General features: G+C 39.5%; 4 protein-coding genes, 2 long non-coding RNA genes, 1 other non-coding gene and 2 pseudogenes across 16 annotated transcripts; 4 read left to right on the top strand and 5 right to left on the bottom strand.

Annotated features, from left to right (window-relative positions):
- Positions 1-17,525: 17,525 nt before the first annotated feature.
- REEP5 (receptor accessory protein 5) lies at positions 17,526-64,057 on the top strand. Its single transcript, XM_012505389.2, has 5 exons — positions 17,526-17,965; positions 18,781-18,874; positions 37,514-37,652; positions 53,348-53,516; positions 61,618-64,057. The coding sequence occupies exons 1-5, from the start codon at positions 17,848-17,850 to the stop codon at positions 61,665-61,667; spliced, it is 570 nt and encodes a 189-aa protein (XP_012360843.1). The 5' UTR covers positions 17,526-17,847; the 3' UTR covers positions 61,668-64,057.
- Positions 47,082-79,097, bottom strand: LOC100586572 (putative U2 small nuclear ribonucleoprotein auxiliary factor 35 kDa subunit-related protein 1). The gene is made up of 3 exons (XM_012505388.2): positions 78,999-79,097; positions 77,826-77,901; positions 47,082-48,605 (listed from the first exon to the last, which is right to left on the bottom strand). Exon 3 carries the CDS (start codon positions 48,596-48,598, stop codon positions 47,120-47,122), a length of 1,479 nt encoding a protein of 492 aa, XP_012360842.1. The 5' UTR covers positions 48,599-48,605; positions 77,826-77,901; positions 78,999-79,097; the 3' UTR covers positions 47,082-47,119.
- SRP19 (signal recognition particle 19) lies at positions 47,082-79,215 on the bottom strand. Of its 3 annotated transcripts, none has more exons than XM_003259834.3 (5): positions 78,999-79,127; positions 77,826-77,901; positions 75,863-75,934; positions 75,659-75,770; positions 47,082-48,605 (listed from the first exon to the last, which is right to left on the bottom strand). In XM_003259834.3, exons 1-5 carry the CDS (start codon positions 79,037-79,039, stop codon positions 48,601-48,603), a joined length of 306 nt encoding a protein of 101 aa, XP_003259882.1. In that variant the 5' UTR covers positions 79,040-79,127; the 3' UTR covers positions 47,082-48,600. The 3 variants fall into 3 exon arrangements, with proteins under 3 accessions (XP_003259882.1, XP_003259880.1, XP_003259879.1); XM_003259832.4 differs by lacking the exon at positions 47,082-48,605 and adding an exon at positions 71,985-73,008 and having other exon boundaries at positions 78,999-79,215; XM_003259831.4 differs by lacking the exon at positions 47,082-48,605 and adding an exon at positions 72,468-72,976.
- On the bottom strand, positions 53,523-60,065 carry LOC105739440 (annotated as a pseudogene).
- Positions 62,350-64,057, top strand: LOC115836378. The gene is made up of 2 exons (XR_004031416.1): positions 62,350-62,429; positions 62,462-64,057. It is a non-coding gene; the product is annotated as an uncharacterized LOC115836378 (long non-coding RNA).
- Positions 79,216-91,744: 12,529 nt separating the features above from the next.
- Positions 91,745-231,255, bottom strand: APC (APC regulator of WNT signaling pathway). 8 transcript variants are annotated; one of them, XM_030817663.1, is made up of 17 exons: positions 200,756-200,825; positions 183,650-183,802; positions 172,334-172,418; positions 171,354-171,555; positions 163,176-163,284; positions 157,964-158,077; positions 145,188-145,271; positions 135,565-135,669; positions 121,352-121,450; positions 117,597-117,975; positions 114,905-115,000; positions 113,539-113,592; positions 109,678-109,817; positions 108,917-108,994; positions 107,951-108,067; positions 101,707-101,921; positions 91,745-99,340 (listed from the first exon to the last, which is right to left on the bottom strand). In XM_030817663.1, exons 2-17 carry the CDS (start codon positions 183,782-183,784, stop codon positions 92,764-92,766), a joined length of 8,589 nt encoding a protein of 2,862 aa, XP_030673523.1. In that variant the 5' UTR covers positions 183,785-183,802; positions 200,756-200,825; the 3' UTR covers positions 91,745-92,763. The 8 variants fall into 8 exon arrangements, with proteins under 8 accessions (XP_030673523.1, XP_030673515.1, XP_012360837.1 ...); XM_030817655.1 differs by lacking the exon at positions 113,539-113,592 and having other exon boundaries at positions 117,597-117,672; XM_030817639.1 differs by lacking the exons at positions 113,539-113,592; positions 200,756-200,825 and adding an exon at positions 230,874-231,255 and having other exon boundaries at positions 92,433-99,340.
- On the bottom strand, positions 160,393-160,499 carry LOC115831827. Its single transcript, XR_004027315.1, has one exon. It is a non-coding gene; the product is annotated as a U6 spliceosomal RNA (small nuclear RNA).
- LOC100586224 lies at positions 160,518-161,343 on the top strand (annotated as a pseudogene).
- Positions 231,256-256,366: 25,111 nt separating the features above from the next.
- On the top strand, positions 256,367-287,147 carry LOC105739430. Its single transcript, XR_001115346.1, has 3 exons — positions 256,367-256,411; positions 285,324-285,409; positions 286,801-287,147. It is a non-coding gene; the product is annotated as an uncharacterized LOC105739430 (long non-coding RNA).
- The last annotated feature ends 1,211 nt before the right edge of the window (positions 287,148-288,358 follow it).

The following is a 288,358-nucleotide window of genomic DNA, read 5'->3' as shown; positions in this document are numbered from 1 at the left end:
TTAGATAACTGCTTATATATAAAGTTATTAATCCCATCTGCAGTACACATATATAAAGTACTTTTCCAGGTTTGCTTTTCGATTTTTAGATTCATGTTTCTTTTGTCTTTTTTTTTTTTTTTTTTTTTTTTGCCATTCTCCTCCGCTTTTGTTCACTTGCTGTCCTAGTCTATTTGTGCTGCTATAACAAAATACCTGATATTGGGTAATTTATAAAGAACAGAAATTTATTTTCTCACAGTCCTGACGGCTGGGAAGTTCAAGATCAAGGTGCTGGCAGGTTTGTTGTCTACTGAGGGTCCAGTCTCTGCTTCCAAGATGATTCCTTGAAAACTGCATGCTCCAGAGGGGCGGAATGCTGTGTCCCCACATGGCAGAAGGTGGGAGGGCAAAAAACAGGTCTGACTCCCTCATCAAGCTCCTTTATAAGGGTACTTAATCCTATTCACAAGGGAGGAGCCTCATCATGGCCTTATCACCTCTTAAAGGCCCCACTTTTTAAAATTTTAATTTTTATTTTTATTTTTTGAGATGGAGTTTCACTCTTGTTGCCCAGGTGGAAGTGCAATGGTGTGATTTTGGCTCACCACAACTTCCATTCCCCGGGTGCAAGCCATTCTCCCGCCTCAGCCTCCTGAGCAGCTGGGATTACAGGCATGTGCAACCATGCCCGGCTAATTTTGTATTTTTAGTAGAGATGGGGTTTCTCCATATTGGTCAGGCTGGTCTCAAACTCCCGACCTCACATGATCCGCCCGCCTCGGCCTTCCAAAAGTGCTGGGTTTACAGGTGTGAGCCACCGTGCCTGGCCAGCCCCAACTTTTAATACTGTCACATTGGCAACACCTGAATTGGGGAGGGGAAAATTCAAACCATATCACACGCTAATTTCATATATATATTGGACTGTCCATATGCTATTTTATTTCTGTGGTTTGTCTATCCCTGGACCAGGACCCATAGTTTTAATTACTGTAGCTATATATGTGGTAAGGCACGCTTTGCTCAGACTTTTCTATTTTGAAATGTTACTAGTTCCTTTCACATGTTTGTTTATTCTTACTGGTAATTAGAATCATTTTGTCAAATCCCAAATGCTGAGACTGTGTTAAACTTACATACACATTTGAGGAAAATTATTTATAATATGAATATGTCCTTAGACTATTATGTTCGCCAGTCAGGTTATACAGTTTTCTTTAAATACGTACATCACAGGCTGGGTGTGATGGCTGATGCCTGTAATCCCAGCACTTTGGGAGGCTGAGACGGGAGGATCACTTGAGGCCAGGAGTTTGAGACCAGCCTGGCTAACATAGTGAAACACTATCTCTACTAAAAATACAAAAAATTAGCCCGGTGTGGTGGCACGTGCCTGTAATCCCAGCTACTTAGGAGGCTGAGGCAGGAGAATCACTTGAACCCTGGAGGCGGAGGTTGCAGTGAGCCAAGATCATGCCACTGCATTGCAGCCTAGGTGACAGAGAAAGTGAGACTCTGTCTCAAAATAAATAAATAAGTAAGTATATCACACATTCATGTCAAATTTATACTTACCCATTTTATGTTTTGTGTTATTAATGCCAATAGAAATGTTTAGTGTTTTGGCTGGGTGTGGTGACTCATGCCTGTAATCCCAGCACTTTGGAAGGCCAAGGCAGGCAGATCACTTGAGGTCGAGACCAGCCTGGCCAATATGGTGAAAATCAAGACTCTACAAAAAGCACAAAAATTTGCCAGGCATGGTGGCTCACACCTGTATTCCCAGCTACTCAGGAGGCTGAGACATGAGAATCCCATGAACCCAGGAGGCAGAAGTTGTAGTGAGCTAAGATTGAGCCACTGTACTCCAGCCTAGGTGACAGAGTGAATGAAAAAAAAAAAAGTTTGTTTATTTGTGCTTAACAGGTGACTAGCATTTTATAGGCACTCAACAAGCATTTGTTGGACAAATAAGTGGATAATAAACTTTAAAAAGCCATGAAAACTTTTCTTTAGTTGAAGACTAAAAAGGAAATGTGCCCTTATGCCTGAAAGATTTTGGTCTAATTATTCTAGGACCAAAAAAAAAAAAAAAAAAAGGTAGTCAGCTTGGTTTCCTATCTAGGGTTCATATCTAAAAGTCAATTGAGCATTCAAGACTCAAAATCAAGCCTGGCCTTATCCATGAACGGTGGATCTTGGGAAACTATATACACTCAGGGGGAAAAAGTCTCTGCTATTGGCCGGGTGCAGTGACTCACGCCTGTAATCCCAGCACTTTGGGAGGCCAAGGTGGGCAGATCACGAGGTCAGGAGTTCGAGACCAGCCTGATCAACATGGTGAAACCTCGTCTCTACTAAAAATACAAAAATTAGCCAGGTGTGGTGGCGTGCACCTGTAATCCTAGCTACTTGGGAGGTTGAGGCAGGAGAATCACTTGAACCCGGGAGGTGGAGGTTGCAGTAAGCCAAGATCATGCCACTGCATTGCAACCTAGGCAACAGAGAGAGTGAGACTCTGTCTCAAAATAAATAAATAAATAAATAAATAAATAAATATCACATCTCCATGTCAAATTTATACTTATCCATTTTATGTTTTGTGTTATTAATACCAATAGAAATGTTTAGCTTTTTGGCTGGGTGTGGTGATTCATGCCTGTAATCCCAGCACTTTGGAAGGCCAAGGCAGGCAGATCACTTGAGGTCGAGACCAGCCTGGCCAATGTGGTGAAAACCAGACTGTACAAAAAGCACAAAAATTTGCCAGGCATGGTGGCTCACACCTGTATTCCCAGCTACTCAGGAGGCTGAGACATGAGAATCACATGAACCCAGGAGGCAGCAGTTGTAGTAAGCTAAAAAAAGTTTATTTGTGCTTAACAATGTGACTGGCATTTTACAGGCACTCAACAAGCATTTGTTGGACAAATAAGTGGATAATAAATTTTAAAAAGCCATGAAAACTTTTTTTTTCTTTCTTTTATTATTATTATTTTTTTGCACACAAAACAATAAACATTTTCTAAAAGTACATACAAACAAAAACATACATATCAAACATATTAGGAAGGTTGCACATGGGAAGACGGGGAATAGCAATGGGGGTGGGAATTAAAGAAAATAAATAAGAGAGGGACTTTGTATGGATCAATGATAATAACTCCATCCTCTGTTTGACAAAGAAGAAGGAGAAGGAAGAGGAAGAAAAAGAAAGTGGGATAAAGGATCAGAAAGGGAGGAAAATAGAAAAAATTAGAGTATGACTCCAGGGTAGACCTGTTTTGTTGTCACTTGGTTGGTTGGTTGGTCAGTTGTATTTTTCATATGTTTCACCATGTTGGCCAGGCTGGTCTCGAACTCCTAGCCTCAAGTGATCAACCCACCTTGGCCTCCCAGAGTACTGGGACTACAGGCGTGAGCCACCACGTCCAGCCCCCACATTGCTTCTGGCCTCTGTGGTAGACCTCCCAGACGGGGCGGCTGGGCAGAGGCGCTCCCCACATCCCAGACGGGGCGGCCAGGCAGAGGTGCTCCTCACTTCCCAGACGGGGCGGCTGGGCAGAGACGCTCCTCACTTCCTAGATGGGGTGGCGGCCGGGCAGAGGGGCTCCTCACTTCCCGGACGGGGAGGCCGGGCAGAGGGGCTCCTCACATCCCAGACAATGGGTGGCCGGGCAGAGGCGCTCCTCACTTCCCAGAAGGGGTGGCCGCGCAGAGGTGCTCCTCACTTCCCAGACGGGGCGGCCGGGCAGAGGCGCTCCTCACATCCCAGAAGGGATGGCCGGGCAGAGGTGCTCCTCACTTCCCAGACGGGGCGGCCCGGCAGAGGCCTCCTCACTTCTTCCCAGACGGGGCGGCCCGGCAGAGACACTTCTCACTTCCCTGATGGGGTGGCGGCGGGGCAGAGGGGCTCCTCACTTCCCGGATGGGGCGGCCGGGCAGAGGCGCTCCTCACATCCCAGACGATGGGTGGCCGGAAAACTTTTCTTTAGTTGGAGACTAAAAAGGAAATGTGCCCTTATGCCTAAAGGATTTAGGTCTAATTATGCTAGGACTGAAAAAAAAAAAAAAAAAAAAAAAAAAAAAAGGTAGTCAACCTGGTTTCCTATCTAGGGTTCATATCTAAAAGTCAACTGAGCATTCAAGACTCAAAATCAAGCCTGGCCTTATCCGTGAATGGTGGATCTTGGGAAACTATATACACTCGGGGGAAAAAGTCTCTGCTATTGGCCGGGTGCAGTGGCTCACGCCTGTAATCCCAGCAGTTTGGGAGGCCAAGGTGGGCAGATCATGAGGTCAGGAGTTCGAGACCAGCCTGGGTAACATGGTGAAACACTATCTCTACTAAAAATACAAAAAATTAGCCCAGTGTGGTGGTGTGTGCCTGTAATCCCAGCTCCTTAGGAGGCTGAGGCAGGAGAATCACTTCAACCCGGGAGGCAGAGGTTGCAGTGAGCCCAGATCATGCCACTGCACTCCAGCCTGGATGACAGAGTGAGACTGCACCTCAAAAAAAAAAAAAAAAAGTCTCTGCTATTGCTTCACTAATACCTGGAGTTCTACCATTAGTTTCACTGCTTCAAATTTAAGGCTTCCTTTCTCTAAAAATGCAAACACCTCTGAGAAAGATAGTAGAATACAGTGTGTTCAGCCACATAGTCTTTTACACCTTAGTATTAATTAACTATCAGTTTCTTCCCAACTTGTAGCTAATTAAGAAGAGTTTTTGATAAGAGGAGGAAATCAAGAGGCCAAAGAACAGTAGGATACTGGCCTTATGGGTATGTAAGTGTAGAAAATTCAGGAAGCTGACTTTAGCAAGGAAGCTAAAACGTGTAAATTTCTTTGGTCAGGAAGTAAATCTTGTTCATCCTTGAGCATAATGTTAGAATATCATAGCCAGTATAGATGGGTATAGAACAGATGACTTAATGGATAAACAGCTCTGTTCACTTCATAGCTTTTGCCTAGGGGTTGCTCTGCCCAAAGCTATAGTCCCAGGGTTATTTTGGGGTGACTGCTACCCTGCTACTCTGGCTTCCTTTTCTTCAGAATTACTCATGTGGGATGGTGATATGGTTGGGCTGTGTCCCCACCCAAATCTCATCTTGAATTGTAGTTTCCATAATCCCTACGTGTCATGGGTGGGACCCAGTGGGAGATAATTGAATCATGGGGGTGGTCACCCTTATGCTATTCTCTTGATAATGAGGAAGTTTTCACAAGATCTGATGGTTTTATAAGGGACTCCCCGCTTCACTTGGTTCTCATTCTCTCTACTGCCAGCATGTGAAGAACGATGTGTTTGCTTCCCCTTCTGCTATACTTGTAAATTTTCTACATGTCCCCAGCCCCACAGAACTGTGAGTCAATTAAACCTCCATTCTTTATGAATTACCCAGTCCCGGGCAGTTCTTTATAGCAGCATGAGAATGGACTAATACCGATGGTATGCCAGAACCTCATTGTTAACAGATGTTGGATCACTAGTATAACAAACAATTGCTAACTGCTAACACATTTTGCACTAAAACATTTTTAGAGTTAAACACATTTAGAGGAAAACGATAAAATATCTAGTTATACAGTTTTAAGTGTCTCCTTGTATAATAAAAACATTATTATCATCAGATGCTTGGTCAGGTCATTGACCAGCTCTGTCTCCCCTTCCCTATGAGTCTGACATTTCACAACTGACACCACTGGGGAAATACTGGGAGACTGGGAGATGAAGACAAACAGTGGATTTTCCCTCCACTGCTTAGTTTTTCCACTATTAGTATTTACAAATTTATTATATAATTTAGCAAAATGATGACTCAACCATGAAGCCAGTGCTCCCTCAACTACTGGATCAGTGGGAAAGGGAAAAGAAAAGCTGATGAAGTTAAAAAGAATTTACTCCTAGCAAAGTCACGGGTAAAGAGAGAACAAAGGATATATGACAAAAACATAGTCACATTGAGTTTATCAGTTACCAAATTTATTGATAATAGTTTTTTCTTTAGTGATAAGAAAAACATAAATATTAGATTAAAATATTAAAGTTTCAAACTCCTAATGACAGATAGCAAATGTTGCTGTGGTTATAATCTGTGAGATCCATAGAGCTTGGACCTAATCTATATTGGTTCCTGGTGTATCTTCAGTGCCTAGCAGATAGTAGGTGCTCAGTGAATAGTTGTTAAATGAATGAATGAATGAATGAATATGAAATGCTGGTGACTCATTAGCCTTCTTTAAATAAGTGTAAAACCTTTAACAAATTATATCTAGATAATTAGGTCCAATACTAATGAGAAGGGCCTTCAAGGATGAAGAAATGCATTCTGGAATCTATTTTATACTTGACAAAAACAGCAACGACTATTTCTTGGTCTCAAACTAAGTCATCCTGAAAAATCTACCCATGACCAATTTTCCTATGCTGAAAGACAGCCTGGGCTGTCTACACCAAGTAGATATAATTGATATAATTTTTACTAGCACAATCCTAAGATAATTGCCTACCTTCCCACTTTCTTCTGTCAGTGTAGATGCAACCTAAGGGAAATGAAAAGAACTCATACTATATAAACTGATGCGGTCTTCAGTCCAAGGTGACTTTTAAAAATTTTTCCTCCGAATAAATACAAATTGGAAAAGTGGTTTCAGTTAACTATAAAAATAATGTATTTAAAAAGATTACTCTGAAATTAAGCCAATGTGGTTTTCTGTATTCGTTTATTAAGATAACTGCCTATCCTCCACTTAATTTTGCAAGTTGCGAACTTGATATGAAATAATCGAAGTAAAACGGTTTTCCTACATGTTAAAGACAGGCTGTAAGTAATCACATTTCCAAAGAATCCAGAAACGGAGACTCTTCCTTTAATCCATTTCATATGCCAGTGTGTTGGGTTATAAACATACCAAATACGCATGTGATATAGACTGGGTGTATTGTATTAAATACTAACTCAGTTATATTGTACAAAATTAGAAGTTACAGTTATCACTATTGACGTTTCCAAGTCCAAACTATTTGCATAAGAATGACTATCAGGCCAGGCACAGTGGCTCACATCTGTAATCCCAGCACTTTGGGAGGCCAAGGCAAGTGGATCACCTGAGGTCAGGAGTTCAAGACCAGTCTAGCTAACAAGGTGAAACCTCATCTCTACTAAAATTACAAAATTTAGGTGGGTGTGGTGGCATGTGCCTGTAATCCCAGCTACTCAGGAGGCTGAGGTAGAAGAATCGCTTGAACCCGGGAGATTGGAGGTTGCAGTGAACTGAGATCGTGCCATTGCACTCCAGCCTGGGCAACAGAGCGAGACTCCATCTCAAAAAAAAAAAAAAAGACCATCAAAAGTATAAAATTAGAATCTCATTTGTGACTTTCAGTAAATTCTACCCTTGATCTTAGCCAAAAGGCGGAGAAGAAATGACTTTCAGTAAATTCTATAAGGGTGGTTAAGATAATGTATATAATAGTTGGTGCTGTTGGGAAAGAGTATATATTGTAATTTTTTTAGACTAATGAATTCTCACTTTTAGTAGGGTGTTTTTTTTATGGCTGTGAACAGATAAAGATGTGTTAGGAATAATGGTGAGAAAAAAACAAAACAAAAACAAGCCTGTCCTCCCAAACCTTATTCCAAATCCTCCAACACTAACTAGTTATAAATCTCCATCAGCATGGACTTTAGGGAGACTACCCTGGATAAAATGCCAAAGGCTATGTGGTCAGGTAATTCTCTCCTAACTGCATGGCAGAGCTCATCATAAAGCAAAAGTTATTTATGTAATGAAAGGAAGATGCACGTCCTTGAGTCAACCAGTGTGGTCACAGCATGATTGATGTCCAAGAGCTAGAGGAACATGGGCCAAAACTCATCCAAAATAGGCTGAAAGTCAGAGACTGAGGAGAGACAGGAAGCATTAAGAGACTGCTAAGTGATAAAGAGCTGCATAAATCAGCTTGCCGCATGTCAGAGAAGAGATTGACTTTGACCTGACATTTGTTTGTAGGTCAATTCCTTGCCCACATCTGTGTAGGCCTGGAGGGTCCCTTTCACTTGGCCGAGGGTTAGTCCAAGAATCCTAGACAAAACTGAAAAATAAGCAATTTTGTTTCACTACTTTTTACCTTGGAAAAGACTACTCCTTTAATCCTCAGGTACTTAGTGACCCCTGACTGCATCAAAATATGCTGTCAGCATCTTCATACACACAAATTGTCTAACACAAAATAGGTGCTCAGTATACATTTTCTTTTCCTCCTTCTTTCCCATAGCCAAATTATTGATGAAAATTTGCTCTTATTTTTGCCAGAGTATTTTGATTTTCACAGATACCAAATCCTTGAATCAAAGGAATAAGATAAGATAGTATAATTTTGGGCATAAACTCTTGTTAGTGTCTACTTCATTGATGTAAGTGTCCTTCAGATAGGCACTCTGTGAAGTGCTTTATGTGGAGTATTTCATTTATTCCAACAATCATATGAGGTAGATACTAGCATTATCTTTGTTTTATAGGCTGAGAAAAGTGGGGCTTTTGGAGGTTGAGAACTTTCCCAAGAGTGAACAGCTAGCAAGTAAGGGATCCAGGGTATCTGCTCCAGGGCCTGTGCTTTGACCCTGTGCCATGTCCTGGGATGGCGCTTGTTGTGAGTGAAAGGACTTACACCAGGTGTCTGATCTCAACATGTTCATTCTTTCCAGGGAACTTGATGCTGGTTATGGGTCCCCCATGTAAGGCTAGTGTAGTAGGCAGAATAACGACTTCCATCCCCACCCAAAGATATCCATGCCCTAATATCCAAGCCTGTGAAGATGTTACTTCGCATGGCAAAAGGGACTTTGCAGATGGGATTAAGGTTATGTAGACTTTAAAATCAGGGAGATTGGCCAGGCGCGGTGGCTCACACCTGTAATCCGAGCACCTTGGGAGGCTGAGGTGGGCAGATCATGAGGTCAAGAGTTTGGGACCAGCCTGACTAACATGGTGAAACCCCATGTCTACTAAAAATACAAAAAAAAATGTAGCCGGGTGTGGTGGCGCATGCCTGTAATCCCAGCTACTCAGGAGGCTGAGGCAGGAGAATCGCTTGAACCCGGGGGGCGGAGGTTGCAGTGAGCCGACATCGTGCCACTCCACTCCAGCCTGGGTGACAGAGTGAGACTCTGTCTCAAAAAAAAAAAAAAAAAAAAGATCTGGGAGATTATCCCGGATTACCTGGGTGGGCCCAATCTAATCATATGAGTTCTTTTTTTTTTTTTGTGAGACAGAGTCTCACTCTGTCACCCAGGATGGAGTGCAGTGGAGCGATCTCTGCTTGCTGCAAGCTCCACCTCCTGGGTTCATGCCATTCTCCTGCCTCAGCCTCCCAAGTAGCTGGGACTACAGGTGACCGCCACCACACCTGGCTAATTTTTTGTATTTTTAGTAGAGACGGGGTTTCACCATGTGGGCCAGGATGGTCTCAATCTCCTGACCTCATGATCTGCCCACCTCGGCCTCCCATAGTGCTGGGATTACAGATCACATGAGTTCTTAAAAGTGGAAGTAGAAGGCAGATGGGTGAGAGAGATGAGATGAAAGAAAAGGAAGAGAGATTCAAAATATTAGAGGGATTTCACTGCTGCTGGCAGTGGCTTTGAAGATGAAGAAGGAAATGGGGACTTGAGTCCTACAACCACAACAAACTGAATTCTGCCACAACTCAATGAGCAAAAAAACATGAATCTTTCTTTAAGCCTCCGAAAAGGAACAAAGCCCTGCCGACAGTACCTTGATTTTAACCCAGTAAGATTGACACAGAGCACTGTAACATAAAAAATTTGTGTTGTTTTAAGCCATCGAGTTTGGGATAATTTGTTACAGTAGCAATATAAACTTAATACAACTGCTTAGTTTCTTTTTCTTTTCTTTCTTATTTATTTTTTCTGAGACAGGGTCTCACTCTGGTGTGATCGTAGCTCACTGCACTCTGGAACTCCCTGGCTCAAGCCATTTTCCTGCCTTAGTCTCCTCAGTAGCTGAAACTGTAGGAGCATGCCATCATGCCTGGCTAATTTTTTAAATTTTTCTTATAGAGACGAGATCACAAAATCCTGGGCTTAAGAGATCCTCCTGCCTTGGCTTCCCAAAGTACTGGGATTACAGGCATGAGCCACAGCACCTGGCCTGGTCAGTTTCTTTATTCATGTCAACTATATTTACCTGATGTCTCATCATGAAAGGAAGTGGGCAAAATTGTCTGACTCCTTCTGGTCCTTCTCTTATATGAAAAGAAAAGCAAAATTTCATGCCACCCTGTAGGCTATGAGGCAAATGTGGATTGTTCTCTGTGGTTGAACCCATACCCCAGGGTGAGTGAACACCGTATCATCCTGGTATGGAATCCAAACCCCAGGCTTTATCTGGAACTGGACTAACTGGTCTTGAACATAGAGAAACAACCTATTAGTGACTTCTTTTCTCCTATTAGTCCACTGTGCAGGTACCATTAGAGAAATGTCAAGGAGAAATAAAGGACACTTTTTTGTGTGTGTGAGTCTCCCTCTGTCGCCCAGGCTGGAGTGCAGGGGCTCAATCTCTGCTCACTGCAAGCTCCGCCTCCCAGGTTCACGCCAATCTCCTGCCTCAGCCTACGGAGTAGCTGGGACTACAGGCGCCCGCCACCACGCCAGGCTAATTTTTTGGTATTTTTACTACAGACAGGATTTCACCATGTTAGCCAGGATGGTCTCGATCTCCTGACCTCATGATCCGCCCGCCTTGGGCTCCCAAAGTGCTGGGATTACAGGCGTGAGCCACCGGGCCCAGCATAAAGGACACTTTTAAACCTGGTGAGAAATCTCTAGATTTGTGTTCAATAGCAATGACATATTAGTAATTTCACTACAAAAATACTTTGCTTAACTAAAGGATATTTCCATGTTGGTTTATTCTCAACTGTGAGCACCGATTCTCTAAAAATCAACTTCCTGTTTGATAAAGGGAGAAGTATATTAAAATGGTTTGTCCATATTTTCAGTAGAAAATGTTTAAGAGTAGGACAAATGAGGTAAACAAAATGTAATTCAAATATATTCAATGAAACATGGTGATTTTCACATTTTATTTCCTTCAGTGCTCTTTCTTAAATTACATTCAGCCTCTACATTTTCCTCCCATCATCTGGCAAGTCCATGTCTCAGGTTTTGTTTACTCTTTTTCCCTTTTTATTCTGACGACATGTCATCATAAGCCTCCTGCAGCAGAGGGAGGGTGTATGTGCCAACAGGGCTGTGTCTGCAGGGGCTGAGGGTCTCCTGCCTGTCTCATTGGTGCCATGCCAGGGTACCCTACAAATGCAGAGGTGGGGGAAAGGAAGGAAGAGATTATCTGACAAATTATGCTGTACCTCTTCTTCCTAACATAAATGAGTAAGAACAAATGTGTTTGATGACTTCAACTTGTTTTCTTACCCTGAAGAAAGTTTGTGTAGAACAAAAGTGACCTGATCTGAGTTCTCCAGCAGAATTTTCTTCTCTAGCTCACAGAGGGTATAATAATAGTATTTGCCTCATCCCAAGTCAGTTCAACTTCCTCCTTAGAAATTGCCAAAGTTGGCCGGGCACAGTGGCTCATGCCTGTAATCCCAGCACTTTGGGAGGCTGAGGCGGGCGGATCACAAGTTCAGGAGATCGAGACCATCCTATCTAACATGGTGAAACCGCATCTCTACTAAAAATAAAAATAAAAAAAAAATTAGCTGGGCGTGGTGGCGGGTGCCTGTAGTCCCAGCTACTCGGTAGGCTGAGGCAGGAGAATGGCGTGAACCCAGGAGGCAGAGCTTTCAGTGAGCCAAGAGCGCGCCACTGCACTCCAGCCTGAGGGACAAAAAACAAAACAAAACAAAAAAAGAAATTGCCAGTGTCAACCAGTTCCAGGCCAACCTTCTCACGGCCTCCAAAACAGATCTCATCTATCTAGTTCCCAGATCTAACAACATCTGGCACACAGGATATATTTAGTAAATATGAGTAAGTGAATAGTCTGAGAGCTTAGGCAGGGTTCTGGGTTCTTATCTTCTGCATCTCTTTCCTCTGCTATGAAAGAATCTAAGGTTTATAGTGTTGATGGGATAAACTAGGATCCCATACTCCCCGAATCTGATTGTAATTTACTAAAGGCAAGAATAATGTAATATTTCTCTATCTCAATTTTAGAGGCTGGGCATGGTGACTCATGCCTGTAATCCCAGCACCTTGGGAGCCTGATGGGGGAGGACTGCTTGAGCTCAGGAGTTCAAGATCAGCCTGAGCAACATGGTGAAACGCCATCTCTACAAAAAATGCAAAAATTAGCCAGGCTTGGAGGCGTGTGCGTGTAGTCCCAGCTACTTGGGAGGCTGAGGTGAGAGGATGGCTTGAGCCTAGGAGGCAAAGGTTGCAGTGAGCTGAGATTACACCACTGCACTCCAGTCTGGGTGACAGAGCCAGACCTTGCCACAAAAAAAAAAAAAAAAAAAAAATACACTTAGCTGTGTTTTTTTCTTTCTTAAGTTATTTAAACACTTATTTTGCATCAAGTACTCTTCTAAAAACATTACAAATAGTAACTCACCTAATCATGATGAGAACTCTGTGAAATAGCTACTATTTTTATCCCTGTTTTACAGATGAGAGACCAGAAGCACAGAGAGCTTATGCAACTTGCCCAAAGTCACACAGCTAAATGGTAGAGCTGGGATTTAGCTCATACAGACTGAATCCAGAGATAGAACTCCACACTATGCCTTACTATACTGCTTTGCCTCACCATTGGTTGAATGCTTGAGGAAAGAAGAAATCTGGAATCTATGTCAAGAGAAAATTGAAAAGAGAGCAAAATTTACAGAAAGAAAGCCAAGGGCTGGGCACAGTGGCTCACATCTATAATCCCAGCACTTTGTGGGGTCAAGGTGGGAGACTGCTTGAGCCCAAGAGGTCAGGGCTCCAGTGAGCCATGATGGTGCCCCTGCACTCCAGCCAGGACCACAGAGTAAGATCCTGTCTTGAAAAAAAAGGCCGGGCGCGGTAGCTGAAGCTTGTAATCCCAGCACTTTGGGAGGCCGAGGCGGGCAGATCACAAAGTCAGGAGATCGAGACCATCCTGGGTAACACGGTGAAACCCCACCTCTACTAAAAATACAAAAAATTAGCCGGGCGTGTTGGCGGGCGCCTGTAGTCCCAGCTACTCGGGAGGCTGAGGCAGGAGAATGGCGTGAACCCGGGAGGCGGGGCTTGCAGTGAGCCGAGATGGCGCCGCTGCACTCCAGCCTGGGGGACAGAGAAAGTCTCCGTCTCAAAAAAAAAAAGAAAGAAAGGAAGGAAGAAATCCAAATGAACAGTATGTTTCTAGATATTCCATGCATAGTTAATGTAGTACAAATGTTGCCACTGCATGAAACGTGGTGACAAAAACCTAGGTTGATTTGGATACCTAACTTAAAAGGATTTTGCTCCTTTGCTAAAATAAATAAATAATAAATAAAACAATCAAACTGTGAGGCTGGGTGCAGTGGCTCATGCCTGTAACCCCAGCACTTTGGGAGGCTGAGACGGGCGGAGTACTTGAGCTCACAAGTTTGAGACCAGCCTGGGCAACATGGCAAAACTCCATCTCTACAAAAAAGTACAAGAATTAGCTGGGTGTGGTGGTGCACACCTGTAGTCCCAGCTACTTGGAGGGCTGAGGTGGGAGGATGGCGAAAGCCCAGGAGGTGGAGGTTGCAGTGAGCCAACATTGTGCACTGCACTTCAGCCTGGGTGATACAGTCAAACCTTGTCTCAAAAAAAAAAAAAAAAAAAAAAAAAATCGGGACCGGCACTGTGGCTCACACTTGTAACCCCAGCACTTTGGGAGGCTGAGGCAGGCAGATCACTTGAGATCAGGAGTTCAAGACCAGCCTGGCCAACATGGTAAAACCCCATCTCTACAAAAAAACACAAAAATTAGCCAGGTGTGGTGGTGTGCACCTGTAGTCCCAGTTACTCAGGAGGCTGATGCACGAGAATCATTTGAACCTGGGAGGCTGAGGTTGCAGTGAGCCAAGATCATGCCACTGGACTCCAGTCGGTGACAGAGGCAGACTCCATCTCAAAAAAAAAAAAAAAAATCAAATTATGAATCACTTTAAGTACTCAAAAACAACCCCAACTTAATATAATACTGTACTCAGTAGGAAATTATACAAACTCACAACTGGTTTGAAGTTTACAGTTCAGTTATTCTGCTAAGCAGTTGTACTAGTTTCCTAGGGCTACTGTAACAGTCTCACAAACTGGGTAGCTTAAATAATAGAAATTGAGGCCGGGTACAGTGGCTCATGCCTGCAATCCTAGCACTTTGGGAGGCCAACGTGGGGAGATCACTTGAGGTCAGGAGTTTGAGACCAGTTTGGCCAATGTGGTAAAACCCCACCTCTACCAAAAAAAAAAAAAAAATTAGCTTGGCATGGTGGCACACACCTGTAGTCCCAGCTACTTGGGAGGCTGAGGTGGGAGAATCGCCTGAACCTGGGAGGTGGAGGTTGCAGTGAGTGGAGATTGTGTCACTGCACTCCAGCCTGGGTGACCCAGCGAGACCCTGTCTCTAAATAAATAAATAAAACAGAAATTTATTATCTCACAGCTCTGGAGGCTGGAAGTCCAAGATCAAGGTCTCAGCAGGATTGGTTCCTTGTGAGGGCTGTGAGGGAAGGCTCTGTTCCAGGACTTTCTTCTTGGCTTGTAGATGGCCATCTTCTCCCTGTGTGTCTTCACAGTCTTCCCTTTATATGTATCTGTCTCCATCCAAATTTCCCCCCCCGTTTTTTTTTGAGATGGAGTCTTGCTCTGTTGCCCAGGCCAGAGTACATTGGCTTGATCTCAGCTCACTGCAAGCTCTGCCTCCCGGGTTCACACCATTCTCCTGCCTCAGCCTCTTGAGTATCTGGGACTAAAGGTGTGCACCACCACGCCCCGCTAATTTTTTGTATTTTTAGTAGAAATGGGGTTTCATTGTGTTAGCAAGGATAGTCTTGATCTCCTGACCTCGTAATCAGCCTGCCTTGGCCTCCCAAAGTGCTAGGATTACAGGTGTGAGCCACCGCGCCTGGCCAAATTTCCCCTTTTATAAGGACAACAGTCACAGTGGATTGAGGTCCACCCTAATGAGTTCATTTGAATTTGACTACCTCTTTGAAGACCCTAGCTCCAAATAAGATCACACTCTGAGGTACTGTAGGTTAGGATTCCAACATGTCTTCTCTAGGGAGGTGGAATACAATTCAACCCATAATAGCAATATAATACAGGGGTAAGAGCCTGATTCTGAATTCTAGCTCTGCCACTTATTGTGATATGAGAACTCACTATATCTCATTTTTTTTTTCCTTAAATGAGGATGGAACAGGTAGCATCTTCCTCATGCAGTTGTGAGGATTAAATGAACTAGTCCACATAACACTTGGAATACTGGGTGGTACAACACATGTTAGATATTCATTCACTCATTAATTCAACAAATAGTTATTGAACACCTACTAAGTGCCAGGCACTGTTCAATGTGCTTAAAATATTGGAGCAAATAAAATAAGCAAAAATGTCTACCCTTATGGAGCTCATAATCTAGTGAGGAGAGAAAGATAATTTAAAAATAGAACATGGTCTGGCATGGTGGTGGCTCATGCCTGTAATCCCAGAACTTTGGGAGGCCAAGGTGGGCAGATCACAGAGTTCAAGACTGGCCTGGGTAAGACAGTGAAACCCCATCTATACTAAAAACACAAAAAATTAGCCGGACATGGTGGCACACGGCTATGGTCCCAGCTACTTGGGAGGCTGAGGTGGGAGGATGGCTTGAGCACAGCAGGAGGTCGAGGCTGCGGTGAGCTGTGAGCACGCCTCTGTACTCCAGCCTGGGTGACAGAGTGAGACAGTCTCAAAAAAAAAAAAAAAAAGTAGAACATAATGCCAGATAGTAATAAATTCAATGGAGAAAAATCAAGCTAGAGACCACTGGGGGTTGCAATTTGAGATTGGGGTACCATTTGAGCAAATATCTGAATAATGGAAGGGGACAGTTAATGGTTAACTGGGGAAAGATACTTTCAGATAGAGGAGGGTTTCTGGACTGTCACATTATTGACATTTGGGGCTGGATAATTCTTTGTTGTGGGGGCTGTCCTGTGTGTTGCAGGATGTTTAGCAGCACCCCTAGTCTCTAACCACTAGATGCTAGTTGCACTTGCCACCTCCTGCCCTCCTTGTGTGACAATCTGTTTCACAACCAAAGTATCTCTAGACATTGCTACTCCTCCCCCCAGGAGGAGGAAGGGGAGAGGAAGTGCTCCCGGTTGAGAACCACTGAAATAGAAGAAAAGTGAACGAATGCCCAGAGGCAGGAATGGGCTTACCTTGTCTGAGGCATAGCAAGGAGGCAGGCAGTAAGGGAAGTCCTCAGAAAGGGGAGGGATGAACCATGTCACCTGTGACCCTGATGCCATTCTTCAGGCAGATAGGAAGCTGCTGGAGGGTTGAGAACAAAAAGATAGCACAACTTGAGGCACATTTTAAAACAGATTCTACTGGCTGCCACATTGAGAATTAACTGTAGGTGAAAAGACGGAAGTAGACAGCAGGTTGTTTCATTTGTTCACTGATTTGGCTGGGTGGTGGTAGGAGCAGCTGAGAAAGCTGAGCTAAGAAGCTCTGAGGAAGAAAGGAGGAAGGAGAATTAGCATAAAAGGAAAAAGCTAGGTGTGGGCAAGATAACTTTTTGCAGAAGTGGAAGGCAGTAGGGTAATTAAGTAGATTTGAAAGCACAGAGGGGTTGTGTAGGACCAAGACAGAATGTTGGGGGCCAGTTGTGGGCAGGGCATTGAATGCTCTGCTAAGGAATGGGAGCTCTAGTCTGTTAGGATAATAATATGGAACTTCTGACAAAAATTCTGCAGCAGTGTGCAGAATAGGAGTCAGCAAGAGTAATTTTAGGAGTGTCTGGAAGTCATACGGGTGAGATAACAGGAGCCTAGGTTTAGGTGGAGGAAGAGCATGGCCAACTCATTCTGAAGGAAGCAAAAATGAGCTCCTGCCCTAAGACTTGGACCTTAGAACCTCCGTCTTCTTCAGAGTATTTTGAATGTAGGAAGTGCAGACTATATTGGCTCCACAGAGAGAATTTGGACACTTGCCACGGTATCAGACATCAAGACAATGCAAGCCCACCATGAAAAGATTTAATGCAGTGCTTTCTTGGAAAAGGTGTACCCCAGGGAGGATGTGTTAGATTTCTTCAAGGGTCTTTACAAGGCAACGATTGTCTGTAGGTGAGAAAAACTGCCAAGTTAAGGCAAAGAGGGAGAAAGCAGGCCTGCTTCCAAAGAGTTCTTTCACGATGCTCAAACATTTCAATTTTTTAGGTCAAAAATGCCTTAGCAGGTTTAGCACAGCAATGTAGGTGCCAAACTCGTCGCACTAAATTGCAAGCGGGAGCAACAAGGACGCCTGCCTCCTTTCTGCCTGCTTTTTGCAATAGTCCGATTTGAGAAGGGGACCCACAAGAGACACAAAATGCACGCCCCCACGCCACATCCTTTTTACCCAGCAATGGGTTAACACTGTCAACAGCCAGGCCACCTCGCAGCGGCCGCGGAGTTGCAGGCCCGCCCCCGCCGGGGTGTGGCGCTGTCCCCCTGGCACGGGGCGGGGAAGGAGGGGCGCGCGGCGGCCGGGCGGGGCGAGCGGAGGCGAGTGGAGGACGCGTAGACTCGCCGCGGTCCCCGCCTGCCGCTGCCCCGCCGCAGTCCCCGCTCCAGTCTATCCGGCACTAGGAACAGCCCCGGGCTGCGAGACGGTCCCCGCCATGTCTGCGGCCATGAGGGAGAGGTTCGACCGGTTCCTACACGAGAAGAACTGCATGACTGACCTTCTGGCCAAGCTCGAAGCCAAGACCGGCGTGAACCGGAGCTTCATCGCTCTTGGTAGGTGGCCGGGGGTCGCCGCCGCTGGCAGGGCCATGGGAGCCGCCGCTGTCCCAGCTGCTGGGGAAGGAAGCAGGGAGAGGACTCGGGAAAGGTGGAGTCGGAGACAGACGGGACAAGCAGCATCCTCGGGGATCAGGCTGGCCTCCCGGGAAGCGTGGGCATTGGAGGACCCCGCCGGGGCTGCCCAGGCCGACGGTCGCGGGCCTGGAGGGCAGCTGCGGCGCCGGGCGCTGGCAGCTGGAAGGGCCAGCGCTGACGTGTCCACCCCGCGGCCCGGCGCCCTATTCCTGCGGTCTGGCGCGGTGGGCGCGGACGGCGGTGCCCCTGCGAGCGGGCGCTTTGACGGAGGTACCCGGTCCTACCCGACCCTCCGTGGAGCTCCGCCCGGGGAGGGGCGCCCCTCGGGTGGGCGGGGGCTGCTGCTGCAGCGGGTGCGGGAGTCCTGGCCTCTGGGGACGCTCCCCGCGGAGCGCAGCTTCCCAGGCTGGAGCGCTGCCCAGAGGGCCCTGCGAGAGGGCGGAAAGGGGTGCCCCGGGCCGTCCCGGGCGCCGGGGGTTGCTGCGCAAAGCGCCGGGGCCCCCTGCGGGAGGTAGGAGAGGCACAACGGCGGGGCTGCCTGGTATCCCCAGACTTCAAGGCATGGCCCCGCGGACGCGCAGGCCCAGCTTCCGTGTGGTTTGTTTTTCTCGCTCCTTTAATCGAGCCGGGAGGAAAACTCCTACAACAGGCCTAGCCTCGCGGTGTGGGCGGCGGCTGTCCCGCGTGAACGGCTCTCATGCTGCCCGACCCACTTCTCTCCTTATGTTCCCCAGGTGTCATCGGACTGGTGGCCTTGTACCTGGTGTTCGGTTATGGAGCCTCTCTCCTCTGCAACCTGATAGGATTTGGCTACCCAGCCTACATCTCGTAAGTGACACACCCTGCAGCCGTCCCCTTCCCTTCCTCCCTTCCCCCCACCCGCCCCCCCCCGCCCGCCACCCCACCGCAGGGCTGCTGCAGTAGACTGCACATCCGCATTTCCCGGGGAGAAAAGTGAAAGCTCGGCGGGGAGGGATGGGGTTAGGACATAAGGGGTGGGGATAGTATTCACCATTGTGGAATCTTAACTTAATCCGTATCTCTTGACGATTAGCCTAAAGGTGTTTTCATTAGATTATCCTGGTAACCAGTGTCCCCCTCTTTGGCACACTAACAGGAAAGGGCTACCACTCTGTCGTCCTGCCTTTACTGGTGGGAGGATCTCAGAAGGTACAGGGAGCTGAGCACGTCTGTCTAGTAATTATTTTAATGGGGATTTCACCATATATTTATGCACCTAGAGAATAAAACCCTATCAATTAGGTCTTCCTTAATTCATAATTATGTTAATTCAGACAGTAGGGAGAATTTTGTCTTTTTCTTTTATTTTGAAAAAGCCACATTATTACAGACAAACTTGGGAAATGCTTACCCTAGTGTAAAAACAAAAACCTTTAAAAATGCTCCATGATATAGCTCCTTGGTTATATAAGTGATTGATTTATATAACTGAGCTACTTAAAAAATGAATTTTTACGATTAGGATCTGAATTTATTACCAAAGTTGTTTTTATTCTACAGTGTGTTTATTTTTTTAATTCTACAATTTTATTTTTCCATTCGTGCAAGTAGGAATTATCCCTCTCCAGAAATGAATTTTGTTTTGCTCTACAGTTCTTCCCAAGAAAGCCAGTGGTTTTTACCTTCATTCAGTTGGTCTCTGCTCCTTTCTTCAACCTTAGGGATAAAAATAAAGGAAGAAAAAATTTTCAACTAGGAGGCTAAGACACATATAACACATTATTACAGCTTGTGTCTGTCACTAGTTAGGCTAGAATTTAGTCTATGACTATAAGGGAAGAAACATGTTTTAGAAATTAGTTCTGATTTGAGCAGTTAAATTGCAGTTACCTAGTAGTTGTTACTGTGTTAGTCTGGTACAGACATTTAGTCATACTCCAGAAAGTCTAGCTACATATAGCCCTGAGGTCTACTCCAGGCTCTGCTTTATGGAGGAGACTCAAGGAAAAACGGGATTGTGTGCCCAGAATAAAGCATACAGACCCCCGTTAGGAAATACTCAGGCGGTCAGTGTTACATTAGTCTAATCAAGTCTGTTCATTGCATAACCGATATGATTGTATAATTGTCCAAAAGAAAGAAAAAGTATTTGAAAATGATGGTCTTTAGTAGCATCAAAATCCATGTTGCTTAAAGTGTGACCTATGAACATTGTCTTAGTCTGCTTGGGCTGCTATAACAAAGTACCTTAGACTGGGTAATTTATAAACAATAGAAATTTATAGCTCACAGTTCTGGAGGCTGGGAAATGCAGGACCAAGGCACCAGCAGATTTGGTGTCTGGTGAGGGCTTGCTCCCTGCTTCAAAGATGGCATCTTCTCACTGCTTCCTCACATGGTGGAAGGGCCAACTGGCTCCCTCAAGCCTCTTTTATAAGGACACTAATCCCATTCATGAGGGCAGAGCTCTTATGCCTTTTTCTTTTCTTTTGAGACAGAGTCTCGCTCTATATCGCCCAGGCTGGAGTGCAGTGTGGTAATCTCAGTTCACTGCAACCCCCATCCCTGGCCGCCCCCACCCCGCCCCTCCCCCCTCCAAATTCAAGCAATTCTGCTTCAGCCTCCCTAGTAGCTGGGATTACAGGCATGTGCTACCACGCCCAGGTAATTTTAGTATTTTTAGTAGAGATGCGGTTTTGCCATGTTGGCCAGGCTGATCTTGAACTCCTGACCTCAAGTGATCCACCCATCTTAGCCTCTCAAAGTACTGGTATTACAGGCATGAGCAACCACACCTGGCCAAGCCCTCATGTCTTAAATGCCACCTCAAGGCCCCACTATTTAATACTAATACATTGGGTATTAGGTCCCAACATATGGATGTGGGGGGAACACAACATTCAGACCATAGCAGTCACCTTCATTTTAGCTATTCTCCATACCTCTTGTAACTCTTATGCTCCCTAGCCAGAGTTATTTTTTTAAATACAGGTTCATCTATTTAGCAAAAATCAAATGCCACTCATATGTGTGGCACTGTGGTAGCACTTTAGATATGGCAAGAAATGAGGTAGTCATACTCTCTGTCCTTGTTGAATGAGCAGTCTACCCAGGCAAGAAATAGGCAAAGTAGTGACCATGTGGTAAGCCCTGTAAAGTTAATAAACAGCTCTGGTACAGAATAACAGGAAAAACCCTCTTTAGCTATTTATCTGAGACACTATCTGAGTTAAGGCCTGAGGAATGAGAAGGGGCCAGACAAGAGCAGAGCCAGGGAGAGGGAGAAGAGTGTGTCAGGCCCTGAGGCAGCACACAGCTTAGCTCTGTGTGAGCGAAGAGTGGTGGGGGAGGCACCAGAGAGGTGCAGGTGCCAGCAGGTAGGGTCAGTGGTGGAAGTGTGCATTTCATTCCAGATGGTGCTAGGGAGTTTGCATTTTTTGATTGCCTTGGATGGGCTTTAAACAGGGGGTGACATGATACGATTTGTATTTTAAGGTCACTTTGGCTGCTGTGACCTCTGTGAGGAGTTCGCAATCTTGCCAAACTATTGCCAGTAATTTATTTCCTTCCTTTCTCACCTTTCAGCTTGTCTCTTGCTGTTTCCTCTCCTTGGGCCATCACAGGAAGGGGAGTAGTGTCAGTATTGGGTCAAGAGACTGCAGGATGCAAAGATGAAATTGGGAAAAGCTCACTTGGCTTCCTAGCTTTTCTCCCTTTGGACTCCCTTTGGAAGTCTGTGAGTGAAGCTCAGGTGCACCTGGCTCCTGGTCAGGGTCTGCTGCACGTTGGAGCATGTAGACGGTTGAAGACTTGGCCATTGCTCACTGGGGAGCAACCAGTACCTTATTGTATACCCCTCTTCCTACTGGTTGTTCTTTCCGTGCTCATAATTTCCCTTTGAGCTCTTTGAGAACGGGGCCTTTCATCTCTGACTTCTAGTTTCTAGAATTTTTGGCCATCTTATATAAGCAATTCAGAATCTAATTCCAGCCTTCCTTTCACCAAGAACTGTTGACATAATTACCTTAATCTCCTTACTTCCCTCTTTTACTGATAACAGGAGGCAGACTACTGGAAATCTCTATTATAAAGATAGACCTCCCCCCCGTTGCTAAGATATAATTTAGATACTTATAAATTGTACACTTTTAAAGTATGCAGTTCAGTGGCTAGTCTGTTCAGAGTTGTGTAACCATCACCACTGTCTAATTCCAAAACATTTTTATCACCCCAAAGGGAAACCATTACCAATCACTCCCTATTCCTCCTCCCCGGCTCCTGGAAACCACTAATCTGCATTCTGTTTCTATGAGTTTGCCTATTCTGAGCATTTCATGTAGATGGAATCATGCAATCTGTGGCCTTTAACGTCTAGTGCAGCCCTGCTTTTAATGGGATTGCACAAATAAGAGTCCGCTGGAGGGTGTATGCTGTGCTGCACCCTCATATGTGAATAAGTCCTCCTGGTGCAGTCCCTCCAGAGTGGGCGCTAGTGAGCCAGGGCTCTAGTCCTGTACTTGCTCTTTTGTACAAATGGAATTGTGCGGCAAACTCAGACTTTATCTTCTATTTAAGGAAAGGGGAAGGTTTGCTTTCTGTCCTACCCAGTAACTTTTTGTTTAAAATTCTATAAAAATATCTATTACTTTTCCTCTTTTTATTTCATATTTTCCTTAAGACTCGGGCTGCCACCTTTCTGGGACTATCAGAGTTGGGCCTTAAAGATCAAACAGGTAGTCCAGTTCCTTTAGTTTTAAAATGACAGTTCAGGGACAGAGAAAGGTGGAGTATGTTTCCCAAGGTCACACAGAGGCCAGTCTTGGTCTGGAACTACACAGGAATGTAAAGCACATTTAGGCATATTTTAGTGCCAATGTTAGAAAGATTAAATATGTTTAGGGGGCTGGGCATGATGGCCCACGTGTGTAATGTCAGCACTTTGGGGTGCTGAGGCAGAGGGATTGCTTGAGGCCAGGAGTTCAAGACGAGAGTCCAGCACTATATGTTTAATCTTTAACAATACTTTTGAAATCTCATATCCAGTTCGGTGATGTGTCATTTTAGTTTCTGTGTGTCCTCACAAGCCCATTTTAAACTTTTGCTGCTGATGTAAAGAGTTATATTGCATTTAGCTCTTTGTATGGCTCTTGAAATCTGTGTAGCATTTTATTTAACAGATACGTACATATCTCTGTCTAAGTTCTTTGCAAATATAGCTCATTTAATCCTCAGAACAACCCTATTATGTAAGTGCTATGATTATTCCCATTTTTACAGATGAGGAAACACAGAAAGAGAATTTGAATAACTTGATCAAGGTCTCACAACTAGCAGGTGATGAAACTGGTGTTTAAATCTAAAGAATCTGGCTCCAAAGTTCATGCTTTTAATGATTATGTTATACTATCTCCCTTGTGGCTCTTTGAATGTCCCACAAACACAACATAACCTTATGTAGAGATGAAAATTGAAAAATGTAGGCTTTTTAAAAAAACAGTTGACCCTGTCAATACATTACCTTTGTGTAGTGTATTTTTCCTCTCTCAAGTAAGGTACTGCCATCCCAAATCATATATCTGCACACACAGGCATTGACTGTGTTTTGTAGGCATTAGTTAGAATATGTTACTAACAATTTCTTTTTCTTATCTGTTATGTAGCTTCGACTTATGACAGCAGAGGCTTGCTCTGTTTTACTAGCGCAAGGCCACCTGAAAATAGCACACTGAACTGGATTTCCTAAGGGAATGCAGCGTTGCCTTTAGTTCTGTTTCAAGAGACAAGTATCTCAAGGGGAGATGTTTGGGGATGACCCCTATCAAGGTCAGATCAGAAAGGGATGGCGAGAAGGTAAATTTGAAGAAAAAAAAAAACAATGAAAATATCTACAACAGTTGTAACACAGTTAACCATAAGTAAAAGCAACAACATCCTCTTAGCTAAATGATGCTCAGCACACAGAGGGAGGACACATTCTGGGGAACACAAGTTAAAAAGAGTTGCAGTCTACTTCCTTAAGGTGTGCAGTGACAGACTCCTAAAGAGGTTTATTACCCAGAGGAGACTTTGAGAAAGTCACTGTGGTGTGAATGACAGTTGTGAACAGACACTTTCTGTTTCGCAGCCAGTCATTGGAAGCAGAGCTGTTTCCTTAACAGTAGTGGAGGATGTGTATTTGTAGTTCTCTTCTTGGACTCATTAGTAGGGTGTGTATTTGTTTTCTTGTGGGTTTTTTTTTTTTTTTGAAAACTTGTAATTATGTTTTGTTCTTTTTTTACTCATGAGAACTTCAGAGCAGATATATTTTCTACTGAGCTGTCTATGTTCCCATTACGCTAGCTTTTCTCTCTGGATCTATATGTGCTTTGTCAAAGTGTTGAAGAGCAGAGCAATGCCTGCCTGCTCTTTGCCTTCTGGGGAAGTATGAAGCACAAGCCAATGTGGCCTTCTGGCCGATGTGCACTTGGATAAAAAATATAACTGGCATTCTGCAAATTGTGACTTAAGCAATTTATTTAAACATTTAAATCTTTAATTTACTTAATTTAAATCTGAAATCTTAAGCATTTAAACATTTAACCTTCCTCAGCTTTTTTTTACTGTCCTTGTTTCACTTAACATTACTGCTAAGAGTGCTGAACTCTTTTAAGATAAAATGTTGTGGAGAAATGAAAAAGTAATAAAAATATCCTTAAAACAACTTGTGACTATTTTGTAAAATAATGACAGCCAGTGTTTCAGTTAAGGTTCTCCCGCTTGCCTGTGTCATAAAGAAAATAAAGTTTTAAAAAGCAAATAAGATGAATGATTTAAATTATTTATTCATGATCAGAGTTTCTGGGCTCTAAAGCAGTTGTAGAGGAGGATCTCATTTCTAATACTCTGTTCTGGAATGTTCCTTATGAACTTTTTTTTTTCTCTTTATGAAGGCCCTAAATGAAGGAGATTTAGTCTATTGGTCCTTCTTTCTGTCATAGCCTCCCTCATCTCCTTCTGACCTGGACTTGTCTTTTTCAGGACTGACTTTGAATGAGGACTCAGTTTTTAACTCAATTTTTTCACATGGCATTTAAAACAAGTATAAATACAAATGTAACATGTTAAGGTATTTAGTGGTGATTCATAACATTAACAATTAATTTTGGGGAAATATGAATTAATATGGCAGAAGTTTTAAAACAATTTCAAAATTCTGAATGAAATTACTTTTTGTAGCAGCTGAAATATAAGTTGGGGCTGTAGAAATGTACCCTGACTTCATTCTGTCACTTGCACACTTTCCTGATTCCAGGGTGTGGAGCTTATCAGTCACTCTGAGTCATGTGGCTACTATATATATCCTGCAGCCTCTGATAGACCAAGTGATCTAGTTAAGGGATCACTTACTTGTCTAGACTGCTCTCCACATCTAAGGTGGCCCTCCTTTACCTAGGAAAAGGCAGCTTAGGTTGTTCCCCATCTAAGTTGTGAGGGTACTTGAGATTAAGTTAAACTTTATGATAGCAATCTAACACAGATACTTATAGAACCACTAGTTTTATTGACAAAGCGTTATCCTAGTGGGATTTGCATCTGCTCTTTTATTGCTCCTGGCATTAATCTTTTTTACCATCAATCATTCAAGCAGTTTTTTTGGGGGGACAGGCAGGGAGGCTGAGATGGGTGCATTGCTTGAGTTTGAGACCAGCCTGGGCAACATGGTAAAACCCCATCTCTACAAAAAATACAAAAAATTAGTTCACGCCTGTAGTCTCAGCTACTTGAGAAGCTGAAGTAGGAGAATCACTTGAGCTTGAGAAAGTCAAGGCTGCAGTGAGCTGTGTTCATGCCACTGCACTCAGCCTGGGTGACAGAGTGAGACCCTGTTTCAAAAAAATACACACACACTTGGGAGGCTGAGGCAGGAGAACTGCTTGAACCCAGGAGGCGGAGGTTGCAATGAGCCGAGATTGCGCCACTGCACTCCAGCCTGGTTTTTTTGAGACAGGGTCTCACTCTGTTACCCAGGCTGAGTGCAGTGGCATGAACACAGCTCACTGCAGCCTTGACTTTCTCAAGCTCAGGTGATTCTCCCACTTCAGCTTCTCGAGTAGGTGTGACTACAGGCGTGTACTAATTTTTTGTATTTTTTGTAGAGATGGGGTTTTGCCCTGTTGCCCAGGCTAGTCTCAAACTCCTGGGTGCGCGCGCACACACACACACACACACACACACACACATTCAGTTTTGAGTTATAAAATGTTAGCTAAAAGGGGTCTTAGAGACTAAGCTGCTAGGGTGATAGCCACCTTTAACAGCTGTGGAAATCAAGGCCACAAACTGAAGTTAATTGACATAGGTCACAGGTGTGTTGGGACCAATTCAGTCTTAAGTGTAGGGATGTCTGTCAACATTCCACGTTGTTATATTTGACTGTGACTGACTCTTCCATTTTGCATTTAAAAACAAAATGGTGGACAGTGGTAAATGAGATCACTGTAATTAAACACCAAAAGATTTGACCACTGAATGACTGCATTTTTTTCTTTATACTTCATTATAGGTATTCTATAGACTCATCTTAATTTTTTTTGAGCCAGGGTCATACTCTTGTCACCCAGGCTGCAGTGCAGTGGTGCAGTCATGACTCACTGCAGCCTTGACCTCCCAGGTTCTAGCTATCCTCACTCTACAGCCTCTGTAATCTCTTTTTTTCTTTTCTTTTCTTTCTCTCTCTTTCGTTCTTTCCTTCCTTCCTTCCCTTTCTTCCTTTCTTCTTTTCTTTCTTTTTTCTTTCTTTCCTTTCTTTCTCTTTTTCTTTCTTTCCTTTTTCTTTTCTTTCTTTTCTTTCTCTCTCTCTCTCTCTCTTCCTTTCTTCCTTCCTTCTCTCTCTCTCTCTCTCGCTCTTTCTTTCTTTCATCTTTCTTTCTTGATGGAGTTTCCCTCTTGTTAGCCAGGCTGGAGTGCACTGGCGCAATCAGCTCACTGCGACCTCCACCTCCTGGGTTCAAGTGATTCTCCTGCCTCAGCCTCTCAAGTAGCTGGGATTACAGGCATCTGCCACCAATTTTTTGTCTTTTTAATAGAGACGGGGTTTCACCATGTTGGCGAGGCTGGTCTTGAACTCATGACCTTAGGTGATCCATCCGCCTTGGCCTCCCAAAGTGTTGGGATTACAGACGTGAGCCACTGCGCCCGGTCAGTCTTTCATTAGTCTTTCTCGTTCTGTTTGTTGGTTTTCTCTCTTGCTTCAAAAGCACATATAGTCTGCAGTGAAAAAGATATGTAACTTTCTGATCACACATAGTTTCCTACCTTCTTTTTTTCTGTGAAGGAGAAAAATCTTTTCCTTATTGGCATGGAAACGAACCAGTGTTTATGTCTTAAAATGTCTGATTCTTTTTTCCTTCTTATTTGAGGTACTGATAATAGGATAACCATTTTGAATTATTAGGAATTCCTACATCATACTCTCTGATAAATACAGCCAAAAGCAATCCCATGCATGGTGGGCATGGAGGATGGTCAAGTTATGTGTCTGCCATAACAAAAAGGATTATAAACATTATGGTCCATGTTCTTCATATTCAATTTTCAAAGAACCTATCTTAACCTCTGGAATATTTGCTATTAAACATAGGTTACCCCATTAGAAATAAAATATAAAGCAGATGGACCAGAAGATGACTCCTTTCTGTTCTTTACCAATAGGACATCTTAAAGGTTTTTATCTGCATATATGGATAAAATTAAAATATATATGGATATAAATGGATATATAGATGTATTTTAATGAACTGCTTTTTTTTCACACTATCAGTCTCTGGTAAGTAGTTGATATTGGTACAACTGGTTTGAATAATAAAGCCAATGCTGTGAAGACATACTGTTACTTAATTTTATGTCATTTGGCTAGTTTGAATTGTAGCAACTGAGTTACTTATGAGCCATGCACAGTATACATAGTATGTACCTATGTGTCTTAGGTGTGAGTAGCCAGAAGCATGTGTATATGGAGCTGATTATTACCTCTTGAGCAAACAGCTTAACTTTTATAAAATTCAGTTTTCTCATATGTAAAAGGTGGGGATAGGGTTGTGGGGAGTTGGAATAATACATGTCAAACGTTTAGGACAAATCATGCATTCTGTAAGTGCTCAATTAAGGGCAGTTAGTTTCATTAACATATAAAGAGGAAAATTGACTTCATCATAGTCATAGTTCTTTAACTTTGGGTCATTAAGCTTTTCACTGATTTAAGGAAAAACCTTCCTAAGAGTATTTTCTTTCATTTATTTTTTCACTTTCAGTTTTTGTTCCTCGTCTTATTATTTTTTTCCTATACTTAAATCAGCTTAAGACATCATTATTCAAAGAATAAAACACAATAAAGTTTTGTTCTTCCAAGTTAAAAATATGTGATATGGCTAGTGGTTTTCTTCTGTATTGGTACAATGGTATATATGTTCCTAAGCATAGAGTATAATTTGGACTAACAATTTTTTAATATTAAATCTTATGCATAAGAAATATGAACTTGGTCCTAAAAGCAAGAACTCAAAACAGAAATATAAAAAGGTTGTACAGTTCACATATAAAAAAGCATTTGATCTATTTTGCATAGTAAGAACAAAATAGATCTGAATTAAGAACATGTAAAAGTGGATTTTTTCCAGATGGATTTATTGTGTCTGAAATAATTTGAGAAATAGTATGGAAGGTTGTCTCTTTCCTGTCTCCCTCCAAGGAAGCATTAGCTGTAAGTATTTTGAAATGTTAATTGATAGATGAAACCTCAGCAAAAGAAGAAGAGCACATTTTGACCAATACCGAGATAACTAACTTAAGCTTAGCTTAGAAAGCTTTTGGTGATGCTGCATACCTTTTATGTCAGTTCATTGAGCTGCAGCCATTTACAGTGGCCTAAAGAATAATGACCTTGAATTACCTCATGTAAGAAGTCTGGAGGTTGAAATTTCAAGGCGCTACAGCAGAAATCCATGCTCTTTTCCAGCGACTTTGGAGTATAATCTTCCTTGCCCACGCCTGTTTCCTCAATATATAGCAAGATTGTTGCCATATAGCACTAAGGCTTTCAAGAGCAGGAAGCTGGAAGACCTTTTATTTGTGCGCCTCTCTTATTTTATCAGCAGAGGAAAATTTTGTCCCAAAGTCTTCTACCATATTTCCTTTTCTGTTTCATTGGTCAGAACTGTGTCACATGGACACCCTTAACTCCGAAGGGGCTAAGAAAGTCAGTATCTAGCAAAAAGCAGTGGGACTACCATGGTGCATTTGTACTAACTTTGATTTATCCCCTAGGCCTGGGGCAGGAGCCTAGCTTCCCTGAGTCAAGACAGATTTGCCAGGTACATGTATGTAAAATCAGGGCTCTGTGGGTGAGTAGGAAGGATTGGCTAATTGATAGGCAAGGAACAGTGTCTGCTATTTCCTTGAGCAATGATAGTGACCGGTTGCTGTAATAGGAGTTTTGAAGCAGCAGTGTTACCGTGACAATCTGATCATGCTGGTGACCATCATTCAGCAGTGAATAGTTAACTGCCAGGCAGTGTACAATGGAGAGATTGAGCTGCAGATACAAATTTGGAAGTTATTAGCATACATATGGTATCTAGATTTATGGGGACAGATACTCTCTCCAGATCAAAACAACTAAAATGGCATGATGGTAATAAAATAATTTTAAAAATCTGGTATTATAGAATGCCTAGGTGGTAAGTGAAGTTTTTTTTTCTCTTTTTTGTTTTTAAATGGATTTTATTTTTTAGAGCAATTTTAGGTTCACAGTGAAATTGAGCAGAAGATACAGAGATTTCCCATGTACCCACTACGCCTACACATACACAGCCTCCTCTACCATCAGCATCACGTACAACAGGGGTATGTTTTTGTCTTTGTTTTTTTTGAGATGGAGTCTCACTCTGTCGCCCAGGCTGGAGTGCAGTGGCGCGAACTCAGCTCACTGTAACCTCCACCTCCTGGGTTCAAGCAATTCTCCTGCCTCAGCCTCCTGAGTAGCTGGGACTACAGGTGCCCACCACTATGCCTGGCTAATTTTTGTATTTTTAGTAGAGACGGGGTTTCACCATGTTGGCCAGTCTGGCCTTGAACTCCTGACCTCAAGTGATCCACCCGCCTCAGCCTCCCAAAATGCTGCGATTACAGGTGTGAGCCATCATGCCTGGTCAGAGTGGCATTTTTTATAATTGGTGAACATACATTGACACATCATTGTCACCTAAAGTCCTTAGAGGATGTACAGCTTACTTGTGTCATGGGTCAGGGAATATGTTAGGTTTTCTGAATGATGACACTTAATTTGGGAAGGAGATTCCAGCCCAGAATCATCTCTGCTCAACCTTGTTTTCTTCACGTGTTAATGCTATTCTTTGGCCATCCTTGGTTCTTGCCTTTGCTTTCAGAAAATAGCAGCCAAGGTGTGAACAACTAGATGGGCCAGCAAGGGTAGAGTGAACTGGTACCAGTTACTGGGGCCCAGTGTACCGGATGAGGGATGGCCAGTGAGTTGTGTTCATATATGTACCAGTCCAATGCCAATGTAAAGAATTTCTGCCATTCTACCATTGCAGAGTGGGCCTGAAAAATGTTTTCGGCGATATTCAAATTTCTTCCCCCTACCTGCAAACATGAATTTGGGGATTTCAGCTAACTTCTTACTACCTGTAGCATATGGGATTTGGAGTAGGGTATAATTAAAATTGATGGGTAACTCTAATCTCCTTTTTAGCCTTATTAACAATATAAACCCTCTGAGAGCTACTTAGCCAAAGAAACTAGTCTTCTTATCTCTCTCTTTTCTTTTTAATCTCTTATCTCCCTATAATAATAAGTTATTACTATACTATAATTAATACCTGTTAAGGGAGTATTTACTGAGACTTTCTTAGTGCTTTACATATATTAACTACTTTTATCTTCACAACAACACAATGAGGCTTATCCATACTGGATAGGTGAACAAACTAAGGCTCAGAGAGATCGGATAATTTGCCCAGGGTCATATATCTAGTAAGTAGTAGAGCTAGAATATTAAGCTACAAACTAAGGATGGTGAAATGCTGCAAAGCCAGAAAAGCACTGAGAAGAAATGAAGGGAAAGGCCTGGCCATTCCATAGTTCAGTGTAGTCGGTAACTTATGATAGTTTGTCTTATTTAAGTAGAAAGTTAAAATGAGTCAATTTAATGTGATGAGCTGTGTGGCTGTCTTTTCTCTTTGTGTGTCTCTGTAGGTGTGCGTGTTGAAGGCCTTTTAATGCTCTAAAACAAAACAGATTGTATCTGACCATTGTTAGAGAAATTTGTAAAAAAACAAAAAAAATCATTAGTTGGGCTGGGCATGGTGGCTCACGCCTGTAATCCCAGCACTTTGGGAGGCCAAGGTGGGCGGATTACGAGGTCAGGAGATGGAGACAATCCTGGCTAACAAGGTGAAACCCCGTCTCTACTAAAAAATACAAAAAATTAGCTAGGCGTGGTTGTGGGCGCCTGTAGTCCCAGCTACTTGGCAGGTTGAGGCAGGAGAATGGCATGAACCTGGGAGGCGGAGCTTACAGTGAGCCAAGATCGTGCCAGTGCACTCCAGCCTGGGCAACAGAGTGAGACTCCGTCTTAAAAAAAAAAGAAATTATTAGCTGTTTTCTCAAAGAGAAATTAAATGAATATATCTGATGTTCACTTTAGTGTTTATTTTTAACAAAGCCTCATAGAGAAAACTAGTCTCATAGGAGAAAATCATTATGGAAAGTGTGATGCCCAGCCGGGCGCGGTGGCTCACGCTTGTAATCTTAGCACTTTGGGAGGCCAAGGTGGGTGGATCACCTGAGGTCAGGAGTTTGAGACCAACCTGGCCAGCATGGTGAAACCCTGTCTCTACTAAAAATACAAAAAAATAAGCTGGACGTGGTGGCAGGTGCCTGTAATCCCAGCTACTCAGGAGGCTGAGGCAGGAGAATTGCTTGAACCAGGGAGGCAGAGGTTGCAGTGAGCCGAGATCATGCCACTGCACTCCAGCCTGGGCCACAAGAGCAAGACTCCATCAAAAAAAAAAAAAGAAAGTCTCTGATGCTCATTCTTTTCCAAATGGAAATCTCCCCTGCCCCCTTCTTTTTTTAATCAATTTTAGTACATACTCATTGCAAAGACCTTAAGTAAAATTCTGTTATTCAGGATTAACTTTGTACAATTTGAAATGTATTGCATATCTTGCTGGATATCATTCTTGGTCTGTAAACATACAAAAACATCTTGTTTTAAACAAAAAATTAGAATTCACTTTTTACACTCAACACTGTATCTTGGACATCTTTCCCTATCAATACCCTTTTTAAAGGCTTCAGAATATTTCACTGTATGGATGTGCCAAAATGTGAACAGTCTACTGCCCTTTACGTACACATGCTCTGTAACCTTCTAATTTAATAAGTTAAAATTCATTTTAATATAATTCCTTTCTCTTTAAATTTCATTTTGTCTACATAAAATGTAGAATTTGAACTAGTTCATCTCTGAGCTGTCTTCCAACTCCACACATGGTGATTCCTAATTCTGCTCGATTAATTTTAGAGCTGCCAGCTGCTCCCACAGTTTTGCCAAACATCCTCTGCCTTGTAGTTGTGCCTCTGCTGCTCACCCACCCCTGGCTTCTCTTGATATCTGCTTTGAGGAAGCAAAATGCTGCCCCAGAACATGGTAGGTGCCTCAGGAGAGAGAATAAGGAAGCTGTAGCACTGAGCCTAGGTGGACAGGCTTTAGAACAGTGGTGAGAATATGACAGTAAGGTGTGCAGAGAGCAGTTAAGACTGTGGTGTCTGTTCACAGAAGCTGTATGTGGGTTTGTTAGTTCTGAGCCCAGGATCAGTGTGACTGCCAGAGGATGAGGTAGTACTAGAGAGAGAGGAGCCTGTAAAAGAGTGGACCAGGCCTGTGGAGAGAGTGGTAGGAATTGTTGCCTGTTGCCATGAGGTCATCCCACAACTCCTCTAGGGGTTAGCTAGAGGTGAAAGGAACTGTGCAGGCTGAAGTTCCAGCTAGACAGATACGGGGATTTTAGATGCAGTTCTTGAAATCTTAGTGAACAGTTTTATTTCAGTGTTGTTATCTTGAATCCTTTTACAAATTTCAGAATATTCAGATGAGGGTTCTAGATCATATTAGAGTTGACTTATTCTAATTTTAGTAGAGACATTATTCAGTTTGTCTTCTACGTCCAACTTTTCTTCTCTTTTGGCCTCTCACTCATTACTGGAAAGGGGTAGCCTGCCCTCTGGCTACAGCCGATTATACCCAAACTGGCCATTTGGATTTCCTTCCTTAGAAGAAGTAGGGCAGGTGCTCTGAAGACTGGAACTTTGAGGTGGTTTCCAAACACAGTTCTGCATTATGATCACCTGCACAGCCTTGTAAGAGCAGCTGAATCACTAGGTCTGAAGAAGGACCTAGGCGTGTATATTTTTAATAAGTTCTGTAGATGGGTGTGGATGATCATCTAAGTTTGAGGACCAGTGGACTAGGACACCAACTCAGAACACTATCCTGTTCACTTCTGATAGTTCCCCCCTGCAAACCCAGGTGAGTAGGGTGGAGGGTAGAATGGACCTCCAGGGATCTGGACACTGAGACTATGATCCTTTCTCCTATTTTTCTGCTCTGTGGCCAGTTTAACCTTTCTCTGGGGTCCCCTCCAAGAGTAAGATTATGACCTCCTACTGTATGTATATTAATTCAATAAATGTTAAATGCCTACTTTGTACCGGACATTTTGCTAAGTGCTTTCCAGCTTGCCACTGAATTGTTTTCTTAATTAGTAAAACAGCGTAGGATAGTGAACAAAGCACAGGCTTTGGAGTTAGTTTTAAGTGTAAGACCAATCCTTGCTACTTGCAACTGGGTGCCGTGCACATGTTATTTCTCTACACTAAGCCTCGGTTTCTTCCGCTCAAATACAGGAACAATACCTATCCTACATGGCTATTATGAAGGTTAAATTAAATAATTATTAGGTTTCTACCCCTCCATTCTATGACTTGGCCATTTTGGCTAGACTGCAAGGGACCTAAGAGCATAGAGCATATCTTATGGTTTCATGAATCCTCTATGTTGCCTAAATTGCTACCTCTTTATTCTGATACGCCAAGTTGGAATATGATTCATATTTGTACAAGGCAGTAGAGTGTTTTGTTGGAGAATCACTTTTGTCTACTGAATTTGGACAAGGAAGTCTAATCAGAAGGTATATAAGTAGCCTGGGCATGGTGGCTCATGCCTATAATCCTAGTACTTTGGGAGGCTGAGGCAGGAGGATCACTTGAGCCCATGAGTTTGAGACCAGCCTGGGGAACAAGGCAAAACCCCGTCTTTATAAAAAAGTACAAAAGTTAGCCAGGCATGATGATGTGAACCTGTAGTCCCAGCTACTGGAGAGGCTGAGGTGGGAGGATCACTTGAGTCCAGGAGGTTGAGGCCCCAGTGAGCTGTGATCATGCCACTGCACTCACATGATCACTGCAACCTCTGCCTCCCGGGTTCAAATGAGTCTCCTGCCTCAGCCTCCTAAGCGGCTGGGATTACAGGCATGTGCCACCACGCCAGGCTAATTTTTGTATTTTTAGTAGAGGCAGGGTTTCACCATGTTGGCCAGGCTGGTCTTGAACTCCTGACCTCAGGTGATCCGCCCACCTCTGCCTCCCAAAGTGCTGGGACTACAGGTGTGAGCCATTGTGCCCGGCCAAAAACCTCAGTTTTAAGCTTTTTTCTTCTCTCACCATGACTACATGGGGCACTTCACCTTTTTCAACCTCAGGTTCCTGAGTGAGCTAGACCATCTCTTCCCTTTTTTCTTGTTTTGGGTAGTTTGTGATTGTTATGACACATAAAGACATTTTTTAAATTGAACATTGTGCTATTTTAAATTAAAACAATTAAATGCTTCAATAATATAAGAAGATCTATAAAAAAATCTCTTTAGCTTAATAGACTCAGTGGCCTTTTCCTGGCTTCTTTCATATGCCTTGGTTTTCTGCAAAGTTGTGATCAATGTATGTATTCAATTTGGAGTTCTTTTATTTCTACTTTTCAATGTTACTATATAGTGTTCTACTATATTAACATGGGGACTTTAGAATTCATATTGTAGACATGAATTAAAAAAATTTTTTTTTTTCCTAAAAGAGCTGAATTGTTAGGCTTCCTGTTTTTCAGTCTGTGGAACTTGACTAACATTTAAAAAATAATGAAATAGAATGGAATTTAAAATATCAGAATGGTTTCAGGAAATATCTATTTAAGTTTATATTTTTATATGAAGATGTGTGTTTACTGGATCATGATGTAATATGTATGCTTACCGAGGGTTGGGGCCAAAAGAATTTAAAAGCCACTGGATTAATAATGACAGTCGCATCAGATTTTGAGGTTTTTATGTCATATTCTAGAAAAGACTGTTTAATTCCCAGGTGTGTCCTGAGAATTGCTTCCTTTGGAAGTACATAGTAGGTATTTTAGTTGTGAGCTATCGCGTTCACAAAACTAAGACCTTAAGTGAAATGTAACTATGTATCTCGTCTGCCCAGAATGAAGGTACAGGAAACAAATTTTTATTATACTAATAATTAAATAAATCCAATTAAATATGGATAAGTCATACTATACCAAACGAAACACAGCGGGAAAAGAAATCTTACACATAAAGGATATACTGTGTTCTTTGGTTAACATGCTTGCCTACGCTTTTCCTTTGGCCTTCTATTACATTAGCCAGCTTCTGTCTGAAGGAAGCTAAAAAAATACAGACTTTGTGCATACATTACAAGCCATTTTTTAATAATCAGCTCTCTTAAATTCATTTTATATGATTCCTGTACTTTGAAATATTTGGGGCTGGGTGTGGGAGCCGCCAAACTGCACTTTGGGAGGCCAAGGCAGGATTGCTTGAGGCCAGGAGTTCGAGACCAGCCTGGGCAACACAGTGAGATCTTGTCTCTACTAAAAATTTAGCAAGTAGCCAGGTGTGGTGGTGTGCACCTGTAGTCCCAGCTACTTGGGAGGCTGAAGTGAAGGGAATTACATGAGCCCAGAAGTTTGAGGTTGCAGTGAGCTATGATTGTGCAACTGCACTCCAACCTGTGCAGAGACCCTGTCTCAAAAAAATAAAAATTTTGCCTAGTCTTGAAGTTCAAAGCAACATTCACCTTATTACTTGTTCCTCTCTGTGTCTTCCTCATTAGTAATCATCTCATTGAGCTATAATTTTTTCCCTTTTTGGTTATTTTCTAAAACTCACACACATAGCTGCTTCTAATTATCTGTACAAGGGCTTTCTTACTGAGTGACTGAGCATGATTTAGCAGCTTGACTGTCTCTTTGGGGAGCTGATGTTATGGAGTAGCCAATGTATTTGCTTTTTGAAATTTTTTTATTTCAATAGGTTTTTGGGTAACAGGTGGTGTTTGGTTACATGGATAAGTTTTTAGTGGCAATTTCTGAGATTTCGGTGCACCCATCAACTGAGCAGGGTACACTGTACCCAATGTGTAGTCTTTTATCCCTCACTCCCCCCAACCCTTTCCACCAAGTCCCCAAAGTCCATTATATCATTTTTATGCCTTTGCATCCTCATAGCTTAACTCCCTGCCAATGTATTTTCAGTAGTTAACTTGTTTCATAGGCTAAACAAGATTCAGAGTTCTTTTATTTTACTGTTTCAGTCCAGCTCAGTTATGATAAATATCTAGATCTGTTAGGATAAGAAATTGTGGAGCTTCAGGTTTAGAATAATGAGATTCCTAGGACTGAAGGAAATTTCTGTGATTTAGAAGAGAAAATTATTTTAAATGTATTTCCATCCATTTGCAGAATGAATTTTGTTTAAGCAATAGTTAGGGTTTGGAAAGTCCTGTTATTAACTGAGGAGAGGAGGAAAGTCCATAGCCTGTGGATCAGATAAAGACATTCTGAACTAAATAGACACCATGATGTTTGTTTTCATCCGTTTACTATAAAATACGCTGTGGATTTTGGGCAGTACCTAACCTATGTTCCAAATGTTGCTTTATGGGAAATTCCTATTCACCCATGATATATCTCAATTATTAAAAGTACGTAAGAACCTGGTTATCATGAGATAATTCTTCCTGATATATCCCTGGTGGCAGGACCCAGCTTGGGAGTGGAAATTACTCTAGCTCCCAGTCACTAGTGGTATATTCTAGGACTTGTGGGGAGGCTTTAGCAGGGTGGAGATCCAGGGCAGTGACAGCTGGTGCTCGTTTCTCTGGTGACCAGGACACTAGAAACAAGTGGTTTTAATGGCTTGTCCCGATATCCACATTGCTTCCAGTCTTGAAGCTGTACTCTTGCATCTAGTGACACAGTGCCTACATGTGCCTAAGTTTCTTAGTGGTATCAGAGGACAGGTTATGAAAGTGTGTTTGAAAATCTTTCATTGATATCTTACCAAATGATATACTTTCTTTTGTACTGCCTTTCAGAATTAAAGCTATAGAGAGTCCCAACAAAGAAGATGATACCCAGTGGCTGACCTACTGGGTAGTGTATGGTGTGTTCAGCATTGCTGAATTCTTCTCTGATATCTTCCTGTCATGGTTCCCCTTCTACTACATGCTGAAGGTATGTTGGTCTTGCTACCACTAAAACTCCATCTCAGGACCTGTATAGAAGAAGTAGGAATAAATGCTTGAATGTTGTATATCTGTGGCTCTGTCTCAGATTATAAACAAGAAGACAGGTTTGGGCAACAGAGCGAGACTCTGTCTCAAAAAAAAAAACAACCAAAAAACAAAAAACAAAAAACAAATGCTCAAGCAAGCCACTTGCCTCAGCCTCCCGAGTAGCTGGGACTATAAGCGCACACCACTGCACCTGGCTACTCTTTTAAAAAACAATTTTATCTAAAGAAATTTAGATATAGGAAATTAAATATAGGAAGCTCCATCACTCCAACCACCATCACAAATGGTAGTATCTTGAGTTTTAGTTCTGGGTAATTATGGATATATATTTCTTTTTCTTTGTCTTTGGTCTTAGCTTTTTTTTTTTCTTTCTTTTTTTGAGATGGAGTCTTGCTCCGTCGCCCAGGCTAGAGTGCAGTGGCGCGATCTTGGCTCACTGCAACCTCTGCCTCCTGGGTTCAAGCAATTCTCCTGCCTCAGCCTCCCGAGTAGCAGGGATTACAGGCGCCCACCACCATGCTTGGCTAATTTTTGTATTTTTAGTAGAGACAGGGTTTTTTTTTTTTTTTAATCTATTTATTTGTACTTCTTCCTGGGAGATTTCTCAGTCTGACCTCCTGATTTGTACTTTTTCCTGGGAGATTTCTCAATGTCACCCCCCTTTTTTTTTTTTTTTTTCTGAGATGGACTCTTGCTGTGTTGCCCAGGCTAGAGTGCCATGGTACAATCTCCACTCACTGCAATGTCCGCATCCCGGGTTCAAGTGATTGTCCTGCCTCAGCCTCCTGAGTAGCTGGGATTACAGGCATGTGCCACCATGCCTGGCCAATTTTTGTATTTTTTTTTTTTGGTAGAGATAGAGTTTCACCATGTTGGCCAGGGTGCTCTCGAACTCCTGACCTTAAGCAATCCACCCACCTCGGCCTCCCAAAGTGCTGGAATTACAGGCGTGAGCCACCGTGCCCGGACTCAATCTGACCATCTAATTTTCAACTGTATTCCATGATTATATTATAACCATTCTGTTATTCCTGCCATATACTGTGTTCTTCATTTCAACTATTATATTGTTAACACCTAATGTTTTTGCTTGGCTCTTTTCTGTTTTCTTGTTCTTGTTTCATATTGCTAATACTTTCTCATTTCTTTTAGCATGGTTACTGCTCCCCAGTTTAAAATTCTTGGTCAGCAGTTCTAATATTTTTGCTCCTGACCAAAACCTGTAGTTGATTGTGTTGTTTTTCTTTTGAAATGTACTCTTGGCTGGGCGTGGTGGCTCGTGCCTGTAATTCTAGCACTTTGGGAGGCCGAGGCGGGCAGACTGCCTGAGCTCAGTTGTTCGAGACCAGCTTGGGCAACACGGTGAAACCCTGTCTCTACTAAAATACAAACGAAATTAGCTGGGTGTGGCAGAGTGCACCTGTATTCCCAGCTACTTGGGAGGTGAGGCAGGAGAACTGCTTGCATCTGGGACGCAGAGGTTGCAGTGAACCGAGATCACACTACTTCACTCCAGCCTGGGCAACAGAGCCAGACTCCATCTCTAAAAAAAAAAAAAGAAATATATTCTTAAAATATCTTTTTATTTTGGCCTACAAACTCCTTTTCATCCATGAGTATCAGCTATCCCATCAGGCACTGGAATGGAGGGGGCCCCAGTCCGTGCTAGTACTAGTAAGTTCTGGGTAGGGGGTGGATGTGTCCTAGGAGTGGGGGGCCCCAGGCACACAGGAACCATAGTTAACCACTGTTCACCTACAGAAGAGCTCCTCAGGTCAAAGCTTCACTGTACAGTCCCCCTCCACCACAGCAAAGCAGCATCAAAAGGAAGTGATCCTGGGTGATAGTTCACAGCTCTAGGGGTTGGAGCAGGAGGGGTAGGGAAGTAACTGCCTTTAATTAGTGTCCACCTGTTTCCCTGAGTGACTTGCAAAGACAGGACTTTTATGCCAAAATCTCTGTTTTAGAAAAAAGTAGAGGACAATATTTTTTAACTTTGAGGTATAGAAGCAAGACAAAATACCAAAGTTTCAAAGAAAAAGATCTGATAAATTCAACTAATTACTAAAAATTAAATTTCTATATGACAGTGGGCAGCATAAACAAAGTTAAAATAATGACAGACTAGGAAGATAGATTTACAACATTTACACCAAATAAGGAATATCCAGAATACATAACAATTTCTGTAAGTAAAAAGAAAAAAAATGGGAAAAGTTTCTAAATAAGTATTTCACGGAAGAGAAAAAATATGAATGCTAGTAAACAGCTCACCAGTGATCTGGGAAGTGTGAGTTAAAATAGTGAAATCCCATATTTTGTTCATTAAACTGGCAGATATTTTAAAGATTGAAAATATCTGGTATTGGTGAATGTATAGGGAAATGGACATGTAATGGTACAGGCTGAACATCTGAAATTGGAAATCCTAAACGCTTTTAAACCCCAAACTTTTTGAGTGCCCACATGATGATCAAAGGAATCAAAGGAAATGCTCATTGGAGCATTTCGATTTTAGAGTTTCTGATTTGGTATGCTCAGTTGGTATAATGTACATATTCCAAAATCTGAATAAATGTGAAACCCGAACACTTTTAGTCCCAAGCATTTCAGATAAGGGATACTTAACAGGGTAGTGGTATAAATTGGAATAACCTTTTTAAGGGACCTTTTAACAATTTCTTGTTGAATTGAAAAATGATACTTTTAACAATTCTAAGGAAATAGTCACTGTGCATTAAAGAGCTGCACAGAGATATTCATGGCAGCATTTTTTGTTGTATATATACTATATATATATTACTATATAATATGAACTGCATGATGTAAACATTATAAACAGAAATGTCCATCAGCAGGTAAATGGTTGATTCAATTAATGGTATATCCATACAGTTGAATGAAATAGATCTATATGTACAGATCCAGAAATTTTTGCATAATTTAGTAATTATGAAAAGCTATAGAGGACAGTTGTGCTAGCTTTTGCCTGTAATCCCTGCATACTCGGAGGCCAAGGCAGAAGGACTGCTTGAGGCCAGGAGTTTGACACCATCTTGGGCAACATGGTGAGACCGTGTCTCCGCACACAAAAATTTAAAAATTAGCCAGGCTCCCAGATCACAGCATGTTGATCGAAAAAAAAAAAAACCAATAAAACAAAAAACAAAAGCCAGGCATGGTGGTGCATGCCTGTGGTCCCATCTGCTCAGGAGGCTGAGGTGGGAGGATGGTTTGAACCCAGGAGTTCAAGGCCACAATAAGCAATGATCACCCCACTGCACTCTAGCCTGGGTGACAGAGTGAGACCCTGTCTCGAAAAAAAGTAATAGAACATTAAATACAGTATCACACCATTTACAGCTAAAAAAGAAAAAAGACAAGACACTATATAAAGTGAGTGTCTTGTCTCTTATAGTTTAAAAAATTAAATGAAAACATGCTCAGTATAGATTCTTTTATATTTTTGAATGACTTCACCACAGAATGCCTTGTAAGGCAATTAAGAATTTTCCTTTCAAAACTGATGGAAGAAAATAAAAATTGGTCTGTGGAAAGAGTTTATTTCAAAGATTGGATTTTTTTTGTTTTTATTATTCAGTCATTTAACATTTATAAAAATATTCTTATAATCTTTAATTTGGACATGACATAATTTAAACTTCAGATAATTTTAAAGCCCTTAATAAGATCCATCTAATCGTAGGGACCTCACAGTGCAGTCTTTAGTGGAAAGAAATTGGCTTTTGCTTTGGGCCCACTTGCTTGTGGCAGTGAACAGTATCTTATCAGCAGAACTACTTGCAGTAGTTCTGACCTCACACTTCCAAATGTGAGCAAGCTTGACTTCTAGCCTACTCCTAATCACCTCTGCTAATGGAGCTCACAGAGAGGTGGAGAGAAGATCCAAAATAAATGGTAGTCACTGAATCATTTATATTTGGTTTTGAAGTTCATTTAAAATATTGCTTTGCAGCAAACTTTCTTCCCTAATGGTAAAATGAATGTGCATCCATTAGTAGTCTCCAGCTGCATGGTATCATAGTGTTCATGAGAGTGAATTTATTGCATACATTCCAAATAGATAATATACTTGAAAGGATTAAAAATTCATGATGCTGTCAATCAAAATACTTTCTTCCTACATTAGTGGCATATTCTGAATGACTTAGTAAACAGACTGAGAAGAGGCCTCTGAATTGCAGAGTCTGTAGAAGGTTCAGGAGAGTACTGAATTGTAGGGACTAGAATCCATCTTACCTATGCTATTGCAATCGCATGCTGACTGGAAGTGTGGGAAGAGACTTACAAGTAAGGACATGGGTTTGTTTTGTTTTTTGGGATGGAGTCTCACTCTGTCACCCAGGCTGGAGTGCAGTGGCACCATCTTGGCTCACTGCAACCACTGCCTCTCCAGTTCCAGCAATTCTCCTGCCACAGCCTCCCAAGTAGCTGGGATTACAGGCACGCACCACCACACCCAGCTAATTTTTGTATTTTTAGTAGAGATAGGGTTTCACCATGTTTGCCAGGCTGGTCTCAAACTGCTGACCTCAAGTGATCTGCCCGCCTCAGCCTCTCAAAATGCTGGGATTACAGGTGTGAGCCACTGCTCCCAGCCCAAGGACATGTTTAATATTTTATTTTTTGCAGAATTAATATTGTTGGCTTTATTTTCATTTTTCTAAAGCAGCTTATAAGATTAGAGGAAAATAAAAGGAGCCAATGGCTTGGCATCAAAGCTTAGTTGAGAAGATAATATATGATGTATTTAGGTAGAAATTGGATCATGCATGTTCTAAGCTTTGCTCTGACAACTGGGCTTCAGCAAGCGGGTTTAAAAATGAATTTAAAAGCTTTTTTTCTTGATTATGAAATTTACATAGGCTCATTCCTTTATTCAGCAGATTTATTTAGAACCGCCATGTGCCAGGTTCTGTTCTACATCTGGGAGATAGTTTGGTGAATAAAATAAAGTCCTTGTTGTCCTACTGTTTACATTTGTGTGTGTGTGTGTGTGTGTGTGTGTGTGTGTGTGTGTGTGTTGGGATGTGTTTTATGTAGGGAGGAAAGTAACACTTGTAATCCTACATCTTATAGTCTTCCCATTTTTTAAAATGTGCAAATATATTGGTCTATGTGTATAAATAAAAACAGAACTCTGTGTGTTTGTATGTGTGTATATATATATGTATGTATGTATTGCTGTCTTAACCATATGTGTGGTTGAGATCACATATGATATATAATTCTGTCTTGCTTTTTTCAATTAACACAGTATTATGAGTACTTTCTCATGTTATTCAGTATTCTTTGACATAGCTATCTAATCTACTATTGATAATTTACCCACTTCCCAATTGAAAGATATTTAGGACATTTCTCATGCAATTATACATAATGCTGCAATTAATATCTTTGTATCCTCTATTTACCTTCATTTAAATCATTTTCTAGATTTACTTTTTTATTTTTTTTTGAGACGGGGTCTTGCTCTGTCGCCCAGACTGGAGTGCAGTGGCGTGATCTTGGCTCACTGCAACCTCTGTTTCCCAGGTTCAAGCGATTCTCCTGTCTCAGCCTCCCAAGTAGCTGGGACTACAGGTGCACAACCACGCCCGGCTAATTTTTGTATTTTTAGTAGAGACGGGGTTTCACCATGTTGGCCAGGCTGGTCTCAAACTCCTGACCTTGTGATCCACCCGCCTCAGCCTCCCGAAGTGCTGCAATTACAGGCGTGAGCCACCAGGCCCGGCTAGATTTATTTTTAGAACAAGGTTGAGTAAACTCTGACAGGATTAGGTCCTGACCTGAATTGTCACCTGTGCTATTTCACCCATTGACAGAAAATATAAAATTTTTCTTTTCTTTTTTTCTTTTTTTTTTTTTTTTTTTCTGAGATGGAGTTTCGTTGTTTCGCCCAGGCTAGAGTGGAGTGAAGTGGCATGATCTCCGCTCACTGCAACCTCTACCTCCTGCGTTCAAGCAATTCTCCTGCCTCAGCCTCCCAAATAGCTGGGATTACAGGTGCCCACCACCACGCTAGGCAAATTTTTGTGTTTTTAGTAGAGATGGGGTTTCACCATGTTGGCCAGGCTGGTCTCAAACTCTTGACCTCAGGTGATCCTCTTGGCCACCTTGGCCTCCCAAAGTGCTAGGATTACAGGCGTGGGCCACTGTGCCTGGCAACATTTTTCTTCTTAATCTTCGTAGGAGGCTAAAAAGACAGGGAAATCTTTCCTTTAACACGTTCTTTTAAGCTTTTATTTGTGCATGCTGAGCAATGTAGCCCGTAACTATTCTGTGGCTACACTGCAAAGGCTTTCTTAGACTTCTGTTTCTGATCAAGTCATTGTAGCCTATCAGGAAGTCAGTGTTGAAGTACATTTTCTTCTGACATTAACTCTCAGTTCCCTAACTGCATGTTAAGCATACCCCTACCTGGGAAATATCTCTTCTGGGGGAAAATCAGATGGTGACAGCATTAGAAGCACAGATGGAATAGAATGGCATGTTGTAATTCGTAATTTAAGGAGTCACTGTGTCAGTGCTAATAGTGCCAAGAGTCCAGTTAAAATAGCATGGACTCTGTCTGAACTGCAGGCAGCAGTGTGGGCTTGTGAGTCTCCTTGGGAGTATCATCAGCTGGCACTTTAAGGGCAGCTTGATTGAAAAGAGCCAGATCTGTGTGGGTGATTTTAATAAACTCAGGCTATTCCTGGGCTGTAGAATAGTTACATAGATTAAGAAGAGAGGGTTGTAAGAGGTGGCAGCTGAATACCACCCTGGGAGTTAAACAGTAATTAACTTTTTTTAACATAAGAAAATGATTTCATTTCAGAACTGGAAAATGCTAAGGATGTAGCTAGAGAGCAGTAATTATTTTACTGTCTCAAGACAATAGCTAGAGGGTACCAGAAAGTAGTAAATTAACAGTCTGCAGTCTAGCCTACAAAGTAATCACATTGAAGAGGTACAAAACTGTGGACACTTGACTTAATTCATCCAGAAAAGATAATCAGCTTGTCTGGATTGCTGAAGGGTTGGTATCTACATAGGCAGGTAATATTTCAGAGATTTTCCACAATAAGAACTTTAGCATTTGGTGATACTACTATTCTATTGTATACTTTCTTCAAGTACATTAATTTGTGACTTTCCTAAAACTCTGCAGAAGAGAAAACTCTCTTAGGTTGATTTGCCTAAAGTCATAAAGCACACCCCACCTCTCCTGAATTTTTTTTTTTTTTTTTTTTGAGACACGGTCTTGCTCTGTTGCCAGGCTGGAGTGTAGTGGCGCAAACTCAGCTCACTGCAACCTCCGCCTCCTGGGTTCCAGTGATTCTCCTGCCTCAGCCTCCCGAGTGGCTGGGACTACAGGCGCCCATCACAATGCCCGGCTAATTTTTTTCTAATTTTAGTAGAGACAGGGTTTCACCATGTTGGTCAGGATGGTCTCGATCTCTTGACCTCATGATCCACCTGCCTCGGCCTCCTAAAGTGCTGGGATTACAGGTGTAAGCCACGACGCCCGGCCCCAACTCTCCTGATTCTTAATCCAATGAGTCATTTTCACTTCACCTTAATGCTCTGGTTTTAATATGGACATCTGTCTTTCTCTTGATAATCCATTTCTGAAAATCAGATATTCTCTGTAGGAATACACTCTATGCAGAAGCTTATTTTCCACTATTTTAAGTGGGAAAAATTTTAATGTATTACATATCAATGTAAAACTCAAAGAATTCGCTAAGTATTAATAAAATACAGCAAAATACCTATATATAAGTAACAAATATCATGTTAGGATGTTAGATGCTAAAAACACTTGCTGCTCTCCAAATAGTTACTATAGTAAGAAACAATTGCTTTGTTTGCAGGAATACATAGCACATCCCCTGTGATGTTCTGCATATTCTTCAAAATGTCCACCAAGGATTCTGATATTCTGTCAAAAATGTTACTTAAGACATTTCCTGCATATCATAATGTTGTATTGCATTTTGGGGATGTATAGCTTTTCCTATATAAGCAACTACAGTAAAACATTATATGAATTTTGGATATTAAAAACCAAAAGGCAGCAGGGTGCAGTGGCTCACGCCTATAATCCTAAGCACATTGGGAGGCCAAGGTGGGCAGATCACGAGGTCAGGAGATCAAGACCATCCTGGCCAACATGGTGAAACCCTATCTCTACTAAAATACAAAAAATTAGCTGGGCGTGGTGGCACGCGCCTGTAGTACCAGCTACTTGAGAGGTTGGGGCAGGGAAATCACTTGAACCCGGGAGGCAGAGGTTGCAGTGAGCTGATCGTGCCACTGCACTCCCACCTGGCAACAGAGCAAGACTCTGTCTCAAAAAAAAGACCAAAAAAACAAAACCAACCAAAAGGCTTCCACAGGGAAATAACTAGAGAGGTGGTCTTGCAGGGGCTGCTGTAATTAACTGGCACTATGCCAAGGAAACAAAGCTAATGCCAATGAAAAACAGTCATTTAATTCTCCATTTTGGGTCAATGCAAATGCGTCTCTCAAAAAAAACCAAGGATCTGAACCTCTGGTAACATCTTATAATTCAGTAAGATCTGCTGCTGGCTAAGCCTAGGGCATGCTAGAGCAGAGTTGCTGGGAAAACTAAGAGTAACATGCAACTACTTGCACATACTGAGGGTACCTCAAGGCGCTGGCTTCCTTGGAGTGCTCGTACCTTTAACAGAAGGTCTTAGTCTACCATTGTGTGTGTGCGGAAGGCTGATTTGAGTTTTTGCATGATTGCACATTCATGCACATAGCATTACTATCCATGTGTAGTGAGACTACTAGATGCTAGTCTGAGTCTTTACCCTTCCATCATCTACTGCCATGCTTTCCCAAGTCTGAAGATCCTGTTTTCCAAGATCTGTGCTCAGTAAACAAGCTTTGGAGTCTTTAAATGTAAGGAATAGGAAAGGTGAAGAGAGGCCTGGCTTAAAATCATAACATGGAGATTATGGCAGTGAATTGCATTGGGTTGAATGGTCTGATATGGAAAGCAGGCTGTGTAGTTCCTCTAGTCTAGAAATTCTATTTTTTGAGACACAGTCTCACTCTGTCACCCAGGCTGGAGTGAAGTGGCATGATGTCGATTCACTGCAACCTCCGCCTTCCAGATTCAAGCGATTCTCCTGCCTCAGCCTCCCAAGTAGCTTGGATTACAGACGCCTGCCACCACACCTGGCTAATTTTTGTATTTTTAGTAGAAACGGAGTTTTGTCATGTTGGCCAGGCTGGCCTCAAACTCCTGACCTCAAGTGATCCACCCACCTCAGCCTCCTAAAGTGCTGGGATTACAGGTGTAAGCCACTACGCCTGGCCTAGTCCATTCTTTTTTTTTTTTTTTTTTTTTTTAAGAACAAAACTAGTTTATTTGGATTTGGGACTCTGAACAGTTCTGTCTCTATTACCCGACCTCCTCCTGCCATGACTTCGGCACCTAGAGGAACTTTGGCTCCGGCTGCGGTGGCTCCTGCGGCTCCTGCGGCTCTGGCTCCGGCTGCCCTGGTCCCGGCTGCGGTGCCTATTTCTTCCTCTGCTTGGTGAATTGTGCCTCTCCCGACTCTTCGATGTGCGTTTGTGAGATTTCTTCCCCCTGTGACTACTCCTTTTTCTCTCGGATTCCCCATTTCTTTTGCAGGAGTGGTCTGGACTAGGGTTTCTCCTTCCCCACTGCCTGCTGTAGTAGTGGTCGTGGTGGCCCATCTTCTCCCTCCTCTCCGAGTTCTTGCCAAAGGAGGAGCCAGTCTGATCTGGAGACAAGTAGGTGTCTCTATTAGCTTCCCAGAATTCATTGTTGGGATTTCTGAACACATGAAGAAAGTTGCAGTGTTTCCCTCTTGGACATTGTTGTATTTCAAATAAACCACAAATCGCCATTTTCCACCGGGTCACTGGGCAGAATTCACATTGCAGCTGTCGTCCTGCATACCATCGTCCGTTAAACAGAGAAAGGGCTGCTTGGCATTCTTCTTCCGACTGGTACTGAACATATACATTGCCCCTCAGGTGAGGTTCCAAATTGCAGCTGACCTTGAACTGAATCACTTTCCCCACGTTCTTGAACTCGGGCAACACATCTTCATAGAAATCTAGGAACTGTTGGTAGGTTTCTTCCTCGCTATACTCCAGGCTTGCGTCAGGGTCATAGTCATCCCTCCTGCACTGCTCCATTCCAAACGTTGTAAACATGCTCTTAATAAGAAGGGTAGGACTGGATGTTGGGAAATTATGTTTACGTGAACATCTGTGTCCAAATCTGCAAGCTCCTGTTTTACTGTAGAAGGGACAATTAGCTCGATCCTTCTCCATTACTCTGAAATCCACGGGTGGTTCTGGGTTTTGCCATATGGTACCATTTTCTAACTCATTTTCAGCCTGATCCAGCATCTTCTGCACAGCTTCCTCTTTTTCTTTCTTCTCCTGTTGTTTCTGCTCCTCCTCTTCTCTCTCTTTCCTCTGCTGTTCTTTCCATTGTTCCTTTAACTCTCTCTCTTGTTCTTCTTGCCATTTTTTAGCCGCCTCTTCCTTTTCCTTCTTTATTCTGAATTCTTCTTGTGCCTTCTGCTCTCTCAGCAACCACTCCTCATGTAATCTTTGCCTCTCTCTTTCCAATAGCTTCTCTTCTTCTAGTTGTTGTTCTTCAATAAAAGTGTCCTCCTCCTCCTTCTGTAAGAGTCCTGAGTCTCTCAGTCGAGCAAGTTCCTGCCGACGTTTCTTTCGTTTCTCCTTCTTCAGGGCGGCCCTGTACTTTTTGTGGCTTGGTTTCTCTGGAAACGTCATCTTCTCGGGAAACATCATCTTCTCGAGTGCAGCCATCTTGCCAGCACCGCCTGGCCCCTCAGACATTCTTAACCTATGGGAATGTATGGAAGATTTTGTTCATGGCTGCCACTGTCAGTGATTCTACGAATATTTTATGATGTTTTCTAGTACTGTTTTGTTTGCATAGTTGTATATATTAGAAATTACTTTCATTTTGTTTCTCCTTTATATTGCAGTTTGACTTTTTTTTGTAATTAAGTATATCATAAATTTGAATTTCATTTCATGTACTAAAAGGAGAGTTCTAAAATATTTACTTATGGCCAGGCGCTGTGGCTCACTCCTGTAATCCCAGCACTTTGGGAGGCTGAAGCGGCCAGATCACTTGAGGCCAGGAGTTCGAGACCAGCCTGGCCAACATGGCAAAAACTCATGTCTACTAAAAATAAAAAAATTAGCCAGGCATGGTAGCACGTGCCTGTAATCCCAGCTACTTGGGAGGCTGAGGCAGGAGAATTGCTTGAACCCAGGAGGCAGAGGTTGCAGTGAGCCAAGATTGTGCCACTGCACTCCAGCTTGGGTGACAGAGTGAGACTCTTTCTCAAAAATAAAAAATAAAAATAAATATTTGCTTAAATATTTTTGGTTCTAGGATTTGCTTTCCCCCACTGAAAGCTAACATGTTCTCCTGTTAGTAATGTTTCATAGATGTTGTTAGAAAACACAGTATTCTTGGGTTAGAGAAAGTCCTTGCTATGCTTAGTAATTTTATTTTCTTACAAAATTATAGGGGTAAATTTTAAAATTTTCAATTAATACCTATTTTATAGAGGAAAAAGCAGACATAAGTGATTAAGTAACTTGTACAAGGTTTGCTTAGCTAGTAAATGGCAGAACCAGGATTGGAAGTTTGTTTCTTTGAGTCCATCCTGTTACTCTCTATATACTATATTAACTCTTTGAATCCCTGTTTGTTGGGTTGAGAGATCTGTATATATCTTTAGAGTGAGATTTTAGGCTGGGTGCAGTGGCTCACGCCTGTAATCCCAGCACTTTAGGAGGCCGAGGCGGGGGGATCACTTGAGGTCCGGAGTTTGAGACCAGCCTAGCCAACATGGCGAAATCCCATCTCTACAAAAAGTACAAAAATTGGCTGGGCGCGGTGGCTCACGCCTGTAATCCCAGCACTTTGGGAGGCCAAGGCCGGCGGATCACGAGGTCAGGAGATCGAGACCATCCTGGCTAACACGGTGAAACCCCATCTCTACTAAAAATACGAAAAATTAGCTGGGCACGGTGGCGGGCGCCTGTAGTCTCAGCTACTTGGGAGGCTAAGGCAGGAGAATGGCATGAACCCGGGAGGCGGAGCTTGCAGTAAGCTGAGATAGCACCACTGCAGTCTGGCCTGGGCAAAACAGCGAGACTCCGTCTCAAAAAGAAAAAGAAAAAAAAAAAAAAGGTACAAAAATTAGCCAGACGTGATGGTGCGTGCCTGCATGCCTGTGGTCTCAGCTACTTGGGGGGCTGAGGCAGGAGAATCACTTGAGCCCAGGAAGTTGAGGCTATAGTGTTCTGTATTTGTGCCACTGCACTCCTGCCTGGGTGACAAAGTGAGACCCTTTTTTATTGAAGGAAAAAAAAAAAAAGACTTAAATTTTGTGTTCTTTATTCTGTATTATTCTTACTAATTTCTAGGTTGTTTTATATATCAATTTTTTTTTTGTCTTTTTGCAACAGGGTCTTGCTTTCTCACCAAGTCTGGATTGCAGTGGTGGTATCACAGCTCACTGCAGTCTCGACCTCCCAAGCTCAAGCCACCCTCCCACCTCAGCCTCCCAGGAGGACCACAGGCACATATCACCAAGCCTGGCTAATTTTAAATTTATTTTTTGTGGCCGGGCGCGGTGGCTCACGCCTGTAATCCCAGCACTTTGGGAGGCTGACGGGGGCGGATTATTTGAGGCCAGGAGTTCAAGAACAGCCTGGCCAACATGGTGAAACCCCGTCTCTACTAAAAATACAAAAATTAGCTGGGCATGGTGGTGTTTGCCTGTATTCCCAGCTACTTGGGAGGCTGAGACAGGAGAATCGCTTGAATCCGGGAGGTGGAGGTTGCAGTGAGCTGAGGTCATGCCACAGCACTCCAGCCTGGGTAAGAGAGCAAGAATCCGTCTCAAAAAAAAAAAAAAGTTTTTTTCATAGAGATGGGGTCTCCCTATGTTACACAGGCTAGTCTCAAAACTCCTGGGCTCATGTGATCCTCCAACCTCAGCCTCCCAAAGTGCTGGGATTATAGGTGTAAGCCTGGCTAGTGCATCAGTTTCTGATGGAAATGTTAAAATCTATGATTGCAGATTTTGTCCATTTGTCTATATAATTCTGACTTACATTTACATATTTCAAAGCCATATTTGAAAGCTATCTATAGCTATATATAAAATATATAATTATAAAAATATTGTATTACAAACATATGCAAAGCTAGATATAATTTACATATTTCAAAGGTATATACAAGTTCAGGAATTTTAATATTCTTGGTGAATTGCTTTCCTTCTTTAACATTCTATTTACTTATTTTGCCTTAAGTAATTTGTATGTATTAATATTACTAATGAGCTATTTTGGGAGTTGGTGTTTGTCTGATATATCTTTCCCATAACTTTATTTTCAGTGTTCCTATTTGGTTTTGTTGTAGGTATGTTTCTTAACCATACAGCTATAGTTTTGGGGTTTTATAAAAAATTTAGTCCTATAGTCTCTGGGTTTTGTTTTGTTTTTGAGATGAGCTCTTGCTGTGTTGCCCAGGATGGTCTCTGCATTAGTCTGTTCTCATGCTGCTAATAAAGACATAGCCGAGACTGGGCAATTTATAAAGGAAAGAGGTTTAATTGACTCACAATTCCACATGGCTGTGGAGGCCTCACAATCGTGGTGGAAGATGAAGGAAAAGCAAAGGGATGTCTTACATGGCGGTGGCAGGCAAGAAAGAATGAGAGCCAAGCGAAAGGGGAAACTCCTTATAAAACTATCACATCTCGTGAGACTTATTCACTACCATGAGAACAGTATGGTGGGAAACCACGCCCATGATTCAGTTATCTCTCACCCTGTCCTTTCCACAACACATGAGAATTATGAGAGCTACAGTTCAAGATGAGATTTGGGTGGGGACACAGCTAAACCATGTCAGTCTCCAACTCCTGGGCCCAAGCAATCCTTGCACCTTGGCCTCCCAAGTCACTGGGACTACAGGTGCATGCCACCATGCCCAGCAAGTCTCTGTCTTAAAAACTCTTGTGGATGTGTAACAAATTTTAATTCATAAAGGTTACATTTCAAGAGTTACTTTTTACTGTAGTTGAGATAAGGGGAGTCTGGGCAACATTGTGAGACTTGTCTCTACAAAAAAAAGTTATAAAAATTTAGCCAGGCCTGGTGGTTCATGCCTGCAGTCAGTCCCAGCTACTTGGGAGGCTGAGGTGGGAAGACTGTTTGAACCCAGGAGTTCAAGGCTGCAGTAAGCCATGTTCATGCCACTGCATTCCAGCCTTGGTGACAGAGCAAGACTCTCAAAAAGAATAATCTGGAGATATTGTTGAGAACTTGGGTTTCGTTTTCTATTTTGAGTGCAATACAAGTTCAAAGTGTAGTATAAATTTCTCAGAGCCAACATGGTGCTGATGGAGCGAGCTATTTGTGCATTTTAAACTGAAACTCTTGTCATTAGTGTTAGCCCTTTATCAGCTTTGTATCTCTAAAACACTTGAAAGACTATCTTAGAAAGGCATCATAGCTTGTTGATTATTAGAGTACATCCGTTGGTTTGGAATCATAAGGACTAAGACTTTTAAATTTAAAGCATGAGAAATTAAGATGTTTTTACATTAAGAAGAAGTTGTAAAAAATACTGATTTGGAATCTCTGTAAGTGACTTCTGTTTTTTTGTAGTCACCTAGGCTGTGTGGAATACAATGTGGTTAGAATCTTTTAAACTAAAATAACTCAGTATGTTGTTTATTAAACTTTCTAGGGAAATGGGCAGATTACTCTGAATATTCCCTTTCCTTCTTTTTTTCTTTTTATCTTAAAAAGGAGTAAACTGCATGGATGACTTGAAGTGGCGAGTTGGTATTTATTATTTGAATAAACAGTAAAAATATTTTGGACATAGTGTGAAAATCCTTATTTAAGTAATTAGGGCAGAATTCTTGTCAATTAAAAAAAAATCTCAATGGCAAAGTAGAGCTGTAAAGGAGTTAGGAATAATAACTACATTCAAGATGAAAAATGAAGAACAGCTGTAAAGATTCCTTGAAGGCTAAGATCTACCCAAAACTGAGGTTCCACCAAAGGAAGAATTCAAGAATGGACAAGGTATTTTTTCTATAACAGGATGAATAAATGTGATAAACTTACCAAGAGAAGCCTACCAAGCACAGGCCTCCTAGATATTAGGCTTATCTGTACAGGGCTTTATACATGCAGATAAGTACTATATTTTCTTAAATTGATTTCTAAGAGTTATGATTAATAAAAGCCTCTTACAGCTATATACTAAAACGTGGTCCAAGTTAGGAAGATAGTTAAGCTCCTGGACCTGGTGTTTTACCCTTTCTTTTTTAGTCTCAGCTTTTCCTTATCAGCTCATCACTCATCATGTTTTTTCCATCTAAAGAAAGCCCACCTTTAACCTGCAGAAAACACTGGTAATGCCTTTGGAGAAAATAACAGAGGCATTTCCCATCCCCAGAGTAGTGAAAGACAGTGTGTATTCTCAGAATGTGCCCGCTCCACCCTCCTGTTACCCATGCTGGCTCTTATTCTGTGCAGTGTGGCTTCCTGCTGTGGTGCATGGCTCCGAGCCCTTCTAACGGGGCTGAACTGCTCTACAAGCGCATCATCCGTCCTTTCTTCCTGAAGCACGAGTCCCAGGTGGACAATGTGGTCAAGGACCTTAAAGACAAGGCCAAAGAGACTGCAGATGCCATCACTAAAGAAGGTAAGACTCAGGAACAACATGGCCGCACATGTGAGAGGAGATGTGACACACTGGGCACAAGTAACAGGCTTCCTGGCCTTCTTGTCTTATCAGCCAAATGCCAACGTTACTCTGGGATTTCTTTACAAAGTCTTTGCCTATTGAGAACACTTACAGTTCTCGACTTTTCCCAAGACTCTTCCTCCATGCCACATTTAATGTAGCCTTCAGTCAGAACATTAGGAAAAATGACTTTCCTTGGTAGGCAGCGATTTTAGAGAATCATCTATATTGATATGCAAGTACATCTCTTCTAATTGTTTATTTAATTTTTTTGCATTATACTTAATTATATAGGTAGTTTTAAATAAATGGAGAAAGCACCTTTCAAAAGCTGTACTAGCAGGAAAAATTCCATCAAGCATTTACATAGTAAATTTCTATAATTTTACAAAAAATTCTTGATCTTTACTTGAACTGTACATGAGGGAAAAGAGCCCCCTCAGGTACGTGTTCTCTCCACTTGCAGAAGCAAACTAAAGGACCTAAAACTAGAGACAAGCCTGGGATGCCAAAAAGGGGGAGGAGAAATGATAAAGAGCCATTCATGAACTCCATGTCTACTCTAATACACTTGTCTAATCACCCTCACACAATAAATATTTAGGGCAAACTACCACTCTTTAGAAAAAGTACAACCTCAAAAGCTATAGTTCTGAATTGTAACGTATCGAATACCTTGGACTGCTGGATGCCAAGACAATACTTGGGGTTATCTATGACGTTTGAACAGGTAAATATGTTAGGGGAATTCTCTAGGACTGTACACTCTCTGGCCTTTTGAATGAAGCACAGGCAGCCTTCTCTGCTATCCTCCAGGCAGTGTAATAGTCAAGGAAAAGGGCAATAGTATTGGATCACTCCTTAGACACTAACCAGCTGGGGAAAGAGTTAATTGGCCAGTCTCCTCCTTAGAATGGTTTGAACCAAGTGGAGAGGCCATGTCGCTGAAGGGGAAAGGGGAGCCCTCATACCCACAGTCACTATAAATATCCAGTAGACAGGAAGATGGCTTCGGGCAGTGGCTGGATGGAAGTAGAGTGGAGATACCCAGGTCTGGAATGAAGTCATCTTCTACAAAGTCTTCCTTCACTGAGACCATGAACTCTGGGTGATCATTCTCTAAGAGACTGAGAGGTGCTTCCTTGATTTTCACTACCACATTAGCTTGGCTCTCTGTCTCAGACTACGGGCTTGGCATATATGTAGTCAAAATTAATTAGTTCATTAATAGCTTCAAGCTTGGCTGATAATATCCCCACTGACAGAGTAATGGAGGCTGGTTAGGAATTGGGTCCTTCTGAGTAGACCTCTGGGAGCTGCTCCAGGCTGGCAGACTCTGGGGAAGGATATTTGAAGAACACTACTGGGTCTAAGTTGTCCAGAATGCCCAACAGGATATCATACTGGGAAGGTAGTTGATGTTTACTTCCAACCCCACCACAACTAACTTCTACCCTCATCTGCCTAGTTAGGGATGTCAAGCATCAAATGGATGGAATTATCTTGGTTTTCGCCTCCTCTTCAGTAACCAGAGCATCCATCCCCAAGTGCTGTCTTCACTCATGGTTCTCAACTACGAGTCCATGCATTTTCTCTTGTAAAAGCTGATTTCCTAGCAAAAGTTTTTGGTTCTGTTCTAAATCTACCACTTGCTGTTTCAGGTCACTCATTTGAGCTTGCTTTCTGTCTCTGGTGGTTTGAGCTGCTAACCCTGTTTTTCAGTTTCCTCCTCAGTGCCTTCTCCTTGAGGCTCCCCACCCCCACAGCACTCACCATCTCCTGGCTGGCTTCTCTCTGGGCTGGCACCATGAGCAGCAGGGCCTAGCTGGCCAAGGCTGTAGCAGCAGGCCCACCAGACAGAAGCAGTACTTTGGAGGCCCTGACGGCCAGCCTAATTCAGTTCAGGTTGATCGGTTCAGTATGCTGTTCAGTTTTTGTTATGGGTACAAAAGAATGTCCACTCTCAGCTCTGATTAATTCACTCAATAAATATTTATTTATTGAGGTGTTTAATATGTGCCAAGCATGTTCATAACACTGGCAGTGAACCAGCAAACCAAAGAGACCATACTCCTTGAATTCATGAAGCTTACAGTCTAGTTGAGAGATAGGCAGTAAAATTGAAAACTAGATGGTATATTTACCAGATAATATAGGGAAAAAATAAAGCAAGTAGAAAGATGCGGGGGCCAAGGACTGGAGGGATGGTTATGATTTTAAATAGAGACATTTAGGAAATCTTTACCAGAAGGCTCTAGTGAATCAGACTCAATAGTAGTAAAGGAATCAGGAACAGTGACTCAGCCTATAATCCCAACATTTTGGGAGGCCAAGGCAGGAGATCACTTGAGGCCAGGAGTTTGAGACCAGCTTGTTTGTGACGGGGTCTCCTATGGAGACCTGCTCTCTACAAAAATTAAAAAATTAGCTGGACATTGTAACGCAAGCCTGTGGTCCCAGCTACTCAGGAGGCTGAGGCAGGAGAATCACTTGGGCCCAGGTAGTCAAGGCTGCAAGTGAGCTGTGCCACTCTAGCCTGGGTTACAAAGCAAAACCCTATTCCCCTAAAAAAAAAAATAATAGAGAGGGAGAAAATGGTAAAAGAAGGAACCAAGGGGAATCATACTCCAGAATGAGCTGCATATACAGAAGTCCTGAGGTGGGAGCAACAGAAGAAGTGATCTAGAGGGGTGCAGGAGGAAACGAGGTGGGAGAGGTTGCGAGTGGAGGCTGGAAGACATATCACATAATGCCTTATAGACCGTAAAGGTTTCGCTTCTACTCTGTGTGAGATGTGGAGGCATTGGGGAATTTTAACCACAGGAGCAAAATGATCTGTTCTGTGTTTTAACAAGATGCCTGTGGCCAATGTATTAGGAACAGACTGAATGGGGATAAGGCAGGAAATTGGGAGAACAGTTAAAAGGTTCTTGCAGTGATCTGGCTGGAGGTGATGATGGTGGCTTGGTTCCTTGTGTAGTGGTAGGGGGTAAGAAGTATCAGACTCTTGATATATTTCAAAGTTAGAAGTAATGGGATTTGCTTATGGATTGGGCATGGGTCAGAGGGGTTAAGGACAAGGACGAGCTTTTTAGCCTGAACAAATGGAAGGATAAAATTGCCACTGAGCTGGAGAAGACTGGGTAGAAGAGGTTTTGTTGGGGTGGGAGGTTGTGGTGGGTGGGGGGATATGGAATTCAGTCCTGGACATTTGTTTGAGGTGTCTGTTAGATACCTACAAGGATTAGTCAAATAGCTAGTTGGATACAGGTGTCAAGAGTTCAAGAAACAGGTCTGGACTGGAGATATAAATTTGGGGGCCACAAGCTTATAAATATTAAGCATGAGACTAGATGAGATCACGAAGGTAGTGTAGTTAGGAAACAGGAGGTCCAAAGACTGAACGCTGGGGAGTCTAAGGTTTAGAGACCAGAGAAATGAGAAGCAACCGGCAAAGCAGACTGATTAAGGAGTGGCCAATTGAGGTAGCAAGAAAACCATGAGTGTGTGGTATCCTTGGGGCCAAGAACAGAAAGTGTTTCTTTCAAAGAGGAGAAGTGATCTGTGATGTTACATGCTGTCGACAGGTCAAGTAAGATAAGGACTGAGAACTGAGCAGATTTAGCAATGAGGAAGGTACTAGTGATTTTGATAACACAGATTTTGTGGAGTGGTATCAAACTCCTGATTGCAATGGATTTGAGAGAATGAGAGAAAAGGGATGAGAGAATATAGATCTTTCTTTTGAGAAATTTCCTGTAAAGGGGAGCAGAAGAATGGGGCTATAACTGGAAGAAGGAATTAGGGTCCTGAAATTTTAAAAGTTTTTTTCTTAAGGTAGGAGAAACAAGGCCTGTTTGAAAATTAATGGGAATAATTCAACAGAGCAAAAAATGATGATAGGAGTGAGGGTGAATTGTTGGAGCTCTGTCCTTGACCAGTGAAGGATCCAGTGTACAGTAGAGGGATTGGTCAGAAGAGCTAGAGGTTTATGATAACAGCAGAGAAATCAGGGTTTATGGTATGCTGTGAGCACATGTGACTATGGGAGCCTACAGAAGTGACTTTCTAATTGTTTCAAATTTCTCAGTAAAGTAGGAAGACAGAAGGCCAATTGAGAGAGGATGGGGAAGGAGACAATGGAAAGAGAAGGTATGAAATAGTTGCAAAGGAGAGGGACTGCTCAACTTTTTCTGTAAAGGGCCAGATAACAAATGTTTTAAGTTTCGTGAGCTATCATGTCTCTGTCACAGCTACTCTCCTCTGCCACTGTAGTGTGAAAACAGCCATGGACACTACATAAGCGAGTGTGGCTGCAGTGTGCTGGCCCTTCTAGGATAGTCAGAGAGTAAATGGACTGTCAGGCAGTGTTAAAGGCATGCTTGACATTTGTGTTCATGAATTTATAGTGAAACCAGTTCTTGTTTATGTTTTTCTCCAGCCATACTCAGCTACATGGGTATAGCTGCAGAGTAGGTGGAGCGTTGTGTCAAGGTTGTGATTTCCAGCAAGAACTATGAAGTGAGGGTGGGACTGTGGAGTGGTTAATGCTTGACAATGGAATTTAACCTGAATAAGGTGGGAAGTGGTGGTGGGAGAACTCTGAATCAGGATAATAGCGGGAATACTCCACCATCATCTATAATGAGCAAAAAAGGGGGGTGGGGAGTGCACTACAAAGATAAAAGGTGATAGTGGGTGAGGGGGATGCTTGATACAAGATTATGGAGAGACTGCAGTATTGGTACTAACAGGGATCCTGGGAGTCAGTGCCATATGTAGGGTGGAACGTAAGGGTTATTGGAGGGGAGGAACTAAGAGGTCAGGATATTAGGTCAGGTATGTCTACATGGATATTAAAATCATCAATAATTAAAACAGGAATAGTAGGTCAAGTGCAGTGCTCACACCTGTAAATCCCAGAACTTTGAGAGGTCAAGGTAGGTGGATTGCTTGAGCTCAGGTGTTTGAGACCAGCCTAAGTAACATGGTGAAAACCAATCTCTACAAAAAAACAAAAATTAGCCAGATGTGGTGATGCGTACCAGTAGTCCCAGCTACTCAAGAGGCTGAGATGGGAGGATCACCTGAGCCTGGGAGGTTGAGGCTGCAGTGAGCTGAGAGGGTATCACTGCACTCCAGCCTGGGTGACAGAGTGAGATCCTGTCTCTAAATAAATAAATAAATAAATAATAGGAGTAGTGTTAGAAAGGAACATTAAGTTAGGAGCTAAAATCTTCAAGAAATAAGGCAGAGCAGCCCAAGAGTCAGGGATGACAGGGAAAAGGAAGGCTACTCAGTGATATAATCTGATGACATGAGATTCTGAAAGTGGCAATGAAGAACAAAAACACCTACCAGATCCATTTGTACTAGGGTCATGAGAGGAAAGAAACAGCCACCACTGGAGAAAGCAATGTCCTCAGGGCACAGCCAGCTTTCTCTAAGAGCAAGAAGGTAAAGGAAACATTTGGAGGAATGGGTGAGGATACAGATCTTGAGTTCCAGAGGGACTCAAGGATTTTAGAAATTGGAGAAAGGTTTTTGTGTTTTTTAGAGCTCTGTGGTAGTTAAACATGGGAGTTGTGAGGTAGCCTGACCATGGGGAAGTAAAATCCCAAGACAGTTCTCCAGCAGCACTGATGCCCCAGAGGTGGTATGTTCCTCATTTCTCCCTCACAGACCTCTCTTCTCTGGACTCCTACTTTTGGGCATACAAATGCAGTCTACTTCAATATGTTTTAGGTATTTTTTAACTTGTAGCCTTAACCTCCTCCCACTTTAGGATTGCCGGCTTTTTTTTTTTTTTTTGAAACAAGAGTCTCACTCCGTTGACCAGGCTGGAGTGCAGTGGCATGATCTCGGCTCACTGCAGCCTCCACCTTCCAGGTTCAAGGGATTCTCCTGCCTCAGCCTCCCAAGTAGCTGTGATTACAGGTGTAGGCCACCACGCCCAGCTGATATTTGTATTTTTAGTACAGACACGGTTATGCCATGTTGGCCAGGCTGGTTTCAAACTCCTGGCCTCAAGTGATCCACCCACCTCGGCCTCTCAAAGTGCTGGGATTACAGGTGTGAGCCACCACGCCCGGCCAGGATTACCAGCTTCTTTTTAAGAGCTTTCTTTTCTTCTCCCTTCCCTTAGCCTAATCAGCAACCTGTGGTGATGTCATTTCTGTCTACTTCACCCACATTCCTTAGCCTCTTGGTTCTCTTAGATATCAATACTTAAAATCCAATCTTACTTTGGTATGACACATTTCTGGCAAGAGAATTAAAATAAGTTAGGAGGAATTTACATGCTGACACATTTTAGACTTTTCTCAAAGCTTTTGGATTAACTAGGAATTTTTACAAAGGGTTATTAGTTAAGGGAAGGACTACATTTTCTCCTTTGCTATGAACTTGGTTCAGTAATTTTAACAGAGCAAAGGGAGAACAGCTGTCAGGCAGCTGGTGGACAAGAAGGGACTCCTTGGCTCTCATCACTAAGACTCTGGGCTCCATCAAGAACAGCTGCAGATTGTAAAATCTCTCTCACAGGGGGCCCTGGAGCTTCTAGACAACCCCTTTCCCCTCCATCTCTCACACTGCACTGGTTCTTATAGCACATTCCCTGCCACTTGGTAATTAGAAAGTGGAAGGCTTGGTCTCCTGCAGACGTAAGAAAATATATTTTTCTTTTTTTTCTATAGAGATGGGCTCTCACTGTGTTTTGGCCAGGGTGATCTCAAACTCCTGGCTTCAAGGAATACTCCTACCTCAGCCTCTCAATGCTCTGGGATTACAGACATGAGCCACCACACCTGGACAGAATGTTTTCTTGATCAATGTAGTGTCTTGTCACCAACTCAAAGACTTAGAGCAAACTCTTCTCATCATAGGACAGAATGGTGGCACAATAAGAGTATAAATACAGATTTTAAAAACAATTTAGTATAACAACAATTTATATAGCATTCATGTTGCATTAGGTATTTTAACTAGAGATGGGCTTTTAAAATTTTTTAAAAGTAGAGGTGGGGGGTGGGGGTCTCACCATTCATATTGGCCAGGCTGGTCTCAAATTCCTGGCCTCAAGTGATCTTCCCACCTCAGCCTCCCACAGTGCTGGGATTACAGGCATGAGTCATTATGCCTGGCTGAGATTTAAAGTATATGGAAGAGGCCGGGCGCGCTGGCTTACACCTGTAATCCCAGCACTTTGGGAGGCCGAGGCAGGCAGATCACGAGGTCAGGAGATCGAGACCATCCTGGCTAACACGGTGAAACCCCATCTCTACTAAAAATACAAAAAAAATTAGCTGGGCGTGGTGGCGGGTGCCTGTAGTCTCAGCTACTCGGGAGGCTAAGGCAGGAGAATGGCATGAACCCAGGAGGCAGAGCCTGCAGTGAGCCGAGATCGCGCCACTGCGCCTGAGACTCCATCTCAAAAAAAAAAAAAGATAAATAAAGTATATGGAAGCACATAGGTTATATGGAAATACTATGTATGCCATTCTATTTAAGGGCTTGAGCACTCACAGATTTTGGTATCTGTAGGGTTCCTGGAACTAATCTCCTCTCCCGCACCCCCCACAACCCCCCCCCCAAACACATATATCAAGGGATGACTGTATTTCTAGTGCTGGGAATGAGGACTTCTCTGATTTGTCACCATGGGATAAATATGATGACCTAGTTGTCATCAGATTGATAATATATTGATAAGTGAAATCTTACAGGCAAGCACACAGATACAAACTAGAATTTGAACACTACTCTTAAGGAATCTCTGCTTCTTTTAATGCTTAAAGGAGAACAGAGGGCAGACAGTTTAGGTGACACTGTCACAAGGGGCTAGGCTAGATGACCTTCAAGTATTTTGCTCAAGTATTTAGGATTTGTGCTCTAAGAGGTAACTTCTCCATTTCCTGGAAACCCTCTTAGCCCAGACCACAAACCCCAACATGATCGCACCTGAACATGAGTCATCCAAGTTTTGTTATCTAGTAGCTACATCAGACACAAAGCTTGCATTCCAAAGAGCTTTGATGTATTTTTCTTTCCCTCCTAACAGCGAAGAAAGCCACCGTGAATTTACTGGGTGAAGAAAAGAAGAGCACCTAAACCAGACTGGATGGAAACTTCCTGCCCTCTCTGTACCTTCCTACTAGAGCTTGATGTTATATTAGGGACTGTGGTATAATTATTTTAATAATGTTGCGATGGAAACAATTTTGATATATTAAAGATTGGAACGTGTTGTAAGTTTCTTTGCTTACTTTTACTGTCTATATACATAGGGAGCACTTTAAACTTTTAATGCAGTGGGCAGTGTCCAAGTTTTTGGAAAATGTATTTTGCCTCTGGGTAGGAAAAGATGTATGTTACTATCTTGCAGGAAATATAAACTTAAAATAAAATTATATACCCCACAGGCTGTGTACTTTACTGGGCTCTCCCTGCATGCATTTTCTCTGCAGTTACACTTAGGATAATCTTTATGGTTCTACTTCCTGTAATGTACAATTTTATATAATTCTGAAATGTTTTTAATGTATTTGTGCACATGTACATATGGAAATGTTACTGTCTGACTACAACATGTATCATGCGCATGGGGAGGGAGCAGGGGAAGGTTGTATGTGTCATAACTTCTGTACAGTAAGACCACCTGCCAAAAGCTGGAGGAACCATTGTGTTGGTGTGGTCTACTAAATAATACTTTAGGAAATATGTGATTAATATGCAAATGAACAAAGTGAGAAATGAAATCGAATGGAGATTGGCCTGGTTGTTTCCCTAGTATATGGCATATGAATACCAGGATAGCTTTATAAAGCAGTTAGTCACTCTAGTGATAAATCAGGAAATTTACACACACACACACACACACACACACACACACACACACACACACGAGTAACCTGTAACTCTCAATTCCCTGAAAAACTAGTAATACTGTCTTATCTGCTATAAACTTTACATATTTGTCTATTGTCAAGATGCCACAATGGAAACCATTTCTGGTTTTATCTTCAAAGCAGAGAAACATGTTGATTTAGTCTTCTTTCCCAATCTTCTTTTTTAAACCAGTTTAAGGAACTTCTGGAGATTTGTCCACCTCTGATTACATGTATGTTCTTGTTTATATAATTAGCAACAACATGCTAATGACGACACCTAGCTCTAAGAGCAATTCTGGGAGAATGAAAGGAAGTATAAAGTAACCCATAATCTGCTTGGCAATAGTTAAGTCAATCTATCTTCAGTTTTTCTCTGGCCTTTAAGGTCAAACACAAGAGGCTTCCCTAGTTTACAAGTCAGAGTCACTTGTAGTCCATTTAAATGCCCTCATCCGTATTCTTTGTGTTGATAAACTGCACATGACTACATAGTAAGTACAGAACAATAAAGTTAAAATGGATGTCTCCATTGATCTGCCAAATTGTTATAGAGAGCAATTTGTCTGGACTAGAAAATCTGAGTTTTACACCATACTGTTAAGAGTCCTTTTGAATTAAACTAGACTAAAACAAGTGTAAAACTAAACTAACAAGATTAAACATCCAGCCAGTACAGTATTTTTTAAGGCAAATAAAGATGATTAGCTCACCTTGAGATAACAATCAGGTAAGATCATAACAATGTCTCATGATGTAAAAAATATTAAAGATATCAATACTAAGTGACAGTATCACTCTAATATAATATGGATCACAGCATTTATTTTGGGGAGGAAAACAGTGGTGATTACCGGCATTCTATTAAACTTAAAACTTTGTAGAAAGCAAACAAAATTGTTCTTGGGAGAAAATCAACTTTTAGATTAAAAAAAATTTTTTTAAGTGTCTAGGAGTATTTAAATCCTTTTCTCATAAATAAAAGTACAATTTTCTTGGTGGCAGAATGAAAATTAGCAACTTCTAGCATATAGACTATATAATCAGATTGATAGCATATAGAATATATTATCAGACAAGATGAGGAGGTATAAAAGTTACTATTGCTCATAATGACTTACAGGCTAAAATTAGTTTTAAAATACTATATTAAATTCTGAATGCAATGTTTTTTGTTCCCTTGAGACCGAAATTTAAGTTAACTGTTGTTGGCAGTCTAAGCGTAAATGTTAATAGCAGGAGAAGTTACGAATTGAGCAGTTCTGCCACATGATTTCCCAAATGAAATACTGCCTTGGCTAGAGTTTGAAAAACTAATTGAGCCTGTGTCTGGCTAGAAAACAAGCGTTTATCTGAATGTGAACAGTGTTTCAAAGGTATGTAGTTACAGAATTCCTACCAAACAGCTTAAATTCTTCAAGAAAGAATTCCTGCAGCAGTTATTCCCTTACCTGAAGGCTTCAATCATTTGGATCAACAACTGCTACTCTGGGGAAAGAGTCCTCTACTCACAGCTGAAGAAAATGAGCACACCCTTCACACTGTTATCACCTATCCTGAAGATGTGATACACTGAATGGAAATAGATGTAAATAAAATTGAGTTCTCATTTAACTGTTATATTTCATTTTATTTTGTGGGGCTTTTTTCCTAACCCAGAATTATTTAAGCAAAGTTTTAAGTAAATACAGATAAATGAGCCACAAACACTGCTCTTTATTAACTCTATTCCTCACATGGCTTGTAGTTTTCTCCTGGTCGTTCTTGCCTACCAGAGGAAAAGACTTGCCCTAAAGAAAACATACCAACTCAAAAAGTTTCTACCAATAATTAGCACTACATTTAAAGGAAACCGAACCCACTGGTTTTTTTTATCTGTGTATTGCATTACACACAAAGAAGTCTCCTATGACTTAAGATAGTGTATTGAATGCATCTTGATGTAATAAACTTTTTTTTTTTGAGATGGAATCTTGCTCTGTTACCCAGGCTGGAGTGCAGTGGCACGATCTCAGCCGCCTCCTGGGTTCACGCCATTCTCCTGCCTCAGCCTCCCAGGTAGCTGGGACTACAGGCACCCGCCGCCACGCCCGGCTACTGTTTTGTATTTTTTAGTAGAGGCGGGGTTTCACCACGTTAGCCAGGATGGTCTCGATCTCCTGACCTCATGATCCGCCCGCCTCGGCCTCCCAAAGTGCTGGGATTACAGGCGTGAGCCACAGCGCCTGGGCTTGATGTAGTAAACTTTTTACATGCGCCTCCAAATTATGCTGTACTTGTTTTCAGAAGAGATAAAAAAAAAAAAGGAGTACTTGAAAATTTTGATAAAAACACCCACTTCTGGCCTAGCGGACCTGTAATCCCAGCACTTTGGGATGCCGAGGTGGGCGGATTGCTTGAGTGCATGAGTTCAAGACTAGCCTGGGCCACATGGTGAGACCCTGCCTCTACAAAAAATACAAAAAAATTAGCTGGGTGTGGTGAAGCGTACCCATAGTCCCAGCTACTCAGGAGGCTGAGGTGGGAGGACTTGAGCCCGGGAGGTCAAGGCTGCAGTGAGCCAAGATGGTGCCAGTGCGCTCCAGCCTGGGCTACAGGGCCAGACCCTGTCTCAAAAAAAAAAACAACAAAAACAAAATGTACTTCTGAAGGTATGCGTTGGTCTGCACGGTCTCCTACATCTGCTTTTTGATGTCTGCATGTCTAGAATTATGGTGTTTAGAATAACACAGGTACAATTCAGATCTTTACCCATCAAAGATTACAGTTCTATATAGCATGGCTGGAAAGTAAACAGATTTGAGGATATTAAAAGTTTTCCTGGCTCACTGCTAGAACATTAACTCTTAAAATCTTACAATATACATACTTAGGAGTTTCCTTGGTTAGATCGATGCTTCCCAAAAACTTTGGTGTGGGCCAGATGCGGTGGCTCACGCCTGTAATCCCAGCACTTTGGGAGGCCAAGGTGGGTGAATCACCTGAGGTCAGGAGTTCGAGACCAGCCTGGCCAACATAGTGAAACCCTGTCTCTCCTAAATACAAAAAATTAGCCGGGTGTGGTGGTGCATTCCTGTAATCCCAGCTACTTGGGAGGCTGAGGCAGGAGAATGGCTTGAACCCAGGAGGCAGAGGTTGCAGTGAGCCAAGATCACGCCATTTGCACATTAGCCTGGGAAACTCCATCTCAAAAAAAAAAAAAAAAAAACAAACTGGTGCGCATCAGAACTGATGGAGGATGGGGATGGAGAGGAGTGTTGTTAAAAAAGATTACTGTGCTCTAAGATTCTGATTCAGGAAGTCTGGGGTGGGGCTGAAAGTTTTGCATTTTTAAACAGCCCAGGCAATGTTGGGTCCAGGAACTGCACTTTGAGATAAAACCACTGGGTTAGGTAAATGCTACTTTTGTATCTTAATACACAGAGGTTTTCAGACCTGGCTGCACACTGGAATCATCTGAGGATGTTTTCAATAATATTGATCTCTGCCTCCACTAACAAAGTGCTGATTTAATTAGTCTACCATGGTACCCAGGTGCCAGTATGCTTTAACAACTCTGTAGGTGATCCTAGTATGGAGCCAGGGTTGAGACCCACTGGTAGAGACTAGTAATGAGGACAAGACTCTTCTTTTGTTAGCCAGGCTGGTCTCAAACTCCTGGGCTTTCAAGTGATCCACCTGCCTTGGCCTCCCCAAGTGCTGGGATTACAAGCATGAGCCACCATATCCTGCCACTCTGAACTTTTCTGGTTTTTTGTTTTTTAAGACAAAGACTCACTCTGTCACCCATGCTGGAGTGCAGTGGCGTGATCACAACTCTCTGCAGCCTCAATCTCCTGGGCTCAAGTGATTCTCCTGCCTCAGCCTCCAGAGTAGCTAGAACTACAGGTATGTGCCACCAGGCCCATCTAATTTTTTATTCTTTTTGTAGAGAGGGAGTCTCCCTATGTTGCCCAGGCTGGTCTTGAAGTCCTGGGCTCTAGTGATCTTCTTGCCTCAGCCTCCCAAAGTGTTGAGATTACAGGTGTGAGCCATAGCACCCAGGCCAGATCTCAACTTATAATCAACCTTTTGGTCCTTCTATCTTAAAAACCAGCAACCAAAACAAAGCTACTTAACATGATAGGGATCAAAATAAAAACAGAAGGAAAGAAAAGGAACTTGGAAACAATAAGACTACAAATCTCACCTTCTGAGAAATAAATTACATCCATGAATGGAGAATAGAATGCTAGAAAAATGAAATATGCAGATGGCAAGAGCTTAAAGAAGTTAAAAAGAAGGCCGGGCGCAGTGGCTCATGCCTGTAACCCCAGCACTTTGGGAGGTCCAGGCAGGCGGATCACCTGAGGTCGGGAGTTCGAGACCTGCCTGACCAACATGGAGAAACCCCGTCTCTACTAAAAATACAAAAATTAGCCAGGCTTGGTGCCGCATGCCTGTAATCCCAGCTACTCGGGAGGCTGAGGCAGGAGAATCACCTGAACCCAGGAGGCAGAGGTTGCGGTGAGCTGAGATTGGGCCACTGCACTCCAGCCTGGGTGACGGTGTGAAACACCATAAAAAAAAAAAAAAAAAAAAAAAAAGAATAGGAAAGGTTGGAAAATAAAGCTGAGCAAATCTAAGAAGTAGAATATAAAGGCAAAAAAAAAAAAAAAAAAAAAAAAAAAAAGAAAACCTGAGGATCAGACCAGCAGGTCTAATAGTCAAATAAAGAGTTCTAAGAAAGGTCAGAAAGAGGAGAAAAATCATCAACGAAATTTTCAAAAAACTTTCCCAGAGCCGAAAACACAAGTTCGCAGACTGAAAGCCCACTTAGCTGCCCAGCACGATGGGCAAAAAAAAAAAAAAAAAAAAAAAAAAAAACCCACACAAAGCACACAACTGTGATATTTCAGAATACTGGAACCAGGATCATGATAGTAAACCAGAATGGCTACAACTTCCCTTCCGCTACAAGAGGTCAGAAGACCAAAAAGCAATTCCCTTCAATTCCTTAAACAAAATGACTTCCAAAGGTAATTCTATATCCAGCGAAACAATGTAAGGGTAGAATGATGAAATTTTCAAATATGCAAGGTCTAAGAACATTTACCTCTCTTGCACTTTTCTCGGGAAGATCCTGAGAACAAGATATACAAAACAAAACAGTAACATAAAACAGGAATACACGGGATACACAACAGAGGATCCCCAAAACAGCAAAGCAGTGGCTTGAGTCACTCCAGACAATGGTGAGAACCCAGAGTGAAGCTCTGCACTAGGTCTAAAGGGTAAGAGATCAGAGCCAGGCAAAGGACTCCAGAAAAGATTTTAAAATGATGAGGCTGGGCACAATGGCTCACACCTAATCCCAGCACTTTGGGAGGCCAAGGTGTGCAGATCACTTGAGGCCAGGAGTTTGAGACCAGCCTGGCCAACACAGCGAAACCCCATCTCTACTAAAAATACAAAAATTAGCTGGGCATGGTAGCACATGGCTGTAATCCCAGCTACTGGGGAGGCTGAGGCAGAAGAATCCCTTGAACCCGGGAGACAGAGGTTGCAGTGGGCTGAGATTGTGCCACTGCACTCCAGCCTGGGCAACAAGAACAAGACTCCATCTCAAAAAAAAAAAAAAAAAAAAAGAATCATTTGGGGATCTCATTAAACACATCTGACTTCTGGGCTGGGGCCAGAGATACTGCATTTTCCACAATCTTTCACCAGAGGCCAGTGCTGCTGGTCCTTCAACCATACTTTTAGTAGCAAATGTACTACACGGCTGAGCTGTGAACAGAATGTATAATAATGTAAACTCTGAATAGTGGTTAAATTATGAAATATATTGTTAGGCTAGGAAGATAGGAGATATCCAAGCATATGGTAGAGACGAAAAACTAAATCCTCCTCTTCTACAGATGGAGGTTAATGCCTAAAACAGAAACACACTATTAAAACTAGCTGGCTTTTAAAATTATCTATAATTCTGATAAGATTCCTTAAGAAGTGAGTAGAGGATGTGAACACATTTCATAAATACAAAAAGCACTTCAACATCTACATAAATACTCAACTGTCTCATTAAGATTCCCTTTTTCAGCTAGGTGTGGTGGCATGTACCTCTAGTCCCAACCACTTGAGAGAATTGCTTGAGCCCAGGAATATGAGAACAGCCTGAGTGAGATCTCATCTCTTAAAAAAATTTCTTTTCAGATGGAGTTTCACTCTGTCACCCAGGCTGGAGTGCAGTGGCAAAATTTCGGCTCACTGCAACCTCCATTTCTCAGGGTTCAAGTGATTCTCCTGCCTCAGCCTCCCGAGTAGCTGGGATTACAAGCACCCACCACCACGCCTGGCTAATTTTGTATTTTTAGTAGAGACAGGGTTTCACCATGTTGGCCAGGCTGGTCTCGAACTCCTGACTGCAAGTGATCTGCCCGCCTCGGCCTCCCAAAGTGCTGAGATTACAGGCATGTAATCCACACCACACCTGGCCTCTAAAAAAATTTTTTTTAATTACAAACTTTTATACTCAGGAGGCTGAGGTGGGAGGATCACTTGAGGCTGGGAGGTTGAGGCTGCAATGAGCTGTGATTGTGCCACTGCACTTTAGCCTGGGTGAAAAAGAGAGACCTGTCTCAAAAAAAAATTTTTGGCTGTTTTAAAAAGATTAGTTTTCACTTAACTGGCAAAAAAAAAAAAAAAAAAAAAGTTGACTGCACCAATTGCGATAATGTGAAGAAACAGCAATATACTGTTACAGCAATAGTTCTGAAATCTTAGTGTTTTATGTTGTTGCAACAGGACACCACAGACTGGGTAACTTAAAAAATGAATAGAAATTGGCTGGGCGTGGTGTATCATGAGGTCAAGAGTTCAAGACCAGCCTGGCCAGCATGGTGAAACCCCATCTTTACTAAAAACTACATAAATTAGCCGGATGCAGTGGCAGGCACCTGTAATCCCAGCTACTCGGGAGGCTGAGGCAGGAGAATCACTTGAAACCAGGCGGCAGAGATTGCAGTGAGCTGAGATCACGGCACTGCACACCAGCCTGGGCAATGTGTATTTGGCTCATGATTAGGAGCTGGGAAATCCAAAAGCATGGCACCAGTATATGGCAAGGGTCTTTGATGCTGTGTGATCCCATGGTGGAAGGCGAGAGGACAAAGAAGGTGTGCTGAGGCGAGCAAAAGAAAAATTTGGCTGAACTCCATTTTATAACAAACCCACTCCTGAGATAGTAACATTAATCCATTCCTGAGGGCAGAGCCCCCATGGCCCAATCACCTCCCAAAGGTTCCACCTCTCAATAACATCACAATGGCAATTAAATTTCAACATGCATTTTGGAGGGGACATTCAAAATATAGCACTGACAATCCTTATTGCCCCAAAAGTAAACCATTTCCAGATTTCAACCATCTTTCTGTGACAAATCTTTTCAGTTGGCTACCACAGTAGTTTTGTTTTGTTTTTTTTGAGACAGGGTCCAGCTCTGTTGAGGTGAGTGGAATAGCATGATCACGGCTCACTGCAGTCTCACCACCAGGGCTCAAGCAATCCTCCCACCTCAGCCTCCCAAGTAGCTAAGACTATAGGCATGTGCCACCATGCCCAGGTAATTCTTTTATTTTTTGTAGAGACAGCCTCACTATGTTGCCCAGGTTGGGCCCGACTTCCTGGACTTCAGTGATCCTTCTGCCTCAGCCTCCCAATGTGCTGGGATTATAGGTGTGAGCCACTGTACCTGGCCCAGTATGCATTCTCAACCACTTTCTTCCTTAGCTGCCTTGGCTGTCAGGACTGAAAAAGCTATGCAGTCACCCCTCATCTGTGGTTTCACTTCTGTGGTTTCAGTTACCTTGGTCCCAAAACAGGTGAGTATAGCACAATATTTTGAGAGACTGACAATTTCCATATACCTTTTATTATAGTATATTGTTACAACTGTTCTGTTTTATTGTTAATCTGTTACTGTGTCCAATTTATAAACTTTATCATAGGTATGTATTAATCCATTCTCACACTGCTATGAAGAAATATCCAAAACTGGGCAATTATAAAGGAAAGAGGTTTAATCGACTCACAGTTCCGCATTGCTGGAAAGCCTCAGGAAACTTAAAATCATGGTGGAAGGCAAAGGAGAAGCAGGCACCTCCACAGCACGGCAAGATGGAGTGACTGCAAGCAGGGGAAACGCCAGGCACTTATAAAACCAACAGATCTCGTAAGACTCACTCATTATCTCAAGAACAGCACAGGGGAAACTGCCCCCATGATCCAATTATCTCCACCTGGTCCCACCCTTAACACATAGGGATTGGAGGATTATAATTCAAGATGAGATTTTGGGTGGGGTCACAGCCAAACCATATCAAGTATATATAAATAGGCCAAAACATAGTATATGTAGGGTTCAGTACTTTCTGCTGTTTCAGGGATCCACTCTTGGAATGTATTCCCCAAGGATAAGGAGGACTGCTGGGTTCACTTTCTCAGACTCCTTGGCAGCTAGAGATGGACCTGTCACAGTTCTCAAGGATGAAACTAAGTGAAAGCCTGCTGGGAGGAATTTTGAGAAACCTCATGCCTATGGTCTCAGCTACTTGGGAGGCTGAGGTGGGAGAACTGCTTGCCAGAAGTGGCTGGCACAGCTATCTTTTCTTCCTGCCTTGCACTCACGTAAATATCAGCCCTTTTAAAAGCAGGAACAATAACCATAAAGGTGTTAGAAATATGTCACGGACAGTAGAGCAGAAAAATACAAAAAAGGCATCACTGAGAGCTAAACCAACAACCACAGCAACCTCACTTGGATTTAACATATGAGGCAAAAATCTGCTGCTTAAATCCCTCATTGTTTTGTTACACAGCAAACACATCCCCTTACTGTTTTGTTACACAGCCAAACACACCCACTTTCTCAAAGAAGGCTGCTCTGAATTATGTTTTACACATACTCCCCTCTTCCCAGGATTTATCTGTAAGTCAAATACATAAACTCTTATACTATTATGTTCACTATAAAACAGAAATTGTTAGAGTGAAAAAAAAAAAAAAGTCAACAGGCCAGTTAGCTCATGCCTGTAATCCCAGCACTTTGGGAGGCCGAGGCAGGAGGATCACTTGAGCCTGGGAGTTTAAGACCCCGTCTCAATTCAAATAAATAAATACGTATCAATCTCCACAACTCTAGGTTTGCTTATTTTACAATCACTAGGAATGTCTGACTGTGAGTAATAAAAACATAAAGAAGGCCGGGCACAGTGGCTCATGCCTGTAATCCCAGCACTTTGGGGAGGCTGAGGCAGGCAGATCACCTGACGTTGGGAGTTCGAGACCAGCCTGACCAAAATGGAAAAACCCCGTCTCTACTAAAAATACAAAATTAGCTGGGTGTGGTGGCACATGCCTGTAATCCCAGCTACTAGGGAGGCTGAGGCAGAAGAATCTCTTGAACCTGGGATGCAGAGGTTGCGGTGCGCCGATATCGTGCCATTACACTCCAGCCTTGGCAATGAGAGTGAAACTCCGTCTCAAAAACAAACAAACTTAAAAAAAAATGGAATTTACTGAAAATATGAGGTAGCTTGCAGAATTCAAGGAAGAGCTAAACCAGGCCTCAGGAAGAACAGGAATCGGGATAGCTCAAAATCACTACTTTCAGAAACTGCTATGAAATAAATTCAGGAGCACCAATCCAATTTAATTTCTTGAAGGAATGTGTACCTCGAGGTGCTAAAGCACAGTTAATTTTAGAACTCCCATGAAAATCATATTCTTAAACCTACAAAATAAGCAAATTTAAAGCTTAAAATCCAGGACTTTCCATGTCAAAAAAAAACTGAACGATTCGAGCAACACATTAAAATATGATCTACAGACTGGCTTTTTACAGATTCCCCTGTCCCCCACCCACAAAAGGACCTACCAGAGTTTCTTCTAGTTTTAGGCTCACACTATGGAAACTTTCACTACATATTTTATTCTTAATTATCCCTCCTCTCCTAGCATTAGTTCATAAGCAAAAGTTGCAAAAGTCAGTTTCAAATTTTATTTCATTAACTTAAAAGGTGGACAAAATGTTTATTTTAAATCTAACTGAAATTTAACTGAAACAAGTAACTTATTTCAAGTAACTTATTGTACAGCCCATTGTCCATTTAAAAATATTTTCTTCCAAAAAACTGCATTGAAAGACAAAAAAATTATTTTATACGGCATAAAAGCGAGATGCAAACTTCTGATGTAAATTTGTTTCACTGTCAACTCCGATGATAAAGATGAGAGGCACAAGGGTTCACAGTTCAGTTAAATGATGCAAACAAAAAGCTTCTGTTTCCCTCCGATACAAATTAGAAGTCTCCATTCATGTCTCTTACAGTAGTACCACATACTTGATGCTGATACTAGGTTACTTCTTTTTCTTTCCTTTCCCTTTTTTACTTCCCTCTCCTTGTTGAAGACTTTGGTCAGCACCTCCTGTTTTTTGTGTCCTTGTTTTTAGTTTAGGTATCATTTCTGCTGCATACAACATTACTGACTTACCTAGGAACCAGAAGTTAGGCTTAGTGTATAATCTGAGAAATAAGACATAAAAAGTCATCAAATTGAATATCACAAAGTGTAAGAAACTACCACATCAAGAAAACGGAAAATAATTTTTTAAAAAAATCAAAAATCAAATGACTGAAGACACTGACTAGCTCAAGTCGGGGGAAGTGTACTGAGAATGAGAATAATGCTGAAAACATTTAAATGAATAAAATCAAAAGGCAAAACACTAAGTATGAAACAGAAATTTTGGTCTTGGTCCTAGTAATCAGCTTGAAGATCTAAGCAGTATGTATCCAAATATACCTCAGGTAGAAACAGAGTCAGAATATCATTGTATCTTGAGACACTAAAACACAGGGTTTTCTCAGTCTTACAACAAAAAAACAGTATCATCAAGTTACAAGAGATCTGATGGGTAAGATCAGATGATCTACACTTACATGCATTCCTGCTCTGCACACCTACAACCAGCTACCTTCACCCCCAACAGACCAAGCTCCTCAGCTCTGCTTTCTTTTTACTATCTTACTTGGGTCTTACTGGAAATAGGAAGTGACATGTTCTCACCACAATTTCTACCCCTATTTTATCTACTAGTTAATTACAAGTTTTTGTTTGTTTTTGGTCTTTTGAGATACAATATAGGAAAATGTTAAGGAGAAAAAACATCAGAATATACTGTCACTCCTTAGTCACAACTTGAAGCATCTAGCAATACCTACCAATCCTGATGGCTTTTAGTATATAAAAAACAATCAATTTTAGGCTGAGCCCAGTGGGTCATGTCTGTAATCTCAGCTCTTTGGGAGGTTGAGGCAGGAGGATCACTTGTGTCCACCAGTCTGAGACTGGCTTAGGAAACATAGCAAAACCCCATCTCTAGAAAAAATAAAAAATAATGTGCCTATTTTCCCAGCTACTTGAGAAGCTGAGGCGGGAGGGTTGCTTGAGCCCAAGAGGTCAAGACTGCAGTGTGTTGGCCGGGCGTGGTGGCTCACACATATAATCCCAACACTTTGGGAGGCCAAGGTGGGCAGATCACCTGAGGTCAGGAGTTCGAGACCAGCCTGACCAAGATGGAGAAACTACATCTCTACTAAAAATACAAAATGAGCCAGGTCTGGTGGCTCATGCCTGAAATCTCAGCTACTCAGGAAGCTGAGGCAGGAGAATCACTTGAACCCGGGAGGCGGAGGTTGCGGTGAGCCAAGATCATGCCATTGCACTGCAGCCTGGGCAACAAGAGCGAAACTCTGTCTCAAAAAAAAAAAGAAAAAAGACTGCAGTGTGCCATAATCGTGCCACTGCACTCGACCTGGATGACAGAGTGAGACCTTGTCTTTAAAAATAAAAGTTCAAACATGCTGGCTGGGCATGGTGGCTAACGCCTGTAATCTCAGCATTTTGGGATCTCCCCAAGATGGTAAGATTGCTTGAGGCCAGGAGTTTGAAACTAGCCTGGGCAACACAGTGAGACCCTTGTCTCTCCATTTTAAAAAAATCAGGCTGGGGGCAGTGGCTCATGCCTGTAATCCCAGCACTTTGGGAGGCTGAGGTGGGTGGATCACGAGGTCAAGAGATCGAGACCATCCTGGCCAACATGGTGAAACCCCGTCTCTGTCAAAAATACAAAAGTTAGCTGGATGTGGTGGCACATGCCTGTAGTCCCAGCTACTCAGGAGGCTGAGGCAGGAGAATCGCTTGAACCAAGGAGTCGGAGGTTGCAGTGAGCCGAGATCGCGCCACTGTACTCCAGCCAGAGCGAGACTCCATCTCAAAAAAAAAAAAAAAAAAAAAAAAAAAATCAAAAAGTTGTCAATTTGTCTGACGATTTCATTATTTTTAAGTAAATTTAATGAAAGAGTTTAATTAAACTGAGGGGGTTATTAAACTGAAACAAAAAATTAATAGCTTTGTTTTAAAAAATTAAAATTTTCAGAGATGAAAATTCAGAAAAATAAACATGTAAACAAAAACTTATCTTCCTAATATTCAGAACATTGTTATATTGATATCTAGTTTTGTTATTGTTTTTCATAAAATAAAACACTAGAGATGATGCAACAGTCTTCTATGACCATCAACCCCTGTGTCTCTACTCTCTACCCCGCTCACCATTAGGTGACTACTGTCTTAAGAGTGTTTCCTTACAGAGCGTTTCAAAAAAATGCCAATAAGCAACATTACATATGCATCTATCAATAAATAGTAATATTTTGTATTTAAATTTACCTAAGTGGTACCACACTATGCATTATCTCTTGTTTTTTCAGTCAATATCGCTTTTCAGATTTATTAATGATAGAATCATTAGATATTATAGATATTAACAGACCTCAAGGACCTCTAGGATCTAAAATGGCAATTAACATCCAAAGATTTAATAATTTTATATTCTTAACCTGGGAGCAATGACAGACTTCCAGAGGTTTATAAAATGTTCACACAACAATTTTTTTGAAAAATGTTTAGTGGGTCTCATTACATTTTCAAAGAAGTCGTTCACCTCAAAGAAATTAGAACTACTGCTTCTCTCCATGAGCAGCAGTCCTGTCTTTAAATTAATCTTCAGAATGCAAATTCTGACTTTTACCTTTCAGTTTTAGAACCTTTTTTGTGTTGTGTAGGAGAAACCTATCCCTGAGCCCCACTGATTCATTTAAAAAAGCTTACGTGATGGGAACTGTACAAGGCAGAGGCTGCCATCTTCCTGTTTTAGCTGGACCCGGACTCTGCCTCTGTATTGGACATCACGATTCCATTCTCTAGAGTACATTTTATTTTTCTAACATAAATGAAACAAAAGAGAAACAGGGCTTAAGAAAGTTATTACATCAATTAGATGAGTATGGAAAATTGTGAAGAACCACGTCATACCTCAAGAAATACGTTAAGTCCAACTGCTGAACATACATCTTGAATCTCTGTAGCTGTAGGATTTTCAACAGCCTGAACAGTTAAAAACATAAACACTAAATATATGTGCTTTAAGTGGACACTGCCATAGTGTTGGGTAAATAATTTCAAATACTATAATCAAACAAGTACCAAAACCCTACATTTCCTTTTCCATTAAGTACAGATGTTTCTATTGTAATTTTAAAAATTCCTAGGAATAACACTAATGCATAACTGTGTGCCCATCTCCCCTCCAACAGAACATAAACTTCTGAGGGCAGGGGCTTTGTTTTGTTAACCAGTGTATTCCCAAGCACCTACGGTACTCTGAACATGAGTAGGTGCTCAATGATTATTGATTGCTTAAACAATTATACATAGGAACACTTTAGAAAACTGCTAGTATCTCCTAAAGCTGAATATATGCCTTCTCTATGGCCCTGCAATTCTATTCCCAGATGCGTTGTACAAAAAAGCAAAAATATGTTCACTAAAAGACATCTATTTATAATGGCCTCAAACTATTAATAGAAATAATCCAATTTTCCATCCAGAGTAAAAAGGATCAGGTGTGGTGGCTCACACCTGTAATCCCAGCACTTTGGGAGGCCAAGGCAGGCAGATCACTTTGGCTCAGGAGTTTGAGACCAGCCTGGGCAACATGGAGAAATCCCATTGCTACAAAAACATACAAAAGTAGCCAGACATGGTGGCATGTGCCTGTAGATCCAGCTACTCAAAAGGCTGAGGTTGAAGGATGGCTTGAGTCCGGGAGGTGGAGCCTGCAGTGCGCTGAGACTACACCGCCACACTCCAGCCTGGGTGACAGAGCCAGACCCTGTCTCTTAAAAAAACAAACAAAAAAGAAGGTAGAAAGACTTTGGCATACTCACACAATGCAATACTATAGAGGAGACAGGGCAGTAGTTTTGAGCAGGGAAATTCTGTCCTCAGCCTCCCTACCCCTACCCACACACAAAAGACATCTAGCAATGCTTGGAGACATTTTTGATCGTCACAACTAGGGGATGGGGGACTGGAGGGGGCTGACCTGTCATCCAGTGGGTAGAGGCCAGGGATACTGCTGAACGTCTTAAAATGCACAGAACAACCCCCAACAACAATTATCTAGCTCAAACTGGCAATGGTGCTGCTATTAACAAACCCTGTTGTAGAGCAATGAAAATTCAACTACATTCAAATATGTAGGTAAATCTCATAAGCTTAAAGTTCAGTGAAAAAAAGATACAAAAGTACACAGTAATTCCATTTACAGAAAATTGAAAAATAAGCAAAAGTAATCTATGGTGTTGAAGTCATGACAGTGGTCATCCTGGTATTTCTGAGCATATACGGAAGCGACAGTGACTGAAAGGGAACGCAAAGCAATCTTCCTGGATGCTTGCAGTGTTTTCTTTTTTGAGTGCTTGTTACAATCCAGATGTATTCATCATGTGAGAATTCACTGCATCAAACCTAGGTGTCTTAAATCTGTCATATTACAAAATACAAATGACACTTTAATAAAACTCAACAGGGCTGAACTTTCTGCAAGTCTTCTTCACATACTTAAAAAAATCTCAACTACATTCTGAACATTATTAATATATCGTACAATGTCATAATTTTGATTTCCTGTATCAAGGGGAACACTGTCATAAACTTTGTTTTAAAAACATGTAAACTCTACAGACTCTGCCCCCACTTCTTTACAAACACAGGCTCATTAAGAGACATTAAAAAAAATCCCTCCAGCTATGAATTAATGCCTTTCTGGTTTCACCAACACTAAGGAACGCACCCCAATTCTTGGCTGTGTTCTCCTCAAGCCCTAAATAAATGCAGTGAAGAGAACCCCCTGCGGCTCTAACAAGATGACGTGGCCCGACCAGGATGACACCCCCCATTCCCTCGAGGACCAAGGTGCCAGCCATCTGCTTACCTTACTTATGGGGATTCGCCTTCCCTCTGCGATGGTCTTCTTATTATTTAAATAAGCAGGATAGATACAAATAAACCTGCCATAGACAATAGCATAAGTGGTATCACTAGAGCAGTAAGACGCAGGAGAAAAGGGTCGGGTGGCAGGGAACCGAAGGCCAATTCATGCTGACTACATATCAGATGGCTACTCCCTTTTCAACCCCTCCTTTTTCTGCGTGGCAGTTGAAAAATCAAAGTACCTCGGATTGGTCCCCTGGAGCAACCAATCAGACTGGCCGCGGGCCTACTCCTCATTCTGATTGATCCCCCTCCCTCAACCAATCAGACTGGCACTGGTCAACGGGAAACGTCTAGAGGGTATTTAAACCCCAGAAAATGCCGTAATCAACAGCTCTTGGGCGGCTTGCTGGAGCCTGCTCCCACCCTGTGGAGTGTACTTTTGTTTAAAATAAATCTGCTGTCGCTGCCTTGCTTTGTGTGTTTTGTTCAATTCATTACTCAAAACGCCAAGAACCTGGACAACTACACTCAACAAATAACAAGTATTTTCAAAAATACATTCTTTCGGTCCGTGGTAGTCGTCGTCATCATCATTGCTGGTACACCTATTATTTGCTTGATGTTTTTTCTTTAAATTACCTTCCTTTTACTTAACTTACTTAAAAATAAACTTTATCCACTACCTTGGATGGAAAAAAAACCACAGGAATACAAACAAAACGACTGAGGTAACTGTTACATTAGACACAGCAGCCTGTCAAAAGTTCCTGAGAACGGGCCCGCCCTCTTATATAAAGTGTCCGAGGTATTAAAAACCTTAAAATTTCACAAATGAGCCTTTCTGAACGCAACAATACTTAAAAAGAACACATTTCTCACATTGTGATTATGTTACTTGATATCACGTCCACGTAGCACCCAAAATCCTTGTCTCGCGTACAGGTAAACACTAGGCTACCTACGGTCTGAATTTCAGGAGCCCTGCGAAGAGCCTGGTGGCTGCTGCAGGATTCAGAAAAACTAGCCGCCAGTGAGAGGCGCGGAGCCCGTCCAGGGCGAGCTGGATCAGCTAGGCCATTCTCGAGGCCGCGGAGCGGAGAAGGGCGGTGTAGCACCCGCGGCACCAGAGCAAGCCCCTTCCTTTCTGGGGACCCACCTCCCCAGAACCCACCTGTCCTGGTCGGCTGGGGACCTCGCGGCAGCGCAAGCCATCTTCACAACAGTCTAAACAGCAGCCCAGGAGCCGCAGGGAGAAACCCAGGCGGAACCCGGCTCTGAGTTTCCGGGACAGTTCGCTTTTCCGCCGGAAGTCCTGCCCACCAAATGGTTCCGCGTCCTCGATTTCTCACCGCCTGTTTGTTCCGGCACCTGTCGCTCGGCGCCAGGATCGCTAGTCTCTGACGTGGCGTGAAGACTTCCCCCCTCGCGAGAGAATCATGAAAGCGTCTCATTCCTTTCCCAAGCCGGGAAGACCATGTGGGGCGCATGCACCGCCACTAAAAAGGGTTTAACTTCGACCCTCCCTCGTTTTCAGTTTCTCAGCGAGTATGGGTGGTACTAGCTACCCTCTGTTAAGGGGGGAAGACTGTGCAACGAGGGGAATCTGTGTGGTTCAGGATGCAAATATATGTTAGAGCAGGGAAGGAAATACTCCTTATGTTTAATTTTTATCCGTTCCTGGGCCCTAGAGCTTGCTTTCAGTTTGGCAAAATGGATTCTTATAGTAGTAGAAGTAGCAAAGTTATAGATGTTGTGTTTCAGTGTGCTGTGTGTTAGAAATTTAACTATTCACCTTTTAGGCCGGGTGCGGTGGCTCACGCCTGTATCCCAGCCCTTTGGGAGACTGAGGCAGGCGGATCATGAGGTCAGGAGTTGGAGAGCAGCCTGGCCAACATGGTGAAACCCTGTCTCCACTAAAAACACAAAAATTAGCCTAGTGTGGTGGCACACACCTGTAATCCCAGCTACTCGGAGGCTGAGACAAGAGAATCACTTGAACCCAGGAGGTGGAGGTTGCAGTGAGCTGAGATCACACCACTGCACTCCAGGCTGGGTAACAGAGCAAGACTCCAACTCTGAAAAACAAAACAAAACTATTCAACTTTTACAACTTCTGAAGGATACCATGTGCCATCACTACAGGCATACTTCATTATTGTGCTTCGCTTTGCTGCTGCGAGTAGATACTGCCTTTTTACAAACGGAAAGTTTTTGGCAAATCCGCCTGGAATAAGTCTCTTGGTGCCATTTTTCCTGCAGCATATACTTTGTGTCACATTTGGTAATTCTTGCAATATTTCAAACCTTTTCATTATTTCTGTTATGGTGATCGGTGATCAGTGATGTTTGCTGTTACTATTATAATAGGTTTAAGGCTGGGTGCGGTGGCTCATGCCTGTAATCCCAGCACTTTGGGAGGCCGAGGCAGGTGGATCATGAGGTCAGGAGATAGACATCATTTTGGCCAACATGGTGAAACCCCATCTCTACTAAAACACAAAAAATAAGCCGGGTATGGTGGCACAGGCCTTTAGTCCCAGCTACTCGGGAGGCAGGGGAATCGCTTGAACCCGGGAGGTGGAGGTTGCAGTGAGCCAACTCACTGCACTCCAGCCTGGTGACAATGCAAGACTCCGTCTCAAATAATAATAATAAGTTTTGGGGCACCATGAACCATGCCCAGATAAGATGGGGAACTTAATGGATAAACGTTGTATATGTTTTAACTGTTCGACCAACTGGCCATTTCCCGTCTGTCTCCGTCTCCTGGAGTCCCTATTCCCTGAAACACAACAATGTTGAAATTAGGCCAGTTAACAACCCTACAATGGCCTCTAAGTGTTCAAGTGAACGGAAGAGTCACATGTCTCCCATGTCAAAAGATGGAAATGATTAAGCTTAGTGAGGAAGGCATGTGTAAGCCAAGATAGGCTGAAAGCTAGGCCTCTTGGCACCTAACAGCCAAGTTGTAAATACGAAGACAAAATTCTTGAAGGAATTAAAAGGAAATTACTTCAATAAACACACAAATGATCAGAAAGCAAAACAACCTTATTGCTGATATGGAGAAAGTTTTAGGGGTTTGGATGGAAGATCAAACCAGTCACAACATTCCTTTAACCCGAAGCCTAATCCGAGCAAGGCCCTAACTCCCTTCAATTCTGTGAAGGTTGAGAAAGGTGAGGAAACTTCAGAAGTGGGAAGCTAGTAGAGGGTGGTTCAGGAGGTTTAAGAAAGAATCCATCTCCATAACATATAACATAAAAGTGCAAGGTGAAGCAGCAAGTGCTGATAGAGAAGCTGCAGCAAGTTATCCAGAAAATGTAGCTAATATCTTTGATGGTGATCAATGATTAGCTAATATCATTTAGTGGCTACACTAAACAACAGATTTTTCAATGTAGATGAAACAGCCTTCTATTGGAAAAAGATGTCATCTAGGATGTAGCACCCAAAATCCTTGTCTCTTTGAGAGAAGAAGTCAATGTCTGGCTTCAGAGCTGCCCCATTTAGTGGCTACACTAAACAGATTTTTCAATGTAGACAAAACAGCCTTCTATTGGAGAAAGATGCCATCTAGGATGTAGCACCCAAAATCGTAGTCTCTTTGAGAGAAGAAGTCAATGCCTGGCTTCAAAGCTGCTGACAGGCTGATTATCTTGTTAGGGAATAATGCAGTTGGTGACTTTAAGTTGAAGCCAATGGACATTTACCATGCCAAAAATTCTAGAGACACCAGAATGATGCTAAATCAACTCTGCCTGTGTTCTCTAAATGGAACAACAAAGCCTGGATGATAGTACATCTGTTTACAGCATGCTTTACTGAATTATTTTTTTGAGACAGTCTCGCTCTGTCACCCAGGCTGGCATGCAGTGGCCCTATCACATCTCACTGCAGCCTTGACCTCCCACACTCATGCAATCCTCCCACACAAGCCTCCTGAGTAGCTGGGACTATGGGCTCATGCCACCATGCCTGGCTGATTTTTTTTTAATTTTTATTTTTAGTGGAGACAAGATCTTGCTATGTTACCTGGGCTGGTCTTGAACTCATGGGGTCAAGCAGTCCTCTTGCCTCAGCCTCCCAAAGTACTGGGCTTACAGGCGTGAGCCACTGCACCCAGCCTTTACTGAATATGTTTAAGCCCACTGTTGAAACCAATTGCTCAGACCAAAAAAAAAAAGAGATTCCTTTCAAAGTATTACTTCTCATTGACAATGCACCTAGACCTCTAGACATCTAAGGCTCTGATGGAGATCTAGAAGGAGATTAATGTTTTCATCCCTGATAACACATCATCCATTCTGCAGCTTATAGATCAAATAGTAATTTTTATTTTCATCTGTTATTAAGAAATACATTTTGTAAAACTACAGCTGCCAAATAGTGATTCCTCTGATGGATCTGGGCAAGATAAATTGAAAACCTTCTGAAAAGGATTCACTATTCTAGATGGCATTAAGAGCATTTGTGATTCATTGGAGGTTAAAATATCAACATGAACAGGAATTTGGAAGAAGTTGATTTCAACACTCTGGGATCATTTTGAGGACTTTAAGACATTAGTGGAGGCAGTAACTGCAGATGTGGTGGAAACAGCAAGAAAACTAGAATTAGAAGTAGAACCTGAAGATGGGAGTGAATTGTTATAATTATGATAAAACTTGAATGATGAGGAGTTGCTTCTTATGAACGGGCAAAGAAAGTGGTTTCTTAAGATGAAAACAACTGGTGAATATGCTGTGATCATTGCTGAAATGACATCAAAGCGTTTAGAATGGCATAAACTTAGTTGACACAGCAGTGGCAGGGTGTGAGAGGACTGACTCCAGTTTTTAAAGAAGTTCTACTATAGGTAAAATACTACCAAACAGCATTACACGCTACAGAGAAACCTATTGTGAAAGGAAGAGTCAGTTGACGTGGCAAAATTCACTGTTGTCTCATTTTAAGAAATTGCCAAACCCACTCCAACCTTCAGCAGCCATCATCTTGATCAGTCAGCAGACATCAGCACCGAGGCAGACTGTCCACCAGCAAAAAGATTATGATTTTCCGAAGGCCCAGATGCTTGTTAGCATTTTCAGCAATAAAATATTTTAATAAGGTATGTACATTATTTTTCTGGATATAATGCTATTTCACACTTAACAGACTACAGTATAATGTAAACATAACTTTTATATGCACTGAGAAATCAAAAAAATTGTATGACTTGCTTTATTATGATACTTGCTTTATTGTGGTGGTCTGTAACCAAACCTGCAACATCTCTGAGGTATGCCTGTATATTTTTTGCATCACTTAGATTGATTGCAAAGTAGTATTTCAGCATCTCCATTCAACTAAACCCACCTTTGTTCCTATTTTAATAATGGATGTTTATTCCACACCTACACAGACATGCTTCAAAAAGCCAGGCAAAGTGAGATAGGTTTTCTCTTTTACAGATAAAAAAAGCAGACAAACTGAAAAACCAAACTCAACCAACAAAAATCTTCATGAAAGTTTGAGTCTCAGTGAGGTTAAATAATTGGCCCATTCATGCTAATAATGGCTGAGCATAGATGCTCAGCTAGTCTGACTGGAAGCCCCTAACTTGCCTTCATGTTCTCACTTATGTCTCTCAATCTTCCTTGTAGTTTTTTTTAGCACAAAATTAAGTTTGCTCCTGATGTAAATAAATAACGTTTACTTCTTTCTAAAGTGTATATGATTCCTGTAAAAACAGTGTCATGCAATGACCTAAAATTGAGGAGTACATTTAGAGATGAAATGAATCCAAACTTTAAAATACATAATTTTCTTGGTTTAGGATATGCATACACATATTGAAAAGTAGAAAATGAATGAGGTAGTCTGAGGCTTAATACATGCAAGTAGCCTACTTACCATGGAATTGTTTTTGTAGAGACATCTAAGTAATTGGAGACAAAAAGGTCAATATTATAATTGCTAGTAACGTTTCCTGGTTCATATATACTAAGAGAATTAAGAGAATTAATGACAGAGCTAATATTTTTTAGTGTCATTCAATGCCAAATCCACACTCCTATTAAACTCCACACCATTGCTGAGATACTGTACAACCACAGAGAGGAGGGATGAGGAAGAGAGAAAGAATGCAATATTGTTACCACACTGACAATGAAAGTTTCAGCCAAATATAAAGTTTTTAAATGCTTATGCTTGTGGAAAGGCAGGTTGAATCAAAGGAGGATGAAAATGGACATGGAAAAATTGTGGAGGTGATGAAAGGGCTTTATAGAATTATGGCACTTGTTTTCAAATCTTATTTTTATCAAACTGTCTTCCTTTTCTTCATACAAACGTGCCACTAAATTCAACTTATCAACCTTGATTGAGGCTGCTGGCTGGAGGTACGGTTCACAGAGGTAGAAAGAGAAGATCAAGGTAAACAAGAGAAATTTTCCTAAGAGAGTTGAGTAGGAATTGAGAGAGTATTCTGAGAAGATTGTGGAGTAGAAAGAACCAGGAATTCATCTTCCCACCACGACAATTATTACATTAGCAGAATCTGTGACATGTAACTATTTAGAAACTATGGAGTCTATTGAAGGCTTGCAAGTTCCAGGGGAAGAATTTAAAAGTAAATTGGAGTTATTTTTGGTCAGTGTCAGTTCTTAATACAGTAGCAGTTCCCCATGCCCATCCCCAGCCCTGTGATAGTCAGCTGTATACGCATTCCAGGAACAGCCTATGGGACCGAGAGTGGGCAAAAAGCACCCTGTCTTCCAAGTACTGGGCATCTGTACACTGGTCATTCATTGCTGCTTCTGATCATAGAAGTGCAGACAAAGAGGCAGATGGTCATGGATTTTGCACCTCCCCTCATTGGTTCAAACCCCTTCTCTCCCGCTGAAGTGACTTCCAGGGGATTTAAAGGACTGGTGCCCCTCCTCCTTAATTTCTCTCTCTCTCTCTCTCTCTTTTTTTTTTCTTTTGGGAGGCAGGCATTAAAGACTAGAACATCCAAAAACAATGGCATATATGAGGAAAATTAGAAAGTAACTATGCATGCCGAGAAGACTAGGATCACAAAAACCTGAGAAGACCTCGAGTGTACACCTCACGTTGAACCTTGGCACAGAGAGAGCCTACAACAATTAAACAAACAAACAAAAAACCCAGGTAAGGGGGGAATTTGATTTCCAGAGTTACCACATCTCTTGCTTACCTTGATCTTCTCTATCTTTGTGAACCCCATCTCCAGCCAGCAGCCTCAACCAAGGTTAATACGTTGGATTTAGTGGCCCATGTGTAAGAAGAAAAGGAAGATGGTTTTATAAAAAATAAGATTTGAAAACAAGTGCCATTGGATTCAAATGTCCAGTTTTCAACAAAAAATCACAAGGCATACAAAGAAACAGGAAAATTAGGCTCATTCAAAGAGAAAAAATCTTGGTAAATCTCAGAGTGGGGGGGAAAGAGAAAAAGTAAATAAAATATATCAACAGAAACTATTTCTGAAAAAGATCTGATGGTACATCTACTAGACAGAGACTTTAAAACAACTGTCTTAAGGATGCTCAAAGAACTAAAGGAGATGTGGAGAAAGTTGAGGAAACCATGTATTTACGAAATGGAAATAACAATAAGGAGACAGAAAATCTAAAAAGAAGACAAAAAGAAAAAATTCTGAAGGTGAAAAAATACAGTAACTAAAATGAAAAATTCACTAGAGGGAGTCAGAGGCAGTTTTGAACAGTCAGAAGAATGAACAAACTTGAAGATAATGGAAATTACTGAGTCTGAGGAACCAAAAGAAAAAAAAATAAGAAAAGCAAACAAATTCTAAGGGATCTGTTGGAACACCATCAAGTGGACCAATATACACATTGTGGGAGTTTTAGAAGGACAAGAGAGACAGAAAGGACAGCAAGAATATTTGAAGAAATAATGGCTGAAAAATTCTCAAATTTGATGAAAGGCATCAATATGAACATCCAGGAAGCTCAGTAAACTCCAAGTAAGTTTAACTCAAAAAAACCCACATTAAGACACATTATAATGAAACTTTCAAAAGCCTAACATGAAGAATCTAGTTCAAGTTGCTCACAAGTCTAAGGGTGAGACTCATATGCATACAGCCATAGCAGGATCACCCCAGCCTGAGCTTGAGTTGAGTTTATTGGGAAATTCACGGCACGCTTGAGCATATTTGGTTAGCTAATGGGGATGGCTGCCTGTCTCACTTGTCTGTTGCTGTGTAACAAAGCACTCTAAAACTTACTGCTTTAAAACAACAATAACAATTTATTTGCTCATGAAAGTGCAGTTTGGGTAGGGTAGATAAACAGGACCAGCTTGTCTCTGTTTTAAGTGGCATCTGCTGGGGCTAGAAAGTCCACAATGACTTTATGTTTATGTCTGCCTCAGTTGGGATGGCTTGAACAGCTGAAGGCTGGTTGGATATCTCTATCTCCATGTGGTGTGGCATCTCCATATGGTTAGGTTGGGCTTTGATAAAGACTCTCTCCTTGACCAAACTTTAAACAGGCTCCTCTGAATCCTCTTCTCAACTAGGTCTTGACCTTGGCCCCAGTCTTCTCTTTGACCTGTCTAGCCCAACCTAGTTTTAGCAAGAATCCTGCTAAGTTTAGTGAGAATTTCCCTGCCCTTGAAATCTAATCAGATTCCTCATCCTCCACCTTTAATGTAAAAACCTTTCTCCTGCTTACAGCAAGAACCTGTTAAGTCAGGTTAGCAAGGATCGCCCTAACCTTGATGTCTTCCCTTAGCAATTTTCCATCCACTTACCCCTTTGGCTATAAATCTCTAGCTGCTAATCCCTTTCCCCTATTGCAATACCCCAATTGCCAAAGTCTTGAAAAAAGTCTTCATTACAGTTTTAACAAGTTTCCGGCAGATGGCAAAGTAGAAGCTGATAGGCTTTTTTAATGCCTGGTCTTGGAAGTCCCAGAAGATCATTTTCTCCACATCCTATTGGTCAAATCAGTCAAAGGACCAACTCAGATTCAAAGGAGGAGCAATAGATTTGAACTGCAAAAAAAGCATGTGGATTGGGAGATAGTGTGCCATTTTTGGAAATACGTTCTACCGTTCTGTCAGAAGTCAATTCCACAGAACACTGAGAATTTACCCTAGAAGAACTAAGAGTTATGTAGACCAGCTTGACCCAATGACAAAACTTTCACCATCTGGGGGAAAACTTTCAGAGCACAACATGGTGTTTGTCACTAAGATTTGTATATGTTCCATATCCAGACCCTGGAGGATTCATATCTATATTTTGAGTTAGGAGAATAGGCTATCAGTAAAATCTGTTTTAATGAAACTATTTCATTAAAAATACCTTAAGGCATCCGAACACAGACAGTACTGGTTTGGTAATCTTATGGGAAAATGTTCATACCAAAGTGGAGGACAGGTGTTCTTTCCACATCTAGGGGAATGCAGTGCAACTTCTGAACATTAAGAACTCCTGACAGTAGAGTCGTCACTTAGGCACTACCCAGTTTCTGATGACAAGGGCCATTTTGGTGGATAGAGTTGATTTGGACCCAGTATCCACTACAAACTCTTTTTTTTTTTTTGAGACAGAGTCTCACTCTATCATCCAGGCTGCAGGGCAGAGGCATGATCTCAGCTCACTGCAGCCTCTGTCTCCCGGGTTCAAGCGATTCTCCTGCCTCAGCCTCCCAAGTAGCTGGGACTACAGGCATGTGCCAGCACACCCAGCTAATTTTTGTATTTTTAGTAGAGACAGGAACTCATAGGACTCCAGGAGCTAGGGACTCTTTTTTTGAGACAGGGTCTTATTTTGTCACCAAGGCTGGAGTGCAGTGGCGAGAACGATCCTCCCACCTCAGCCTCCTGAGTAGCGGGGACTACAGGCGTGCAGCACCATGTCCAGCTAGTTTTTAATTTTTTGTAGAGACAAGGTCTCACTGTGTTACCCCTAGGTTGGTCTTAATCTCCTGGGCTCAAGCAATCCCAAAGTGCTGGGATTACAGACGTGAGCCACTGCACCCAGACCCCGTTTTTTTTTCGTTTGTTTGTTTGTTTTTTTAAGAGACAGGGTCTTGCTTTGTCATCCAGGCTGGAGTGCTTACAGCTCACTGCAGTCTTGAACTGCTGGCCTCAAGCAATCCTTCTGCCTCAGACTCTGTGTAGATGCGACTACAGGTGTGTACTATCAGGCCCTAGTTTTTTATTTTTATTTTTATTTTTATTTTTTTTGTAGAGACAGGGTCTTGCTTTGTTGCCCAGGCTGGTCTTGAGCTTGTGATTCTTGTCTCCCACTCGCTATGTGTCCTCCCAGTTATCTGTTCCCTTTACCTCTTTCTCCACTAGGTGGCTTCCTCTTAGTTTAAGCTTCACGATGCCAGTCACAGTAATTTGAGCCTTAACTGTGCATGCTCTTTCAGTCCCAGCACTCAAGAACCTGTCAGAAATTTCCTTTGTGACTATTTCAAATTGATTGGCCTAATCATTTTTTTCTTTCCAAGCAGGGCTATACAAGTCTTTGGTCACTGACCAGCTGATGATGAGTCTCCTCTAGGTCAGATATAACTCTGGTACAAATAGCCAAGGTCAGGGAGAAAGACTGGGTATGTAGTTCAGTGACCAATGAATGAGGCTAAGGGTCTGGATTCCAAAAGGTCGTGTAGGTAGGGAAGTTAATGTTTGGCATTTTTTTCAATAGCTATTTTTCACTAATGCTGCTTTATATTCAATGGTCACCTTCACTAGCATACATTATGTTGAACATTTTTAATTACTCAAGAAAATAAGTGGATAGTCACAAACGTAGAGAAAGAATTATCCTGAATATCAGAGAAAAGAAAGTGTATTTAGCACCAAGAACAATATTATATACATAGAACGTACAGGTTGAAAAAAGCATCAATGGCCTAACAAAAAGCAGAATATACTTTTATAGATTAACTTAGAGTTATAAGAATGGCAGGAAAATGACCTGGGGTTTACAGGAGCCACAGTCTATAGGTTTCAACATTACAAAGTGATTTTTAAATTTTAAGTCAGTGTAATATGAGGAAAATACACTTATTAGAAAGGAAAAAAATTATACAGTTTCAGCCACCATGACTTTTGAAAAATAATTTTCATAAATTTTAATGATCTGACTACTCAGCATGTTTCTTTAGCTATGGGCAATTTACTTTTTGCATTTCTGGTGCTCTGCTTTTTTCCTTAGTTTCCAAGAAACCCTGGGATAACATATATTCAGATATTGTGCAACTGGCTTCCATCCTCCGCAAGAGATTCATCCTTTCATGTAATTAACCTGTGGCAACATGATCCATATTTTAATCAACAAACCTTTTACTGTACTTACAGAGCTATTTGATCCTTATGGGGCTTATCTTTGATTACTTCCTTTTCATTACCCTGGTAATTTGTACAGTTGTCCTCAAATATCTTATTTGCTAATTATTGATCACTTCCACTGTATATTAAAAAACTGGATATTTTCATCTGAAATCATCCTTTTCTCATCTCAAAGTTCCCTTTTCATAGTCTCTTTTAATCTGATTGAAAATTCAAATTAGATCTTTGCTGAAGTTACTGCTTTTTATAATGACAGTCTCAAAGGGAACATTAACTGATCCTTCAAATATCATCGTTTTTAGAATTACCTGTTTGTTCATGTCTGGCTAAGTTTGTCTGCTGTCAGGAGTTGAGATGAGCATTATCAAACTGGATGGCTCAATATTGAAATCTTTTATGCCTAGGGGAAGTCTTTTATCTGTTGGTATACTTTGTCAAGATTAAGGGTCCAGTTGTTGGGAGGAATCGCTAGAGCTGAAGGCAACCACTCAAGGAGCTTCAGTGTGATAACTTAGGGTAGTAATTCTCAAAGTGTGGTCTCCAGACCAGCAGCATTAGCCTCACCTTTGAACTTGTCAGATATGCAAGTTCTTGGGCCCCATTCCAAACCTCATGAATCAAACTGGGGGTATGGCCCAGCTATGTCTTGGTAAGCACTCCTGGTATCCCAACGCACTCCTTTGAAGTGCCTTATGATAGGTAACTCTCCCTCCCCCATTCCTCTGTAAACAGGCATCGTAACTCTTGACTAATTCCCAACACTGGGCTTAGTATGCCATTTGTTAACAAGCATAAACTGGGAATATTTGGCCTGCTATCGATTATAGCAGCACCCTGTGAACATCTATAATTAGAATTGAGATTTGCCCCTTTACTAATTCAGAACCACTATCTCTAATAGAGGGCCTCATCCAGCAGTCTTTACTTCAATGGGTAGACTGGCCCTTCTCCCAGTCAGTGTGGCCCACAAAAATTCCACTTTTCTGGCATGTGAAATTAACTCTTCATTTTCAGCATTTATATTTTCTTCCTCATTTGAATTAAAAGGCAAGTTTATCTAATTGACTAACATCCATCTCTTTCCATAGAAGTACTTGGTTTGCAAAAACTGGCAAGCAGTATTTCAGAAAATTAGAAATAGAAAATCAAAAAATGAAAGGAAACCAGTATGACCTATATGCATGTATCTCCATTGTTTATGGAAGCCTTGGAGAACAACAGAAGTAGATCGTATTCACAGAAAATTTCAGATAACATTTGGCAAAAATTTAAAGGTCAATCATTTCAAAGATAGTAAATTGAAGTGTTTACAAAGTGGTGCAGTAGACACAGCATAGGCATTGGAGTCAAATACCTTAGCTCTAGTCATACCACTTTTATTTACTGGCATTTTAGCTTTCAAAAAATCATTCTCATTATCTAGAAGTTATAAACACACGTAAGGAGTAATTACCTACTTGATGTGATTTTCAAGGCACCAGGTGGGTGTATTCACTCCTCTCTTATCTCCCTGAGTGCCCCACCATGCTTAAAAAGGTTTTCCCTCCCCAAATACAGAGTGTATGAATCTTATCACTAAAAATAAATTTTCATTTATTCAACAAATATGTATGCATGTGTCATCACAGTCACCCTGTGATCTTTTAGAACAAATCAGGGAAGATATATTAAGTAAATTATCTTAGTTAATAAGTGTCAGTTTATTTTTCTTCAGGAAGGAAGACTTCCCTCCGTTGTGTAAGGGGACACTTAACATGTACCCCAGAACTGTACCTACCACAAACAAAGTTTCCTTAACAGGCAGGGATTTTAAAATATACTTCTGAATATCTTAATTGTATTAAATCTACCTCTAAAGTTCCATGTGATTTGAATTTTCTGAGCATGGCAAAGTGCTGATTATACTTCACTGCTGAAATTTTGCCCTAACATACAGGGTGATAAAAAGTGTTCATGTCAGACCCAGTTGCAACAAGAAGATGAAGGGGAAAGACAGTTTACATTGTAAAGCTTCGAAGAGACTACAATGTCTAAGAATCAATTTCAAGTACAGAATTCTATAATATTAAGAAAAAGGAAATTATGTGGGCCTATTATGTTCAAAGCTTAGTCTGTGCTAGGCTGTTTACATTGCTATTATATGAATTTACTTTTACTGAGCTCCAGTGGAGTAAGAAAAAAAAGTTTAAGTGGAAAAATATTTTTTTTTTTTTTTTTTGAGATGGAGTCTCGCTCTGTCACCCAGGCTGGAGTGCAGTGGCGCAATCTCAGCTCACGGCAAGCTCCGCCTCCCGGGTTCATGCCATTCTCCTGCCTCAGCCTCTCCAAGTAGCTGAGACTACAGGCGCCCGCCACCACGCCCGGCTAATTTTTTGTATTTTTAGTAGAGACGGGGTTTCACCGTGGTCTCGATCTCCTGACCTTGTCATCCGCCCGCCTCGGCCTCCCAAAGTGCTGGGATTACAAGCGTGAGCCACCACGCCCGGCCCAAGTGGAAAAATATTAAAAATCAAGATGAGCTAATCACATAAAAGAAATTTCAGGAATGGATAAGTGCCAACGCATGGAATGGTTAGATGGCAACAGTCTTCTTCAATTGTTTTTATTACAGTAAAAGGAATTTTACTCTTAATGCATAGAAGCTGAAGAAAAAAAATTTATATAAGCTTTTAAAAGAGGCCTTTTAAACAATTAATACAAATGTGAAACAAGACCCTTTAAACAAATACCGAGTTCAGTAATAGTTTACATACAGCAATAATTTATTCTGAAATGTTCATTTAGTTTCTGTTGAGACACAATTCATGTCTCATTAATAAAAGAGCAGCCATCTCACCTCAAATACCAGGATATACAACAAATTACAGCATAGCAAAAATTCTACCTACTTTCAGATAAAATCTAGTTCAGGTAAAATAGTTTCATTCAATGTTTTACAGTTACACAGATTTTTGTTTTGTTTTGAGCACAAAATAGTGTAAATTATTACACTGTAGCTATCGCTATGCACATCATGTGACCACATAACTGTTAATCATTACTTCTGAAATTGAACCATCAGTTTCATTCATGCAGTAAAGCAAAGCAGGCTGGGTAAACTTGTTCATCGGGAACCGTATTACTGTGAATTTCACAGCCACATGATTAATTATGATGTTAGATGGACTCACAAGGACAAAAACATTTTTTTTGCATAAATACCAATTTTTCCCTGATGTAAGTTTAGTCAGTTTATAATCTAGAAATGATTGATAACAGCAATATATCATATTTTCTATCTGTAGTGTTCATTACTTTAAGACAAGCAATAATTAAAGGAAGTTGGGATGGGATGCTACTTTAAATACATGTAAAACATACTGTACAAGCATACTTGGCTTTACTATTTTTTTCCTAACCATCAAGAGTGCCTCCCAAAATAAGACCAGTGAAGACAAAGTATACTATCAGATATGGCTTCCAGAACAAAAACCCTCTAACAAGAATCAAACCTATTTACAAAATTTTTCAGTCTTTTAAAGTTTCATTTGAAACAAAATGTCTATATAGCAGTTGTAATTAACATATAATTTTCTTAGTTTCATTCTTCTGCTCTTTTAAACGGATGTCACAAGGTAAGACCCAGAATGGCGCTTAGGACTTTGGGTTCCATTGGATTCTGTGCTGTCAGTTTTGGAATCTCGCTTCTTTGTGTTGTTATTCACTGGAGTTGGGATTTGAGATGGCCGAGCTGAAGTGCTATCTGCGCTGCTTTTCCTAGGGCTTGGGTTGTAATTAAAAGGAGTCACTCTGGCAGCAACAGTCCCACTAGGTGAACTGTGTTTGCTTGAGCTGCTAGAACTGAATGGGGTACGTTCCACTATAGAACTTTCATTAGCCTCTGATACAGGGACAGGATTATTTTGTCCTGGTTTTGTCTCAGTTCCTTTTTGGTCAGGGGCATCTACCTGAATAAAGGAGTTCAGGCGATTTTCCAAACCCACGGTACGCATGGGAACACTGCCATTACCCACATTTTGTTTTGCCTGATTATCTTTTGAATCTTTAATGTTTGGATTTCCCTTTTCTGAAACACTGTCAATCACAGGGGGAGTATTACCTGTGGGAGATCTTCCAGATCTAGGATTGTTAATGGGACAGTCCTCAATTCTCACCCAAACATCCTCTGTTTTAGAAACAGCAGGTGCCATTTGATAAATTAGAGTCTTTGATTCAGCACCATTTGTAGCACCTGAGGAAACGGTCTGAGAAGTACTATTTGTGGGAGAAATTTCATTTTCTTTTATTTTTCTCCATGTTCCCTTTGCGGATACTTGGTTTTCTTTACTTTGTTTGGTTCCTGAAATAGAGTTCACATGTTTTTCATCCTCACTTTTTGCTTTTTCACTGGATTCTGATGAAGCAGAAAGAATTGAAGATGAACTTCCAGTTCTTCTCCAAGTGCTTACTCGAGGAAGGGATGATGAATGTTTGCTGTGCTCACGTTTCCAGGTTCCTGACCTATTGATTGGAAGTCTAGAAGGACTTTCAGAATGAGACCGTGCAATATCATGGCGCTTTGCTGGTCTTCCATCATTATACTCTATAGTGGGACTGAGATTAGGTGGGAGTTTTCGCCATCCACCAGCCTGAACAGATGAATGTGTAGATAGAGACATATCAGGAAGGGAAGGACTTAAAACTGGAGTTTGTGCCTGGGACCTACTGGGAGAAGCTGGTCTAGATGATGGAGAAAGAGATTCAAATGAAGCAGATTCCTCCAATTTTCTTCTTAAGGTTGGGCTTGGAGCTTCTTTGATGAAAGTTGACTGGCGTACTAATACAGGTCTTTCTGATCGATCAGATTCACTTCCACTTGATTTAGTTGAAGACATTCTAGAAAGTTCTACCTTTTTATTGGCTCCATTACCATTATTCATCTGATTTAGTCCTTTGGAGGCAGACTCACTTCTTGGAATACTACTGGCATTCTTGGATAAACCTGTTTGTTTGGTAAGGTTCTGTTGGCTCATCTGTCTACCTGGAGATGTATATGACATTTTTCCAGAACCTGAGGACTTAGTTGAAGCAGTACTAGGGGATGATGTCCTTGGAAGTTGAGATAATTTGTTAGGAGGACTTATTCCATTTCTACCAGGGGAAATTGAGTTTCGGCCAGGAGACTGTATAGGTCTACTTAATGGTTGCTGGGCAGGTCTTGAAGGGGTTGAATCTCTAGATCCTGATCTAGAAGGTGCTTTACTTGACCCACCTATTTGGGATGTCTGCCTGGCAACAGGGCTTAATTCTGATTTCACAGATGGCTTGGCTCCTCTAGGAGAAGTGGTGGCCGTTTGACCTTCACTAGGGCTTTTGGAGGCTGGAGTCTTAAGGGGTGGGCCTTTTTTAGAAACAGGACTTGTACTTGAGGAGCTATTTCGAACTCCTGGAATATGAATCATTGTCCTGCCTCGAGAGATTGAAGGCATGTTTGCTTGAAGGGGCTGTTTCATTTGGCCTGAAATTTCTGAATTAGATCGAACTTTTCCAGTAATCAAACTTTTATAAACTTTTTTTCCTCCTTTGATTCCTTTACTTTCAGATTCTATCTTTTTAGTTTCCAATGTACTTTTCTCTCCTGGTTTTAGAATTCGTGGGCCTTTATTACTTGTAAAGGGTTTTTCTTCTTGATCAGGTGTAAGATGAAATGGTGATCCCAGAGAGATTCCTGATTTCAGGGAAAGGATGGAATCTGAATCAGACGAAGCTTGTCTAGATAAACATGCAGCAGCAGCAGCTTGATGTAAACTACTTACTATGGAATTTGCACCTTCCTGAATAGCTTTCCAATCAAAATTTTCTGAATCAGGGGATAGACCATGTTCTGAATCTGGTCTCTGTATATCTTTCAAATCAAGTGTCAGATCTTCAGCTAATATGCCACCCATATTTCTGGGACTATGTTTTTCATTATCACCCTTGAGTCTTGAAGGCTTTTTCTTTTTTGGCATTGCAGAGCTTATACATTCCTGCAACAGGTCATCTTCAGAGTCAATACTAAGAGAACTGAGAGAACTGTTTCTTGAGAAACAAACTGGGGTATCTTCAACATGAAACGATTTAGGAGCATAGCCTGATGCTTGAGGTTTACTTGGTTCTCCCTGTGAGTCAGTGGGCTCAGTCTCTTTGATAGGTTCATTTTCTTTATTGTTGTTGTTTTCTTGGTCAATGTCACTGAGAGAACTCAGAGAGGAATTATGAGAAAAGCAAACTGGAGTATTTTCAATAGCAAAATTCTGTAACTTTTCATCAGTTGCTGCCCCTCTGTCTGGTATGTCTTTGGATGACTGGGGAAAAGTGGATTGTTTCTGAAGTATGGGTTTAGGCTGACCTCGATTTATTGGCTGCTTTGCAATAGCTTGTGTCTTATTAGCTGATTGTTGGTTGGAGGTTAGTTCCGTGTGGCTGGTAACTTTAGCTTCTGATTCCTTATTTTCTTTTGCCTTTCTTAACTCAGCCTTTTCCCTGGAAAGGTCAACATCATCATCATCAAAATCTAGAGAACTCAAAGAATCATTTCGTGAAAAACAGTAAGGAGTTCCTTCAATAGGTGTGTAATGATGAGGTGAATCAAAAGCAAAACTTCCTCTGACTCTATCTTCATTATTTGGCAGCTTATCATTGAAGTCCTTGGAATTATTTTTCAAATTCTGTTTCTTTGAATCTTTGTTGTCTGAGAAAACTCTCTCGGCATTTAAATTATTTTTCGAGTCTGCATTTTTTCTTACACGTGTCCTATATTCAGTATTTTGTGGTATAGGTTTTACTGGTGAAGTTGGTTTCTTTTTCTTACCATCTAACTGATTTTTGTTGGGTGCAGAGGAAGACGCAGATGCTTGCTGGACCTGGTCCATTATCTTTTTCACACGGAAAGGCTTGTGACTTTTCCCTTTGGGCATAGCAGAATTAATGCATTCTGCAAGAATATCACCTTCCTCTGTTTTATTGTCATCCAATTCAGGTATGGTTACAGACGAGGTTTTTCCTCCTTGAGCTTCATCTGTACTTCTGCCTTCTGTAGGAATGGTATCTCGTTTTTCAAATTCACCTGACTGTGCCCCTCCTCTAACTCCTTCTCCAGCAGCTAACTCATTTGGAGGGGATTCTATTGTTAGATCACTTAGAGATGTAGCTGTGGAAAAGTTTATAGGTGTCCCTTCTACACAATACACCCGTGGCATATCATCTCCCGGTGTAAAACTAACATGCTTTTGGGGTTGCAACCTGTTTTGTGATGGTAGAAGTTTGTACACAGGCAGCTGACTTGGTTTCCTTGCCACAGGTGGAGGTAATTTTGAAGCAGTCTGGGCTGGCTTTTTTGCTTTACGTGATGACTTTGTTGGCATGGCAGAAATAATACATTCTTCTAGTATTTCAATATCATCATCATCTGAATCATCTAATAGGTCCTTTTCAGAATCAATAGTTTTTTCTGCCTCTTTCTCTTGGTTTTCATTTGATTCTTTAGGCTGCTCTGATTCTGTTTCATTTCCATTGTCATTTTCCTGAACTGGAGGCATTATTCTTAATTCCACATCTTTCTGTATAAATGGCTCATCGAGGCTCAGAGCACTCAGGCTGGATGAACAAGAAAATCCATCTGGAGTACTTTCCGTGGCAAAATGTAATAAAGTATCAGCATCTGGAAGAACCTGGACCCTCTGAACTGCAGCATTTACTGCAGCTTGCTTAGGTCCACTCTCTCTCTTTTCAGCAGTAGGTGCTTTATTTTTAGGTACTTCTCGCTTGGTTTGAGCTGTTTGAGGAGGTGGTGGAGGGGTTTTACTTCTGCTTGGTGGCATGGTTTGTCCAGGGCTATCTGGAAGATCACTGGGGCTTATAATGCCACTTACCATTCCACTGCACGGTTCACTCTGAACAGAGCTGGCAATCGAACGACTCTCAAAACTATCAAGTGAACTGACAGAAGTACATCTGCTAAACATGAGTGGAGTCTCCTGAACATAGTGTTCAGGTGGACTTTTGGGTGTCTGAGCACCACTTTTGGAGGGAGATTTTGCTCCTGAAGAAAATTCAACAGCTTTGTGCCTGGCTGATTCTGAAGATAAACTAGAACACTGCAGTCTGCTGGATTTGGTTCTAGTGTGCTGCGACACTGCTGGAACTTCGCTCACAGGATCTTCAGTTGATCTAGTTCCAATCTTTTCTTTTATTTCTACTACTTGCAGGGTGTTAGCAGAATCTGCTTCCTGTGTCCTCTGATCACATCCTATTTCATCTTCAGCTGATGACAAAGATGACAGTGAACTACATCTTGAAAAACATATTGGAGTATCTTCTACACAATAAGTCTGTATTGTTTCTTGGTTAATAGAAGAAACTTTGCAAGTGGCAGCCTTTTGAGTCTGACCACTTCTACTCTGTGCAGAACTTGGATGGAGCTGATTCTGCCTCTTGGCATTAGATGAAGGTGTGGACGTATTCTCACTGCTTGAAGACATATGTTCAGTTTTAGTGCTTTGTCCAGATGAACTCTTTGAGAATGAAAATGACTGTTTCTGTGACGAAGGAATATCTGTGGCATATTTTAAACTATAATCAATAGGCTGATCCACATGGTGTTTCTCTTCATTATATTTTATGCTATAATTTGTTGGTCTCTCTTCTTCTTCATGCTGTTCTTCTTCAGAGTAACGTTCACTATAGTTGGTAGGCTTATCATCTTCATAGTCATCTTCTTGACACAAAGACTGGCTTACATTTTGATTAATTCCATGATTAGAACCCACTCGATTTGTTTCTGAACCATTGGCTCCCCGTGATCTGTATGGAGAAACACATTCCTGCTGTCCAAAATGTGGTTGGAACTTGAGGTGTTTATCATCAGTGCTCTCAGTATAAACAGGGTAAGTTGTACTTTGATTCCTTGATTGTCTTTGCTCACTTTGTTTTAGTTCATCTTCTATTATGTGTTTGGGTCTTGCCCATCTTTCATTCTGTGAAGGACTTTGCCTTCCAGAGTTCAACTGCTCATCTGAATATTTAAGACTATAATTTATTGGTGTATCTAGTTCTCCATCATTATCATCCATATGATTTGCACTATGTATTTTATGGGCTAGGTCGGCTGGGTATTGACCATAACTGCAAAACTTACTTTCATCATCTTCAGAATAGGATTCAATTGAGGGTTTCATTTGACCTCTTTTACCATAACCATCACTACTACTGACACTATTTAAACTATCATTTGAAGATCTCTTGTATTCTAATTTGGCATAAGGCATAGAACATGTCCTATTTGAATTTTCTGACTTACTGAAATTGTAAGTGCTTGAATGTGTATGGGCAGCAGAGCTTCTTCTAAGTGCATTTCTCTCATCTGTCACACAATGTAATTCAGTGGTAGACCCAGAACTTCTGTCTTCCTGAGAGGTATGAATGGCTGACACTTCTTCCATGACTTTGGCAATCTGGGCTGCAGTGGTGGAGAGCTGCAAACCTCGCTTTGAAGAGGTTCCTGGATTTTCTGTTGCTGGATGGTAGTTGCCTAGACCAATTCCTCGTTCTCTCTCCAAACTTCTATCTTTTTCAGAACGAGAACTATCTAAGCTTCCTCTTGACGAAGAGGAGCTGGGTAACACTGTAGTATTCAAATATGGTGAAAGGACAGTCATGTTGCCAGCATTAAAATTGTCTGACCTATTATCATCATGTCGATTGGTGTCAAAAACAAAATCACCATAGAGACTTTGCTTGTGTCTTTGCTTACTACGATGAGATGCCTTGGGACTTAAATTGTCTATATTGTCAAAAGTTTCTGATAAATGCTGAGCATCTAATTCTGCTTCTAGGGCTTTTTGTTTCCTAACATGAAGAGATGGCACGCTTGAGCCAGGAGACATAATATTGGCATCCTTGTACTTCGTAGGCCTATTTGCCATGAGATTCCTTAAAGCTGCAGCACTTCCCATAGCAATCATTTTGTGCTTTGAATGAATGAGGTTCTTGAGCATGCTAACTGCCCCCATGTCCCATAATGCTTCCTGGTCTTTAGGATTTCTTGCTGAGAGATTCCACAAAGTTCCACATGCATTACTGACTATTGTCAAACTATGAGATTTTAAGTGTTGTAATAAAGTTTGTAGACAGTTGTTCTCTCTTAGGATTTGCCTGAAATAAAATCAAGAGATCACAAAATTAAGGTCACAATGTGTATGCAGTAACAACAAATAAAAGGATAGAAGACAATAGGCATAATATGATTGTACCAATTATCCTATAAATTCCAAGTACTCCACATCTCCTTTTGTTCTTTCTTATTTCATGTAATGTTTACTGTTTTAAAGCACTAATCTGTCACACCAAAAAAAGTAAAGGTGTTATTTTTTGTCAATTCTACACTTCCTATTCTGACCCAATAGCTTAACATTTGCAAGGGGTGGGGCACATACATTTACTCTATTCATATAACAGTTTCCCAATTTAAAAACTATATCATGAAATCTTATGTTGAATAGGAACTTTCTGGTAATTTAATCTACAGTTGGGTGCCACTCTGATATTGATATTGAGATATCTTGGAAGAGGTAGATAGAATTGACTGAAGATCTTTCTGCAGTCAGTGCAAATTATAAGCTCTTAGATTAGTACACTTACTTTTTAGAGTAATCTCTGTATCTCTGGCTTGATTTTGTGATACTGCCATCCCTCTTACAAGTGCTCTTGGCCGGACACAGTGGCTTATGCCTGTAATCCCAGCACTTTGGGAGGCTGCGGCAGGCGGATCACCTGAGGTCAGGAGATCAAGACCAGCCTGGCCAACATTGTGAAACCCTGTCTCTACTAAAAATACAAAAATTAGCCGGGTGTGGTGGTGCATGCCTGTAGTCCCAGCTACTCAGGAGGCTGAGCCAGGAGAGTCACCTGGGAGGCGGAGGTTGCAGTGAGCCGAGATCACACCACTGCACTCCAGCCTGGAAAACAGAGTGAGACTCCACCTTTAAAAAAAAAAAATAAATAAAGAAAAGAAAAGAAAAACTGCTCGTTGGCAGACTGTGTGCTTATTATTTTTTAAAAATAAAGTAAATTAAAGTTTTTGAAACATTTAAGGCATATAAAAACAAGGAGTGAGAATCAGTATAATGAACTCTGGACATGAAAGAGCAACAGCTTGTTTAATGCAGGCAAACTGAAGATTAATGACAGCATATTCAGCTTTAGTGGGCTTTAAAACTGATTGGCAAGGGTACACAATAAGCTTTAACATGGTCGTCTTCTCTTAGCAGTCCAGTAGTTACTGGACTTAAATCTTCTCTGCATAGCAGAAAGGGAGACTAGGCTTGTAGTTTCTGTATCACAGACTTAAAAAATGAATAAGCTATAAAAAATAACCATATTTTTGGCTAGGTGTGGTAGCCCATGCCTATAATCCCAGCACTTTGGGAGGCTGAGGCGGGCGGATCACCTAAGGTCAGGAGTTCAAGACCAGCCTGGCCAACATGGTGAAGCCCCGTCTCTACTAAAAATATAAAAATTAGCTGGGCATGGTGGAGGGTACCTGTAATCTCAGCTACTCAGGAGGCTGAGGCAGGAGAATCGCTTGAACCCCAAAGGCAGAGGTTGCAGTGAGCAGAGATTGTGCCACTGTACTCCAGCCTGGGCAAGAGTGCAAGACTCCATCTCAAAAAAAAAAAAAAAAAAAAAGACAGTTGCATTTTTGTTGACATAATACAGAATCCGAGTTCTGAAAATGCGTGCCCTGTATCTGAGGCACTCTCTTAGGTTTTGCAACTCTAGCAGATTGGATGAATGGCCGTTAGCTAAATAATATTATGATTATTGGCCGGGAGCGGTGGCTCACACTTGTAATCTCAGCACTTAGGGAGGCTGAGACAGGTGGGTCACTGGAGGCCAGGAGTTTTAGAGCAGCTGGACAACATGGTGAAACCCCATCTCTACCAAGAAATAGAAAAATTAGCCGGGTGTGGTGGTGTGCATCTGTAGTCCCAGCTCGTTGGGAAGCTGAGGTGGGACAATCGCTTGAACCCAGGAGGTTGCAGTGAGCTGAGATTGCAACAGTGCCCTCCAGTCTGGGCGACAGAGTGAGACCCCATCCCCCCCCCAAAAAAATTATTATTATGGATACTAAGACATCATTAGAAAAATGTGAACCTTTACAGTCTCTGGATCTTGCTCTTAGTTTTTGTCTTGTTTTAAATTTTGTTTTCATACTCTTTTATACTATACTAATAGAAATGGATTATTTTGTTCCAATATTTGTGACTTTTTTTTCCTCCACCTATGGGCTACACCTCTCAACTATCATTTGCTTAATTTAGTCTCCTTTATAATAGTATAAACTCTTATTACATTAAGTACACTAATGAGTTAAACTAAGAGTTAGTAGTTATCTTTTCACAATAATAAATATATTTTGGCTTAAAACTTTCATGATTATGTAAAACATTGCTTACAATTAGGTCTTTTTGAGAGTATGAATTCTGTACTTTAAAAGTAATATAAAACTCTATATATACCTGTGGTCCTCATTTGTAGCTATCAAGCTGGACACATTCCGTAATATCCCACCTCCACTTTCAATAATGGCTAAAGTGTTTGTCTGGCTCCGGTAAGTAAGAGTGCCAACCAAAAATGCAAGTGCACCATCTACAGCACATATATCAGCTTTATTCTCAGTGCAATGTGCTGACAAATTCCATAAGGCACTCAATACGCTTTTGAGGGTTGATTCCTAGTAAGAAACAGAATATGGGTCATCTAATTAGAGTTGGAATTTGTCTCTCATTAACTTCTATGTTACTGATATTGAATAAAAGCTATTTTTTAATCTATCCTATTGCCCATCCCTCACTGGTAAATTAAGAACTTTCCATTTAGAAAAATGTTCATAAAATACCAAATAGTATTTATATCAGTGATATCTCTATAAAACAAGCAGAACACAATATTTAACTAATGACTTTTATAAACTTTATTCTAAGTGTTTAGATAGTACACACATCTTAGAGTATGAGGCACAACTGATGTGCATTATGAAAAGAAAACATTTTCAGAATAGAATGTGGGTTATTCTCAGGCTGGGGTTGCTTGAAAAAAGAAAAAAAAAAGTAAATAGGAAGTGGATTAAGGCCCGGCATGTGGCTGGGCACAGTGACTCATGCCTGTAATCCCAGCACTTTGGGAGGCTGACGGGTGGATCATCTGAGGTCAGGAGTTCAAGACCAGCCTCGCCAACGTGGTAAAACCCTGTCTCTACAAAAATACAAAAAAAATTACCCAGGCATGATGGCAGGTGCCTGTAATCCCAGCTACTTGGGAGGCTGAGGTGGGAGAATCGCTTGAACCTGGGAGGCAGAAGTCGCAGTGAGCCAAGACTGCAACACTGCATTCCAGCCTGGGTGACAGAGCGAAACTCTATCTTTAAAAAAAAAAAAAAAAAAAAAAAAAAAGAAAGGCGCGGCCTGGTGGCTCATGCCTGTAATCCCAGCACTTTGGAAGGCTGACTGGTGTGATTGGGAGTTTAGGAATTTGAGACCAGCCTGGACCAACATGGTGAAATCCCGTCTGTACAAAAAATACAAAAAAAATTTAGCTGGGTATGGTGGCACGTGCCTGCAGTCACAGCTACTTGGGAGGATTACTTGAGCCTGGGAGGTCAAGGCTGCAGTAAGCCATGATCGCGCCACTGCACTCAAGCCTGGTTGACAGTGAGACCCTGTCTCAAAAAAAAAAAAAGAAAGTAGATTTTAAAAATTCTGTAAACCATACATAGATATGGAAATATATCTTGGAAGTATTATTAAAGGACAAGAGCAAGTTGCAGTGTAGTATATACAATATTCTGTTTATATAAAAAGCATTATATATATGTGGTTGATTCAAAATTAACAATGTAATTTATAAAAACAATAAAGGGTACTAGAAAAGCTATAATTTCTTAAAATTCCCCACATAACAAATTACGAAAACCTGGAACTCCCTAACATACAATTATCAAAGTCAACTGTCAAATTGTAATTGTCACAGAAACACTCTGATACAAAATTGAAGGTATTGGGTCAAAAACTTGCCATGTGCTGGGTGCGGTGGCTTATGCCTTCAGGCCCAGCACTTTGGGAGGCTGAGGTGGGTGGATCGCTTAAGCCTAGGAGTTAAAAACCAGCCAGGGCAACATGGCAATACTCAATCTCTACAAAAAATATAAAAAGTAGCCAGGTGGCCAGGCGCAATGGCTCATGCCTGTAATCCCAGCACTTTGGTAGGCCAAGGTGCGTGGATCACGAGGTCAGGAGATCGAGACCATCCTGACCAATATGGTGAAACCCTGTCTCTACTAAAATACAAAAAATTAGCCAGGTGTGGTGGTGAGCACCTGTAATCCTAGCTACTTGGGAGGCTGAGGCAGGGGAATCGCTTGAACCAGGGAGGCAGAGGTTGCAGTGAGCCAAGATTGCGCCACTGTACTCCAGCCTAGGTGACAGAGTGAGACTCGGTCACACACACACACACACACAAAAAAAAAGCCAGGCATGGTGGTGCACACCTATAGGTCCAGCTACTTGAGAAGCTGAGGCGGGAGGCTAGCTTGAGCCCAGGAGGTCAAGGCTGTGTGGCAGAGTGAGACCCTGTCTCAAAAAAGCAAAAGCAAAAGCAAAACCAAAAAAAAAAAAAAACCCAAACCCAAAACTTGCCATGATGGTGATGTCAATCTGTCTTCTTACTATATTTCCATCAGGAAACAAACATTAATTAGAAATCAACTCTGTGCCTATTGCAATGAGAGGCACTCCAGAGCATACAAACATAGCAAACTGATACCTGTGATTGAAGATGTTAGCAATTGGCTTTGGGGGGAAAAAAGATACAAAAATATACATGAAACAAAGTGCTCCAAAGGAAAAATTATTACAGCCTGAATTTAATCAAATCAATCAAATATTTCATGGAGGAGAACAGCTCTTTAGGAGGATAAGACCTGTACATTCAGAGAGAAGAGAAGCCAGTTGCTGCTGGCAGGGGAAGGAGAATGAGGAAAGGCAGGGAAGTGGGAATCAGCGCTGGAGCACTGATAACCCAGAAAGAAGATGCAAAGGAGATCACAGTCCATGATGGGGAACAGTGGAAAGTAAGTTGAGAGAGACAAAAGCCAGGCCTTGAATGTCACAGCAAACATTTTGGGTCTAACCCAATAAAAAGTGAGCTACTTTATTCTCTTCATCAAGAAATTAAGTGAACAAAACAATCTAGGAGCAGGTTTAGACACAATTTGTCAGGTAAGTGGTAGGAGGCAGGTAGAGTGCTTTTATGCAAGAAGTGCTTTTGTCCTTCTCACATCAATCAAGATGAGCCCAATTTTAATTACACTGTGACTGAGATAAAGGTGGGGCACTCCAAGTATCCTGAGAACAAAAAAAGCAAGAATTTAAAGGACTGAATTAAGCTGCAACTGGCCCAGAGTTGAGAGTTGAAGGTAGAAAAATAGAAAAGTTCCTCTCTGTGGGGCTACATGTCAAGGCCCAGAGGTTTTATTTCAAAAATGCTTTTAAAGTTCAAATTAGAAGACACAAAATAAATAATTAGAGGCTATTAATATAAGTAGTAGCAGCAAAAGTGAGTGACCAAAAAGTATAAAATACAGGTGAAGGTAGAACAGAAAAACTTAGATAAATCTACAAATCTAGATTTTATGATCAAGGAGAAGGGTTGTGTCAGAAGCAAAATTAGGAGGAACTCAAGATAGTACGGCCAGTTTCGAAATGAAGCAATTCAAAGTCAACTGTCAAATTGTAATTGCCACAGAAACACTCTGATACACAAAGGTATTTGGTCAAAACCATTGTTCAGGGTTTTGGTTGTTACTGGAAAAGAGAAACACTGTAATAGAAGAAGCCACAGAAAATTTTTGTTTTCAAAATATTGGGCTTCTTCTAGAGAGCTGCAACATAAAAAAGAAGGATCCAGTAGAGAAGATGTAGAAGACAAGAGTAAGGGACCAACAGCTTCAAGTGAACGGAGCACATAGTGCTGGTAAAGGACAGCTCTAGAGTAAGAGCTCTGAGTGAGTTAAAGTGATGTGGAACACGCAGGGACGCTAGAAGGTAGTTCTTATTCTCTTGCTCATTAGCAGCTGAAGTTGAGAGAGAATTGATGTTGAATGAAAAAGAGAAGAATGTTCATGACTGCTGCACTAAATGTAGAAAAAGAGGGAAAAAATAAATAAATTCTAATACTGCTAACCAGAATTAGGCCCAAATCAGAACTGGATATTATAAATTTCTGATGGCTAGTTTTTCCAAGATTGACCATGCATTATATCATGCCTGTAATCCCAGCACTTTGGGAGGCCAAGGCAGGCGGATCACGAGGTCAGGAGATGAAGACCATCCTGGCCAACACGGTGAAACCCCGTCTCTACTAAAAATACAAAAACTAGCTGGGCGTGGTGGCGCATGCCTATAATCCCAGCTACTTGGGAGGCTGAGGCAGGATAATCGCTTGAACCAGGGAGTCGATGGTTGCAGTCAGCCGAGATCCTGCCACTGCACTCCAGCCTGGCGGCACAGCAAGACTCCCATCTCAAAAAAAAAAAAAAAAAAATTTTATAGAAGAGTTTAGTTCCTTGAGAGAGAATTAAGTCATGAACCAGTTAGCAGCAGTGCAAATTCTCATAATACATACACACATTAAATCCTTCTGAAACTGCACAGGGTTATTAGAGTAGGAGTACTTAAGTGTGCAAGCACTAATTTCTTTGAACTTTATTGAAATATAATTGAACAATAATAAACTGCACACATTTCAAGTTTACAATTTGATAATTTTTCATGCATGTATACACCCATAAAACCGCCAGTCCAATCAAGATAACATTTATATCATCCCCAAAAGTTTCCTAGTACCCTCTCGTAATCCTCCTCTTCCCTTCCACTCCCAACCCCAGGCCACCACTAATCTGTTTTCTGTCACTACAGATTACTGCATGTATCAATAGTCATTCTTTTTCACGGCCGAGTCCTATTACTTTGTACAAATATTCCACAATTTGCTTACCATTCACCTGCTGACATACATAGTTATTTCTAGTTTTTGGCTATCATAAATTATTGTGGATATCTGTGTGTAAGTCTTCGTGACAGCATTTTTGCTCCACTTGGGAAAATACTTAGAAGTGGAATGGTTGGGTCATATGGTAGGTGTATGTTTAACTTAAAAACACTGCCAAATGTTCTCCAAAGTGATTATACCATTTTACATTCCCACTAGCAGAATACATGATTTCCAGCTGCTCAACATCCTTGAAAATGCATGGTCAATCTTCTAAATTTTAATCAATATGATATGCGTAATGGTACCTCATTGTAGTTTTAATTTGCATTCCCTGATGATTAATGATATTAAGTATCTTTTCAAGGGCTTATTGGCCATGTTCTTTTCTGAAATGTCTTCTCTCCATTCAACAGTGTTACAGGTATTTTTATGCAGATGCTAAGTATATTTGAATATTATCTTTCTAACTAATAATTTAGCTGAATGCTTTTCTATCTGATAAATTTTCAAGGGTTTTCCAAGAATAAAATAATATACTTTACCAAAAATGCACAACTAAACCAACAAAAAATAAGCCTTTTGCCTTCTCTGAAGAGGAAAGTTTTGAAGAAGACCATGTAGGCTGTGGGTGTAGGAGGACTAGCTGAGTGAAACGAAACCTAGACTAGCTAAGACGACTTGCTTGGTCCCTCTCAGATTTCAAGTTTACTTTTTTTTTTTCTTTTTAAATTTAGCCTAGTTTCTGAAGCAGATGGACTGCCTGGAGTTACTTCCTTCTGTAAACAAATTATTATTTGATGATTCCTCACCCTTGGCTCTGATCACCTCTTGATAAGTTGACCATGAAAATTTGAGGGGACTGAGATTTGGAGGGCACAAAGGTAACACTTATACCAGTGATTCTTAACTGGTGGTGACGTTGTCCTTCCTCCCTCCCACAGACATCTGACAATATCTGGAGACAATTTTGATCAGTATAACTAGGGGGAGGGTATATTTGCAGCCAGTTGGCAAAGGCCAGGGATGCTGCTAAACAATCTACAATGCACAGGTCAGCCCCAGCAAAACGAAGAATTATCTGGTCAAAAATGTCTATAGTGCTGAGGCTGAGAAACCCTGATATACATTAAATCTCCTTGTATAATCTTTTCTACCTTAGTGCTTTAGGAGTTTATGGTACTCTAAAACCATGGACTGGTGAGATAAACAGGTAAGAAATTACGGAATCTAGGCTGGGCGTGATGGCTTGCACTTTGTGTAATCCCAGCACTGTGTAATCCCAGCACTTTGGGAGGCCGAGTTGGGCAGATCACAAAGTCAGGAGTAGTTCGAGACCAGCCTTACCAACATGGTGAAACCCCATCTCTACTAAAAATACAATTAGCTGGGAGTGGTGGCGTGCACCTGTAATCCCAGCTACTCAGGAGGCTGAGGCAGGAAAATTGCTCGAACATGGGAGGCGGAGGTTGCAGTGAGCCAAGATCAGGCCACTGCACTCCAGCCTGGGCGAGAGAAAGAGACCCCATCTCAAAAAAGAAATTAGGGAATCTCATGGCTAAAAGAAGGCAGCAAAAAAAGCCAAACATGAAATTCATATTATAGTACTAAATAATACACAGGTAAGAAATTAGGGAATCTCACGGCTAAAAGAAGGCAGCAAAAAAAAGCCAAACATGAAATTCATATTATAGTACTAAATGTTTTCAAAGGTACCTTTTTAACTTCTAAAGCACATTCCATCAATGCTTTCACACTTCCAACTTCCCGCAACGTCTTCTTACTATTTACATCTGCTCGCCAAGACAAATTCCTCAAAACACTTGCAATAACCTGCAAATTAATCAATTTTAGATTAATTTATACATAAAATCATACTAGTTGCTTTTTTGTTTTTAATGCTAGCGGTAAGAATATAAATTTACTAAGAAAGAAATTCTGGGTAGCTGTGGTCACGCCTGTAATCCTATCACTTTGGGAGGCTGAGGCAGGAGGATCTCCTGAGACCAGGAGTTCAAGACCTTCTGGGTAACACAGTGAGACCTCGTCTCTACAAAAACTTCTTAAAAATTAGCTGGGCATGGTGGCATGTGCCTGCAGTAGTTCTAGCTACTTGGGAGACTGAAGAAGGAGGATCCCAGGAGCTTGAGGTTACTGTGAGCCATAACTGCACCACTGCACTCCAGCCTGGGCAAGAGAGGGAGATCCTGTTTTTTTTTTTTTTTTTTTTTTTAATTCCTCCTAAATGCTACTACAGTGCCAAAAAGATTTCCTACAGTATAACCACAATATAATTATTTTTCTTTTTCTAGTGTTAATGGAACTATCTTTTATACATGAGATAGTAAATACTGAGCAACAATCTAAATCAGGATATTAGCTGGGCATGGTGGCACATGCCTTTAATCCTAGCACTTTGAGATGTTGAGGTGGGCAGACTGCTTGAGCCCAGGTGTGGTGAAACCCCGTGTCTACAAAAAATACAGAAATTCATTTGGCATGGTGGCGTGCACCTGTAGGCCCAGCCTCCAGAGGCTGAAGTGGGAGGATTGCTTGAACCCTGGAGGCAGAGGTTGCAGTGAGCTGAGATTGCACCACCGCCCTCTAGTCTTGGTGACAGAGTGAGACTCTGCCTCAAAGAAAAAGAGAAAAAAGAAAAACAGTTGAAATTCTAAATAGTACCTGCTGTAAGTCTTCACTTTCAGATTTTAGTTGGGCCACAAGTGCTCTCATGCAGCCTTTCATAGAGCATAGCGTAGCCTGTGAATTAGATACAGAACAGAGGATCATCAACAAGACAACTTGAAGCCAAGCTTTATTTTTGGCTACTAAATGTCTAATTCAGTTTTCATTATTTTGTTTTAATCATAACTGATATTTCACTCATAAAAAATCTAGAATAAGATTACCTAAATAAAAGACAAATATTCTCCTAATTCTTCGCTATCTGTTCTTCCTTTGCCAAACTAGAGAAATAAAGTGAATAAGTGGTGAGAAATGATAAGCAACAGGTTTTAGAGTAAAGCCTCTTATTTGGATGGAATCAATGTGTGTCTAACACTTGCCTTGGTCATAAGAATTTTTAGATTTTTAATCCCATTCCTAGGAAGCGTTTTATCTTTTATTTTTTAATTCTACACAGTCAAACTTCTCTAGTAATGGATCACAGAAATGATCCCTACAAGTATATTCTTATGAATGGTGTTTTTAATGCAATTACATAAATTCACTACTGTGTTCCATCTGTAGATGTAGCTTTGCTTTTGTTTAGGCATAAGACAACCAAATGAGTAAAGATAAGTGAATTTGTGAAGCATAGGTTTTTATCAGTCATCGTTTAATGAGGAGAGTGAAAAAAAAGAAAATCAGTGAAATGTGTTTGTATGAAAGCAAATTAACTCATACCTGAGCTATCTTAAGAAATATATGTTATAAAAACATACCTTGTTGGCTACATCTCCGAAAGTCAAGTTTGTCAAAGCCATTCCAGCATATCGTCTTAGTGTAATACTGTAGTGGTCATTAGTAAGCCCATACATTTCACAGTCCACTTGCAATAATTCTGCAATGGCCTGTAGTCCCCCTAATTTAAAAAGGGCAAGAGGAAAAAGACAATCATCTAAAATAAAACAAACTGGTAACAAGTTGGTAACTTAAATATTAGGAAAAAAAACTCAATGAATGAGAATATATGGTTTAAATTTGCCTTTAGAATTATAAGCTACAAAACTGTTATAAAGAACTTTTGTATATTTATAAAGTACAACTGACAACTATTCCATTTTATGCCAGTTTCTCCACCCTCCAGCCCCTTATCTTGCTAAGTGAAATAATTATTTTCTGTTTACTGCATATACACTGCACCTTGCCCACAGTGAAGAAGGCTATTTTCTAACACTAGTTCTTCCTGAACATAAGCAGAAAAAGGTAACTTATTATTATTATTAGGGCTTTATAAACACTCTTTATTGTCATACACTGTGGCCTATTTTAATTTTTTTTTTTTTTGGCAAATAATTACCCATAGGAATACTGATGCCTTTAAATGAAACTGTGCATGAAGAAAAACTAAAGAGTTTTTTTTTTTTTTTACAAAAAATGATTATCTGTTCAATTTATTAAGTTATATAAATCTACTTATTTGTGTTTTTCGAAACATTTCTTACTTCTCTTTGATAGTATCAAATATTAACTATACTAAGATTTAGTATTTTCTTTCCCCTGATTCTTTCCACTGAAAATGCTCAACAATGCCCACAATGGCCAACACTAGGAAGTCAAGGAGAAAACAAAGGGAAAGGAATGGGAAAGACACAAAGGAAGCAGTTAAAAAAACAGTGAAGCAAAATGGTTAGGAAGTGAACAAAAGAGAAAAATGCATGTGGAGGCTATTCAAAATATAATTCATCAAATATTAATCATCACGGGACTCAGAAAGAAAAAGATGAATATAAACAGGCAATTCTTGGATACTACAAGTCTAATTAGGCCATTCATCTGAAAGAGAGCCAGTACGTTAACATTTTTAATAAGTGATCTGGAAAGTTCAGTATGTAGAAGAATCTGCAAGTTTGTAAAACAAAGTTCTGTCTTGGCTCAAGAATTCCAAGCCAAGGGATTTAAATGTAGGAAGATTTATGCAAAACTTTATGACTAGCACGAATGACAGACATGTTTGAATATAGGTAAGTGAAAATTATTTTGGTTAAAGAAAACCCAAATCATATTTAGGAAAATTTTCCTCCATTCACCTGCAACAGTGGCAAAATACATAGACAGTGAACAAAAATCAGTCACCGTCTTTACGAAGAGCGTACAGATTGGGGCAAAGATAGATGAACTATGCAGAAGCACAGGGTGATATAATAGGTGGACTTAACTTAGACCTGGGATTAGGCTCCCTAAGAAAAAGGCTGAGGAAAAAATGTTTTAATGTTTAAGTTGAAACATAAAGGATGAACGTATATCTTTTATTTTTTATTTTGGTAGAGACAGGGTACCACTATGTTGCACAAGCTGGTCTCGAACTCCTAGGTTCAAGTGATTCTCCTGCCTTGGCCTCCCAAAGTGCTGGGATTACAGGCATGAGCCACCAGGTCCGGCCAGATGAATGCATATCTAACAAGGGTGGGGCAGGAAGAAGAAAGACACATTCTAGGCAAAGGAAACAGCATGTAAAAGGGCCTCTGGGCCTGAAATATTTAACAGCAAGGAGAGGGCCACAAAATGAGGCTATAAACATGGGTAGATGCCAGATCACGTAAGACTTTATATGCCATATTAAAGATTTTATGCAGAAAAAGGAATAATTAGATGCACATTCTAAACAGATTACTATGGTTTCAGTGAACAAAATCGACTGTGAGTGGAAATGGGAAGAGAAGTAAGACAAAGTATTGTAGAACACGAGAGACGATGGTGGCTTGGACTGGGGATGAAGAGAAGAGTGATGACTTAAGATACTTTTAAGTAGCAGAATTAAAGCAGTCAGTTGCTATTTGCAGGGGATAAGGATGGCATCATGAATGATTTCCAAGATTTTGAAATTTGAGCGACTGGGTTGGAGTTTCTGAGAAAACGAAACTGGGAAATGATAAGAGATTCAGGGATGGGAAAGATTACCAATTCAGTTTGTGACAGTTGAGTTAGAAGTGTCTAAAATACCACCTAAGGGAAGATGTCACATAATCAGTTCAATAATGTGTCTAAAACTCAGGGAAAGAACTCAAATTGAGCTGTAAATTTGAAAACAAAAACTATAACAGAAGCATAGAGAGAAAGGAAGAGAGCCTAGGGAAGAGCTTCAAGGAATTCCACCATTTTATACTTGGGTAAAAGAAAAGAAGCCTGTAAAAGAACTGAGAATTTTGATCCATGAAATTGACATGGAAGACCTTATGACTTGGCCTGGTATACTAATGAGATCCCCAAGATGTAGAGTATTTTAAAGCAGAGGATCAATACCAAAACAAAACAAACTATGCCTTTTGTCTGTATAAAATCTTGCCTGGTGTGACAATAACTGGGATACTTTCTTAAGAAAGATAAAATGCACCTAAAGAAGATGCCAAGAAGGCGTTACATGATCAAAGAGTTGAGTACTCTTGCATGGAAAAACTAAAAATCTTAGGACTTGATACTGAAAATAAAGATTAAATAAGAATGTGGCAGATAATCAACAGATTCAGGAAGAACATGGCTAATAAAAAAAGAACATTCAAAAAAATTTAGACTATCAGATAAAAGAGGAAGTGCTTTTTGATTTCAGGTAAATGAAAAGATTTCAGAGAATTTTGAGGCACAGAATAGAATTCATAGGTTAAAACTATAAATGGATTTGCTAAAATATGCAAATTCATGACTGGACTGATACAATTAAAAACTGGTTGCTCTAAGAAAAATCAGGATGTTTCATGGTAATGCAAAGATGATGAACATGTCCTTCCACAATTTTCTTGGTGCCTGTTAGAAAACAGTGGTCTAAACAGACCAAAGTATTGCCCAATAGGGTAAAATTACTGATAGTAGAGCACCAACAGACTCAGGTGACATTCAACAGAATCCTTAATTTAGACTCTTATGAACAAAAGAAAGACTGATAATTTTAAAAAGTATATTGCTTTTATTTGGTTTAGATAGTCACCATTAGCATGAAATGCCTTGTTCTAAAATAAACATCACAGGCTCAACAAGAATATTCTATTGGTGTTTCACAAAATTTCCTGAACGTAAGGAGCAGCCAGGCCACTTATCACATTGATTCCTAGGCCCTTCCCCTGGAGATTCTATTTGCTACGGGGCCAGAAAATCCACAGTTTGATGACTGCCTCTGGGTGATCATTATGATTTAGATATTTTGTGAAACACTAATGCGAATAAACTGTGAGTTCCTTGAAAGCCAGAACCAGGTCTTAATCATTATAAAAATCTAGTGCCTAGCACAGTTTCTGGGGTAGATTTGGGAATCAATAAACATACATCATGGAAATTATATTCTAAAACTTCTAATACTAATAAGTGCAAACTTAAATGACTGATAGCTGTAGAATCTTCATATATGTACAAATGACCATCCCAGCTGACTGAACTAAGGAATTCCTCTTCACCTATTTGGGATTTCTTTTCTCCTTATCCCTTACTGCCAAAACCTTGTGCTGTCTTATACTATTATCTCCCCGCAATCCACAAACCCTAATCCTCCTTTTGCCCAGTGCAAATCTGGAGGTGAGGAGTGAGAAGAAGGTAATCCCCTGTGGCTATGTCCCCAGCAGTCACACCCCCAGAGGCCCCATCCTGCTCCTCACCTGAAAGCCCCTGCCCTAGCTCCTGTGATGAAATGCCCCGGGTAGCCTTCCTACCTGAAGAAGGAAGAGGAACAAATACTGAGTCTAGGTTTTATTTTGAAATCCAGATGATTAATGTCTCAGTCCTAGTCTACAATCCATTGGAACACAGGAACATTTACAGAATAACTTTTGAGGTATCTTAAAATTGAATGTTTTTCTGTTTATTCATTATTTTTTATCCCCTTCCTGTTATGATTAGCATTTCAAAAAATTTAAAATGTTCACAAATGCTGAGATTGTATTAAGGAGGGGAGAATTCATAAGATTAACTGAGAATCCACAGGAGACCAGGGGGAGGAAAGAGAATCAGGTAGGCCAATTGCTAGGCCACTAGGAAGGAAAGCATGGCCAGAGGGCAGGCCTGAATCTTAAGGTGCAGAGCCTCCCAAAGTGATGACTCTGAAAGAGACAATACTTTTGGCTGTTCAGGTTCTCTGTGTTAAGAGTCTCATGACTTCATCACTTTTAAGATAAATGACGAATGAAACGATGAGGGGGTAGGAATATAAAGTGGGGACTGGAACATAATGTAACATAAACGGCACAAAAAGCAAGGGCACAATTACAGTAAAATGGGAATTATGTGTATGGTTCTTGCTTGTGGCATGACTAGAGAGATCCAGTTCACATGAGATGGTTCAGCATGATGCAATTTATAAATACCACATGTACAAAATGAACCTAGAAATCAAAGAACAACCATTACATAAAAAATGGAGTGCACTGCTGGTTATATAAGGTTTAGTGTGTGAAAATACATACCTAAAGGAGTAATCATTTCAAAGTTATAATGAAATGTTTCTGACTTAAAGCATAATACTTTTCTATATTAACCAATTTCAAAGATACCAGGCTGCTTATGATGAAAATCCTGTAAAGTACCAATAACCATGAAGATAAATAACAATCTTAATAATTCCCTCTGATGCTCATCAAAAGTGACTGAATTCAATTACAATACAGTAGCTCCACATTTCAAAATAATTCAAATTACCATCCTCATCAGCTGGCACATATAGAGTCTACTTTGGCAAAAGGGACAAAGAGTGACCCATTTTTTCATTTTTTTTCAAACTCTGGCTTCGATTTTGAAAAAGTTAGCTTATGACAGGGTAGCTGTTTCTGTGAGTCAGGATCCTTTCTCTGCTGGAAACCAGGGTACAATTTTTTGCTACACAGAGGAAGCAGCTGATAACAGAAGTTGGTGGCCTTATATCCTAATTCATCAATGATTAAAAATCTTTATTTACTATACTGAATTTCTATCATGATTTAAAAATCCATCAGTAATTGTCTATGTCATTAAAAAACATTTTTGTCTTACCTAGTTCATTCATTGCATGTCTATGCTCTTCATCAAATGAAAGTTTCATTAGAACACACACAGCAGGACAGATCTGATGTTCAACAGGAGCTGGCACTGAAAAATAAAATCAACATAAACCATAATGCTTTGTTATTTGAAGAGCAATGATGTTTACTGTACTTTAAAAATATGCAGGGATCACTAATATACCCCTAATCCATGGAATTCTAGTGGATCAACAAATATTTGCTGAAAGGATGAATAAAAACTACAAATGTGGAACAAAAAATAGGAATAAAGGGATTTGTTTCCATAAAAATGTTTACCACTCATCTGCCCTTGACTAAGTCTCTTAGAATAAGTCTTGGAGGTTTATGCTATTACTCATATAGCTAATAATTTAAAATTATGTTGAGTATACAAAATAATAAAAACATTTTCGTATAAAATGGTTTAATTTTGTTTATAATTTCTTTCTTTAAAAATAAAAAACAAAAAACAAAACAGGGTCTTGCTCTGTTGCCCAGGCTCGAGTGGAATGATCATAGCTTTCACTGCAGCCTTGTATTCCTGGGCTCAAGTGACCTTCCTGCCTCAGCCTCCAGAGCAGCTAGGACTACAGGCATACCCCACAACCCCTAGTTAATTTTTAAAATTTTTGTAGAGATAGGGTCTTGCTATGTTGCCCTGGGTAGTCTCAAACTCCTGGCCTCAAGTGCCGTTCCTGCCCGGGCTTCCCAAAGTGCTAGAATTATAGGCACAAACCACTGTGCTTAGCCCAGTTTATAATTTCTATTTAAACTACTATCATGAGTGTGGGTTAAAAGCACATGGTGCTAGCTGCAGTGGCTCACACCAGTAATCCCAGCACTCCGGGAGGCTGAAGTGAGCAGATCCTTGAGCCCAAGGAGTTCAAGACCAGCCTGTGAAATATGGCAAAACCCCGCCTCTTAAAAAAAAAAAAAATTAGTCAGTTGTGGTGGCACATGCTTGTAGTCGCAGATACTCTCAGGAGGCTGAGGTAGGAGGAGTGCTTGAGCCTGGGAGGCTGAGGCTGCAGTGAACCGTGATCACACCACTGCATTACAGTCTGGGCGCTTGTGTGAGACCGTGTCTCAATACAAACAGAAAAAAAAGCAAGTGGCTATGTACAAATGTGATCTCTAATAAAAAAAAGTTAGACAGATATACTAGATAGTAAATTATCTAGAATTTTTTCTAGATACCTAGTATATAGTAAATATACTAGAAATTTTTAAAAAGGGTGTCCAAGAAAATGTACCTCCATATTCAATACTGTGCACAAGGTTTCAAAACTCATTTGACATAATTTTTTTAAAAACTTCTCAAAAGAAATATCATTTTATTCTATTTAATTTTTTGAGAACAAATATCAAGAGTACAAAATGTGGGTCATTATGTAATTGTGGATAGCCAGAGAAACAATCCAGGAAGGCAATGTTCTCCCAGTAAAATCTTACTAGTTCTCCTCACCCCAGGACAAATAGATATGAAAGGCAATCCCTTTTTTCTTATGTTTTTTAAATTTTTAAAAAATGAGATAGTGTCTCACTATGCTCCCCAGCTGGTCTTAAACTCCTGGGCTCAAGCAATCCTCCTGTCTCAGCCTCCCAAAGTGCTGCAATTACAGGCATGAACCACCACACCTGGCCTTTCTTATTCTTGAACATTTTTAGATTTCAAAGAAATTCACCTTCATACCTAAGCTTAAAAATACCTGCTATAGGTCCATAAGTCATGTTTGTATCATCTCCTCTTCACATCAATAGGCTGATAACAGTAGAATCAACTACTTGTAGTGCATGTTGTGTGTGTGTGTGTGTGTGTGTGTGTGTGTGTGTGTGTGTGTGTGTGTGTCAGTTCTTATCAGGTGAAAGGAAGGTCTTACCTTACATACTGCTTTTGGTTCTTGGCTACAGGAATGAAATAAGTTATAGCCCCACAGGTCCTAACTCCCATGCTGCTCCTGAGGGAGTGGGGCTGGGGTCTAAGGGTCCCTTCCTGAGTGAAGAGCTGGGTGGATTATCACTCCCAGCAACTGGGGTCCACTGTCTACAGCTGGATAGTACAGTAGGAAGAGCACCGAGCTGAGAGTCAGGAGATCTGGGCTCTGTTCCTGGGTCTACCACTTACTAGGTGTGAGGCCACAGTTAAGTCCTTTAGCTCTTCTGAGCCTCAGTTTTTTTCATCTGTAAAATGGAGATGATAATACCTTCCCTTCCTACTTCACTAGGTTGATGTGAGGAGCAAACAACATAACAGATGTAACGCTGCTCTGTGTCCCCTGAATATAATGACATGCAAATGTAAAAGATTATGGTTTGGACACTAATGGCTAAAGGAACTTACGTAAAATCACTTTCATCTATGAAATGAGCTTCAGCTATGAAGTGAAAGATGGGCAACATAATTGCTCAAGTTCTTCCTAGCTCTACTAAGGCCCTACTATGCTATGACTGTATAAATTTCTCTTGACTTACTGTTCTTATAGTAGTGCACATAACATTTTCCTTTGCTAAATTCTTCTAGGGAAATAAAGACCTAATCTTTAAATATGAGTAGCACAAATGGCTGATATGAATTTCCTCCTCTTAGTCATAAAGACAGCATATTAACTAAAAATGTTTTCTATTTAAAAATTTCACATTTGCTTTGAAACATGCACTACAATGTACTATAGAGAACATACTTGGATTTTTGTCCTGGTCCATGCCTTGTTCATGAGCTTCCTGCCACTCCCAACAGGTTTCACAGTAAGCGCGTATCTGTTCCAAAAGATGAAGGACTCGGATTTCACGCCTGCCTCTCTTGTCATCAGGCTGTGAGTGAATGATGTTGTGGAGTGCTGCACTGGCCCTGGCCCGAGCCTCTTTACTGCCCCGGGAATTTCCCAACAATACAGAGTCTTTGTCATTGCCATGTAAAAGCTGGATGAGGAGAGGAAGACATCCAGACTGTCGCATGGATATACAGCTGTCTTGGGAGCTAGACATAGCTAGCAAAGTTCGCGACATATCATCCTTATCATGAGTACCAAGCATTGACAACAATGAATACACCATTTCCACCTGTGGGCCAAATGAGTTTAGAAACAAAATTATGACTTTAATATCCAAAAGCCAAAAACCAATTAAGTGATGAATGGGATATTTACTATAACTCTAAAAAAACAAAACAACCCTCCCCACCCACTGCCAAAAAAAAAAAAAAACCCAAAAACCTTTCCAGGATTAAGTAATCAGTGTTATTTAAAAATCTATGTATCATCACCAATTTGTTTATGTGAGTAAATAGTATGAGTGGTAATATACAGTATTAAAAGAAAAAGTAGGTTTTTGCACACTCACTAACAAACTGTTGGTGCTGTTTGCCTATATCAGTTGGTGCTAATCCACTGACTATAATCAGTGAAAAACAACGGATTTCACACACATAGAGAATGTAGTTTATCTAAATTCTTTACATAATTTAAAACTTTATCTTACTTCTTTTAATCTATACCTATAAGCAATAAATAGAAAATATTTCTGCAACAAATGTAAGTACTAATTCTCAGCAATCATTAATTCTCATCAGATGATAATATTGTTAAAATTATATGATTATAAATTTAAAAACATTTTGTCATAAAAAAGAAAATGCCATGATCATACAGAGTGAGAGCCAGGATTTGTAGTCAGTTTTTTAAAAAGCAACTGGTAAGTACTAATTACTCTCTGACAATAAATTCTAAGTATTTACTTAGAAGCAGATTAGAAACAGGAAAATGGCACCCAGTTATCCCGGACCATGGTCCACTCATTTTAACGCTAGAGGGTGTTATATAAAAGTAGAGGCTATTATATAAAGAATGCATCATCTCTATGAGTCAATGGTTCTCAATTGGGGGCAATTTTGCCCCCATCAGGACACATTTGACAGCATCTTGGAGACATTTTTGGTTGTCACAATTGTAGGATGGGTATTTTAGGGGGATCCAGTGGGTAGAGACCAGGGACGTTACTATACATTCTACAATGCAACAAGGAATTATCCAGCCAATAGTGCTGAGGTTTAGAAATGCTGCTTTAAATGTGTAAATACACACATACCTTTAGATATGAAAGTTTTAGGAAGGCAGTATAAGACTGTGGATAAATGGGTTTTCACCGGAGCTAGGTTCAAATTTTGGCTCTACATCTTAGGAGCAAGCTGTGATGCTATTATAGTTAAGCTATTTGATTTCTCTGAGCCTCAGTTTTCTGAGCTGCAAAATGGAGAAATTTACCTACCTAATAAGATTTTCTCCATTAAGATGAAAAAAATAATACATGTATAGGACAGTAGCTAGCATTCAAAATACATACTAGGGTCTTAATATTATCATGCATAAATCACTTCAAAAAGAAATAGTATTCTAATTGCCAGTTTTCACACAAAAGTACTCTTGAATATTCAAGATTTTCTTTATAGTAAAAACTACATGTTGAGGTTAGACAGATCTGGAATTAAATTTCCATGTCTAAAACTTTTTTTGCTTCAGTTTTCTCATGTAGAGAAATATGAATACTTCATAGAATTTTAGAGGGGACCAGAGATAAGGTACATACAACTCCTGGCACAGTGATTGGCATATAACAGGTCCCAAGAAGTATAAACAGGATTAAGCCTCATAGTGAGAATATCATTGATTATTCTAAAATCATTACTTAAATCAACATTAGTTATTTCAGTAATACATTTCTCAAGAGCTATTATATTATTTACAGTAAAGAAAGAGTATATAGAGTATGCTGTGAAAACAATTAATGGAATTCGAGTTAATTGAAAATATGTTGTTTAGTAATATTAGAATTTCATTTCATCTTAGTGAATATTAAAATCTCTGATGGGCTGGGTGCGGTTGCTCACGCCTGTAATCCCAGCACTTTGGGAGGCAGAGATGGGCGCATCACCTGAGGTCAGGACTTTGAGACCAGCCTGGCCAACATGGCGAAACCCCATCTCTACTAAAAATACAAAAAATTAGCCGGGTGTGGTGGCATGTACCTGTAATCCCAGCTACTTGGGAGGCTGAGGCAGGAGAGTTGCTTGAACCCAGGCGGTGGAGGTTGCAGTGAGCCAAGATTGTGCCACTGCACTCCAGCCTGGGCAACAGAGCAAGACTCCGTCTCAAAAAAATAAATAAATAAAATAAATAAAAATAAAATAAAATCTCTGACTTTAATAAAGTAATTATATTTTCCTCTTCTTTTTTTTTTTTTTTTGAAATGGAGTTTTGCTCTCGTTGCCCAGGCTCGAGTGCAATGGCACAATCTCGGCTCACTGCAACCTCCACCTCCCAGGTTCAAGCAATTCTCCTGCCTCAGCCTCCTGAGTAGCTGGGATTACAGCCATGTGCCACCACACCTGGCTAATTTTGTATTTTTAGTAGAGACGGGTTTCACCATGTTAGTCAGGTTAGTTTTGAACTCCTGGCCTCAAGTGATCCACCCACCTCTGCCTCCCAAATTTCTGGGATTACAGGCGTGAGCCACCACATCCGGCCTAAAGTAACTATTTTCTTTTCAAACATTATTCCCAAATCCTAAAATATTTGCTAACATCTAAGAAAGATACTCTAAGAAAGCTCACTTATCAGCATGAAATAACACTCAACTTCCATAATTTTTCCATTCACCTCAATACATATTTACTCATGCGGAGGCACCGTGTTAGACACAGCAAAAGATAAGTAAAAAAACATTTCTTGATTTCCAAAAGACAGGTTCATACAAATTGTTAGTGATTCAAATGAGGCAGATGGATCACATGGGGAGGTAAGAGGACCTTGGGAATCAGAAAATGTTTTGTTAAAAAGCAAAGCCCAAGAAGAGTTTTGAAGGCTGGCTAGGATTCTGACAGACATTTATGGTGGTCCCCACCAATGTAGGCAAGGAAGGGAGGCAGAAAGTCACAGAGAGTGTTCAGGAAGAAGGAAGTGAGCCAGTTTGGCTGGAACTCAGTACTCTTGCAGAAAAGTGGACGTAAAGACTGAAAAAGAATTAAAAATTAGCTAGTCTGGCACTTTTTATAATCCTGATTTTTCCTTTGTTTATGCTACTTTGTATAAAAATATGTCATTTCTTTAAGAGACTGTGAATCAGAATTCTCCACTAGAAAGTGGTGTAATTTAAGCTCACTGCAACCTCTGCCTCCTGGGTTCAAACTGTTCTCATGCCTCAGCCTCCTGAGTAGCTGGGACCACAGGTGTGTGCCGCCACGCTCGCTAATTTTTGTATTTTTAGTAGAGACGGGGTTTTGCCACGTTGCCCAGGCTGGTCTTGAACTCTTGGCCTCAAGTGATCCACCTGCCTTGGCCTCCCAAAATGCTGGGATTACAGGTGTGAGCCACTGCGCCTGGCCAAGAATGTCTTAGCAAAGTATTCATAGCATTAGTGACCAGGGTTTGTAATCTTCTGTTACCTTGGTTCCCAGATGACTTGTCAGCCTTCGAGGTGCAGAGTGTGTGCTACTAGAACTCAAAACACTGGCTGTTTCGTGGTCCACTCGTGTAGCTGAACCCTAAAAATTAAGCAAATTATAGATAGTATAATTTAGACTACAGGTAAATACAGATAACATCATGGTAAGGTACTCCAAATGAAGTGTCTTTATGGTAAACAATTAAATACATCATAAAAAGTATGACCATTACAACTGTTTAAAATATTTTTTACCTATAAGCTTACTAAGTATATTTTAGAGAAAAACTAAAGAAAAGAGAGTTTCTTGCATATGAACATTAAACTGCAGAATGGACTTAACCAAAGACTGAAGAAATTCTAGGGTAGTAATTTTTCATAGATCTAAATAAATAAAACCACATTCAGATAAGTTCACTGATGAAAAGCAATGAAGGAATGTTCAAATTCTGAAATGCTCCAAATTGCCAGAAAACTAAGTATGAATTTGCTATAGTCCAAGTTCTCTAAGATCTCACAGTTTAGAAAGGTCTGTTTGAAACTTTTACCAGAGAAAGACATGAAAAAATAAATGACTGCAGTGCAATATAATATAAACACCGCAGTAGAAGAATGAACGAAATACTGAGGGAAAACAGGAAGAAAGAAATTACTGCGTATGAACTATTAGAGGCTATATAAAATCAGTAACATTTAAGGTAGGCATTTTGTGACAGGAGACTGAAGGAGGAGACTGTGCAAAGGTACAAATACAGAGAGCGTGGAGTGTTCCAATGTAATGTGGACAGAACACAAGGTACTGTATGGTTGGAGATAAAGGTTGGGTTAAATCATTAAGTATCTCATGTCATTTCAAAGATGTTGCTGTCAAGCTGTGGTGTCACTGGACTTCAGGCAGGAGAATGGTACAATCAGAATTATGTCTTAAAAATAGCATGGAGTGATCACAGGTAGGAAATGATGGAGAGAGTATTTTCAGTAGTTGAGTGGTTCTGAGGGCACAAACAAAGGCAGTGAGAATAGAGAAGTGGGATGCTCTTGAAGGATATTCAAATTAATTGGCTTGAATTGAAGGTCAAATTAATTGGCTTGAATAACTTGACTGGATGTGAGTAAAGAGAGGTTCGGAGTCAAGGACAACTTGGAGGTGTCAAGCTTGGATAAATGGGTAAGTAATGATGCTAGTAATGGATATTGGAAACCCAGAAATAAATGATGGCTTTCATTGGGAAACTGAGCTCACTTTTGAATCTGACATCCAGTAAGAATGCCCATTGGGCATCTGAAAACAAAGGATGCAACTCTGGACAGGAGTTGGGGTTGCAGATAAATATCTGGGACCTATCAAAATATAGGCCATAGCTAAATCCATTCATTAATAATTAAGGAAATGACTGTAAGAATAGTGTCAGCAATATTTGCAGGCACTCTTTTGCAGTTCTCAACCTTGCAGAATGAAAAGCTAAAATGTAAGTTATTTGAGGACAGAAACTTTATTCTGTTCACTGCTGCATTCTTAGTACCAACGGTGGTCTTAGGCTTAGTAGGTATCCACAAAATATTTGTTGAGTTATAAATAAATGAGGAGCTATTAGTAAAATCCATAAGAATATCAAGATGCAGGACATCATTTGAATTGTCTTTCAGATATACATGCTCTGGCTAATTGGAGAAGGGAAAGAGAAAACCACAATGGGAGTAATAGGTTTTGAGGACTGTGAGATGGCACCTCCTACTCTAGAAGGTACAAGGGGTAGAATTTTGGAATCAACACACCTTATAATTTCCTTTTGTGCATAAATTTCACTTTTGGTGATTTTTTTTATTTTTCTTTTTTTTTTTTTTTAGAGACGAGGTTTCACTATGTTGCACAGGCTGGCTTTGAACTCTTAGGCTCAAGTGATCCTCTCACCTCAGCCTCCAGAGAAGCCAGGACCACAGGCACAAGCCAATGAGCCTAGCTACAGCGACTTATTAGAAACTTTTCTTCCCTGTTAGCTAGCAACGTAAACTGTTTGCCAGTTAACTTCCACTTTGGTAGACAACATAGAAAACTGTTAACAATGCATTCCTAAGTGATTCGTCAGGATTGTAATCAAGTAATAATTAAGTGCTCATACAGAGATTTCTGAATTCGTCATAAATTCCTTGTTCAAATTTGTTATAAATTTGTTATAAAGTCCTTAAATAGGTAATACTCCAAAGTTAATTTTTATGAGGGCTGCTTAGAACTTCTGTATAAGTCATGTTATAAGCCAAGGTGAGGTTTTCCTGACTAGTGCAGAAAACTATTTTAGATCATCATTCACAGTAATTAGCTATTTTAGATCAGCATTTTTAAGAGAAAACTACATTTGTCAAAACTCATTCAACTGTACACTTAAAATGGGTACATTTTATCACATACTAATCTTTCTTCAATAAAAGTGATCTTTAAAAAATCCTAACTTGAGAGGTTTTAAAAAATGTGTCCCCATATAAAGGCAAGATAATCCACTTATTCATACTCACATAGGGAAGTCTGGGGTTGGACTGAGAATACTAGTTCAGAGTCCAGAGTTGCTCCCCTTTCCAGTCTCTACTTCCTTTGTGGGTCTGGACTCTTTATGCTGACTAGTCCTTCAGGGACACTTCTAGGACAAAACTAATTAGTAATCCTCCTTAGGGAAGGGAAAAGAGGCATCAAGGAAAGACTCATCTTACATCTGTTTCCACTGCCACCAGCTATTGACTGCTTCTGGAATGGTCTTTAAATCCACATGCAACCAAGCAACAAATATTGCCTGAGCCCCTGCTACTTTCCAGGTAGTATGCTAGTCACCAGGGATATAACTGAATAAGACATTCTCACCCACACTACATACAGAATCTAGATGAGGAGCTGAACATGAAAATACGTGTGGGTAAGTGCTTTGACAGAAACTATATGAACACACAGGAAGACACAGAATTCAGTCTTGGTTCCTGAAAAAGTGGCATCTGAATTTGGACTTGAACCATGATGAGTAACTTAGTTAATAAAAAGAATGAGGGGGATTAGCCACAGGGCAGCCCAGGCAAAGGCACAGGCATAAGCAAGGGTCAGAAAGAATATGGTATAGTTGTGTTTGTGTGTGTGGAGAGGAAGGGGAGGCAGAACTACAAATAAATCTGAACATAAGGAGCTCACTCGGGTTGTAACTAATAAAGGATAGATCTGAGGGACTGAGACTCAGGCTAAGGAGGATAGCTGGGGCTTTTTTAGTAAATTCAGACAAGGAACCTTTTTCTTGGTCTATAGAAGGGAAATGAGTCTTTGTCCTGAAGCAAACACACCATCTTTGAAGATGTCTAAATATTTTTACTGTTTGTAGGTAGCCTCTAAGATAGATCTTCGCCTCCTGGTATTCACGCCTTTTTGTAATCCCTTCCTCTTTAGTCTTGGCTAGATTTAGTGACTTGCTGCTAGTGAATAAAATGCTATAGAGGTGAAGAGAAGCACTCTCAAGATAACGTTACAAAGACGTGGCTTCCATCTTGGGCACCTCTCTTGTTCCCTCTGGGGGAAGCCAGTTACTATGCTGTGAATTGCTGTGGTGAGGCCCATGCAACAAGGAACTGACGTCTCTCTGGCTGACATCCAATGAGGATCTGAGGCCTTCAAAAGCCATAAGTGAGCTTAGAAGCGGATCCTCCCCTGGTTATGCCCTCAGATGACTGCAACCCCAGGCAATACCCTGAAGTCTTGTGGGAGACCCTGAACAAGAGACAGGCAGCTCAGCTGCACCAGGATTTCTGATCCATAGAAGCAAATATAAATGTCTACTAATGCTGTTAAGTTTTGGGGGCAATTTGTTATGCAGCAATAGCTAACTAATGTACTACTTCAAACAAAAGAAAACAGGAGGTTTAATTAGGAAACAAGGGAAAACCTGTTTCCACAATAAAACATGTTTCTGACATTCATTTCAGTGTACACAACAAATCTTTTCTAAGCTTCAGTCTTAGAAATCCAGGAGTTATCTTCCCACATAGCTCCTGGATTTTGAGACACTCCTCATTCCCCAATCTGTCTCAGTAGAAATTTAGATGTATTTATTATTAGGAGATAACAAGAGGTACACATACTCGTACTCTCTCTGAGCCTAGAACTTGGTCCATGAGAGTCTTTCTTGGGCGTTTTATTGAGGCTAGACCTGAGCCAACTTCTTTCAGAGTGACTACAGTCTCCCTATCCACAAGGAATGGTTAATAACTTCCTAAGAATTGTTTCCCACCCAACTCATAACTAAATTCTGAAGAAACTTGAGTGTGATGAACTTCCTCACAACCTCAAGACCTGCTAAGTCAGTCATGATTGCACATCCCTTGAATCAGTTTTGCTCACTGTCCAAAGATAGAAGCACTCGCTGTATGATTCCTGACTCTCAGTGTCAAAACGTGTGAGACCCTATTTCCCACTGTCCTTTTTCCTATCCAACTTTCCTGTAGCATCCACATTCAATGCTTTATAAATACCCATACATCCTCAATGTTTTACTTCATGCTCTTTTATTTCCTGGTCTTCAACTTTCTCTAAGACGTTGCTTTTGTGTGTGTGTGTGTGTGTGTGTGAGATGGAGTTTTGCTGTGTTGCCCAGGCTGGAGTGCAGTGGCATGATCTCAGCTCACTACCAACTCCGGCTCCCAGGTTCAAGTGATTCTCCTGCTTCAGCCTCCAGAGTAGCTGGGATTACAGGCATGTGCCACGACTCCAGGCTAAGTTTTGTATTTTTAGTCCAGACAGGGTTTCACCATGTTGGCCAGGCTGGTCTCAAACTCCTGACCGCAAGTAAGATATTGCTTCCTTGAAATGACTAGCAAATCCAGCATGTATTTCAGGTTGGATTTCTTGTGGTTATCACTTTCATAAATCTCTTGCTAGTTTTTAACAGTTTTGCCCTGCACTTATTCCACCCCATTTGTCTGGAAACATTGCAACCACAGATGAATCCAACTGTCTGTTTTCTCTACACCCTGACATGAAGTGCCAGGCAGCATTCGAGAAATTTGAGCATGTGAGAAACTTACGTCACTCTTTAGGATGCTGTCGATATACATTTATGGTCACCAATACACCTAGAGTCTCCGTGCTATAACTGCCATCTTTTTGTTTCCCTTGTCAGCTCTCTTTTCTTTGGCTATTTTTGATATGCCTCATTTTGTATCATATAAAACTGTGGCTCTTCTTCTCTTACTGCATAGAACTTTACCTTCTATTTTATAGAAAAAATAGAAGCCAACAGACAAAACTTCCTCAACTTCTTGCTAACCAGAACCTTAAAATTACCTGCATATATATCCATCGCCACCTTTTGCTGTGGCATCAGAGTTCCCCTCCTCCTATCTAAGGTCCATCCCTTTAGATGTGCTCTGGATCCTTTCTCTCCCCATTTCTCTTTGATCTTAGGGATCTTCAACTCTCTTTTCTACTGGCTCCTTCCCATCAGCATTCAAACATCCTAATCTTTTCTATCTTAAAAACAGAAATAAATTTTCTCTCAAACTTACAGTCTGTATCAGTTAATGATCTTTTCTCTCTTGGGCAGTTCACATCTAGACATCTTTACAGTTAGCTAAAATTGCTCTCTTCTACTTTTTTTTTGAGACGGAGTCTTGCTCTGTCACCAGGCTGGAGTGCAGTGGTAGGATCTCGGCTCACTACAACCTCTGCCTCCCGGGTTCAAGCAATTCTCCTGCCTCAGCCTCCCGAGTAGCTGGGATTACAGGCACGCGCTGCCATGCCCAGCTGATTTTTGTATTTTTAGTAGAGACAGGGTTTCACCAATGCCAGGATGGTCTTGATCTCCTGACCTCGTGATCTGCCCATCTCAGCCTCCCAAAGTGCTGGATTACAGGTGTGAGCCATCACGCCTGACCGCTCTCTTCTACTTTTTAACCTTCCATTTAACTTCAACTCACTCCAATATAATATAGTAGGAAAGAAGGCCCAAGGAAATTGCATTTGACAAGATCAGCAATGAACATTTTTTCTGGTGAAACCCAAGGTGATTTTTTAGTCCTCATGGCAGTGGTGGAAATTGTTAACTGTTCCCTCTTTGTTGGAACAATATTATTCTACTGCTTTGGAATTTTAGACTAGGTATTCATCTTCTCACTGTATACTCACTGGGGATGTAAAAATCTTTAACACCTTTACCAATTCTTTACCTTTCCTCTCAATTCCAAATCTAATAGCCTACCTCACATTTCTACTTTGTGTGTTTATTTTTTTGAGACAGGGTCTCACTCTGTTGCCTAGGCTGGAGTGCAGTGGCATGATCCCATCTTACTGCAGTCTTGACCTTCCAGGGTCAGCCACCTCAGCCTCCTAAGTAGCTGGGACCGCAGGCACATGCCACCACGCCTGACTAATTTTTTTTTTCTATGTATTTTTTTATAGCGACAGGGTCTCCTTATGTTGCTGAGACTGGTCTCAAACTCTTGGGTTCAAGTGATCCACGTGCCTTTTCTTCCCAAAGTGCTGGGATTACAGGCATGAGCTACTGCACCCAGGTGCATTTCTGCTTTGATGTCTCAGACCTAACATCCTTAAAGTTAAACTTAACATTTTTCCAAAATTAGACTCATTATTTTCTCTCACAAACCTCCTTCTCATCTAGCATTATTACTAAATTGCATCACTACCCTTCTAGCTGCCTAACAGAAACCTGGGAGTAATTCTTGACTTCTCCTTCCCCTTAAACACTCATATCCAATCCCTAAGCTTGACTGATTCTACTTCTTGAATATTCTCAGATACTGAAATCTACCAATTTATAGGATATACAGATGATAAAGAAACATGTTGAAGTATATAATGGAGAGTCATCAGCAAAATCTAGAGTATGGGACACTCTGTAAAAAAAACCTTTGGAAGCCAGGCATGATGGCTCACACCTGTAATCCCAGCAACTCAGGAGGCTGAGGCAGGAGGACTGCTTGAGATCAGTTTGAGTTCACGACCAGCCTGGGGAACAGAGGGAGGCCTAGGGCATGGTGGTGAGTGCCTACAGCACCAGCTACTCGAGAGGATCACTTAAGCCCAGGAGTTCAAGGCTGCAGTGAGCTGTGACTGTGCCACTGCACTCAAGCCCGGGCGACAGAGTGAGATCCTGACTGAAAAAACAAAAACAAAAACAAAACCCCAGAAAATCATAAAGAAAAAAGAAAAACAACTTTAGTTCTTCAATAACTAAATGGCCGTAAAACAAAAAGAAGGAACATAGAGATCAGAACAGACATCAGAGATATACTAATTTCTATTCAGGGACCTTATCTCTGGACCCTGAGGCAAATAAACTGTGAAAAAGACATTTATGAAACAACTGCAAGTTTGAATACTGACTGGATATATGATGCTATTAAACAATTACTGTTAGAGTCTTTGGAGATGTAATAATGCCACTGCAGTTATTTATTAATTTTTTTATTTTTTTTGAGACAGAGTCTCGCTCTTTTGCCCAGGCTGGAGTGCAGTGGTGCAATCTCGGCTCCCTGCAACCTCGGCCTCCTGGATTCAAGTGATTCTCCTGCCTCAGCTTCCCGAGTAGCTGGGACTACAGATGCGCGCCACCACACCCGGCTAATTTTTGTATTTTCAGTAGAGACAGGGTTTCACCATGTTGGCCAGGCTGGTCTCGAACTCCTGACCTCAAGTGATCCGCTCACCCTGGCCTCTGCAAATGCTGAGATTACAGGTGTGAGCCACCACACCTGGCCAGGTATGTATTTTTAATAAGTACTTTTATCTTCTGTAAATACACAGTGAAACAGGGAAGAAGTGATGATGATGCCTGGAATCTTCTTAAAAAATAAAATGGGAGGTTAACATGAATGGGTTACATGTGGATATGGATCACTATATTATTGTCTTTGTATATGTTTAAAATTTTCCATAAGAAAAACTTTTAAAAATCAGTGGCAGTAGAGTGGGTTTTTCTATCATTCCATCTTTTTCTCACTTTTAATTGAGCTTTATTATTATATACTGGCTATTACCAGAGACCCAGTTCTAAATTTCAAATAGAAAAGCTGAGGTTGCTTGAAAAAAAGAAAAAATAGTGAAAGAAAAATGGATTAAAAACTTCCATATCTATAAACCACATATAGATAGGAAAAGGTATCTCAAAAGCATTATTAAATGACAAGAGTAAGTTGTAGTATAGTATAAAAATATTGTTTATATAAAAATTATATATGGTTGATTCAAAAGTAACAATGTAACTTACAAAAAGAATAAAGGGTACTGGAAAAACTAATTTCTTAAATTCCCCAAATAACAAATTACAAAAACCCAGAATTCCCTAACACACAATTACCACAGTAAACTGTCAAATTCTAATTGCCATAGAAACACTCTGATATACAGAAGATATTTGGTCAAAACTTTCCACGGGCTGGGCATGGTGGTGCACGCCTGTAGTTCCAGCACTTTGGTTTTACCTTTTTTTTTTTTTCCTTGAGATAGAGTCTTGCTCTGTCACCCAGGCTAGAGTGCAGTGGCACAATCTCAACTCACTGCAAACTCAGCCTCCTAGGTTCAAGCGATTTTCCTACCTCAGCCTCCCAAGTAGCTGGGATTACAGACACACGCCACCACGCCTGGCTAATTTTTGTACTTTTAGTAGAGATGGGGTTTCACCATGTTGGCCAGGCTGGTCTCAAACTCCTGACCTCAAGTGATCCATTCATCTCAGCCTCCCAAAGTGCTGGGATTACATGTGTGAGCACCATGCCCAGTCAATCGTAGCACTTTGGGTGGCCAATGTTGGAGGATTGCTTGAGCTTCGGAATTCAAAACCAGCCCAGACAACATAGTGAGATCCTGTCTCTATAGAAAATTAAAAAATTAGCCAGGCGCAGTGGTGTGCACCTGTGGTCCCAGCTATCCAAGAATGACAGTGGAAGAATGGCTTGAGCCTGGGAGGCAGAGGTTGCAATGAGCCAAGATTGCACGACTGTACTCCAGTCAGAGTACAGTGACAGAGTGAGACCCTGTCTCAGTAAGTAAATAAATAAATAAATAAATAAAGTTGAGAACCAACTAATAAATTATACACATAGTTATATGCTAAGCAAGCAGGGATCTGGCCTGTATAATTTACTCCTAAGCTTTTCCTTCCATTTAACTTCCATGAGAGATTAAAAACAGATCAAGAAACCCTCTCTTTAGCAGGGATATTAGTTGGTCTTCCACACACCACATATTTATTGTTATCTACTATTTATCAGGGACTGAGGGTATGAAAATAACAAAACTAGATAGAATCCCTGCCTTTCTGGAGCTTACAGTCTAGTGGGGGAAACATAAATATTAATCAAGTCATCACACAAATTAATGTAAAACTGCAAATGTAGTAGTCTTCAAAGGAGAGGAACATGCTGTGACAGCCTATGATAGTGAGATTTGATCTATTTGAGCCTCTCTGAGAAACTGGTGCTTAAGCTCAGACACACATGAACTGGTGTTAACTGAGCAAAATGGGATGAAACAAGCACTATATGGAACAGGTATAGATGTGCACAAGCTGTGGTAGGAGAAGGCCCAGTAAATATGAGGTATTGAGAGAAGGCCAGCGTGGAGGTGTGAGAGCGAGATGTGACATAAGGCTAAGCCAGATTACCTGGGTCACAATAAATGGTTATCATTTTTCTAAGAATCAAGGGAAGCCAATGAAGCATTTTTCAAAGAGAATGACTGTGGGCAGGAAACCAGGTCAGAGAAGGGGTAGCATTCCCACGTGGTGGTGAAGAGAATTACTCTAGGACAAAACTTTGGCAGAGCATGCTACTGTGATCCTGAGAAAGTCAAAGAGACTGATTTTCCTTTTCAATTAGTGTCGGTGGCTTTTGTCTTTTGAGCAAACAATAAAACAAAACAAACTAATAAACCCCAAGAGGCGGTCATGTGTATAGATCCTACTTAGATGAAAGGACTTTTGGAATAACAAATCACAGTCCCACAGATACAGGCTGCACATCTACAACAGGATCTGGGAATAGCTGCAATATTGTTTTAAAACAGCGACTGAAAGTAAACAGATAGTATTAGCAGCATCAGTGTCATACAAACACCAACATGGTGGGCAAGTCTATGACTACTACTGCTAAACAAACATGCTTATGTTTACCCCTGAATCCATAGCACTATCAGAGTTCATTACTTAAAGGAGGAATGAATACCGGGCCCTGATTTACTATTTTCAATAGATCTTCTCCTCTGCCATCCCTATACTGACATAAATGACATGATGTATGTCATGGTAGGACTCTGAAGTAAGACAACCTAAACTACCATACAACGGAAATCAAGACAGTGCTTTCTTCTATTTTCCCAAAATGAAAATGGTTTTTAGTTGTTATAAATTACAGTAATACATGTTCATTACAAAAAATAAAACAATACACAAAAGAGTAAGTAAAACCCACAAAAATCCCACTGTTGATAACATTTTAAAGAACATTCTCCCACACATTTCTCTATGCATACACACACATTATACATATGTATAATGAGATCATACTTACTTGCTTTTAAGTTTTTTATTTTTTAGACAAAAAATAAAAAAAATAAAAAAATATTTTTTGCTTTGTTAGCCAGGCTGGAATACAGTGGCATGATCATAGCCCACTGCAGCCTTGACCTCCCAGGCTCAAGTGATCTTCCCATACGGCCTCCCAAGTAGCTGGGACTACCACACATGGATAATTCTTATTTTTTTTTCCAGAGGCGAGGTCTCCCTATGTTGCCCAGGCTGAACTCGAACTACTACCCTCAAGCAATCCTTCCCGCTTGGCCTCCCTAAGTGCTGGGATTATAGGCGTGAGCCACCACGCCCAGCATACTTGCTTTTTTTAACTTAAAAAACTTGTAATTGGCTGTGCGCGGTGGCTCACGCCTGTAATCCCAGCAATTTGGGAGGCCTAGGCGGGGGGATCACGAGGTCAAGAGTTGAGACTATCCTGGCCAACACAGTGAAATCCCGTATCTACTAAAAATACAAAAATTAGCTTGGTGTGGTGGCACGCACCTGTAGTCCCAGCTACTCAGGAGGCTGAGGCAGAAGAATTGCTTGAACCTAGGAGGTGGAGGTTGCAGTGAGCTAAGATCCCACCATTGCACTCCAACCTGGTGACAGAGCAAGACTCTGTCTCAAAAAAAAAAAAAAGTTATAATTACCTAAGTCAATAATATTTATTAATATTCAACATAAATGCTCTCTGCCAGGTACATATTAGTTGTTTGGCATACAGTGAGGAGCAGGTGTGGCTTAAAGGACTTTAAAAAGGAAGGAAGACAATTAAACCAATGATAAATTGTGCTAAGCACTATGAGAGCAGGAATACAGTGTATCAAATAGTACTTTATTTATTCCAGGTAGGTGGAGACAAGGAAAATGTCCAGGAAGAAGTGACATTTAAACAGCGGGGAAGGATGAGTAAAACATATAACATGAACTGAAGCAGAAGACAGTTTTAGGCCAAAGGAATGTCCTGTGGAAGGCCTGGACATCCTCAAGGAACTGAAGAAGTTGAAGTTGAGGGAGTCGTGAGAAATGGGGGCAAATATTGTGAGATACTCTTGGAAGAGTAATCAACATGAAGAATCTGGATTCTAATATACAGGAAGTGAGTAGCCACTGAAAGGTTTAAACAAATAAGTGATATAATCAGATTTGTGTTTTAGAAGAATAACTGATTATAATATGAAGGATATACTAGAAAAGGCAACACTGAAGGCTAAAAATTAGATCTTTACATAAACAGAGATGTAATTTATCATTTTTAATATTTGCATGGATGTACCATATAGGTTCCATGAGGCCAAGGACTGTCTGTCTTCTTCATTTATCAATTCTAGAGTCCAACACAGTATCTGGCATATAATACACATTCGTTAATTTAAAGATAATTACTAGCAGTTGTTAACAACAGAATCTGTTACCTTTTACTAAGCACTGACTATATGCCAGGGACTGTGTTAGGGGTATCTTGCATTTAACTCTCCCAACTGTTCAATGAGGTAGAGGTTTTATCATCATCTTATTTTACTAAAGCGGAAACACTAAAGCTCAGAGACTTTTTGTTACTAAGCTAGTTAGTGAGGGAGTGTGATTTCCCAGGTTTGGTGACTCCAGAGCCACTTAACTAATCTACAGCTGACTAATAATTTAACCAATTTATGATCAATGTCCATTTAGGTTCTTTCTAACTTTTTGCTATTGTTAATATTATGATGAATCTCTTCAAACATGTCTGATCACTCTTGACTGATTATCTCATTAGCATAAAATCTTAGATGTTGTAATAATGAGCTTCACAACAGGCACATTATATATAATGTTAGATGCATTTGACAAAATTGCTCTCCAGAAAGGCTGTTTCATGTCATACAATTAAAAGCAATATATGAGAATGCCTGTTTGCTCACCATTACTAATACTGAGTGTTATTGATCTTTGCCAACTCAATGGCCCCCTCCATGAAATCTGACTTTAGTTTTAATTTGTATTTATATATCATGATTAGTAAAGCTGATCATCTTTCCATGTTTACAAGTCATTTTAATTTCTTCTTTTATTTCCTGTTCCTGTCCTTTGCCCATTTTAATTTTATTTTTAAAATTATTATTTATTTTTTTACTTCTACGATGGCTTGGAACCATTTTAAGATACTCTTTAAATAGTTGGTATATAAATACTGTTTTTTGCGTCTTGTATTTTAACTTTTTACATGTCATAAATGTTTGCAAATAATGTGATCTTGGTTGTTTGTTTTGGAATCTCACTATGATTTCCTGACATACTGAAGTCTCATGCTGTAATGTGAAATCTATCAATCCTTTCTTTATGGGTCTCCCACCTACATCATGATTATAAAAATGCTACCCACATTTTCTTCTAATCTTTTTATATTTCTAATGGTTTCCATTTTGACATTAAATCTAATCTACTTAGAATTTATTTTGATGTAGTAAGTGTAATATGGATCCAATTTATCATAGCCAGCTTACTGGATAGGTAAGGTTTCCAAAGTACATAATAATTGGAAGATGACCCAAAGCACTAAGAGTAGGTCTCTTCCTTTGGAAATATTTTTTTCTGTCATATACGACTGAATTTTTCTTCCTTCTACATATGTGTAGGAATATATAAATGTCCCAACTAATTCCCTAAACAAAAGACAGATAAATAACTCAAATGTGCTGTTTAAATGTGATTGCCTTTGTCCTAATTTACCGCTTGTTTTCCAATATAATGCTAACTAGTAATACTGAATGAAGTTATGTTTGTTTTAACTCAGTAAAATAAATTTAAATACTTAATAAGACATTTTAAGCTTTACATTTTAATGAATAGAAGCATATTCTTAAACACAATACTATCAAAAGTAACCTAGAGAGACTAAGAAAATTTTCTGAATCAACAGTAGAAAAATTACCTTTAAGAACAATGTAGTGAAATTCTGTTTTTAAAAAGTCATTCATTTACACTATAAAAATATTCATTGAAGAAAATTTGGAGAATACAGAACACCCTAAAGAAAAATTCTGTCCTATTGCACTGTATTTCAGTAAAAATCTAATAGACAACTGATCGTAGCATAATAAGATAATAGTTCTGTACGTAAAAAAAAAAAAGTTTATTTTCATATTTTTGCTGAAAATGATGTGGTAATATTAAGCACAATTAGGCCATGTCTCCTTACTTTTTTGGGTGCATTACAATTATCTTTTTCAGTAAGACTTGGATTTCTAGATTTATATAATCTTTAAGTACAACAGGAAATAACAAAGCCTTTATAACTTAAAAAAAAACCCATAAAAATGTCTTTACATTGAATGTCTTAGTGAAAGAGCAAAACTATTCAAGGCAAGCAAAAATAACTAGGTCAAATCATATATATAATCAAAATGCAGCTTAGAGTTGTTAAAAAAAACTACTCACAATCATTTTAGACTAAAACATAAACACACAATCTATAGCTATAGAAATAGATCTAGAAAATCCTTACAGCATTATTGCTGATATAATAAAGAGAAATGACAGCATGTTGGTACTGAATGCTTCTGGAAATATGCATTCAGGACTAAGAAAATAGGTAAGATTTATAGATCATTCTTAGAACCATCTTGCTTCATACTTTTCTGATATTTAAATAACTTCAAAAAATGCGATAAAATAATTTATTTACCTGACCATTACCAGAAGTTGCCATGTTGATTTCTCCCACTCCTTGACCTTCATTCTGCCGCTCAGCATCATGTGAGCCGGTTTCATGCTTGCTCTGAGATGACCTCTGTTAACATGGAGTTAACATCAGTACATGCAGAAATGGTGTAGGCTTTCTTAGCCCATGGCTTTTTTTCTTTTTTGTTTTAAAGCTGTGAATGCATCAATTATACAGACTGATAAAGGCATGGAACTGCGTATTATACTTCATAACCTCCAGTATGATAGGCGGTCGACTATCTTGGTAAGGGGAAAGTGAAGTATGTCCCTCGAGCATTAGAGCTGCACAAGACAAAGGATTTTCTGAGACTCACAGGAATGCCATCCTCTACCAGCTGCGCTCACATTACTATCAGGAACATAACCCAAGTAGAACAAATAGCTATCTTTTCTGCAAGGTCACATGATTCTGACATTTAATGGAGCTGCAAATACAACAGTTAAACTATTACCTAAGCTTATAAATATGTTCTACTTAGGAATATTTATACATAGAATATATATATATGTATATCTTCTAATAAAAGTTAGGTAAAATAAAATGATAGGCTCTTAGATTCTGATATGAATAAAACCCAAAGCCTTCTCTAATGCAACCACCATCTGTTAACAGGAAATTAAAATGACAGATTACATCCAGTAAAAGCAGTCATTTCAAGATAGATTATCTCTAGTACAAAGCAGTCACTTTATAAAAATACCACCACAAAATTAAAGAAATAAAAGAATTTCTCACTGTCGTTTATAGAAACACCTACAGGCTTGTTCTAGGAAAACAATATCTAAAATAAAAATTATACATTAAAAATCTGACCTAACAGTGGATAATTAAATTACAAAACGATTCCTAACAGAATTTCTTTAAATATCAAGCTTTCCTAGATCATTTAAAAAATGTGACTTAAAAAATTAATTTATATGCAACATTCCCATCAATAAACTAGTATTAGTTATATGCTGGCAAAAGTGAGGTAGCACTCAGTAATCCAGAAATATAAGAATACTTAGTACCATCTGAAAATCATGCTATGGAATTCAATGAAATCCACAAGAATAGATATACATATACAAAGTCAACCTAGAGACAAAATGAATCTAAGACCACAAAGATTTGACACTAACGTAAGTGAAGATGTCAATATATTTAAAGAAAATTACTGACCATCTACCTTGTTAGTTACTTGCATTAGATGCTGGGGAATACAGTGCTAGCAAAACTAGACATTGTTCTATGCTCTCTTGGACCTTACAGTTTAGACAGGGACACTGTCAAATAATGACAGAAATAATAAAGGTAAAATTGACAAATGCCATGAAAGGATACAAGGTGCTGTAAGTATACATAACAGAGAGATATGATATAGTCTGGAGGTTTGGAAGAGCTCTCTTGGGAAGTGCTGTCTGAGTAAAGACTTGAAGAGTAAATAGGAGTTAACTAGGCAAAGGGGAGGAGTAGAGGATAAGTGTTCTGGGTAAAACAGATCATATGCAGAGGACCCAGGGTAGGAGGGAGTGTGGCTTGTTTTAGCATGTCAACGAATCATGGTGTGGATGAAGCACCAAAAATAAGGAGGAAAGAACAAAAAGAATATGATAAAAAAAAATCTGATTTTAATGCCTTTTTCTGTGATTCTTAGATGGCATTCTTGCCTTTTCTACTTGCAAGTTACAGTGAGGCCACTGCATGATTGCCCCCACATAATTAATACTAATATATTAACGGATAAAGTTGCAAGTAAATTTATTTTTTTAAAAAAATATTTTAAATGGTCTAAGTAGGGAGGAAACATAGGAAAGACCAGTTAGGAGGCTAATGTATTAATGTAAGTGTGAGACAGTGGCACTATGCGCTAGGGAAGCAGTGACAGAGATAAAAGAAGTGGAGACATAGAAGTAAATCTGATCGGGTTCGCTGACAGGATATGGGGAGTGGAGGAAGAGGTCTGGTGTCGAGTATTACTCCCATGTTCCTTAGCTCACACAATTCAATAATGACGGTGCTACTCCTCACAGAGATAGGTAATACTGAGGGAGGATGAAGGTTTTTTGTTGGAAGGTGGGGTAGTAAAGAGGGTTTAGGAGGAGCAGATCATTAATTATGTTTTGAATATGTTGAGTAATATTAAAATGCCCTTTTTTTTTTTTTCAGACAGATTCTCGCCCTGTTACCCAGGCTGGAGTGCAATGGTGCGATCTCGGCTCAAATGATTCTCCTGCCTCAGCCTCCCGAGCAGCTGGGATTACAGGCGCCCACCACCATGCCTAGTTAATTTTTGTATTTTTAGTAGAGATTGGGTTTCACTGTGTTGGCTAGGCTGATATCAAACTCCCGACCTCCTGATCCACCTCTGTTGGCCTTTTAAAGTGCTGGGATTACAGGCATGAGCCACCGCACCCTTATTAAAGTGCCTCTGACATGACTCAGTGAAGATGTAGAGCTGATACAGAGATTTCGTACAGAGCTCAGGGCTAGAAAAATAAATTTGACAGCCATCAGCATATATATGGTCAGTGAAACCCTAAGCATAAATGAGACCGCTTAGGAAGAGAAGATATAGAGAAAAGAAAAATAGGTCTTAGGAAATACCCTTAATTAATGTCCAGAGAAAGGAAGATGAGTCTATAAAGGCCAGAGAGGCTGGGCACAGTGGTTCAGGCCTGTAATCCTAGCCCTTAGGGAGGCTGAGGAGGGAGGATCTCGAGCCTAGGAGTTTGAGATTACAGTGAGCGATGACGGTGCCACTGCATTCTAGCCTGGGCGAGACTGAGGCCCTGTCTCAAAAAGCCAGACAAGTGGGAGAAACCAGAAATGTGACTGATGATGGTGATGGATGATGCATATGGTAACATTTAAAAAAACCCAACGTTTACTATGCACTAATCACTTAGCACTTATTATTTAATCCTCAAACTAACCCTATGAAGTATTATCCCCATTTGATTTATTTTTTGAGATGGAGTCTTGCTCTGTTGCCCAGGCTGGAGTGCAGTGGCACAATCTTAGCTCACTGCAACCTCCACCTCTCGGGTTCAAGCAATTCTTGTGCCTCAGCCTCCCGAGTAGGTGGGATTACAGGCGTCCACCACCATGCTTGGTTATTTTTTGTATTTTTAGTAGAGACACGGTTTCACCATGTTGGTTAGGTTGGTCGTGAACTCCTGACCTCAAGTCATCTGACCACCTCAGTTTCCCAAAGTGCTGGGATTACAGGCATGAGCCACAGCACCCGGCCATTATCCCCATTTTATAGATAAAGAGATGGAGGCATAGAGAACATAAGTAACTTGCTTTCAGTCACATAGCAAGTAAATGGCAGAGTCAGAGCTGGAATTCCAACCCAGGCAATTCCAACCCAAACTACCATTTAACATTTACTGTCTTCATTTTCTTTCCTCCTTCCTCTTTCCTAATTACTTCTTTTTATTCTTTCACTGATCCTAGGCTACAGGCCTGCCTGCACTCTCTGATACACTGAAGACAAAAGAAGTGGTTGCTCACTATTATGAAAGATTAATTCTAACTAGTTTCCTCATTTCCATAGTTGCTTTACAATTTCTCCAAGGTTTTCTACTCCAGGTGATAGAACTTGAAAAAAAATTTTGGTGAGGTATTTAAATATCACAAAATCCAACCATTTTAAGTGTTCAATTAAATGACTTTTAGATTTATCAAGCACAGCTGTAATCCAGTTTTAGAACATTTTCATAATTCCAATAAAATTCTTGCTGTCCATTTACAGTTAATCCTCATTTCCACTTATAGTCAGACACCCACTAATTTACTTTTTGTCTTGATAAATTTTGCCTTTTTTGGACATTTGATATAAATGGACTTCTGTCTCTGGCTTATTTTACTTAGCATGTTCTGGAGGTTCATCCATGTTATAAATTCTGCATCAGTAACTTACTTTTAATTGCTGAATAATATTCCACTGAAGGGATATAACAAATTTTGTCTATTCATTCACTAGTTGATACACATTTGCACTGTTTCTCCGTTGAGGCTATTATGAAAAAATGCTGCTAGTGAACGAACAAGTCTAAGTCTTTGTGTACACATATATTTTCATTTCTCTTGGCTAGATACCTAGGAGTAAGACTGCTGAGTCACATAACTATATGTTTAATATTTTGAGGAATCACTCAACTGTTTTCAAATGGTGGCTGTACTATTTAAATTCCCACCAGCAATGAGGGATCCTGCTTCTCCACATCTTCGTCAATGCTTATTATTGCCTTTATGATTAAAGCCATCATAATGGGTGTGAAGCACTATCTCACCTGAGCTTTGATTTCCATTTCCTTACTGATTGAGTATATTTTCATGTACTTATTTGCCATTCCTATATATACCTTCTCTGGTGAAATGCCTATTTAAATCTTTTGCCCACTTAAAAGTTGAGTTGTATTTATCTTTATTAATGAGTTGCAAGAATACTTTAGTAAGTATTCTTCATTTGCTATTATCTTTCAAAACACTGCATTGTCCTCAGAGCTCCCATTCCACCCAATGTATTTGCTTGTCAATAAATAAACTATTTCTGGAAGAACACACAAGAAAGTCACAGCATTGGTTGCCTCACATACCTTTATGTAACTTCTGAGTTTTGAATCATGTGTAATAATTACTAGACTTAAATCATGCCCATCATCTACACCTTAAACCAGAGTTATAATGCAGGTAGTCCAAAGAAAATGCTATAAGAAATATGCTTCATGATAGAGAAATTATTTGGCAGAAACTTTTCCCTTTCTCATATCTACTGCTCTATGACTAATTTTCAAGTGTCCAATCCCCAATTTTCTCCATCTTCTAGCTTATCCCTCTAACTTACATTAGAAGAATAAAATAATGCAATAAAAAACCACAAACGGCAAAATTATAAAAAGCGGTTTTGTTCTTTCTTAAATGTGAAATGGCACCTTCCTTTGGTTTACATTTACAAACTATCAGAATAATGCAACTGATGTAACTATCATCATAACAAAAGGAAGCAATAAGAGATTGGATAATAGTAGCAGACAGTCTGCCCTAAATCCAATAATATGAATACAAAGTTTTGAACAGATACAAGAAACACAAACAAGTTTCCAACCTGAAACTTGTAACAGTACTGGAAAATGAGGATTACTATTAATAAATGGTACTACAGTGAAATTCAAGGTGAACAGCACTAAATAAAATAGAGGGCTATATTATATTATACAAATAAATCAACTAGAAAAAAATGTAACTATTGATTTAGAAATATCAAAACCTGTTAGATGCAGCAAAACAGTAATAATCAGAATACAAGAAAGATGGGGGGAAAAGAACTAACTGTAACTAAAGCTATTCAATTAAAAACAAAACACTGCCTATTTAAAAATAATTTAGAAAATAGACCATAACGAATTTGCTTAAGGACAAAAGACACATTAAAAACTACAGTAGAAAGCCAAAAGGGTCATAATAAGTAGAATGCTACATACATCAATACCAACAGAACTGAAAAGGAGCAAAAAAATACCGCTTTTTTTCCTGGTCCTTGCAAAGGCCAGCAAAAAAAGAGTCCATTGCAAAAATGAACACATTCTTTAAATCGCAAATATTTGACTTATATTGGCTTAAGACAGTCATGTTAAACTGCTTTTAGGATTATGAATATCACATTGTACTTAAACTGTCTACTTAAAAAATACATGTTTCTACATATTTCAGATTCAGATGTACTAAATCCAAAGTTCCTCAGATATTAAAAAAGCCAGACATGGATGAAAATGCTTTTTGAAAGAACTCTTTGTAATCTCTTTCAGGTGAGTTTTTGGGGAAGGGGGTATACTCATCCCCCGATCTCCAAATAACCTGCTTCAATGGCTAGTTCTGCATTTTTCAGTTGAGTGCTTTATTTCAGTTCCACTTTATTGTTACACAAATTTTTCATTATTTACATTACTTTGACTCCTAAATTCTAATCATAGCTGGCAGGTGGTATACTATGATCACCTTCCTTTATAACTTCTTGTTGTCCATGGAGTTAAAGGTTATCTTTATTGTTTTGTTCATTTGGTTTTCTGGGTACATATGACTGATCCTCAGCTTCTCTCCTACTGTGTAAATTTCCTTTCCCTTCAATACATTCAGAAACAGCAGGTATTCTGCTGATTTCATCTTCTTGGACTTAATGTCTCCTGGAATCCTCTCAATAGTTCCAATATGGAATGGTTGCTTTCTTTACCATTTATCTCAGGATGTCCCTTCATCTTTACTCTGTAGTTTCGCTCATCTCTTTCTCTTGTATTATATCCCCTGCGTCTTGAGTTCCAAAAATTCATTTTTCTTGGTTTACATTTCGATTTCACTTGAGTATATACTTTAATAGGTTCCAGAAACGGGCGCATGAGAAAAACATATTTGAGACTTTGCCTATCTAAAAGTGTCTTTATTTCACTCTCAAATTTAACACTTTGATTAAAGGCTAGAAGGGTATAATAAAAAAATACAGCCGGTCTTTGTTCATTTATACCTGAGAGAGTTTCAAATACCCTTGGAATTTCTCCAGTGATAGGGGTGTGTGTTATGCTAATGAGGCAACTCAGGGTAGGCCACCAGATAGCAAAAAGATGGGTGGCTGTCACCATGTGATAAGAGAGTTAGAACTTTGGGCCAGACTGACCTCCAGGAAGAGAAGGAGGATGGAAATTGAGTTTAATCCTCATGTGGCCAATTATTTAATCATGCCTACAGAATAAAATTCCAATAAAAATTATGGATACCAAAACTCAGTGCAGCTTTCTGGTTGGTGAATACAGTGAAGTGCTGGAAAAGGCCAGGCACGGTAGCTTACGCCTGCAATCCTAACACTTTGGGAGGCCGAGGCATGCAGATCATGAGGTCAGGAGTTCGAGACCAGCCTAGCCAATACGGTGAAACCCCATCTCTACTAAAAATACAAAACATTAGCCAGGCGTGGTGGCAGACACCTATAATCCCAGCTACTAGGGAGGCTGAGGCAGGAGAATCACTTGAACCCAGGAGGCGGAGGTTGCAGTGAGCCAAGATCACGCCATTGCACTCCAGCCTGGGCTACAGAGCAAGACTGTCTCAAACAAAAACAAAAACAAAACAATGAAGTGCTGGAAGAGTGACATGCGTAGATTCCACTAGGAGAAAGCATGAAATCCCTGCACCCTCATCCCCATCCCTACCCCTTCCCTAGACCTTGCCCCATATGTCTCTTCATTTGGCCACTCTTGATCTGTATCCTTATAATAAAACTGTTAAACCTAAGTATAGCACTTTCAGTGAGTTGTGAGCCATTCTAATGAATTATTGAATGTGAAGGGGATGTGGGAAGCCTGGAATTTGTAACGCACTGGGCAGAAATGTGAGTGGCTTGGAAATACCCAACATTTATGGCTGGCATCTGAGGTGGGAGGAGTCTTGTGAAGGAGTTGGCTCTTAACCTGTTGGGGCTGTGCTAACTCTGGGTAGTTAGTGTCAGAATGGAATGGTACCACAGCACACTCACACAGGGGTGGAATTTATAGACAGCTTGGCAGCAGTCCTGGTGGCTTGGGGACACCCAAAACTTGTGGCTGGTGTTTGAAGTGGACAGTCTTGTGATCGACTTTGTCTTTACTTGTGGAGTTGACTTTAACTCTGGGTAGTTAGGATCAAAATTGAACCCAACTGGAGGATATACAGTGGTGTCAAAGAACTGGGGTCAAAACATAGCTGCACATATTTTCTTTCAAAAGTTTTAAGAGGGGTCAGGCACGATGGCTCACGCCTGTAATCCTACACTTTGGGAGGCCAAGGCAGGCAGATTGCTTGAGCTCAGGAGTTCGAGTCCAGCCTGGGCAACATGGCAAAACCTTGTCTCTACAAAACATACAAAAATTAGTCAGGCATGTTGGCACATGAGCTACTCGGGGGCTGAGGTGGGAGGATCACTTGAACCCAGGAAGCAGAGGTTGCAGTGAGCCGAGATTGCGCCACTGCACTACAGCCTGGGCGACAGAAACTTTTTAAAGAGACTTACTTACATGGAAGGATTCACCAACAAAACAACCCAGCTAGATCATCCTACTTTTTTTTTTTAAGACACTTAGTTCCATGTCTCTTTAAAAAAAAGAAAAAAGTTTTAAGAAATTGCTACCCTACTTCCCAGTTTCCAGTGTTGTTATTTACAAATGTAAAGGCATTTGTATTCCTGTTCCTTTATGTAAAATTTGTTTTCTCTTCCTTCTTTAGGTTTTTAGAATATTCTTTTTATCCCCAGTGATCTGAAATTTCCTCATGATGTGCCTTAGTGTAGGATTATTCTTATACATGATGTTAGATACTGGAGAGACCAATTTTTTGGAAAACTAAACCCCTTGTTAAAATTTCTGGGAAATTTTGATTTATTTCTCTAATTTTCTATCTCTAGTTTCTCCATTTTCTTTTTGGAACTCCTTTTATTTTGATATTGAACCTTCCTAGAATGATCTATACTGTCTGGTAGTTAGTGTCCACTCATATTTAAGAGTGGGCTATCTATGAAAAAGTTAAATGAAGCTCTATGCCTGAAGAATGGATTTTGTCAACTATAGTTACCCTATAGGGTGATCTAGGTGGGTTGTTTTGTTGGTGAATTTTTCCATGTAAGTCTCTTTAAGTTTTTTTTCTTGGGTTAGTCACATTCTTCTCATTTTTTTTCTCCCTTTTTAATGTTCTCCCAGCAGAATCAGGGTTAGTAACATTTCTTATAGAAGTTCCTTCCAGAAACTTGCCTGGAGATTATAAGCCTGGATGCCAGTGGGGGTTTCAGCATTCAGTAGGTAAATTTTCATGTAATTCAGTGTTTTGTATGATACCCTCACCTTCAATTAAACAAGGCTGACCCCTAACCAAAGACCCTTTGTTTACCCTCTCCACTTCTCCAGAGGAAAAAGCTCTCTGCTGGGATTGGAAAGGAGCACTCACTAGCTGTACAGGGTTGTACGGAGGTTCTAGAAACTCCATCTGCTTCTTAACAGATTTTCAAATATCTTCCTGCTTTTAACTCTTTTTTTCTTCTCACATCCAGAGGTATCTAGTTGCTTCATGACTTTTCATTCCTATTGCTGCCTTATGGGTCAACCCTCTCTGATATGCTAGAATGTTATCACTTGTTTATCCGCTTTCCAGCTCCACAGATTTTACTGTGGTCACCTTCCCTGGTCTTAGTGCCTCTTTCATTGTATCCTTTTACTATCACTTTAATGGGGTTTGTGGAATAAGCACAGGAAAATGTGTATTATCAATTCTTACTATGGATTATCTATAAAAAAGTTTACTTACTGGATAGTAACCAAATTAAGTTAACTATTTGATTATATGTAAATTGACAGCTAAAGTAAGGCATCTATATTTACAGTTCTATAAATTTTAACTGCCTAAAAGATAAAATCAAAAGTCAAAATTTTTGATAATTTAATTTCACGAAAAAAGTTACGGTATTTAAATTCTCTGAAAGAACATCTACATTTCAATGGTGCCACATTAAATTTTATACATTTTCTTTTCTTAGAATAACTAACTATTTTTATACCCACAAACAAGAAAGGCAATTTACTAACCTCTGCTTCTGTTGCTTGGGACTGTAAAAGCTGTCGTATACGAAGTATGTCCTTTTCGATTTGCTGAATTCTGGCTATTCTTCGCTAAAATAAAACAAGAAACCTAATTAGTTATGCTTTTATTAATAATATTAATATAAATAATCATACTATGGCTACCAATAACAGCTCAGGGTTACATCAAACCACTCTTATTTAAAAAGCTAGACATATAAATATATTCACCCTTTAATAACAAACTGGGGTCACTTCAATTTTTCTTTTCTTTTTTTCTTTTTTTTTTCGAGACAGAGTCACGCTCTGTTGCCCAGGCTGGAGTGCGGTGGCATCATCTCAGCTCACTGCAACCTCCGCCTTGCAGATTCAAGTGATTCTTTTGCCTCAGACTCCCGAGTAGCTGGGAATACAGGCCCAGCTAATTTTTGTATTTTTAGTAAAGATGGGGTTTCACCATATTGGCCAGGCTGGTCTTGAACTCCTGACCTTGTGATCCGCCCGCCTCGGCCTCGTAAAGTGCTGTGGGCTTACAGGCGTGAGCCACTGTGCCCGGCCCTGGGGTCAGTTCAATTTTTTAAAATACACTGGACTGTATTCAACAGATCTCCAGAACTGTTTAGTAAAACTGTGGAAATATAAGTCATATATCAAATTGTATGTTGCATGAATTATGAAAATTGACACAATACACATTGTGAAAATTTATTCTCAAAAAATATTTCAACAAAGAGAAAATTACACCTGCATTTAATCTTTTATATTAATCCAGACATTAATACAATATAATAAATTTATATAAACATAGTATACTGGTAAAGGGAAAGAACATCTGATTTGTTTTAATAAATATCAGGGTCCCCAACCTTTTTAGCACCAGGGACTGGTTTCGTGGAAGAAATTTTTCTACTGATTGGGGCGGGGGAAGTCTCAGGATAAAACTGCTCCACCTCAGGTCCTCAGGCATTAGATAGATTCTCATAAGAAGCCTGCAACCTAGATCCCTCATATGTGCAGTTCACAAGTGGGTTCATGCTCCTAATGCAGCCACAGATGGTGGCAGGAGACAGGGCTCAGGTGGTAATGCTTGCATGTGGCCTGGGGGTTGGGGACCCCTAGTTTAAACAGTAGGCCCAACTCTTCCCCAAAGTTACTTCTGTCATAAGTTAGTAGTATTTTTCAGCCTTTCCTAATATCCAGCTGTGGCTAAACATTATTTTTATCTCCAACACCAGGATCATAAAGGGGATAGAGCTTTTGCTTTTCCACTATATGGAGACCATCAAGTGGTCACAAAGCAGTAACTACAGATTGAACCACATGGAATGGAAACAATGTGGGGAATATGTTGTGTGTGTTTTTTTAAGCTAGACTTCATTTTAACTTTTATGAATACTAGTGGAAGTGGAAAAAACAAGTCACTTATGAATAAAGACTTTGCAAATCTCTCATAAAGCTAGTTCATCACAAGTCAAATACATAGGTTTTAAAAACAAGTACTGACAATGTTGTACCATTTTCTGTAATAATTCTATAGTTATTGACAACCTAATATTGATAAATCAAAAATTATAAAAGTAAGCTGTTTCAATAAGGGGGGGTGTGTGTTAGAAGCTAGATGGAGTAGTTTCCAAACATTTTTCAGTTATGTTCTCCACCAATAAAAGATTTCGGAACAAATATCACCCCCAACAGATAAATAATAAAAGTACTATAGCAATTAGCTTTAAATATATACAGTTATAAAACATTCATATAAAACTTACTCTTTGATCACATCCAGTTTTACTTAAATACAATGCCTTCGTGCTTTTTTTACTACCACAGTAAGAATGTTTACTGCTATTATCCAGTCTTATGATAAACAAAGAACAGAAAAACTCAAAAAAGTGCTCACTGGCCGGGCGCGGTGGCTCACGCCTGCAATCCCAGCAGTTCAGGAGGCCGAGGCAGATGGATCGCTAGGTCAGAAGATCGAGACCACCCTGGCCAACACAGTGAAACCCCATCTCTACGAAAAACACAAAAAGAAATTAGCTGGGCATGGTGGCGCGTGCCTCTAATCCCAGCTACTTGGGAGGCTGAGGCAGGAGAATCGCTTGAACCCAGGAGGCGGAAATTGCAGTGAGCTGAGATCCTGCCACTGCACTACAGCCTGGGCGAGAGTGAGACTCCGTCTCAAAAGAAAAACAAAAACAAAAACAACTCCCTCCCCCCCAAAAAATAAATAAATAAAACAAGAAGCTGTGCTCACTGTCCCAAATTAACCTATCTTAATTTTCTCCCTCTTTTCTTTCTTTTTAACAATATAACTAGCTGATTCTCTATCATGATTCTGAAAGTAGTAAACTTAAGGTAAAAAAATATTCTCAGGCCAGGCACCGTGGCTCAGGCCTGTAATCCCAGCACACTGGGAGGCCAAGGTGGGCAGATTGCTTAAGCTCAGGAGTTTGAGACTAGCCTAGGGAACATGTAAAACCCCATCTCTACAAAAAATACAAAAATTAGCCAGGCATGAGGGCATATGCCTGTAGTCCCAGTGACTTGGGAAGCTGAGGAGGGAGGATGGCTTGAGCCTGGGAGGCGGAGGTTGCAGTGAGCCGATATTGCACCACTGCCCTCCAGCCTGGGAGACAGAGCCAGACTGTCTCAAAAGAATAGAAAAAAAAAAAAAAAAAAAAAGAATATTCTTTAATTAACAAATCTTACCGTGTCTAATTCACAGTATGAAAACCATCTGAAGAAGAAGTACCTGTACTTTTGGTAGTTTTCTGAAGATATTGCAAAGATGAGTGATCATTTCTATAACCAGGTGGCAAATACTTCCTAGCTTTAGAGAAACAACCAAGCTACATACAATTACTGGATTTCTAAATTTGATTGTTTCCTCCCTTTCTATATAATCAGTTTCTATATAATTAGCTCCCTTCCATCAATACAGTCCTAAATAAAAAATTTTAATATTCAGAGGATGAAAATAGGAATTTATATCTCCTACTCCTCTCCATTTTACACTACATTTCCATATTGCCAGTATCTCACTAAATACTGAGGTCATGTCTATGTCTTGATGTCCAGTGAGGTGGATGGTTTCTGACTTGACATTCCTTGTGCTTCTGTTTCTAATATGAAAACAGAAGAAGCCACTACACCTTGAGTATTCCTAATCCCTATCCCTAATACAAAAATCCAAAACCCAAAATGCTCCAAAACAGGAAACTTTTGGAGCACCCACATGGTGCTCAAAGGAAATGCTCACTGCAGCACTTTACAGTTTGGATTTTTGGATTAAGATGCTTAACCACTAAGTATTTCTTTCCTTTTTCTATATGACAAGAATATTTGTGAAATTATATTTAATAAACTGTTCATATGGACTTGATATGACTTTAGAAAAAAGTGATTTTTAAAAAAATGCAATAGTAATACAGATTCAGGATAACTCTCCACAAATTAGAATAGAAGGTAAATCCCTTAACTTGATAAAGGGCACGTATCAAAAACCCTGAGTAAACAACACACTTAAGTGTGAAATTTTAGAAGAATTCTCTTTAAAGTCAAGACAAGAAAAAGAAAACCACTATCATTGTTTCCATTCAAAGATGTATTAGAGTTCTTACACAATACAACAAAAGAAAAAACGCTATAAGGTCTGGAAAGGATAAACAAATTGTCATTATTTGCGAACAATATGACAGTGTATAGAATCTTAAACTGGCGATGATATAGTATTTCAGGAAGACTGCTGGATACTTTTTACTTAAATGTAATTTAGTAATATACTTAAAGAAATTCTCACTTATAATAGCAACAAAAACTGTAACATATCTAGGAATAACTTTTTTAAATGATATGTAAGACCCCTGTGGAGAATTTGACAAAACCTTATTGAAGGATATAAAATAAAGCCTAAATAAATAGACAGATATAAAATTAACAACAATACCTAATAATTTGTTTACTATGTGCCAGGTTCTGAGTGCTTTCACATATATCAACTCATTTAATCCTCACATTTTACAGTTTATCACTATCTATATTGTACTGACAAGAAAACTGAGGCAGAGAATTTACCTAGGATCACAGTGTTGCTAAGTGGCAGGTCTGGGATTTGAATATAGAAGGTCTGGTTCCAGAGTCCATCCTTTCAACCAAGACTAAATATTATGAAGGTCTGACTTCTCCTTAATCTATAAATTTAATGTAATTCTAATCAAAAGCCCATGAAGCTTTTATGTGAATTAGAAGCTGACATTAAAGTTTAAATGACAGAGTAATAAGGCAGAATACTACATTTTTAAAAACAAAGAAGGATTCACCCAACTGAGTATCAAGATTTATAAAACTGCAGCAAATAAAAAATGTGGTATCAGTGCAGGCATGGAGAAGCTAAAGTGGACTAACAGAAGAAAGTCCAGAAATATCCAGCATATATAAACTTGGTATGTGATAAGAGATGATGTTACTCATCGATGCAGAACTAGTGCGGTATCCAATACATGATAATAAGAAATTCCGTTAACAACATAAATGTACGTACACATGTGTATGTATGACTATACATAACTATATATACACACGTATAAATCATGTGCACGTATAATACACATACACACATATAGAAGTAATATACACATAAGTTAGATTCCTGCCTCCACAACATACATAATAGCAAACTCAAGATGAATTAAAGAGCTAATAGAAGATTACCTTTACGACTTCAGTACAGGAAAAGATGTACAAATCTGGCAATACAATTAATTTAGCTTTATCATAAAAGCTTATTTTTGTTATGAGGCTAATGCAGGTAACAGATTTGGTGGGGAGGAATTGAGATGTATATTATCTACAAAGGATTGGTATCAAGAGGATATTAAAACATCTCTCAAACACATGAAAACAAGACATTTAACAATAAGGGAATGATCAAGGGATATGAAGAAGTAACTTAGAAAACCCCAAAATCTAATAAATATATTTGAGATTCAACTTCAGTAGCTCAGGAAAATACAAAGTTTAAGATGACAAAATGTTTCACTGCCCACTGATTGTTAATTACACATTTTGACTCACAGGTGATGGAGAAGACATACAGAAACAAGAATTCTCACATACTACTATTAGGAATGTAAACTAAAAAGATCATTTTAAGAGCAATTTGGCAAACACTAATTCAAAACACTCATACCTTATGACCAGTAATTATGCTTTTAGATATATATCCTAGGGCAACAGTCAGCAAACTAGGGCCTACTAAGCCATTTGTTTTTGTAAATTGAGTTTTACTGAAACACAGCCACACCCATTTGTTCATAAATTATCTATGGTTGCTTTCTTGTTAAAAGGCAGGGTTGAGGCTGGGAGTGGTGGCTCACGCCTGTAATCTCAACACTTTGGGAGGCTGAGGTGGGTGCATCACCTGAGGTCAGGAGTTCGAGGCCAGACTGGGCAACATAGTGAAACCCCGCCTCTACTAAAAATACAAAAATTAGCAAGGCGTGGTGGTGCACGCCTGTAATTCCAGCTACTTGGGAGCCTGAGGTGCAAGAATCGTTTGAACCTTAGAGGCGGAGGTTGCAGTGAGACAAAATTGCACGACTGTACTCCAACCTAGGCGACAGAGTGAGACTGTCTCAAAAAAAAAAAAAAAAGGCAGGGTTGAGTAGTTGCAAAAGAGACCATATGGTCCACAAAACCTAAATATTTACTATGTGGCCTTCTAAGAAAAAGATTGCTGACTCCTCACCTAGAGAAACTCTTGCATGTTTGTTTACAAGACACGAATAAGTATGATTATCAGAGCTGTTTTTAACTGAAAAATTAGAATCAACTTAAGTGTCCATCACCTAGGGAGGAGATAAACTATATTAAACAGTATCATCAATTATGGCAAGATAGAGGTGTACTTACACCTTCACCCTACCAATTCCCACATCCCAGTAGTAAGCTCTATTAACAAACTGATGTGCACTTTTCCAACCTTTGCTTACATGCCTATGGAAGAGTAAGTACCACCATACTAGGTGACCAAATACACACTGAACAATGAAGAGTAAATAAATAAATAACCATGCAGTTAAGAAGTACCTGGAGACTAACAATCTCACATAGGTTGGCAAAAGTGGATTTTGAGTTTTCCTAAATTATTTACTAGTCATCTGTGTTTTACTGGTCATTTGCCATCTTTTTAATGAATTGCCTTATTACATACTCTGTCCATTAAAAAACTTGGGTTAGGCAGGTGTGATGTACACGTCTAAAGTCTCAACTAAGTGGGAGGCTGAGGAAGGAGGGTTGCTACAGCCGTTTGAGGCTGTAGTGTATTATGATTGCTCCTGTGAATGGTCACTGCACTCCAGCCTGGGAAACCGGCAAGACCCCCTCTCTGAACAAAACAAAAACACAGGGTTGTCTTTTTCTTATTAATTTGTAGGAATTCTTGTATTTTACAGATATTAACATTCTCCCCTTTATGTGTTATATTTTTCTAATTTATCTTTTGTGCAATGAATGATTTAAAATCTTATGAGATAAATCCCAACTTTCCTTCCTCTTTATTGCTTTTGAGTTTCCACTCATATTTAAGAAGATCTCTTGTCTGTATTTTATTCTATTAATTTTAGATTTATTTTTCACATTTCAATAGTTAATCAACCTGTAACTTTTCTTAAGATGTGAGGTAAGGGTTTAATTTCTCATCTTTTGAATAGGTCATTGGTTGTACCTATATAATTTTTTCAGTAATTTACCATTTTATCCAAAATTTATAATGTAACTTCTGTCATATAAAGGTTGTAAATATTCTTGTACCTCTTTCTAGTCTCTATCATTTGCCTAAATTTATTCCTGTGCTATTATCATACTACGATTATTCCAACATCTTCACAGTAAATTTTAACAAATGCTAAGGTAAATCTTCAATTATGCGTTCTTTCATAAATGTTTTTGGAAATTCTTGCATTATAAACTTTATAATCATTTTTCTAGGTTCCAAAAAATTTAGTGTCCTTCAACAATTTTATGTTTTTCTTTATGCAGGCTTTTTCTAGTTACTTTAAACTTTCCTGTTATTGTGAACAGGTCCTCCTGCCCCCATTTCCACTTTTAACTGGTAGTTATTGCTGATTTTTGTATGTATCTTAACTCGAGATACCTTACTAAATTCTCTTACTAGTTTAAATGCTTTTTAGTTCATTTTGCATAGCTTTTCTAGGCAAACCATCACATCATTTACAAATAATTATTTAATCTCTTCCTTTCTAGTTCAAAAATAGTGTAGGATTCATAACACTTATTTTGTTTTTTTCTACTTGCATTAGTCAAGCCTATCAAACAAAGTTAAATAAGAGTGATGACAGCAAGCTACTCAAACATATTAATGATAGCAACAATGATTACCTCATTATTTCTGCTTTCTTTTTCAAGACAGGGTCTTGCTCTGTCACCCAGGTTGGAGTGCAGTGGCAAGATCATAGCTCACTGCAACCTCCAATTCCTAAGCTCAGGCAATCCTACCACCTCAGCATTCCTTAAGACAGCTGGGATTACAGTTGTGTGCCAACACTACTGCTAACTTGCGATCCTCTTGCCTCAGCCTCCCAAAGTTCTGGGATTACAGGCCTGAGCTATTTCACTCAGTCACTATTTTCTTAATATAAGGTTTGCTTCTGGTTTGTGGTAATACTTATGTTTAAAAACTTTCATTCTATTCTTATTTTATTTGGAATTCTTATTTACTCCTTCCCCTTGCAAACGAGATCCCATATTTTTTCTCACAGCCTCAGACCCTCCTGAGATCTCCTCTTCCAGGGCCGTTCTTGTTTCACTTCTTCAATCACCCAAGCAGGGAGTTAGGAGGGAAAGGGGTGCTTCGGCCACCATATTCCCACTATTCTCAGTATCTTATTTTATAAGAGCTTGCATACTATTCATTTAATAATTTAAAATATGTATCTATATTCTGCCCTAAAGTAAGTATTTCTGTACAGAACATATTCCTAGAAGTCCTATAGAAACGCAGGGTCATAGAGCATAGACATTTTAATTTTGGCAAATAATGCCAAACTCTCCTCCAAAAATGTATCAATTTATTCTTAAAAGAACAGGGTAGACAATGTTGGCTGAGCGCGGTGGCTCATGCCTGTAATCCCAGCACTTTGGGAGGTCAAGGCAGGCAGATCACTTGAGGCCAAGAGTTCAAGACCAGCCTGACCAATATGGTGAAACCCTGTTTCTACTAAAAATACAAAAATTACCTGGGTGTGGTGGCACACAACTATAGTCTCAGCTACTCAGGAGGCTGAGGCATGAGAATCGCTTGAAGCCAGCAGGTGGAGGTTGCAGTAAGGTGAAATCAAACCACTGCACTCCAGCCTGTGTGACAGAGCAAGACTGTGTCTCAAAAAACAAAACAAAACAAACAAAAAAGATTTAAAGGTAGATGATGTTTTCACTTTCACACCCTTGCTAATACTGCATGTCATCAAATCATACAGTTTCGGGCAGCCTTATCGATAGGCAAAAAAAAATATAGTATCTTATTTTATATTACATTTCCCTGATGTGTAGTGATGTTTAAGCATCTTTTCACAATTGTTTATTAGACACTTGAACTTAATTTTCTGATGGAACTATTCACATCTTCTGACTATTTCGCTATTTGGTTATCTGTTTTCTTTCTTTTCTTTCCTTTCTCTCTTTTTTTTTTTTTTTTTTTGGGTGCAGTGGTAAGATTATAGCTCACTGCAACCTTGAACTCCTGGGCTCAAGGGATCCTCGTCAGCCTCAACCTCCCAAGTAACTAGGTCTACGGATGTGCACCATCATACTCAGCTGTTTTTTTTTTTTTTGGCAGAGACAGGGTCTCGCTATCTTGCTCAGGCTGGTCTCGAACTCCTGGGTTCAAGTGATCCTTCTGCCTCAGCCTCTCAAAGTGCTAGAATTGCAGGTGTGAATCACCATGCCTGGCATGGTTGACCATTTTCAATTGATTTGTAGGTGATCCTTGTAGAGTAGGGATATTAAATCTCTTATATATTCTACCAACATTTCCATTATTTGCCTTTTTATCTTGTTTACAATTTCTTTAACCTTAACCTTCATATAACTATTTCCAGAATAAATGAATGTGTATGTTTCTCAAAATACAGAATAAAATTTCCTTAGAATATTAACTACCAAAATGAAGAATACTACATTCCAGAATAAAATAAGAATGACTATATCAGCGCTTATGTGAACAAAATGGCCAAGAAAGAACTCAACTTAACCTCTCTTCAGGGATATAAACTGTCTGGAATACACCTACTTATATTTATATAGCACAAGAATTTTTACAACTACCATCACATCTTGTTCTTTAAGGATCTCTCTCTAAAAAAAAAAGCTCACATTAACAGATACAGAAAAACTAACTTACGTCTACAGTATCCCATATATTCATGTTCTAAAAATGCAAATTCATATAAACCAAAGTAATACTTCTGTTTTTTGACACAAATAAACCTAACATTTTAAAATAATTCCATGAAAACCTCAAATTTAAATCTAAATGTACAATGGAATATATTTTTAGAAATTATTTATATATTCTTGATTTTAGTTATTTGCCAGTTATATGGTAATAAATGTCTTCTCCCAATTTGTAACTTATCTTTTCACTTTCTTTCAGGTACCTGTTGAAGATAAATTCTTAATTTTAATACAGTAAACTTATTGGTCTTTTATCATTAGTGGTTTAAGTCTTTCTTAAGAAATACTTTCCTCTGCCCGGCCACCCATCGTCTGGGAAGTGACGAGCGCCTATGCCTGGCCACCCATCGTCTGGGAAGTGAGGAGCGCCTCCGCCCGGCCGCCCCGTCTGGGAAGTGAGGAGCGCCTCTGCCCAGCCACCCATCGTCTGGGAAGTGAGGAGCGCCTCTGCCCGGCCGCCCCGTCTGGGAAGTGAGGAGCGCCTCTGCCCGGCCACCCCGTCTGGGAAGTGAGGAGCGCCTCTGCCCGGCCACCCATCGTCTGGGAAGTGAGGAGCGTCTGGGAAGTGAGGAGCGCCTCTGCCCGGCCGCCCCATCTGGGAAGTGAGGAGCGCCTCTGCCCGGCCACCCATCATCTCGGAAGTGAGGAGCGCCTCTGGCCCGGCCACCCTGTCTGGGAAGTGAGGAGCGCCTCTGTCCGGCCACCCATCGTCTGGGAAGTGAGGAGCGCCTCTGCCCGGCCACCCATCGTCTGGGAAGTGAGGAGCACCTCTGCCCGGCCACCCATCGTCTGGGAAGTGAGAAGCGCCTCCGCCCGGCCGCCCTGTCTGGGAAGTGAGGAGCGCCTCTGCCCGGCCACCCAACATCTGGGAAGTGAGGAGCACCTCTGCCGGCCACCCATCGTCTGGGAAGTGAGGAGTGCCTCTGCCCGGCCACCCATCGTCTGGGAAGTGAGGAGCGCCTCCGCCCGGTCACCCATCGTCTGGGAAGTGAGGAGCGCCTCTGCCCGGCCACCCATCGTCTGGGAAGTGAGGAGCGCCTCTGCCCGGCCACCCATCGTCTGGGAAGTGAGGAGCGCCTCTGCCGGGCCGCCCCGTCTGGGATGTGGGGAGCGCCTCTGCCCGACCGCCCCATCTGGGAGGTCTACCACGGAGGCCAGAAGCAATGTGGGGGCTGGACGTGGTGGCTCACGCCTGTGGTCCCAGCACTCTGGGGGGCCGAGGCGGGTTGATCACTTCAGGCTAGGAGTTCGAGACCAGTCTGGCCAACATGGCGAAACATATGAAAAATACAACAGACAAACCAACCAACCAACTCAGTGACAACAAAACAGGTCTACCCTGGAGTCATACTCTAATTTTTTCTATTTTCCTCCCTTTCTGATCCTTTATCCCACTTTCTTTTTCTTCCTCTTCCTTCTCCTTCTTCTTTGTCAAATAGAGGATTGAGTTATTATCACTGATCCAGAAAAAAAAAAAAAAATACTTTCCTACTCTAATAGCAGAAACATACTTATGTATATTTTCTACTGAAAGGTTTAAAGTTTTACTTTTGACATTCAAGTCACGAATCTTTCTGACTGGGATAGGGGCAAGAGGGAAGGTAAGAAAAAACAATATATTATATACACGTATTATAACTAACATGTACACATACATGCACATGCACACACACACTAGTTAAGCCCCCAACCTCATTATGAAACTAACATGTATGGACTACGAAATGTAGTATGGTACTGGTGTTTTAGTAGCACCTTAGCCTACCACCATACTCCAAAACAGAATATACATTATGTTTACGCTGGCTGATATGGTTTGGCTCTGTGTCCCCACCCAAATCTCATCTTGTAGCTCCCATGTGTTGTGGGAGGGACCCAGTGGGAGATAATTAAATTATGGGGGTGGGTCTTTCCTGTGCTGTTCTTTTGATAGTAAATAATTCTCATGAGATCTGGTGGTTTTAAAAATGGGAATTTCCCTGTCAGTCTCTCTCTGCCTGCTGCCATCCATGTAAGAAATGACTTGTTCCTCCTTGCCTTCCACCATGATTGTGAGGATTCCCCAGCCACATGGAACTGTTAAGTCTCTTAAACCTCTTTCTTTTGTAAACTGCCCAGTCTCGGGTATGTATTTATCAGCACCCTGAAAACAAACTAATACACTGTGCATGATGACTCTAAATCCTAGAACTTCGGGAGGCTGAGGTGGGTGGATCACTTGAGGTCAGGAATTCAAGACCAGCCTGGCAAACATGGCGAAGCCCCATCTCTACTAAAAGTACAAAAATTAGCTGGGCATGGTGGCGCACGCCTGTAATCCTAGCTACTCAGGTGGCTTAGGCAGGAGGATTGCTTGAGCCTGGGAGGCGGAAGTTGCAGGCGAGATCATGCCATTGCACTTCAGCCTGGGCAACAGGGTGAGACTCCTTCTCAAGGAAAAAAAAAATTCTTTATGTTTAGGAAGCGTCACATAAAAAATAAAGACTATACTTCAAGGAATGTAAAATATCCTACACTAGCCATTTTAAAACTATTTAATATGTTTTATACAATAAAAAATGTATGTGTATCATTATCATGTAAATGTTGGTCTCTGCTTTTATTTGCTATTAATATTTACTTAAAGAAAATCTTTAAATGTTTTCCTCCCCATTTGTCCCAAAAGTTAAAAAAGAAAACAACAACCCCTGCTAGTTTTGAAACAGATAAGGCAATTTGCAAGGCCTCTTCAGGCTTAAAAAATTAGTCAGTCATAAACTTGTTTGAATATAAAAAGGCTATATTCAATAATATCTAAAAATACTTAATAGCAAGCTAGCTAATACTCTTTCTTGACACTGAGGGTAGAAATATGGGAATGTTCTCCATACAACTTACTTAATCTCTCCTAAAATTCTCTTTGTTTCCTTCCTATTATCCTTGAATGAGGGTTTTTTAAGTGCACAATTTGAAGAGCAGTGACATGTTCTGAATAACTTTATACAGTCTTAGATTACAGAAGTAAAAATCTCAAAGGAGAACTGAAGCTAGTTATTAGCTACCAGAAGACCACCATCTAACTCTGTCTCTCCCTTATAATTCCAAGGCAGAACAGAACAGTACCAGGGGAAATGAATATGGTAAAGACACAACTATGTCAATATTGATTATGTTGCTCAGCAGCCATGATAAATCTTATTTTGAAATAGAGCCAAAATATAGATAGCCTTATAAATGTCTTTAATAAAATTTAATCAATATTAACAGAGCTGTAATTCATTTTATTCCTAATAGCTCTTTGCTGTTTTATCACTTAGAAACAAGTAACTTACCTGTGCTCGTTTTTCCATATCCTGGCAGGTACCTAGTTGTTCTTCCATTGCAACTCTGATTTGCCTCGCTTCATACTCCAATTGCCTTCTGGTCATATCTGTTTGTAAGGAAAACTAAAACCACAAATAATATAAAAGTATCAATATCTTTTATTTACGTTAATCAGCAAAAGCAAAAAAGCATATAAGTACCAATAAAGAAAATGAATAAGCAAATACGTCAGTCATGGTGCATGAGAAAATTATTTTTTACTCCAAGGAGTGTTTAAATTTGATTATAGGTGTCAGACTCAATCTGGATCCCTGATGTGATATGGAATTCAAACACTTATTTGCCAAAGTCACAAGTGGCTTTAATTAGATTGGCTTATTTCACTTAAAATATATAATTGGTCCAGTTAGAGTGAGGCTAAATTCAGTTGCCTTATGACTCTTCTCTACAGAAGAGGCACTACTTTTAATTATTAAATACTAGCATATTAATGTGGACAACATAGAAATATCAAGAAACAAGTCCATCATTCTTAAACTTATACTTCAACTTAAGGTAAGGATTACTATATACATACAGATTAAATAGAGATAACTTTCCCATTAATCAAATGAAGAATATGGGATAAGAAAAAGCCTACATGTAAGAAAGATAATCATAAATAGAGTGGACAAAGTCAACACAGACTTTGGTAAAAATTGAAAAGTAAAGCAAAGTTGAAACAAATAAAAAGAGGTACTTCTTCGGAATGGGTGATAACTCATTCAAAAATTTATTAACCCTTTAATTAAAATTCCAAGGACTGTGATAACTGCCAAGCATGCAACAGGATTTTAAAAGGACAAGGTAATGAAACTTATAAACCCATGCCCAAAAGGTAATAAAAGCTGATTAAATAAAATGATAGGTAACAGACTTATAATGGGCCAGGAAGGGAATGAGGAAATGCTATAGATTTTCTGTGTGCCCTTAGAAAACTGTGTATGACATGTATCTGACTCAGAATAGCACTCTGGTCCAAGAACTCCACATTGTGTTGTCAGTTGTAGTTAGATTAGTTCTCACCCTTTTCCCTTTGCAACATACAGATGACATTCATATGCAGAATGTATTCCCTTAGGCATACCCAAATTATGGGTTGCAATAGAGATGAAATAGTCTGCATGTTATTTCTTATTCCTACTGAGCCAGTTGTAACTCCACTTATTAGTCCTCCACTTCCCAAACCCTCTCTGCAAAAAAAAAAAAAAATTGAACATGACACAGTATGTTGCAATAATGTGGTTTAGATCTGATGTTTTCAGTAATGTTTTGATAAGTAGGTATTTCCACATAAAGTGTTCATTAACTTGGCTTCCCAACATAAATGCAAAATTTGTGAAATTAAAAAATAGTTATAAAATACAAGCAGAGTTTAAATTTGCTAATGTTGCCAATGGTCCCTGATAATGTCTTATATATCATATTAAATAAATGTGATCTACTTAATAAATTAGTAGAGAATAATTAACTTGACAACTGATCTTTGTTTCAGATAGTAACCAAATACTCTTGAGTTGTCACGTACATTTAAGCTCTTTACTGAACCTGACTTCATGCAGACAGTGGAATTCTGGATTTTGTGTATTCTCTAATGACCAAAGTTAATGGTAAGCAAAACTACACTTTGGTATTTTTCTTTATAAAAGTTATAGTCCCAACAAATCCCCCAAAATTCCTAATCCTCACAGGCTAACAATTCTTCAATAACTGTTCTCTCACTATCTGTGCTCCTTAATTCCCAGGAGCACTGTTAAGTGTTAACATGTTAAGGCCCTGTCAGAAAAAGGGATCCTTTCTCTCTCTCAAAACCCTGAATGATTACTCCAGTAGAGTGAGCACTTAAGCTTCCAGTTCCACCTCCTGTCAGCCAATGTCCACTCAGGAAATCTAGCTAGCTACATGTTTTCAAAAAGGTTTTCTCTCTTTCAATTTTTACCTTTTTGTCTATTTTGGTCTCTCAAAGTAGTAGTAGAAAATGAAAAATTTAAGCTAAGAGAGTAAGTTATATTTTAATTAGTCTATTTTCTTTTAAAAAATTACATGTGGCCGGGCACGGTGGCTCACACTTGTAATCCCAACACTTTGGGAGGCCAAGGTAGGTGGATCACGAGGTCAGGAGATCGAGACCATCCTGGCTAACACATCAAAACCTCGTCTCTACTAAAAGTACAAAAAATTAGCTGGACATGGTGGCACGCGCCTGTAGTCCCAGCTATGTGGGAGGCTGAGGCAGGAGAATCGCTTGAACCTGGGAGTTGGAGGTTGCAGTGAGCTGAGATTGCACCATTGCATTCCAGCCTCGGCGACAGAGCGAGACTCCATCTCAAAAAAAAAAAAAAAAAAAAAAAGTTACGTGAAATATTTATAGATAATAGCTGAAATATGTAGTCTTGTTTGAGATTATAAAATTTTCTTTTCTTTTTTTTTCATCCTTGAGCAAGGGCCATGCTAATCTCCTCTGCATCATTGCAGTTTTAGGATATGCGCTGCTGACGTGGCCACTATAAATGTATTTGAGAAATATTCTTATATGTGCCACCCCATGAATAAAATCATTGACAGGGAGAGGGAGAGGCTGACAGGATTAGATTTTTTTTTGTTACAGAACGCCGCAGACTTATAACCCAGAGCGGCTTGGAGGTGGTGAATATCAGCTCCTCAAGTCTGCAATAAAAAATGGCCTCCAATAAACCTACATTGCAAAAAATAGGAAACAAATACAATGGAAAGAGTAAAAGAGATGAAGAGGCAGAGCCAGAAGAATCTGTGGTGGAAAATGTATGACTGACGTGTAGTGAATGGGAAAGTGGAATATTTCCTTAAGTGGGAGGGATTTACAGATGCTGACAACCCTTGGGAACCTAAAGAAAATTCAGATTGTTCAGGGTTAATTGAAGCATTTCTTAATTCTCAAAAAACTAGTCAAGAAAAAGATGACACGAACAGAAAATCTTTATCTGACAGTGAATCTGATGACAGTAAATCAAAGAAGGGATGCTGCTGACAAACCAAAAGGCTTTGCCAGATGTCTTGATCCTGAAGGAGTAATTGGTGCCACAGACAGTAGTGGAGAATTGCTGTTTCTCATGAAAAGGAAGGATTCAGATTAGGCAGAGTTGCTGCTGGCAAAAGAGGCAAATATGAAGGGTTCTCAAATTGTAACTGCTTTTTATAAACAGAAACTAACTTGGCATTCTTGTCCAGAAAATGAAGCATAGCAATTGTTGGCACTGTTTTATATGGGTCTTGGTTTTTGATTTACTAGTGTGAAGAAATAACTACATTTTAATGAAAATCAAGTTTGGTATGTTTGTTTTTAAAGTAGTATTGGGAGAATTGCTGTGGATTTTCTTTTGCATTAATAGCACTGGTTACTTTGAACAAATAAATAAAAGCTTTCTGTAGTTGCTTCCTTCATCAGAAAAAAAAATTAGATACCATGGTATATTATATCCAATGCATGAAAGAACAGCTTTTCTAAATATATTAGGGGAAATTTCCAAAGCCATTACTCAATCAGAACTTCTGTTCTCATATGCCTAAGGACCATTCTGGGTTTCTTATTTGTTTTGTTTTTCATGTGTGTGTGTGTATATAGAATATGCACACATAAATGTTTTCCTTTTTTATTGTTTTTAAACATTTACCAAAACAAAAATCACAGGTAATCCAATGTTTCTGAAATGCCATCATTCTGAGCAATCTAAGAAAAATAAATCACTTCAAGTTAAATTGAAAAATTTCCTGAAGTCATACATTTCAAGTTAAATGAATGATTTTAATTAATTGGACAATTTAAATTGGATAATTTAAAAGCAGCCATATCAGAATTCATATCTATAAATGCAATGGTTTGCAAAATTTCTAAAATGAAAAATTTTACCATTGCCAGCAACATCCAGATGAGGAAACCAGACAAATCCTAGTGTATTTTAATTAGCTAAACAAGACAATTAAATGGACACTTAAAGATTCCTCTGGTGAGTCATTTCTTTTTTTTTTTTTATTTTTTCTTTTTGTTTTGAGATGCAGTCTCGCTCTGTCGCCCAAGCTGGAGTGCCGTGGCGTGATCTTGGATCACTGCAACCTCTGTCTCCCAGGTTCAAGTGATTTTCCTGCCTCAGCCTCGCAAGTAGCTGAGATTACAGGCATGCACCACCACGTCTGGCTAATGTTTGTATTTACTTTAGCAGAGACAGAGTTTCACCATGTTGACCAGGCTGGTCTCGAACTCCTGGCCTTAAGTGATCCACCCTCCTCAGCCTCCCAAAGTGCTGGGGTTACAGGCGTAAGCCTCCGCCACGTTGAGTCATTTCTTAACAAAAAGTTGAAATCCCTGTGTTACGCTGACTAAAAGGTCATGATTCATGGAATGTCTAAGACTTGGCTCATGGAAACCTAATCAGATGGTTGTTGGCAGTTTAGGACCAGCTGCCATAAACTGGTGAACAAACTTCTGTAATCTAAACTACTGACTTGCATGTTTTTTCTTTACTCCAACACATTCATTACATGTAGGTTCGATCTTTTCAGTATATGTTTTACTGGTTCAGCAGAGGCCAAGAAAAACAACCCTTTGCAGTAAATCAGAACATTATTCAACTGCATACTGTTAATTTATTGTGAACACTGGTGGACAATGGTCAACAGTTTTATATTCCTTAAAAAAATTTTTAAAACAGTTATATTTGCAAAACAAACCAACTTCAGTGTTTGCAAAAATGCTAATATCTGTGCTATAGCTATTGGCATTTACATCTAGAATATTTTCAGAGTTATTTTTATTGCAAAAACTATTTGGCATGATTCCTGTAACACAGTACAAAAAATACGCAGATGGTGATAAATACTTCTATAGAGTATGTTTGGCAATTCAACACACAGAATTAAAAAACTAGTTGCCTAGTTGAACCCTGAGGTCCTCTAGAATTCAAACTTTATAGATTTTCTAAGTAAGAGCTTTAAATAAAACATTTGAGCATAATAAAGTTTTATCAACTTTACAAACAAAAATTCATTAACTATGAGGGGTATATTCAGGCCTAAAGTTGGGTAAAACATATTACAATTTACAAATAACCATAGATTCAGTTATCCTGAATTTTAATGGATTACCTAGGTACTTTAAAATATCAAGTTATTAAAGTTTCAAATAAGTTGTACTGCCAAGTTACTTACATTTTCAGTTAAAGGAAGACTATCTATTCTTTTAGTGAGATTCTGAAGTTGAGCATAATACCAGTCTTTTTCTTTTTCTTCTTTGTCAAGATCAGCAAGAAGCAATGACCTATTTTTTAAAAAAAGGTACATTTGAACAATGCTAATAAAGACTGCACAAGAGCAATACTTACACCAGTTGTTATTGCAAACTTCTCTACCTAAAGTGTTAATAATGAATTACTCAAAAAATTTACATTGATTTCAATTTTTAAAGGGAGGACTTAGAATATTACAGTCATTAAAATTAGAGTATTAAAAAGAACATTTTTTTCTAAATAAACTGGTAATCATCCTTAAAAGAATACTTACACTTCACTAAAGGCTTTCTTCATATTTATAGTCTAAGAATATAATGATAGGGAAAAGACACAGATATAACAAAATTCAAAATTAGTATAAGAATAAAAAGTATAGTAAAGGAATTAAGAAAAGCAGCAATGATGACCAGAAAACAAACCTAGAATATAGGAAGCTACTACTTTGGACACTGATGTGGCTTTCAGCTTCACAGCAGCCAAAATAATAAGAAATATACCATCATTTTGAAATAAGAGGAAGTTGTGACGGAGAGAAACTTCTTAGTTTGGAATCTGAACACCAAATGATGGTGTTCTCCATAGCAATCTGTACTAAGATACTGCATACCTGAGCATTATAAACATAAATGCACAGTAAGAGTGTTACAGGGATAAAACTCAAGAGGTACAAAAAGAATATAATCTATCTCTTTCCATGTGGCTCTTTGCCAGAGCTACCACTGTTACAATTTTCTTATGTATATTACTAGAGTATCCTATAAAAATGCAAGGACATATGTGCATACTTATATGTACATCTTAAATATAAATTGTAGCATATTATTATAGTATATGTTGTCCTGCAACTTTTTTTCACTTAAAAATTGACCCTAGGGACCAGGTGTGGTGGCACATGCCTGTAATGCCAATACTTAGGGAAGCCGAGGCAGGTGGATCACTTGAGCTCAGCAGTTCAATACCAGCCTGGGCAACATGATGAAAACCCAAGCCCCAAAATCCCATCTCTACAAAAAAATACAAAAACTAGTCAGGTGTGGTGGTGCACACCTGTAGTACCAGCTACTTGGGAGGCTGAGCTGGGAGAATCACTTGAGCCCAGGAGGCCGAGGCTGCAATGAGCTGAGATCGTACCACTGCATTCCAGCCTGGGCAACAGTCTCCTTTACAATTAAAAAAAAAAAAAAAAAAAAAATCGATCTTGCAGAACACAAATAGGCACAGGTTGAGTATCCCTTATTCAAAATGATTGTGACTAGAAGTGTTTTCGGATTTTGGAATATTTCTATTATACTTACCAGTTGGGCATCTCAAATCCAAAAATGCTCTAATTAGCATTTCCTTTGAGCATCATGTTACTCAAAAACTTTAGGATTTTGGAGAATTTTCTATTTCCAGATTTGGGATGCTCAATCTATACTAGGTATTTTTTTTGTTAGCTACATAATATTCCAAGAATTCCCTAGTATTCATAAATCTATGTAGGGATACACTACAACCAACTCTTAGTTGGTGGTACTTAGGGCCTTTCTAATCTTTTGTTATTATAAACAGTGCTGCATTGAATAGCCTTATAGATATACCTCATTTCATACATATACACGCATTTATGTAAAAGAAATTCCTAGAATATATAAATTTTTAACTTACTGCCCTTGTGAGACGTTATACCAATTTATGCTACCATCATCACCAATTGAAGTGTTTAATTCAACTTTCTGCTTTTTCGTGTCTAGTTTTTTTAAATGGTGTATCACTGGTTTTAATTTGATTTCTCTTACTATGAGTGAGATTAAACATTTTGTTCGAGTTTATAAGCCATTTGTATTTCCTTTTCTGTGATTTTTCTTACTTGTAGGACCTTTTCTATATTAAAAATAATAGTGCTTTGTCAGTTGTTGGGCTGCATATAATTTTCTCAACTTAACACTTGTCTTTTTAACATTTTTTACTCACTTGACCCTTGAATATGGGTGTGAACTGCATGGGTCCACTTATACATGAATTTCCTTCCATTTCATTATGATTTTCTTAATAACATGTTTTCTCGAACTTAACATAGTATATAATAGACATAACATACAAAATATTTGTTACTTGACTGTTTATGTTATCAGTAAGGCTTCAGGCCAATAGATAGGCAATCAGTAAAGTTTTTGGGGAGTCAAAAGTTATATATATATTTTTGACTGCATGTAGCGGGTGGGTACGCCAACCCATGAAGTGTTCAAGGTCAACTGTAACGTTTTGCCATGTAGACAATTTTGATTTCCATGCAGTCCGATTTGTAGATATTTTCTGTTATAGATTCTGGAGTTTGGTCATATAGAGAAATGTTGCCCACTCTGATACTATTACTACTTTAAAAGTTCTGCTTGATTATTGTTTCTTAGCAAATATGGGAATGAATCTTAGCAGTGAGTACTAATGTGAGTATGTGGAAGCTTCTGTTCTTGTTAAAATGTATTTTCCTTTACTGAGAAGCAACTTAAAAAATAAGAAATAAGCTTTTGTTCTTATGTGGCAACCTTAATAGTGACAGACTGATTGGGAAGAAAGGAAGCCCCTGCTTATGAGGTAGCATCCCTCAGAAAAGGCAGACTAAAGACAAGCTGCTCTCTCCCTCCGATTTCTGACAACAGGAAGAGGAGAAAGCACTGCAGAAAGCCTGAACTCCATTCACAGCTGGGTACCACAACTCCCATAAAGATGAGATTTAATTCTATTTTTCAGTTTTCCCTAGTGAGGACCTGCAAGACTGACCAGGTCCAAGGTGGGAAAAAGAGTAAAAAAGATGGTGATGCTACTATTTCCTCCATTATTTCCTAATAAATGAACTTATAAAATAAGAGTTGGGGTCACGCCTGTAATCCCAGCACTTTGGGAGGCTGAGGCAGGTGGATCACTTGAGGTCAGGAGTTCGAGACCAGCCTGGCCAACATGGTGAAAACCTGTCTCTACTAAAAATACAAAAATTAGCTGGGTGTCGTGGCAGACACTTGTAGTCCCATCTACTCAGGAGGCTGAGGCATGAGAATCTCTTGAACCAGGGAGGCGGAGGTTGCAGTGAGCCAAGATCGTGCCATTGCACTCCAGCCTAGGTGACAGAGCGAGACTTCATCTTAAAAAAAAAAAAAGAAAAAAAAAGAGCTGGGCATTGAAAGTGCTTAAATTGACAGGCCAATGTCAGTGGCAGTGTTGAAGTAAGGGGAAGGTTAGGGACACTAGGGATAATTTGCTGCTACCAAGTTTAAGATTAACCTGTAGTAAAATGCTCTGGGGAAGCCAAGGTTATAGTGTCTTCAGCTAAAATGATAGCAAGTGATTAAATTATCGTAGTTGCCCTTGTGACTCACACAACAGCAGTTCATAAGGCTCAGAACTGAAACTAAGGCTAGACTCAGAACGGGTAGAGTCATTAGGGTTTAGTGTACTAAAGGCCTATTTTGTGATTGCCAATGGTCTTCTTTAAAAACGCTTTTTCACATAAATCTCACATCTTCTCAGTCCTCTACCTTACTGGGGGTCACCTAGAAGAGCATGGCACATTTGTACTAGCATTCAATAAATATTTGTTAAATAAATTAATAGTGAACATGACAGCAACATTCCTAACATTACTGAATGCTCTATATACTGGGCATAGTGCTACGGACTTTAAAAAAATCTAATTTAATCCTCATGATATCCCTTGAGGTCGTTATTCTCATGACCACTTTACTAACTAGAAAACTGAGGTTCAAAAAGGTTATAAAGCTATAAGCTGGGTTTAAGTCCTGGCTTAACGAACTTCTAGCATTTATCCTGAGGAGTACAGATAAAGGAAGAAGACATAGAGTTAAACTATGACTTTAGGAAGGTCTAGAAAGAAAGAACAGAAAAAACTAAAGGGGAAAATCATCAAACAAGTAATATAACAGGAAAAAGCTGAATAAATAAATTTCCAGATCAAAAGGTTACAGTAAATATTCAGCACGATGAATGAAGAAAATATGCATACCAAAACATTCCAAAGCTTCCAAAGAGGAAAAATGGCCATCTACAAAGGAGTAAGATTCAGACTGGTATCAAATTTCTCATTGGCACCTTGATAATGAAGAAAAATGAGTTTGAACCTAAACCTACCTGAACTATCAAAGTGTGGGAGCAAAATAAGTATACCATCACACAAGAAAGAAATCAATTTATCTCTCTCCAACATAGCAAGAGTCAAGAACACCCAAACACATTAGACCTAAATGGGAAGCATAATGACAACAATGGTATATCAGTCTTGTAGCAGGCTCAGGAAGCAAATGGTACAAATTAGATCAGAAAAATTAATTGGCTCCAATAAAAATTTATTTATGAATAAAATGAAACTAGATCCTCATATTATCATAAAGGCACAAATTTCTGCTCCCAAAAACATAAAAGAAAGAGAATTAGAAACTTGAGACAAAAACAAAGAGCTATATAAGAAAGACACATTCCAAATAGCATCATCTTCCTTTAAACAGCACAAAGGGTATGATATTCTATCAATGGGGAGTAAAAATTAATTCTGGCATACTACTGACTCACAGTGTCCAACAACTACAGAGTCCTAAAAAAACCCACTTATTTCACATCAACATTATGCCTAATTCACAGAAAGAAAAAAACATGAAGACTCAAATATATATAGTACGAGGTAACTGTTAACAGTCTTCACAAAATAAAGGTGAACACACAGTTGCCAAATCTTATACAGCGGGGCTTCAATTTAGACACAGTCACTCACAGGAAAGAACAAGAAATAGAACTTATATATATATGTATTTGTATTTGGTTATGTGTATATGTATACAAATTTGACCAAAGAATTGGTACAGAATAAAAAACTGGATGGATAATTGAGTAAATTTAACAAATCTTCATCTTTCAGAGTGGTAAGTCAGTAAGTCATGTCCAATACTAGTAATATAAACATATTATTTAGAGTTATAGAAGTAACTATCTCATGGGAAATGAGACTGAATGTAGGAAAGGAATACTGATACTTTTCATTTATGATGCTTTATAAAGCTAAACTAGTGATACTAATGATCAGTCAGAGTTGAGAACCTTCTAACGACACCATGCTGATACCGCTTTCTCTCCAGATAAAGCAACTTTTTATAGTGTGTAATAAAGCCTGAATTAGAAGTTGGGCCACATTTTGGGAGAAAAACGAAAACAAAAACAAGACGTCTTTTCTATAGTAACAACAGAAAAGGCTAAAGCACCTTTAAATATTTTTAAAAAGAAATGTATTTTCCACTTAGAGTTAAAAGTCAGAATACTAGCTTAAAGTTATTTACAGTGGTATTACATAATAAATAAAACATGGAGATCATTGCATTTAAGTCTTTGAACAGAGAAATAAGCTTTTCCTAGATTTAGATGCGAAGAACTCTGGAAGACTAGTAAGAAATAATGTCAAGACAGAAAATAAGAACATTTTTATTACAAGTACTCCTTACCGCTTAACAGCTGCATTTGTTAGGTTTACTAGTATTTGCGGTAAAACTTATTTCAAAAATTAATATTTTTCTCTGAAACTCCCTCACTCTGCTAATAAAATCAAGACTTTATCTACATAAAACAAAGTAAGGAAAAGAAAGCAAGTAAGGAAAGGTTAGTATGCATGTCCTTTGCCTCTTAATAGAGCTCAAAGGGGAAAGAGATAGAAGATCATGGATCCTAGTTCACCCTTATTTTTCAAGATGGTGTTTCAATAGTCTAGGATCAATGTATGAAACAGAGACTTATGTAAACTTAAGAAATAAAAGACAGTGTAACATCATTTCTGCTCCAGATAATTATCCCTATTTTTATAAATGGGCATATATGAAACTGGAGAGAAAGTTATAAAAGGTCTTCTGCCTCTCAGGGAGATATGCTGGGCATTTCCTATATACTAATATTCAATTTTCACAACAATGCCATAAAGTAGAACCATATCTTTATCTTATAGAAGGAAATGGCACAAAAATTTAATGATTTAACCAAAGTCACAGAGATAATATGAAGCTTTTATATATTTTACCATTTTCTGAATGTCTAATAGAACTTTTAGAAATATAAAGATAATAAAGATATTCCTTAATATGTGCATTAAGGAATCTTTTAGGGGACATAAAACATTTGACGAAGTTCCTGATAATGATCTATATTCTGGTATCCGCAGTGAGATAATGTTAACTTTAGGAAGAGAAGAATTAATACACTAGCTGTGAAAAATCAGAACTCATTCCATACGTCAAGAAATTTTTTTTCAGGTATTAAAACTTATACCTTAAGAAATGTTTTGTTGGCCAGGCGCAGTGGCTCATGCCTGTAATCCCAAAACTTTGGGAGGCCAAGGCAGGCAGATCACCTGAGGTCAGGGTATCAAGACCAGCCTGGCCAACATGGTGAAACCCCGTCTCTACTAAAAATACAAAAATTAGCTGGACGCAGTGGGGCGTGCCTGTAATCCCAGCTACCGGGAGGCTGAGGTACGAGAATTGCTTGAACCCAGGAGGTGGAGGTTGCAGTGAGTCAAGATTGCGCCACTGCACTCTAGTCTGGGCAACAGCAAGACTCTTGTCTCAAAAAAAAAAAAGAAGAAGAAAAAGAAAAACTTACTTTTTACTCACAGAAGTAAAAAGTAAATACTAGAGGCTAGGAAACACAGAGGGAAAGACAAGATAAAGACAGATTGTTACAGAATATAAAATTACAGCTAGATAGGAGGAATAAGTTCTAGTGTTCTACACTACTGCATAGAACTGTGTTCTATACTACTGTAGGATGAGCATAGTTAACAATATTACATAGTTTCAAATAGCTAGATGGTAGATAATGAATGTTCCTAACGCAAAGAAATGATAAATGTCTGAGATGACAGACACGCTAATCTGACTGCAATAAATTATATGTATAGAAACATCACTACGTACCCCATGAAATGTACAATTACTATTTATAAATTTAAAAAAAAAGAAGTATTTCATTTGTGGCCACTTGTAGTGGGCCTTCCATAATGAAAAGAATCATCTTTTACTGAATCTAGTAGTTACTGAATATACTTCAATAGATAATCAGATATTCAATAAAAATCGGTTACTACTTTTTTTTTTTTTTTTTTTTTTTGGTAAAGAGACAGAGTCTTCGCCAAGCGTAGTGGCTCATGCCTGTAATCCCAGGAAGGCCGAGGGAGGGGGGAAAACACCTGAGGTCAAGAGTTTGAGACTAGCCTGACCAACATGGTGAAACACTGTCTGTACTCAAAACACAAAATTAGCCAGGCGTGGTGGCACATGCCTGTAATCCCAGCTACTTGGGAGCCTGAGGCAGAAGAATCGCTTGAACCTGGGAGGCAGAGGTTGCAGTGAGCCGAGATTGTGCCATTGCACTCCAGCCTGGGCAACAAAAGTGAAACTGCATCTCAAAAAAAAAAAAAAGAGAGAGTCTTACTATGTCGCCCAGGCTGGTCCCAAACTCCTGGTCTTAAGCAATCCTACCACCTCAGGCTCCAGAGTGGCTGGGATTACAGGTGTGGGCCAAAGTATCTGGCAAGTTACACATTTTAACTACATATAAATATTATAATTATGTGTATTACTCAATGTACAGAGTAGTCAAAGTATTTAAGTGACAACCAGCCTGGCCAACATGAAGAAACCCGGTCTCTACCAAAAATACAAAAATTAGCCAGGTGTGGTGGTAGGCGTCTATAGTTCCGGCTACTTGGGTGGCTGAGGCACGAGAACCGCTTGAACCCAGGAGGTGGAGGTTGCAGTGAGCTGAGATCATGCCACTACACTCCAGCCTGGGAGCCACAGTGACACCCTGTCTCAAAATAAACCCCAAAAAACAAACAAAAAACCAAAATATTTAAGTGACAAAATAGGTCTTCAGAATCCCAGGAAACGGCCTTGTTTACATTTTTAGATTTAATATAAGTGCAGTCAATAACATGCTATCTTTGAGTTTAAAAATGCAAAATGCTGTGTTAGCTATCACCTACCATAAATTCACAATTTACATATTATATTACAAAATAACAATAAACTGGAGTGTACAAGGCAATGTTTACTATATGAAGAAAAGTTACCTCTCTTTCTCAAGTTCTTCTAAATATCCAGTACTTTCTCTGCTTCCATTTACAAACCCTCTTCTTGGAAAGGAACCCATAGGAACAGGACTGCACTCTCCAGAACGGCTTGATACAGATCCTTCCCGGCTTCCATAAGAACGGAGGGACATTTTTGACCGTAGTTTTACTCCAGGGAAATTACTGCTATCTAAGTTAAGCTCTAAATAAAATAGAAACAAGTTTTTATACAACAATTGCTTTAAGCGGTCTAAAATATTCTTAATGTTATTATATAATTTTAAAGTGAAATATTAGGTTTACACTTTAGCCACAAATATACACGACTGAAAAAAAAATTATTTAGGACTTTCCCTGCAACGTCCACTTGGGTCAGGGTAAAAATAAGGAGAGTGTTAAAGGAAAATTAGATGAAATGTACTTCCTTAGACTTCCTCTAAATAATATTTTAGAATCCAAAAGTAATTTGTCTGTCTGGCTTCAATTATTATCAAGCATTTTCTCTGTTCTGACATTGGAATTTTCAAGCAACAAAATGAGACAGATATCCTTTTAAAACTGCTAAAAGTGACGCATAGTCAACTTACATATGTGAAAAGATTAAAGTATTTCTATCCTGAATGAAGAAGACAATACTTCTTCCAATGAGACAGTAGGCTCAAGTCTATGGCATATAGAATACTAAAGTCCTATTTAGCGACTGGCAGAATAGCAACAAGCTTTAAAAAGAGCTGAAAATTATTTAAGGAAGGGATTTAAAAGTTAATTCGAAGCCAGTTAAATGTTTAACTGAAGAAATGACACACAAATACATTTTTTATTTATTTGTACTTTAACAATTACATCCTGAGGGTAAGGCTAATACACCAAGAAAACTGATACCAATACCCAAATCGAGAGAAGCTGTACTTGGATCTACACACCTAAAGATGACAATTTGAGCTTAAAAAATTATTTTAAAACACCTTTTAAAAATCTACCTTTAAGACGCTCTAATAAATCAATCTGTCCAGAGGAAGCCATAGCTTCATCTTCAATACTTCCTTGTAGTTGTTTAAGTACTTCCTGTTAAAAAGAACACAATATATTAACACGAAATTCTAAATAACTCCAAGACATGATTCTGTATTTCTTGACATTTAAGTATGCTGAGAAAAAAATTCAGATCACTCTGAAAACATGCACCTTATATATATTACCTATTATTTGTTATTAATAAATAAATCATGGCCAAATAATAATAGTGATATTTTGTGATAATGGTGATTATGGGGAGTCTCCGTGCAAGGTATTATAAACACACTTAAGATATATTCGTTATTTCTAACTTAAAAAAAACCAATAATGCAAATTATTCTCATTTTTCAGATAAAACAAGTGACACCCAGAGACTTGCTCAAGTTACAAAAGCTACTTATGTGTTTAGAATTCATGTCTCTTAAGCGTGCACCAACATGACCACAAAAAACACCAAATTAACACATAATCTATTTAACAACTTCAACATTCAAGCTTTTATATACCACATTTAAGTATATTCTGCTAGTATACTAATTTACAATTGGCATACATTCAAATGACTGTATGTTCACTATTTCTTGACTTTTGATGCCAAACCATGTAATCCCTTTCTTGATCATTTTCTCTCAAAGAATGTTGGAAACTTTAATTTTCTACCAGTTTTTCTGGCATTACATTTGTGAACTTTGGCTCTTATTGCATGCTACTTAATAATAATGTATATTATTTTCCATTTACTGAGGCATTCCATTCTAGCTCCTAGCATAGTTCTTTGGCCAATCAGGTTTCCTGAATGCAAGACAAAATATTTGAACATTTGCAACTTTGTAACTAAATGGAGTGTTCCCCTATAAGAAAAGTAATCTGTAAATATATTAAAAGGAAAACCTGTCAAAAAGTGAGTGACTGGAGCAAAGACAGTTTCACTGATTTATCTTGACAGTGACATTGTAAGCATTCATGGTGGCTCACGCCTGTAACCTCAACGCTTTGGGAGGCTAAGGCAGGAAGGTCACTTGAATCCAGGATATTGAGACCAGCCTGGACAACATAGCGAGACTCTGTCCCTCCCTACAAAATTAAAAAACAAACAAACAAAAAAACCATGAGTGGTGGCACGTGCCTGTGGTCCCAGCTACTTGGGAGGCTGAGGCAGGCGAATCACTTGACCCCAGAAGTTTGAGGCTGCAGTGAGCCACAGTCTCACCACTGCACTCCAGCCTGGGAGACAGAGTGAGACCTCAGCTAAAAAACAAAAACAAAGAAATCGCCCCCAAACCACAGAATTCCTATGTTAATAAATAGCCTTAGAATCTGACCTTCAAATAATAGACCATGTTGGAGTTTAAAAGGCTTGGATAAATAGATGTGGGGGCATGAAGGTGACTGTATTATTTTCAAAATATTCCAGAGTGTTTTAAACATTTGTGGAATAGAAAACAAATTTGCTCAGGGATAACTTCCTTTACTGAATGTGAGTACGCCCACCAAAATGTCCACTATAAACTTCAGGCACCATCTCTTCCATTTAAGAACTCTCACTGGAGACTACCTGTGATTTTTCCAGGATTCCAATTCTCTTTCCATCCATTGCTACTGTTTTAGTCCTTCGATAATCCTTTTAATCTTATCCTTATTTCTCAGGCTTCCGGTCTCACAATTCAACAACTACCCTTGAGCAGTTAATTTCCAATGACATGTCTCGAATCTGAACCTCACTTGCAAACTTCAGACTCACTTTTCCAATCAACTGATGGTTGGAATTACACCTGTATGATAGGCACCATACATCTAAATGTCCAGAATTGAACTGGCATTTTGTCCCAATAAAGCCTGTTCTTTGCCTTGTATTCTCTCAGTTAAATGGCATTAGCCTTCTCTTTCTCCTCCAGCTCAAATCTTTAGAACTCCTTCCACTCCCAGTTATGGATTTCTGGTGATTCTACCTCTATCATCTCTCTTACAGCTATCTCTTTCAGATTCTTACTGCCACTATCTTGTTATTAACCCTACCTAAACTATGAAAATAATTTCCTAAGTGGCTCAACCTTGCACAGAGCTGTCAGAGCAACCTTTTTAAAGCACAGCTTTGATCAGGTCTCTTTTTTTTTTTGAGACGGAGTCTTGCTCTGTCGCCCAGGCTGGAGGGCAGTGGCATGATCTCGGCTCACTGAAAGCTCCACCTCCCAGGTTCATGCCATTCTCCTGCCTCAGCCTCCCGAGTAGCTGGCACTACAGGCGCCCGCTACCATGCCCGGCTAATTTTTTTCTATTTTTTTTAGTATAGTAGAGACGGGGTTTCACCGTGTTAGCCAGGATGGTCTCAATCTCCTGACCTCGTGATCCGCCCGCCTCAGCCTCCCAAAGTGCTGGGATTACAGGAGTCAGCCACCGTGCCCGGCCGATCAGGTCTCTCTTTATAAGATTCTTCTCCAAAGCCTACAGTAGTGGTTCTCAAGGGTCAGCATGCATCAGAATCACCTGAAGACCTTGTTAAACCATAGATTGTTGATTCAGTAAGCCTGGGGTAGAGGCTGAAAATCTGCAGTTTGAACAAGTTCTCAGGTGATGCTGATGCCAAAAGCAGAATCATTAAAATGTTAACAGTGTTATTCTATGGAGATTGAAATTACAAGCAATTTCTTTTTTACTTGTTGTGTCATGCTTTTTAAACAATATGTATTACAAAAAATCCTACTTGTTTTTAGAAAAGTTAAAAAGATTTAAAAGTCTAAAAATCACAATAAAAAATCCTTAGTACATCATTGGACATACATCTAATTTTTTCAAAACTAATGGTACATTAATGGTCTTTTTAAAAAGAAATAATAAAGAAAAACTCAAAACATTAAAAAAAGAAATTAAAAAGCCATATAAATTCAGATGTCCAACAATAAGCATTAAATAAACCATAGCATTTTTTAGCTGTACATAACAATGGAATACTATGCAACTGTAAAATACATAATCTGACATAAGATGACAAATTACACAGAAAAAATTATGCTGCAAAATATGATGTCATTAAATGCAAGTTTGCATAAATGTATAGAGAAAAGAATATATATATATTATCAAAGGTTACTTTTACCTCTGGTGATGGGATTAAAATTTTTTTTTAAAAATAGGTGATTTTGGTATTTCTTTTTGTCCACATTTCCTAATTTAATAAAATATTGAATATACTCAACTTGTAATAAAGTTCTATTTTTAAAAATTTCTGTACACATTATTAGAAATCTATTGATAGCTATAAGCATGAAGGTAAATAAGATTTAAGGTCAAACAATTTTTAAAAAGATTCCCAAAGTAGTCACCTTGGAAAGCTACTAACTTACTCCAATGATGTGTTAAATTATTTTTGTAAGTGCTTTGAGTTATGAACCTCATCAACAAAATCTGTGTACATTTACAGTCACATCCAGTTACTTTGCCTTAAGATGTTATCATCCAATATGACCTACATTACTTGTTTGCTGTGAATAGTTTATGGCTATTCCACAATAAAAACTAACCTCAAGTAATTCTTTTCCTGTTTTATTGAGGCACAACACACATATGTAAAATACACTAATCTTAAATATCCAGTGAATTTTCACACCCATGTAATCACTATCTAGGTGAAGACACATTTCTAGCACCCCAGAGGGTTCCCTCAAGCTCCTTTTACCAATCTTCATTTCCTAGAGGTAACCACTATTCTGCCTTCTTCATCAGAAGAGTTTGGCATGCTCTTGACCTTCATACAAATGGAATCATGCAGTGTGTAAGTATTTTGTGTCTCACGTTTTTTGTTCAACATAGTATCTGTGAAATTTGTCCATGCTGTTGCCTTATCAGTTCATTATTTTTAAATGTTGTGTAGTATGTAGTAGTCCGCTGTATAAATACAGCCCAATTTACCTATCCTCCTCTTAATGGGGCATTTGGGCTGTTACCAGTCTGGAGGCTATTATTTAGAATGTCACTATGAACATTCTTGTACCGTTTAGTGAACGCTTGCCCTCACTTCTCTTGAGTACATTTCTAGGAGTGCAAATACTGAGTCACAGGGTTTAATTTTAAAGGAAACTGCCAAGGTTTTTAATACTTCTCTCAGCAATGCCTGAGCATTCCAATGCTCCACATTTGGTGTGATCAGTCTTTTAAACATCAGTCATTCGAGCAGGAGTGAAACATTCTTTCCATTTCCCTGATGACAAATGATGCTGAATCTCTTTTCATGGACTTATCTGCCATTTATCTTTCTTTTTGAATTGTCTTTTCAAGTCCCTGGGTCACATTTTAAAAACTGGATTGTCTTTTTGTTACTGGTTTGTGCGAATTATTTATATATTCTGAAGGAATTATGTATATATTCTGAACTGAGCCTTTGGTCAGATATATGTGTTGCAAATATTTTCTCCTCTATGGCGTACTTTTTCATTTTCTTAATGAAGTCTTCTGAAAAGCATAGGTTTTTAATTTTGATGAAGTTTATCTTATACATTTTTATGTTTAGCCTTCTGTGTGTCCTAAGAAATTTTGCCCACCCAAGGCCACATAGGTAAGATTATCCTATGTTTTCTTCTAGAAGCACACTTGAGTCTTTTGATGAACAAAAGTTCTTAGTTTTAATGAGGTCTATCAAATTGCTTTCTATTTATGGTGCTTTGGCATTCTGTTTAAGACATCTTTGTGTACTCCCAGGACAGGAAGCTATTACCTATGTTTTCTTCTAGAAGCCACTGTTTTGTCTTTTTTGTTTGTTTTTTCCATTTTTTTCTCTGTGCTTTAGTTTATTTTCTACTGATCTTTTTTCAAGTTCACTAATTCTGTCTTCTCACTAGTTCACCAATTCAGTGTTCAGCCTGCTGTTAAGCCCATCCAATGTTAATTTCAAATATATTTTTCAGTTCTAGAATATCCATTTGACTCCTTTTAATTATAGACTCCAATTCTGTCAAAATTTTCTATCTCTTCATTCATTTTTCTTTTTTTTTCAAGACATTTATAATACTTATGTTAAAATCCTTGACTACTAACTGCAACACCTGGATCATCTGAGTTTGCTCCTATTACCTATTTGTTCTCTTATCAGTACTCTTCCAGTTTCTCTGCATTTCGTATAACGTTTGACTGTATGCCAATTGTGTATACAAGAACAAAAGAGACTTAAGATGATTGATAGTATTTTCCTCTAGAGAGTTTGCCTTTTCCATTGTTGGGGTCTGATCTCCTCAATCCAATTAGCAACTAAAAATGGATCGGGACTTGCTGGGTGCGGTGGCTCACACCTGTAATCTCAGCACTTTGGGAGGCCGAGTCGGGCAGATCATGAGGTCAGGAGATCAAGACCATCCTGGCTAACATGGCGAAACCCCGTCTCTACTAAGAATACAAAAAATGAGCCAGGCGTGGTGGCGGGTGCCTGTAGTCCCAGCTACTTGGGAGACTGAGGCAGGAGAATGGCGTGAACCCAGGAGGTGAAGCTTGCAGCGAGCCAAGATTGTGCCACTGCACTCCAGACTGGGTGACAGACTTAGACTCTGTCTTGAAAAAAAAAAAAATGGATTGAGACCTAGTTGCAATTTTAAGTTCACAATGAACTGGTTTGGTTTTCCCAGTTCCTTGAGTATGTCTCTCCATATTCAGACAGAAAATATGAAAGGTTTCCATCTCCTCAGCAGTTAACTTCTTGCCCTATACAGTATCAAAATCTGCCAATTATCTTGAATGGAAAACCAGTCATGTTTGATATACTAGGTAGGTCTCCCTCTAATAGGTCTTTTTCCTAAGCATTGCAGGAATATGGGATATTTCACTTTGCCTTTCCAGTTCAGCCTTATTCTCCGGCAGCACTTATCTCTCTAGCCTTAAATGTTCTATCTCTTGGAGGTTGTAAACTCAGGTCTTTAATTTCCTGCTCTACAAAATTCAAAATCTGGCAAATGACTTGAGGAGACCTGTGGTGTGCAAGTAACATGTCTCTTCCTGTAGCAGGACTTCGCCTGCTAGCATTCTGCCTTTCTAGTCTATCCCAAGTCTCTTGCACTACAAGACTCGGCCAATATCTCATGGTAAAAATGAGCCATGCATTTAGAGCTCCTCTAAATGCTAATATCTCTACATCTGCCCTCATGTTTGTCAAGCTGCCAACGATCTCATTTTCTTTCATACCTAGTCCTGCAGAAAGGCCTCAGGAGTTTCTTTCTCCCAGTGAAGTCCTCCTGCTTGTGCCAATGATGAATCCCAATCTGTACCCAGAATCAATATCCCCCGGGAAGAAAATTACCAGTAATCTCAGCTTATCTAGAAAGGGTTCTTTCCTCTTAGGAATTATAGTTAATAAAGAGCTTGACGATTCCACAGTCCTCCAATGTCCTTAAAAGTATGATTTTTGTATTTTATCCAGTGTTTTCTAGTTTTTGAGTGGGACAGATTTCTTGGGGGCTGCATACTGCATACAACCTACAAGAGGCCCTTGATTTTGAAGAGTTTTTAAAAGAAAATGGAATACAATTGCAAAGCAGTTCCAAAAAAAATGTTTCAAAAAGTTCTTTGAGAAATGGCAGCTTTTAAATACATATGTAATTTTGAAGGAGAGAATATTCATTTGTACTTTAAAATTCTAGAAGCTCAGTTTAAAAGATTAATTACACTACACATTGTCTTAAAGGTATTTTAACATTTTAGAAACAGTAGAAAATTATTCATTAGGCTGGGCACGGTGGCTCACACCTGTAATGCCAGCACTTTGGAGGCCGAGGCAGGTAGATCACGAGGTCAAGAAATTGAGAATATCCTAGCTAACATGGTGAAACCCCATCTCTACTAAAAATACAAAAATTAGCTGGGCGCGGTGGTGCACGCCTGTAGTCCCAGCTACTCGGGAGGCTGAGGCAGGAGATTAACTTGAACCCAGGAGGCAGAGGTTGCAGAGAGCCAAGATCACGCCACTGCACTCCAGCCTGGTGATAGAGCAAGACTCGGTCTCAAAAAAAAAAAGAAAGAAAATTATTCATTAAAGATGAAATGTGCTGTGGTTATACCAGTGATATTTATCTATGAGCAACTGTGTCATTTCGGGGAGGCTGCTACTTGACCTACTTTTATTTATTTCAGTATATCGTAATTAAAGATGCTTTTCATTACCAGATATAAGTACGCTTCATAATTACATCTTCAAAATACATTCTGAAATGTTGATCTCAGTTTTTTTCTTACTTTCTGAAGACATACTTTACATGTATATTGTTTTAAAGTTTATAGACCAATTTATAAATATTAAATTTTGTCAAACTACAACAAAGATGTAAATGCTTCAATAACTTGCCTATAGCTAATTCTTCCTACACTATGCCATCTTTCAGCTTTTTATCCCTATAATGCCATATTTACCTTGTTGCTATGCTTCAGCAGTTTAAAGTCAATTAAAGAGCTCTAGGTAGGCTGGGCGCGGTGACTCATGCCTGTAATTCCAGTACTTTGAGAGGCCGAGGCGGGTGGATCACCTGAGGTCAGGAGTTTGAGACCAGCCTGGTCAACACGGCGAAACTCCGTCTCTACTAAAATACAAAAATTAGCCAGGCGTGGTGGCAGGCACCTGTGATCCCAGCTACTCCGGGAGCCCAGGAGGTGGAGGTTGCAATGAGCTGAAATTGTGCCACTGCACTCCAGCCTGGGCGACAAGAACGAAACTCCATCTAAAAAAAAGTTGGGGGGAGGGGGCGGGGCACGGTGGCTCACGCCTGTAATCCCAGCACTTTGGGAGGCTGAGGCGGGTGGATCACGAGGTCAGGAGTTCGAGACCAACCTGGCCAACACAGTGAAACCCCGTCTCTACTAAAAATATAAAAATTAGCCGGGCGTGGTGGTGCGCGCCCGTAGTCCCAGCTACTCGGGAAGCTGAGGCAGAAGAATCGCTTGAACCCAGGAGGCAGAGGCTGCAGCAAGCCGAGATTGCCACACTGCACACCAGAGCCCAGGTGACAGTGTGAGACTTCATCTCAAAAAAAAAAAAAAAAAAAAAAAAAAAAAGGTTTGGGGGAGGGCTCTAGCCCTGGAGTAAAAAAAACAACACACAACTTTTTTTAAGATTAGCTACAATTCTGCATTTATCTGATTTCATATCATCTAAATTCCATGTAATCTCTATTTTCATTACAAAAAATTTCAAACATATACCTAAGTACGCAGAAAATTATAACAAACCCCCATGTACCTTCATACCCCACATCAATAATGATCAATTCATGGTCAGTTGCGTCTCATCTACACCCATATCCACTTCCTCTATTTCCACCCCTCTGCCCCAGACTTATATTGAAAATAAAGCTCAGGAATCGTACAACTTCTTTGTAAATATTTCAATATGTATATTTAAACAAGGATTCTTTCTAAACACAAACACAATAATATCATTATACTTAAAAATACATATTTCCTTAATATACAGTGTTCACATTTCCCTAACCCATAAACACTTATTTCCCTGGCTGCTGCAAAGACACATGTAATCAAATAGCAAAGCAGTGTCCTCTTTTGCCACTAGATGGTACTATTGCATAAATTTTAGACTTTATAAGCAATCCGGCTGGAGGAGACCTACTTTTTGCTTTTTTTTTTTTTTTTTTTTTTTTCAGACAGACCAGGTCTGGCTCTTTTGCCCAGGCTGGAGGACAGTCCTCCCACCTCAGCCTTCCAAGTAGCTGGGACCACAGATGTGTGCCGCACCTGGCTAATTTTTGTATTTTTTTGTAGAAACAGTCTTGCCATGTTTCCCAGGCTGGTCTCAAATTCCTGAGCTCAAACAATCCTCCTGCTTGGCTTCCCAAAGTGCTAGGATTATAGGTGTGAGTCACGGTGCCCAGCCTCCTTTTGCCTTCTTTGGGGGTAAAGAGATTAATGACCAGGAAACGTGATTCGAGTTTATATAAGGTATTACAAAGTATAGCAAGTGATTTTGGGAGAAATAACCATTGTGTGGATTAATTTTAATCCGCAGTAGGAAGTGCCAATGGTTTCAAAAGTGTCTACACAAAACAATATTCTAAGACAAACAGGTCATGGTTTATGCTCTTTCACAGCATAAAACCTTAAAAAGAGATATAATTTCATTATAGGGCTGTAATTGTTATGGTAGCACATGTCCAATTCTAAGGAAATATGTTAATGGATTCACAAGATGTCTGTTGAAGTACATGCTGAGTAAAATAAAATTTATGGTTGGTTTCAGGTATATCTGAAGTGCCACTATTCCTGATGTATATAGGTTGCGCATTCTAAACCCAAAAATTTGAAGTCTGAAGTGCTCCAAAGTCTTGAGCTTTCTGAGCACCAACGTGACACTCAAAAGAAATGCTCAATGGAGCATTTCAGATTTTGGATTTTCAAATTAGGAATGCTCAAGAAGTATAATACAAATACTTCAAAATCTGAAAAAATATAAAATCAAAACACTTCTGGTCTGAAGCAATTTTGTGTATTATACCACACACATAAATGATCAACTAGATATTCCACTGCAGAAATTTGAGGGTGTGACTTCTATTGTCACTCTGAGAGACATTCCACTTCAGTGTGGAGATGGATCTAAGGGTAAGTAAGTTACATTGTCTCTCAAATATGAGTTTTGAATTTGCTCAAGGAATTAAACAGAAACTTTAAAAAAGAGATCTGAGTTCTACACTACAAAACAGACAAGTACTATCTAAAAAGGCCTGCCAGGAGGAGTTCTCTGCAAAATATACCATACTAAAGTAGATGAAGGAATATTTTAATTCTGTATTTTAAAACTTTTAAAAACACATGCCAAGTATAACGATCTGAAATGTAATGTGCTGATCAGTGTTAAAATACCAAACTACTCTTTTTTAACCTGTTAGGCAACTAATGCAAGTCTTTTTAGGTCACCCATAGTTTGTGGAAAGAACAAAATGTTTGTTTACAGTCCATCTTATTTCCCAAGGGATTTGAAGTAGGTATCTTGGATGTCCGTCATTGCTGGGGACAATTTTACCACAGAAGAGGATAATTAGAGTAGAAAAGACTGATAGAGGGATGGAAAGAGAGAATAGGACACATGAGCCAAGGTTGAGCTGTGATGACACTGAATATAAAGGGTAAAAGAGAAGCAGAAACAGTTACCTCAGTGACACACAAAAATCTGGAGAATAAGGTAAACCTTGAAATGCACAGGAAAAAAACTAGCATAGAATAGGAAATTAGTAAGGAATAAGAGTAGTGAGCAGACAGGAAGAACTGGGCCAGGAACTCAAATGTTAAAATAGCCAAGAGGCAGAAACAACACAAAGCAGGAAGATTTTTTTTCTTATAAAGGAAGTAACTTGTTTTTTTTTTTTTTTTTTTTTTTTTTTTTTGAGAACGGGGTATATTGCCCAGGCAGGTCTCGAGCTCCTTGCTTCAAGCTATCCTCCTGCCTCTGCCTCACTAACAGCCGGGATTACAGGCCTGAACCACCACACCCGGTGGAAGTAACATTTTTGTTGATGATGTCCAATTCTATGAAGTTATTAAATTCAGTCAGAAGAGAATCTGCCTAAGTGGGAATTAAAACGGCTAAAGTTTTAACCTCAATTATTTTTAAACTAGAACATTTTCCCCACTACAGACTATTTTCTAACTTTTCTTGGAGGTTATCAGAACTTTTCAGTACTATTTGGCAAGCCAATTTTAGGGCTTGAAGGTGCCATGGAAATCATCTGGACTAGCATGTGATGCCTGTAATTGCCAAATAAGACGACTTAAGTCCTGAAGAATATACAGAGGTCACATAGCTCAGTTTGTGGGAAAGCCAGGGATAGAACCAGGTACTGACTTTCAGTTCATGGCTCTTCCCAGTAGGGCATCCTGATTTTCTTGATCATCTATCATTGCAGCACTTAAGGGGCGGCAAGATCTGAGGGAGTTGGGGAGGAAGGCTATACTTAATATTCAAGATATATTCTAAAATCATGAGGCTAGTTTCTATGAACTACACAGAAAACCTTGCCTCAGTATAGTAATGCTGTATTTGGTCTCTTCTCTTTAATCTTAAAAAGAACTAAGAACTAACTAGCCATTGGAGTTTTACACGTATTTTCTTTATATGATTCACTGAATGAATTCAATATATCTTATTTAAAAATATAAATGCTAACTTTTGCAAGAAAGAGTTTACATATTATTGCTTAATTTAAAATACACTTTTAAGTAAAGTGTCTTACCCCAAGTTTACAAGAGGGAATACTGAATAAAAATGGATAAACTACAATTAAAAGTCACAGTCTTGATACCTTCATATTAGATGCCTCAGTTTCCAGTTTTGTAAGATGATTGGAATTATCTTCTAGCTCTTGTCGAAGATTTGAGTTCTCCATCTTCAGTGCCTCAACTTGCTTTAACAACTGATCATATGAAGCTGCAGCCATCCTTGGCTACCCTTGGACCTATAAGGTTAAAAAGGATTTTGAAATTCACTACTAAAAAATTTAGTGGCTGCTTGTTTTTAAAGAAAGGGGTAAAGGAAACAAAACTCTTAAGACGTTTAAGAAGAACTGTGTTAATATGCTAGTTTTTGGTCTCAAAACAATATTGTTAAAGTAGCAGCATCTTTCTAAGAGGATGAAACAGTGGAGTCTTAGTTCAAGACAAATGAAATTAAAATAGAAGAGAGAACTTTAGCTGTGTCTGAATACATCTGCCTTCTCACGGATGGATTAAACTTTCTATCAAGTAATAATTTCTTCAAGGTTTTAAAGATATTTTACCCATTCTTACAGGCAAAACTTAGGAAATATAATTATGATAAAAAATTTATATTAGTAATACTATTTTATTTCTGAATTTTATCTGATAGTCACAGAATTTTAGAGCCAGAATGGATGAATGAGATTACATATTCCATTTCACACTTTTCATTTGATAAAAGGCTAATAATCTCACACATCCTCCATGGCGAAATAGTTCTGAAGTTCTGAGATCTCATTAAAAGGCAATCATTTAACAAAATGGACATGAAGGAGAGCATTAAATGAAGACTTTAAGCCTTTTTGATAGGAAGATGGTAAATAAAAATTACTAACATAAAGTTCAATCACATTTATTCAAACGGTTGACTATAACAGCCCATGCTATGGCATATGTGGTCTTGGTATCTGCTGTGCTCAAACTGAGGCCAAAAGACACCTAAAGAGAATGGATGACCTTAGGAGTACAGACTGTCAAAGAGAAATGAAGCAGAGTCTGGCAGTTATTATGACTAGGAAAGAAGAGGGGAGACAAAGAAGATACAAAAGACAGCCAGGTAAGCGGAACTTAGGAAGAATTACAGAATGCTAGGAGTTAATATTAAGATTAACCAAGTAAGATTCAGGAGATCCACATTCTCTTTTTAGTTTAGGTCAAATCATTTCGGAATAAATAAAATCCTGCCTATCTTAATTATTTAATAGCTAAAAAGTATTAAGTAGTTTGCACTTAAGCAATACTTAAAGATCTTGACATTAAAAAAAATGCCTCTGTAATATGAAATCCACTACACAGAATAAGGCCGACAGGTTGTAACACTGGCTAGTCACGACAATATTCGAGTTCAGCAATTGAAAGACTCTACCAAAGGAAATCAAGGGACTTATCTTAGATCTAGTTAGTTCTACAGTGCTAGAATCAACAGTAAACCTGGTACAATCCAGTGACATGTGAGGAGGAAGGGGAGTCCTGCAGGCGGGGATCACCTACAAAACTCTTTGGTTGAAAAAAATTGAGTCTTGTGTGTTAATTTCAGGCCTGGTCATGATTTAATCTTTGCCCTTTCATTTTAATTCATTTCACAATTTGTAAATGAACATTTACAATCTGCTTTAACATAACTTACAGTAATATTATTAGGATTAATAAAAAAAGGTAGGCTAAAAAATAAAAGTACTATGTAAATATAAGTTATATTATGAAAACATACATGTAACATAAACTCTTCAGTAAGATACAGTGTTCACCCACAGTTAAGAAGACCCCCTCCTCTGACCAATGGACAAGGGGTGAAGAAGTAATGCAGTCAAAAGAGACATCTCAAAAATAAAGGAAAAACCCACAGGAGTGATCATTATTTTGTTTTACATCTTATTAATAAGCAGGTCTGAAAATACCCAGCACATTATAAACCATATGACAGAGGTAGGGATCTGACAGAATTTGAATAAGGTGAACCTTAAAATTTCTCATTTCAAATAAAATTAACAGGTAGTTTTACATCAAAATAATAAAACAAAATAAGAGAAAAGGTAATAACAGAGAAAAAAATGGGCACGCACAAGTTTATTGAGACATAGAAGTTATAACCTTACACAACCACAAAAACAGCCAGATGGGCAAGATGAGCAGAGACTGCTAAAAGTACTCTTTATTACAGGAATAAAAAAATCACCTCTTCAGATGAACAATTAAACTTTTATCATCTTTTTTTCCCCTAACTCCAGAATCCCAATCATTAAAGTTCTTCCTGCTCTAGAAAGAATCTAATTTTATGGAAAAAATAAGATGTTTCATGGAAGAATACCCAACCTTATATTGTTTTAGGATGCTGCAGCCATCCCTCCCTAATCTAAAACTTGTGAAGTCATACAAAATTTGTGAAGTCATAAACTTACTTTGGAATGCCTTTTTTGCAATTACAAGAATTGCATACCAAATGTATCTTTAAAACATTTTTAAAAATTTGTAACTTGTGTGATCACATTACAGCTGCCACACACAATGAAATGGGGAAAACCTCCCAATCTTTCACTTTACTGAGGGCATGCAAGCCGCTCAATTTGTTTTTCTGCAGTTAAGATGACCACTAAAGACACTGCTCCACCTTGTAAGTGTGGGGTAGTGGAGAAGAAAGCACAAGGACTATTATCTAGACTTTTATTCAAATGTTCATTAGAAAACAAATTTACAAGTATTGTAAGAAATTAAAGCAAGGAAGCAAAAAATTTCAGGCTGGCAAAAGATAATCAGAATTAAATGTGGAGGATTATTATTTTCAGAAGTTTGAGATCACTTCTTTTTTACATTAGTGGAGCTTCTTTTATTGTTTTGTTTTTATAGAAAAACAAAGATATATTTTCTGGCATTTTTAGATGAAATGAAATAAGAGGAAAATATGAATAAGGCAGGAATGCAAAAGAATCATAAAAGATGACTCTGCTCAATTCTATGCAAACAAATTTGAAAACCTGAAATAATTTACTAGAAGATATAATCTATCAAAACTGATCCCAAAAGAGATGAAAAATCTAATACAATTTACAATGAAAAAGTCACTATTAGAAAATCAATTATATCATTTAACATAATAGATCTACATGAGAAAAAATCATATGTTCATGCCAAAGATGAAGAAAAGACACTTTACACATTTAATACCCATTCTTGTTGAAAACACTGAATAAAAAAAGAACATTTCCTTAACATGATCTATCAGCCCCAAGGCCAACAGCATACTTAATGTGGAAACACTGGATATAGTCCTACAGTCAGGGTACCATTCTATTAGTCATAATATTAGTCAACACAAATTAATGAATAAAATTAGAAAAAAATTAGAAAGGGAACATTATTCACAGATAACATAATTATATACCTGGAATATACAAAAGCATCAATGAAATATTATAATAATATAATTTGGTAATATAGTATAGTACAAAATATACAGAAATCATTCCTTTATAGGGGAGAGAAACCAGACAGAAGATAAATGAAAGAAAAGATCCCATTTACAATAAAAAATGAAAATATCTGGGCATAAACTACACAAAAAGAGTCCAAAACATACATGAGAAAGATAGAAAAGTAGACTTCAACAAATGGAAAGACATCTCTTATTCTGTTATACCAAGATTCAGCAACATAAAAATGCCATTTCTCCCTAAGCTAACTTATAAATTTTACAGTCCCAATAAAAATACTATATAAAGTTTTTGTTTATTTTCTACAGCTAGACATTTAAAAAATTGAAAATATGAAAGAAGAGCAGGGAGTAAACCAACCACATATTAAAATATTGTACAAAGCCTTTATAATTAAAACCATGTAAATGTAGTTAACTATATTGTACCAATAGATTAGTTTTTTTGTTTTGATAATTGTAGTAGGGATATATAAGATGTTAATCATCTGGGGAATCTGTAAAAGGTATATAGAAACTCTCTGTACTATTTTTCCAACTCTTCTGTAAGTCCAAAGTTATTTAAAATTAAAAGTTTTTTAAAAAGCTACAATACCGGTACATGAATAGATCAACCACGAGAACACAACGTTTAAAATCCAGAAGTAAATATATATAAATTCAGTGTATGATTAAAGTAGCATCTCAATACTTGTAAAAAGATGGAATTTAAAGTGGTGCTGGGAAATAGGACAGCCATGAGGAAAAAGAAAAAACTGCATCTATTCCTCATACAACACACTAGGATAACTTGCAAAAAGGAACAGAGATTTAAATGTTTGAAAAACATTTCACTGCTTATGAGAACAGACTTTTATTTTTTTAAGTAAAGATATTTAAATGGTGTATACCCTCTTCAAAGGATGGTATGGAACATTTTAATTTTAATTTGTTTAATGGGTGTAAGACACACAGAGGGCCAAGTAGAGTTCTCTAAAGTAATGATGCCCATTACTAGACTAGGAGTAGTAAAGGGGATTCTTGGGGGTACTTCAAACAAATGGGAAAGTTTCTATTTGCTATAAAAGCACAACTACATTAAAATAAATAGTGCACATCTGTACAGTGAAATACTACATTGGTATTAAGAAGAATGAGGCTGATGTAAAAATGAGGTTGATGAAAAACAAAACAAACAAACAAACATAAAAAACAGGCAAAAGCCAAAAAAAAAAAAAAAAAAAAAAAGAATGCTGATCACTAATGTCTTATGTGGTTGGTCCCTCCTGTTCCAGGAAAAATAAAGGAGTGCATAAGGATAAAAAATATCACTTAAAGAACATACAAAAATACAGTCACTGCTTATAGAATCAAGTTATGGTGTCTGGTGGTAAGCCTTCCTTTTTATTACATACCCTTTGAAGAGTTTGAAAAGCAAAGCATTGGCCAGGTGGCGGTGGCTCATGCTTGTAACCCCAGCACTTTGGGAGGCTGAAGCGGGCGGATCACTTGAGGTCAGGAGCTCAAGACCAGTCTGGCCAACATGGTGAAACCTCATCTCTACTAAAAATACAAAAATTAGCCAGGCGTGGTAGCATATGCCTGTAATCCCAGCTACTTGGGAGGCTGAGGTGGGAGACTAGCTTGAACCCGGGAGGTGGAGGATGCAGTGAGCCGAGATTGCGCCACTGCACTCCAGCCAGGGAGGCAGAACAAGACTCTATCTCAAAAAAAAAAAAAAGAAAAGAAAAGAAAAAGAAAACCACCCAAAAGTTGGATTAAAAAAAAACAAAACTAAGTATGATTAGAGAGAGGAAAAAGAAAACAACCTCCAAACATATTAAAGATTCTAGGGAGGGGGAACTAATTCAAGAAGCAACAGAAAAACCTTAATAGTTCTACAACTATTAAAATACTGGACCAGGTGTGGTGGCTCACGCCTGTAATCCCAGCACTTTGGGAGGCCAAGGCAGGCGGATCACGAGGTCAGGAGATCGAGACCATCCTGGCCAACATGATGAAACCCCGTCTCTACTAAAAATACAAAAATTAGCCGGGCATGGTGGCATGCGCCAGCAGTCCCAGCTACTCAGGAGGCTGAGGCAGGAGAATCACTTGAACCCTGCAGGTGGAGGTTGTTGCAGTGAGCCAAGATCGTGCCACTGCACTCCGGCCTGGGTGACAGAGCAAGACTCCTTCTCAAAACAAAACCAAAAACAATTGGAGCAGTAAGTATTAATATCTTTCCCCTCCTCCTCCAAATCCTTCAAAATACCGCATCTGAATGGTTTTGCAAACACCTTCTACCAAACTTTTAAGGAACAAATCATTCCAATCTTATACAAATGCTTCCAAGGATGGAAGAATAGCAAATATTTTCCAATGCATTCCACGAAGCCAATCTAACCATGACATAAAGGTCAAAGATTGTGTCAAAAAGAATAATTATAAGCTAATATTTACAAATATTGGTTTGAAAAATCTAAACGAGATTATCAGGAAGCAGAATACAATAGCATAAAGAAACTACAGCAGAATGAAGCTGAGTTTATTCCAGGAATGCAAGTAGAGTGCAATATAAGATCATTTATATGTGTCACTTGCTACATTAAAATACTAAAGAAAAACCATCTCAGACAAAGAGAAAACTTTCCATAAAAACCTGGAAATAGGAGGGAAACTGTCAGAGCTAAAGCAAACTTCATTCTTTTTTTCTGAGACAGGGTTTTGCTCCGCCACCTAGGCTTACCGCAGCCTTGACCTCCCTGGCTCAAGTCTCAAGTAACCCTCCTGCTTCAGCCTCCAGAGTAACTGGGACTATAGACACAAGCCAACATGCCCAGCTAATTTTGTAAACCTCATTTTTTTTTTTTTCAAATAGATGGAGTCTTGCTCTGTTGCCCAGGCTAGAGTGCAGTGGCATGATCTGGGCTCACTGCAACCTCCCAGGTTGAAGCAATTCTCATGCCTCAGCCTCCCGAGTAGCTGGGATTACAGGGATGGGGTTTTACCTTGTTGGCCAGGCAAGTCTCAAACTCCTGACCTCAAGTGATCCGCCTGCCTCCACCTCCCAAACTGCTAGGATTACAGGTGCTCCACACCCAGCCATAAACTTCATTCTTAATAGTGAAATGTTACAGACATTCTCTTTAAAATCAGGAATAAGATGTCTACTATCCACACTTCCGGTCAACATAATCCTGGAAGTCCTAATTCACACAGTAAAATTTAAGAAAGAGAAAGTGTAATCATTGGAAAGAAACAAAATAGAAAAATCTTAGAAATATAAAAATTTTATCCTTGCCAGATACAAAGTCAATAATATACAAAAAAGTTTTAAATTCCAAGCAGAATTCAACTCATCCATTTTAATTTAATTCTTTTCTCTTCAACAACCCTTTTCTATTTCTCTTTCTCTTCCCTACTAAGGCCCCATTAGGTGGTGATATTCAGTCTTCTGTCTGCCATATTCTTTCCCCACTCTTTCGTTTGCTTACATTCTGTAAATACCTACTTAACACTGGCTAGACCTATCCAAGCCCATACCAAGTGTGGGCAGGTCTCAAGATGCCCATCCCAATGACCAGAAGCAGGGGTTGGCAAGCATTTTCTGTAAGGGCCAGATAATAAATATTATAAAGCTTTGTGGGTCATATGATTTCTGTTGCAACTACTTGACCTTGTAGCTGTAGCACAAAAGCAGCCCCAAACACATAAATAGATGGGCATGCCTGTGCTCTAATAAAACTTAATTTACAAAAACAGGGGGTTTAAGGCATAATTTCCGAATCTGGGTTTTCAAACACTGCAAGGTAACCCAAATAATTTCAAAGGCCATAGAGAAATTCCTAATACTAAAATTAGTATTTTACTTTTAAATACTAAATTTCCAACCTGCCATGTTGGAAAGAACAGAGAATTAGGAAGTCTTACAATCCTTGATTTTTTTTCAGTGATCAATTTTAATTCCCACAATTTCTTCATCTTCCAGAAATTTGTTACAATGTCAATTTGAATGTCTCTTACTTTTTATGGCATTGTAAGCTCACATCTTTATTTTGTTTTTACTATCACTTTAATGGGGTCTTAGGCGAAAGAGGTGATAAATTTGGGAGACTAATTCACTAGCTTGAATGAGAAATTTTACTTTACATTTAGATCTTTAATTCATAAGGCATTTTTATTATTGTGTATGGCATGAGTGTAGTGGTCTAACTTTATTGTGTTTCATATGGATAACTGAAAGTAGTAATAAATAGTGCAATTACATCAGCACTATTAAACAAACCATTTCTTTTCCACTGAATGGAAATGTATCTCTTTTATGCTCAATTCTCATACTTAGAACTGTAACTATATTAATTTGAGACAGGCTCACATTTCCATACTCTTACTATATCTCATGAATAATTTAGGCTCTGCAATCAAATTTTCCAGGGTTTTTCCCCCTCCAGAAAAAGGTCCTATGCCTCTGTATCTTTCATATCAAATTTATCCCTGGGCTTTAGCAATTTGAGTTGCTGTGAATGACCACCACCACCCCACACCAAATACTGCTAATGGCCAGGCGTGGTGGCTCATGCCTGTAATCCTAGCACTTTGGAAGGCTGGGGCTGGAGGGTCACTTGAGTGAGACCAGCTTGGGTAACGTAGTGTGACTCCGTCTCTTAATAAAAGAAAGAAAGAAAAACAAATATTGTTAGTATATATAAAAGCTACTAATTCTATTTAACCCATAACCCTTGTGTGGCCACCTTATCAAATGATTCTATGAATTCTAATAGGGTTTCCAGTGGATTTTCTGGGTATGCAATCATATAATGTGTAAGTGATGATACTTCTGACTCTTCATTCCTGCATTTATACCTCACTTCTTTTTCAAGTTTTATTGTTAGCTGGAAACTTTAAAATGTCGAATAAACTATCTTATTCTCGATTTTAATAAGAATGGCATATTATTTCACTATTTAATATTCTTACTCTTAGATTTCAGTAAATTTTTTTAACACGTTTAGGCATTTTCCTTTGAGTTTAAAGTTTTTGTTAGTAGTGGCTGCTGAATGTAAATAGCACTTTTTTGTATAATCATATTGTTTTACTTTTAATGTCTTGATGCAGTCAGTTATAAGATTTTTGAATGTTGACCCATCCTCCACTCCTGAAATAAACCCCACTTGTTCATGTTTTATTCGTTTACGAGCCTGTGGATTTTTCCATATTTCCCTTACAATTTTTAAAGAAAAAATGTATAGTTTTAAATTTTTATAGTATTTTGAAATAAGGTTTTGAATTAAGCTTATGCTAGTGTGCAAAATGAACTGATAGATGTCTCATCTTTTTATATTGTCTGGAATAGTTTGAATAGTATCTATTCTTTGAAAGTCGGCTAGAATTCAAATCAGAAGGTGCCTTTTTTCTTTTGTCTTCTCAAACTGATGGATACTCAAAAGAGGTGCCATTTTAGAGCTAAGATTTTTTTAAAGTATTTTAAAGTTTTTTCTGTGTTTTACTCTTTGCATGCTTTCTCCATCTTGTTTAATTTTATTCATTAATAGTTCACTAGTAAACTATTTCTTTCCTCTAGTTTTTCAAATGTATTGTCAGAGTTGTATATATTCTGTCATTTAAAAATTCTTTATCTGAAGGTATCTTTTCTCACTGATGTTCTGTTTATCTTTTATTCCTTTAAACTTTCTAGGGTTTCATTTATTTTATTGGTGTTTACCAAAACAAACAAAAACATCAACATATCCTTTCCACTACTTTATTTTCTATTTTATCAATTTCTTTATCTTTACTAATTACATCCTCTTATTTTCCTTTGGTTTACTTTGTTATTTTTAATAGTTATTTAAAGTGAAAGGCTGGCGTGGTGGCTCACACCTGTAATCCCAACACTTTGGGAGGCAGGTCAGGAGTTTGAGACCAGCCTGGCCAACATGGTGAAATCCTGTCTCTACTAACAATACAAAAATTAGCTGGGCATGGTGGCACCCGCCTGTAGTCCCAGCTATGGTGTGGGGCGCGGGGGTCGCTGAGGCAGGAGAATCGCTTGAGGTGGAGGTTGCCGTGAGCCGAGATTGCGCCACTGCGCTCCAGCCTGGGTGACAGAGTGAGACTCCGTCTCAACAAATTATAATAATAATAATAATAAAGTAAATATCAATTCATTTATTTCCTTACTTCACTTAAACATTCACTTATTAGTTTCTTCCTTAATAATATAAATTTTAAGGACATCAATTTTTCTCTTAGTACAGCCCTATCTACATTCCACAGGTTTTAGTATGAAGTGTTCCCCTCTTTATTTCTAGATAACTCATGACTTCCATCTTGATTTCCTCTTTGATCTAGGGGATACTTCAAAGATTCATCTCAATTGTTAGGTATATAAGGCTTTTTGAGTCATCTTTTTATTGTCATTGATATGTTACTAGATTAACGGAAGACTATTGCTTATAAAATTGTTACCATTTGAAAATTTGTAAAGGTTTGCCTTGTCAAGAACATGACTAATTTTCATAAATATTTTACTAAAAATTTTTTAAAAGGAAAAGTATATAAAGTTCTATAACTGTTTGACTACAGCACATTATTTAAATCCTATACATGCCCTTATTTTTTGTGTATTTGATATGTGAAATTCAGAAAGCCTGTTATTTATTTAGTACTTACAATATCCCATGTACTGTAAACGCTTTCTATATATTAACTCATTTAATCCTCACAACCACCTATGAGGTAGGTGTTACTCATTTTTAAGAGAAATGGAACTCCAAAATAGTAGATAACTTTCCTAAGAACAAAGATCAAGAGTCTACGCCAGAATTCAAATCTGTATTTGTTTTTAATGCTCATGCTCTTAAAGACTGTGTAACTTCTGTCTGGTGTTCACAATCCATTATATCTGATAATACTCCACCTTCAAAACTTATTTCCTATTAAGTTCCAAGAAAACCTTCCTCAAGTAAGTCTCTCCTCACTTTCCTCTACAAACTATTTCTTACCTTTATATTTTTGTTTGTACCTCCTCCCCTTTCTGAATACCACATCCTTTTTTCCTCTGCTGTTATAACATATCCTTATCCTTCAAGGCCCTGCTCAGTTTCTTACACAAAACCTTCCTGACGTCTCTAGCCAATAATGAATCTTCCTGCTGGCTGAACAGTAAATACTATACAATTTGGCCTAACTTTCCTCTAATTATTCCATTTTACCTTGGGGTGTTTTGTCTTCCCAGCTGGAGCATAAACATCTTGAAGACAAGGTCTATATCTAATACTTAGCTTTTGTAATTCCCAAAATGCTTTACTCAGCGACGGCCACATAAAAGACAAATATACATGTAAGAATGAACAGAAAGGGTACATTATCAGCCACAGAGGGCAGACAACAGAAAGAGAGGGCACAAGTTCAGAGAATGTCCAAGATGACTTTTCCATCAAAAGACTAATACAATATGCCTTGTTATCCACAAGGTACCAAATTTAGGTATCTCAGCATTCACAAGGTACCAAGTATTAAGGGAGTGTTATGGGTTGAACTGTGTTTCATAAAAAGATATGTTACAGGTGTGAGCACAGTGGCTCACACCTGTAATCCCAGCACCCTGGGAGGCTGAGGTGGGAGGATCACTTGTAGACAGGAGGTCGAGACCAGCCTGTGCAATATCGTGAGACTCTGTCCTTATGAAAAAAATTAAAAATTAGCCAGCTGTGGTGGCACATGTTTGTAATCCTAGCTACTTGGGAGGCTGAGTTGGGAGGACTGCTTGAGCCCAGAAGCTACTCTAGCCTGCGCAACAGAGGGAAACAAACAAACAAACAAACAAAAAACCACCAAAAAATGTTATGTCAAATGTGACCTTGAGGACAGAGTCTTCATAAATGGATCAAGTTTGAGATGAGGTCATACTGGATTAAAGTGGGCCCTAAATTCAATGACTGGTAAGACAATGACAGATCAAGTTCCAATAAAGCGCCCACAGAAATGGTGTTACAAGTCTAAAAGATACAAAGAGAAATTTAATAAGGCTGTGTTGCTTTAACGTTTCTCAGTTTCTATTACAGACTATGTCAGAAGTAGCTGATACACTGATACAAATTAAGTGATGATAAAATCAAGACTCTAACTGAACAACGAATCTCTGCTTACCATCTTGGTTATCATTATATATTATACTATGCTTTAAATAAACTTCGTAAATGAAAACCTGAATTTACCAAAAGAAAGTAACACGCATTTGCAAAAGTAAAAATAACTAAAAAAATCCTTCAGCTTAAAAAAATGGAGAACCAGATGAGTATGCCTGTGTATGGCCCCACAAAGATGGCCAAATCCTAGTCCCCAAAACTTATGAATGTGTTACCTTACATGGCTAAAGGAACTTTGCAGATGTGATTAAGTTAAAGATCTTGAAGCAGATTTTCCTGGATTATCCAGGTGGACCCAATGTAATCACAAAGGTTCTTTTAAGAAGGAGGCAGAGAAGGGTCAGAGAAGAATATGTGACAAGAGCAGCAGTGGGTCAGATTCAGAGAGAGATTTAGAATGCTGCTGGCACTGAAGATGGAGAAAAAGGCCATGACACAAGAAGCTAAAGAAAAGCAAGACAATGGATTCTTCCATAGAATCTCTAGAGGAAATGCAGAGCCACTGATATCTTGATTTTGGTCCAGTGAAAACCGTGTCTGATCTCCAGGACTGCAAGATAATACATTTGTGTTGTCTTAAACCACTAAGTTTGTGTTAATTTGTTACAACAGCAATAGGAAACAATGCCCTATAATCCAGTGATCCCTCTCCTAGGGATAAATCCAGTGAAACTGTTTCACTGGTCGATGTAATGATCTTAAAATATATCATAAATTCTTTGACCCTACTCCTTTAAGAGGTGGATCCTAATTCCTCTCTTTGGTGGGCTGGACTTAGTGACTCCCATCTAATAAAGAGAATACAGCAGAAGCGATGGTGTGTGGCTTCTGAGTCTAGGTCATAAATGGCCTTTCTGTTAGAATCATTGAGGGAAGCCAGCTGCTATGTCATTAAGACACTCAAGCAGCCCCATAGAAAGGCCCACGTGACAAGGAATTGAGGTCTCTTGCCAATAGCCAATGAAAAACTGAGACTGTGTGAGTTAGCCATCTTGAAAGAAGATCCATCAGTCTAGTCAAGCCCTGATGACTGTATCTGTGACTGACATCGTGACTGCAACTTCGTAAGAGATCCCGCCTGAGTCAGACCATCCAACTAAGCCATTCCTGAATTCCTGCCCCACAGAAACTGCTTAAGCCACTAAGTTTTGGTACAATTTGTTATACAGAAGTACATAAATAACATAGTCCCTAAAGAGACATGTATAAGAATGTATATCATAAAGGTGTTTGTGGTTAACGGGATTTGGAGAAAACTTACGGCCTTCACTGGAGGAACAGTGATAGGTACTATAGGATACCATACAGTAGAGTTAGCATCACAAACTAGATGGACATAAAGTAAAATGGACAGATCTTAAAAACAGTATTGAGTTAATAACGTTCAAAAATTATGTAAATTAAAAACACAGGTTTGAGTACACACAAAAAAAGTAAAACCCAGGCAGACACTTGCACACCCACGTTCGTAGCAGCATTATTATTCATGATAGACAAAAGGTGGAAACAACCTGAAATGTCCACTGACAGATGAATGAACAAAATGTGGCATATACATGCAATGGAACATCATTCAGACTTAAAAAGGAAAGAAATTCTGACACACGCTATAGTATGGATGAACCTTTGAGACATTATGCTAAGTGAAATAAGCCAGGTGCAAAAGAATAAATATTAAATGGCTTTCTTATTAGAGGTTCCTAGAATAGTCAAATTCTTTGAGACAAAAAGTGGAGTGGTTGGTTGCCAAGGGTTGGGGGGAGGGGAAGATGGCATGTTAGTGTTTAATGTGCACAGAGTTTTAATTAGGGAAGATTAAAAATTTCTAGAGATGGGTGGTGGTGATGGTTGCACAACAATGTGAATGTATTTAATGCCACAGAACTGTACACTTAAAAGTGCTTAAGATGGTAAATTTTATGTATATTTATCACAATAAAATTTAAAAAAAAAATCTCATTAACTGTAAAAAAACAGACTCACAAAATGATGCTATTTCTCAAGAATTTATGCATATTTAAAAACATAAGAGGCGTGGGAGCAGGGTGTGAGAATAAAGGGGAGAAGGCTTACCTTGTATCAACTGATGATGTATGATTTGATTTACAAAGTCAACTTTTGAGAACATACCTATTCACTTAATGTTCTCATTGTACATTCAAGATACTTAGTACTTCAAAAGTAATTTAGTTTTCAAAAATTCTCTGTGACTCTAAGCAGATTTTATGAAAAAGCAGTGTTTCAAAGAGCAATCCACCATATTCTTCTAAATTACAGGACATCTTAGATTATATAAATCTTTAAATATCCTAGGAGCAGCCAAAGCAGTCTTTAACTTGTAATGAAATTTCACATAATTCTACCATTAGTTTTCTTAGAGATTAGTTTACGTGTCTTATTTGACTCCAGCATCTTTCACAGATGATATTTAGAAGGTATCCTAATAAATATGTAGTGAATGTATTTCCTAAACTATTACCCATTTTTTTCTGAACCATAATACTCTATCCCATTTTATGTGCTGCATAGGTAGGTTTCAGATTCTAATACAAGAAAAGGGGGAGAAGGGAGATCAAAATTGAAGAGAACATTTAAACATATACAAGTATAAAAGATTGGTTAAATTTCATAAAATGAGTAACAGTTTATAAAACAGACAAAAATGGTAAAATCTACAGAGCAATTAATGCAAATGGAAAAACTTCACGGTGGCTCACACCTGTAAATCCCAGCACTTTGGGAGACTGAGATGGGAGGATCATTTGAGCTCAGGAGTTCGAGACCAGCCTGGGCAACATGGCAAAACTCCATCTCTACAAAAAATACAAAAATTAGCTGTGCATGGTGATATGCGCCTGTAGTCCCAGCTACCTGGGGGGCTGAAGCGGGATCATCACTTGAGCCTGGGAGGTTGAAGCTGCAGTGAGCCATGTTTGCTACTGCACGCCAGCCTGGGTGGACAAAGTGAGACCCTGTCTCAAAAAGAAAAAAAAGAAAAAAGAAAAAACAAAAACTTCAAGAGCTTAAATTCAGTTCATAAAACATTTATGAATATTTAATTTTAAATTCCTTAATAGCACAATTCAGGCCATATAAGAGCAGTGAATAATCTCAAAGACCACTAAAGCCAATAGCTCAGTCATAGATTAGATATACTACAAGAGGAATGAAATAAACGTTAGTTCTTTATTTCTTATTTAATTCAGAAAAACATCTCAGTCTAACACTGTTCTACTTAGATGTGTTCATATGATTAATAAGATGATCTTTAAAAAAATGTTTATGAATGTCATTATGAAAACTGCTGCCTCTCCATTTGCTTAGTCACCAGGTATTTTTTAAAGCATTCTTATATTGTAGATAAAAATCCACAACCAAGTAGGATTGCCTTTTCATTTTTTTAATAATTTGTCAGTGACTTACACTGTTTTTCAAATTACCTCTGTCATATATTATTTTGTATGTATGTAATAAGAGGCATTATAGTTTTATAGAATTAGAATAAAATAGAAGACTCAAATTGTTTACATTGTTATACAATATTTGACCTGGGATAAAGTCACAACATAGTTGATTAGGAGTCTCTAACATTTAAAATAAAAATAATGCTACACTGAGCTGTTAAAATGGTAAAAGAAGGTAATTTATGTAAAAATAATAATTTTATAAACTCTCAAACACTATGCTAATGGAATTCAAAGAACTGAGTAATATTAGCTGTTAAATTTCATTTGGAATTTTAATGTGACATCTTCAGTTCTAGCTATAGTTTCCATCAGATTTTAAAAAAGAGACTCTAAGTACTTTTTTTTTGAGATAGGGTCTTGCTTCGTTGACCAGGCTGGTCTTGAACTCCAAGGCTCAAGTTATCCTCCTGCCTCAGCTTCCCTCAGCCTCCTGTTTAGCTGGTATTACAGGCATGGGCCACCACGCCCGGCTCCTAAGTACTATTAACCCTGATATCCATGATCAAGTAATTCTTAAAGCAGAAATAATTTTTTAAAGAACTATTTAAATTTATCAGTGAAAAATTTATGTAGTCTTATTTATCTAAGCCAGCCCAATTCCGTATTACCTTGAAAATATTACTGAAACAATATAGTAGGTCATCTTAAGACTCTCTATTACATAAACATTATTTAAGAGACACTGTCACTGACCCTGGAGGGCTTTACAAAGCCACTGCCATCCTTGTTCAGGGAGTGGGGAGGTGTGGCAGGCTGGCTACTATAAATATGCATAAAGATAGGCTTTTACATTTAGGTAAAGGAAAAAAAAATAAGCTCAATGAAAAACACTTTATATCAAGAGTATATCTTATGAGTATTCACTAAACAGAAATACATCTAGAAGAAAAGCCATGTTGCTTTAATTTAAAATATTTGCACACTGAATAAATATCTTAAATATTTATTCAGTGTTATCTAAAAGCAACCAAAGAGAAATATGAAATTACTTAAATATAAGTCTTAAATATTAGGCCTACAAAAATTTGTTCACCATAATTTTTGACAAAGTAATTTACATTGTAAAGTGGTTTGCTCTTGAATGACCTAATTAATGGCATAAAAGCTCACTAACAAAGGAAAAGATCCACTGTTTCATACATAATTTATTAAGATTTCCTATAGGATTTATGTTAAATCAAAGAATTTGAGCATCTCTTTCGTGATGTAGAATCAAAGTGTCCAATATATTCCACTGACAAAACATTCATAGCCTGACATTTTTCCTACTTTAAAAAACAGTAATTTTTTTTCTGCTGTTCAGGCTGCATTTATAAACTATGGCTTCTTGTAAATGGGCTTCTACCCCCAGCATTTGCTGCAAGGTTTCTTATTCCTCTGCAGTTGTCTTTTCAGCCTAACAGAGGGAGAAAAAGCACTGCTGCAGTCATCCGCAAAAAGCCACTACCACTGCATTTTGTAACTAACAAAGACACTGGTATCTTTTTGCCACCCTATTCACAGGGAGTTTACTCAGATGTTTTACAAAAGCAGGCACACTACTGGTGACCAATATTTCACCAACCAACACCACCACTCACGCTCTGCAGTACCTGCCTCCTCCTCTTTCTCTCATCCCCAGTAGCTCTTTCCACTAGATTCACATCAGCCATCAGCAGCGGTTTTGTCTCCTCTCTCTTTTGGCCACCACTGCATGTGTCCTTGTCGCCAGGGAGGAAAAGAAGCCTTTCAATGGGGTAGAGCTTTTGCTCCTCGCCATGAATATGCTCCATTCTTTGTTGTCCTCTACCCGTTTCCTTAGATACTGTTATTCCACTCTGTCAAATGGTATTATAAAAACAAAAACCCCTTCTAGCTTCAAAAACAGCTTTTTCTCAGCAGACTCCCCATAACACTTCTACCCCTCCCCCTTCTTCCTCTTCTGTCAAAAACCCTGGATCCGAAGTACAGGAAATCCATCTCCAGTGCTGCAGTGGGGGGCGGGGGGACGACGCCCCTGCCTCCTCGTTTGGCATGCTGCAGTGGACCCTGTGCCAAGGAAAGGCCACCGGTTTAAGACAGTGCAAGGGAAAACCGCCTTCCCCCTCCCCCTGCAGCAAGCCTGGCCATGGTGGCTCCAGCACCTACCCCATTTCCGAGTCCGGCAGTATCTCCATTCTGTCTCCAGTGACACCCTGGCGGGCTGCACCAATACAGCCACATGTCGGTCACATGCGCCCACACCCAGCCAATCGGCGGGCTCCCAACGAGAATGGGGAGCGTCCTGGTCCGCATCCAGCGGATTACACAGCTGCTTCTCTCTCCGCTTCCCGACCCGCACTCCGCAGAGGGACACAGGGCCCCGCCCAACCGCACAGCTGCCTAGCCCTAGCCCTAGCCCCGTACCCCTCGGGGGTAAGCCCTCACGGTCCCAGTCCCCAGCAAGCAAGGAAGTTGATGGTAGTTGACACGCATAGTAAAGAGTTGGGGGAGGTACGCAGGGCAGAGGGATTAGCACAAGATGCTGGAGGTGGGTGGGAGAGTGAGAAATTACATCTCGTTTGCTATGATTTTGCAGCACAGAGAAACAATTATATTAAACGTATTACAACGAATAATTTTACATTACAAGTTACTGAGTTGTTAGAGTGATGACTTGTTAGATCACTCGAATTATATTTGAACTAAAAATAGTTACCAGAAAAGCTATGCTGGCAGCTTAGTAGTGGAGACCAGAACTCTGGAGTCTGGGTTGCCTGGGTTGAAGCTTTACTTCTGTCACTCTAGCTCTGTAACTTTAGTTACTTAACCTCTCAGTGTTTCAATCTCCTGCTCTATAAAATGGGAACAGAAGTACAGAATAGAGGAGTTAATATATATGAAGCATTTAGAGCAGTCCCTGACACATACATAATAGTGCTGTTAGCTACTACAAATATGAGGCTTTAATGTGGTATTTTAACGCAAATTCTACATTGCATTTAAATCTAACCAGGTGAAGCTTAAATTACTAATTTTATGAGGTTGAAAGACAAAATCCAAATTGTCAAGAATTTATAAAGTTAAATTCTGGTTTAAATGGGAGAAACCAGTTTCTATTACCTATTTAAAATTTAAAAGGATACTATACTTCAAGTTTTTTGTTTTTTGTTTTTGTTTTTGTTTTTTTGAGATAGAGTCTTGCTCTGTCGCCAGGCTGGAGTGCAGTGGTGCAATCTCAGCTCACTGCAACCTCCACCTCCCGGGTTCAAGCGATTCTCCTACCTCAGCCTCCCGAGTAGCTGGGACTACAGGCACATGCCACCATGCCCAGCTAAATTTTGTATTTTTAGTAGAGACGGGGTTTCACCATGTTGGCCAGGATGGTCTCAATCTCCTGACCTCGTGATCCGCCCACCTTGGTCTCTCGAAGTGCTGGGATTACAGGAGTGAGCCACTGTGCCCGGCCTAAACTTAAAGTTTTTAAATGAAGCATATTATAATTGTTTCTTAATTTTCAAATAGTATGAAAAGAAGCAAGCTATTAAATAGCATATTTGAGGCAATTCCATCCGATTAAAAAATGTATATATTAGAAAAGTAATAGACACACAACAAAATGTCCATAGAGGTTATCCCTGGAAAGTGAGATTATGGAGCTATTTCTGCTCTCCTTTCATGCTTTTTTTTTTTTTTTTAACTCTTTCATTAGTCCCTGTATATCAATGCCTGATATACAGCAAATACACCCTAAATATTTATTTAATTAACAAGTGAGTTATTTCCACACTGATGGCATACTACTGTTCTATTAAAAGTTTAAATATATTTAGAAACAATTTCCCTTCATATTTGAAATAAATAAAGCATGTAAATCAATTTGATTCTATCCTAAATAACTCTATTATGAGAATGACTTCGTTTTACAAAAGGCTTTCAAAATCCTCTTACTGAAAGCACATGATTCACTGCACAGGACTTATTTACAAGTCATTATTTGTGACAAATTCAGAATAGGTAATTTCTCATAAGGCCTAGAACTTCCAGAAGGAAAACGGTCTTTCAAAACAAAGAATACCTTTTAAAAGCTCCTCAAAAGAACTTCTTAGTACCCTAAGACACAATTGTAAGCCTATTACTCTTGACTCAGACTATGATTCAAGCTATTATTTAGTAAACCAGTTTGTAGCCAAAATGTTTGTCTAAATTTTTACTGCATGTATCATAGATATTCATCAGTGACTTAAATGACAGAGTTGTAAAGAATGCTATGACCATTATATGTTCATTAGTCACTATGCTTCAAATCTAAAGGAAAGCCAAGTTAAACATTTTTATATTTTACAATGTTGCCAATTACTCAGTAATATTTTTCAAACCAGTAGAGATTCCACAAAAGTTTAATTTGAATTTTTAAAACTGCTTAGCTATTTAAAAAACTATAATTAAATATAGATATATAATCAAAGTATATTGGGACAAATTTCAACATGGAAAATTATTGAAGCATTACCTTGTGTTACCAAGTTTGCACATAGCTCAGAATAAAGCTCCTGCCATCTCTATTTAATTGAAGATGTTATTTACACTACATATACATATATGTATATATGCATTAAAAATATTTTCTAGGCGGGGTGCAGTGGCTCATGTCTATAATCCCAGGAGTTTGGGAGGCCGAAGTGGCCAGATCGCTTGAGCTCGGGAGTTCGAGACCAGCATGGGCAACACGGCGAAACCTCACTTCTACCAAGAATACAAAAAAATTAGCCAGCTGTGATGGCACGCACCTGTGGTCCTAGCTACTCAAGAGGCTGAGGTGGGAGAATCACTTGAACCCAGGAGACAGAGGTTGCAGTGAGCCGAGATCTCGCCATTGTACTCCAGCCTGCGCAACAGAGACCACGTCTCAAAAAATATATCTATTTTTTCTGATCAAAATGAAACAGAAATAAATTGTGTAACACTGTTTAAAGACCGCACTGACAGACATATCTCTTACTTTCAGTACCAGTGTTTGTTATAACCAGCTTCATTGCTTTTAGTAAATGGTTTCATATGTAAATGTTGTAAATACGAACATATAATTCAACTTAAAAAACCCTTCTGAACTTTCTGCAGCTACAAAAAAAAAAAATGACTAAATAGGATTAATAGGATTCTTAATGTCTTAAATATTACATTCCCCAGCTACCTGGGAGGCTGAGGCATGAGAATCTCTTGGACCTGGGAGGCGGGGGCTGCAGTGAGCCAAGATCACATCACTGCACTCCAGCCTCAGTGACAAAGCAAGACTCTATCTCAAAAAAAAAAAAAAAAAAAAAAACGCACACACACAAAAACCCTTTCCATTCCATTTTCACCTAGGCACTTTTGGCTTAACTTAAGACTTGTGGTTTAAAAAACTGACAAGAAGAATACTGACAATATTAACTAGTGTAAAACAAAGTTAAAATTAGTGCTCCTTTCAGTCGCCTTAATTGACTCTGGTGCTTTATTGATAAACTTAACTGTGTCTCTTTACTGAAGACCTCAGACATAGAATAGAGTTATGCCTACAGATATCAACAAGCTTTTTTTCCTTTCAAAATAATAATTATGCATTGAAAAAACAGTTACTAGTGTAAACTTAACTTCTACAGGTACTAAGGCAACAAAGCTCAGACTTAGAAACCTTTCAGTGTTTGGATTTATAGTTAGATATGGTACGATGGAAAGCCTAAGAAGAGATAAGTTAGATGTGTGCCAAATTGGTTCTGTATTTTTCATGGGATATGAGAACGAGGTGAAATGTTACAATGGCAATGAGATTTTCAGTGATGTATAAACTAAGTGGGAGATCTTGATCTATGTGTCTATCTTTATATCTGTCTGTCTATACATCCATCTAACCATCTCCCTTTTTTTTAGGGACAAGGTCTTGCTCTGTCACCCAGGCTGGAGTGTAGTGGCATGAGCACAGCTCCCTGTAACCTAGAACTCCTGACCTCAGGTGATCCTCCTGCCTTGGCCTCGCAAGGTGCTGTGATTACAGACGTGAACAGCCACACAGGACTGAGAGATATATTAATAGTCTTCTACGGGAAAGACTTACCTGTATGTTCTATGTTACCTCAAGGAGTGAGTCTCAAAAGAAGTGTTTCTAGCATCTAATAGAATCTTAATTAATTTTCCTCTCGCCAATATACCCTCTAATCAGCAAACACCAAAATAGTTCTTCACACTTTTGCTCAAGAACATTCCATGTCTTTCCACTGCTGACAGTGGAACTAAGATAGTTTGGAGTTTGGTCATGGAGTGCCCTGAGGTCATGTTAATTAGTCTTCCTACACTAAAATACTTCCTAAGCGTATTAAATGTCCTATGGCTGCCAAAACAAATTACCACAAATTTAGTGTCTTAAAACACAAATTTGATAACTTACAGTTTTGTAGGTCAGAAGTCTAAAATGGGTCTCATTACGCTAAAATCAAGGTGTCTGCAGGGCTGCACTTCTTCCTAGAGGCTCTAAGGGGGAATCTGTTTCCTTGTCCTTCCTGGCTTTTACAGATTCACTGTATTTTATGGGTCACAGCACTTTGCCTCCATCTTCAGAGCAAGCAGTGGTGGATTGAGTCTTTCTCATTCTGCAGGACTGACCTTGCTCCTTCTCAAATCTCCTTCTCTGACTCTCATTTTTCTGCCTCCCTCTTCCACTCTTACGTAACCTCTTTAAAGACCCTTACATTTGGCCCACCTCAATAATCCAGGATGATCTCCCTATTTTCAAGTTACCTCATTAGCCATCTTAATTCCCTTTTGTCACATAACCTAACATATTCATAGATTCTGGGGACTAGGAAGCAGACATTTATAGGGAGCCATTATTCTGCTGACCATACTATAGCTTTATCTCCAACTATTTTAGAACTTGCATCCTAATAATAAAATTAACTAATCAGCCCTTCCTAAAACTTATAGCTTCTTACTCGTATGGCTCTTTGCTACTCTACTGAGATACTTTAGAAGGCTCCAGCATATGGAGATTGAAGACTCAGGTTCAAGTTCTGAATCTTTCACTTTGTAGCTTGATAACGCTGGAAAAGTCATTTAACTTTTCTAAGACTTGACTACTCCTTCATCTATAAAATGGGAATAACTGACTTATCTTGCAGAGCTGTAATAAGGACCATTATGTATTATGAACAAGCTTTATAAACTGAAACAATTTTTTAAAGTAAAGGATGATTAATTGCCCTACTGGCTCAAATCATGGTTTGGCTTAAACATAAATTCCCATGAAGTAATCCAGCAACCCACCTAGAATCAATTCATCTCCTCTTCCCTTCATTGTTCCTACATCTTTTATGGCACAAACACATTTTGTACCTGTGTGTATACACCTCCTATCCCATTCCTGACTATAAAAATCCCAAGGGAAGAGCCCACACCTGATTTTGTCTCATATCTCACGGTGTGTATCACAATGTTTTCTACATAGGTGTTTATTATTTTAAGAAGTGATTTTAAATTAACCCGCAAAGGGCATTCAATTAAGATGCCCTCATGGAATAATAGTACAGCAATTGTTCAATAATATTATTGTAAAATATAACCTTCTACTGAGGAAATGGAATATTTTAAGTTAAAACTCTGGCCCCCGTATCTGGAAAAACAAATGTTGTGATGCAGCCACGGGACTAAGTTTCTGAGCTTAATTGTTACACTGCAGAATCCCTTTAGTACTCCGAGGAGCTTTTAAAACACCAAGAAAGAATCTGTGGGTAGTGCCCAAGCTTTGGTATGTGCTGCCAGGGATGTGAAACACCAAGCAATGCTTTAGATTCTGCTCTCAAAGTTCCCACTGCACTACAGTAGGGAAACCATTTTGAAATAGCCTTTTAATTTGGAGTGTTATACAGCCTCAGGACTTGCTTACAGGAAAAAGAAACTTACTTCTTCCTGTCAAAAAGCTTTCCAGGTATCTTACATAAGTACTGGCAATTAACAAGAGAAAAAATATGAAGGACTAATAAATACATAGAAAAATGTTCTGGTCATGTGCAATGGCTCATGCCTGTAATCCCAGCACTTTGGGAGGCCAAGGTGGGCAGATCACTTGAGGCCAGGAGTTTGAGACTAGCCTGGCCAACATGGCGAAACCCTGTCTCTACTAAAAATATAAAACTTAGCCAGGTGAGGTGGCACATGCCTGTAGTCCCAGATACTCGGGATGCTGAGGCACAAGAATCACTTGGGCCTGGGAGGCAGAGGCTGCAGTGAACTGATATCGTGCCACTGCACTGCAGCCTGGGCAACAGAGCAAGACTCTGTCTAAAAAAAACAAAACTAAACCAAAAAACCCCAGAAGAATGTTTTAGTCTATCAAATGATCAAAGAAATAGAAATAAACACAAGAGTACTATAAAAATAGGCAATGATACTTTAAAATAATATTGTAGGGTCAGTGAGGACACACGAGTCTTTAAAATGCTTAAAATGTTTACTATGATTTGAGTATGTCCCCCAAAAGCCTGTGTCGGAAATTTAATCCCCAACGCAACAGTGTTGGGAGCTGGAGCATAATGGGAGGTATTCATGTTCCACTCTCAGTAATGGATTAATGTGTTTTATTAAAAAGCCTGAGGCTACAAATTTGATCCTTTGCTTACTCTGGCCATCTCCTGTCCTTCCTCCTTCCACCTTGGGATGACACAACAAGAAGGCCCTCACCAGATGCTGGTGCCATGCTCTTGGACGTCTCAGCTCCTATAACTATGAACCAATAAATTTCTGTTCATTATAAATTGCCCAGTCTCAGGTATTTTGTTATAGTAGCAGAAAATGGACAAAGGCAATTCTTATACTCAAGCAAGCCCAATTAAAAGAAATTATCCTATGTACAGATACCTCTACAAAGATTTGTAATTCGGCATTACTTATACTACTGAAATGTTAGAAAAAACCTCAACGATTACTAACAACAGCTTGGTTAATTATACTTTTGGCACATTTATAAGACGATTAAAATTATGTTGTAAAATAAAATTATATGATATATAATTATATAATTATATAATCCATATGTGAAAATGCAGAATATTGTGTGTTTAATATGATATAAACTAGCTTTTAAAAAATAAGTTGCATATGTACACAGAGAAAAGCAGAGAGAGATAAAATATCATGTTTCCTCCCTAGGAATTACAAGAATTTTAGTTTTTCTGAATTTTATAAAATTCCTACAACCTAATATATATAATTTCTTTCCATTTTTTTTAAGTTAAGTACTTCTAGGTTGGACACGAACTGAAGTTACAACATTAGAGGAGAGAGAAATTAACATTTGCTTCTCACTTAACCTGTGGCCAAAGGCAGATTCAGATTTTGTGGCAACCAGGAGCCTATAATAAAGGGGCAGGTGGGTGGGAGGGTCCTTAAGAAAAACACAAATTAATTCAAGATTGCTAGGGCTGCTCCTGCAAGGGCCTTAGAAAGGGCCATGCAATTAGGTTCACTAAACTTCATTAGTTTCATGATAAATATGCTTCTAAACCAGTGGCAAACATTATATTAGGCATTTTCATATATTCAATCTAATCTAACCCTAACAAAACATCTATAGAGATAAAGGTATCACTATTCACATGCATGGAAAATTGAGGCTCAAAGAAATTTTAAAGAGTATCCAAATCCACCCAACAGTGAAAACGCAGTCCGCCTTCAAAGCCAATGCTGACTATATTGCCTCATCCTCCATGTCTCAGCAGCAATTTCCTTCACTAAGGTACCTCTCAGAGCAGCTTGTACTTTTTCAAGTCTCATCCCTCATAAGAAGTTACTTGTTCAGCTGTTGTCATTCTGATGCTTACTATATAATAGCTGGCTCTGCAGCAGTAGGTACTTGATAAATATTTATTGAATGAATGAATTATAATCAGAATAGGTAAAAATAAGAAAACTAAAACAGATTTGAAAATGTCCTTTTAGAATCTACAATGAATCCACCCATAAACTTTTATCCATGAGAAAATACAGATCTCTCTGGAAAATATCTACAACAAAATTGCTCTAAATGCAGGAGACATCTTTATGTTAATTTAGTTAAATAACTAAAGAGAAACAGAGTTTGGGGTTATCGTATGGGCACTGGCAAATAAGAGGTAATGCCAAGCAGTGGGCATATTAGTAAAGGCAAAAGAAATCAGAAAAACTGTGATGACTCAACAGCTCAGCTACCCTAAGTTAGTTCTGTTTCACTGCCCTTGTAAGATATTAAATATATATTAGATTAAATAAAACCTATGCATGCAAAATTTGGCAGCATTTAGGCCCTCAAGACTTGCCCTCTGGTGTTACTCTAGTGAATACACTATATTATATGGTAAAAGGAACTTGGCAGATAAAATTAAGTTTATTAGTTAGCTGACCTTAAAATCGGGAGATTATCCTGGGTAGACCCAATGTAATGACATGAGCCCTTAAAAATTTCAAACTGTTCACTGGCTTCCCAGTGTAATCAGAATAAATTTTAAATTATTTACCTTGGTTTACAACTCTGCATAATCTAGATCCCATTCTTACCACTTCTCCTGTCCTTTCCCACCTACCTCTTTCTTATGCCTTAGAACTACCTTTCCTTCAGCCTCAAAACTTCTGCTTCCAAATCTTCAAATGATTAGTGCTTCATGTCATTCAGGTTTTGGCATAAATGTCAAATTTTCAAAGATCACACCTTCCATGATCACCTTATCAACGCACTGGTGCTATCCTCAAACTTTCTACCACATCATGGAGTTTCATATTCTAAGCATTTGAGATCTGAAAAGCTCTATCTATGTATTTATTTAATTTTCTGTCTCTCTCATCATTGTTTTCCAAAGTGGAATATAAATCCCATGAAGACAAGAACCAAGATTCTCCTGCACTGCTGTTTCCCTCGCATCTATAACAGTGCTTGGTGCTTTTTGTTCAATGTATGAATGTAGATGATACAATAATGAGTAAGAGAATTTATAATCTAGAAGGGGACTAAGACATTTACCGCATTAGTTTTAATACAAGGGAAAGTACTGTTAAAGAATGGGAGATTAGATCGTTTCCAGCTAGGTGATCAAAAAAGATTTCAGAGAGAAAGTAGTAACAGAACTAGACTTCAAGGATGTTTAGGAATTTTTCAGGGCAGAGATTTCAATATTATGTGTTAGGTTAAAAAATTCAGAATTCACCATATAGGCAATGAAAGTATTAAGTATTTCAAATAAAAAGGGATATGTAATTAGTACAAGATCCACAAATATTACAGGACCAGTTTCTAGTTCTGGCTCAAGAGGAAAAATACTCAGAAATCATATGCACACTATTACTAATTTATAGCTAAATGTAATGGCCAAAAGCTTTTTCAACTGGAAAATATGATTGCAGGAAAAAAAAAAAAACTCCTCTAAGTCATACACTCTATAAAAAACGTTTATAAATTCTATGATGTTGATAAAAAAAAAAAAACACAATCACCTCTGACAATCATTTTACCCAATTAACAAAAGATTTAGAAAAACTGTGCGTAAGAACTTTATTTTTCTAAATTCTTAACATGTCCTAATCTGTTAAAACTTCAATTTCAGGGTATGCAGTGTTTTCCAGGGATGTCCAATATTTTGATTTCTCTGAGCAACCTTGGAAGAAGAATTGTCTTGAGCCACACATAAAATACACTGGCTGGGTGCGGTGGTTCACGCCTGTATTCCCAGCACTTTGGGAGGCTGAGGTCGGTGGATCACTTGAGGTCAGGAGTTCAAGAGCAGCCTGGCCAACACGGTGAAACCTCGTCTCTACTAAAAATACAAAAAAACAATAGGCGGGCATGGTGGTGGGCGCCTGTAATCCCAGGTACTCCGGAGGTTGAGGCAGGGGAATCGCTTGAACTCAGGAGGTGGAAGCTGCAGTGAGCTGAGATCGCAACACTGCACTCCAGCCTGAGCAACAGAGACAGACTCTGTCTCAAAACAACAACAACAACAAACACAGTAACACGATCCACAGCTGACGAGCTTTACAAAATTGCAAAAAAATCTCATAATGTTTTAAGAAAGTTTATGAATTTGTATTGGGCCGTATTCAAAGCTGTGGGTTGGACAAGCTCATTTTAAATTATCCTTTCCTATGGGGGGATAAAATTCTGATTTTTTTTTAAGTTAAATGTTTAAAACAAGGTTTTATGCTTGCCTGTGTATTTAAGTATGTCTTGTTCAATTTTTTTTTATACTTTGACCTCTACTTAAAACCTAAAACAGCTACAAGACCGCCCCCAAAAGTACAATTTTACAATACAAACTGTATTCATAAAGATATCATTTTAACACTGAGGAGCTTAGTGACTGAAGGTCACCAAAACAGCACCAAATGTGTATGCACTTGGATTCAAGAAAGAGTAGCACATAGGATGATTTTTTTAAAGCCTTTTTCCCAAGAAAACAAGATTAAAGTGATCATTCATTTAATATTTAAAATGTCCTAAAATGCCCGGGTTCCCTGATAAATCAGTTTATAACACACAAATCAGCCCTTAAAATACATCATAATTGATAAGAAAAATCTCAATGCTGATGTTAAAAACAAAATTGGGTGTTTATGAAAGAATAAATACAGGGCACAGTAATGGCATTTAGAACTTGAAACCAAAGCCTTGGGTCAAAAGACTTTTGTTCTTATACCAATATTACCAAATTCTTACCTTGAAAGAGGAAATATAAGCTTTTCAAATATCATATTTAGTAACTGCAGATGGCACTGCCTAATGCTATACCATTTTCTTCCTTTTTGAATGTCTTTCCTTCCTCTTGCTACAGGCTGGATTTTTTAAAAACATAGATTATAAAATTATTTCACTCTGAATATCCGAAGATAAGTGTTTGCAAGGTTCCCAACTTACTATTAAGTAAAATGAAACAAAAAAATCTAGCATTACTGGACTACGTCAATCAAATTGGAAACCTCTCGATCACCTGACTACCCCTAAGAGTAGGCTGCCATTACTTTCAATGGCAAAAACCGCAATTATTTTTGCACCGACCTAATAGTATCTAATATATATTACAGACTCATTTTAAGCATTAGGAGAATGAGTCACCTAATAAAGGTGTTCATAATGCCTATTTAATATTATGTTCTCAGAGGGAAGAGAGAAAAGAAAATCAGGACAATCTAATAAATGTAATTCCCTTTTTCAAAATAGATCAATGTTTTAAAATTAAGACTTCATATTTACTTTATAAGTCTTTTTAAACTTTCTCTGCCAAGTACTCCAAGGTCAGGTGAATTATCTTAAGTGTCATACACCTTTTATACAAGCAGAAAGGTTCAAGAATTGGAATAAATTTCATCCCACATTCAAATACCCTCTCAATATGATATGGACAGGAGACAGGGAAATACTGGGTAGAAGAGGGCAGCTCTCCAGCAAAGGCCCCACCTCCAAGCCTGGAAACCTGCAGTCCTAAATAGGAACAGGCATTCCTTTATTCACACCCAAAAGATGCTTTCTGGTCTGCCATGCCCCCTTATCCTGTGCCCATAAAAACCCCAAACCCCCTGTTCTACAAGGAGACAAATGGAGGAGCAGAAGAATACCAAAACAGCGCAGCAGAGAGAAGAAAAGGAATGTCTGAACGCCAAGAGGAGTTTGCCTGGGGATGGTCAGAGAGGAAACTGGCTGCTGGACAGCCAAACTCCAGGGGAAGATCATCTTCCCACTCCATCCCGCTTCCAGCTCCCCATGCATCCCATTGAGAGCCACCTCCACAACTCAATAAAACCCATGCATTCACCCTTCAAGTCCGTATACAACCTGAATCTTCCTGGATGCCAGACAAGGACCTGGGTACCAGGAGGGTACTGAGCTGGTTAACACTTAAGTCGTCTGCAAGGCTAAGGGGGCTCACTGTAACAAACGCCCACCTGGGCTTCGGGAGCTGCAGGCTCCCACCCCTGGATGCTGCCAGGGGGCCGGAGCCCAGAGGCACTTGCCCTGGCTTCTGCACCTGCCCGTCTGTGTGCTCCCCCTCCCATAAGGGGTTTGAGCATGGACGGTGGCCAGAACAGATGAGCCACTCCCCTGTTGCACATCCTGCAAGAGGGGTCAGGGAACTCTCCCATTTCAAATAGACACAGGCTATTAATAAGGATCTTGATCCTGAACCAGTTTGTACCTCATATACTATGGTAAGGGCTTTTTCCTAATCTTTTTCTGAAGAAGGTCTGCTATTTAATTCAAATACTTACATTTTCTCAACAAAACACTTGGGAATTCCATAGTAAAGGAATTTTTTTGATATGTGTGCTTTGGATTTTTTTGAGACAGGGTCTCACTGACACGTAGGCTGGAATGCAGTGGCATGATCACACCTTGCTGCAGACTCAACCTCCTGGGCTCAGGTGATCCTCCCAACTCAGCCTCCTGAGTACCTGGGACTACAGGCCTGCACTACCAAGCCCAGCTATTTTTTTTTTTTGTATGTTTTTGTAGAGACGGGGTTTCACCATGTTGCCCAGGCTGGTCTCAAACTCCTGGACTCAAGGGATCCACCCACCTCAGCCTCCCAAACTGCCGGGATTACAGGCGTGAGCCACCATGCCCAGCCCCTCCTTCTCCTTTTGAAACTGTTTTGTTTCTAACACTATTCTGGTATTAAGAATACTCTGCTTGAATACTCAAGAAACAACAGTGACTTCCTCTGGGGAACAGAACTGAGCGGCACTCTCTTACTGTTTAAATCTTTAACAATTGCCTGGAATACCTTTTAAAAAATTGCTGTAAGTTATACTTATCAAAAATAATCTGGTTGGGTACAGTGGCTCATGCCTGTAATCCCAGCACTTTCGGGTACCAAGGCAGGTGGACCACCTGAGGTCAGGAGTTTGAGAACAGCCTGGCCAACATGGTGAAACTCTGTCTCTACTAAAAATACAAATTAGCTGGGTGTGGTGGCGCATGTCTCTAACTTGGGAGGCTAGGGCATGAGAATGGCTTGAATCCGGGAGGCAGAGGTTACGTTGAGCCAAGACTATGCCACTGCACTTCAGCCTGGGGTGACACGGCAAGACTGTCTCAACAAAAATAAAATAAAATAAAAATCTGTAATTGCCAGCTTTTAGAAAGACCCTTCAAGATTAGTATTTTCTACCTTTCGAAGCACCCAAACGGTGAAAAAGTAAAAGTCTAAGCTCATTAGCACTAAATGTAAGGTCTTTATGGCCTTGGCCCTTCACACTCCTCCATCCTTACCCACCGCCACTCACCTACTCTAGCTACACTCCAACCATTTGGAATTCTGTGCAGTCACCACCAAATCACTATACCATTTCATTTACTGGAAGGTTCTTACCTCTGCTTTCTCACCTAGCTAATGTGGACCCATTTTACAGGACCCAATTCAGATGACCTCTCCCAAAAGCCTTCCCTAAGTCCTCCTTCCAGAGTTAGATCTGCCCTTACCCCCACCCCAATGTTTCCATAGATCCCTGTGCTTACCAGCTATCTCATTTATCACACACTTGGGATTACGTATATATTGGTCTTTCTCACTAAAAGCTGTTTGAGGACAAGACTCTTGTATGTCATAATTGTATTCTCAAATGTATTCTAGTATTGTGCCTGGTCCAAAGTAGGTACCCAAATAGCTGCAGAATATGAATGAACTACCTCTCATACTTCAAGGCCCAATTCTGTGAAGGTGTCTATACCTATCCTAAGCAGCCAGGTGCTTTTTTCTCCATGTTCCCAAAGTACGAACTCAACTAATATCTATTTCTCTCCATTAGACTATGAGCTCCTGAACAACATGCTTTTTCTTCTTCATAACTACACAAGCACTGTCCCAGGTATCTAGTAGCAAGTAATTATTTGTTGAGTGGATGAAGAGTATTTATACTGTTAAAAATACATGTGAAAAAGTAACAAGCATAGGATAGCCTGCTCACTTCTGATTCATTTTTTCATCTTTACTAACAATAAGAGATCATAAAGCTCTAAAAATATTTTGTGCTTGCTTCAGGATTAGGGAAAGGGAGCCGTTAAAAGATCAGACTATTCCGCAGATAGCTCCTTATCCTCTGACTTCCTGAAACTCTGCTCTTTTTTTCATCTGAATTCTGCTCTCATTTCTAATCATTAAACCCTGGACCCCCACAAAATTAAAGCCCTCCCAGTAGCTTAGAAACATGGAATTCCCACTTTAATTGTTTAGCAAAGAGCAGCAGTGGGGGCAGTAATGGTAAGGTAAGGAGGAAAACTCTTTCACCAGAACAACAAAAGGAGACGAAATACTCCTGACATCCCAGTTTCAAACTTTGAATTCATTTTCCTCTAGAAATAGCATTATTCAATGTTACACATGGTAGTAATGGCAGTCAATACAGCATATAAATTAAATGGTTTTTTGTGGGGCAGGGGTGGGACATCATCATTCCAGTCAACACATTATTCCTATGGGACCATGACAGATGTTTAAATTTTTCAGCTACTATTCTCTTCATGTTTTCCCCTCCCACAAAAGAAAGCCTGAATATCACAACAGGTTTAGCACAGTGTGAAATATATATATATGTTTTCATCCACAGTTTCTGGATCTTTTTTTTTTTTTTTTGAGATGGGGTCTGACTCTGTCACCCCAGGCTAGAGTGCAGTGGCATAATCTTGGCTCACTGCAACCTCCGCCTCACAGGCTCAAGCAATTCTCCCATCTCAGCCTTCTGAGTAGCTGGGACCACAAGGCTGCACCACCATGCCCAACTAATTTTTTTATTTTTTGTAGAGGCAGGGCCTCTCCATGTTGCCCAGGCTGGTCTCAAACTCTTGAGCTCAAGTGATCAGTCCACTTCAGCCTCCCAAAGTGCTGGGATTATAGGCGTGAGCCACCGCACCCAGCCAGTTGCTGGCTCTTCACTCCCATAATGCTTATTATAGTCCTTTTTTTTTTTTTTTTTTTTTTAAATAATGTTGAGGCACTTCAGGCCTCAGGAACAGAATCTCTCTCTAAACCTTCTCCTGTCTTCCTTTCACCTGCCCAAAGCATGACTCTAATCTGGTTTTGGGTCAAAAACCCTCATTCCAGAGAGGGTCCTGTCCCCATATCAAAGAAGAAATGCTACATAGAGAGGCCAAGAAAAGTCAGAAGACAGGCCTTGCTGGGCTTAGATCATGCACTTTTTGTCCAATCACATTTCTACATGGTTGTCAATCATACCTATGCGATGAGGCCTCCATAAAAAGCCAAGAGGACAGGGTTCAGACAGCTTCCATATAGCTGAACATGTGGAGGTTCCTGGAGGTTGGTACACCCAGAGAAGGCATGGAAGCTCCGCGCCCCTGCCCCTGTATCTCACTCTGTGCATCTCTTCATCTGCATCCCCTGTAATATCCTTTATAGTAAGCCAGTAAATATAAGCAAGTGTTTCCCTGAGTTCTGTGAGATGCTCCAGCAAATTAATCGACTCCAAAGAGGGGGTAGTGGGAAACCCAACTTTAAGCCAGTCAGAAGTTCCAGAGGCTAGGACTTGGGACTGGGGGGAAGGAGGGGGTGGTCTTGGGGCCTGAGCCCTCAACCTATGGGATCTGATGGTATTTCTGGATAGACAGTGTGGGAACTGAACTGGAGGACACCCAACTGGCATCCACTGTTGGTGTGTGGGGAAAAAGCCCCATGTCTTTCGTCACAGGTGTCTTTTTTTAATTCATTTAATTGGTAAATTTCCCAAGATGAGACACAGATGTCTTTTACTATGTTAGTGATTGTGGTGGTGGTGCAAGAGCAGAGGTAAAAACAAAGGTTTAGAGTTTTTCTGAAACACACAGTGTTTAAAATGCCATAATAGCACGGAAATTTATGTCACTCACAAAACCAAACAGTGTATTACTTTAGTACTACTGTACTAAAATACAATAGTTGAATGTACAATAAATGAATCAACTAACTCCCCTGTAACTTCAAACTCTTCAATAAATGTCGTCTTCACCGATTTATCTTAGCTGAAATCAGATGACACCACTTTCTGTGCAGCTTTCTCAATGGGGGGTCTTTTTTTCTCTCACATCCTATGTACTTTAGGCCAGGAGACAGGAATAGGATACTGAAGGGTCTAGAGCAAGTTTGTCCCCAAGGCTGCATGGCCCAGGATGGCTTTGAATGCAGCCGAACACAAATTCGTAAACTTTCTTAAAACACTATGAGATTTTTTTTTTCCTGAGATTTTTTTTCAAGCTCAACAGCTATTGTTAGTGTTAGTGTATTTTATGTGTGGCCCAAGACAATTCTTTTGCCAACAAGGCCCAGGGAAGCCAAAAGATTGGACAAGCCTGGTCTAGAGGGAGGCAAAAGATATGCTCCTTGCATCCGATTATCACTTCCAAACCATTTCTCCCCCTTTCTTAAACACCCAAGATCTTCTGACATGATACCCAACTGTGTACCCTCTATTGCCTCCAGCACTCTTCTCCACTCTTAGCCCCACCGTCACTCTCAATGACTTCAAAGTCTATGTGGATTACCCACCTAACACTCTGGCTTCTTAGCTCCTTAACTTCTTCACCTCCAAATACCCACTTCCATGATCCACGCAGGACCTTGTCATCATCAATAACTGCATCATCTCCAAATTCTTAACCAAAAATCTCAAAAATCACATTTTCAGTCTTTATTTTTTTATTTTATTTTTATTTTTTGAGGTGGAGTCTCACTGTTGCCAAGGCTGGAGTGTAGTGGCGCAATCTCTGCTCACTACAATCTCCGTCTTCTGGGTTCAAGCGATTCTCGTGCCTCAGCCTCTCGAGTAGCTGGAATTACAGGCACACGCCACCATGCCTGGCTAATTTTTGTATTTTTAGTAGAGATGGGCTTTCACCATGTTGGCCAGGCTGTTCTCAAACTCCTGACCTCAAGTGATCCACCCACCTCGGCCTCCCAAAGTGCTGGGATTACAGGCATGAACCACAGCACCCAGCCCCAAATTTCCCGTCTTTAAAATGTATCTCCTGCCCCTCTAGTTCACTGTACTATCTCCAAATTCAACATTCCCTCACCTTACTTACTGTGTTCTCCAATCCAATCAAAAATGCTCTCATCATTTTTCACCATCTGTTACTTTCATCTTTACTGTTCTCTTTAGATTCAACAATAACCAGTCTCTTTCAAACTCTCAAACCCCTTACTCTTCTCTCCCTCTATTACCTGGTAAAATCCCAAATCTAGCTGAACTGATCCATTCCACTTTTACGTGCCTGTACCAGAGCAGCTTATTATAGAGGAAAAGGAGAAAATCAGCTAACAAGGCTAGCTGGTTTCACTTTAAATTCACAACTATAAACATCAAAGGATAGCCAACACTGCCTAGCAGGGCTACTATGTTTCCTGGAAAGTTTGCCTTCCCACACTCTAAGCGTCTTTTTTGTCTCCTCACATCTGTAACAGACCTATTTTTCTACCTATGCCACTCTTTGCTGACGACCTACTTCACGGAGAATATAAAAGCTACTGGAGAGAAATTCCCTCATATTTTTAGGCAAGTCAAGTCACCTATCTTCCTTGGGCCTCTGTTTTCGCGTGTTTAAAATAGGAGATGGGTAGGTCGGGAGGGCGCATGAGAGAGTTAATGATATTTAGGGTCTCTTCCAGTTCTAAAATTCTCTGTCCACCTCATTTTATCCTTCAGTTTTTTAAAGGCAAGTGAGCAAATCTAAAACAAAAAGCTATTTGAATCTAACATAGCAGGGAAGAGAAGGAACTACAATAGGAATCTTCAACTTAGTATTTTCTTCTAGCAAAGAGAAAAAAATAATCAAGAAAACAGTAAACAAATAAGAATGCCAGGTTTTCACACAAGAGAGCTGGTTTTGTTCTTTATAGACACATCAATTTAATCACAAAGAAATGGATGGCATTTCATATTAATGGCTGTGACTAATATCAAATCAACTATCTAGAAAGGAAAAATACATTGGTATGTTATACTAAATTTTTAACACTCCTCCATCACAGAAGAACGCCAATTTATGTAGACTACCGTAGCTTAGTTTGCCTAGAAGAATTTCTAACATATCTGTTTGGCTTCCATATTTAATAGATTTAATCTCAGAATTCAAATGCAAATTGTACCTACATTTTAAATAGATGTGGGTAAGATTTTTGAAATCGTATTTTGTCCTTGAGATGTAAAAAAAGTTTAAATTAAATAAAAAATAAAAATCATGACACCTACATGGCATAGAGAGATTTGTCAGAATTTTTATTGAAAATTGGCTGGGCGCAGTGGCTCACAACTGTAATCCCAGAACTTTGGGAGGCCGAGGTGGGAGGATCACCTGAGGTCAGGAATTCAGGAGTTCAAGACCAGCCTGGCCAACAACTGAAACTCCATCTCTACTAAAAATACAAAAATTAGCCGGGTGTGATGGCACGCACCTGTCGTCCCAGCTACTCAGGAGGCTGAGGCAGTAGAATCGCCTGAACCTGGGAGGCAGAGGTTGCAGTGAGTGGAGATCATGCCACTCCAGCCTGGGCGACACAGTAAGACTCCGTCTCAAAAAAAAAAAAAAAAGAATTATTATTGAAAATGAGGCAGGGTGCAGTGGCTCACACCTGTAATCCCAGCACTCTGGGAGGCCAAGGTGGGTGGATCATCTGAGGTCAGGAGTTCGAGACAAGCCTGGCCAACACGGTAAAACCCCACCTCTACTAAAAATTTTAAAAAAAAAATTAGCTGGGCGTGGTGGTGCACACCTGTAATCCCAGCTACTTGGAGGGCTGAGGCAGGAGAATTGCTTGAACCTAGGAAGCAGAGGTTGCAGTGAGCCAAGACTGTGCCACTGCACTCCGGCCTGGGCGACAGAGCGAGACTCTGTCCAAAGAAAGAAAAGAAAGAAGTAGTAAAGAAGGAAAGAAAGAAAATGAACCCACTTCCAACAAAAATACTAAAAGACAAATTTGTCTGCATTGCCTCCTCAGTTTAGTACCTTCTCCCTCCTCCATACAGCCCCACTTCAAAAATGTTCACATTACATTCTATTTGCTTACATAATTCCTACCCTAAGGCACTACTCACATACAAGTATTTTTTGCTTCTCCGGTCATACAAAATATCCTCCGTCTCCTTCCCTTAGGGCTTTGCAAAGTACTAGGAACTAACCTAACTAACTTTTAAAGAATTAAAAGGCAACCATAGCTTAAAGTCTACCTTTTCCAGGTATCTCATTTGTACCATCAAAGGAGCCCTAACACAAAGGAATGGCTAACGTAGAAATTTCAAGTGTTTCTGAACAAGTTAGTCAAAGAAATATTTGGACTTACACTCGTAGAAGCAGCAGACCAGGTTATTCAGACCAAGTATCCTTAGAAAGACAATTTAAAAAGCCAGATAAGATAGTAAAATGATCTTAACAGCACCAAATAACCAGCAAAATAATGAGGAATAAATAACAAGCTCAAATCCACTGGAAGTCAGGAACCCAGAAAGGTGACCGCAGCTTTTGCCTTTTGTGAGTTTGCCAAAAAAGAAGCATTTAAGAGGCTGAGCTTTGTTGTTCGTTGCCTGCATTGCAGGCACAGGGGACCAAAGCCAGAGTCTGAGACCCACCAAGGGTGAGGACTGTAGTGAAAACAGCATTGGCTTCGGGCTGAGACTCTAAAGGGCTGCAACCTAGAAATAAAGAAGGAACCAGAAGGAAACCATGGACTGAAGTCAGTTTCAAGTCATCTAGGTGGCCCAGGAAAGTTAAAGATTTGAAATTTGATTAAGACGTTCTCACACCCCCAGGCACTTGGTGATAGCAAATGAAAATCTTCTTTAGAGAAAGATTAACTTCATCTTACATTATATACATCAATTTATTTCTACAACACAACTGAATCAGCTTCATAGAGACTTCCCAACATTGGAATTATCAGACACAAACTGAAAAATAACTATGCTTACTACATGCAAGGGGATAAAGGCCACACTTAAATATTTTTGCTTAAAATTGAAAACTATAAAAAGTGACAGAGATTTGAACAGAACCAAATAAAAATTCTACACCAAAAATAATCTAAATTAGGCATTTACTGAATGAGTTAATAACAGATTAGGCATAGGTGAAAAAAAAATATGAACTTTGAAGATAAGTCTGAAGCAATATCCAGAACCATGCCTTGGGGTCAAAAAGAAGCAAAAAAAAAAAAAAAAAAAAAAAAAAAAGAAAAAAGGTAAGAGACAGGATAAGAAGGCCTAACATACTAAACTAGTCCCAAAATGACAGGAGAGGGAATATAAAGCAAAGACAATATTTGAAAAAATTATGGCTAAGAAATTTCCAGGACTGATAAGACACCAATCCACATATTCACAGAGCCCAAAGAATCCGATGCCTAATCACAGCATAGTAAAACAGAAAGCCAAAGCCAAAGATAAAAATCTTAAAAGCAGCCACACAAAATCACATTATCTTAAAGGGTGAGACACAAAGAGTTGAGGTCTCAACAACAATGAAATGTGCTGAAATAAAGTAACCACCAATGTAGAATGTGCTAAAAGAGAGTAACTGCTAACCTAGAATTCTGTACCTAGCAAAAATATCCTTTAAGCCTGAGATAAAATAAAGACATTTTCAAGCAGACTAAAGGACATTCTAAAGGGTGTGTTTCAGATCCTTCAAAATCAAAGAAAGCAATCTTAAGTGCAAGATCATAGGAAAAGTAAACAGATGGTAAAGACATGCATTAACTTATATAAAATATCGGCAGTATAAAACAGTAACAACAACAATAATGAGGAAGAAAGAGAAAAAGTAAGAATGAATTAAAATGCACAACAAAACTGTATGAGTAGGGGCTGGGCACAGTGGCTCATACCTGTAATCCCAGCATTCTGGGAGGCCAGGACTTCGAGACCAGCCTAGCCAACATGGTGAAATCCCCTATCTACTCAAAGTACAAAAAAAATTAGGCAGGTGTGGTGGCACATGCCAGTAATTCCAGCTACTCAGGAGGCTGAGGCACGAGAATTGCTTTAACCTGGGAGGCAGAGGTTGCAGTGAGCCAAGATCACGCTACAGCACTCCAGCCTGGGCAACAAGCGAGACCCTGTCTCAAAACAACAACAACAACAAACAAACAAAAATAACTATATGAGAAGGGCTGCAAGTAAGTAGAATTAAAGTGCATCATCTGAGAAGAGGAAAAAGGTATGGATTAACATTGGATTTTATAAGATAGATAGCAATTTCTAGAATAACTAGTAAAAGAAGATCAAACAATAATAAAGAGAAAGCTAGTGTTGTTATATTGATCTCAAACTAGACTTTAATGTGAAAGTACTACCAGAATAAAAGAGGAAAACTTGATAATGTTGAGTCACTGAGAAGATATAGCTGTTACACATTTCTATGCATCTAATAGCATAGCCTCAAATTTATAAAAGATTAGAGAACTACACAAGAAATACTCAAATCCACAATCATAATGGAGTGTCTTAACATACGCTTTTAGTAATTGATGAGCAAACAAAAGATCACCTATGACACTTAAGATTTGAAATGCAGGATTAACAAATATGACCTAATAAAAAAAATACAGAGACCTGCACTCAATAAATGGAGACGAAAAAAAAGACAATATACTGGGCCATATACAGATCTCAAATTTTAAGTCTGAAATAACAGGCCCTTGAAACAGAATATGTTCTTGGATTACACTGTAATTTTACAAATTAAAAACAAATAAAATAACTAGAAAATCTCCATATGTTTAGAAATAAAAATTTAATACTTCCAAATCATCCAAAAGTCAAAGTATAAATCATAATAGAAATCTGAAAACATTTTAAGTGAATTATAAAAATACTATGTACCAAAAAATACTATGTGTCAAAACTAGTAATAGAACTAGCTAAAATGGCGCTTAGAGGGAAATGTTTAACTTTATGAACATATTTAAAAACAAGAAATGCTGAAAATTCAAGAACTTCACAAAAGAATCCCAAAAAGTAGGAGGGAAGGAAATAAGAAGCAGAAATTAATGCAACAGAAAATAAACATACAACAGACTAGCAAAATTCAAAATACGGTTCTCTGGAAAGACTACTGATCTCTGGTGAAACTAACAAAGGAAAAGGAAAAGGTACAAATAATCTACGTCAGATATGAAAAGGGAATCTTTTCCTGCAGCCATTAAAAGGACCACAGAATATTTATTATCAACAATTTCATGCCAGTAAATTTAAAATTTTAGATAAAAGAATTCTTAGAGGAAAAATTAAAAAAAAATCACAAGATAGAATACTTGAATAGGGTTAAAAACAATACATTGAACTAATAACTAAAAACCTTTCCTCCCAACACAAAGAAATGATAAATGCTCAAGGTGTCAGGTACTCTAAATACCCTGACTTGATCATTCCACATCTTATGCATGTATCAAAATATAACATGTACCCCATAAATATGTACAAATAAATACCAAATTTTAAAAAAACTTTCCATAAGAAAACTCCCAGCCCAGGTGGTTTCTCTGACATGTTATAACAAATATTTAAGGAAGAATTCATTCCAACTATACACAAATTCTTCCAGAACCAAAAATGATGGGCACCTCATTTTATTCTATTTCACATCTTGACAAGAATGGTAGAGGCCACCTCACTCATGAACACTCAGGTCTCTCAGCACAAAGGGCTTCTCAAAAAGCCCTTCTCTTACCAAACTAAAATAGTATCCCCTGTCCCCTGAACCTATTTTATTCTATTTCAAGACCTATATACTACCTGATGTTATTTGTGTGTGTGTGTATGTGTATACATATAATATTTATTGACTATGTCCCCCATTAAAATTTAAGCTCAGACAACACAGGCTCTGTTTTGTTCCCACCCAATGTTGCCACACTATCTGCCTACAGCAGGCTTCAAAAATATTTGTTCAATTAATAATTGGTTTTGGTTTTGTTGAGAAAATGACAAAAACACAAGTAGAATTCAGTAACGCTTTCAAATGAATTCATACTCTATTATAATAACTGCAAGAGCGTCATACACATACTTTAGTGGTAGGAGTACAATGTACATAATTCAGGATTCAAAAATAACTGATGAAGGAATGAGGAGTTCTTAAATTTCCAAACATCTCCCATCCCCAAGGGGAACCACAACTCTATTTCAATAGTTGTTATATATACCTGTTTCTTTCTTTCTGTATTAGGCACAAAATCATTCACTAATTCCATAAACAGTTATTGTACACTACTATGCCAGGCAGTATTCCAGACATTTAGACATTAAGAGTACAATAATTAAGACAAGGTAGAGTAATGCATCAGACAGAAAAATAATACCCACAGAGTGTGATATATAACAGAGGCATACAGATTGTAAAGCTGAAGCATGATAGAAGAGATAATAAACTTTTCAGTGGTAGATGTTTAGGGAAGGTTTCAGAAGTGGTGATACTAAATAAATACTTGTAAAATCAAACACAAAATATTTTTCATTTTACTATATGTGAAATGAGGATATGAAGTCTGAAAGTACTACAGTAATTTACCACCATAAGATAAGCTAGCCCAAGAATAAAACCAAATCATGGTGAATAATGGAGCAGAATGAATAAGAGAAATTAAGTCCTTGATGTTTTCATGTGAGCCACTGGATGAAGCCTTAGCTGAAGTTTACTAGAAGATCTACTCAGTCTCTTTTTTTGTTTAAGCCAGTTTTGTGTTTTCTGTCACTTGTAATATAAGAATACGGAGGAATCTCTGAATTCTTTCAAAAGGCAAAGCATTTGCTAACTTCAGTGTATACATGTGCAGGGGCACTACTGGTATTTTTGAAGGGACAATTCTGTTTTGTGGGACCATTCCAAACATCACAGGACACTTAGTGTATCTGACCTCTACTTAATAATTATGAGTAGTACCTCACAGTCACTGTGACAACCAAAAATGTCCCCATATAGTATTTCCAAACATCTCCCATCCCCAAGGGGAACCACAACTCTATTTCAATAGTTGTTACATATAATATACCTGTTTCTTGCAGTAGCTCCAACAGATATGCTTAAATGTACTTAACACAGTCTTAAACAAACTGGGATATGCCACTGAAATATTCTAATTTTACATAATAATTCATTTTTAACTAGTCACCTATGACTTTCTAAATGTTCAGCCAAAATCCTACATATAGGTTCGGCATGGTGGCTAATGCCTATAATCCTAGCACTTTGGGAGGCCGAGGTGGGCGGATCACTTGAGGTCAGGAGTTCAAGACCAGCCTGGCCAACATTGCAAAACCCTGTCTCTGCTAAAAATACAAAAATTAGCTGGGTGTGGTGGCAGGTGCCTGTAATCCCAGCTACTTGGGAGGCTGAGGCAGGAGAATTGCTGAACCCAGGAGGTAGAGGTTGCATTGAGCTGAGATCAAGCCACTGTACTCTGGCCTGAGTGACAGAACGAGACTCTGTCTCAGAAAACAAACACCGAAATCCTATGTATAGCTTATATTAACTCTTGGTGTAAACAGTGTTTTAAATTTGCCACTATTACCTGAAAATTCTTATTTATTTAAATTTCTCCATGGTGTCACTGACACCATCTGTTACCTTCTAATCAGCCATTTGCTTACCCTCTTCCTAGACTGAAATGCCACATATTCATTTGCCCAGCCTCCTGGTAACTAAGGCAGGGGCACGCCAGGATGGACATCGGAAAGAGGGCTTCTGTGAAAGGTTTAGTTGCCTAATTAAGAGATGAAAGAACAAACTCCCACCTGTCTTTGGTAACGGTGTGAGAATGTGATGCCTGGAGCAGAGCCATCTGCAACCATGATGGCAAAGTCTGAGCCCAAAGTTAAGCACACTAAGGATGGCCAAGCATAAAGAAGGAAAGCACCTGGATCCTTGATGAAATCATAGCGCAGCTAAATTGACTAACCATGGAATACTTCATTTCTGGACTTTTTATGTGAGATACTGTTTTTTTTTTTTCTTTTTCTTTTTTTTTTTTGCAATGGAGTCTCGCTCTGTTGCCCAGGCTGGAGTGCAGTGGCACGATCCCGGCTCACTGCAACCTCTATCTCCTGGGTTCAAGTGATTCTCCTGCCTCAGCCTCCTGAGTAGTGGGGATTTCAGGCGCCTGCCACCACACCCGGCTAATTTTTGTATTTTTAGTAGAGACAGGGTTTCACTATGTTAGCCAGGCTGGTCTCAAACTCTGACCTCAAGTGATCTGCCTGCCTCAGCCTCCCGAAGTGCTGGGATTACAGGCGTGAGCCACAGCGCCTGGCCCGAGTTACTGTTTAAATCAATGTTAACTGGGTATTATACAACTTGGGAGCCTAACTAAACAAGATGTATTCAAGATCTGACAAGTGATTGACAGGGGGAGAAGAACCAAGATTTCTGAAAGATTTCAAGACTGGGTGGTTGAGAGAGAGGTAGTTAGAAAAGAGAAATCGGGGGAAGAGGAATACAAACACACACATGCTGCTGGGTACAGTGGCTCATGCCTGTAGTCCCAGCACTTTGAGAATCCCAGGTGGATCACTTGAGCCCAGGAGTTTGACACCAGCCTGGGGAATATAGCAAGCCCTGGTCTCTTAAAAAAAAAAAAAAAAAAAAAAAAAAAAGGGCTGGGTGTGGTGATGCACACCTGCAGTCCTAGTTACTCAGGAAGCTAAGGGCTGAGATGGGAGGACTGCTTGAGCCTGAGAGGTCTAGGCTACAGCGAGCCGTGATTATGCCACTACATGCCAGTCTGGGTGGCAGAGTGAAACCCCGTCGGTCTCACAAACAACATATATGTGCACATATAAACACACTAGGTGAGGGTTGGTGAAGAGATCAAACTGACTCAGTTTAGTATGAGTTAAACTTAGGGTAGTATATATAAGATAGACATATATAGGAGGAAATGGAAGTGGGGAGTTAGAGAACCAAGAAAGCCCCACAGAAATGATGGTTTATATCATAAATGATATGATCACCAAGAGAACACAGTGAAAAGCATACGGAACCTTGAGGACACTGGTTACTTTCCCAGGATCCACACCTTCCCCATATTGTGTTGCAGTCTTTATTTTCAGGTAAGATTCACTCCACTGGCTAGGCCACTTAGGATAATTCCATCCATCTGGACAAAGATATTGTTAAGGTTTGGCAGCATGATCTATGTTTGTTTAATCAAACTGGAGCTTAGGATTCTTGGGAAAAGGCTAGGAGAAGTGGCCTTCTCTCTTTCTTTGGAAATAAATGAAGGGGCTATAATATGAACATCACTGGTGGCAATTTTTTTTTTATTAGAAGGGAAGCCTAAAGCCCAAACAGAAGGACAATGTTGAGAGAACAGCAGATAAATGGGAGCTTAGCCCTGATGACATGACAAAGCACTCTTCAAGCCACTTCTATCTATGTACTTGCCAATTACACGAGCCAAAACATCTCTTTGGGTTTTTTTTTTTTGAGATGGGGTCTCACTCTGTCACCCAGACTGAAGTGCAGTGGCCCAATCATAGCTCACTGCAGCCTTGAACTCTGCCCCTCAAGCAATCCTCCCACGTGGGCCTTCCAAAACTGCTGGGATTACAGGTGTGAGATACCATGGCCCAGCCTTTCATTTTTAAATCCCATTTGCAGCCTAACTGATATAAAGAAAATGTGAAGAAACTTCCTGAGAAATAGAGAATCAGGAAGTATAATGCAGAAAAGCCAAGGAATTTAGATCATTTTATGACTACAGAAGACAGTATATTTCACAATTGATCTAAAGCAGCAGTCCCCAACCTTTTTGGCACCAGGGACCAGTTTTGTGGAAGACAATTTTTCCACGGGACAGGAGTTGGGTGGGGGATGGTTTCAGGATGAAACTGTTCCACCTCAGATCATCAGGCATTACTTAGATTCTCATAAAGAACATGCAACCTAGATCCCTTGCATGTGCAGTTCAAAACAAGGATGGCACTCCTTGGAGAATCTAATGCCACCACTGATCTGCCAGGAGGTGGAGCTCAGGTGGTAATGCTTGCTCCCCTGCTGCTCACCTCCTGCTGTGCTGCCCAGTTTCTAACACCAAACAAGCCAAGGACTGACACCTGTCTGCAGCCCGGGGGTTGGGGATCCCTGGGTCTAAGGAAACCAAGGATGAGAGAGGAAACGTCATTGGATTTGGTGATTCGGAGGTCACAGGAAACTTTTAAAACAGTAGTTTCAGTGGTGAAATGGTAAAGGCAGTACGAGTGCAAAAGATAGAAGCATTTAGTAAGAACTCTACAATGTACCAAACACTTGGATGGACATTTAACAGGTGTTAATTTCCTTAACTACCACCCTGAGAGCTAAGTATAACATATTTTATAGATACAGAATGAAATCTGAATAGTAACATACCCCCAGTTACACAGCTACTAAAATGGTTTTTAAAGACTTCAAAAACCAAGATCAAAAGTTCTATCTTGCTCAGAAGTCAATGTTCTTCCTACTATAGCAGCTTCCTAGGATGAAAGAATAAGTCTTTAAAGAAAAGAATAGAAATACAGTGGCATAGCAGACTCAAGCTTTAGAACATCCTCCTAGAGTTGAACAGCACACACTTATATGGCAGAAGATACAAGCATCTATGTAGGCTAGAGAGGGAGAGGCTGAAGAAGGTGGACAGGAAGTGAAAATGGACAGTTTCTAGAGAAAGAAAGATGGGAAAGGATAATCATGGACACATCTGGAGGGAGGGGGTTGCTCTTGAAAAGAAGGAAGGTCATTTCTTCCTCTGAGATGTATGTAAATAAAGAGATGACACTGAGATGAAAAAAGTGAAGTGGAAGTATACCTCAGATGGTTGAAATTTTTCTCAGCAAAGGAAAAGATTAAGTTATTTGCTATAAAAACCTGAGGAAATGAGAAGAAAAGGAACCCAACACTAGAGACCCAGCAGAGAGCACCAACGGGCATAAAAACTGACCAATATCCTCACATAGCTGTCTCTGACGTCCCTCAGAATTTCAGGGGTCAAACTGGTAAAGCTAGTGAGGCTTATTTAGGATTGGGGACTGGAAAGGTAAGTCTACAGAAAGTGAAGCATTCTAGGCCATCAAGAGGAGCTTAGTAAAAGCTGATGATCATGGGATCCTGGTTACACAGGGAGGCAAATGAAATCAGCATTAGGGTAATGGGTTGGAAGAACAGGGAGACAAAGAAGGTTCACAAAAAGAGAGAGAGAAAAGAAAAAATACCAAATTCCATAAGACTGGATGAGTGAGAGGGTTTGTTTGTTTGGAGACAGGGTCTCGCTGTCACCCAGACTGGAGTGCAATGGCACAATCTTGGCTCACTGCAATCTCCACATCCCGGGCTCCAACGATCCTCCTGCTTCAGCCTCCCAAGTAGCTGGAATCACAGGCATGCATCACCATGCCTGGCTTAATTTTGTATATATTTTTTTTTGTACAGATGAGGTTTTGCCATGTTGCCTAGGCTGGTCTCGAACTTCTGGACTCATGTGATCCATCTGCTTTGGCCTCTCCCAAAGTGCTGGAATTATAGGCATGAGCCACCACACCCTGCGGAAGTGAGAGGTTTTAAAGAGTTTGTGGTCAGATGTTTTTTGATACAGAGCTTCAAATCATTTTGCCAGAAGCAGTGAGCCACTGACTGGGGCTCAGCAACCCCTACTTTGCTACTGTCCCTTCAAACTGTACGCAGAGAATTCAGAGACAACCAGCTCTAAAAACACATAGGCTCTAGTTCTAGAAAAGTGAAGGCGAGCAGCGAATGAACTAGCCCATACAAGAAGCAAATATAAAAATATTCCTCCTTCTTTTAAGCTAAACAATTCTATCTCTAAAATTTAAAAACGCATTAAAAGGTCAAAAGTCCAAAGCAAAGGGAAAAATAGATTATGTGTTATGAGATAGAATGAAAAGTAAACAAATCTGTCAGGCTATTTATAACCCACACGTTAAACATTTTCAGCATACAATTCTAATAGAGCAGGCATAGTCTGTGCTTAATAACTTTGGAGAACATCTAGCATAACTTCAAGAAAACGATAGTGCTCAATTTAATATTAATAAAAAAGGTGCACCCATTTGCAATCTCAAAGGGCAAGCTATCATTTATATTTTTAATCTCACTTCTACAATTCTGGGGCTCTTGACACATTATCCAACCCTTCCATCCAGGGAAAGATGGAAAAATTAGCCATGGCAACTTCCTCCACTGCCGCTTTGATCCCACATTTTGCTCTTCAAACTCTGGCAAGGTACTACGTTATTTAGTACAGTTTTTTACACCAGTAATTCTGACTACCCTTGCTCCACTAATAAAGGAGGGAGTACTGAGACTGGCACAAGCCTAAATTATACAGAAAATATCAAGTACTCCTAAGTAGCGTTAAGCAGTAACAACAATCGAGAATACAAGCAATTTAAGAAGTTTTGAACTTAAAAAGCTTTTCTCCATTTTAGTCCTTTCTAAATAGAAACAAAGGGCTTGTACAACATGGAATACTAAAACGTCAGCAGGCAATTTAAGCTAACACTGAATAAAAAAATAAATCACTTATCCTTGCTTGTACCATTAAGTGATGTCTTACATGTACCGCATAAGGTCTTCTTTTTTAAAACGAATATAACACTTTCCAATTTTTTCACTAGATGTAGAAAGCTCACGCCCCCACCTCAAAGGTTCAGAGACCGAAGATTTCCTACAGCCGAAAAAAATGAATGATTTAGATGAACAATCATTTGCCAACACAGGCACCATTCCTCTACTCGGTGGGTCAAGGAGTCAGACTCTGACCTAAACCATCCAAGGCTCCTGGGGACTTGATTCTCTCATCAAAGTGAACAAAATTCACTGGCCTTTGGATAACAGCCCTTTCTTTGTAACTCCACATGCCGGGCTATCAGGTATTTTCCCAGGCAGACAGTTTAAAACTTTTAGAGGAAGCAAGAGGGTCGAAACGAGGAAGACGGGGAAGCGACTAAAATGGGAGGGGCGGACGACCCACCCACCTAACGCGAATGGGGCACCGCTTGCAGGGGCGAAGCTCCAGCAGCAGCCAGGAAACGTGGAGGACGGCGGGCGTCGCGACCCCCATCCAATGCGTGAGAATGGAGGACCTGCAAAGCCAAGGGCCAACTGGAGGCCTGAATGGGGAGTGCGAGGAGGGGAGAGGGTGGGACATGGAGAGAGGAGAGCCACAGAGTCTGGCCGAGCACCGTAGGGTCCCGAGCAGCGGCGGGGCAAAGCCAAGAAAGCTTTGCCGCGGGAGGAGACATCAATGCTTGCAGCCTCACTCACCTGCCAGACGCTCGCCCAGTGGCCAGAAGTACGAGCGCCGCCTGGGCTCTTCGTCTCCTGCCGGACGCAGCTCCTGCTGCCGTCGGTGCTCCAGGACCCCAGAGCTGAGGGTGGTACAGAAGCGGGCAAAGCGGCGACCGGACCCGAGCCCAGGCAGGCGTACATATGGGGCGCCGGGGCCCGAGAAGGCAACTGCGTGCCTCACCTTCCTCACCAACAGCCAACAGCAGTTCCCGGGAACAGCATCGAGCCAACCTCGGTCCACTGCTCCCGGGGCTTAGCCCGCAGATCTCCCCCAGCAGCAGCCAGGCTTCCGGCGGCCACACCCCGCCCCCTTGCTACTTGCCCTCCGCCATCTTCTGGGAGGTAGGAAGACTGCAATGCGCATGCGTGAGAGGTGTTGCAGGCTTCCCACAGCCCAGCGACTAGAGCCTGTTATGCGCAGGCGCAATGGGTGCTGCGCTCCGCTTCCCGGGCACTGCTTCGCTTTTCTGTCCCGTGAGCCATTGCTGCCTAGGCAGCCGAGTCTCAGTCGTAGTACTTACTGGCCTTATCTGAATTGTGCTGCAGCCCAGTTAATAGATCCTTGTGCACACACTAGTCCATTATTATTCTGCAAACATCTATCGAGTGCTCACTCTTTGCTACTCCCCGTACTAGACGCTGATGATAGTAAGATGAATAAAACTCCGTTCCAGCCCCACAGGGGCTCATAAGATAGCGGAGAAACGGAGATGAACAAGTTATTATTTTGTAGCTGCGACCTCTGCTTCCCTACCACCTCTCACTACCACCCTGTAGTTTTAATTTAAAAAACACCTCTTCCGAGAAATCCTTGTCTCACACAGTTTGATAAGTTCTTTACCTTGCATTACCTCTTCAGTTTCATTTCATTCAACTAATTAAACAATATCATTTGGGTTTCCGATATATACTAGATACTGTTTCAGTCTCTAGATTTACAGCAATAAGAAATACAATAAACTCATGGAACTTACATTCTAGTGTGAAAGAATAGACAATAAAAGACAGTAAACAAAAGAATGTTTGATGGTGATAAGGGATAGGAAGAAAGCAAACCACACAGAAAGATGATGGACAGTGAGAGGTGGCGATTAGTGATCTTCCTGCAGAGGTGACATTTAATCCGAAGCCTGACTGACCACAGGGGCCCAGGAGCCATTGGAAGATCTAGGACAAAAGCTTTCAGACAGAGGGAACAACAGAACAGATCCTGAGGTGGTAGCAAGTGTGACATGAAAGAGGGACAGAAAGAATAGGTGGCATGGACAGTGGGAAGGAGGTGTGGTCGGGTTAGGCAGAGGCCGAATCAGGTAGGACCTCTGGATCATGGTAAGAAGTTGGATTTTATTCAAAATGGCCCTTGTATGTTGTTGACGCTGTCTCCCCTAGCCCGCACTACTCCTCTTGAAACACTTCTAGCTCCTGACTGCCTTGCTGCTTTGTATATGCCCCCTTGACTACCTAGAAGACACTTCCTCTTGTTCTTTAAATGTCTAACTTGTTATCTTTCAAGTTTCAGTTTAAATATCACCTCAGGAAGACCATCCTTCCTAAGAATAATAAATTTTCCCCTGCCTTCCTCATTATTCTCAATCATCGCACCTTATCATTTCTTCCATGGTACTCAATATGTTTTTAAATGATCTGTGTATTGTTTCTTCACTGCCTCCACACTAAACAGTTGACTCCATAAGAGAGAGAAGACGTTTTGTTTACCCGTGAATACACAGTGCCTAGCAGCATACCTGGCATGGGTGGTCTGTCACTCAGTGTTTGTTGATTTAGTAAGTGTGGAAGTTTGTCAGCATCTAAGTAGTTGGTGGTGTACTATATTGGTTTCACTTGGTTTTTAAAATGAAATGCAAGTCACTTCTTATTTGTATGTCTCCTCAGCTAGATTATAAATAGGAACCTTGGACAGAGAGCAAATGGGATGGAGAAGGGTGGGTGATTGTGGGGCAGTGGGCAGTGTTTATATTACATGTGTTGTAGTATCGGGAGAAGGAAGGCTGCAAGTTAATGAAATCCTTATTATATGTGCTGTGAACTATGTTAGATATGAAATCCTCACCACAGCCCTGCTAGGTAATTATCCTCACTTTTATACATGGGCAAATTCAGAGAGATCAAGTCCCTTGCCCAAGGTCTCACATTAAGGGATGGTGCTGACCGTAAAGCCCATGCGCTTCCCATCTAGAGAAACTGGATTTGGAGACAGGCTTACTCGGTGATTTGATTCTGTGTTATTAGCAGGCTTTCATTAGAGATTTCAGTTACCCCCACTTAAGAGTCCCAGTCGTATAACTATCGCTGTATAGGACCTCAAAGGGCCTGACTGGAAACTACTGTCATTCTTTTCTTTTGAACTAGAGCAGAGCTCATTTTAGCATTTTCCTTTTAATGTTTTTTAAATTCCGTATTTATTTTTATTAATAACATATATATCTTCATTAAAGGAAAAGAAGAAATACCAGCAAAATGGATACATAGTCTAAATGCTAGGTGCATCCATTGGTTAGGCTTCTCATTGTGCCTAGATGGGACTGCAACAACCTCTTCTTCCACTGACTTATCAGAATTACACACCATCATTTCCCCTCTAAATGGGATAGCTGCCTCAGGATGGCTGGGGAGACCTGCCAGAAAGGATGGGGGTGGCATCTTATCTGTGGGAGCCGTTTAGTCCTTATATGAGAGAAGAGATTCACTGAACTCCTAACATATGCTCATCAACCAAGCCCTATCAGTCCATATGCAAATCAAGTAGTAGGTAGGAATATATACTTGAAAACACTTCCCCGCCTTCTACCTCACTACAATGTAATCCTTGGAATAAATCCTAGAAACAAGACAAAGTCTTCAGTTTCTATGGTATTTGCTTCTCTTATGGTTACCATCTGTTAGAGACTGAATTGTGCTACTCCGAAAAAAGGTATGTTGAAGTTCTAACTTTCAGTACTAAATAATGTACCAAATTATTGCAGATATAATTAAGATAAAATGAGGTCATACAGCAATAGGGTAGGATAACCCACCATGACTACCCTCTCTTTAAGAAGATGACCATGTGAAGACAGAGACAGAATGTGAGGATGCCAGATGAGGACAAAGGCAAATTGGAATTATGCAGCTACAAGCCAAGGAATGCCAGACTGCCAGCAAACCATCAGCAGCTAGGAAGAGGCATGCATGGACTTTACTACAGGTTTCAGAGGGAACATGGCCCTGTGGACACCTTGACTTTGGATTTATAACTTTCAGAACTCTGAGTCAATAAATGTCTGTTGTTTTAAGCCACCCAATCTGTGGTACTTTGTTATAACAGCTCTATGAAATTAATACACCATTTTACCTGGCAGGGCCTGAAATAAAGGAAAGAGATGTAGGCAGGCAGTGAGAAGGCTTGAGCTACTGCCCCAGTATGGCAGCAAGCCAGCTGTACAACCTCAAGCCAGTCACTGAACAACAGTTTCCTCATCTGTACAAACAGGGATAATGACAGCTACCCTGCCTACGTCAAAGATCTGCAGTGGTAACTAACAAGTATTCCTCCAGTGATGCTGTGACCAAGGTCTGACAGATACTAAGAAACAATTATGTAAAGACAGGGTTCCTGCCACAGGGAATTTTACGGTCTGACTGAGAAAACTAGACACTTTCCTATGATAAGATAACTAGTATGGGCCAAGTGCCAAGTATGTGGTTTGGATCTTATTCACTATTGATGCTGAAAAAGGGAAGGATCCTATGGAGTGGGGTGGAGAGGGAGACTTCATGAAGGGCCTTAGCAGAAGAGGAATTTATTAAAAGGATATTTGACATCTATAGGATCTTCAGGAACAACATGCAACATTATGCCCAGAACTGGTCCCAAGAAGCCATCACTTTGGCCACTGCTGGATGCAAATACCAAAACTGAGACTGCCGGTACCATTTGACCAAGAGTGGATGATGCCTCTGCTGCCTCTGGAAAATAGATACAGTTACTGTCACTGCCACTACTCTCAACAGAATGGAGGGTCATTTCATATTCACAACATTGGCTTTCAACCTCAAGCATAGAATGGGGGCAAATCATGGATAAAACCTAGTCACATATTAACACTCTAGCTACATGCTGTCCAATAGAAATATAATGCAAGCCACATACAGAATTTTAAAGTTTCTAGTAGCCACATAAGAAAGGTTTAAAAAACCAAAAAAAAAAAAAACAAAAAAACCAGCCTCTAATCCCAGCAATTTGGGAGGCCGAGATGGGAAGATTGCTTTAGACCAGGAATTTGAGACCAGCCTGGGTAATATAGTAAGACATTGTCTCTGCAAAAAAATATTAGTTGGGCATGGTGGTGCATGCCTGTAGTCCTAGTTACTCAGGAAGTTGAGGCAGGAGGATCACTTGAGCCCGGGAGTTCCAGGCTGCAGTGAGCTATGATTGTGACACTGCACTCCAGCCTGGGTGACATGGGGAGACCCTGACTCTAAAGCAAAACAAAAACCAGGTGAAACCAATTTTAATAATATATTTTATTTAACCCAATATATCCAAAATATTTCAACATGTGACACTAGCCATACGTCAAGTGCTCAGTAGCCACATGTGGCCAGCGGCTACCATATTTGATAGCACAGCACTAATTGATAGGAAGGCCAGGAAAATGAGCATATGAACTGTTAATTTCAATAGTGAGAGGGGATTTCTGCTTCATGAGGAGGGCAATCTCCTAAGCAGAGAAAGAGAATTAAGACATAGTCTTACAAATGGAAAATAAAGTTGAAGGAAAACCAAGACTGGATTGTAGAGAATGGAAAATGGTAAACTAAGGACATTTAATTTCATCATGTAGTGACTGAGAGCCACTGAAGGTTTGTGAAATGAGGAAGCATTTTGAAAATTTAATAAAAGTACCATGCAGGGGTAGGTGATACACTTAAAAAACACTTGAAGTTAGAATTTCTGGGCTTAGTTATGTTTTTTATCTGTGCAGCTTTATACGAGTTGCCTCTCTGGATTTTTCTTCTCATCTTCAGACCTGGTGCTTATAATATCTATCTGAGGCTTGTCGTGTTGTGAGGATTAAATTAAATGCTACATATGAAGATGACCAGGACCTGGTGCATTATTTAGGGTTCTCCAAAGGAACAGAACCACTAGAATATATACATTATATATATATATATAAAAAATATATATATGAGATTTATTATAAAAATTGGCTCATGTGGTTATAGAAGCCAAGAAATCCCACAATCTGCCATCCGTAAGCTGGAGAACCAGAAAAGCTAGTGGTGTAATTCAGTCTGAGTCTGAAGGCCTGATAATCAGGGTGCTGAGAGTATGAATGCCGGCCTGAGTCTGAAAGCTCGAAAAACCAGGAGAGTTAATGTCCAAGGCAGGAGAAGATGCTCACCCACATTAGTGAGGGAGATCTTCTTTATTCAATCTACGAATTCAAATGCTAATCTCTTTCTGAGACACCCTCACAGACACACCCAGACATAATATTTTATCACTTATTTGGGCTTCCCTTAGCCCAGTCAAGTTGACACATAAAATTAGCCATCACACCTGGCAAGCACTCAATACATGATAATCAAATCTGAATGAATCTGAGTATCTGGTTAGAGGTCTAGATAAATAGTAAGGAGGTTGGATTATTTCCTAAAAGTCAAGAGGAACTCTAGGGTAAAAACCCGGAAAATATGTATTTTAGATATCTCAATTCTGTCGCAGAGTGGACAAGTAAAAATGTGTAGTTGCTTTTTGCCTAGACCATGTCTTCCTGGAAGCCCTTACTGGTCATCCCTGGTCAGAGGTCATCTCTCCTTCCATGGCTTATTGTTCTCCTTTCGGTAGTATTACATTGCTGTGTGTTGGCCTCATGTCTTGTCTTCTTTACTATAATAGATAATACATGAGGGCATAGGCCATATCTTATTCATATTTGTATTTATCCCCTTCAATTTCTTGAACTGAAAGGGTCCAAACAAATAGAAGCTGGATGATGAGTACCATGAGTGTTCATTATATTATTCTTACTACTTTTGTGTATGCTTGGGATTTTTCATAATAAAAAATATTTTTAAAAAGACATCCAAGAAACTTCTGCTGCTAGATGGGGGGGCTAAGTACCAGCGTTTACTTCCTTCTTCTCTGTACATTGCACTAAAATGTCAGTAGCAGGACTTAATTTTTGTTGAAACTAATGAATGTTAAGCTTCAAGGCTCTTTGTGGGGAGCCAAAGCAGGGTTGTTCCCATGCACTGGCAAGGCCTGCAGACAGGGAAGTAGGTGGCATGGTCAAGGACCTGACCACTGAAGATCGTGTTGTTGGGTATCTTCCTGTTCTTAGCAGATCAGTGAAGGGAATGGCTTTTCACAGTTAGTGGTTAGTACAGGACAGACTGCAGAGGCCGCACCAATTGAAGAAGACAAAAACAATTATTGTGTGGACCTTTGACCCCTGGCATGTATAAAAGCACTGAATAAAGCAGAACTTGGGTCGCTTCCCTATCAGGGGACCGTCCCTCCTAATCCCGCTTCTCTGTGTCTTTCTTTCATCATTCTTCCCACTACTTCTCGGTGCATTCCTGAATAACACCTGCGGCCAGACCGCAAGAGCTCTTCACTTGCAAGGGCCCTTTTCAAGGTCCTGGAAAATGCCTTAGCAATGTGTTCATAGGTTTTTGTAAAATCTGCAAAAGTAGTATCTCTTAATCACAATTGGTTAAGGGCATTTCTCTTTCCACTTTGACTTACTGTCTGTCACAGTTGTGTTTTGTCAGGTGGTATTAGAGTAGCTGTAATAACTTTGGATTCCAGCTAAGGGGAAGTTGATTTTAAGATACATTTTTAAAAATTTGGTCAGTGGATATTTATGTGATTCATAGTTATGTCTGTGTCTAGTATCTTATTGATAACTATCCTAGTGGAGGAATAACTTCCAGGAATACTTCTATAGTCCAGTGCCTGACTCTGTCTGCATTCTAACACAATGGGGCAGGACCAGAGTTTGTGTTGTAATATGAACATGTGCTGTGGCACCTGAACCCGAAGTATGTATAGAGCCAGAATTTAGTCTATAGAAAATTCTTCCAAACTTTATAGCACATATGGAAAAGAAACGTGTAGATAACACAGAAAAAGAAAAGACATGATGAAATTTTTGCCAAATGAGATAACAATCTTAAGAACTCACATGCTATTACTCGTAACAAGTTGTCAAGCTGAAAAATATCTAAACTATCAATAATAAAAATTTTTTGATTAACCATGTTAGAAGAAAGACTGAATTATATTTCTATTCAATTTATTAAATTATAATAAAACAAAATCACCAATTAGACAGCATCTAGACAAAAAATATAGGACAAAACTACAGAGATATGTCAGGCAGTAAAATAATGCGCTTGTGTTATTTTTCCAGGTTTTGTGATGCTTATGGATTTTGTGTCAGCATTCTAGATTTATTTTTTCATTCTAAAGAAATATTTACTTTCTCACCTAAATTTATATTCAAACGATGTATTTTTTTTCAAATTCAATGTCTTATCATGGACCTCTGCAATTACAGTTAGAGACATCAACATCCCTCTTGAAGTAATTGACAGAACTACTAGGCAGAAAATCAGCAAATATTTAGAAGACTTGAACAACAGAGTTAATCAATAGGATCTAACTGACATTAATACAACACTCAGTAGAATGCACTTTTTTTTTTTTAAAGCATCCATGACACACCACATCTTTGGCCAGAAAACAAAACTATGCAGAATATGTCTTCTGAGCATAATGAAATTTAATTAGTAATCAATGAGAGAAAGGCAATGAGAGAATCTTTAGAATCTCTATACACCTGAAAATTAAACGACACACTTCTTTTTTTTTTTTTTTTGAGATGAGTTTCGCTCTTGTCGCCCAGACTGGAGTGCGGTGGCACGATCTCGGCTCACTGCAACCTCTGCCTCTCAGGTTCAAGCGATTCTCCTGCCTCAGCCTCTCGAGTAGCTGGGATTACAAGCCCCCACCACCACACCTGACTAATTTTTGTATTTTTAGTAGTGACAAGGTTTCACCATGTTGGCCAGGCTTGTCTCGAACTCCGGACCTCAAGTGATATACCCACCTTGGCCTCCCAAAGTGCTGCGATTACAGGCGTGAGCCACTGCGCCTAGGCTAAATGACACACTTCTAAATAACACCTCAGCAAAGAGGAAGTCTCAAAGGAAAGTTTTAAAAAATATACAGAACGAATGGAAATGTAAATGCAACATATCAAAGTTGGTGGAATGAAGCTAAGGAAGTGCTGATAGGGAAATTCGTAGCACTAAATGATTATATTCAAAAAAATGAAATGATTACCTTAGAAAATATCCCAAATTAATCACCTAAGTTTCTACCTCAAGAAAAACGAAGAGCAAAATAAACCCAAAACAAGCAGAAGGAAGGACATAATAAAGATAAAAGCAGAAATCAATGAAATTGAAAAGTATAACAACAGGGAAATCAATAGAACATGAACCTAGTTGATAAACCTCTAGCAAGCCTGACAAAATAAAAAGAGAGGGGACACAAATTACCAATATCAGTCATGAAACAAGATATAATTATAATTCTTACAGCTATTAAAAGAATAAAAGGGAATACTATGGACTCATGTACACTTATAAATTAAACAACTTTAGAAGAAGTGGACCAATTCTTGAAAAACATAAATGACCAAAGCTCAAACAAGATGAAACAGAATAGTCCTATAACAGTGAAATAAATTGAACTGCCACTAAAATGCTCTGGAAAAAGAAATCTCCAAACTCAGATGGCTTCACTGGAAACTCTACCAAACATTCTGAGAAGAATTAGCTCTGATTTTAAACATTCTATCCTGGAGAATAAAAGAAGAGGGAATACTTATCTACTCACTTTATGAGGCCAGTATTACTTTGATACCCAAACTAGACAAAAACAATAGAATAAAAGGAAATTACAGACCAATATTTCTCATAAACTTAGACACAGAAATCCTCAACAAAACATTGTTCTTTCTTGGAATCCAGGAGGAATTTGTTTCAAGCTCCTGAGAATACCAAATTCCACAGATACTTAAGTTTCTTATATAAAATGGCACAGTATTTGCATATAATCTAGGCATATCCTCTGTATATGTTAAATCACCTCTAGATGACTTTATAGACATTCTCTGCTCAACGACAGGAATACATTCTGAGAAATGCATTTGGTGATTTTTTTTTATCATGCATAACATCATATGTAGTTACACAAGCCTAGATGGTATAGCCTAGGACACACATAGGCTATATGATCTAGCTTATTGCTCCTAGGCTACAAACTTATACAACATGCTACTGCACTGAATACCATAGGCAATGGTAACACAATGGTAGGTATGTGTATATTTAAACATAGAAAAGTTACAGCAAAAATATAGAATGATAATTTTAGGAGATCATCGTTGGATATGTGGTCTGTTATTGACTAAAATGTTGTTACGCACTTCATGATTGTAACACCTAATACAGGGTAAATGCTATGTAAATAGTTGTTATACTATATTGGTTTTTATTTTTATTATTTTCATTGTTATATTGTTATTTTTATTGTTCTTTTTCTAAATATTTTTGACCTGCGGTTGGTTGAATTTATGGATGCAGAACCCACAGATATGCAAATCAAACCCAATAATATATTTTAAAAACATATGACATGGCAAGTAGGATTTATCCCTGGTTTGCATGGCTAGTTCAGTATTCAAAAATCAATGTGATCTATATTATCTACATACAACAGGCTACAGAAGAAAATTCATGTGTAATCACATCATTTGATACAGAAAAAGCATTTGACAAAATGCAACACCCATTCATGATAAAACCTGCATCTGTTCCCTGCCCAGTAACTGCATAAATGGGAATAAATTTGTGACTATTGAGAATGAAGAATGTTCCATCAGCTGATGAGAGATTTGGTAAGTGTCTAGAAGACAGGAAATGATGGATGAACCAAGGTGGAAGACACGCTCCAATCTAGAACATAAACTGCCTTATGGAGAGGCCCACGTGACGTGAAATTGAGGGAGGCCTCTGCCCAAAAGCTAGTGAAGAACTGAGGTTCTTAGTCCAACAGTTCATGAGGAACTCCCTGCCATCAATCATGTGAGAGAGCTTGGAAGTGACTCTCCCAGTCAAGGCTGCAGATGATAGCACAGCTTTGGCTGAAAGCTTTATGAGAGACCTTGAAGCAAGGGTACCTAGGTAAACCATGTTCAAATTCCTGACCGACAGAAACTGTGAAAAAATATACTTCTTGTTATAAGCTGCTAAATCTTGGTATAATTTGGAAGGCAGACATGAGAAGGTATCAATTCCATTTCCAGCACTAATTGAATTGGTCATAGAGCAAGCTTGAAAATCTTTAATTATGACACCAATTATACATGTTTCTTCTTTTTTTGTTTCTCTTGTGCCTGTATCAACATTTCACTCATGATACACTAAACTTCCCTTCTTTTAAGCTCCACTTATTTCTTAAAACTTTCCAATTAAAGTGGCTGAATGCAATAATCAGCCAGAGACTCTGTGCTTTCCTGTCAAATGACAAAAAAAAAAAAAAAAAGGAAAACCCTCCATCGGGGTAGAAATTCATAATTAGCCATATCCAATTCCTGGACATCTGGCTTTTAAATGAGACTGAGCACAGCAATGTCTGTTCCCTCGGCATTATTTTACTGAATGTGCTACATATTCTTCTAGTACTTAAAGGGCCAGCACCAATGTAACTTGAATATCAAGTTACTAAAGATTTGTCTCAATTGTTTTTCATACTACCAAAATGTTAGCTATTTATCGTAGAAAATTTGGAAACTCCAGAAAATAACAAGAAGAAAGAAAAAAAATCTCACCATTGAAGATAAAAATTGTCACCATTTTGGTGGCGCTCTTTCCAGATTTACTTTAAAATGAAAGGTGTTTCAGAATAACAATATTGCCCTCAACAATAAATCCTCATTTTTAAAAAAGCATATTTTAATGAATAAAATTTAACAAAGAAAACCAAATCATTTATTTCACTGAAATTCACATCAATATCTTGACACAGTTTATGGTTTGGCTGATGACACTGATAATCAGCCCTAACAACCAGTCTGAGTAGCTCAGGGGAACATCCCACAAGACCAAAGCAGCCCCAGCAGCATGTTGAGAGCAGTGGGGTTCAAGAGAAACAATATATGTTTGCATCTGCTCTCCCTTCCTGGTGCTACTGCTCTCCCATCATTTGGGGTTGGGGAACCAAGATCTTTAGTGGACTGGAACTAGCTTAAAGAACTGAGAGAAAGTCAGTTTAGAGATTTTATGAGTTGGCAATTACAGACAGCTATTATTAAAAATTAAATAATATAAAATTGCAATTCAATAAATTATATTGAAAACAAAGATAATGAACACTCAAAACTCATCACTTTCAAATCATTTTCTTACATTTAACAATTTCCTATGCTCCTGATGCCATTCCTGTTGTATCTGAATGATGGAAATACTGTATAATGTTCTAGGGCACATCTGTTTGAAACACTAAGTTCAATGATGTCACATTCGTAGTTTGAAATTGGCCAGAGTGAGAGCATTTACACCAGGGAACTCAAGAAATGCTCAAAATCTGGGCTTGACTTATTGTTTTGTTGATAGTCCAGTGAGGGAGAAAATGTTAATGCTGTAAATTAAAGTTAAAAGCGTGTCATGTCTGTTGCTCTTACTTTGCGAATAGCACGAAGATTGAGGAAATAAATATTATTCCGGTATTTAAAAACCATTATCAAATTCTTCCAAGTCACTCACATTATTGAGAAATAAATAAAGTTCTAACACATATCTTTGTTTCACTTTCATCTTACTCATCAATGACAAATAAAATATCAACCAGGATTCTTGTCAAAACTAGACTTGTTTGTTATTTATAATGATAGGTTGGCTACAGATACAAAAGTTCAGCAAAAATCAATGAAACATTCATAAACAAAAATTATGAGAATTATTGGCTATATGAAATTTACATTAAAGAGTATTTTCTGTTTTGCTAACATTTATACACTATGTGCTATATACTCTTTTTTCTTTTTTTTTCTTTGAGATGGAATCTTGCTCTGTTGCCCAGGCTGGAGTGCAATGGCTTGATCTCGGGTCACTGCAACCTCTGCCTACCGGTGCAAGCGATTCTCCTGTCTTAGCCTCCTGAGTAGCTGGGATTACAGGCGTGCGCCACCATGACTGGCTAATTTTTTTTTTTTTAGTAGAGATGGGGGTTTCGCCATGTTGCCTAGGCTGGTCTTGAACTCCTGACCTCAAGTGATCCACCTGCGTCAGCCTCTCAAAGTGCTGGGAATTACAGGCGTGAGCCACTGCACCCAGCTTGTGCTATATACTCATCATATCAGTAAAATTTAAAAGAAACTTTAGTTGTGTGTGTGTCTGTGTGTGTGTGTGTTTCAGAGAGCTGGTTACTAATCATTTACCAGTGTACTACTGATTAGAAGCAAATGCTTCCTTTTGCCCTACTCGATTTAGCCCCCCAGCTAATGCCTTTCAGCAGGGTGTCAGCTGATGAATAAATAGGAAAAGTAAGTGAGAGAAAAATAAGGGCTGCAGGAAATAGAAGAGGGAGGAAGAATATAAAACAAAGACAGGAAGGAAAAGAAAGATAAAGTTCTCCCTGACTTGCCTGTATACATCTTTCTTTCTCTCTACCTTTCACTATCAGCCAGCAGCTGTCTTTGAGAAAGGAGATAAATCATTGCACAACCATTTAGGAGTCCTGGAACCACAGATACGTTAGGGATTAGCTGGTAACCCCACTCATAAGAGAGCTAAGAAGCCGGTAGTCTCCACCAACAATGACCACAGTGATCTGGGTCAGAGTTTTTTGTTTTTGTTTTTCTAAATTGAGCTGTAATTTACATACAGCAAAATTCACCATTTGAAAGTATAGTTTAATAAGCTTTGACAAACGCAGACAGTCATGTAACCACCACCACAATCAAGATACAGAACATTTTTGTCATACTCAAAGGTTCACTTGAGCCTATTCATGGTCAACCCCCTCCCCATTTCCAGCTGCTGGCAACCACTGATTACTTCTCTGTCCCTCTCATTTTGTTTTTTTGCAGACTGTCCTATACCTTATGAGTCCAGCTTCTTTCACTTAGCATAATGTGTTGGAGATTCCCCCGTGTTGTTGCATGTTTCAATATTTCCTGTCTTTTTACTGCATTATATGGATGTACTATCATTTGTTACTTGTTCACTGGTTGAAAAACATTTGGGTGTTTTCAGTTTGGGGTGATTATTAATAAATGCATTATAAATATTTCTGTACAGTTTTTTGAGTGGACATATGTCTTCATTTCTCTTGAGTAAATACCTTGGAATGGGATTTTTGGGTCGTATGGTAAGTGTATGCTTAACTTTATAACAAACTGCCAATCACATATATTAAACGATGAGCATCTTTTCATGTGCTTATTTGCCATCTATATATTTAATTTGTTGAAGTGTCTGTTCAAGTTTTTGCCTATTTCTAAATGAGACTTTAAAAAACTACTGAGTTGAGAGAGCTCTTTATGTATTTTGGAAATATGTCTTTTAATGAATATGTATTTTATAAATATTTTCTCACAGTCTGTAGCTTATATTTTTAAGTGTCTTTTCAAGAGCAGAAATTTTAAGTTTTAATGAAGTCCAAGTTACCAGTTTTTATTTCTTTTGTGGATCATGTCATAGGTGTTGTATCTAATGAACCTTTGCCTAACCGAAGGTCACAAAATTTTTCTCCTATGACTATTTCTAGACATGTTGCAGGTTGTATATTTAGGATAATGATCTATTTTTACCTTAATTTTTGTACATGGTACAAGGTAAGGGTCTAGGTTCTCTCTTTTTTAATATACAGATGTCCAATTGTTCCATAATCATTTGTGATTATCATTTAAGACTTGTCTTTCTCCATTGAATTGACTTTGCACCTTTGTTGAAAACCAATTAACCATATGAATGTATATGGGTTGTGTTAGAATTTTTAAAAGAGACTTCTATGCCAGGGGCTACCAACTACTTTTCTGAGGAGGAGAACTAGTATCTCAGGGAGCCAGACTGTTTTCACCAGTTCTGAGAGATGAGTAAATTCCTAAAGCAGGAAGCTTTGAGGGAGGCTCAAGCATAGGCTTGCTTTACCTTGAACTGAAAGAGACGGGTTATTGTCTGACTACTAGCTACCAGGCTCATGGTATTCCTCATGTGCCTGAACACTAGGCAATCCTGAATATGAGGAGACATTCCATTTTTTTTTCCAAAAAAGCAACTAAAAAAATGGTAGGCCAACCTGAAAATAATATACGCTTCTAAGGATATAGTCAAAACAGTCAAATGTCTCTTTCCAAAAACTTTGTTATAATTAACTATTATTTATGAAAATCCCATATCACATAAAATGACGTGCATTTAAGAATGTTCTAGAGTTTTTCTCTCTCAGATATTATGACCTAGTTTTACTTAAGTTCCTTGCATGTATTTTCAGCATTATAATGTTTGCCGACATAAAACCACTGCTGATGTCATCTTACCCCGGTTTTTTCCAAGCACATCAGCTTTGTTTCATTCGATCTGTTATTTGAAATACGGCACTTTTTGAATCCCAGCATGAAGCTGTCTTCAGCAATTTCATCATAAGCCACAAGTACCTATTTGCATAAAATTATGGGAGTTGGTATTTTTATTCATTTTGAACCCATGCTTTTATAATTTCTACCTCATAATTAATTATAGTGTTTTTTTTAAACAAACGTATTTAGAAATTGTACTGTGCCTCTTCCAGTCTCCCCATCAAGGAGGATGGGATAAGAGAAAAGAGGAAAGGAAGGCACTAAAACCCCTAAAACCTGAAGTACAGGGATGGTGCAAAAGAAAAATGGGAAGGCCAGATTGATAAGAGGGTTGGGTCAAGTCCCAGTTATGCCTTGTGGGTCAAGAGAGTGGGCACTGGGAGTTGGGTGAAGCACTATTGGCAGCAGGGTGATGGCAGTCTGGGGTCCTAGACGCCAGGGTCCCGGGGTTTCCTCCTTGTCTAATGAGGCAGAACTGGATTCAGGATTAAGAGGCTCACCAATATTGCCCATCAGTAGAATAGAACTTATATTTTGAGGGCTCACTGGTGAGTCCTGGGCTTCATTCTGCCCTCTGACTTGAAGACCTTCCAACATCCTTATAAAGTGCAAAGCATTGAGTGAGTAGCTCTTCATTTATGTCTCCATGGATGGCAACTTAGTGCCTGTCTCTATGTTCCTGTAGAGGGCTGGGCAGTCTCTCTCTCTTTCTTTCTTTCTCTTTCTTTCTTTCTTTCTTTCTTTCTTTCTTTCTTTCTTTCTTTCTTTCTTTCTTTCTTTCTTTCTTTCTTTCTTTCTTTCTTCTTTCTTTCTTTCTTTCTTTCTTTCTTTCTTCTTTCTTTCTTTCTTCTTTCTTTCTTCTTTCTTTCTTCTTCTTTCTTTCTTCTTCTTTCTTTCTTCCTTCCTTCCTTCCTTCCTTCCTTCCTTCCTTTCTTCTTTCTTTCTTTCTTTCTCTTTCTTTCTTTCTTTCTTTCTTTCTCTTTCTTTCTTTCTTTCTCTTTCTTCTTTCTTTCTTTTGTGGTCTAAGTTTAACTCTGCCTTCTGAGGTCCTTTTCACTTCCTTTTGGAAAATATCTTTTGGCAATAAAGTGGAGCTCACGTGGGTCTCCTAAGTCTCTTCTGCCCTGTTTCAAACTGTGTGTGTGTGCATGTGTGTGTGTGTATTTTCAGGGGGCTTAGGAGCAGGTGTAGCTGTGTATGTTTGCATTTTGGCATCAGTGTTAGTTCGGAGTTCAATCAGAAGACAGATACCACATAGTAATTTGAACATCAGAAATTGAAATAGAGAACTATTAACAAAAGATTAGAGTAAGAGGAGATTGGCTAGTGAAAGGTAAAAATAACTTTAAGGCCGAAAGCAACCTAATGGAGAGCAGCCACAACTCAGGGCTGAGCTAGAGCACCCAAGGAAGAGACTCCTCCATCTTGGGCTGAGATCCAGATCCAGACCTCATTGGTGGATGGTGCAACCATGGCTCACTGGATGGAGAAGAGGTTTGCTGAGGTCCTCTGCTGGTGGGACTACCTGGGAATCCCCGCTCTAGATTACCAGGGGAAGCTCCCCATGGGGAGGTGCCATGCCTTGGATCTCATTGCAAAGATCTGTGAGAGGATTTCTGGGGAGACATTTCTGGGGAAGTGCTGAGCTTAGGGTACTCCATTGCAAAGCAGACTGAGAAGGTGATAGGGAACGATGCCCCTGGGGAGGTACCACTTATTACTGGCTGCTGGACTCCGCTATCCCCTGTGCACTGGAGGAGCTGATGCTATGTAAGCCAGTGTGTACTGCAGGAGCTTGCTGAGAGGTGCATACCAGAAATAGGACAAGAAATCCCTTCTTCCTCCAGTGCCCTTCTAGCACCCTCTACTGACGAACATTATGCTAGCTGGCAGAAAAGAAATACTGAGTCTAACTCCATTATTGCAGAGCAGGCAGTGAAGGGTGAGTTCAGAATACATAGGTAATAAATTGATAATTGGCACAGCATCTCATGCCTGAAATGTTTAGGCTTCCTTCTCATTCTCATCTGAAGTCAATCTGCCTGGAGATGGGGACTTTTTAAGCTCCAAGCCCCATTGTGGGGTACACACTGCAGAAGACCCCTGCTCCAAGCCACAGGGGAGCTGTGTCATGGGACTGGGGACAACAAAGAAAATCCTCCTGCTAAAACCAGGAGAGCAGCAGCAGCATCACTAGATGTTGCCCAGGCTTTGGGTGGAAGTTGGATTCTGGTGTGGACTCTGTTGCCATCTGCAGACCAAAGTCTTCTGTGTCTGGTTAGAGGTAGGCAACCACTCTAGTTCTCCTTGTATGTAACGAACTTGGTCAGCCAGATGGAGATTGATGATTTCACTTTGGAACTACATATGTAGCAGTCTGCTGCCTGTCCTTATCTTTGCCATAATATCTTTCAGGCATGTCTCATGATGCCAAACACTACAAACATGACAGTGGTAGTGAGCTAGTGTAAAGCAGACTGTCAGGGCCGTCCCCATAACATCACTCAGCACAGGGGGTAGGGATTAGGCGGCAGGAAGTAGAGAAGGGGGAAGCTCCAGGTGTTCTGTGCCTCTGGCCATGGAAACCAAAGATACTTTCAGGTCTGTACAGAATTTCAAGGTGACTCAAGCTGGCTGCCTCGGGACACTGCTCTCAAGAAACACAGCTCCTGGTGACACTTGAGGGTCTTCCAGACAATGTAGCCAATTCATTCACTGTTGAGGAAAAAGTATCTTTCTGGCTTCAATATGCCCTACCATCCCCCTACAACCACTCCATTTCCAAAGCATTCTAGCCGACTTCCCAGTCATAAATTTCTTTCAAGAGCACCTCCCACTTGCTTGGGAATAATGGGTCAGAGGTGATAAAATTATCAGTGATCAAAGAGATTCCATTGCTGCCTTGTTGTCCATTGAAAATAAGCTGAGGCCAGTAAGAGCGAAGCATTGCATGAGTCATAAGATGGCTGGTGAAAATGACAGAATTTGAAGCTTCAAAGTAATCCATAATCTCAATCAAGAAAATACTAAATTTTGCCAGGAATAACGGTAAAATTTAGATTTTTTGCTGTTATTAAAAAAAGAGTAGTATTTTAAAATAAAAGACTTGATTGCACCTAGATCTTTGCTTTCTGTGTAAGATTGCACTAAAACCTATCTGCTGTCTGTATTTGAAGTAGTCACAATCTTTCTGCAGCCTCGCTGTAGGAGATAGAGACCCCTAGATGAACTTGGAAACCCTAGAGCAGGGGGAACCTTTGACTCTCTTCTCTAGAACCCTGGGAGGAAATCACCCGACAGCGTGCTCCTTGCCAAACTGAGTAGAAATGGAAGGTTAAGTAGAGAGAAGGCTGGACACAGTGCCCACGGCCTGAACATGGCAGAAGCACACTGAGCTTTCCAATAGGTCCAGCAATAGGCATGACAGGGGCCATCTCGCCTTGGAGCATGGTGACCTATAGCCCAGGCTCTAGGGTGGGAGGCCGAAAAGATCAGTGTGAGGTTGAGTCTCCAAGCTTCATTTGAGCCAGAAGGGGCTGAATGGGGGTGGCCATGGTGGGCCTTTATCACATTTAGACAATAGGCTACAAGTTATCAGCTGTAAAACCTTCAGCTGCAGCAAGGACACAAGCATCTGGGGCACAGCCAGATGAACCCCTGTACACAGATACATCCTGACGGGAAAGAGAAGACGAGAATCCTTGAGAGTGGATAGCAGCTCATGTATTGAATTTGAGCTCCAACTGTACTGAGCTTAAATCTTTAATTTGACTGAATATTTACTCCAAGAGACTAACCTTGAAACTGCAGTGACACAGTTACCTTGAGAGTGACAAGGCTGAGTTTATCTCCACCATTGAAAATGGAAACTTTAAAGTTAAATTGAATTCCACTATAGAGAAGTAAACTAAAATACATTTCTTCTCACTTCAGTTGTACATTATGAATTTTAAATTCATTACACTATCATATTCTCCCTTTGAAGTCTTAAATAATTTATGTACTGTGGACAGCAATGTGACTCAGCTGTGACTTCAGCACTCCTGTATTGGCAGTGTCTGTGGAGCCCACACGTAGACCTGGGGCAGATTTCCCGTCTCTGCCTCCTACAGAGAGGCTGGAGGGACGTTGTAACTACTCCTTTAAATATAGGAAGCAGATAGGTTTTGGGCAATCTTACAAAGAAAACAAAGACTTAGGTGCAATCAAGTGCCTCATTTCAAAACACTGTTTTTTTTCTTAATAATAATAGCAAAAAGCTGAATTTTAGCATTATCACTAGCAAAATTTAGTATTTTGTTGATTAAGCTTATGGATTACTTTGAAGCTTCAAATTCTATCATTTTCACCAGCGTCTGATGACTCATGCAAGTCTTCATTCTTGCTGGCCTTGGCTTATTTTTGATGGGCAAACGGGAAACAATACACATGTTTTTGATCATTGATAATTTCGACACCTCCAACCCATCATTCCCAAGCAAGTGGGAGGTGCCTCTGTCTCAGAGTCCATAGGACTTCTCAACTTCTCCCAGCTGACAATAGCCCAAAGATGACACAGTTTTTTCAGAGGCCAGGACACATTACACATCTTATTAATTAAGTTTATGGGACCAAAAAAAATGTATTAAGCACTGATGGTATGCTAAGTGCCAGCCTATAAATCGTATGTTGAAAAATAGGAGGTTCCTTCAAGGAGCTCATTGAGGGAAATAAGAGAGTGGACTGACAAATACAGCCTAATGAAAGCATTTGCTGAATAATCTAGGTGAAATCTCTCAAATAATAGACTGCTTTTCCCTCTCCTTTGATGACTGAGAGGACAGAGTGAAAAAGAGCAACAAAGAGGGAAAACCAGGGACAAGAATAAGGCAATAAGTCAAGTTGGTGGTATCAAAGCAGGAATGAGAGAACTGTAATGATGGAAAAAATGCTGTAAAACCATTAGCTTGCCATCTGAGGAAAACTTGTCTGACATGTTTCTTCTCAAACTAGTTTCATCCTTCATTTACCATTAGTCAAAATTCATATTATTGCCCATGAGAGGTGCCCTTCTCTGATCCAAGTCCTTTCTAATTTGACCTGTGAGAAATCCAGTGGGTTGAAAGCACCGTGGTGCATTGTGGGAGGGAGTGGTCTGCTGGTAATGGAGCCATGTCAATATAGTCTGCTATGGCAGAAGAAGTAGGAGCTGGGAGCTAGTAGTTGAGGGACCAGGAAAGCAAGGAGATGATAAGAAAGAAAGGCATTATTTCCTTTCATTCAAATGGCAGGAATAAAAGGCTTTAAGAAAATTATTATTTAAGGTAGAAGAGACTTCTATTACAGGGCTCTGTCTTTCCTCTCTTATTAATTAAACACACACACACCCCTCACAACCTGCGTTACTTATCTAGTATTCTGAGAAGGAAGAGAGGTCAATTACTTTCGTAAAAAAATACTTGATGCTGAGACATGCAATGGAAGTTACTTTAAAATATAATAATCTTATCATTTGTATACAATTTCATTTTCCAAGTAATAGGTGTTTTCAAATAGAGTTTGCTTTGGCCTAATTCTTTAAAATGCACCTACAGCTAAACAATGTGAGTACGAAGATGAGTATGTATTAATTCTAACACTGATTCTATGTATGAGATGTTTTACTTTTTAAAAATGCTTACTGTAGTTTAATACTCATATTTCAAATCTCTTTATTGACCTGTACTGTCTCAGTAAAGCATTGATAACATAGCATTAAATTAACATCCACAATAATTAATATCATAAACACGAGATTATGGCTTTCTTACAAAATGTAGCAGATGGGAGAAAGAGCTGAGAAAAACAAAGCTCTTTTCAAAACATGGTATTTTAAAAAGAGTTATTAAAACTGATAGCAAAGAATACAGAGCAGTAACTTCAAAGTCACTTGTGTAATACCTAATTTCTTATTTACTTGCAGGAAATGTGCTTACGGCCAAAATATTATCTCACAAATTAGTCCACAGTACTTATATAAAGATGAAGCAGAATCTTTTAGCAAAATTTCACCATAAGGAACCACCCTGATGTATTGTTTCTGGGTCCAGTGCCCCAAAACCCAGTTATGGACCTGCTTTTCAGGTGCTTTCTTTCAGGTGCTAAAAAAAGAGGACATTGGATCTGCCTTTTGTAAGAAAACAAAAGGCTGTGGTTGGAGACATGTGATGCCCATCATTTGCTCCTATTGGCCAGAGGCAGAAAGGACCAGGGGAGGGAAGAAGAGATGAGGGCTACATTACTTAGAAACATCAAATTCTGATGCTGGGAATTTAGGAAAAGCATCCATAAGAAGCCTGGAATTTCTCCTTCTCTGTGTTTTTTTCCTTTTCTTTTTACTCTAAAAAATTGGTATATAATAAATGTACATATCTTGGGGTACATGTGATAATTTAATACATTTATGTAATTTCAAAAGATCAAATCAGTGTAACTGGAATAGTCCTCACCTTAAATATTTGTCTTTTCTTTATGCTAGAAACATTCAAATTATTCTCCTCTAGCTATTTTGAAATGCACAATAGATTATTGTTAACTATAGTCACCCTACTGATCTGTGGAATACTAGATCTATTTCCTCTATCAAACTGTATATTTGTTTCCATTAATCAACCTCTCTTTGCTTCCTGAAACAAAGACATCTAACCAGACCTTGGATGGATTCTTGTTCTGGGCTGAAAAGCTTGAAGAAAGGAGAGCGGCTGCAAGGACAGCAGCATTGGAGTGGTTTAGTCTTTCAGTTCTGCCTCTAGCTCCTTAGCTGAAAGCTTTTTCTTTGCCTTTAGAGGAACAAAGACCTCTGGGTCCTTAAGGTCCCCAGAGAACCATTTGGTCCCCACAGCACAAGTCATCCAGTGCAGCGTCTGGCTAAAACTACCAAAGCATCAGAAGGATCAAAATGATTCTGAAAATTGAGACAAATCATCTAAATAATTCTACTAAAATTGTATTTTTGTTCAAACGCATAGATGGCTAAGGCAAAAGTGGTCCTTTTGGCTTATCTTAGACAACAATGAAAATTATTTACATCATTTGGTAGGTTTAGATGAGAATTAAAATATACATTTTTTTGAAAAATTATATTAATGTAGATGAAACTGTTGGAATACATTTACCCATAGTACTTCTCAAGAGCAGATGGCAATGTCTAAAAGACAGATTCTGTTGGCAAAATTGTAGCGTGCACTGTGAAATCTGCACATACCTTAACTTCAGGGGCATTTGTCACAGTAGTGACCTACTTCACTGGGTTGTTAGGGCATATGTAATATTCTAGGTAAAAGGAAGGAGATTCTTTGAGCCAACCAGCGTGTCTAACCTTCCCAGAATCCCATGATAACTTTCTTAATTTTCTTTTTTGGTTTATTTGTCTGAAGTTAATGTTAAGACAGGATATATTCTAATCTACATCAAAAGAGTTTAGAACTCATGGGCCCAAGAGTTTAGAGCTCATACTAATGCAAATTACCTACATCATTCCATTTAATACCAGAGTGATATGAGCTCTGCACTGAACAGCCAAAGCTGCAAATAGTTGGCAAGAAAATGAATGGCCTGTCCCAAAAGAATGCTCTGCTTCAGGCTCTACCAAGGACAAATTCTTCAGTAGAGCATATCAGCTGCCATGGGAAAACAGAAGCAAAGTTATGTCAGTGATTCTAGAACCCATACTGCTCCAACTTGAACGTACGTTGGTGTTTGTTGAAAGCTCATTGTAGCATCATTGGCTATGATCAAGTTCTCACGGTAAAAGAAAAATAGTATCTTTTTTGTCAGGAAAGAATCTTGGTAATAAATATGATACATTTAAACTTGGATTTTCTTGTGGAAAATAGACTAGTTTTTTTAGAGGATAGCGCTAAGTTAAATTAATTTATGTGTCTATAAAATGAGCTTCTCCATTTGTACATTCAATGACTCTAGCTGATTCTCCCAAAATATATCACACAGTCAAACATTCCCACCAAGCTAAGAATAGAAACAAGCTGTTAGTAAGAGGAATAATGGTGAGAAGTAGACCTGCCAAAACTGAATAATTAAAAATGATCCAGAATTGAAAAAAGCAGAGTATTTTCCCCCACCTCCTTATGTTACAACATCTTACAACAGTAGCACAAATGCTTCTGCGGTTTACAATGAAAATGGCAGAATTCCTTAGGCCAAGGGACTCAAAATATAAATTCTCCCCCTACTTTCCATACTGGGGCCATAGTGGGACAGATGCAGCTCTTTTGTCCTCTGGCTTTTCCAAATACAGATGACTAGTTTTTAGTTTTATTTATTTATTTTTGAGAGGGGCAGTCTCGCTATGTTTCCCAGTCTGGTCTTGAACTTCTTGGCTCCAGCGATCCTCCTGCCTCAGCCTCCCAAAGTGCTGGGACTACAGGTGTGAGCTATCACACTCAGCTCATCCTTCTTGTTTTTAATAAGTACAGTGAAATCTTTTTATAAAAAGAAGGTTGCTTAGCTATTCTCATCTCTAGTAAAGATGGAGAGACAGTAATAGGATTCGACTTCATCAGAAGGAGTTTAGGGTGAGCTAGGAAGAATTTCCTGCATCCAGGAGTGATGAGGCACAGAACACCTCCCCATGATTGTGCTTTCCTGTCCCTGAAAGAATTTGCAGATGATGATACAGCATATATTTGGTGGGGTGGTAAGTGTAGTAATGGGATCAGGAATGCAGAATATTAGTTATGGAATAACAGGCTACTCAGTTGCTAAGGAATCCTAAAAATAGGGCATGAGTGACTAGCTGAGAGGGGTGGGGAGGAAAGGATGGTTTCCTGGGTTTCACTGGGCGCCCAGATCTGACAAAGACAATGCAGCTGCAGAGATCAAGCAGCAAGCGTGGACAGCCAAGTCTGAATCCTAACTATCTTGCAGAGCTATTCTTAACATTGGCCTAGCTTTCTTCCAGTACAGGCCAGCCCCAACACACACAGTCCTCAGACTCACAGTAAAGTCTTGAGGCTTGGGTTCTTGGGGGAGAACAGAGGTCCATGGTTCCTCCAACAACTGTGCCCATATGCACATCCCATCTTCCAGCCCCATCTAATTTTCAAATGAATTCCCCAGCTTGGAAAATGTTTGGGTAACAGACTCCCACCCATCATTCCACAGTGTGCAAAGCTGACTATTTGCACACTGTGATGAGAGAAATCTAATAGGTGAAAAAAGGGTGGATGATTTTATTTTGCAGCAAAGTTGTGTTTGTTGTCATCCTGGACAAGTTGACCTCTGCAAACTTTTTGTTTTGAAGATTCCCCAAAGCTATTTTAAGCAAAGTTTACAGCTTATCAAATAAATGGAGAAACTCCCTAGGGAATAAAGTGTTAGAAAATTTACCTGCCCATTTCCCACATCTTCTAACTGACAGCCTATCAATGCTGTGCTACTTGTTTCCTCTGAGACAGGTTCTAACACGGATTGTGGGTTTCATTTGCTTGGTGGGATTTTTAAAAATTTCTGATGTTGTTACAACAAAGGGCTTTGCCATTTTTCTTTCAGTTGATGATAAAACATGGTAGAAATGATATTTGGCTGCTGTGTGGACAACAGGGAGATGGCAGGAAAGTGAAGAGAGTAGAGGAGACCTGGAGGAGGACATCAGCAGAGGAAAGGAAACCCAGCTCTCCTGCCCTGAGAAAGTGTTGCTGTAGGACAGAGAAGGTTGGGTTCATGCTCTCTGGATCTCTTTGATGTCTTTGTCCATTCTTTTTAAAAGCTGGCTCAAAGGAAGAAAGCTCAGGGCTCTGTTTCTAAAGATTTCTATTTTACCCTTGTAGCAATATTATTAGTTCATGGGCTTGGAGACTTAGTAAGTGACATTGGTTCGTAGGATTATACAAAGGACATCACAACCCAATGGAAAAAATCTTTCCCCAAACTTTCATTGAGATTCACTGCTTTATTAAGACATTAACTTTTCCTGGAAGGCTCTGTTTAATTTAGAAAGAAGAAAAGAAAAAACGTTGGTAGGGAAGAACTGTTACATCATTACCAGATATTATAATGTGATGACTAGCCAATAGAATATAGGACATGGAACAGGTGGGTTCTTTTCTATTTTAAATATGAAATATAATTTAGGTATAGTAAATTTTACTCTTTTAGTGTACAGTGTTGCAAGTGTTGACAAACACATATCATCATGTAACCACCACCACATTCAAGATACGGAGCAGTTTTCATCACATCAAAACATTTTTACTTATATCAGGAAAATATCAGATATTATCCATATCCCTTGTGGTTAAACCCTTCCCCAATCCCTAGCAACGACTGATCTGTTTTCTGTTCCCCTAGCGTTACCTTTTCCAGGCAATGTCATATAAATAGGCTCATACAATATATAGCCCTTTTAATCTGTTTTTTTTCACTTAGCATAATGTATTTGAAATCTATCCAAGTTCTTTTGTGTTTTAACAGTTTGTCCCTTTTTTAGTGTTGATTCTTATGTCATTGTAGGGATGCACCAGAATTTATTCATTCATTCCCCAGTTAAGGGACTGCTATGGAATGACTTCTGTCCCCCGCAGATTCACATGTTGAAACCCTAACTCCCAATGTGATTGGATTTGCATAGGTCCTTTAGGAGGCAATAAAGGTTAAATAAGGTCATAAAGGTGGGGCCCTAACCCAATAAGGTTGGAGCCCTTATAAGAAGAGGAAGAGACATCAGGTCTCTCTCTCTGCAAGCACATAGACTAAGTAACGAGAGGTTACAGGAGCACACAATGAGAAGGCAGCTCTCTGCAAGCCAGGAAAAGAGCCCTCGCCAGAAATCAAATCGACTGGCACCTTAATCTCGAACTTCCAGTCTCCAGAGCTGTAAGTAAATAAATTTCCGTTGTTTAAGTCATCCAGTCTGTGGTATTTTGTTATGGCAATCGAAGCAGCCTGGAAGTCAGAAGGAAAAATCTAGCTAGGATTCTAGCCACCGACTGTCAGTTACTAATAAGCAATAGTCATTTGATAACTAAAAGGAGTGGCCATGGTGGCTAGTCTCTGCCGTTTAGTGAGTTAGATAAAGATCAGTGAGAATAACTGAGGGCCCACAGCTGGAGCATAATGGAGAAAAATGGAGGAAAAGCCAGAATGAGAAAAGATGACTTACTCAACAGACATCATAATAATGCTACTAACTGCTCCTTTTTTTAACGGGTAGTTTTGCCTAAAATGATTCAGCAGTGTAAATGCTTAATTCCTTCCTTCCACCAAGGGGGAAAAAAGAACTTAGTCCCTCTCACGGGGACATTCAGGGAGTCCTCCTTGGATAAAAGATGTTTAAGAAAGAGGCCATTTCCTAGAGTGTTTGTTAAAAAGCAAGTTCCAAGACCCTACCTGCAGGGAAACATAGAAATCTGCATTTTTTAAAAGTCAGATAATTATGATGCAGATAGTCCTAGAAGTTGATTTTCAAAAACAGTTTTTCAGAAATGGTTGATGCTTTCACTGTACCACTTGTATACATCGAGTGAAATGCCACATTTTAATTATATCTGACTTAGATTCAGGTCCTACTTTCCAGAAAGATGCATAATACCTATTCGTACATTTATATACTTATACATACAAATAGCATACAGACTGTGATTGTTTGTTTCAGTATATTCATGCAGAGAAATCCAGACACATTGCTATTACTGAGACAATGCCTCAAAATGCAGATCATTGCCCTTCCGGGATCCATGGGTTCCTGTGCGTAAAATCCTTCAGTCAAATCATAGATGTCAGGGCTGCTAAATGCACATCCTTTCACACCTTTTAGTGGATTGAACCCTGAAAGGAGAGAGTTCCTGTGGGCGTCACCATAGGGTGTTAGAGGAAGACAGCTGTCCTTGGCTTCTGGTCAAGAATCTGCAATGAAAAATGAATGTTTCAGTACTTCTGAATAGTTTGCTTAATAATTTGGAAAGCAGAATGCATCTCTCTGATGCTCACTAAGCATTTTTGGCAAGTAATTGAAACACATTTATCTTCTCTGACATTACCTAATGGAGCTATCTACTTTCCCGGAACATGCTGAAACTGACTGGCTAAAATATGTGCATTTTGCACTCTACAATAAGGTGTGTGTGTGTCCCACAGATGGAAGCAGCCCACCTTGGGCACCCAGCCTGAAAAGTGAAACTAATGAGTTCTCTAGTAGCTGTTCAGTAAGTTGTTGGTTATTTTAACCTCTGAGATCTGAGTAAGGTCTCAGATCTTTCAGGGCTGGACTCTGGGCATTAAAAAAAGTTTTAATTTAAGCCTATCAAAATATATTCCAGTTAAAAAAACATTTCATTTTAAACTGAGCGTGAAGGGAAACAGAAGTTAATTAAAAGGAATACTGTATGTGCTGTAACCATGTTTTAATTCCTGAACCCTGAGAAAGTAGTGATAGTAGAAAACTGTGACTTATTGGGACATTTATATAAATAGCTTTAGAATAAGAGTCTATGATGATGATGATGATAATGATGATGAAGAATAATAAGAAGGAAAAGAACTGGTCAAAATTTTTCGTTTCATAGCATCTTAAGAAAGTCTCATTAGACACACATGGTCTCCAAATTAAGAAAAAAAAAATTAAAAAGGTAGGGAACAGTTAAAGAAAGGTGGAATCCAGGACCTCTGCTTACATTTAATCAGTCCTCAAATTTATCTAAGAAAAGTCACAAATCTTGGAAACGAAAGGTGAAGCTGTGGATTTTCATGGGTGCAGTCAAGTATGTACAGGCTCCTCCTAACTACGTGAAGAGAGATAATTCTAGGGGACAGGCTGCATTCACTGTAGGGGCACGTTCACTACTCTGATTAAAAAGCTTGGCACTGCAAAGTTTCCAAAACCTGTCTTTACTAATTCACACCTCCCAGTTGAACACCCAACACTGTCAGCCTAGTTTTTCATTACAAGAAATGTGATAAAATCAAATATTGTTAAGATGGCCTCTTCATATGAAAACCTATTTGGATTTGATCCAGTTTCATAGAATTTCTGAACTTCTATTGAAAACTCTGAGTAAACTCTGAGTAATCAAGAGTTGCAGATGGATATAAATATATCCATCATCCATGGTGAAAAGTGCAGCAAATACATGTTGTTTATGCTCTGGGATTCTTGTCTTTTAAGATGGGTTGCAAATATTACATGTTATGTTTTAGATTTAAGGTTCGAGAGGAATCAGGGGAGACATAGTTAAAGCCAGTCAATATATTTTGAATTGTGACTGTTCTCATCCAAGAACCAAAAGGAATTCCCTGGGGCAGTCTTTGAAACTCTTGTTTTCATTTTTGCTTAGGCAGTATTTATTTTCACTACTCAAAGAGAAAAAAAAAACAGGATTTTTTTTATTTCTACCCCTTCCCAAAGGGAAGTGGATGATGCATAATAAGTTAAAGAAACTCAGGTTCTGGCTGGACGTGGTAATTCATACCTGTAATCCCAGTGCTTTGGGAGGCTGAGACGGGAGGATTACTTGAGCCCAGGAGTTCAAGACAAGCCTGGGCAAAATTGAGAGACTCTGTCCCCATGAAGAAATTTGAAAAATTAGCCAGGCATAGGTGGTGCATGCCTGTAGTCTCAGCTACTCAGGAGGCTGAGGTGAAAAGATTGCTTGAGCTCAGGAATTTGAGGCTTTAATGAGTGAGTTATGATTGTGCCACTGCACTGCAGCCTGGGCAATAGAGTGAGATCCTGCCAAAAAAAAAAAAAGAAACCCAGGTTTAAAATTGGATTCATGAAATGATTATAATTATGTTGAAATTATCTATATATGCAGCTAAAACTTAAAGGAGACATGTGGAAAATGAGGACAAATGATTTGTTGGAAAGTGATATCTGAGATGAATAATTTTTATTCTAAATTTTCAATACAGTTACTATGTTGCTTGCAGAAAAATAACATTCTTTAAAAACTCTGATTGACGCTCGGAGTTGCCAAGATGGCCGAATAGCAACAGCTCCAGTCTGCAGCTCCCAGCATGATCGACAGAGAATATGGGTGGTTTCTGCATTTCCAACTGAGGTACCTGGATCATCTCACTGGGACTGGTTGGACAGTGGGTGCAGCACATGGAGGGTGAGCTGAAGCAGGGCAGGGCATTGCCTCACCTGGGAAGCACAAGGGATTGGGGGATTTCCCTTTCCTAGCCAAGGGAAGCCATGACAGACTACCTGGAAAAATGGGACACTCCACACCCAAATACTGTGCTTTTCCCAAGGTCTTAGCAACCAAAAGATAAGGTGATTCTCTCCTGTGCCTGGCTCAGCAGGTCCCATGCCCATGGAGCCTTGCTCACTGCTAGCGCAGCAGTCTGAGGTTGATCTACGAGGTGGCAGCCTGGCTGGCGAGGGGCGTCTGCCATTGCTGAGGCTTGAGTAGGTAAACAAAGTGGCCGGGAAGCTTGAACTGGGTGGAGCCCACCGCAGCTCAACAAGGCCTGCTGCCTCTAGACGCCACCTCTGTAGGCAGGGCATAGCTGAACAAAAGGCAGCAGACAACTTCTGCAGACTTAAACGCCCCTGTCTGACAGCTCTGAAGAGAGCAGTTGTTCTCCCAGCATGGCATTTGAGCTCTGAGAACGGACATACTACCTCCTCAAGTGGGTCCCTGACCCCCATGTAGCCTAACTGGGACACCTCTCAATAGGGGCCAATGGACACCTCATATAGGCAGCTGCCCTCTGGGACGAAGCTTCCAGAGGAAGGATCAAGCAGCAATATTTGCTGTTCTGCAATATTTGCTGTTCTAAAGCCTCTGCTGATGATACCCAGGCAAACAGGGTCTGGAGTGGAACTCCAGCAAACTCCAACAGACCTGCAGCTGAGGGACCTGACTGCTAGAAGGAAAACTAACAAACAGAAAGGAATAGCCTCAACATCAACAAAAAGGTCATCTACACCAAAAGCCCATCTGTAGGTCACCAACATCAAAGACCAAAGGTAGATAAAACCACAAAAATGGAAGAAATAGAGCAGAAAAGCTGAAAATTCTAAAAATCAGAACACCCCTTCTCCTCCAAAGGATCAGAGCTTCTCACCAGCAATGGAACAAAGCTGGACAGAGAATGAATTTGACAAGTTGACAGAAGAAAGCTTCAGAAGGTTGGTAATAGGAAACTTCTCTGAGCTAAAGGAGGATGTTCAAACCCATTGCAAGGAAACTAAAAACCTTGAAAAAAGATTAGACGAATGGCTAACTAGAATAAACAGTGTAGAGAAGACCTTAAATGACCTGATGGAGCTGAAAACCATGGAATGAGAACTTCATGATGCATGCACAAGCTTCAATAGCTGATTCAATCAAGTGGAAGAAAGGGTATCAGTGACTGAAGATTCAATTAACGAAATGAGGCGAGAAGAGAAGGTTAGAGAAAAAAAGAGTGAAAAGAGACAAACAAAGCCTCTGAGAAATATGTACTATGTGAAAAGAACAAATCTGTTTGACTGGTGTACCTGAAAGTAATGGTGAGAATGGAACCAAGTTGGAAAACACTCTTCAGGATATTATCCAGGAGAACTTCCACAACCTAGCAAGGCAGGCCAACATTCAAATTCAGGAAACACAGATAACACCACAAAGATACTCTCAAGACGTGCAACACCAAGACACATAATTGTCAAATTCACCAAGTTTCAAATAAAGGAAAAAGTGTTAAGGGGAGCCAGAGAGAAAGGTCGAGTTAAGCACAAAGGGAAGCCCACCAGACTAACAGCAGATCTCTCAGCAGAAACTCTACAAGCCAGAAGAGAGTGGGGGCCAATATTCAACATTCTTAAGGAAAAGAATTTTCAACCCATAATTTCATATCCAGCCAAACTAAACTTCATAAATGAAGGAGAAATGAAATCCTTTACAAACAAGCAAATGCTGAGAGATTTTGTCACCACCAGGCCTGCCTTACAAGAGCTCCTGAAGGAAGCACTCAACATGTAAAAGAACGACTGGTATCAGCCACTGCAAAAACATACCAAATTGTAAAGACCATCAATGCTATGAAGAAACTGCATAAATTAACTGGCAAAATAACCAGTGAACATCATAATGACAGGATCAAATTCACACATAAAAATATTAACCTTAAATGTAAATGGGCTAAATGCCCCAATTAAAAGACACAGACAGGCAAATTGGATAAAGAGTAAAACCCATCAGTCTGCTGTATTCAGGAGACCCATCTCACCTGCAAGGACACACATAGACTCAAAATAAAGGGATGGAGGAAGATCTACCAAGCAAATGGACAGCAAAAAAAAAAAAAAAAAAAAAAAAACAAAAAACAAAAAGCAGAAGTTGCAATCCTAGTCTCTGATAAAACAGACTTTAAATCAATAAAGATCAAAAGAGACAAAGAAGGCCATTACATAATGGTAAAGGGATCAATTCAACAAGAAGAGCTAACTATCCTAAATATATATGCACCCAATACAGGAGCACCCAGATTCATAAAGCAAGTCCTTAGAGACCTACAAAGAGACTTAGTCTCCCACACAGTAATAATGTGAGACTTTAACACCCCACTGTCAATTTTAGACAGATCAATGAGACAGAAAGTTAACAAGGATATCCAGGTGCTGAACTCAGCTCTGCACCAAGCAGACCTAATAGACATCTACAGAACTCTCCACCCCAAATCAACTGAATATAAATTCTTTTCAGCACCACATCACACTTGTTCTAAAATTGACCACATAATTGGAAGTAAAGCACTCCTCAGCAAATGTAAAAGAACAGAAATTACAACAAACTGTCTCTCAGACCATGGTGCAATCAAACTAGAACTCAGGATTAAGAAACTCCCTCAAAACAGCACAACTACATGGAAACTGAACAACTTGCTGCTGAATGACTACTGGGTAAATAAAAAATGAAGGCAGAAATAAAGATGTTCTTTGAAACCAATGAGAACAAAGACACAACATACCGGAATCTCTGGGAAACACTTAAAGCAGAGTGTAGAGGAAAATTTATAGCACTAAATGCCCACAAAAGAAAGCAGGAAAGATCTAAAATCGACACCTTAACATCACAATTAAAAGAACTAGAGAAGCAAGAACAAATTCAAAAGCTAGCAGAAGGCAAGATATAACTAAGATCAGAGCAGAACTGAAAGAGATAGAGACACGAAAAATCCTTCAAAAAATCAATGAATCCAGGAGCTTGTTTTTTGAAAAGATCAACAAAATTGATTACTAGCAAGACTAATAAAGAAGAAGAGAGAGAAGAATCAAATAGACACAATAAAAAATGATAAAGGGGATATCACCAATGATCCCATAAAAACACAAACTACCATCAGAGAATACTATAAACACCTCTACGCAAATAAACTAGAAAGTCTAGATGAAATGGATAAATTCCTTGACACATACACCCTCCCAAGACTAAACCAGGAAGAAGTTGAATCTCTGAATAGACCGATAACAGGCTCTGAAATTGAGGCAATAATTAATAGCCTACCAACCAAAAAAAGTCCAGGACCAGATGGAATCACAGCCGAATTCTACCAGAGGTACAAAGAGAAGCTGGTACCATTCCTTCTGAAACTATTCCAATCAATAGAAAAAGAGGGAATCCTCCCTAACTCATTATGTGAGGCCAGCATCATCCTGATACCAAAGCCTGGCAGAAACACAACAAAAAAAGAGAATTTTAGACCAATATCCCTGATGAATATTGATGCAAAAATCCTCAGTAAAATAGTGGCAAACCAAATCCAGCAGCACATCAAAAAGCTTATCCACCATGATCAAGTTGGCTTCATCCTTGGGATGCAAGGCTGGTTCAACATATGCAAATCAATAAACGTAATCTATCACATAAACAGAACCAACAACAAAAACCACATGATTATCTCAACAGATGCAGAATAGGCCTTTGACAAAATTCAACAGCACTTCATGCTAAAAACTCTCAATAAATTAGGTATTGATGGAACATATCTCAAAATAATAAGAGCTATTTATGACAAACCCACAGCCAATATCATACTGAATGGGCAAAAGCTGGAAGCATTCCCTTTGAAAACTGGCACAAGACAGGGATGTCCTCTCTCATGACTCCTATTCAACATAGTCCTGGAAGTTCTGGCCAGGGCAATCAGTCAAGAGAAAGAAATAAAGGGTATTCAACTAGGAAATGAGGAAGTCAAATTGTCTCTGTTTGCAGATGACATGATTGTATATTTAGAAAACCCCATCATCTCAGCCCAAAATCTCCTCAAGCTGATAAGCAACTTCAGCAAAGTCTCAGGATACAAAATAAATGTGCAAAAATCACAAGCATTCCTATACACCATTAGCAGACAAACAGCCAAATCATGAGTGAACTCCCATTCACAATTGCTTCAAAGAGAATAAAATGCCTAGGAATCAAACTTACAAGCAATATGAAGGACCTCTTCAAGGAACTACAAACCACTGCTCAATGAAATAAAAGAGGACACAAACAAATGGAAGAATATTCCATGCTCATGGGTAGGAAGAATCAATATTGTGAAAATGGCCATATTGCCCACAGTAATTTATAGATTCAATGCCATCCCCATCAAGCTACCAATGACTTTCTTCACGGAACTGGAAAAAAGTACTTTAAAGTTCATATGGAACCAAAAAAGAGCCTGCATTGCCAAGACAATCCTAAACAAAAAAACAAAGTTGGAGGCATCATGCCACCTGACTTCAAACTATACTACATGGCTACAGTAACCAAAACAGCATGGTACTGGTACCAAAACAGATATATAGACCAATGGAACAGAACAGAGGCCTCAGAAATAACACCACACATCTACAACCATCTGATCTTTGACAAGCCGGACAAAAACAAGAAATGGGGAAAGGATTTCATATTTAAGAAATGGTGCTGGGAAAACTGGCTAGCCATATGTAGAAAGTTAAAACTGGATCCCTTCCTTACACCTTATACAAAAATTAATTCAAGATGGATTAAAGACTTAAATGTTAGACTGAAAACCATAAAAACCCTAGGAGAAAACCTAGGCAATACCATTCAGGACATAGGCATGGGAAAGACTTCATGACTAAACACCAAAAGCAATGGCAACAAAAACCAAAATGGACAAATGGGATCTAATTAAACTAAAGAGCTTCTGCACAGCAACAGAAACTACCATCAGAGTGAACAGACAACCTACAGAATGGGAGAAAATTTTTACAATCTACCCATCTGACAAAGGGCTAATATCCAGCATCTACAAAGAACTTAAACAAATTTACAAGAAAAAACCAAACAACCCCACCAAAACGTGGGCAAAGGATATGAACAGAAACTTCTCAAAAAGAAGACATCTATGCAGCCAACAGACACATGAAAAAATGCTCATCATCATGGGTCATCAGAGAAATGCAAATCAAAACCACAATGAGATATCATCTCATGCCAGATAGAATGGCAGTCATTAAAAAGTCAGGAAACAACAGATGCTGGAGAGGATGTGGAGAAATAGGAACAGTTTTACACTATTGGTGGGAGGGCAAATTGGTTCAACCATTGTGGAAGACAGTGTGGTTAAAGTAGGTACTTGAACAAATATTTATACATTCATATTCACAACAAGCATTTCAACAATAGTCAAAAGTAGAAGTAACCCAAATGTCCGTCAACCGATGAATGAATAAATGAAGTGTGATATATACATATAATAAAATATTATTCAGCCTTAAAAAGGAAGAAAATTCTGACATGCTATAACATGAATGAAGCTTGAAGACATGCTAAGTGAAATAAGTCAATCATAAAAGGACAAATATTGTATGGGATTCCTCTTTAACGAATTTCCTAGAGGAGACAAAATCATAGAGGCAGAAAGTAGAATGGTAGTTGCCAGGGGTTGGGGGAAGGAGGAAATGCAGAGTTTGTGTTGAGTGCAGACAGAATTTCAATGGGGAAGATTGGAAAGTTCTGGAAATGAATGGTGGTGATGATTGCACAACAATATAAATGTGCTTAATGTCATACAACTGTACACTTAAAAATGGTTAAGGTGATAAATTTTAAGTTGAGTGTATTTCACCACAATAAAAAAAAATCTGATTAAATGCACATTCTTTTTTTTTCCTGTAAAACAAGTCATATCACAGTAAACACACATTCTAATTCTCTTATTCTAGGTAGTACATCCTGGGGTCCTCATTCCTATCTTTCTCTATATTCCCATTTCCCTTCTCTGCTCTCAGTAAGATTGTTGTAGATTAATTGCCCCAATCTGAGCACTGCACATTTTCTTTTCTGACCACTTCAGTTCTCAGTTTCTATGCTGATGGATTCGCCTTTGAATAACAAGTATTAAATAATTGTGTAATGTGTGGGAGGCACTGTGGTCAGTGCTGTGGGCAATATGGTGGAATATGGGCCCAATGAATTGCAGCCATGCTCTGACAAGACAGGGTACGGGAAGATAGGGCACATGGGACACAGACAATACCTCCAAAGGAAGATAATGCATGATAGACCCACTGGGAGTAATACACATCAGAACTGCTTTGGGAACTTTGAGAGAGAACTGAGAGAGATGAGGTTGAAACAAGCTTTGGAGAATGATAGGATTTGATTATATGGAGATGGGACGCATTGAACGCAGAGAAAATGTGTCAGTTACTTATGAATATGTGCAGACTTTTTTAACCTTAGCACCATTGAGATTTTGTACTGTGCACTTTTTTTTTTTTTTTTTTATTATACTTTAGGGTTTTAGGGTACATGTGCACAATGTGCAGGTTTGTTACATATGTATCCATGTGCCATGTTGATTTCCTGCACCCATTAACTCGTCATTTAGCATTAGGTGTATCTCCTAATGCTGTCCCTCCTCCCTCCCCCCACCCCACAACAGTCCCCAGAGTGTGATGTTCCCCTTCCTGTGTCCATGAGTTCTCATTGTTCAATTCCCACCTATGAGTGAGAACATGCGGTGTTTGGTTTTTTGTCCTTGCGATAGTTTACTGAGAATGATGTTTTCCAGTTTCATCCATGTCCCTACAAAGGACACGAACTCATCATTTTTTATGGCTGCATAGTATTCCATGGTGTATATGTGCCACATTTTCTTAATCCAGTCTATCGTTGTTGGACATTTGGGTTGGTTCCAACTCTTTGCTATTGTGAATAGTGCCGCAATAAACATACGTGTGCATGTGTCTTTATAGCAGCATGATTTATAGTCCTTTGGGTATATACCCAGTAATGGGATGGCTGGGTCAAATGGTATTTCTAGTTCGAGATCCCTGAGGAATCGCCACACTGACTTCCACAATGGTTGAACTAGTTGACAGTCCCACCAACAGTGTAAAAGTGTTCCTATTTCTCCACATCCTCTCCAGCACCTGTTGTTTCCTGATTTTTTAATGATGGCCATTCTAACTGGTGTGAGATGATATCTCACTGTGGTTTTGATTTGCATTCTCTGATGGCCAGTGATGATGAGCATTTCTTCATGTGTTTTCTGGCTGCATAAATGTTTCTTTTGAGAAGTGTCTGTTCATGTCCTCTGCCCACTTTTTGATGGGGTTGTTTGTTTTTTTCTTGTAAATTTGTTTGAGTTCATTATAGATTCTGGATATTAGCCCTTTGTCAGATGAGTAGGTTGCAAAAATTTTCTCCCATTCTGTAGGTTGCCTGTTCATTCTGATGATAGTTTCTTTTGCTGTGCAGAAGCTCTTTAGTTTAATGAGATCCCATTTGTCGATTTTGGCTTTTGTTGCCATTGCTTTTGGTGTTTTAGACATGAAGTCCTTGCCCACGCCTATGTCCTGAATGGTATTGCCTAGGTTTTCTTGTAGGATTTTAATGGTTTTAGGTCTAACATATAAGTCTTTAATCCATCTTGAATTAATTTTTGTATAAGGTGTAAGGAAGGGATCCAGTTGCAGCTTTCTACATATGGCTAGCCAGTTTTCCCAGCACCATTTATTAAATAGGGAATCCTTTCCCCATTTCTTGTTTTTGTCAGGTTTGTCAAAGATCAGATAGTTGTAGCTATGCGGCATCATTTCTGAGGGCTCTGTTCTGTTCCATTGATCTATGTCTCTGTTTGGTACCAGTACCATGCTGTTTTGGTTACTGTAGCCTTGTAGTATAGTTTAAAGTCAGGTAGCGTGATGCCTCCAGCTTTGTTCTTTTGGCTTAGGATTGACTTGGCGATGCGGGCTCTTTTTTGGTTCCATATGAACTTTAAAGTAGTTTTTTCCAATTCTGTGAAGAAAGTCATTGGTAGCTTGATGGGGATGGCATTGAATCTATAAATTACCTTGGGCAGTATGGCCATTTTCACGATATTGATTCTTCCAACCCATGAGCATGGAATGTTCTTCCATTTGTTTGTATCCTCTTTTATTTCATTGAGCAGTGGTTTGTAGTTCTCCTTGAAGAGGTCCTTCACATCCCTTGTAAGTTGGATTCCTAGGTATTTTATTCTCTTTGAAGCAATTGTGAATGGGAGTTCACTCATGATTTGGCTCTCTGTTTGTCTGTTATTGGTGTACAAGAATGCTTGTGATTTTTGTACATTAATTTTGTATCCTGAGACTTCGCTGAAGTTGCTAATCAGCTTAAGGAGATTTTGGGCTGAGACAATGGGGTTTTCTAGATATACAATTATGTCATCTGCAAACAGGGACAGTTTGACTTCCTCTTTTCCTAATGAATACCCTTTATTTCCTTCTCCTGCCTGATTGCTCTGGCCAGAACTTCCAGCACTATGTTGAACAGGAGCGGTGAGAGAGGGCATCCCTGTCTTGTGCCGTTTTCAGAGGGAATGCTTCCAGTTTTTGCCCATTCAGTATGATATTGGCTGTGGGTTTGTCATAGATAGCTCTTATTTTTTGAGATACGTCCCATCAATACCTAATTTATTGAGAGTTTTTAGCATGAAGAGTTGTTGAATTTTGTCAAAGGCCTTTTCTGCATCTATTGAGATAATCATGTGGTTTTTGTCTTTGGTTCTGTTTATATGCTGGATTACATTTATTGATTTGCATATGTTGAACCAGCCTTGCATCCCAGGGATGAAGCCCACTTGATCTTGGTGGATAAGCTTTTTGATGTGCTGCTGGATTCGGTTTGCCAGTATTTTATTGAGGATTTTTGCATCAATGTTCATCAAGGATATTGGTCTGAAATTCTCTTTTTTGGTTATGTCTCTGCCAGGTTTTGGTATCAGGACGATGCTGGCTTCATAAAATGTGTTAGGGAGGATTCCCTCTTTTTCTATCGATTGGAATAGTTTCAGAAGGAATGGTACCAGTTCCTCCTTGTACCTCTGGTAGAATTCGGCTGTGAATCCATCAGGTCCTGGACCCTTTTTGGTTGGTAAGCTATTGATTATTGCCACAATTTCAGAACCTGTTATTGTTCTATTCAGAGATTCAACTTCTTCCTGGTTTAGACTTGGGAGGGTGTATTTGTCGAAGAATTTATCCATTTCTTCTAGATTTTCTAGTTTATTTGCATAGAGGTGTTTGTAGTATTCTCTGATGGTAGATTGTATTTCTGTGGGATCGGTGGTGATATCCCCTTTTTCGTTTTTTATTGCATCTATTTGATTCTTCTCTCTTTTCTTCTTTATTAGTCTTGCTAGCGGTCCATCAATTTTGTTGATCTTTTCAAAAAACCAGCTCCTGGATTCATTAATTTTTTGAAGGGTTTTTTGTGTCTCTATTTCCTTCAGTTCTGCTCTGATTTTAGTTATTTCTAGCCTTCTGCTAGCTTTTGAATGTGTTTGCTCTTGCTTTTCTAGTTCTTTTAATTGTGATGTTAGGGTGTCAATTTTGGATCTTTCCTGCTTTCTCTTGTGGGCATTTAGTGCTATAAATTTCCCTCTACAGACTGCTTTGAATGTGTCCCAGAGATTCTGGTATGTTGTGTCTTTGTTCTCGTTGGTTTCAAAGAACATCTTTATTTCTGCCTTCATTTCATTATGTACCCAATAGTCATTCAGGAGCAGGTTGTTCAGTTTCCATGTAGTAGAGCGGTTTTGAGTGAGTTTCTTAATCCTGAGTTCTAGTTTGATTGCACTGTGGTCTGAGAGACAGTTTGTTATAATTTCTGTTCTTTTACATTTGCTGAGGAGAGCTTTACTTCCAACTATGTGGTCAATTTTGGAATAGGTGTGGTGTGGTGCTGAAAAAAATGTATATTCTGTTGACTTGGGGTGGAGAGTTCTGTAGATGTCTATTAGGTCCACTTTATGTAGAGCTGAGTTCAATTCCTGGATATCCTTGTTAACTTTCTGTCTCGTTGATCTGTCTAATGCTGACAGTGGGGTGTTAAAATCTCCCATTATTATTGTGTGGGAGTTTAAGTCCCTTAGTAGGTCACTCAGGACTTGCTTTATGAATCTGGGTGCTCCTGTGTTGGGTGCATATATATTTAGGATAGTTAGCTCTTCTTGATGAATTGATCCCTTTACCATTATGTAATGGCCTTCTTTGTCTCTTTTGATCTTTGTTGGTTTAAAGTCTATTTTATCAGAGACTAGGATTGCAACCCCTGCCTTTTTTTGTTTTCCAGTTGCTTGATAGATCTTCCTCCATCCCTTTATTTTGAGTCTATGTGTGTCTCTGCACGTGAGATGGGTTTCCTGAATACAGCACACTGATGGGTCCTGACTCCTTATCCAGTTTGCCAGTCTGTGTCTTTTGATTGGAGCATTTAGCCCATTTACATTTAACGTTAATATTGTTATGTGTGAATCTGATCCTGTCATTATGATGTTAGTTGGTTATTTTGCTCGTTAGTTGCTATAGTTTCTTCCTAGCTCGATGGTCTTTACAATTTGGCATGTTTTTGCAGTGGCTGGTACCGGTTGTTCCTTTCCATGTTTAGTGCTTCCTTCAGGAGCTCTTTTAGGGCAGGCCTGGTGGTGACAAAATCACTCAGCATTTGCTTGTCTGTAAAGTGTTTTATTTCTCCTTCACTTATGAAGCTTAGTTTGGCGGGATAGGAGATTCTGGGTTGAAAATTCTTTTCTTTAAGAATGTTGAATATCGGCCCCCACTCTCTTCTGGCTTGTAGAGTTTCTGCTGAGAGATCAGCTGTTAGTCTGATGGGCTTCCCTTTGTGGGTAACCTGACCTTTCTCTCTGGCTGCCCTTAACATTTTTTCTTTCATTTCAACTTTGGTGAATCTGACAATAATGTGTCCTGGAGTTGCCCTTCTCGAGGAGTATCTTTGTGGCGTTCTCTGTATTTCCTGAATCTGAATGCTGGCCTGCCTTGCTAGATTGGGGAAGTTCTCCTGGATAATATCTTGCAGAGTGTTTTCCAACTTGGTTCCATTCTCCCCATCATTTTCAGGTACACCAATCAGACGTAGGTTTGGTCTTTTCACATAGTCCCAAATTTCTTGGAGGCTTTGTTCATTTCTTTTTATCCTTTTTTCTCTAAACTTCCCTTCTCTCTTCATTTCATTCATTTCATCTTCCATCAGCGATACCCTTTCTTCCAGTTGATCACATCTGCTACTGAGGCTTCTGCAATCTTCGCGTAGTTCTCGAAACTTGGCTTTCAGCTCCATTGGCTCCTTGAAGCCCTTCTCTCCATTGGTTATTCTAGTTATCCATTCTTCTAATTTTTTTTCAAAGTTTTTAACTTCTTTGCTGTTGTTTCAAATTTCCTCTCGTAGCTCAGAGTAGTTTGATCGTCTGAAGCCTTCTTCTCTCAACTCATCAAAGTCATCCTCCATCCAGCTTTGTTCCGTTGCTGGTGAGGAACTGCGTTCCTTTGGAGGAGGAGAGGTGCTCTGTTTTTTAGAGTTTCCAGTTTTTTTGGTCTGTTTTTTCCCCATCTTTGTGGTTTTATCTACTTTTTGTCTTTGATGATGGTGATGTACAGATGGGTTTTTGGTGTGGATGTCCTTTCTGTTTGTTAGTTTTCCTTCTACCAGACAGGACCCTCAGCTGCAGGTCTGTTGGAGTTTACTAGAGGTGCACTCCAGACCCTGTTTGGCTGGGTGTCAGCAGCGGTGGCTGCAGAACAGCGGATTTTCGTGAGACCACAAATTCAGCTGTCTGATAGTTCCTCTGAAAGTTTTGTCTCAGAGAAGTACCGGGTTGAATGAGGTGTCAGTCTGTCCCTACTGGGGGGGTGCCTCCCAGTTAGGCTGCTCAGGGGTGAGGGACCCACTTTAGGAGGCAGTCTGACCGTTCTCAGATCTCCAGCTGCGTGCTGGGAGAACCACTACTCTCTTCAAAGCTGTCAGTCAGACAGGGACATTTAAGTCTGTGGAAGTTCTTGCAGAGTTTTTGTTTGTCTGTGCCCTGCCCCCAGAGGTGGAGCCTACAGAGGCAGGCAGGCCTCCTTGAGCTGTGGTGGGCTCCACCCAGTTCGAGCTTCCTGGCTGCTTTGTTTACCTAAGCAAGCCTGGGCAATGGCGGGCGCCCCTCCCCCAGCCTCGCTGCCGCCTCGCAGCTTGATCTCAGACTGCTGTGCTAGCAATTAGCGAGACTCCGTGGGCATAGGACCGTCCGAGCCAGGTGCGGGACACAATCTCCTAGTGTGCCGTTTTCCAGGCCCGTTGGAAAAGCGCAGTTAGGGTGGGACTGACCCGATATTCCAGGTGCCGTCTGCTTCCCCTTTCTTTGACTAGGAAGGGGAACTCCCTGACCCCTTGCGCTTCCCGAGTGAGTCAATGCCTCGCCCTGCTTCGGCTCGCGCACAGTGCGCTTCACCGACTGTCCTGCACCCACTGTTAGGCACTCCCTAGTGAGATGAAACCAGTACCTCAAGCAGAAATGCAGAAATCACCCGTCTTCTGTGTCGCTGGGGCTGGGAGCTGGAGACCGGAGCTGTTCCTATTCGGCCATCTTGGCTCCACCCCCAGTAAATGTGTGTACTGTGCACTTTTTATTGTGGGAGCCTTCCTGTACATTTTAGGATGCTTAGCATCTTCCCTGGCCTCTACATACTAGATACCAGTAACTCCCTCCTTCACCCCAATTGTAACAATAAAAAATGTCTCCAAACACTTCGAATCTTTTCTGGAGGGCAAAAAAAAAAAAAAAAAAAAACCCAAAAAACTCCCCCTCCCCACCCCAAATTTGAAAACTGCTGCTGTATGGAACCTGTCTCAGGGAAACATCAGTTTGAATAGGGCAGAAAGTCCATTCCTGAGAGTGTCTTTCAAAATCTGTGTATTCCAAGTGCTCATTTTCGCACCTGTTATGTATGGATAGTTTTTAAGTCTTTTGTTCATTTCTGTTTAAATGGTGCTACATACAGGCTGATCCTATCTTTAAAAGAGTGTGGATAGGCAGAGCCTAGAAGTTGAAGGATCATTTAGGAAGCTTTTTTAATAGTTTGGAAAGTAGATATAGAGAGCTAAACTGAGGCTGTGATAATTGCGGTAGAAAGGGGAAGGGTGCGGGAATTTGTGTGAAGGAAGGACAAACAGAACTTGGGGGCAGGAGGCAATACATCTGGGCAAGCTGAGTAGAAGAAAAGAGAGGCCCGGGTCTTCTTGAGAAGAAGATAAATCAGTGTAGATGTAAACTTAAGTCTCTTGATAACTGAGGGTTGAATGTGAACAACTTATTGTGAACAAGGTATTAATTATTTCAAATCATGAAAATAACTTCAAGTAAAGTTGAATGTGGAATCATCTATAGGTAAAGGAGGTATGCAAATTTGGACTTTATTTAGTCCTTTTTTTTTTTTGAGATGGAGTTTCACTCTTGTTGCCCAGGCTGGAGTGCAATGGCACGATCTCGGCTCACTGAAACCTCTGCCTCCTGGGTTCAAGTGGTTCTTCTGCCTCAGCCTCCTGAGTAGCTGGAATTACAGGCACCTGCCACCACGCCTGGCTAATTTTTGTATTTTTAGTAGAGACGGTGTTTTACCATGTTGGCTAGGCTGGTCTTGAACTTCTGACTTGAAGTGATCTGCTGTCCTCGGCATCCCAAAGTGCTGGGATTACAGGTGTGAGCCACTGCGCCTGGCTTAGATTTTATTTAGCCTTCTCTCAGAAAGAAAAGATTGTAAGAAGAAGGAGAAAAGCACTGCAAAATCTTTTTTCTCAGTAATACCTATTTGAGATGTAAGTATGAATATTCTCTGATTTGGGATTTGGAAATCTGCATTTGGAACTCAGTGTGTCCCTTTAAAAGCTCTCAGAGAATTAAAAACTTTGTGCTTTTAAAAATTCTAAACCATTTCTCCATTTTCACAGAGGAAATACAGACAAAGCAAGGGCAAAATTTCAGCATGAGGGCCTCCCCTCGCTCACAGTCTTGGATGTTGCTAAGCTGGTGAGCATCGTATTGTCATTTGAGAAAGCCAGCTGCATAGCTAGATAGAGTGAGCCTGTCTCTTCAATTCCAAGACTGTAATTATGCTAAAATGGGATCTTGCAGCAGTGAATATAAAGAGAAGCCTTGGAATATATCTCCTACACTAAACAACTTTATGGTTGAAAGGAAGCAATTACTAAGAACAAGACGAGACTAAGTAAAAACAGCATAGCTTTCCAACTTGGGTATTGACAGTATTGTGCTGACCTCAAACACTCTTTGCTTCCTCCCTGCAACCCACCGAAAGCCATAAAAAGTCCGGCTTGCTAGCCTGATTTTTAGATCAAGTGGAAATAATTTTTAAAAATGAAACTGCCCTCCCCTCACTCAATTTAAAGCAACTTTCTAGAGGGACTTAATAATATCAGTAATCCCACCGAATAGTTATCCCAGTCACCAAGACTTAGAAAGATATTAGGTATTCACGTAAGCCCTTCGCTACTTGATGAATCAGCTCTACCTTCCTAAGTTATCACCATCCAGTTGCAAGTAGAGCTGTCTGGGGATAGGACAGATATGAAAACAGTAGAAAAGGAGGATTCTTAATTCTTTTACTTCATGATTGAAGGTGGCAGAAAAAGGAAATTGGGTATAGAACAAGATTATGTATAAGATGGAAAACCGAAAATTAGATCCACCTACAATAGCGCACCCTACCACCTCCTCATTCTGACTTTGCAGTCTGCAATTGAACAGGTTCATTCTACCCCTCTATCTGCAAAGTGTATTATAAGTTTATGTGAAAGCAGGTGGTGTTTGAGAACAAGCACACTCAGGCCAGGTCTGCACAAGTTAATGAGATCACTTAGCTCTCTCGATAATTCTAGAACCCAAAATATCAACTTTTACCTAAATTATACAGATGGTCATGCTTGGCGACATTTATCACTCACTCTTCTGGAGTGATATGAGTCTTATGCTCTAACCCGAAGAGTAAGAGTCTTATGCTCTTACCCAAAGCATAAGACAATAGGAAGAAATAAAATAGGCGATATTGAGAAGAAATAATAAAAAATATCATGATCTTTAAATGATATGATTGCCTTCTAGAAAATTTAAGGCAAAGAAAAACAATGAGATCTAATGAGAGATATCAGTAAGAAAGTCAGGAATGGCTATAAACATACCAAAATCAATAGGTTTCTTACACACCAGCAATAATATTATAAAATATGATGTGTAAGTGAGAGGAATTATTTAATTAAATCAAGATATTTGCATCCAACGTAACTGTATACTACGGTCATTACAAGGATGGTGTACATCTCTATAACATGACATGGAAAGAGATCTAAAATGTTTGGTAAAAGGAAATAGCAAAGTCCAAACAGTGTGTAAAGTATCAAAGTAAATAAAATTATATATGTATACATGTATGTGCATATGGGTGTGTGTATGTTTATACACTCATGTGCCACATAATATTTTTGGTTAATGATGAACCACATATACAACAGTGATCCAAAAATATAATGGAGCTGAAAATTCCTATTGCCTAGTAATGTGGCAGCCATCATAGTGTCTTCACACAAAGCATTGCTCATCTGCTTGTGGTGATGCTGGTGTAAACAAACCTACTGCACTATGAGTCATACACAAAGTATAGCAATACAATTATGTACCGTATAATACTTGATAATGATAATAAACAACTGTTACTGGTTTATGTGTTTACCGTATTACACTTTTTATCGTTATTTTGGAGTCTGCTCCTTCTAGTTATATGTATTAAAAGGTTGACTGTAGGCAGGGAGCAGTGGCTCATGCCTGTATTCCCAGCACTTTGGGAGGCGAAGGCAGGTGGATCACTTGAGGTCAGGAGTTTGAGACCAGCCTGACTAACATGGTTAAACCCCGTCTCTACTAAAAATACAAAAATTAGCCGAGCATGGTGGCACGCACCTGTAATCCCAGTTACGCAGGAGAATCGCTTGCACCTGGAAGGTAGAGTTGCAGTGAGCCGAGATCGTGCCACTGCAGTCCAGCCTGGGCACCAGAGAGAGACTCCGTCTCCAAAAAAAAAAAAAAAAAAGAAAAAAATTAACTGTAAAACAGCCTCAGACAGGTCCTTCACAAGGTATTCCAGAAGAAGGCATTGTTGTCACGGGAGATGACAACTCTATGTGTGTTATTGCCTCTGAAGACCTTCCAGTGGGACAAGATGTGGAAAAGGAAGACACTGATATTGATGATCCTGACCCTGCTTAGACCTAGGCTGATGTGTATGTTTGTGTCTTAGTTTTTAACAAAAGCTTAAAAAGTTAAAAAAAAAAAAAGGAAAAAAGCTTATAAAATAAGGATAGAAAATATTTTTGTACAGCTGTACAATGTTTCTGTTTGTATGTGTGGGTTAATTTTATTTTTTAGAGATGGGGTTTTACTATGTTTCCCAGGCTGGTCTAGAACTCCTGGGCACAAGCGATCCTCCCGCCTCAGCCTCCCAAAGTGCTGGGATTACAAGTGTGAGCCACCATGTCCAGCAGTGTTTTAAGCAAAGTGGTACCATAGAAGAGTCAAAAAGCTTACAAATTTAAATATTTATAAAGTAAAAATGTTACAGTAAACTAAGGCTAATTTATTATTAAAGCAAGAACAAATTTTAAAATAAATTGAGTGTGGCCTAAGCATATAGTGTTTATAAAGTCTACAGTAGCACACAGTAACGTTCTAGACCTTCACAGTCACTTGCCACTTACTCATTGACTTACCCAGAGCAACTTCTGGTCCTGTAAGCTCCATTCGTGGTAAGTGCCTTACACAAGTGCACCATTTTTTTAAAAAAATATTTTATGCTGCATTTTTATTGTATGTGTTCAATGTTTAAATACACTAATACTTACCATTGTGCTACAATTGCCTACAGTATTCAGCACAGTAACATGCTGTACAGGTTTGTAGCCTAGGAAAAATAGACTCTATCCATATATACAGCTATATATAGCCCAGGAGAATTAGATTATATATATGTAGTCTAGGTGTGCAGTAGGCTATACCATTTTAGTTTGTGTAAGTGTACTCCATTATGTTCACACAATGATGAAATTGCTTAATTTCTCAGAATGAAGAATGTATTCCTTCAGCAGGGATACATTCATTTCTCAGAACTATCCCTGTTGTTAAGTGACACATGACTGGATATAAAGAATACATAATACATACATAAGTATCTGGAAAATAATCTGGAAGGACATAACCCATCCGTTTAAAGTGGTTTTCTTACAGGTGGAGAAGAGCTGGAATTATGGCTTTCTCTTTCTCTAGTCTATATTTCTCTAATATTTTTACATGACAATTATGTATTATATTTGAAATCCAAGGAAGAGACCAAGTCCAGTGGCTCACATTTGTAATCCCAACACTTTGGGAGGCCAAGGCAGGAGGATTGCTTGAACCCAGGAGTTCAAGACCAGCCTGGGTGACATAGGGAGTCCTGGTGTCTTAAAAAAAAAATTGTCCAGGCAAGGTGATGCGTGTCTGTGGTCCCAGCTAGTCAGGAGGATGAGGCCAGAGAATCGCTTGAGCCTGGGAGAGCGAGGCTGCAGTGAGGTGTGATAGCACCACTGCACTCCAGCTTGGGTGACAGAGCTAGACTCTGTCTCAAAAACAAACACACAAAAAGCCAAAGAAAGCAATGAATACTAAAAATCTAAAAAAGAAAAATTAAATGTTAAGAATCTTCTTGAGCTCTCCTTTCATAGAGAATTTAAAAGCTTACCTCCTTAAGATTGAAATTGAAAATGAATAGCTACCAAAATGGGAATAGAATGTTCTAAGCTTCAGGTCAGTAAGAAAAGTACCTGTGTGCTAATATTGTTAAATCAAAACATATTTTAAAAGATAGACCTAGCATTGGAAATTTCCTATTCTCTCTAGTGTTTAAATCAACCTCTTTAAACATTATATATTTTTCTGATTATGTCAGTAATTCATGTTTATTCCAATAATTTAGAAAATACCAAAAACAACAAAGAAGGAAACAGAAATAACCTATAATCATGTTTTTCAGAGATAACCAAAATTAATATTAATATTTTTGTGTATATATATTACCCTTTAGTCTTTTAATTAACGCTTATGTGTATTTTTAAAAAAGAGATCATAACTATTTTCATCTGACAACACATAATGAAGGTGTCCCCTTGCCATTCTTCGGAATAGCATTGAATATTACCATTACTTCTTATTTTTGAAATAAATATTAATACAATCCATACATTTATGTTAAATTTTTTAGTTAAAAAAATTAGAAACAGGCTGGGTGTGGTGGCTCATGCCTGTAATCCTAGCATTTTGGGAGGCTGAGATGGGCGGATTGCCTGAGCTCAGGAGTTTGAGACCAGCCTGGGCAACACGGTGAAATCCCTTCTCTACTAAAATACAAAAAATTAGCTAGGCGTGGCAGTGTGTGCCTGTAGTTCCAGCTACTCAGGAGGCTGAGGCAGGAGAATCACTTGAACCCAGGAGGCGGGGGTTGCAGTGAGACAAGGTCACGCCACTGCACTCCAGCCTGGGCAACAGAGCAACACTCTGCCTCAAAAACAAACAAACTAAAAAAATACATGAGTCAAAGGACTTTTTCTGTGTTATTTACAGCTATGTCCCCAGTGCAGGGGACAGAGCCTGATTCTTAGTAGAGAATAAACATTAATGAATGAATCTCATTTCGCCAGGCCAGTAGGGCTTAAGCCTTAGTATATATAAGTATTATCAGGAGAACTTGTTAATGTACAATTCCAAGATCTCAGCCCCAGATATATTGATTCAGATGTCTTTGGTGGGGCCGGAGTGATTCTGATATTGGGACCAACCTTTGGGAAACACTGCCTTAAGCTAAATACATAGAAGAATTACTGGATTAAAAGCACAAAGGTTTTGAAGACCTCTGATTATATTGTTAATTTACCTTCCTGAAAAGTTTTGCCAACTTACCGCTTTAAAGCAACCTCCTTCTACCTTGTGACATGTAAAACTGCCTATTTTGTGGTCTCTCATCATTACTGATTTTAAAAATCATGACTGATTTGATAGGAATGAGGAAGAAAAAATAAACAGCTTCTTATTAAAGATACGGAAAGTCATAAAAGAAAGTCACAATCACCTAAATTCTCACCATCTGGAATGAACTACTCTTACCTCTTGGCATAATTATTTCTAACCTTTTTTGCTTTTTTTTCTGCTTTATTGAGGCATAGTTGACAAATACAAATTGTATATATTCAAGGTGTACGAAGCGATGATTTGATATACATATGCACTGTGAAATGATTGCCACAACTAAGCTGATTAACATATCTGCCACCTCACATAGTTACTTTTTTTTGTGGTGAAAATACTTAAGATCCACTCAGTAAATTTCAAGTACACAATACATTATTACTAACTATAGTTACCATGCTATACATTAGGTCCCCAGAAATTATTCATCTTATAACTGCAAGTTTGTTCCGTTTGACCAACATCTACATTTTCCACTCCCTCAAATTTTGCTTTTTAAAGAAAACAATCATTATTGTTGTTTTAAAAATGGTACATGCTTATTACAGAGAATGTGTATAATGAAAAAGAACAAATGCGAAGGTTAAAAACAGCCCAGATTGCACCATGTAGACATGATTAGGCTTAATATAAGAAATGACTTCAGACATCTTTCTCTCTCTTCTTTTATTTACTTATTTAATTTTATTTTTTTAAAACTTTTAGGTTCAGGGGTACATGTGCAGGTTTATTATACAGGTAATTGTGTGTCACGGAGCTTTGGTGTACAGATTATTTTGTCACCCAGGTAATAAGCATAGTTCCTGATGGGTAGTTTTTCCATCTCTCCCTCCTCCCACCCTACATCCTCAAGCAGGCCCCAATATCTGTTGTTCTCTTCTTTGTGTCCATGTGTATTCAATGTTTAACTCCCACTTATAAGTGACAACATGTGATATTCTGTTCCTGTGTTAGTTCACTTAGGATAATTACCTCTGGCTCCATTCATGTTGCCGCAAAGGACATGATCTCATTTTTTTTTATGGCTGTGTGGTATTCTATAGTGTATATGTACCACATTTTAATTATCCAGTCTATCACTGATGGTCATTTAGGTTGATTCCATGTTTTTGCTATTGTGAATAGTGCTGCAATAAACATATGCATGCACAAGTCTTTATGGTATAATAGAGCTATTTATATTCCTTTGGGTATTGTATTAGTCTGTTTCATGCTATTGATAAAGACATATCTGAGACTGGGAAGAAAAAGAGATTTAATTGGACTTATAGTTCCACATGGCTGGGGAGGCCTCAGAATCATGGTGGGAGGCAAAAGGCATTTCTTACATGGCAGCGGCAAGAGAAAATGAGGAAGAAGCAAAAGCAGAAATCCCTGATAAACCCATCAGACCTTGTGAGACTTACTCACTATCATGAGAATAGCATGGGGAACACTGGCCTCCATGATTCTATTACCTCCCTCTGGGTCCCTCCCACAACATGTGGGAATACCGGGAGATATAATTCAAGTTGAGATTTGGGTGAGGACACAGCAAAACCATATCAGGTATATACCCATTAATGAGATTGTTGGATCAAATGGTAATTCTGTTTTAAGTTCTTTGAGAGATCATCACACTGCTTGCCACAATGGCTGAACTAACTTACATCTCCATCAGCATGTATAAGTGTTCTCTTTTCTTTTTTTTTTTTTAAGTGTTGTCTTTTCTCTGAAACCCCTGCAGCATCTGTAATTTTTTACTTTTTGATAATAGCCATTCTAACTAGTGCAAGATAGTATCCTTGTGGGTTTGATTTGCATTTCTCTAATGATTAGTAATGTTGAGCATCTTCTCATATGCCCTTTGACTGCATGTATGACTTCTTTTGAAAAGTGTCTCTTCATCTGACTTTTTAATGGGATTTTTTATTTTTTCCTGTTAATTTGTTCAAGTTCCTTATAGATTCTGGATATTAGACCTTTGTCAGATATATAGTTTGCAAATATTTTCTTACATTCTGTAGGCTGTTTACTCTGTTCATAGCTGCTCTTTAGCTTAATTAGGTCCCATTTGTCAATTTTTGTTTTCGTTGCAATTGCTTTTGGCATCTTCATCATGAAATCTTTGCTGGGGCCTATGTCCAGAATGGTATTTCCTAGGTTGTCACCCAGGGTTTTTTATAGTTTTAGATTTTGCATTTAAATCTTTAATCCATCTTGAGTTGATTTTTGTATATGGTGTAAGAAAGGGGCCCAGTTTCAGTCTTCTGCTTATGGCTAGCCAGTTATCCTAGCATGATTTATTGAATAGGGAGTCCTTTCCCCATTGCTTGTTTTTGTCGATTTTGTCGAATATCAGATGATGGTAGGTGTGTGACATAGTTTCTGGGCTCTGTATTCTGTTCCATTGATTTATGTATCTATTTTTGTAGCAGTACTGTGCTGTTTTGGTTACTGTAGCCTTGTAGTATAGTTTGAAATGTAAATAGTGAAATGACACTGGCTTTTTTTTTTCTTAGGATTGCCTTGGCTATTCCAGCTCTTTTTGGGTTCAACATGAATTTTATTGATCTGCATATGTTGAAACCTGGCATCCCAGGGGTAAAGCATACTTGATCGTGGTGGAGTAGCTTTCTGATGTGCTGCTAGATTTGTTTTTGTAGTATTTTGTTGAGGATTTTTGCATCTATGTTCATCTTTTGCCTGATGTTTTTGTATGTGTCTGTGTGTTTCTGCCAGGTTTTGGTATCAGTATGATACTAGCCCCTTAGGATGAGTTAGGGAACAGTCCTTTCTCCTCATGTTTTGGGAACAGTTTTAGAAGGAATGGTACCAGCTCTTCTTTATATGTCTGGTAGAATTTGTCCGTGATTCCGTCTAGTCTTGGGTTTTTTATGTTGGTAGGCTTTTTGTTTTTACCGATTCAATTTTAGAACTCGCTATTGTTTGGTTCAGGGATTCAATTTCTTCCTGGTTCAATCTTGGCATATTTCCAGGAGTTTATCAATTTCTTCTAGGTTTTCTAGTTTGTGTGCATAGAGGTGTTCATAGCACTCTGTCAGGATTTTTTTTGTATTTCTGTTGGGTTAGCGTTAATGTCCCCTTTGTCATTTCTTGTTGTTTTTATTTGGCTCTTCTCTTATGTTTTCTTTGTTAGTCTAGCTAGCAATCTATCAGTCTTATTTATTCTTTCAAAGAATTCAACTCCTGGATTCACTTATCTTTTCTATAGTTTTTCCACATCTCAATTACTTCAGTTCAGCTTCGATTTTGGTTATTTCTTGTCTTCTTCTAGCTTTGGGGTTGGTTTGCTCTGGCTTCTCTAGTTCTTTTAGTTGTGATGTTAGGTTGTTAAGTGAGATCTTTCTAACTTTTTGATGTGGGCATTTAGTGCTATAAATTTCCCTCTTAACACTGCTTTAGCTGTGTCCCAGATATTCTGGTACATTGTATGTTTGTTCTCATTAATTTCACAGAACTTCTCAATTTCTGCCTAATTTCATTATTTACTCAAAAGTCATTCAGGAGCAGGTTGCTTAATTCCCTTGTAATTGCATGGTTTTGAGTGATTTTTTTAAAGTCTTGATTTCTGTTTTTATTATGCTGTTGTCTGAGAGTGTGTTTGGTATGAGTTTGGTTCTTTTGCATTTGCTGAGGATGGTTTTATGTTTGATTGTTGGTCAATTTTAGAGTATGTGCCATATGGCGAAGAGAAGAATGTGTATTATATATATTCTATTGTTTTGGGGTAGAGAGTTCTGTACATGTCTGTTAGGCCCATTTGGTCAAGTGTCAAGCTCAGGTCCTGAATATCTTTGTTAGTTTTCTGTCTTGATGATCTGTCTAATACTGTCAGTGGGGTGTTGATGTCTCTATTTATTGTGTGTGTGGGTTCTAAGTCTCTCCATAGGTCTGTAAGAACTTGCTTTATGAATCTGGGTCATCCTGTGTTGAGTGCATATGTAATTAGGATAATTAGGTCTTCTTGTTGAATTGAACCTTTTACCATTATGTAATGCCCTTCTTTGTCTTTTTTGACCATTGTTGTAATGCCCTTCTTGTCTTTTTCACCATTGTTGGTTTAATGTCTGTTTTGTCTGAAATTACAGTGGAAATCTCTGCTTTTTTTCTGTTTTTTCTTTGCTTGGTAATTGTTTCTCCATCCCTTTACTTTGAGGCTATGGGTGTCCTTGCATTTGAGATGAGTCTCTTGAAGACAGCACACAGTTGGTTCTTGCTTCTTTATCCAACTTGTCATTCTGCCTTTAAATTGGGGCATTTAGCCTGTTTACATTCAAGGTTAATATTGACATGTAAAGATTTGATCCCATCATCATGTTGTTAGCTGGTTGTTATGCAGACTTAATTGTGTGGCTGCTTTGTAGTGTCAATGGCCTATATACTTAAGTGTATTTTTGTGGTAGCCAGTAATGCTCTTTCCTTTTGAAATTTAGCACTCCCTTAAAGACCTCTTGTAAAATAAGTCTAACGGTAACCAATCCCCCTAGCATTTACTTGTCTGAAAAGGATTTTATCTCTCTTTCACGTATGAAGCTTAGTTTGGCTGGATGTGAAATTCTTGGTTGGAATTTCTTTTCTTTATGAATATTAAATATAGGCCCCCAATCTCTTCTGGCATGTAGCATTTCTGCTGAAAGGTCTGTTTTTAGCTTGATGGGGTTCCCTTTGCAGGTGACCTGACCTTTCTCTCTAGCTGCCTTTAACATTTTGTCTTTAATTTTGACCTTGGAGAATCTGATGACTGTGTGTCTTGTTGATGATCATCTTGTATAGTATCTTGCAGGGGTTCTCTGCATTTCCTGAATTTGAATGTTGGCCTCTCTGCTGCGCTTGGGGACATTCTCATGGATGATATTCTCAAATATGTTTTCCAACTTGCTTGCTTTCTCTTCCTTTCTTTCAGGGATGCCAATGAATCGTACATTTGGTCTCTTTACATAATCCCATATTTTTCAGAAATTTTCTTCATTCTTCTTTATTATTTTTTATTTATTTTTGTCTGACTGATTTATTTCAGAGAACTGGTCTTTGAGCTCTAAGATTCTTTCCTCAGTTTCGTTGATTCTGCTGTAAATACTTGTGATTGTATTATGAAATTCTTGAAGTGAGTTTTTCAGTTCTATCAGATCCGTTTGGTTCTTTCCTAAAATGGCCATTTCATCTTTACTGTCCTGTGTCATTTTATTGTGTTCCTTAGATTTTTTTTGGACTGGGTTTTGACTTTCTCCTGAATGTCAATGATCTTCATTCCTATCCATAATCTGAATAATATTTATGTCTGTCATTTCAGTCACTTCAGATTGGTTAAGAACAGGGGGACTAGTGTGATTATTTGGAGCTAAGAAAACACTCTGACTCTTTGAGTTGCCAGAGTTCTTGAGCTGGTTCTTTCTCATCTCTGTAGGCTAGGCTGGTGATCCTTCAATGTTTGAAGTTGCTGTCCTTTGAATGTTTTTTTTTCCTTTTTATCTTCTTTGATGCCCTTGGGGGTTTGATTGTGGTAAAAGGTGGGTTCAGTCAACTGAGTTCATTTCTGGAAGATTTTAGGGAACCAAGGCCCAGGTCAGCACTCCTGGTCTGCATGTTCTAGCTTTGTTGGGCTGGTACCAGGTCCCTGTCTTTGTTCTCTGGCCCTTTGAAATTAGGAACCTGCTGCACTGGAGGAGCCAAGGTGTTCTTGGTCTACTGGCCACAACACTCCAATGAGTGGTATCAGCCAAAGTCCTTCATAGGGGGTGCCAGAAGCCATGGCAGCATGGCAGAATCCATGTGCCTAGACATATTTCTATGCATGTCTACAGATGGATGAATAAAAGATAGACAAATAGATGGCTGGCTGGCTTGTTGAAGAACAAGAGTGGAATACTTCTGTAAAAGTTGTCAGAATATAAATAGTCACTTGTGTTTAAAAAAAACAACAACAAAAACTCTGACAAATAAAGCCAAGGAAGGCCATGAAGAGAAGGATTCACATGCATAAATACTCGGTGACAAAAACGTTGCACAAAGGCCATCACAACCTTACACAAAAAATAGTTCTGCAAGAATATCTGCCCCCAACTGCCTGTCCAAACTTGGACTGGTGTCACCCTTGTTATTGATCCTTGTAACCCAAGGAAAATTATCTCAAAACAACTATGTAATCGTCCTCATTTTTCATTTAAAAGCCTGTGTCTTCCTTTAGCTCCTTGAATATGCATATAGTTTACATGGCATACACATTCCCATTGCAATGCTTTATTCCTGAATATGTATAATTTTCTTTTAGAGAGTGTCTCTGTTATTTAGGTTGACACTTTTATAAAAGTGGAAACATACTACAGATAATCATGGGTATGCTATCTTTCATATTACCTGGAATCTATTCTGTCTTCTGGGATTTTGTTAATTGTTCTATATCTGGGTTCATACTTCCCATTTCAGCATGTATTCTGTTCTTTTCATTCGTTCTTAGATTGGGTTATCTCAGAAGCAGAACCTGAGACAAGAAAGTGAGTGGAAGCAGTTTATTTGGGAGAAAGTCCCAGGAAGCACTGGTAGGTGAGTGGAAAAGTGAAGAAGGGAAGGAAAGGAAGCCAGTAAAGGGTGTGCCAGTAAAAGGTTACTTTGTGGGCCATAGGAGCAGCTCAATCCCACCAAGGAACTCTGGGAGGCAGTGCAGAACACATATCAGAGTTACTGCAATTGAGAGTGGAGAAATTGGATATTTATCCCACCTGTTGTCAGTCAGTGGTTGAGCATTGCTAGCAGGAGGCATTAACTTCCCAGCACCTTCTGCCTGCCCCACAAGAGGCCAAATGGGCTCTGCTGATCAAAAGAACCCTCAGAGGCTGGGTGTGGTGGCTCTTGCCTGTAATTCCAGCACTTTGACAGACCAAGGTAGGCGGATCACTCAAGGTCAGGAGTTCAAGACCAGCCTGGCCAACATGGTGAAACCCCATATCTACTAAAAATACAAAAAATTAGCTGGATGTAGTGGTACGTGCCTGTAGTCCTAGCTACTTGGGAGGCTGAGGCAGGAGAATCACTTGAATCTGGGAGGTGGAGGTTGCAGTGAACCAAGATCATGCCATCTGCACTCCAGGCTGGGTGAGAGAGCGAGACTCTGTCTCAAAAACAAAACAAAACAAAAAAAAACCCTCAGCTGTAGGTGTTTGCAGTTGGAAGCTCAAAAACCAGATATAGGAATTGTGAATGCTGAGGTGGTTTGGGCAGGGCCCCAAAAGTGTTGGTATTATTCGGGGGTTTTGGATTGTTTTCCCGATTCAGTCTGGAACGCTGGAGCCTTCTATACTTTTCAGAGCATCAGAGCCATTGCTCACTTCTCTATTTATCCCTTTTCCTCCAGCATTCATTCCCATCATTTCTCAGTCAGAAGATGAGAGAGATACACATACGCACTCAGTAAGTATATTCTGTTTTGATTTGGAGGCTTTGGTAAGAATCTTCCAGATTTTGTTGACTGTCTTGTACTGTTTCTGGGGCCAGCAGAAATAAAGGTAGGAGCTGAGCCTTCCTGTGTATCTGGTTTCTCTGTTCTGTTCTAGAAATTGGTGCTCCTCCCAAGCCCTTCCTGCCAGTCACCTCTCACAGTTTTTAAAGTTATCATATGATGATTTAAAAATGTGTCCACAAATTCTTCGACATTCTTCCTCCAAAGGGCAGAGGCTAATTCCCCTCCTCCTGAGTGTGGGCTGGACTTGATGATTCTTCTTAACTAAATTGTTTATAGAGATGACGTCTCGCTATGTTGGCCAGGTTGGTCGTGAACTCCTGGCCTCAAACAATCCTCCTGCCTTGGCCTTCCAAAGTGATAGGATTACAGGTGTGAGCCACCATGCGTGGCCTTTATGATTCTCTTCTAATGCATAAAATACAGTGTAAGTAAGGGTATGTGACTAGCATATCAAAAGCATCCCGATTCCCCCCAGCTTGCACTCTTGGATCACTGACTCTGAGGGAAGCCAACTACCCTATTGTGAAGCTACTCACCAGCTCTGCAGTGAGATCCACAAGATGATTCTGCGAGCAGTCATGAGGAATGAAAGCCTCCAGAAAACAGCCGCATGAGACAGTTAGGAAGGGGACCCTCTAGCACCTGCCAAGTCTCTAGACGGCAAAACCTGAGCCAGAATCACCCAGCTAAGCTTCTCTCAGGTTCTTGGCTCATGAAAACTGTGAAAAGAAATGTTTGTTCTTTTAAGCCATTGAGTTTTGGGGTGGTAATTGGTAAGTGGCAGTAGATAACTATTAATAATAAAATTGTATTAGATTTTTCCATCTCCTAGTTGGGTTCTTTTTGGTAAATTTAAGGCTGACTTTAAAAAAAAAAAAAAATTATATATATATATATATATATATATTTTTTTTTTTTTTTTTTTTTTTTTTTTTTTGAGACAGAGTCGTGCTCTTTCTCCCAGGCTGGACTGCAGTGGCGCTATCTCGGCTCACTGCAAGCTCTGCCCCCTGAGTTCATGCCATTCCCCTGCCTCAGCCTCCGGAGCAGCTGGGATTACAGGCGCCTGCCACCGCGCCTGGCTAATTTTTTGTATTTTTAGTAGAGATGTGGTTTCACTGTGTTAGCCAAGATGGTCTCGATCTCCTGACCTCGTGATCCACCCGCCTCGGCCTCCCAAAGTGCTGGGATTACAGGTGTGAGCCACCACACCCGGCAAAAATATTTTTTGCTCTCCTTTTAAGATGTGTAGTTTTTCACCATATTAAACAAGCACTTTGATACTCCTTGCCTCGAATATGGCCTCGAATATGGCATAATGTTAACCTTTGCTTTTCTCTTCCTGTCTTCTTTCTTTTTCTTTCTTTCCTTCCTTCCTTCCTTTCTTTTCTCCTTTCTTTCTCTCTCTCTCTCTCTCTCTTTCTTTCTCTCTCTCTCTCTCCTTCCTTCCTTCCTTGCTTGCCTTCTCTCTCTCTCTCTGTTTCTTTCTTTTTCTTTTTCTTTCTTTCCTTCTTTCCTCGCTCTGTAGGCCAGGCTGGAGCATAGGGGCGCAACCTCGGCTCATTGCAAGCTCCGCCTCCCAGGTTCACACCATTCTCCTGCCTCAGCCTCCCGAGTACCTGGGACTACAGGCGCCCACCACCATGCCCGGCTAATTTTTTGTTTTTTTTAGTAGAGACGGGGTTTCACCGTGTTAACCAGGATGGTCTCAATCTCCTGACCTCGTGATCCTCCTGCCTCGGCTTTCAAAGTGCTGGGATTACAGGTGTGAGCCACCGCACCCGGCCTAACGTTTGCTTTTCACTCTCTTTTTTTTGAAACAGGGTCTTGCTCTGTCACCCAGGCTGGAGTGCAGTGATGCATCCTCAGTTCACTGCAACCTTCGCCTCCTGGGCTCAAGCATTCCTCCCATTTCAGCCTCTTGAGTAGGTGGGACTTCAAGTGCATACCACCACGGCTAGCTAACTTTTGTATTTTTTTTTTTTTGAATATAGAGATGGGGTTTTGCCCGGCTGGTCGTGAACTCCTGGACT

This window comes from Nomascus leucogenys, chromosome 2 (assembly GCF_006542625.1).
Source record: "Nomascus leucogenys isolate Asia chromosome 2, Asia_NLE_v1, whole genome shotgun sequence".
NCBI lineage: Eukaryota > Metazoa > Chordata > Mammalia > Primates > Hylobatidae > Nomascus > Nomascus leucogenys.
Note: the sequence above shows the minus strand (reverse complement) of the source record. Positions and strands in the feature narration are given on the sequence as shown.

Excerpts from the sequence above, each read along its gene's own strand:
- SRP19 (XM_003259831.4), bottom strand. The coding sequence starts at position 79,039 with ATGGCTTGCGCTGCCGCGAGGTCCCCAGCCGACCAGGACAG. Across the intron at positions 75,935-77,825 it reads GGCGAATCCCCATAAGTAAG|GCTGTTGAAAATCCTACAGC; the intron begins GTAAGCAGATGG and ends TTAACTGTTCAG. Across the intron at positions 72,977-75,658 it reads CCTTGTACAGTTCCCATCAC|GTAAGTCAGTAATGTTGTAT; the intron begins GTAAGCTTTTTT and ends TCTGGTTCCTAG.
- APC (XM_030817663.1), bottom strand. The coding sequence starts at position 183,784 with ATGGCTGCAGCTTCATATGATCAGTTGTTAAAGCAAGTTGAGGCACTG. Across the intron at positions 135,670-145,187 it reads CCCAAGCAACAGAAGCAGAG|AGGTCATCTCAGAGCAAGCA; the intron begins GTTAGTAAATTG and ends CCATGTTAACAG. Across the intron at positions 99,341-101,706 it reads GCTACAAATGAGGACCACAG|GCAAATCCTAAGAGAGAACA; the intron begins GTATATATAGAG and ends ATTTTATTTCAG.
- REEP5 (XM_012505389.2), top strand. The coding sequence starts at position 17,848 with ATGTCTGCGGCCATGAGGGAGAGGTTCGACCGGTTCCTACACGAGAAG. Across the intron at positions 17,966-18,780 it reads CCGGAGCTTCATCGCTCTTG|GTGTCATCGGACTGGTGGCC; the intron begins GTAGGTGGCCGG and ends TATGTTCCCCAG. Across the intron at positions 53,517-61,617 it reads AGATGCCATCACTAAAGAAG|CGAAGAAAGCCACCGTGAAT; the intron begins GTAAGACTCAGG and ends CCCTCCTAACAG.
- LOC100586572 (XM_012505388.2), bottom strand. The coding sequence starts at position 48,598 with ATGTCTGAGGGGCCAGGCGGTGCTGGCAAGATGGCTGCACTCGAGAAG.